Below are 274273 nucleotides of genomic sequence, written 5' to 3'. Positions count from 1 at the left end.
ACTTATGCCACGGAGTTCCCTGACCCCATGACCCAGCAAAGACTTTTCAAGTATAAAGGATCCGAGTACAAGAAGCGGGGAAAGGGGTTCTGGCCCCATGTCTACTCAGGGCAGCAAGATCCCTTGAAAGACAAGAGGAGCATCATTGAGCTGGGGGAGTGGTCCGAGCTGGAAGGCTTTCCAATGAGCATGGACTGCTGAAAGCTTTTGGGGGAGAGAAATCCTTTTGCTTGTAAGGGTACGTCAACGCTCCAAACTTAAGCGAACCTGTATTAGGTTGACTTATAACCACTCCAGTAATGACTGCGGTAGATGATGTCCACACTATCCTCCTTGGGTCGGTGGGGTGTGTCCTCACCAGGAGCACTTCCACCGACCTAGGAGGGGCACTGGGGGGAGCTGAGAGCCCGCTCTGCCAACTCCAGCAGCAGCTCTCTCCCAGGAACGGGGCTGCCCTACAAGCTCTGTGTGAATTGCTCCCCATCTAGGCCCCGTTCCCTGCTGGGCTGCCCCCTCCACTCCCTCTTCCCCATAAAGAGCGAGGGAGGCCACCTGGAGCTTCTCCTCCCCCGCCCCCCCCCCCGCACCATTCCTCTCCCAGTTTGACACCAGTCCATAAATAACTACTCTGAGAGCAGTCTTTAGTTGTGCACCCACTTTACAGTAATTTCATCTCCACCAATGAATTCTTCCCTGCTGGTCAGAACTGAGTCTAACCCACCTGCCCCCTGGTTCCTTCCTCCACCATCGGAAAGCAGAACTTGTCCCTGACACGTTCCCAGCACTTCTGGCACAGTGGGTGCTGTTAGGGTGGCCAGGTGCCCGGTTTTCAACCATGAAGTCCAGTGGAAAAGGGGACCTGACAGTGTCCGATCACATCTACTGACCGGACAGCCAAAGTCGAGTTACTGCGGGTGGGGAGGCACTGGGTCATCACTCCCATCAGAGCCGACTCAGCCGGGGCTGCCTCCTACCTGCACTGGGCAGCTGCAGCTCCCAGCCCCGTCTCCACAGACAAGCCCTTCCTGACCTAGGCAGGGAAGGGGGAAAGAGAAGTGGAGGGCGGGTAGACCCTTGGAGGAAGAGGTGGAGTCGGAGCAGGGCCTTGGAGGGAAGAGGTGGGGCAGGGATGGGACCTTGGGGGGAAGAGGCGGAGCAGGGGAGGTTGCAGCACTCCTACTTGAGTGTCCATTTTTAAAATATTACCAAATTGGCAACCCGAGTCGCTAGCTGAGAGGTTGAGAAAATTTTTAGCAAACATAGAAATACCCTTTTTCACAGCAGCGGATTTACTAACTGCCAATAAAGAAATTATGATTTTCATGTTTATAGGAGTAAGGGGATTGTTGGCCCCTTACTGAAACTTAATGGATTGGCCATTAGTTAGGCCATCTCCTAACGCCAAAAGAAAGGGGAAGGGCCAATGAGAAATGAAGACCCTGACACTGACAAGAGGGAGGAGTCAATTTTGAAGGTCAGCCTGATTGACAGGGCAGGCAGGCCAATGGGGGAGTCAGCATCCGGGGTCCTCTCCTTTGTGTCAGCTGGAGCTGGCTGGGCTAGAGCAGAGCAGGAGGGGCTAAGGAGAGAGGAGGGCTGGGCTGGGCTGGATGCAGAGGGAAACTGGAGCAGCCGGGAGCCGGGAGCAGTGAGCGGAGGGGACCCTGGGCAAAGGGCCCAGAGCAAGGAGAGGCCCTCAGCCAAGAGGCCTTGCAGGCCAGACTGGGTGGGGGATCATAACCCTGACTGGAAGCAGCTGACACTAGGAAGAAGGGTCCTACTACCTAGAGCCTGAGGCCAACACCAGAGTTAGCGTCCAACCCTGGGCATGCCTGCAGCACAGCCAGGGCCTGGCAGGAGGCCTGGGAGGTGGGAGGGACAGACTGTGAACTGCCCTGGCATTCCAGAGAGGGTTGTTTGGGGTTCCCCCCCACAGAGCGGGGTGACATGTTTTCCTTTCATCTTTCCCACTTTTCTCCTTATTATTGTATTACTTGCTGTTTAATAAATTGTATTTGTTCTTAACTCTGTGCAATGATCAAGGAGGCATCCAGAGTGGAGAGAACACCCCACAATGGGGACAGCTGTCCTGAGTGATCACAAGATTGGGGGTTGAGCGCCTCAGGAGCCCTGGGCCCAGCCTTGGCGTTACTGGTCCAGAGTGGAAGCTGGGGGGCAGGAGGGTGGGAGGGGTCCTCGAGGTCATGCAGGCCTCTGGGTAAAGGACTTAGATCCTTTTGCTCGCCAGTTCCTCTGGGTCTCGGTAGAAGTCAGAAAAGTTCCCCACACTAGGGGGAGTGTTCCCCCCTCTTAACTCTGTGCATATTGATTTGTTTCTAGTAAAGTTTAATTAGGATTATAGGGGAAAGTGTCAGAGCGGACACCAGCGAGAGTTGTTGGCCACACTCTGAGGCCACCAAATTTGATCGTGAAAACCCCTGGGCAAGATGCTCATGATGGTCCCTTGTGACCTTGGAGCCTGTGAGTGTAACAGGAGCCGGACACAGGGATGCTGATCCTTAGTTGAGTTGATCGCTAGGACCCAGGAGCGGCTGGGGGGCGGCTCTGGGGGGAGCGATCGCGGGGCTCAGGCCCGGCCCAGGAAGTGACTCGCAGCCGCTGCGGGGACTCTGGCTCCCAGGCTCCCGGCGAGATCCCCGAGCCCCGGCGGCTGGTGCTGGGAGCCCGGAGCCCGGGCTGCGGCCGGGAGAGGGGAACCTCCAGCCGGGCCCTGCCCGCTGCTCCCCGGGAGCCTCTCCCAGGGCAGAGCCCCCAGCCCGGCCAGGGCCCCTTCCCGGCCCGGCCCCTGCCCCAGGGGGGCCCCGCTCGGAGGGAAGGTAAGAGAGACCCTCCCATCCCCCCCTTGCAGCGGCCCCCCCCGTCACATCTGGGCTGCAGGGGGAGGAGGATAAAGAGGGGCCGGAGGCGGGTGCAGGGGATGCCGGGGGCAGGCTGGGATGGGGGCAGGGGTGCACTGGAGGGAAGATGGGGCAATGGAGGAGGATCGGGGGACTGTGGGGCTGAGGGACGCGAGGTCGGGAATGGGGGAAGATGTGAGTGGGGGGCACAGCGAGGGAAAGGGGGGATGTGGGGAGGTGGACGGGGGGCGATGCCAATGCAGGTTTTCCGCCCCATGGGAGACGAGGTGGGAGGGGCGGAGAGAAGCTCTTCTCAGCTTTGGGAGTGATCAGGGGACTAACCCCTCAGGGTGCAGAAGCTACAAGGAAAAAACCCAGCCCCCCAACACCCCCGCCCACCCCCACACCCACCCGGCTCTCAGTGTGTTATTGTCAGACACCCCTGTGGTGGTGGGGTCTGTGTGCCCTGAGTGTTGGAGGGTGCCCAGGGCCCTGGTCTGATTTCCCTGTAGGGTTCAGATCTCAGCCACACCAGAGTCAGACCAGAGTCACTGCTGGCCCAGGCAGGAGGGTGGGCAGATGGGCCAATGGGATCAGCCTCTCTCTGCCTGTCCCTGGGGGCTGCCGGCGGAGTCCAGGGCAGCTCAATCTTCAGGTGATGCCACCAGAGGGCTCCAGGTATTGTTAAGGGAGAGGGGTTTACACTGCAATGAGCGGAAATCTCCCAAAGTGGCCCTTTTGGTTCTTTCCTTTTTTTAGCATTTGGCTCAGAGATGCTGTTACTGGGAGGGTCTGAAGAGTCTGGGGGGAATCGGGGAGTGACTTGGACAGAAGCCCCTTCTGTAACCTCCCTCTCGCCCCGGCAGGCTGGGGAATCAGGTCCACGTTTCACTAAAGATCGGCCAGCCTTCCAGGGGACAGAGAAGGGAAATGGCTGTGTTGGAGCCAGCTCCGGTAGGGGATTTTCAGGGAGCTGCTGGGTGGGGGAGGGAGGAGTCAGGGTTTGATAAATCTACTGATTTACTAAGTAGGCCCATTGTGGCAGGGAAAGGGGGAGGGGACATTCCCCTATTTCTCAGGCAGGATATAACCACCTCGGCAGGGCTGGGGACATTTTCCAGGCTCCCAGTGCTGGAGCCTGACCCCACTTGCCCGGGGCTGCTGTGAAATACGAAGGGAAGCTGTCGGGATTCCTGTCCCTGTCCCCGGCTCAGAGCTCTGCTTCCTGTACCAGTCTGTGGCTGGCAGGCATGTGGGAAATGAGAAGATCCTGGCGTGCTCCGTGTGCTGGAGCGGAGAGGGAGCTCTCACCTTCTCCACCCCCTGAAGCCTCCTGGCTGCTCTGAGCAGGGTGGGGGTGGGATTCTGCTACTCTGGCCCTCCCACAGCTTCACGGTTTTTTTTTCCTTTCCCATGAGTAGTGGGATAGTGGCTGGGGCAGCAGGTGCTGAGTGGGGGACTCTTGGTGTTTCAGATGCCGGTGACCTTCGAGGAGGTGGCTATTTATTTCACCCAGGGGCAGGGGGCTCTGCTGGACCCCGCTCAGAGAGCCCTCTACAGGGACGTCATGCAGGAGAACTACGAGACGGTGACCTCGCTGGGTAAGGGATTCCCGTCCCCTCACTTATTAGAAGCTGTGGGGTCTACGTGTCTTAATGTGGTCAGGTTCTTCCCTGGTCAGTTCGAGCAGAGGCGAATGGGTTGCATAATGCACAGCTGCCGTGTGAGAAATACATGCATTTCGGTGCCCTCTCCACTGGGACATGGGAGTCAAAACCCAATCGACAAGCTAAACCATCCCCTCCCCTCCAGCTTTCAAAGGGGCATAAATCCGCATTGTCTCGTCTGTGTTGTTTCTTGGCTGCACATACAATCTCTGTTCATCTCCCTCCTTGGGAATAGCTCCAGCCATGGGGAGAGCTCTGGGCTCTGCAAGTTTAGAAAGAGGCAGGGTCTTAAGTGCAGGGTCTGTGTGTGAGTCACCAAGGCCCCCAGAGCGCACAGATCCTGGGAAGGCCTAGTGAGGGTGTAGTAATAATTCAACTCACCTCCCCAGACAATTTCCTCTGTGTAAGGGGGCTCAGTGACCCTGTTCCCATCCTCTTGGATTCCACGTTCCTCCAGCAGAGCACAGGGACAGGTTCCACTCACGAACGTCCTTTGTGACAGATCCTCCACCAATGCTCCATGCACCCTGATCCGGACTCATTTCACCTTCTGCACAGGATTTCCCGTTCCCAAACCTGAGCTTATCGCCCGGCTGGAACGAGGGGAAGAGCTGTGGGTGTCCGATCTCCAGGATTTCAAGGACAGAAGGCTTCGGAGATGCACCAGCACAGGTGAGGCCTGACAGAGAAACCATCTAGGGAATGAAGGAAAAAGTTGAGAATCCCAAAATATGATGTGAGTAACGCCCTCAGTTCTTCTTCATCTCACCGAGAGCAGGGCTATGGTCAGCAGATATTGCTCACGCCATTCCACCCTTCCCGTCTCTCCTTCCTTGTAAGTGTTAGGGTGGGATGTGGAGGCAGAATGCAATTGCTCAGTCTTTGTGTTGGCTTTTCCCTCAGTGCTATTCCTCTTTCTCCCCAGCACAATGACTCCTCTCTGGATTGTGTCTCTCCCAGCAGGTGCTGAGCGAGCGAGTGAGAACAAGGAAGGGAATCATCATGAGGCAGCTCCTGGGGAAGTGGAACCACAGGGGACCTTTTTGGGAAGAGCTGAAGGGAATTTTTCCCATTGCTGGAATCAGGGAGAATCCTGGGGAAATTGGCACAGGTCAGAGAGGCTTCTGATAAACCAACCCAGGAAGAAAGTGGATGAATCTATTAATGGTGGGGGAGGAGACGAGAATCCCAGAGAGCAGCAAACAAATCCCAAGGAAGAGACACCCTGGCACTGCCTTGAGTGTGGGAAAGGATTCATTGTGAGATCACAACTTGTTACACATCAGACAGTCCATACGGGAGAGATACCATTTCAATGCTTGGACAGTGGGGAAAGCTTCAATAAGCGCACAGATCTTAATGACCATGGGAGAAGCCACACTGTAGACAAGCCCATTCAATGCATTGAATGCGGGAAATGTTTCAGTTCAAAGTCAGCACTAAATTCACATGAGAAAAGGCACACAGGAGAGAGACCCCACAAGTGCTTGGACTGTGGGAAAAGTTTCACTTCGAGTTCAGGCCTTGGTTATCATCAGAAAAGCCACACAGGAGAGAGACCCCACAAGTGCTTGCACTGTGGAAAAAGTTTCAAGACGAAATCAGAACTTGTTCGTCATCAGGCAGTCCACACAGGAGAGAGACCCCACAAGTGCTTGGACTGTGGGAAAAGTTTCAAGCGGAAATTAGACCTTGTTCGTCATCAGGCAATCCACACAGGAAAGAGGCCCCATAAGTGCTTGGACTGTGGGAAAAGTTTCAAGCAGAAGTCACAGCTTGTTAATCATCAGGCAATCCACACACGAGAAAAACCCCATAAGTGCTTGGACTGTGGGAAAAGTTTCACTTCGAGTTCAGGCCTTGGTTATCATCAGAAAAGCCACACAGGAGAGAGACCGCACAAGTGCTTGGACTGTGGGAAAAGTTTCACTTCGAGTTCAGGCCTTGGTTATCATCAGAAAAGCCACACAGGAGAGAGACCCCACAAGTGCTTGGACTGTGGGAAAAGTTTCACTTCGAGTTCAGGCCTTGGTTATCATCGGAAAAGCCACACAGGAGAGAGACCCCACAAGTGCTTGGACTGTGGGAAAAGTTTCATACAGAGGTCACACCTTGTTCAACATCAGGCAATCCACACAGGAGAGAGACCCCACAAGTGCTTGGACTGTGGGAAAAGATTCACTTCGAGTTCAGGCCTTGGTTATCATCAGAAAAGCCACACAGGAGAGAGACCCCACAAGTGCTTGGACTGTGGGAAAAGTTTCACTTCGAGTTCAGGCCTTGGTTATCATCAGAAATGTCACACAGGAGAGAGACCCCACAAGTGCTTGGACTGTGGGAAAAGTTTCATACGGATGTCAGACCTCGTTAAACATGGAAGAATCCCCACAAGATGTAAATTTCTGTGACACATGGTAAGAAAGGGTTAAGCAACTTGTATGTAATTGACTCAGATTCAACTTTTAGAATGAGATTTTAAAAGTGTTTCCACCTTCATGAAGCTAGAGTTTGAAATGTAAACATGTTAAAGACTTGGAAGAGGGGTAACTGTCTTGGTCTATGTTTAGCTATATCTTTTTAGAGCTTAACAATTTATGCAAAGGGTTCCTGTATTCAGAGATTATACCCATCGCCCATGTCACCTGCCCAGTTCCAGCTCCCTCTCCTTGAAATCACTGGGGTTAGGGGCTGAAGGATGGAGGGAATGTTTATAGCTGAAATCACCGAAATGTGTTCTGCAAGGTTAATATCAGTGAGATCTGTTCCTCTCTCCTGCTCGGACATTTTCTCTGGGGATCCCGCAGACAGAAAGGAGCAGCTGTTACCATCTTGGGTTCCGATCGCAACGGTGACTGTCTACACTAGTAATTCTCAAACTGTGGGGCACGTCCTCCCAATGGAGGCACAGGAATATGTCAAGGGAGGCGTGACCTCTGTCTGGGACTCTTGAAGAAGGAACTGGCCTATCTGGGAGGTGGGGATAAATGCTCAGGCTCTCAAAACCCAGGTGGAGCAGCAGGGCAGAAGTCAGGGTGGCAATGGGGTGATAAGTCTGCTGTGAACAGTGATATTGAGGAATATCACTTTTCACTTGGTCACCCTTACTTCTGTGCTGCTACTGGAGGCCTTCAGAGCTGGGCGCATCGCCAGCAACGACTCTGCCTTTAGAGCTGGGTGGCCATATATGTGCTTGTGAGGGCGGGGGCGTAAATGACCACACACACAAAGGAGGGGGGGCCAATGAAACACTTTTAAGAACCACTGGTCTACACTCTTATGGTCACCACGTTTAGAGAAGGATAAATCTTCTCCAAAGTATGTCTTGTGAAGTATCCTAGGAAAAGTTATCATCTGCTGAATATTATTGTCCTGTTAAAATGTGTCTCTCAGCGCTGTCCATGGAGCTCTGAGAGTTTGCTGTATGTTTGTTACATGCTGGAAAGCTGGAAAACGCCCACAGACTAGCTCTTTAGAGACAGTGGTACCTGCAGACCAGCTAGGTGCTAAGTGGCCATTAATTGCTTAGCTGGCCATTCACCAGCTGTGGAGCTGTGAACAAGAGAGTTACAATTCACCAGAAGGACGGCTGGACGCTCACCTTGGCCACAGACTGATTGTTGCCTGCCCCCTGGCTGGAGCTTGAATCTCAAAGAAGAGAATGGTATCAAAGCAGAAGGGAGAATTGCCTCCATTTTCACCTCTCCTCTCCCATCTTTACAGAAGTCAAGGATATGCCTTGAAAGGCCACAGAGGCCTTGGACTGGGGAGGACGCACCAAGGCGGATACGAAGAACTGTGAACCGCTTGCAATAGCGGGCGGGGTGTGAAAACCTGCTTGCTTCGCATTTTCCTTAGATTGGTAAAATTTAGGATTTAAAATGCATGTTTTAATTGTATAGATTTAACTAGTTCTGACCTTTCACATCTTTCTCCCTTGTGATCCCTGAAAACCTCCTTGTTCCAGTTAATAAACTGATTTTAGTGTTTTGTCTGGAGCTGTGTGTTTTCCTTGAAGTGTTTGGGGGATTAGACTTGAGAGAACAAGGCTATGACCTAATCCGACCCCTTTGTGTGGGGGGATGACCCACTAATTATTGAGTTTGTCCAGCACAGTGAACAGACTGAGCAGTCCAAGATGCAGATTCCCGGGGTGCAAGGCTGGGAGTAGAAAAGTGGCTGATGTTGCTGAGTAACTTCATGAGTGTCTGGCTAGTCACACTCAGTACAGTGCAGCCAGGAGTGAGTTTGAATGCTAGTGGCTGTGTGTGAGCAGAGCGTGGAGGGGTTTGTTGTTCACACAGCGATGCAGCAGGGTGGATTTGATTTAAATCATGATTTAAATCACTCGTCTGGAAGACTCGATTTAATCATGGTATTCTACAGAAAAGCGCATTCTTGGTTTTTATAATCTTAATAGATCATAGAATCCTAGAATATGAGGGTTGGAAGGGACCTCAGGAGGTCATCTAGTCCAACCCCCTGCTCAAAGCAGGACCGATCCCTAATTCCATCATCCCAGCGAGGGCTTTGTCAAGCCTGACCTTACAAACTTCTAAGGAAGGAGATTCCACCACCTCCCTAGGTAACGCATTCCAGTGTTTCACCACCCTCCTAGTGAAAAAGTTTTTCCTAATATCCAACCTAAATCTCCCCCACTGCAACTTGAGACCATTACTCCTTGTCCTGTCATCCGCTACCACTGAGAATAGTCTAGATCCATCCTCTTTGGAACCACCTGTCAGGTAGTTGAAAGCAGCTATCAAATCTCCCCTCATTCTTCTCTTCTGTAGACTAAATAATCCCAGATCCCTCAGCCTCTCTTCGTAAGTCATGTGTTCCAGTCCCCTAATCATTTTTGTTGCCCTCCGCTGGACTCTCTGCAATATTTCCACATCCTTCTTGTAGTGTGGGGCCCAAAACTGGACACAGTACTCCAGATGAGGCCTCACCAATGTCGAATAGAGGGGAACGATCACGTCCCTCGATCTGCTGGCAGTGCCCCTACTTATACATCCCAAAATGCCATTGGCCTTCTTGGCTACAAGGGCACACTGTTGACTCATATCCAGCTTCTCGTCCACTGTAACCCCTAGGTCCTTTTCTGCAGAACTGCTGCCTAGCCATTCGGTCCCTAGTCTGTAGCGGTGCATTGCATTCTTCCGTCCTAAGTGCAGGACTCTGCACTTGTCCTTGTTGAACCTCATCAGATTTCTTTTGGCCCAATCCGCCAATTTGTCTAGGTCCCTCTGTATCCTATCACTACCCTCCAGCGTATCTACCACTCCCCCCGGTTTAGTGTCGTCTGCAAACTTGCTGAGGGTGCAGTCCACACCATCCTCCAGATCATTAATGAAGATATTGAACAAAACTGGCCCCAGGACCGACCCTTGGGGCACTCCACTTGAGACTGGCTGCCAACTAGACATGGAGCCATTGATCACTACCCGTCGAGCCCAACAATCTAGCCAATTTTCTACCCACGTTATAGTGCATTCATCCAGCCCATACTTCTTTAACTTGCTGACAAGAAGACTGTGGGAGACAGTGTCAAAAGCTTTGCTAAAGTCAAGGAACACCACGTCCACTGCTTTCCCTTCATCCACAGAACCAGTTATCTTGTCATAGGAAAGTTGTAGGAAAGTTGCCTGGCAGTCTCCTGTTCATAATTGTTAGGGGAAATTAACCTAGTTAGCATATGTGACTCCATTTTGGGTTTCCTGTCGGCCATTAACTAGAAGTGAGCACATCACGTACCAAGGAAGGAGGATCCTTCAGAGTGGACACCTGGACAGTTTCAAGATAAGGGAAACAAAGGAGACAGGAACTAGCGGACATGCCTGAAATAGCTGCTAATTCAGCGTTTTTGCAGCGGGAAGGTGGCTGCAGGGGATTGGTGATAGATAAGGAGAAGGCCTGTTTATTGGGTTAGGCCTCCCCCCCGGCCCCGAGGCACACAGGCAGGATGTTTTGCCAACAGTATATAATCTTTGTGTAACCTGTAATCGGGGTCCCGCTCTGCTTAAGAGAACGGTGCCACGCTCGAGCGTAATAAACCTACAAACGCTGAGACACTCTGCAGTCTGTCTTTATTTGGTTGCCTCAGCCTAGAAACGAATGTGCGTGTCCTAACTGGAATAATTCGTAACAGTTGCTGTGAAATATGAAGGGAAGCTGTTGGGATTCCTGTCCCCGTCCCCAGCTCGGAGCTCTGCTTCCCGACTCAGCCTGTGGCTGGCAGGCGTATGGGAAATGAGAAGACCCTCTCCTTCTCCGTGTGCTGGGGTGACAAGGAGCTCTCACCGTCTCCCAGCCCCTGGAGCCTCCTGGGTGCTCTGAGCAGGGTGCCTGTGGGATTCTGCTACTCTGGCCCTTCACTCTTTTCTTTCTTTGCCATGATTAGTGGGCTTGTGGCAGGGGCAGCAGGTGGTGAGCGGGGGACTCTTGTTGTTTCAGATGCCGGTGATCTTCGAGGAGGTGGCTGTGTATTTCACCCAGGGGCAGGGGGCTCTGCTGGACCCCGCTCAGCATCTGATGTGTTCTGACCAGTGTTCCCTCAGTTTTTACGTCCAAGTGCGGAATGAATTTGGTTCTACGCACCAGTATGTGACCCATCATCTCCATATTGGCGCACAGAACAAAATTCATGGGGTGGGGGTGGGGCCGAGGGATTCGGAGTGTGGGAACTGGCTCAGGACTGGGACAGGGATGAGGTGCGGGGGGTGAGGGCTCTGGATTCAGGTGCGGGCTCTGGGGTGGGGCTGGGGATGTGGAGGTTGACGTGTGAGAGGGGGTTCAGGGCTGGGACAGAGGGATGGGGTGCGGAGGGGTGAGTGCTCTGGCTAGGCATGTGGGGGTTGGGACTGGGGATGAGGGGTTTGGGGTTCAGACTGCAGTGGAGAGAGGACTCCCCCAGCACTCTCTCACCACAGGAGTTTGGGGCCAGGTCAGAAGCAGCTCTCCCCAGCCACGGCGGCTCCTGTGGTCCTGGGCCGGGCTGAGGGAGGGGTTCCTCTCCCCAGCAGCTCCAATGGACCTGGGCCAAGCCTGGGGAGGGGCTCCTCTCCCTGCCTGCCTCCACGGCCCTCCATAGCCTGCAGTGCAGCTGCGTAGCCTGCCGGGAACACAGTTTCTGACGCCCGACCTCCCGTTAGCAGAGTGATTGCTAGTCTCTGAGTTCCCCCTTCGGGGCCAGGTTCTCTCATTCCCAGATAGTCAAGCATTTACTGTTTGTACATTTTATCCCTTCTGGGCCAGAATTAACCAGATGCTAAAAAGGTGGGAGAAGGGACAGTAAAATGTGGAGTTTTCGCTTCTGTGCTATTTCAGGGCAACGGGGTGAGTGCGAGAGATTCCCTCCTTCCCCTCTCACTGTCACGCTCCTCTCTCCACACAGCAGCCTCTGTCCCAGCCATGGAAAGTTTAACCTGCCTCCGTTCTATCCCTCCATCTCCCGCGGTGTCACATACCACCCTGTCCCTGGCTCTCCATGCTTAGGAGTCACAGCTTTGATGTCTATGATCTTAGTCAAACTCCGGAGGGCTGGAGAAGGAAGTGTCACAGACACTTGGAGTTGGCAGGGAAATCTCAATGAACTTCAAAGCACAGTTGGACCTTCAGATCTTATAGCCCCGTTTCCATCTATTGGTAAAATTACTTCCCGGCTTTTTCTAGGTTTGGTCCAGATCATTTTTAGATGGGAAGGTTGTTTTCTCTTTCGTTCTCTTTCTTCTATGATGATGCTAAAACTTTTGTAACTAATACAGCTGAATAATGAGGCAAGAAGTGAAGCCGGTTTAGCCACTTGAGAAGAAAATGGGTAAATTTCTTCCCCTGATTTTGAGTCTTAAAGGATTCTCTGAGATTTCCACCAACAGGAAGAAAGGGGTAAACAAAGAAACTTACACTTCATCTGTAGCGCAGTGTGCAGCTCACTTATGCCACGGAGTTCCCTGACCCCATGACCCAGCAAAGACTTTTCAAGTATAAAGGATCCGAGTACAAGAAGCGGGGAAAGGGGTTCTGGCCCCATGTCTACTCAGGGCAGCAAGATCCCTTGAAAGACAAGAGGAGCATCATTGAGCTGGGGGAGTGGTCCGAGCTGGAAGGCTTTCCAATGAGCATGGACTGCTGAAAGCTTTTGGGGGAGAGAAATCCTTTTGCTTGTAAGGGTACGTCAACGCTCCAAACTTAAGCGAACCTGTATTAGGTTGACTTATAACCACTCCAGTAATGACTGCGGTAGATGATGTCCACACTATCCTCCTTGGGTCGGTGGGGTGTGTCCTCACCAGGAGCACTTCCACCGACCTAGGAGGGGCACTGGGGGGAGCTGAGAGCCCGCTCTGCCAACTCCAGCAGCAGCTCTCTCCCAGGAACGGGGCTGCCCTACAAGCTCTGTGTGAATTGCTCCCCATCTAGGCCCCGTTCCCTGCTGGGCTGCCCCCTCCACTCCCTCTTCCCCATAAAGAGCGAGGGAGGCCACCTGGAGCTTCTCCTCCCCCGCCCCCCCCCCCCGCACCATTCCTCTCCCAGTTTGACACCAGTCCATAAATAACTACTCTGAGAGCAGTCTTTAGTTGTGCACCCACTTTACAGTAATTTCATCTCCACCAATGAATTCTTCCCTGCTGGTCAGAACTGAGTCTAACCCACCTGCCCCCTGGTTCCTTCCTCCACCATCGGAAAGCAGAACTTGTCCCTGACACGTTCCCAGCACTTCTGGCACAGTGGGTGCTGTTAGGGTGGCCAGGTGCCCGGTTTTCAACCATGAAGTCCAGTGGAAAAGGGGACCTGACAGTGTCCGATCACATCTACTGACCGGACAGCCAAAGTCGAGTTACTGCGGGTGGGGAGGCACTGGGTCATCACTCCCATCAGAGCCGACTCAGCCGGGGCTGCCTCCTACCTGCACTGGGCAGCTGCAGCTCCCAGCCCCGTCTCCACAGACAAGCCCTTCCTGACCTAGGCAGGGAAGGGGGAAAGAGAAGTGGAGGGCGGGTAGACCCTTGGAGGAAGAGGTGGAGTCGGAGCAGGGCCTTGGAGGGAAGAGGTGGGGCAGGGATGGGACCTTGGGGGGAAGAGGCGGAGCAGGGGAGGTTGCAGCACTCCTACTTGAGTGTCCATTTTTAAAATATTACCAAATTGGCAACCCGAGTCGCTAGCTGAGAGGTTGAGAAAATTTTTAGCAAACATAGAAATACCCTTTTTCACAGCAGCGGATTTACTAACTGCCAATAAAGAAATTATGATTTTCATGTTTATAGGAGTAAGGGGATTGTTGGCCCCTTACTGAAACTTAATGGATTGGCCATTAGTTAGGCCATCTCCTAACGCCAAAAGAAAGGGGAAGGGCCAATGAGAAATGAAGACCCTGACACTGACAAGAGGGAGGAGTCAATTTTGAAGGTCAGCCTGATTGACAGGGCAGGCAGGCCAATGGGGGAGTCAGCATCCGGGGTCCTCTCCTTTGTGTCAGCTGGAGCTGGCTGGGCTAGAGCAGAGCAGGAGGGGCTAAGGAGAGAGGAGGGCTGGGCTGGGCTGGATGCAGAGGGAAACTGGAGCAGCCAGGAGCCGGGAGCAGTGAGCGGAGGGGACCCTGGGCAAAGGGCCCAGAGCAAGGAGAGGCCCTCAGCCAAGAGGCCTTGCAGGCCAGACTGGGTGGGGGATCATAACCCTGACTGGAAGCAGCTGACACTAGGAAGAAGGGTCCTACTACCTAGAGCCTGAGGCCAACACCAGAGTTAGCGTCCAACCCTGGGCATGCCTGCAGCACAGCCAGGGCCTGGCAGGAGGCCTGGGAGGTGGGAGGGACAGACTGTGAACTGCCCTGGCATTCCAGAGAGGGTTGTTTGGGGTTCCCCCCCACAGAGCGGGGTGACATGTTTTCCTTTCATCTTTCCCACTTTTCTCCTTATTATTGTATTACTTGCTGTTTAATAAATTGTATTTGTTCTTAACTCTGTGCAATGATCAAGGAGGCATCCAGAGTGGAGAGAACACCCCACAATGGGGACAGCTGTCCTGAGTGATCACAAGATTGGGGGTTGAGCGCCTCAGGAGCCCTGGGCCCAGCCTTGGCGTTACTGGTCCAGAGTGGAAGCTGGGGGGCAGGAGGGTGGGAGGGGTCCTCGAGGTCATGCAGGCCTCTGGGTAAAGGACTTAGATCCTTTTGCTCGCCAGTTCCTCTGGGTCTCGGTAGAAGTCAGAAAAGTTCCCCACACTAGGGGGAGTGTTCCCCCCTCTTAACTCTGTGCATATTGATTTGTTTCTAGTAAAGTTTAATTAGGATTATAGGGGAAAGTGTCAGAGCGGACACCAGCGAGAGTTGTTGGCCACACTCTGAGGCCACCAAATTTGATCGTGAAAACCCCTGGGCAAGATGCTCATGATGGTCCCTTGTGACCTTGGAGCCTGTGAGTGTAACAGGAGCCGGACACAGGGATGCTGATCCTTAGTTGAGTTGATCGCTAGGACCCAGGAGCGGCTGGGGGGCGGCTCTGGGGGGAGCGATCGCGGGGCTCAGGCCCGGCCCAGGAAGTGACTCGCAGCCGCTGCGGGGACTCTGGCTCCCAGGCTCCCGGCGAGATCCCCGAGCCCCGGCGGCTGGTGCTGGGAGCCCGGAGCCCGGGCTGCGGCCGGGAGAGGGGAACCTCCAGCCGGGCCCTTCCCGCTGCTCCCCGGGAGCCTCTCCCAGGGCAGAGCCCCCAGCCCGGCCAGGGCCCCTTCCCGGCCCGGCCCCTGCCCCAGGGGGGCCCCGCTCGGAGGGAAGGTAAGAGAGACCCTCCCATCCCCCCCTTGCAGCGGCCCCCCCCGTCACATCTGGGCTGCAGGGGGAGGAGGATAAAGAGGGGCCGGAGGCGGGTGCAGGGGATGCCGGGGGCAGGCTGGGATGGGGGCAGGGGTGCACTGGAGGGAAGATGGGGCAATGGAGGAGGATCGGGGGACTGTGGGGCTGAGGGACGCGAGGTCGGGAATGGGGGAAGATGTGAGTGGGGGGCACAGCGAGGGAAAGGGGGGATGTGGGGAGGTGGACGGGGGGCGATGCCAATGCAGGTTTTCCGCCCCATGGGAGACGAGGTGGGAGGGGCGGAGAGAAGCTCTTCTCAGCTTTGGGAGTGATCAGGGGACTAACCCCTCAGGGTGCAGAAGCTACAAGGAAAAAACCCAGCCCCCCAACACCCCCGCCCACCCCCACACCCACCCGGCTCTCAGTGTGTTATTGTCAGACACCCCTGTGGTGGTGGGGTCTGTGTGCCCTGAGTGTTGGAGGGTGCCCAGGGCCCTGGTCTGATTTCCCTGTAGGGTTCAGATCTCAGCCACACCAGAGTCAGACCAGAGTCACTGCTGGCCCAGGCAGGAGGGTGGGCAGATGGGCCAATGGGATCAGCCTCTCTCTGCCTGTCCCTGGGGGCTGCCGGCGGAGTCCAGGGCAGCTCAATCTTCAGGTGATGCCACCAGAGGGCTCCAGGTATTGTTAAGGGAGAGGGGTTTACACTGCAATGAGCGGAAATCTCCCAAAGTGGCCCTTTTGGTTCTTTCCTTTTTTTAGCATTTGGCTCAGAGATGCTGTTACTGGGAGGGTCTGAAGAGTCTGGGGGGAATCGGGGAGTGACTTGGACAGAAGCCCCTTCTGTAACCTCCCTCTCGCCCCGGCAGGCTGGGGAATCAGGTCCACGTTTCACTAAAGATCGGCCAGCCTTCCAGGGGACAGAGAAGGGAAATGGCTGTGTTGGAGCCAGCTCCGGTAGGGGATTTTCAGGGAGCTGCTGGGTGGGGGAGGGAGGAGTCAGGGTTTGATAAATCTACTGATTTACTAAGTCGGCCCATTGTGGCAGGGAAAGGGGGAGGGGACATTCCCCCATTTCTCAGGCAGGATATAACCACCTCGGCAGGGCTGGGAACATTTTCCAGGCTCCCAGTGCTGGAGCCTGACCCCACTTGCCCGGGGCTGCTGTGAAATACGAAGGGAAGCTGTCGGGATTCCTGTCCCTGTCCCCGGCTCAGAGCTCTGCTTCCTGTACCAGTCTGTGGCTGGCAGGCATGTGGGAAATGAGAAGATCCTGGCGTGCTCCGTGTGCTGGAGCGGAGAGGGAGCTCTCACCTTCTCCACCCCCTGAAGCCTCCTGGCTGCTCTGAGCAGGGTGGGGGTGGGATTCTGCTACTCTGGCCCTCCCACAGCTTCACGGTTTTTTTTTCCTTTCCCATGAGTAGTGGGATAGTGGCTGGGGCAGCAGGTGCTGAGTGGGGGACTCTTGGTGTTTCAGATGCCGGTGACCTTCGAGGAGGTGGCTATTTATTTCACCCAGGGGCAGGGGGCTCTGCTGGACCCCGCTCAGAGAGCCCTCTACAGGGACGTCATGCAGGAGAACTACGAGACGGTGACCTCGCTGGGTAAGGGATTCCCGTCCCCTCACTTATTAGAAGCTGTGGGGTCTACGTGTCTTAATGTGGTCAGGTTCTTCCCTGGTCAGTTCGAGCAGAGGCGAATGGGTTGCATAATGCACAGCTGCCGTGTGAGAAATACATGCATTTCGGTGCCCTCTCCACTGGGACATGGGAGTCAAAACCCAATGGACAAGCTAAACCATCCCCTCCCCTCCAGCTTTCAAAGGGGCATAAATCCGCATTGTCTCGTCTGTGTTGTTTCTTGGCTGCACATACAATCTCTGTTCATCTCCCTCCTTGGGAATAGCTCCAGGCATGGGGAGAGCTCTGGGCTCTGCAGGTTTAGAAAGAGGCAGGGTCTTAAGTGCAGGGTCTGTGTGTGAGTCAGCAAGGCCCCCAGAGCGCACAGATCCTGGGAAGGCCTAGTGAGGGTGTAGTAATAATTCAACTCACCTCCCCAGACAATTTCCTCTGTGTAAGGGGGCTCAGTGACCCTGTTCCCATCCTCTTGGATTCCACGTTCCTCCAGCAGAGCACAGGGACAGGTTCCACTCACGAACGTCCTTTGTGACAGATCCTCCACCAATGCTCCATGCACCCTGATCCGGACTCATTTCACCTTCTGCACAGGATTTCCCGTTCCCAAACCTGAGCTTATCGCCCGGCTGGAACGAGGGGAAGAGCTGTGGGTGTCCGATCTCCAGGATTTCAAGGACAGAAGGCTTCGGAGATGCACCAGCACAGGTGAGGCCTGACAGAGAAACCATCTAGGGAATGAAGGAAAAAGTTGAGAATCCCAAAATATGATGTGAGTAACGCCCTCAGTTCTTCTTCATCTCACCGAGAGCAGGGCTATGGTCAGCAGATATTGCTCACGCCATTCCACCCTTCCCGTCTCTCCTTCCTTGTAAGTGTTAGGGTGGGATGTGGAGGCAGAATGCAATTGCTCAGTCTTTGTGTTGGCTTTTCCCTCAGTGCTATTCCTCTTTCTCCCCAGCACAATGACTCCTCTCTGGATTGTGTCTCTCCCAGCAGGTGCTGAGCGAGCGAGTGAGAACAAGGAAGGGAATCATCATGAGGCAGCTCCTGGGGAAGTGGAACCACAGGGGACCTTTTTGGGAAGAGCTGAAGGGAATTTTTCCCATTGCTGGAATCAGGGAGAATCCTGGGGAAATTGGCACAGGTCAGAGAGGCTTCTGATAAACCAACCCAGGAAGAAAGTGGATGAATCTATTAATGGTGGGGGAGGAGACGAGAATCCCAGAGAGCAGCAAACAAATCCCAAGGAAGAGACACCCTGGCACTGCCTTGAGTGTGGGAAAGGATTCATTGTGAGATCACAACTTGTTACACATCAGACAGTCCATACGGGAGAGATACCATTTCAATGCTTGGACAGTGGGGAAAGCTTCAATAAGCGCACAGATCTTAATGACCATGGGAGAAGCCACACTGTAGACAAGCCCATTCAATGCATTGAATGCGGGAAATGTTTCAGTTCAAAGTCAGCACTAAATTCACATGAGAAAAGGCACACAGGAGAGAGACCCCACAAGTGCTTGGACTGTGGGAAAAGTTTCACTTCGAGTTCAGGCCTTGGTTATCATCAGAAAAGCCACACAGGAGAGAGACCCCACAAGTGCTTGCACTGTGGAAAAAGTTTCAAGACGAAATCAGAACTTGTTCGTCATCAGGCAGTCCACACAGGAGAGAGACCCCACAAGTGCTTGGACTGTGGGAAAAGTTTCAAGCGGAAATTAGACCTTGTTCGTCATCAGGCAATCCACACAGGAAAGAGGCCCCATAAGTGCTTGGACTGTGGGAAAAGTTTCAAGCAGAAGTCACAGCTTGTTAATCATCAGGCAATCCACACACGAGAAAAACCCCATAAGTGCTTGGACTGTGGGAAAAGTTTCACTTCGAGTTCAGGCCTTGGTTATCATCAGAAAAGCCACACAGGAGAGAGACCGCACAAGTGCTTGGACTGTGGGAAAAGTTTCACTTCGAGTTCAGGCCTTGGTTATCATCAGAAAAGCCACACAGGAGAGAGACCCCACAAGTGCTTGGACTGTGGGAAAAGTTTCACTTCGAGTTCAGGCCTTGGTTATCATCGGAAAAGCCACACAGGAGAGAGACCCCACAAGTGCTTGGACTGTGGGAAAAGTTTCATACAGAGGTCACACCTTGTTCAACATCAGGCAATCCACACAGGAGAGAGACCCCACAAGTGCTTGGACTGTGGGAAAAGATTCACTTCGAGTTCAGGCCTTGGTTATCATCAGAAAAGCCACACAGGAGAGAGACCCCACAAGTGCTTGGACTGTGGGAAAAGTTTCACTTCGAGTTCAGGCCTTGGTTATCATCAGAAATGTCACACAGGAGAGAGACCCCACAAGTGCTTGGACTGTGGGAAAAGTTTCATACGGATGTCAGACCTCGTTAAACATGGAAGAATCCCCACAAGATGTAAATTTCTGTGACACATGGTAAGAAAGGGTTAAGCAACTTGTATGTAATTGACTCAGATTCAACTTTTAGAATGAGATTTTAAAAGTGTTTCCACCTTCATGAAGCTAGAGTTTGAAATGTAAACATGTTAAAGACTTGGAAGAGGGGTAACTGTCTTGGTCTATGTTTAGCTATATCTTTTTAGAGCTTAACAATTTATGCAAAGGGTTCCTGTATTCAGAGATTATACCCATCGCCCATGTCACCTGCCCAGTTCCAGCTCCCTCTCCTTGAAATCACTGGGGTTAGGGGCTGAAGGATGGAGGGAATGTTTATAGCTGAAATCACCGAAATGTGTTCTGCAAGGTTAATATCAGTGAGATCTGTTCCTCTCTCCTGCTCGGACATTTTCTCTGGGGATCCCGCAGACAGAAAGGAGCAGCTGTTACCATCTTGGGTTCCGATCGCAACGGTGACTGTCTACACTAGTAATTCTCAAACTGTGGGGCACGTCCTCCCAATGGAGGCACAGGAATATGTCAAGGGAGGCGTGACCTCTGTCTGGGACTCTTGAAGAAGGAACTGGCCTATCTGGGAGGTGGGGATAAATGCTCAGGCTCTCAAAACCCAGGTGGAGCAGCAGGGCAGAAGTCAGGGTGGCAATGGGGTGATAAGTCTGCTGTGAACAGTGATATTGAGGAATATCACTTTTCACTTGGTCACCCTTACTTCTGTGCTGCTACTGGAGGCCTTCAGAGCTGGGCGCATCGCCAGCAACGACTCTGCCTTTAGAGCTGGGTGGCCATATATGTGCTTGTGAGGGCGGGGGCGTAAATGACCACACACACAAAGAAGGGGGGGCCAATGAAACACTTTTAAGAACCACTGGTCTACACTCTTATGGTCACCACGTTTAGAGAAGGATAAATCTTCTCCAAAGTATGTCTTGTGAAGTATCCTAGGAAAAGTTATCATCTGCTGAATATTATTGTCCTGTTAAAATGTGTCTCTCAGCGCTGTCCATGGAGCTCTGAGAGTTTGCTGTATGTTTGTTACATGCTGGAAAGCTGGAAAACGCCCACAGACTAGCTCTTTAGAGACAGTGGTACCTGCAGACCAGCTAGGTGCTAAGTGGCCATTAATTGCTTAGCTGGCCATTCACCAGCTGTGGAGCTGTGAACAAGAGAGTTACAATTCACCAGAAGGACGGCTGGACGCTCACCTTGGCCACAGACTGATTGTTGCCTGCCCCCTGGCTGGAGCTTGAATCTCAAAGAAGAGAATGGTATCAAAGCAGAAGGGAGAATTGCCTCCATTTTCACCTCTCCTCTCCCATCTTTACAGAAGTCAAGGATATGCCTTGAAAGGCCACAGAGGCCTTGGACTGGGGAGGACGCACCAAGGCAGATACGAAGAACTGTGAACCGCTTGCAATAGCGGGCGGGGTGTGAAAACCTGCTTGCTTCGCATTTTCCTTAGATTGGTAAAATTTAGGATTTAAAATGCATGTTTTAATTGTATAGATTTAACTAGTTCTGACCTTTCACATCTTTCTCCCTTGTGATCCCTGAAAACCTCCTTGTTCCAGTTAATAAACTGATTTTAGTGTTTTGTCTGGAGCTGTGTGTTTTCCTTGAAGTGTTTGGGGGATTAGACTTGAGAGAACAAGGCTATGACCTAATCCGACCCCTTTGTGTGGGGGGATGACCCACTAATTATTGAGTTTGTCCAGCACAGTGAACAGACTGAGCAGTCCAAGATGCAGATTCCCGGGGTGCAAGGCTGGGAGTAGAAAAGTGGCTGATGTTGCTGAGTAACTTCATGAGTGTCTGGCTAGTCACACTCAGTACAGTGCAGCCAGGAGTGAGTTTGAATGCTAGTGGCTGTGTGTGAGCAGAGCGTGGAGGGGTTTGTTGTTCACACAGCGATGCAGCAGGGTGGATTTGATTTAAATCATGATTTAAATCACTCGTCTGGAAGACTCGATTTAATCATGGTATTCTACAGAAAAGCGCATTCTTGGTTTTTATAATCTTAATAGATCATAGAATCCTAGAATATGAGGGTTGGAAGGGACCTCAGGAGGTCATCTAGTCCAACCCCCTGCTCAAAGCAGGACCGATCCCTAATTCCATCATCCCAGCGAGGGCTTTGTCAAGCCTGACCTTACAAACTTCTAAGGAAGGAGATTCCACCACCTCCCTAGGTAACGCATTCCAGTGTTTCACCACCCTCCTAGTGAAAAAGTTTTTCCTAATATCCAACCTAAATCTCCCCCACTGCAACTTGAGACCATTACTCTTTGTCCTGTCATCCGCTACCACTGAGAATAGTCTAGATCCATCCTCTTTGGAACCACCTGTCAGGTAGTTGAAAGCAGCTATCAAATCTCCCCTCATTCTTCTCTTCTGTAGACTAAATAATCCCAGATCCCTCAGCCTCTCTTCGTAAGTCATGTGTTCCAGTCCCCTAATCATTTTTGTTGCCCTCCGCTGGACTCTCTGCAATATTTCCACATCCTTCTTGTAGTGTGGGGCCCAAAACTGGACACAGTACTCCAGATGAGGCCTCACCAATGTCGAATAGAGGGGAACGATCACGTCCCTCGATCTGCTGGCAGTGCCCCTACTTATACATCCCAAAATGCCATTGGCCTTCTTGGCTACAAGGGCACACTGTTGACTCATATCCAGCTTCTCGTCCACTGTAACCCCTAGGTCCTTTTCTGCAGAACTGCTGCCTAGCCATTCGGACCCTAGTCTGTAGCGGTGCATTGCATTCTTCCGTCCTAAGTGCAGGACTCTGCACTTGTCCTTGTTGAATCTCATCAGATTTCTTTTGGCCCAATCCGCCAATTTGTCTAGGTCCCTCTGTATCCTATCACTACCCTCCAGCGTATCTACCACTCCCCCCGGTTTAGTGTCGTCTGCAAACTTGCTGAGGGTGCAGTCCACACCATCCTCCAGATCATTAATGAAGATATTGAACAAAACTGGCCCCAGGACCGACCCTTGGGGCACTCCGCTTGAGACTGGCTGCCAACTAGACATGGAGCCATTGATCACTACCCGTCGAGCCCAACAATCTAGCCAATTTTCTACCCACGTTATAGTGCATTCGTCCAGCCCATACTTCTTTAACTTGCTGACAAGAAGACTGTGGGAGACAGTGTCAAAAGCTTTGCTAAAGTCAAGGAACACCACGTCCACTGCTTTCCCTTCATCCACAGAACCAGTTATCTTGTCATAGGAAAGTTGTAGGAAAGTTGCCTGGCAGTCTCCTGTTCATAATTGTTAGGGGAAATTAACCTAGTTAGCATATGTGACTCCATTTTGGGTTTCCTGTCGGCCATTAACTAGAAGTGAGCACATCACGTACCAAGGAAGGAGGATCCTTCAGAGTGGACACCTGGACAGTTTCAAGATAAGGGAAACAAAGGAGACAGGAACCAGCCGACATGCCTGAAATAGCTGCTAATTCAGCGTTTTTGCAGCGGGAAGGTGGCTGCAGGGGATTGGTGATAGATAAGGAGAAGGCCTGTTTATTGGGTTAGGCCTCCCCCCCGGCCCCGAGGCACACAGGCAGGATGTTTTGCCAACAGTATATAATCTTTGTGTAACCTGTAATCGGGGTCCCGCTCTGCTTAAGAGAACGGTGCCACGCTCGAGCGTAATAAACCTACAAACGCTGAGACACTCTGCAGTCTGTCTTTATTTGGTTGCCTCAGCCTAGAAACGAATGTGCGTGTCCTAACTGGAATAATTCGTAACAGTTGCTGTGAAATATGAAGGGAAGCTGTTGGGATTCCTGTCCCCATCCCCAGCTCGGAGCTCTGCTTCCCGACTCAGCCTGTGGCTGGCAGGCGTATGGGAAATGAGAAGACCCTCCCCTTCTCCGTGTGCTGGGGTGACAAGGAGCTCTCACCGTCTCCCAGCCCCTGGAGCCTCCTGGGTGCTCTGAGCAGGGTGCCTGTGGGATTCTGCTACTCTGGCCCTTCACTCTTTTCTTTCTTTGCCATGATTAGTGGGCTTGTGGCAGGGGCAGCAGGTGGTGAGCGGGGGACTCTTGTTGTTTCAGATGCCGGTGACCTTCGAGGAGGTGGCTGTGTATTTCACCCAGGGGCAGGGGGCTCTGCTGGACCCCGCTCAGCATCTGATGTGTTCTGACCAGTGTTCCCTCAGTTTTTACGTCCAAGTGCGGAATGAATTTGGTTCTACGCACCAGTATGTGACCCATCATCTCCATATTGGCGCACAGAACAAAATTCATGGGGTGGGGGTGGGGCCGAGGGATTCGGAGTGTGGGAACTGGCTCAGGACTGGGACAGGGATGAGGTGCGGGGGGTGAGGGCTCTGGATTCAGGTGCGGGCTCTGGGGTGGGGCTGGGGATGTGGAGGTTGACGTGTGAGAGGGGGTTCAGGGCTGGGACAGAGGGATGGGGTGCAGAGGGGTGAGTGCTCTGGCTAGGCATGTGGGGGTTGGGACTGGGGATGAGGGGTTTGGGGTTCAGACTGCAGTGGAGAGAGGACTCCCCCAGCACTCTCTCACCACAGGAGTTTGGGGCCAGGTCAGAGGCAGCTCTCCCCAGCCACGGCGGCTCCTGTGGTCCTGGGCCGGGCTGAGGGAGGGGTTCCTCTCCCCAGCAGCTCCAATGGACCTGGGCCAAGCCTGGGGAGGGGCTCCTCTCCCTGCCTGCCTCCACGGCCCTCCATAGCCTGCAGTGCAGCTGCGTAGCCTGTCGGGAACACAGTTTCTGACGCCCGACCTCCCGTTAGCAGAGTGATTGCTAGTCCCTGAGTTCCCCCTTCGGGGCCAGGTTCTCTCATTCCCAGATAGTCAAGCATTTACCGTTTGTACATTTTATCCCTTCTGGGCCAGAATTAACCAGATGCTAAAAAGGTGGGAGAAGGAACAGTAAAATGTGGAGTTTTCGCTTCTGTGCTATTTCAGGGCAACGGGGTGAGTGCGAGAGATTCCCTCCTTCCCCTCTCACTGTCACGCTCCTCTCTCCACACAGCAGCCTCTGTCCCAGCCATGGAAAGTTTAACCTGCCTCCGTTCTATCCCTCCATCTCCCACGGTGTCACATACCACCCTGTCCCTGGCTCTCCATGCTTAGGACTCACAGCTTTGATGTCTATGATCTTAGTCAAACTCCGGAGGGCTGGAGAAGGAAGTGTCACAGACACTTGGAGTTGGCAGGGAAATCTCAATGAACTTCAAAGCACAGTTGGACCTTCAGATCTTATAGCCCCGTTTCCATCTATTGGTAAAATTACTTCCCAGCTTTTTCTAGGTTTGGTCCAGATCATTTTTAGATGGGAAGGTTGTTTTCTCTTTCGTTCTCTTTCTTCTATGATGATGCTAAAACTTTTGTAACTAATACAGCTGAATAATGAGGCAAGAAGTGAAGCCGGTTTAGCCACTTGGGAAGAAAATGGGTAAATTTCTTCCCCTGATTTTGAGTCTTAAAGGATTCTCTGAGATTTCCACCAACAGGAAGAAAGGGGTAAACAAAGAAACTTACACTTCATCTGTAGCGCAGTGTGCAGCTCACTTATGCCACGGAGTTCCCTGACCCCATGACCCAGCAAAGACTTTTCAAGTATAAAGGATCCGAGTACAAGAAGCGGGGAAAGGGGTTCTGGCCCCATCTCTACTCAGGGCAGCAAGATCCCTTGAAAGACAAGAGGAGCATCATTGAGCTGGGGGAGTGGTCCGAGCTGGAAGGCTTTCCAATGAGCATGGACTGCTGAAAGCTTTTGGGGGAGAGAAATCCTTTTGCTTGTAAGGGTACGTCAACGCTCCAAACTTAAGCGAACCTGTATTAGGTTGACTTATAACCACTCCAGTAATGACTGCGGTAGATGATGTCCACACTATCCTCCTTGGGTCGGTGGGGTGTGTCCTCACCAGGAGCACTTCCACCGACCTAGGAGGGGCACTGGGGGGAGCTGAGAGCCCGCTCTGCCAACTCCAGCAGCAGCTCTCTCCCAGGAACGGGGCTGCCCTACAAGCTCTGTGTGAATTGCTCCCCATCTAGGCCCCGTTCCCTGCTGGGCTGCCCCCTCCACTCCCTCTTCCCCATAAAGAGCGAGGGAGGCCACCTGGAGCTTCTCCTCCCCCGCCCCCCCCCCCCCCCCGCACCATTCCTCTCCCAGTTTGACACCAGTCCATAAATAACTACTCTGAGAGCAGTCTTTAGTTGTGCACCCACTTTACAGTAATTTCATCTCCACCAATGAATTCTTCCCTGCTGGTCAGAACTGAGTCTAACCCACCTGCCCCCTGGTTCCTTCCTCCACCATCGGAAAGCAGAACTTGTCCCTGACACGTTCCCAGCACCTCTGGCACAGTGGGTGCTGTTAGGGTGGCCAGGTGCCCGGTTTTCAACCATGAAGTCCAGTGGAAAAGGGGACCTGACAGTGTCCGATCACATCTACTGACCGGACAGCCAAAGTCGAGTTACTGCGGGTGGGGAGGCACTGGGTCATCACTCCCATCAGAGCCGACTCAGCCGGGGCTGCCTCCTACCTGCACTGGGCAGCTGCAGCTCCCAGCCCCGTCTCCACAGACAAGCCCTTCCTGACCTAGGCAGGGAAGGGGGAAAGAGAAGTGGAGGGCGGGTAGACCCTTGGAGGAAGAGGTGGAGTCGGAGCAGGGCCTTGGAGGGAAGAGGTGGGGCAGGGATGGGACCTTGGGGGGAAGAGGCGGAGCAGGGGAGGTTGCAGCACTCCTACTTGAGTGTCCATTTTTAAAATATTACCAAATTGGCAACCCGAGTCGCTAGCTGAGAGGTTGAGAAAATTTTTAGCAAACATAGAAATACCCTTTTTCACAGCAGCGGATTTACTAACTGCCAATAAAGAAATTATGATTTTCATGTTTATAGGAGTAAGGGGATTGTTGGCCCCTTACTGAAACTTAATGGATTGGCCATTAGTTAGGCCGTCTCCTAACGCCAAAAGAAAGGGGAAGGGCCAATGAGAAATGAAGACCCTGACACTGACAAGAGGGAGGAGTCAATTTTGAAGGTCAGCCTGATTGACAGGGCAGGCAGGCCAATGGGGGAGTCAGCATCCGGGGTCCTCTCCTTTGTGTCAGCTGGAGCTGGCTGGGCTAGAGCAGAGCAGGAGGGGCTAAGGAGAGAGGAGGGCTGGGCTGGGCTGGATGCAGAGGGAAACTGGAGCAGCCGGGAGCCGGGAGCAGTGAGCGGAGGGGACCCTGGGCAAAGGGCCCAGAGCAAGGAGAGGCCCTCAGCCAAGAGGCCTTGCAGGCCAGACTGGGTGGGGGATCATAACCCTGACAGGAAGCAGCTGACACTAGGAAGAAGGGTCCTACTACCTAGAGCCTGAGGCCAACACCAGAGTTAGCGTCCAACCCTGGGCATGCCTGCAGCACAGCCAGGGCCTGGCAGGAGGCCTGGGAGGTGGGAGGGACAGACTGTGAACTGCCCTGGCATTCCAGAGAGGGTTGTTTGGGGTTCCCCCCCACAGAGCGGAGTGACATGTTTTCCTTTCATCTTTCCCACTTTTCTCCTTATTATTGTATTACTTGCTGTTTAATAAATTGTATTTGTTCTTAACTCTGTGCAATGATCAAGGAGGCATCCAGAGTGGAGAGAACACCCCACAATGGGGACAGCTGTCCTGAGTGATCACAAGATTGGGGGTTGAGCGCCTCAGGAGCCCTGGGCCCAGCCTTGGGGTTACTGGTCCAGAGTGGAAGCTGGGGGGCAGGAGGGTGGGAGGGGTCCTCGAGGTCATGCAGGCCTCTGGGTAAAGGACTCAGATCCTTTTGCTAGCCAGTTCCTCTGGGTCTCGGTAGAAGTCAGAAAAGTTCCCCACACTAGGGGGAGTGTTCCCCCCTCTTAACTCTGTGCATATTGATTTGTTTCTAGTAAAGTTTAATTAGGATTATAGGGGAAAGTGTCAGAGCGGACACCAGCGAGAGTTGTTGGCCACACTCTGAGGCCACCAAATTTGATCGTGAAAACCCCTGGGCAAGATGCTCATGATGGTCCCTTGTGACCTTGGAGCCTGTGAGTGTAACAGGAGCCGGACACAGGGATGCTGATCCTTAGTTGAGTTGATCGCTAGGACCCAGGAGCGGCTGGGGGGCGGCTCTGGGGGGAGCGATCGCGGGGCTCAGGCCCGGCCCAGGAAGTGACTCGCAGCCGCTGCGGGGACTCTGGCTCCCAGGCTCCCGGCGAGATCCCCGAGCCCCGGCGGCTGGTGCTGGGAGCCCGGAGCCCGGGCTGCGGCCGGGAGAGGGGAACCTCCAGCCGGGCCCTGCCCGCTGCTCCCCGGGAGCCTCTCCCAGGGCAGAGCCCCCAGCCCGGCCAGGGCCCCTTCCCGGCCCGGCCCCTGCCCCAGGGGGGCCCCGCTCGGAGGGAAGGTAAGAGAGACCCTCCCATCCCCCCCTTGCAGCGGCCCCCCCCGTCACATCTGGGCTGCAGGGGGAGGAGGATAAAGAGGGGCCGGAGGCGGGTGCAGGGGATGCCGGGGGCAGGCTGGGATGGGGGCAGGGGTGCACTGGAGGGAAGATGGGGCAATGGAGGAGGATCGGGGGACTGTGGGGCTGAGGGACGCGAGGTCGGGAATGGGGGAAGATGTGAGTGGGGGGCACAGCGAGGGAAAGGGGGGATGTGGGGAGGTGGACGGGGGGCGATGCCAATGCAGGTTTTCCGCCCCATGGGAGACGAGGTGGGAGGGGCGGAGAGAAGCTCTTCTCAGCTTTGGGAGTGATCAGGGGACTAACCCCTCAGGGTGCAGAAGCTACAAGGAAAAAACCCAGCCCCCCAACACCCCCGCCCACCCCCACACCCACCCGGCTCTCAGTGTGTTATTGTCAGACACCCCTGTGGTGGTGGGGTCTGTGTGCCCTGAGTGTTGGAGGGTGCCCAGGGCCCTGGTCTGATTTCCCTGTAGGGTTCAGATCTCAGCCACACCAGAGTCAGACCAGAGTCACTGCTGGCCCAGGCAGGAGGGTGGGCAGATGGGCCAATGGGATCAGCCTCTCTCTGCCTGTCCCTGGGGGCTGCCGGCGGAGTCCAGGGCAGCTCAATCTTCAGGTGATGCCACCAGAGGGCTCCAGGTATTGTTAAGGGAGAGGGGTTTACACTGCAATGAGCGGAAATCTCCCAAAGTGGCCCTTTTGGTTCTTTCCTTTTTTTAGCATTTGGCTCAGAGATGCTGTTACTGGGAGGGTCTGAAGAGTCTGGGGGGAATCGGGGAGTGACTTGGACAGAAGCCCCTTCTGTAACCTCCCTCTCGCCCCGGCAGGCTGGGGAATCAGGTCCACGTTTCACTAAAGATCGGCCAGCCTTCCAGGGGACAGAGAAGGGAAATGGCTGTGTTGGAGCCAGCTCCGGTAGGGGATTTTCAGGGAGCTGCTGGGTGGGGGAGGGAGGAGTCAGGGTTTGATAAATCTACTGATTTACTAAGTCGGCCCATTGTGGCAGGGAAAGGGGGAGGGGACATTCCCCCATTTCTCAGGCAGGATATAACCACCTCGGCAGGGCTGGGAACATTTTCCAGGCTCCCAGTGCTGGAGCCTGACCCCACTTGCCCGGGGCTGCTGTGAAATACGAAGGGAAGCTGTCGGGATTCCTGTCCCTGTCCCCGGCTCAGAGCTCTGCTTCCTGTCCCAGTCTGTGGCTGGCAGGCATGTGGGAAATGAGAAGATCCTGGCGTGCTCCGTGTGCTGGAGCGGAGAGGGAGCTCTCACCTTCTCCACCCCCTGAAGCCTCCTGGCTGCTCTGAGCAGGGTGGGGGTGGGATTCTGCTACTCTGGCCCTCCCACAGCTTCACGGTTTTTTTTTCCTTTCCCATGAGTAGTGGGATAGTGGCTGGGGCAGCAGGTGCTGAGTGGGGGACTCTTGGTGTTTCAGATGCCGGTGACCTTCGAGGAGGTGGCTATTTATTTCACCCAGGGGCAGGGGGCTCTGCTGGACCCCGCTCAGAGAGCCCTCTACAGGGACGTCATGCAGGAGAACTACGAGACGGTGACCTCGCTGGGTAAGGGATTCCCGTCCCCTCACTTATTAGAAGCTGTGGGGTCTACGTGTCTTAATGTGGTCAGGTTCTTCCCTGGTCAGTTCAAGCAGAGGCGAATGGGTTGCATAATGCACAGCTGCCGTGTGAGAAATACATGCATTTCGGTGCCCTCTCCACTGGGACATGGGAGTCAAAACCCAATCGACAAGCTAAACCATCCCCTCCCCTCCAGCTTTCAAAGGGGCATAAATCCGCATTGTCTCGTCTGTGTTGTTTCTTGGCTGCACATACAATCTCTGTTCATCTCCCTCCTTGGGAATAGCTCCAGCCATGGGGAGGGCTCTGGGCTCTGCAAGTTTAGAAAGAGGCAGGGTCTTAAGTGCAGGGTCTGTGTGTGAGTCAGCAAGGCCCCCAGAGCGCACAGATCCTGGGAAGGCCTAGTGAGGGTGTAGTAATAATTCAACTCACCTCCCCAGACAATTTCCTCTGTGTAAGGGGGCTCAGTGACCCTGTTCCCATCCTCTTGGATTCCACGTTCCCCCAGCAGAGCACAGGGACAGGTTCCACTCACGAACGTCCTTTGTGACAGATCCTCCACCAATGCTCCATGCACCCTGATCCGGACTCATTTCACCTTCTGCACAGGATTTCCCATTCCCAAACCTGAGCTTATCGCCCGGCTGGAACGAGGGGAAGAGCTGTGGGTGTCCGATCTCCAGGATTTCAAGGACAGAAGGCTTCGGAGATGCACCAGCACAGGTGAGGCCTGACAGAGAAACCATCTAGGGAATGAAGGAAAAAGTTGAGAATCCCAAAATATGATGTGAGTAACGCCCTCAGTTCTTCTTCATCTCACCGAGAGCAGGGCTATGGTCAGCAGATATTGCTCACGCCATTCCACCCTTCCCGTCTCTCCTTCCTTGTAAGTGTTAGGGTGGGATTTGGAGGCAGAATGCAATTGCTCAGTCTTTGTGTTGGCTTTTCCCTCAGTGCTATTCCTCTTTCTCCCCAGCACAATGACTCCTCTCTGGATTGTGTCTCTCCCAGCAGGTGCTGAGCGAGCGAGTGAGAACAAGGAAGGGAATCATCATGAGGCAGCTCCTGGGGAAGTGGAACCACAGGGGACCTTTTTGGGAAGAGCTGAAGGGAATTTTTCCCATTGCTGGAATCAGGGAGAAGCCTGGGGAAATTGGCACAGGTCAGAGAGGCTTCTGATAAACCAACCCAGGAAGAAAGTGGATGAATCTATTAATGGTGGGGGAGGAGACGAGAATCCCAGAGAGCAGCAAACAAATCCCAAGGAAGAGACACCCTGGCACTGCCTTGAGTGTGGGAAAGGATTCATTGTGAGATCACAACTTGTTACACATCAGACAGTCCATATGGGAGAGAAACCATTTCAATGCTTGGACAGTGGGGAAAGCTTCAATAAGCGCACAGATCTTAATGACCATGGGAGAAGCCACACTGTAGACAAGCCCATTCAATGCGTTGAATGCGGGAAATGTTTCAGTTCAAAGTCAGCACTAAATTCACATGAGAAAAGGCACACAGGAGAGAGACCCCACAAGTGCTTGGACTGTGGGAAAAGTTTCACTTCGAGTTCAGGCCTTGGTTATCATCAGAAAAGCCACACAGGAGAGAGACCCCACAAGTGCTTGCACTGTGGAAAAAGTTTCAAGACGAAATCAGAACTTGTTCGTCATCAGGCAGTCCACACAGGAGAGAGACCCCACAAGTGCTTGCACTGTGGGAAAAGTTTCAAGCGGAAATTAGACCTTGTTCGTCATCAGGCAATCCACACAGGAAAGAGGCCCCATAAGTGCTTGGACTGTGGGAAAAGTTTCAAGCAGAAGTCACAGCTTGTTAATCATCAGGCAATCCACACACGAGAAAAACCCCATAAGTGCTTGGACTGTGGGAAAAGTTTCATTTCGAGTTCAGGCCTTGGTTATCATCAGAAAAGCCACACAGGAGAGAGACCCCACAAGTGCTTGCACTGTGGAAAAAGTTTCAAGACGAAATCAGAACTTGTTCGTCATCAGGCAGTCCACACAGGAGAGAGACCCCACAAGTGCTTGCACTGTGGGAAAAGTTTCAAGGCGAAATTAGACCTTGTTCGTCATCAGGCAATCCACACAGGAAAGAGGCCCCATAAGTGCTTGGACTGTGGGAAAAGTTTCAAGCAGAAGTCACACCTTGTTAATCATCAGGCAATCCACACACAAGAAAAACCCCATAAGTGCTTGGACTGTGGGAAAAGTTTCACTTCGAGTTCAGGCCTTGGTTATCATCAGAAAAGCCACACAGGAGAGAGACCCCACAAGTGCTTGCACTGTGGAAAAAGTTTCAAGGCGAAATCAGAACTTGTTCGTCATCAGGCAGTCCACACAGGAGAGAGACCCCACAAGTGCTTGGACTGTGGGAAAAGTTTCACTTTGAGTTCAGGCCTTGGTTATCATCAGAAAAGCCACACAGGAGAGAGACCCCACAAGTGCTTGGACTGTGGGAAAAGTTTCAATTCGAGTTCAGGCCTTGGTTATCATCAGAAAAGCCACACAGGAGAGAGACCCCACAAGTGCTTGGACTGTGGGAAAAGTTTCACTTCGAGTTCAGGCCTTGGTTATCATCAGAAAAGCCACACAGGAGAGAGACCCCACAAGTGCTTGGACTGTGGGAAAAGTTTCACTTCGAGTTCAGGCCTTGGTTATCATCAGAAAAGCCACACAGGAGAGAGACCCCACAAGTGCTTGGACTGTGGGAAAAGTTTCACTTCGAGTTCAGGCCTTGGTTATCATCAGAAAAGCCACACAGGAGAAAGACCCCACAAGTGCTTGGATTGTGGGAAAAGTTTCAAGGGGAAATCAGACCTTGTTCGTCATCAGGCAATCCACACAGGAGAGAGACCCCACAAGTGCTTGGACTGTGGGAAAAGTTTCACTTCGAGTTCAGGCCTTGGTTATCATCAGAAAAGCCACACAGGAGAGAGACCCCACAAGTGCTTGGACTGTGGGAAAAGTTTCACTTCGAGTTCAGGCCTTGGTTATCATCAGAAAAGCCACACAGGAGAGAGACCCCACAAGTGCTTGGACTGTGGGAAAAGTTTCATACAGAGGTCACGCCTTGTTCAACATCAGGCAATCCACACAGGAGAGAGACCCCACAAGTGCTTGGACTGTGGGAAAAGTTTCACTTCGAGTTCAGGCCTTGGTTATCATCAGAAAAGCCACACAGGAGAGAGACCCCACAAGTGCTTGGACTGTGGGAAAAGTTTCACTTCGAGTTCAGGCCTTGTTTATCATCAGAAAAGTCACACAGGAGAGAGACCCCACAAGTGCTTGGACTGTGGGAAAAGTTTCATACGGATGTCAGACCTCGTTAAACATGGAAGAATCCCCACAAGATGTAAATTTCTGTGACACATGGTAAGAAAGGGTTAAGCAACTTGTATGTAATTGACTCAGATTCAACTTTTAGAATGAGATTTTAAAAGTGTTTCCACCTTCATGAAGCTAGAGTTTGAAATGTAAACATGTTAAAGACTTGGAAGAGGGGTAAATGTCTTGGTCTATGTTTAGCTATATCTTTTTAGAGCTTAACAATTTATGCAAAGGGTTCCTGTATTCAGAGATTATACCCATCGCCCATGTCACCTGCCCAGTTCCAGCTCCCTCTCCTTGAAATCACTGGGGTTAGGGGCTGAAGGATGGAGGGAATGTTTATAGCTGAAATCACCGAAATGTGTTCTGCAAGGTTAATATCAGTGAGATCTGTTCCTCTCTCCTGCTCGGACATTTTCTCTGGGGATCCCGCAGACAGAAAGGAGCAGCTGTTACCATCTTGGGTTCCGATCGCAACGGTGACTGTCTACACTAGTAATTCTCAAACTGTGGGGCACGTCCTCCCAATGGAGGCACAGGAATATGTCAAGGGAGGCGTGACCTCTGTCTGGGACTCTTGAAGAAGGAACTGGCCTATCTGGGAGGTGGGGATAAATGCTTAGGCTCTCAAAACCCAGGTGGAGCAGCAGGGCAGAAGTCAGGGTGGCAATGGGGTGATAAGTCTGCTGTGAACAGTGATATTGAGGAATATCACTTTTCACTTGGTCACCCTTACTTCTGTGCTGCTACTGGAGGCCTTCAGAGCTGGGCGCATCGCCAGCAACGACTCTGCCTTTAGAGCTGGGTGGCCATATATGTGCTTGTGAGGGCGGGGGCGTAAATGACCACACACACAAAGAAGGGGGGGCCAATGAAACACTTTTAAGAACCACTGGTCTACACTCTTATGGTCACCACGTTTAGAGAAGGATAAATCTTCTCCAAAGTATGTCTTGTGAAGTATCCTAGGAAAAGTTATCATCTGCTGAATATTATTGTCCTGTTAAAATGTGTCTCTCAGCGCTGTCCATGGAGCTCTGAGAGTTTGCTGTATGTTTGTTACATGCTGGAAAGCTGGAAAACGCCCACAGACTAGCTCTTTAGAGACAGTGGTACCTGCAGACCAGCTAGGTGCTAAGTGGCCATTAATTGCTTAGCTGGCCATTCACCAGCTGTGGAGCTGTGAACAAGAGAGTTACAATTCACCAGAAGGACGGCTGGACGCTCACCTTGGCCACAGACTGATTGTTGCCTGCCCCCTGGCTGGAGCTTGAATCTCAAAGAAGAGAATGGTATCAAAGCAGAAGGGAGAATTGCCTCCATTTTCACCTCTCCTCTCCCATCTTTACAGAAGTCAAGGATATGCCTTGAAAGGCCACAGAGGCCTTGGACTAGGGAGGACGCACCAAGGCGGGTACGAAGAACTGTGAACCGCTTGCAATAGCGGGCGGGGTGCGAAAACCTGCTTGCTTCGCATTTTCCTTAGATTGGTAAAATTTAGGATTTAAAATGCATGTTTTAATTGTATAGATTTAACTAGTTCTGACCTTTCACATCTTTCTCCCTTGTGATCCCTGAAAACCTCCTTGTTCCAGTTAATAAACTGATTTTAGTGTTTTGTCTGGAGCTGTGTGTTTTCCTTGAAGTGTTTGGGGGATTAGACTTGAGAGAACAAGGCTATGACCTAATCCGACCCCTTTGTGTGGGGGGATGACCCACTAATTATTGAGTTTGTCCAGCACAGTGAACAGACTGAGCAGTCCAAGATGCAGATTCCCGGGGTGCAAGGCTGGGAGTAGAAAAGTGGCTGATGTTGCTGAGTAACTTCATGAGTGTCTGGCTAGTCACACTCAGTACAGTGCAGCCAGGAGTGAGTTTGAATGCTAGTGGCTGTGTGTGAGCAGAGCGTGGAGGGGTTTGTTGTTCACACAGCGATGCAGCAGGGTGGATTTGATTTAAATCATGATTTAAATCACTCGTCTGGAAGACTCGATTTAATCATGGTATTCTACAGAAAAGCGCATTCTTGGTTTTTATAATCTTAATAGATCATAGAATCCTAGAATATGAGGGTTGGAAGGGACCTCAGGAGATCATCTAGTCCAACCCCCTGCTCAAAGCAGGACCGATCCCTAATTACATCATCCCAGCCAGGGCTTTGTCAAGCCTGACCTTAAAAACTTTTAAGGAAGGAGATTCTACCACCTCCCTAGGTAACGCATTCCAGTGTTTCACCACCCTCCTAGTGAAAAAGTTTTTCCTAATATCCAACCTAAATCTCCCCCACTGCAACTTGAGACCATTACTCTTTGTCCTGTCATCCGCTACCACTGAGAATAGTCTAGATCCATCCTCTTTGGAACCACCTGTCAGGTAGTTGAAAGCAGCTATCAAATCTCCCCTCATTCTTCTCTTCTGTAGACTAAATAATCCCAGATCCCTCAGCCTCTCTTCGTAAGTCATGTGTTCCAGTCCCCTAATCATTTTTGTTGCCCTCCGCTGGACTCTCTGCAATATTTCCACATCCTTCTTGTAGTGTGGGGCCCAAAACTGGACACAGTACTCCAGATGAGGCCTCACCAATGTCGAATAGAGGGGAACGATCACGTCCCTCGATCTGCTGGCAGTGCCCCTACTTATACATCCCAAAATGCCATTGGCCTTCTTGGCTACAAGGGCACACTGTTGACTCATATCCAGCTTCTCGTCCACTGTAACCCCTAGGTCCTTTTCTGCAGAACTGCTGCCTAGCCATTCGGTCCCTAGTCTGTAGCGGTGCATTGCATTCTTCCGTCCTAAGTGCAGGACTCTGCACTTGTCCTTGTTGAACCTCATCAGATTTCTTTTGGCCCAATCCGCCAATTTGTCTAGGTCCCTCTGTATCCTATCACTACCCTCCAGCGTATCTACCACTCCCCCCGGTTTAGTGTCGTCTGCAAACTTGCTGAGGGTGCAGTCCACACCATCCTCCAGATCATTAATGAAGATATTGAACAAAACTGGCCCCAGGACCGACCCTTGGGGCACTCCGCTTGAGACTGGCTGCCAACTAGACATGGAGCCATTGATCACTACCCGTCGAGCCCAACAATCTAGCCAATTTTCTACCCACGTTATAGTGCATTCATCCAGCCCATACTTCTTTAACTTGCTGACAAGAAGACTGTGGGAGACAGTGTCAAAAGCTTTGCTAAAGTCAAGGAACACCACGTCCACTGCTTTTCCTTCTTCCACAGAAGCAGTTATATCGTCATAGAAGGCAATTAGATTAGTCAGGCATGACTTGCCCTTGGTGAATCCATGCTGACTGTTCCTGATCACTTTCCTCTCCTCTAAGTGCTTCAGAATTGATTCCTTGAGGACCTGCTCCATGATATTCTACACAACTCAGAGATAGATGTAGGTTTCATTTTTAGAAGGTGCACGCTATACATTTTAAAACAGTGATTTATTTTGAAAACTTTTCAGATTAGTTTGACAGCTATATCAGACAATGAATGATTGTTTGGTTATTTCATTTCATTTATTTGCATTTGGTTATTTCATTGTTTGGTTATTTCATTCATGCCACCCTGTGGAGGAGAACATCACCAGACAGACGTTTAAATTGTTTTATTTCACTAAAACAACTACGTTAAGTATTCTGGATTTTTTTCTTCAACAGCAAAGATATAATATTTTAACAGAAAAGCATATGTCCATCGTTACTCACATTTATCTCCAAACTTCTTCTCCTTGTCCAGATCTATTCCGCCTCCAACAGTCTTCTATTCATTCAACTTTTTGAAACTTTGCACTTTTGGAGAGAGGTAAGGGATTGACTCTGTGTACACAAATTTGCAGGGGGACAATAGAGGTGAGGTCTGTTATTTCTCACCTCTCTATATTAATTTATTTTAAAACATTTTGGCTCTTAACAAGCATGTTACCTCTGGAGACACAAAAGCCACAGTTTGAGAACTGGGAAACTAAGCACCTCTGATGGGATCTTCTAGACTGAGCACTGAGTCCCATGGGGTAGATGGAAAGATTAGCCTAAATAATCTATACAGAAGCCTGTGGAACCCCATAAAATTGGGTCCCTAATCCATCAACTATTGGAACTCATGTACAAAACTTTTCTTAAACATTCCATGAATATATTGTCTCATACTATAGAATTAGAATTTACAATCCCTATTCCATGATGAGATATCTTTGAGCTATAATGTATCTTAATTAAAAGGATCTTTAGATAAAATGCTTTTTGAGGAAAAAACTTATCAAAAAAACCTCCAATTTAAATAAAAACACTGATTTTTGTTTCAGAGTAAGAGCCGTGTTAGTGTGTATTCGCAAAAAGAAAAGGAGGACTTGTGGCACCTTAGAGACTAACCAATTTATTTGAGCATAAGCTTTCGTGAGCTACAGCTCACTTCATCGGTTGCATCCGATGAAGTGAGCTGTAGCTCACGAAAGCTTATGCTCAAATAAATTGGTTAGTCTCTAAGGTGCCACAAGTCCTCCTTTTCTTTTTACTGATTTTTGTTTAACTCATTGATTTTTATCCACCCTGGAAAGCAGTGTAAAACATGCCCTGGGATGGAGAATTAAGCAGTTCAACAGTCCAGATTGTACCCTGGGGTATGTCTCACACCCGCTGTCTCCTGGGCCGCAGCATGGCACTGTTGGGCTTTCATCATCCTGATCTTGAAAGACAAGCTAAGCAGGGCAAACCAGAGAAGGGGAGCCAGCTGACATCCTCAATTCCACTGACTTTGATTTTGGCTAAATCCTGAACTCCCCCTGGTATGTGAGCAGCTGCTGGGAGCTTCGGGCCCTTGAAATCAGGGCAGGAGCAGTAGCTGCAGCGGCAGCCGGGACCCCCGGGGCTCTCTCTCTCTCCTTTTGCCTTCCCTCTCTCCCCCCTGCAAATCTGGCCCAGTCAGCTCAAACAACCAGAGGTTTTGGCCAGTAGCCTGTGACCAGAGAGGCAGGTGAGAGCAAGGCCTCTGCCAGCCCGACATGGAGAGAAGTTTGCCGCAGACGGGCTGATCAGCCAGCGGCCCGTGCCCGGTTAGTCCTGCAGGGAGGCTGCAAGCGAGACTGGATGCTGACAGGAGAAGTTTCTAGGCGGGATGACCCCTTATTGCTGGGAGAAGCTCCCCGAGCCCAGGGGCGGTTGGGTCCCCAGGGGCAGCGGCTGGGCAGGGGGCTGGAGAGCGGTGGGTTGACCGCTAGGACCCAGGAGCGGCTCGGGGGCGGCTCTGGGGGGAGCGATCGCGGGGCTCAGGCCCGGCCCAGGAAGTGACTCGCAGCCGCTGCGGGGACTCTGGCTCCCAGGCTCCCGGCGAGATCCCCGAGCCCCGGCGGCTGGTGCTGGGAGCCCGGAGCCCGGGCTGCAGCCGAGAGAGGGGAACCTCCAGCCGGGCCCTTCCCGCTGCTCCCCGGGAGCCTCTCCCAGGGCAGAGCCCCCAGCCCGGCCAGGGCCCCTTCCCGGCCCGGCCCTGCCCCGGGGGGGCCCCGCTCGGAGGGAAGGTAAGAGAGACCCCTCCATCCCCCCCTTGCAGCGGCCTCCCCCCCGTCACATCTGGGCTGCAGGGGGAGGAGGATAAAGAGGGGCCGGAGGCGGGTGCAGGGGATGCCGGGGGCAGGCTGGGATGGGGGCAGGGGTGCACTGGAGGGAAGATGGGGCAATGGAGGAGGATCGGGGGACTGTGGGGCTGAGGGGAGCGAGGTGGGGAATGGGGGAAGACGTGAGTGGGGGGCACAGCGAGGGAAAGGGGGGATGTGGGGAGGCGGGCGGAGAGAAGCTCTTCTCAGGTTTCGGAGCGATCAGGGGACTAACCCCTCAGAGTGCAGAAGCTACAAGGAAAACACCCGCCCCCCCCCCCCACACACACACACCTGCCTCTGAGTGTGTTATTGTCAGACACCCCTGTGGTGGTGGGGTCTGTGTGCCCTGAGTGTTGGGGGGTGCCCAGGGCCGTGGTCTGATTTCCCTGTAGGGTTCAGATCTTAGCCACACCAGAGTCAGACCGGAGTCACTGCTGGCTCAGGGAGGGGGGTGCGTGGATGGGCCAATGGGATCAGCCTCTTCCTGCCTGTCCCTGGGGGCTGCCGGCGGAGTCCAGGGCAGCTCAATCTTCAGGTGATGCCACCAGAGGCCTCCAGCTATTGGTAAGGGAGAGGGGTTTACACTGCAATGGGGGGGAAATCTCCCAAAGTGGCCCTTTTGGTTCTTCCCTTTTTTTTGCATTTGGCTCAGAGATGCTGTTACTGGGAGGGTCTTGTTGCCGGCACCCAGTGCCAGAGGCGAGCAACAGCGGTAGGGGAGGGGTTTGCTACCCGGTGTGCTTCACCCAATAATCACAACGGGGTGGAGAAGCAGAAAAGTTTATTTGAAGCTTCAAAAAGGTACAGGGAGATTAGAATCTCAAATCCTGCACACAGAGCAGGAAGTTACACAGGCTTTTATATATCCTTTCTTCAGCATACTTATCCAATAGCAAGCTGCGCTAAGTATCCATATAGCCAGCCAATCCAGTTCCCAGCTCGTTTCCTTGTTTTTTGTATCATTTGTTAAACTATACATAAAGCTGCTTTATTCAGCATTGTTCATCCATATCTGCCCTGTTTGGCCTTGTTTAGTTTCAGGCAGTCTGACTCTGCAACATATTGTTGCAGATCCTCAGCATAACTGCTGCGAGTGCCTCCTGGCGGGGGGGTGCCAAGGACACTTGGGCCCTGACACATGATACTGCACAGCATAACACCGGTAATACAAGCAATACAGGAAAAAGAAGTTTCAATAAGAGGCTAAATAAACCACTGACCCAAAACGACAAACCCCAGCCTGAAAACAAGGTTTGCAACCAATCGCTCTCGGGGGCAGTATAGGCAACCTATGCTCCGGCTCGGGCGTGGGCCTCAGCCTGTACCACCTTTTCATAGATCTCATAACTGCTATCGTTTACATATACACACCATCGGGGCCCGACGAGGGCACAAACCCCTCCTTGGGATGCCGAGAGATAGTCCAAAGCCAGCCTGTTTTGGAGGGAAAACGTCCTGAGCTGCTGTACCTCTTTATTTAATGTTTTTACTGCTGACCCTAAATCGCTAACCGAGTCCTTTAACTCTAAGGCAACTTTCTCAAGTACCATCTGCAGCCTTACAGTATAGCGGCCTGTGCATGCCATGGCTGGCCCGGTAAACAGTGGCGCTATTTCCAGTACAGAGCACCCTACAAGCTTCTCGGTTGTGAGGGAATTTTTTTATGTTGCCCTCCAATGCCGTAGTCAGTCGCCGCAGGGTCTTTTCTCGTGACTTAACAGAGGTGTCTCAGGCATTTTTAATCTTTCCTTTGGGCAGTGTGGCAGTTATTGACAGATGAGGAACTCCACGAGCTATATAACAGCTACCTGTCCAGTTGGCTGGCAGCACCTTGTAAGCCTTTCGGCCACATACAAAATAGTGACCCTGTAGGGCCCAGTAAGGACTGTTTCTTAAGGGGGTTCCTGGGATATTTAAGGCTGCTTTGGCTGTTTTTCCAAACAGTTCATATGCCCCTAAGGGGGCATCCCATGCTCCTGATTGGGTACAAGTGGGGGCGTTTCTAATTGTGCCGTTCAAATGACACTCGCCATAGGGACCACTACAAACCCACCATTGGCTTGCTACCTTGGAGATATTACCGGGACGGCAAGTTATATTTTCAAACCCTTTTTTTGTGGTAAGATTATGTGTAAACGTTTCCCTAAAAGGGGAGGAACCGTTACACCCACACTGCTGGCCTCCCCTTTTGGTCTTTATCCAATACCCGTCAGCCCACTGTGTAATAACACAGGAGCTTTTTCCCACAGGACGCCCATAGCGATCAGATTGGTTTCGGGTAAAACATAACACTCCCTCAGTGAGTACTGCAACTGAATACTCCTGGTCCTGATAGGTGGCTTGCTGTAAAGAGGTCTTGTTCCAGAACGGCGAGTCCGTTCTTTCCTGCTCTTTGGTGGCGGCTAATTCTGCTAGGGTCAAGGGCAGCATGTCAAGGGGCATTCCCGTTTTGGGGGACAGTGGATTTGGAGCACATACCCAGCAATCAGTCTGGTTTGTTAAAGTAGCAACATGGTGCGCAAGCAAAACAAAGGAGTTATGCTCCCGATATGCACAGTCTGGAAATACCAATACAGAGAATAACAATGTTACCCAATTAATTATCACCAGAGTCTTTTCAACCCAGGGTCTTTAGTACCTGGGTGGGCCCTTTTTAGCGTTAAGGTGCCCGCTATTTGTGTCTTTTAAACAGTAGCTTTAGCCCAAGATTGTTACTAGATGAGGAGTCAGCAGGTTGGACGGTCCACTGTTCTGCTGACGAGGGGGCGGGTACTACCTTCAGACGAGAGTGATGGCTCCAGTTCTTGTGTCCCTCGATCTTTGCCGCTGTATGGGAGACCAGCAGGACGGTAGAGGGACCTTTCCACTTTTCCTGGAGAGGCTCGTCTTTCCAGGTACGAACAAGCACGGAGTCACCGGGCTGTAAGGAGTGGACGGGAGAGTCCAAGGGGAGAGGCTGGGAATCCTTGGTATACCTGTGAAGAGACAAGAGAACAGCAGACAGGGAACACATATACTGAGACAAAAAACCATTACCCAACTCCCATTCCCCTGACAGAACCGGGGTGCCATTCATAGGCCATGCCCTTCCAAACATAATTTCAAAGGGACTAAGCCCTAATCTACCCTTAGGGAGAACGTGGATATAGAGTAGGACGAGGGGCAAAGCATCAGGCCATCGCAGTGAGGCTTCTTGGCACACTTTTGAGAGATGCCGTTTAAGGGTCTGATTGGTACGCTCCACTACCCCACTGGCTTGCGGTCTCCAGGGCGTATGGAGTTTCCAGGGGATCTGTAAGGCATTTGAGATGCTTTGGATGATTTTTGACATGAAGTGTGTCCCGTTGTCAGATTCCATCCATGGGGAAGTCCAAAGCGAGGAATGATCTCCTTAACAAACTTGAGGGCCACTGTCCTGGCAGTGCAGTTACGGCATGGGAAGGCTTCTGGCCATCCGCTGAACCAATCGACTATGACAAGGAGATATTTGAACCCTTGGGTCCGGGGAAACTCAGTAAAGTCTATTTGCCACACTTGTCCAGGGCCCGGAGTGGGTTCTAGGGCAGCTGGTGGCACAGGATGTCCTAGTCGGGGGTTATTCTTTTGGCAGACTAAGCAGTCCGCTTGTACCTGGGCAGCCAGGGGTCGGAGTCCGGAAGTGATAAAGTATTTTCCCATTAGTTGGATAAGTGCTTCCCTGCCAGCATGAGTGGTTTGATGTAGTTTCTGCAGCACCGGCTGGATCAGGCCCTTTGGTAAGAGGACCTTCCCTTCTGGGGAATGGAGCCATCCCTCCTTTTCCCGGAGACCGAGTTTGTCAGTTAGCTGTCTCTCCTCCCCAGAGTACTGAGGGGTTGGAAGCTCCCCTACTGATGGGATAAGAGCATGCATATGGGCGTTCTCAGTCTGAGGGGATGGCAGGGTGGCAGCATGCTTAGCCTCTCTATCTGCCCGGGCGTTACCTCTGGCCACATCTTGATCCTCCCTTTGATGGGCTTTACAGTGTATCACCGCCACTTCCGAGGGAAGTTGTACGGCTTCTGGAGCCAGAGGATTTGGGGCCCGTACTTGACTGGGGAGCCTTGGGCTGTCAGCATTCCCCTTTGCTTCCATAGGCCAGCATGAGCATGCAGCACACCAAAAGCATACTTTGAATCAATAAAAATGTTGACCCGCTTTCCTTTTGACAGTTCAAGTGCACGGGTCAGGGCTATTAGTTCGGCAAGCTGGGCAGAGGTCCCAGCAGGCAAACCTTCCACTTCCACAGTGTCATGGAGGGTCACAACAGCATAACCCGCTCTCCTTTGCCCATCTATTACAGTACTGCTACCATCAGTGTACCACTCATCATCTGCATTTGGGAGGGGTACTTCCTTTAAATCCGGACGGCTGGAGTACTGGGCATCTATGATCTCTAAACAGTCATGTTTCTGTTCCTCTGTTTCTGGCAAGAGGGTGGCTGGGTTAAGGGAGGGGCAAGGCTGTAAGGTGACTTCAGAGTTTTCTAACAGCTTAGCCTGATACCGAGCAATCCGAGCCTGGGTGAGCCAAAGCCCTCCCTTTGCATCCAATACGGCTCGGACCATATGGGGAGTATAGATTTGCATAACCCCTCCCAATGTTAGCGTCTCAGCTTCCTCAAGCACTAGGGCAGTAGCTGCGACTGCCCGTAAACATGCCGGCTGGCCCTTTGCAACCTGATCCAGTTGCTTAGAAAAATAAGCCATGGGATGTCTCCGTGCTCCTAACAGCTGTGTGAGCACTTCTAGGGCCACCCCCTTTCGTTTATGTACATACAACTGAAACGGCTTAGAGAGATCCGGCAGGCCCAGAGCCGGGGCTTTTATTAACTTTTTTTTCAGGATTTTAAATGCCCTGTCAGCCTCTGAGGTCCATAGAAGGGGTCATGATCTGCTCCTTTTACACAATCGTACAGGGGTTTAGCCCATAGTCCAAACTCTGGGATCCATATCCTGCAAAAGCCTGCCATACCCAGAAATGCCCTGAGCCGTTTACGAGTGCTTGGGGTAGGGACTTGACAGATAGCTTCCTTTCTTTCGCTTGAAAGCTGACACTCCCCTTCCCTTAGCTGTAACCTGATCCCTCTCCACCTCAGACAACAGGGTTCTCAGGAGGATATTACAGTCGTCCCAATCCGGCTTGTGACTACTGAGGCACCCCTCAAAGACTGAAATAAACCGGCTTGGGTTCGTGGAGAATTCCCCAGCCCGTGTTTTAAAAACTGCTAGGTCTATTGGATTGAATGGCACATGGGTGTAAACTTGCATGGTGGTAGCCTGACGTCCGTCTGCCCCTGGGCAAGCCACAACAGTCTCGGTAAGCAAAGGATAGAGTCCCACCGAGGGGGCAATCTCTGTAACCCGAGGCATCCTAACCTTCTAAGGTGGGAGTGTGGGGGCCGAAGGGGACACCGGCTCTGCCATTACAGTGGGGGTGGGGGTCTGGGGACTAACATTAGCTACTAACGAACCAGTCGGAGTGAAATTAGAGTGCTGTAAAATATCTGGTCGAGTACATAAAGCCAGAAACAAATGCGCATACATATGTTCATTCCACTTTCTTGTTCTCTGGCAGAACAGGAGTAACTGGAGGATCGTGTTGTAATTAATTGACCCTCCTGGTGGCCACCACTCCTGGTCCTCTAGTTGATATTGAGGCCAGCCAACTGTACAGAATCGTTTTAATTGGCTCTTAGTCATCGGATCTGCACCAAATACCTTCCAGTTTGCTAGAATGCATTCTAGGGGCATACACCGTGCCCTAACCCCTGAGCTCTGTCCCTGTCCCATACCTACAAGGTAACTCTGGGCGTCCCCAGGTTCCAAAAGAGCATACAATGCGGATTTCCAAAGGTTCCTACCTTATCCAAGGGACCGGTTCCTCACTGTCGCCCACAGCTGCTTCTCCACTATATGAGTGTGTTGTGCCCTCCGCGGTCGATCAAATCGCGTCTCCTCCGAGGCCCCCGATGAACTCACCGGTGCGCGCTGGGCGTCGGTTCTCGCTGCAATCCTCGACCTCCAGGAGGGGTCCGGGCAAGGCTAAATAGCAGCCTCGTCGCCCACCCAGGGACGCCAAAAGCTGTTGCTAGCACCCAGTGCCAGAGGCGAGCAACAGCGGTGGGGAGGGGGTTCGCTACCCGGTGTGCTTCACCCAATAATCACAACGGGGTGGAGAAGCAGAAAAGTTTATTTGAAGCTTCAAAAAGGTACAGGGAGATTAGAATCTCAAATCCTGTACACAGAGCAGGAAGTTACACAGGCTTTTATACATCCTTTCTTCAGCATACTTATCCAATAGCAAGCTGCCCTAAGTATCCATATAGCCAGCCAATCCAGTACCCAGCTAGTTTCCTTGTTTTTTGTATCATTTGTTAAACTATACATAAAGCTGCTTTATTCAGCATTGTTCTTCCATATCTGCCCTGTTTGGCCTTGTTTAGTTTCAGGCAGTCTGACTCTGCAACATATTATTGCAGATCCTCAGCGTAACTGCTGCGAGTGCCTCCAGGCGGGGGGGGCCAAGGACACTTGGGCCTAGTGCGAGGGGCTTCATCGACACTCGTGGTCTTCCATCCCCTCGAGTTCCCTAGTGGCCATGCCCCAGTGTCCGCAACAGTCTGAAGAGTCTGGGGGGAATCGGGGTGTAACATGGACATGGACAGAAGCCCCTTCTGTAACCTCCCTCTCGCCCCGGCAGGCTGAGGAATCAGGTCCACGTTTCACCAAAGATCGGCCAGCCTTCCAGGGGACAGAGAAGGGAAATGGCTGTGTTGGAGCCAGCTCAGGTAGGGAATTTTCAGGGAGCTGCTGGGCGGGGAAGGGAGGAGACAGGGTTTGATAAACCTACTGATTTACTAAGTAGGCCCATTGTGGCAGGGAAAGGGGGAGGGGACATTCCCCCATTTCTCAGGCAGGATATAACCACCTCGGCAGGGCTGGGGACATTTTCCAGGCTCCCAGTGCTGGAGCCTGACCCCACTTGCCCGGGGCTGCTGTGAAATACGAAGGGAAGCTGTCGGGATTCCTGTCCCTGTCCCCGGCTCAGAGCTCTGCTTCCTGTACCAGTCTGTGGCTGGCAGGCGTGTGGGAAATAAGAAGATCCTGGCGTGCTCCTGGGGCGGACAGGGAGCTCTCACCTTCTCCGCCCCCTGAAGCCTCCTGGCTGCTCTGAACAGGGTGGGGGTGCGATTTTGCAACTCTGTCCCTCCCACAGCTTCACGTTTTTTTTTTCCTTTCCAATGAGTAGCGGGATTGTGGCTGGGGCAGCAGGTGCTGAGTGGGGGACTCTTGGTGTTTCAGATGCCGGTGACCTTCGAGGAGGTGGCTATTTATTTCACCCAGGGGCAGGGGGCTCTGCTGGACCCCGCTCAGAGAGCCCTCTACAGGGATGTCATGCAGGAGAACTACGAGACGGTGATCTCGCTGGGTAAGGGATTCCCGTCCCCTCACTTATTAGAAGCTGTGGGGTCTGCGTGTCTTAATGTGGTCAGGTTCTTCCCTGGTCAGTTCGAGCAGAGGTGAATGGGTTCCATAATGCACAGCTGCCATGTGAGAAATACATGCATATCGGTGCCCTCTCCACTGGGACATGGGAGTCAAAACCCAATGGACAAGCTAAACCATCCCCACCCCTCCAGCTTTCAAAGGGGCATAAATCCGCATTGTCTTGTCTGTGTTGTTTCTTGGCAACACATACAATCCCTGTTCATCTCCCTCCTTGGGATTAGCTCCAGGCATGGGGAGAGCTCTGGACTCTGCAGGTTTAGAAAGAGGCAGGGGCTTAAGTGGAGACCTGTGTGTGAGTCAGCAAGGCCCCCAGAGCACACAGATCCTGGGAACGCCTAGTGAGGGTGTAGTAATAATTCAACTCACCTCCCCAGACAATTTCCTCTGTGCAAGGGGGCTGAGTGACCCTGTTCCCGTCCCCTTGGATTCCACGTTCCTCCAGCAGAGCACAGGGACAGGTTCCACTCACGCAATGTCCTTTGTGACAAATCTTCCACCAATGCTCCATGCACCCTAATCTGGACTCATTTCACCTTCTGCACAGGATTTCCCATTCCCAAACCTGAGCTTATCGCCCGGCTGGAACGAGGGGAAGAGCTGTGGGTGTCCGATCTCCAGGATTTCAAGGACAGAAGGCTTCGGAGATGCACCAGCACAGGTGAGGCCTGACAGAGAAACCATCTAGGGAATGAAGTTGAGAATCCCAAAATATGATGTGAGTAACGCCCTCAGTTCTTCTTCATCTCACCGAGAGCAGGGCTATGGTCAGCAGATATTGCTCACGCCATTCCACCCTTCCCGTCTCTCCTTCCTTGTAAGTGTTAGGGTGCGATGTGGAGGCAGAATGCAATTGCTCAGTCTTTGTGTTGGCTTTTCCCTCAATGCTATTCCTCTTTCTCCCCAGCACAATGACTCCTCTCTGGATTGTGTCTTTCCCAGCAGGTGCTGAGCGAGGGAGTGAGAAGAAGGAGGGGAATCATCATGAGGTAGCTCCTGGGGAAGTGGAACCACAGGGAACCTTTTTGGGAAGAGCTGAAGGGAATTTTTCCCATTGCTGGAATCAGGGAGAAGCCTGGGGAAATTGGCACAGGTCAGAGAGGCTTCTGATAAACCAACCCAGGAAGAAAGTGGATGAATCTATTAATGGTGGGGGAGGAGAAGAGAATCCCAGAGAGCAGCAGACAAATCCCAAGGAAGAGACACCCTGGCACTGCCTTGAGTGTGGGAAAGGATTCATTATGAGATCACAACTTGTTACACATCAGACAGTCCATACGGGAGAGAAACCATTTCAATGCTTGGACAGTGGGGAAAACGTCAATAAGCGCACAGATCTTAATGACCATGGGAGAAGCCACACTGTAGACAAGCCCATTCAATGCGTTGAATGTGGGAAATGTTTCAGTTCAAAGTCAGCACTAAATTCACATGAGAAAAGCCACACAGGAGAGAGACCCCATAAATGTTTGGACTGTGGGAAAAGTTTCACATGGAGGTCGGCACTTGTTAATCATCAGGCAATCCACACAGGAGAGAGACCCCACAAGTGCTTGGACTGTGGGAATAGTTTCACTTCGAGTTCAGGCCTTGGTTATCATCAGGCAATCCACACAGGAGAGAGACCCCACAAGTGCTTAGACTGTGGGAAAAGTTTCATACAAAGTTCACGCCTTGTTCAGCATCAGGCAGTCCACACAGGAGAGAGACCCCACAAGTGCTTTGACTGTGGGAAAAGTTTCAAGCGGAAATCAGTCCTTGTTCGTCATCAGGCAATCCACACAGGAGAGAGACCCCATAAATGCTTGGATTGTGGGAAAAGTTTCACATGGAGATCAGCCCTTGGTTATCATCAGAGAATCCACACAGGAGAGAGACCCCACAACTGCTTGGACTGTGGGAAAAGTTTCATACGAAGGTCAACCCTTGTTCAACATCAGGCAGTCCACACAGGAAAGAGACCCCATAAGTGCTTGGAGTGTGGGAAAAGTTTCACATGGAGAGCACGCCTTTTTTATCATCAGAGAATCCACACAGGAGAGAGACCCCATAAGTGCTTGGACTGTGGGAAAAGTTTCATATGGAGGTCAGACCTTGTTATTCATGAGGCAATCCACACAGGAGAGAGAGCCCATAAATGCTTGGATTGTGGGAAAAGTTTCATACACAGGTCACACCTTGTTAAACATCAGGCAATCCACACTGGCGAGAGACCCCATAAATGCTTGGATTGTGGGAAAAGTTTCATACGCAGGTCAGACCTTGTTAGACATCAGGCAATCCACACAGGAGCAAGACCCCACAAGTGCTTTGATTGTGGGAAAAGTTTCAAGCGGAAATCAGGCCTTGTTAGTCATCAGGCAATCCACACAGGAGAGAGACCCCACAAGTGCTTGGACTGTGGGAAAAGTTTCATGCAGAGGTCATACCTTCTTAAACATAAAACAATTCACAAAGGAGAAAGATCCCATAAGTGCTTGGACTGTGGGAAAAGTTTCACAATGAGGTCAAACCTTGTTAATCATCAGCGAATCCACAGCGGAGAAAGACCCCACAAGTGCTTGGACTGTGGGAAAAGTTTCACTTCGAGATCAGCCCTTGGTTATCATCAGAAAAGCCACACAGGAGAGAGACCCCACAAGTGCTTGCACTGTGGGAAAAGTTTCACTTGGAGATCAGCCCTTGGTTATCATCAGAAAAGCCACACGGGAGAGAGACCCCACAAGTGCTTGGACTGTGGGAAAAGTTTCATATGCAAGTCAGATCTTGCTAATCATCAGGCAATCCACACAGGAGAGAGACCTCACAAGTGCTTGGACTGTGGGAAAAGATTCATACGAAGGTCACGCCTTATTCAACATCAGGCAGTCCACACAGGAAAGAGACCCCACAAGTGCTTGGACTGTGGGAAAAGTTACATTTGCAAGTCAGATCTTGCTGATCATCAGGTAATCCACACAGGAGAGAGACCCCACAAGTGCTTTGATTGTGGGAAAAGTTTCCAGCGGAAATCAGTCCTTGTTCGTCATCAGGCAATCCACACAGGAGAGAGACCCCACAAGTGCTTAGATTGTGGGAAAAGTTTCATAAGAAAGTCACAGCTTGTTCAACATCAGGCAGTCCACACAGAAGAGAGACCCCACAAGTGCTTTGACTCTGGGAAAAGTTTCATGCAGATATCACACCTTGTTAAACATCAGGCAATCCACAAAGGAGAGAGACCCCACAAGTGCTTTGACTGTGGGAAAAGTTTCATGCAGAGGTCACACCTTGTTCAACATCAGGCAATCCACAAAGGAGAGAGACCCCACAAGTGCTTTGACTGTGGGAAAAGTTTCATGCAGAGGTCACACCTTGTTCGTCATCAGGCAACCCACACAGGAGAGAGACCCCACAAGTGCTTGGATTGTGGGAAAAGTTTCATAAGAAAGTCACACCTTGTTCAACATCAGGCAATCCACACAGGAGAGAGACCCCACAAGTGCTTGGACTGTGGGAAAAGTTTCATAAGAAAGTCACACCTTGTTCAACATCAGGCAATCCACACAGGAGAGAGACCCCACAAGTGCTTGGACTGTGGGGAAAGTTTCATATGCAAGTCAGATCTTGCTGATCATCAGGCAATCCACACAGGAGAGAGACCCCACAAGTGCTTGGACTGTGGGGAAAGTTTCATACAGAGATCATCGCTGGTGAAACATCAGAGAATCCACACAGGAGTGAGACCCTATAAGTGCTTGGACTGTGGGAAAAGTTTCACATGGAGATCAGATCTCCTTCAACATGGAAGAATCTACACAAGAGAGAGACCCCCACAAGAGCTTAGACTGTGGGAAAAGTTTCAGACACAGATCATACCTCATTAAAAATGGGAGAATCCACACAGGATGGACGTGGTCCACTCCCAATGACTGATGAGGAGGGGTCAATACCAACAAAGGGAAAATTGCTTTTGTAGTGAGCCAGCCACTCCCAGTCCCTATTCAGGCCCAAATTGATGGTGTTAAGTTTGCAAATGAATTGTAGCTCTGGAGTTTCTCTCTGAAGTCTGTGTTTGAAGTTTTTTGGTTGAAGGATGGCTACTTTTACATCTGTTACTGAATGTCCAGGGAGAGTGAAATGTTCTGCTACTGGCTTTTGTATGTTACCATTCCTGATGTCATATTTGTTTCCATTTATTCTTTTACATAGAGACTGTCCAGTTTGGCCAATGTACGTGGCAGAGGGGCACTGCTGGCCCATGATGGCATACATCACATTGGTAGATGTGCACGTGAATGTGCCCCTGATGGCGTGGCTGATATGGTTAGGTCCTATGGTGGTGTCGCTAGAGTAGATATGGGGACAGATTTGGCAATGGGATTTGTTGCAGGGATTGGTTCCTGGGTTAGTGTTTCTGTGGTGTGGTGCTGGTGAGTATTTGCTTCAGATTGGGTGCTTTCTGTAAGCGAGGACTGTCCTGCCTCCCATGATCTGTGAGAACGAGGAATCGTTTTCCAGGATAGGTTGTAGATCGTTGATGATGTGCTGGAGAGGTTTTAGCTGGGGACTGTACATGATGGCCAGTGGTGTTCTGTTATTTCCCTTGTTGGGCCTGTACTGTAGAAGGTGACTTCTGGGTCTCCATCTTGCTTTGTCAGTCTGTTTCCTCACTTCCCCAGGTGAGTATTGTAGTTTTAAGAATGCTTGATAAAGATCTTGTAGATGTTTGTCTCTGCCTGAGGGATTGGAGCAAATGCGGTTGTATCTTGGGGCATGGCTGTAGACAATGGATCGTGTGATGTGTCCTGGATGGAAGCTGGAGCCACGTAGGTAAGTATAGAGGTCAGTACGTTTCCAGTATAGGGTGGTATTTATGTGACCATCACGAATTTGTACTATAGTGTCCAGGATCTCTTGTGTGGACTGGTCCAGGCTGAGGTCGATGCTGGGGTGGAAATTGTTGAAATCCAGGTGGAATTCTTCAAGGGCCTCCTTCCCATGGGTCCATATGATGAAGATGTCAAATAGCGCAAATAGAGGAGGGGGCGCTAGGGGACGAGAGCTGAGGAAGCGTTGTTCTAAGTCAGCCATAAAGATGTTGGCATGCTGTGGGGCCATGCGGGTACCCATAGCAGTCCCGCTGACTTGAAAGTATAAATTGTCCCCAATTCTGAAATGGTTGTGGGTGAGGACAAAGTCAGAAAGCTCAGCCACCAGGTGTGCCGTGGCCTCATCAGGGATAATGTTCCTGACAGCTTGTAGCCCATCCTCATGTGGAACATTGGTGTAAAGAGCTTCTACATCCATGGTGGCCAGGATGGTGTTTTCAGGAAAATCACCAATACGTTATAGTTTCCTCAGGAAGTCGGTGGTGTCTCGAAGATATCTGGGAGTGCTAGTAGCATAGGGTGTGAGGAGAGAGTCCACATCGCCAGATAATCCTGCTGTAAGAGTGCCAATGCCTAAGATGATGGGGCGTCCAGGATTTCCAGGTTTATGGATCTTGGGTAGCAGATAGAATACCCTGGTCGGGGCTCTAGGGGTGGGTCTGTGTAGATTTGTTCCCGTGCTGTATCAGGGAGTTTCCTCAGCAGTTGGTATAGTTTCTTTTGGTACTCCTCAGTGGGATCGGAGGACAGTGGCCTTTAGAATGTGGTAGAATCGTAGAATCCTAGAATATGAGGGTTGGAAGGGACCTCAGGAGGTCATCTAGTCCAACCCCCTGCTCAAAGCAGGACCGATCCCCAATTAAATCGTCCCAGCCAGGGCTTTGTCAAGCCTGACCTTAAAAACTTCTAAGGAAGGAGATTCCACCACCTCCCTAGGTAACGCATTCCAGTGTTTCACCACCCTCCGAGTGAAAAAGTTTTTCCTAATATCCAATCTAAACCTCCCCCACTGCAACTTGAGACCATTACTCCTTGTCCTGTCATCCGCTACCACTGAGAATAGTCTAGATCCATCCTCTTTGGAACCACCTTTCAGGTAGTTGAAAGCAGCTATCAAATCTCCCCTCATTCTTCTCTTCTGTAAACTAAATAATCCCAGATCCCTCAGCCTCTCCTCGTAAGTCATGTGTTCCAGTCCCCTAATCATTTTTGTTGCCCTCCGCTGGACTCTCTGCAATATTTCCACATCCTTCTTGTAGTGTGGGGCCTAAAACTGGACACAGTACTCCAGATGAGGCCTCACCAATGTCGAATAGAGGGGAACAATCACGTCCCTCAATCTGCTGGCAGTGCCCCTAGTTATACATCCCAAAATGCCATTGGCCTTCTTGGTAACAAGGGCACACTGCTGACTCATATCCAGCTTCTCGTCCACTGTAACCCCTAGGTCCTTTTCTGCAAAACTGCTGCCTAGCCATTCGGTCCCTAGTCTGTAGCAGTGCATTGCATTGTTCCGTCCTAAGTGCAGGACTCTGCACTTGTCCTTGTTGAACCTCATCAGATTTCTTTTGGCCCAATCCTCCAATTTGTCTAGGTCCCTCTGTATCCTTTCGTTACCCTCCAGCGTATCTACCAGTTTAGTGTCGTCTGCAAACTTGCTGAGGGTGCAATCCACACCATCCACCAGATCATTAATGAAGATATTGGAGAAAACCGGCCTGAGGACCGACTCTTGGGGCACTCCGCTTGATACTGTCTGCCAACTAGACATGGAGCCATTGATCACTACCCGTTGAGCCCGACAATCTAACCAGTTTTCTACCCACCTTATACTGCATTCGTCCAGCCCATACTTCTTTAGCTTGCTGACAAGAATACTGTGGGAGATAGTGTCAAAAGCTTTACTAAAGCCAAGGAACACCACGTCCACTGCTTTCCCTTCATCCACAGAACCAGTTATCTCGTCATAGGAAAGTTGTAGGAAAGGTGCCTGGCAGCCTCCTGTTCATAATTGTTAGGGGAAATTAACCTAGTTAGCATATGTGACTCCATTTTGGGTTTCCTCTCGGCCATTAACTAGAAGCGAGCACATCACGTACCAAGGAAGGAAGGAAAGATCCTTCAGGGTGGACAGCTGGACAGTTTCAAGAGAAGGGAAACAAAGGAGACAGGAACCAGCCGACATGCCTGAAATAGCTGCTAATTCAGCGTTTTTGAAGGGGGAAGGTGGCTCCAGGGGATTGGTGATAGATAAGGAGAAGGCCTGTTTATTGGCTTAGGCCCCCCGAGGCACACAGGGAGGATGTTTTGCCAACAGCATAGAATCTTTGTGTAACCTGTAATCGGGGTCCCGCTCTGCTTAACGGAGCGGTGCCACGCTCGAGCGTAATAAACCTGCAAACTTTAAGACACTCTGCAGTCTGTCTTTATTTGGTTGCCTCAGCCTAGAAACGAACTGTACATGTCCTAACTGGAATAATTCGTAACAGTTTGGGACTCTAGGCTCGCCCTCGTAAGCGAAGCCGCACTCCTTCCCTCGGATAACTCCAGCCGGCACCGGGTGAGTTCACCTTCGAGAACTCGGAGGAATGGGTTTATGGGCTGTCGTTTAGGCGATAGGCTGGCACCTTAGGCGTTCTTTTGGTAGCCCTAGAATGGGCTCTGGGCAGAGTGTGAGCAGGGGAACCCCTTTGGCTGAGATTCTCAGGAACTGGAAAAATATTTCTGGCACCCATGGGTTAGGTGAAAGGAGAGCTGTAATTTTGTGTAAAGTCGAGTGGCCAGCGCTGCCTATTTAGACGCCCTTTGGATGGCCACCCGACGGAACTTTTGCACAGGATGAATTAACCTGCCTTAGACAACAGCTGGAGGACAAGCATCCAGCTGAAATGGATTATTGCTATGTATGGGATAATTGGGCATACGCCCGAGATAAGGGCGCCCCTCGACTTTGGGCTCTGGTACCAGATCTAAGGTTTGCATGCCGCTTGCAGGTTCCGCTCCGCCCTATGCTGCTTTCCCTCCTCCGTCTCTTCCCGCTACTCCTCCTCCTGTTGCCCCTCTATACCCGTCTCTAACCCTACCCCCTGTTGCGCTTCAAGCGCCCGATACAACAACCCGTTGCGACGAGCAATGACCGTGTCACTGTGGTCACGGTCCACCGCCCTTTTGGGTCACCTGGCAGTCCCAGATGCCGAGGTTGCGCGACGATCCGGAAAGAGTCCTACAGACTATCCGTTCAGTCTTTACGGCGTTTAACCCTAACTGGGCAGACGTCCAGGCTATTTTGCAAACCCTATTTACCCCTGACGAGAAGTATTCTATTCTAGACGCCAATCGGCGTTGGGCGGGGGACGCTGAGAATCGCACCCCTTGGCCCGAAGCCGATCCGGGTTGGGATCCTAAGGACCTCAATGGCCGGGCCAGCCTCTCAGCTGCCCGGGAAGGGCTCCTGGAGAGCATCCGTAGGGCGGGTAGTAAGACGGCAAATTGGTCAAAAATTAGAGAGTGCCAGCAAGACCTAAACGAGCATCCGTCTGCATGTTTGGCCCGCTTGTTTAAGCAGGTTAGAATGTATGGGGGAGGGGTGGAGCCAGAAGCCGAGGTTAGCCGCATGATGATGGTCTCTTACTTTGTCGATCAAGCGGCGCCGGACATAAAGAAGTATTTAACTAAACATGTTCCCGATTGGCCAGGGAAAGCCCTAAGCGAAGTAGTTCGCCTGGCCACTTTTGTGTTTAATGGTAGGGACGAGGAGAAAGCTAAGGAAAAACGTAAGCAAAAGAAGGAGGAAGTAAGTATGTTGGCAGCCGCATTGCAGGTTCCCTTCGGAAATCAGCACTGGCAGGGACACGGGAATAGAAGGGGGAGGGGACGCGGACGTGGGACAGGACGGGGAGGAGGCTATGGTGGGACAAGGAGCGGGAACTGTAATTATTGTAAGCAACCGGAGCACTGGAAGAGGGAATACCCCCTGCTTCCACAAGGGGCTCCTTGGCAGGATCAGCCGGCGACCGGTTCCTCCTTTCCCCCAACGCTCCCCAGGACTTCACTAATCCCCAGTGACTAGAGGCAGAGATTTTGGGAGCCGTGGGAGAGTTGGAATGGAATCTTGGATTGCAGTCGCATATTTCCTTGTAAATTGGGGAACGGTTTGTACCCTTTTTGGTGGATACCGGAGCCACCCTTTCCACTTTAACTTTTGTTCCGGGCTCTCTTTCTAATACCGAGATCTGGGTGCAGGATATTGAGGGCGACCTGTGGCCGGCTCCCCTATCCTGCCCCGTCCCTGTGGAGCTGGGTTCTTTAAAGTTGTCACACAGATTTGTTGTTATGCCAGAAGGCCCCGCTAACCTTGGGTGGGACATGCTTAGCAAGCTGGGAGCCCACATATTTTGTGCCCCGAGGGGCTTCAGATGTCCATCCCAGACTCGGCGGTTGCTTCTCTTATGGCCTCGGTTACCCCGATTCCCGATCTCCCCACAGAATTGTCCAGCGTCCCACCCAATTTGTGGAGCGTGAGTTCCACCAACGTGGGCCTCCTTAAATCAGCCACTCCAGTCAGTCTACAGGTAAGGGATGGGCCGCCTCCCTCCGTAAAACAATATCCCTTGCCGAAGGAGGCGGAAGAAGGTATTTCCCTTCTTATCTCTAGCTACTTAACCCAGGAGGTCTTGGTTCCATGCAGTTCTCCTTGCCCTGGGCAACACAGCATGGGGAGGAGGTGACCAGCCCTCAGTGGAGAAAGAAGTGGTTAGGGACTATTTAGAAAAGCTGGACGTGCACAAGTCCATGGGGCCGGATGCATTGCATCCGAGAGTGCTAAAGGAGTTGGCGGCTGTGATTGCAGAGCCATTGGCCATTATCTTTGAAAACTTGTGGCGAACGGGGGAAGTCCCGGACGACTGGAAAAAGGCTAATGTAGTGCCAACCTTTAAAAAAGGGAAGAAGGAGGATCCTGGGAACTACAGGCCAGTCAGCCTCACCTCAGTCCCCGGAAAAATCATGGAGCAGGTCCTCAAGGAATCAATCCTGAAGCACTTAGACGAGAGGAAAGTGATCAGGAACAGTCAGCATGGATTCACCAAGGGAAGGTCATGCATGACTAATCTAATCGCCTTCTATGATGAGATTACTGGTTCTGTGGATGAAGGGAAATCAGTAGATATATTGTTTCTTGACTTTAGCAAAGCTTTTGACACGGTCTCCCACAGTATTCTTGTCAGCAAGTTAAAGAAGTATGGGCTGGATGAATGCACTATAAGGTGGGTAGAAAGTTGGCTAGATTGTAGGGCTCAACGGGTAGTGATCAATGGCTCCATGTCTAGTTGGCAGCCGGTATCAAGCGGAGTTCCCCAAAGGTCGGTCCTGGGGCCGGTTTTGTTCAATATCTTCATAAATGATCTGGAGGATGGTGTGGATTGCACCCTCAGCAAGTTTGCAGATGATACTAAACTAGGAGTGGTAGATACGGTGGGAGCTAGGAATAGGATACAGAGGGAACTAGACAAATTGGAGGATTGGGCCAAAAGAAAACTGATGTGGTTCAATAAGGATAAGTGCAGGGTCCTGCACTTAGGACGGAAGAATCCAATGCACCGCTACAGACTAGGGACCGAATGGCTAGGCAGCAGTTCTGCAGAAAAGGACCTAGGGGTGACAGTGGACGAGAAGCTGGATATGAGTCAACAGTGTGCCCTTGTTGCCAAGAAGGCCAATGGCATTTTGGGATGTATAAGTAGGGGCATAGCCAGCAGATCGAGGGACGTGATCGTTCCCCTCTATTCGACATTGGTGAGGCCTCATCTGGAGTACTGTGTCCAGTTTTGGGCCCCACACTACAAGAAGGAGAGGCTGAGGGAGAGGCTGAGGGAACTGGGATTTAGTCTGCAGAAGAGAAGAATGAGGGGAGATTTGATAGCTGCTTTCAACTACCTGAAAGGTGATTCCAAAGAGGATGGTTCTAGACTATTCTCAGTGGTAGAAGATGACAGGACAAAGAGTAATGGTCTCAAGTTGCAGTGGGGGAGGTTTAGGTTGGATATTAGGAAAAACTTTTTCACTAGGAGGGTGGTGAAACACTGGAATGTGTTACCTAGGGAGGTGGTAGAATCTCCTTCCTTAGAAGTTTTTAAGGTAAGGCTTGAGAAAGCCCTGGCTGGAATGATTTAATTGGGGATCAGTCCTGCTTTGAGCAGGGGGTTGGACTAGCTGACCTCCTGAGATCCCTTCCAACCCTGATATTCTATGATTCTATGATTCTAATGCTCCTATCCTTCCTGTGAAAAAGCCAAAACCGGGCCCAGATGGGCGCCCAGTTTATCGGTTCGTTCAAGATCTGCGTGCGATAAATAGTTATGTTATAACCCCCCACCAAGTGGTCCCTGATCCGAGTACTGTCCTGACACTGATTCCCCAGTCGGCCAGTGGTGTCCTATTGTAGTACCTAGCGGATCGCCCACGCCCCATCGCTTACTATTCCGTACAATTAGACCCGATCATTCGGGGGTTGGTCTCCTATGTGCGGTCCATTGCCGCTGCAGCCCTTATGGTGGAACGGTCACGCCCTAATGTTCTGGGGCACCCTTTGACTGTCTGGATCCCCCACGAAGTTGAGGTTCTCTTAAACCAGCATACAACGCAAGCGCTCTCTCCGCACTGGGCCCACAAATACGAGCGGATTCTGCTGGATTCAACTATTGGGGTCTCGAGACTCCATCAGGACTTCTTGTTTTCTTGTTACTTGGACTTATATTTGTTGTCCTGTTTTGTGCGTGGTACACGGGAGGATGCAAATACTGGTATGGGTGGCCTGTGGAATCCCCTCTCTATTCTCGAGTTCTGTACACGGATGGGAAGGCAACAGCTTCCTGGATTTAACCCATGCTATAGCACAGGGGGTTAACCGAACGTGGTGTTGGGTCTGTATTCATACCCCCACGTACATAGGTCAGGGAATCCCGTTGGTAAGGGAGCCTATCCCTCTCAACCGAACCCTCCTGGCCGGATTATGGACAGACACTCCATTTAACTGGAATGTTACAATCCAAACTTGGTCTGTTGATATGGTGGCCCAGGGTAGTTATCCTTTATGTGCGTCACAACGTAAGAATTTCGAAAATACAGTTTTTGTGGGTCGCTTTGTAGGGTCCAGTGATACCACCCGCATTAGCTCTGGTGCGGCAAGTCCCCCCAGGTATTCCAGGGCGCCGTGGCCGGTCCCTGAGGGATCAGGCTAGTTCTGGTTGTGCAAGCACACGGCTTATAAGGTCCTCCCGGCAGGTTGGTGTGGTCCATGCACCTTAGTACCCGCTGTTACAGTACACCAGACCCTGGCCCAGGGGGAAATTGGGAACCTGGTATGGAGGAACCGAGGAAATGTCCCATTAAATCCTCTCTCTGAACGGCCTACAGGCTTTCACTCCTTTGTTCGTTGGTTTTTGCCCTGGGTGGGGGTGAGTGAATTGGAAAAGGCTACAGTTAATATTTCTGCAGCCTTAGAATTAATGGCAAATGCCACTGCAGACGCCTTGTCTACCCTTCAAATGGAGGTGACTCAGTTATGTCAGACCACACTGCAGAACCCCTTAGCCTTAGACTATCTCCTTGCAAACCAGGGGGGGAGTTGTGCTCTTGTTAACTCAAGCTGTTGTGTCTTTGTGAATCAACACAGCAGGGTGGAAGCCGATATCCGCACCCTTATGCAGCAGGCCACCTCACTTCACCGTGTCACCCTTGACGACACCAGTACCGGATTCCATGAGGCCTGGAGCTGGCTCACCTCCTGGCTGCCAGACTTGGGGGCTTGGGGAAGGTGTATTTTGTACCTCATTCTTATGGCTGTTTCTCTTTTTGTATTACTTTTTGTATGCCTACAATGCGCTAGCATGTGCTGCCGGCAAATTTAATCTTGCATCGAGGTTATTCTACCCCGATATAGTTTACTGACGTACATAAGAAAAGGAAGGACTGTCAGGGGAAATCAACCTAGTTAGCATATGTGACTCCATTTTGGGTTTCCTGTCGGCCATTAACTAGAAGCGAGCACATGACGTACCAAGGGAGGAGGATCCTTCAGGGTGGACAGCTGGATAGTTTCAAGATAAGGGAAACAAAGGAGACAGGAACCAGCCGAAGTGCCTGAAATAGCTGCTAATTCAGCGTTTTTGCAGGGGGAAGGTGGCTGCAGGGGATTGGTGATAGATAAGGAGAAGGCCTGTTTATTGGGTTAGGCCCATCCCCTTCCCCCACCCCCACCCCCCCGCCGAGGCACAGAGACAGGATGTTTTGCCAACACTATATAATCTTTGTGTAACCTGTAATCGGGGTCCCGCTCTGCTTAAGAGAACGGTGCCACGCTCGAGCGTAATAAACCTACAAACGCTGAGACACTCTGCAGTCTGTCTTTATTTGGTTGCCTCAGCCTAGAAACGAGCTGTACGTGTCCTAACTGGAATAATTCGTAACAGTTGCTGTGAAATACGAAGGGAAGCTGTCGGGATTCCTGTCCCCGTCGCCAGCTCAGAGCTCTGCTTCCCGTCTCAGTCTGTGGCTGGCAGGCGTGTGGGAAATGAGAAGACCCTCCCCTTCTCCGTGTGCTGGGGGGACAAGGAGCTCTCACCGTCTCCCAGCCCCTGGAGCCTCCTGGCTGCTCTGAGCAGGGTGCCTGTGGGATTCTGCTACTCTGGCCCTTCACTCTTTTCTTTCTTTGCCATGATTAGTGGGATTGTGGCAGGGGCAGCAGGTGCTGAGTGGGGGACTCTTGTTTCAGATGCCGGTGACCTTCGAGGAGGTGGCTGTGTATTTCACCCAGGGGCAGGGGGCTCTGCTGGACCCCGCTCAGCATCTGAAGTGTTCTGACCAGTGTTCCCTCAGTTTTTACGTCCAAGTGCGGAATGAATTTGGTTCTACGCACCAGTATGTGACTCATCATCTCCATATTGGTGCACAGAACAAAATTCATGGGGTGGGGGTGGGGCCGAGGGATTTGGAGTGTGGGAACTGGCTCAGGACTGGGACAGGGATGAGGTGCGGGGGGTTAGGGCTCTGGATTCAGGTGCGGGCTCTGAGGTGGGGCTGGGGATGTGGAGGTTGACGTGTGAGAGGGGGTTCAGGGCTGGGACAGAGGGATGGGGTGCGGAGGGGTGAGTGCTCTGGCTAGGCATGTGGGGGTTGGGACTGGGAATGAGGGGTTTGGGGTTCAGACTGCAGTGGAGAGAGGACTCCCCCAGCCCTCTCTCACCAGAGCAGTTTGGGGCCAGGTTAGAGGCAGCTCTCCCCAGCCACGGCGGCTCCTGCAGTCCTGGGCCGGGCTGAGGGAGGGGTTCCTCTACCCAGCAGCTCCAGTGGACCTTGGCCAAGCCTGGGGAGGAGCTCCTCTCCCTGCCTGCCTTCACGGCCCTCCATAGCCTGCAGTGCAGCTGCGTAGCCTGCCGGGAACACAGTTTCTGACTCCCGACCTCCCGTTAGCAGAGTGATTGCTAGTCCCTGAGTTCCCCCTTTGGGGCCAGATTGTCTCATTCCCAGATAGTCTCGCATTGCTCCAGGCCGTGCTGAAAAGCATTTAGTGTTTGTACATTTTATCCCTTCTGGGCCAGAATTAACCAGATGCTAAAAAGGTCGGAAAAGGGACAGTAAGATGTGCTGTTGTCGCTTCTGTGCTATTTCAGGGCAACGGGGTGAGTGCGAGAGATTCCCTCCTTCCCCTCTCACTGTCACGCTCCTCTCTCCACACAGCAGCCTCTGTCCCAGCCATGGAAAGTTTAACCTGCCTCCGTTCTATCCCTCCATCTCCCGCGGTGTCACGTACCACCCTGTCCCTGGCTCTCCATGCTTAGGACTCACAGCTTTGATGTCTATGATCTTTGTCAGACTCCGGAGGACTGGAGAAGAAAGTGTCACAGACCTGGAGTTGGCAGGGAAATCTCAATGAACTTCAAAGCACAGTTGGACCTTCAGATCTTATAGTCCTGTTTCCATCTATTGGTAAAATTACTTCCCGGCTTTTTCTAGGTTTGGTCCAGATCATTTGTAGATGGGAAGGTTGTTTTCTCTTTCGTTCTCTTTCTTTTATGATCATGCTAAAACTTTTGTAACTAATACAGCTGAATAATGAGGCAAGAAGTGAAGCCGGTTTAGCCACTTGAGAAGAAAATGGGTAAATTTCTTCCCCTGATTTTGAGTCTTAAAGGATTCTCTGAGATTTCCACCAACAGGAAGAAAGGGGTAAACAAAGAAACTTACACTTCATCTGTAGCACAGTGTGCAGCTCACTTATGCCACGGAGTTCCCTGACCCCATGACCCAGCAAAGACTTTTCAAGTATAAAGGATCCGAGTACAAGAAGCGGGGAAAGGGGTTCTGGCCCCATGTCTACTCAGGGCAGCAAGATCCCTTGAAAGACAACAGGAGCATCATTGAGCTGGGGGAGTGGTCCGAGCTGGAAGGCTTTCCAATGAGCATGGACTGCTGAAAGCTTTTGGGGGAGAGAAATCCTTTTGCTTGTAAGGGTACGTCAACAGTCCAAACTTAAGTTGACCTGTATTAGGTTGACTTATAACCACTCCAGTAATGACTGCGGTAGATGATGTCCACACTATCCTCCTTGGGTCGGTGGGGTGCGTCCTCACCAGGAGCACTTCCACCGACCTAGGAGGGGCACTGGGGGGAGCTGAGAGCCCGCTCTGCCAACTCCAGCAGCAGCTCTCTCCCAGGAACGGGGCTGCCCTACAAGCTCTGTGTGAATTGCTCCCCATCTAGGCCCCGTTCCCTGCTGGGCTGCCCCCTCCACTCCCTCTTCCCCATAAAGAGCGAGGGAGGCCACCTGGAGCTTCTCCCGCCCCCGCCCCCCCCGCACCATTCCCCTCCCAGTTTGACACCAGACCATAAATAACTACTCTGAGTGCAGTCTTTAGTTGTGCACCCACTTTACAGTAATTTCATCTCGACCAATGAATTCTTCCCTGCTGGTCAGAACTGAATCTAACCCACCTGCCCCCTGGTTCCTTCCTCCACCATCGGAAAGCAGAACTTGTCCCTGACGCGTTCCCAGCACTTCTGGCACTGTGGGTGCTGTTAGGGTGGCCAGGTGCCCGGTTTTCAACCATGAAGTCCAGTGGAAAAGGGGACCTGACAGTGTCCGATCACATCTACTGACCGGACAGCCGAAGTCGAGTTACTGCGGGTGGGGAGGCACTGGGTCATCACTCCCATCAGAGCCGACTCAGCCGGGGCTGCCTCCTACCTGCACTGGGCAGCTGCAGCTCCCAGCCCCGTCTCCACAGACAAGCCCTTCCTGACCTAGGCAGGGAAGGGGGAAAGAGAAGTGGAGGGCTGGTAGACCCTTGGAGGAAGAAGTAGAGTCGGAGCAGGGCCTTGGAGGGAAGAGGTGGGGCAGGGATGGGACCTTGGGGGGAAGAGGCGGGGCAGAGGAGGTTGCAGCACTCCGACTTGAGTGTCCATTTTTAAAATATTACCAAATTGGCAACCCGAGTCGCTAGCTGAGAGGTTGAAAAAATTTTTAGCAAACATAGAAATACCCTTTTTCACAGCAGCGGATTTACTAACTACCAATAAAGAAACTATGATTTTCATGTTTATAGGAGTAAGGGGGTTGTTGGCCCCTTACTGAAACTTAATGGGTTGGCCATTCATTAGGCCTTCTCCGAACACCAAAAGAAAGGGGAAGGGCCAATGAGAAATGAAGACCCTGAGACTGACGGGGGCGGTGGCGGGGGGGGGGCAATGCTGTAGGTCAGCCTGATTGACAGGGCAGGCAGGCCAATGAGGGAGTCAGCAGCCGGGTCCTCTCCTTTGTGTCAGCTGGAGCTGACTGGGCTAGAGCAGAGCAGGAGGGGCTAAGGAGAGAGGAGGGCTGGGCTGGGCTGAAGGCAGAGGGAAACTGGAGCAGCCGGGAGCAGTGAGCGAAGGGGACCCTGGGCAAAGGGCCCAGGGCAAGGAGAGGCCCTCAGCCAAGAGGCCTTGCAGGCCAGACTGGGTGGGGGATCATAACCCTGACAGGAAGCAGCTGACGCTAGGAAGAAGAGTCCTACCACCTAGAGCCTGAGGCCAACACCAGAGTTAGTGTCCAACCCTGGGCATGCCTGCAGCACAGTCAGGGTCTGGGCAGGAGGCCTGGGACTTTGGAGGGACAGACTGTGAAGTGCCCTGACATTCCAGAGAGGGTTGTTTGGGGTTCCCCCCCACAGAGCGGGGTGTCATGTTTTCGTTTCATCTTTACCACTTTTCTCTTTATTTTTATATTACTTGCTGTTTAAGAAATTGCATTTGTTATTAACTCTGTGCAATGATGAAGGAAGCATCCAGAGTGGAGAGAACACCCCAGAATGGGGACAGCTGTCCTGAGTGATCACAAGATTGGGGGTCGAGCGCCTCAGGAGCCCTGGGCCCAGCCTCGGGGTTACGGGGGTCCAGAGTGGAAGCGGGCGGGGAGGGGTCCTCGAGGTCATGGAGGCCTCTGGGTAAAGGACTCAGATCCTTTTGCTTCCCAGTTCTTCTGGGGCTTGGTAGAAGCCAGAAAAGTTCCCCACGCTAGGAGGAGTGTTCCCCCGTCTTACCTCTGTGCATATTGATTGGTTTCTAGTAAAGTTAATTGGGATTATAGGGGCAAGTGTCAGAGCGGGCACCAGCGAGAGTTGCTGGCCACACTCTGAGGCCACCAAATCTGGTCGTGAGAACCCCTGGGCAAGATGCTCATGATGGTCCCTTGTGACCTTGGAGCCTGTGAGTGTAACAGGGGCCGGGCACAGGGATGCTGATCCATAGTTGAGTTGATCGCTAGGACCCAGGAGCGGCTGGGGGGCGGCTCTGGGGGGAGCGATCGCGGGGCTCAGGCCCGGCCCAGGAAGTGACTCGCAGCCGCTGCGGGGACTCTGGCTCCCAGGCTCCCGGCGAGATCCCCGAGCCCCGGCGGCTGGTGCTGGGAGCCCGGAGCCCGGGCTGCAGCCGGGAGAGGGGAACCTCCAGCCGGGCCCTGCCCGCTGCTCCCCGGGAGCCTCTCCCAGGGCAGAGCCCCCAGCCCGGCCAGCGCCCGTTCCCGGCCCGGCCCTGCCCCGGGGGGGCCCCGCTCGGAGGGAAGGTAAGAGAGACCCTCCCATCCCCCCCTGGCAGCGGGCCTCCCCCCGTCACATCTGGGCTGCAGGGGGAGGAGGATAAAGAGGGGCCGGAGGCGGGTGCAGGGGATGCCGGGGACAGGCTGGGATGGGGGCAGGGGTGCACTGGAGGGAAGATGGGGCAATGGAGGAGGATCGGGGGACTGTGGGGCTGAGGGGAGCGAGGTCGGGAATGGGGGTAGACGTGAGTGGGGGGCACAGCGAGGGAAAGGGGGGATGTGGGGATGCGGGCGGAGAGAAGCTCTTCTCAGCTTTGGGAGTGATCAGGGGACTAACCCCTCAGGGTGCAGAAGCTACACGGAAAAAAACCCAACACCCCCCCCGCCCCACGACACACACACCCGGCTCTGAGTGTGTTATTGTCAGACACCCCTGTGGTGGTGGGGTCTGTGTGCCCTGGGTGTTGGGGGCTGCCCAGGGCCCTGGTCTGATTTTCCTCCAGGGTTCAGATCTCAGCCACACCAGAATCAGACCGGAGTCACTGCTGGCTCGGCGGGGGGCCGGAGGGGGGGTGCGCGGATGGGCCAATGGGATCAGCCTCTTCCTGCCTGGCCCTGGGGGCTGCCGGGGGAGTCCGGGGCAGCTCAATCTTCAGGTGATGCCACCAGAGGGCTCCAGCTATTGCTAAGGGAGAGGGGTTTACACTGCAATGGGGGGAAATCTCCCAAAGTGGCCCTTTTGATTCTTCCCTTTTTTTAGCATTTGGCTCAGAGATGCTGTTACTGGGAGGGTCTGAAGAGTCTGGGGGGAATCGGGGTGTGACATGGACAGAAGCCCCTTCTGTAACCTCCCTCTCGCCCCGACAGGCTGAGGAATCAGATACACGTTTCACTAAAGATTGGCCAGTCTTCCAGGGAACAGAGAAGGGAAATGGCTGTGATGGAGCCAGCTCAGGTAGGGGAGCCTGACCCCACTTGTCCGGGGCTGCTGTGAAATACGAAGGGAAGCTGTCGGGATTCCTGTCCCTGTCCCCGGCTCAGAGGTCTGCTTCCTGTACCAGTCTGTGGCTGGCAGGCGTGTGGGAAATGAGAAGATCCTGGCGTGCTCCGTGTGCTGGGGCGGACAGGGAGCTCTCACCTTCTCTGCCCCCTGAAGCCTCCTGGCTGCTCTGAGCAGGGTGTGGGTGGGATTCTGCTACTCTTGCCCTCCCAGAGCTTCACGTTTTTTTTTCCTTTCCCATAAGTAGTGGGATTGTGGCTGGGGAAGCAGGTGCTGAGTGGGGGACTCTTGGTGTTTCAGATGCCGGTGACCTTCGAGGAGGTGGCTATTTATTTCACCCAGGGGCAGGGGGCTCTGCTGGACCCCGCTCAGAGAGCCCTCTACAGGGACGTCATGCAGGAGAACTACGAGACGGTGACCTCGCTGGGTAAGGGATTCCCGTCCCCTCACTTATTAGAAGCTGTGGGGTCTACGTGTCTTAATGTGGTCAGGTTTTTCCCTGGTCAGTTCGAGCAGAGGCGAATGGGTTCCATAATGCACAGCTGCCATGTGAGAAATACATGCATTTCGGTGCCCTCTCCGCTGGGACACAGGAGTCAAAACCCAGTGGACAAGCTAAACCATCCCCACCCCTCCAGCTTTCAAAGGGGCATAAATCCGCATTGTCTTGTCTGTGTTGTTTCTTGGCTGCACATACAATCTCTGTTCATCTCCCTCCTTGGGAATAGCTCCAGGCATGGGGAGAGCTCTGGGCTCTGCAGGTTAAGAAAGAGGCAGGGGCTTAAGTGCAGACCTGTGTGTGAGTCAGCAAGGCCCCCAGAGCGCACAGATCCTGGGAATGCCTAGTGAGGGTGTACTAATAATTCAACTCACCTCCCCAGACAATTTCCTCTGTGCAAGGGGGCTCAGTGACCCTGTTCCCATCCTCTTGGATTCCACGTTCCTCCAGCAGAGCACAGGGACAGGTTCCACTCACGGAACGTGCTTTGTGACAGATCCTCCACCAATGCTCCATGCACCCTGATCCGGACTCATTTCACCTTCTGCACAGGATTTCCTATTCCCAAACCTGAGCTTATCACCCGGCTGGAACGAGGGGAAGAGCTGTGGGTGTCCGATCTCCAGGATTTCAAGGACAGAAGGCTTGTGATATTTACCAGCACAGGTGAGGCCTGACAGAGAAACCATCTAGGGAATGAAGGAAAAAGTTGAGAATCCCAAAATATGATGTGAGTAACGCCCTCAGTTCTTCTTCATCTCACCGAGAGCAGGGCTATGGTCAGCAGATCTTGCTCACGCCATTCCACCCTTCCCGTCTCTCCTTCCTTGTAAATATTAGGGTGGGATGTGGAGGCAGAATCCAATTGCTCAGTCTTTGTGTTGGCTTTTCCCTCAGTGCTATTCCTCTTTCTCCCCAGCACAATGACTCTTCTCTGGATTGTGTCTCTCCCAGCAGGTGCTGAGCGAGGGAGTGAGAACAAGGAGGGGAATCATCATGAGGCAGTTCCTGGGGAAGTGGAACCACAGCGGACCTTTTTGGGAAGAGCTGAAGGGAATTTTTCCCATTGCTGGAATCAGGGAGAAGCCTGGGGAAATTGGCACAGGTCAGAGAGGCTTCTGATAAACCAACCCAGGAAGAAAGTGGATGATTCTCTTAACGGTGGGGGAGGAGACGAGAATCCCAGAGAGCAGCAGACAAATCCCAAGGAAGAGACACCCTGGCACTGCCTTGAGTGTGGGAAAGGATTCATTGTGAGATCACAACTTGTTACACATCAGACAGTTCATACGGGAGAGAAACCATTTCAATTCTTGGACAGTGGGGAAAACGTCAATAAGCGCACAGATCTTAATGACCATGGGAGAAGCCACACTGTAGACAAGCCCATTCAATGCGTTGAATGTGGGAAATGTTTCCATTCAAAGTCAGCACTAAATTCACATGAGAAAAGCCACAAGGGAGAGAGATCCCATAAATGTTTGGACTGTGGGAAAAGCTTCACATGGAGGTCGGCACTTGTTAATCATCAGGCAATCCACACAGGAGAGAGAACCCATAAGTGCTTGGACTGTGGGAAAAGTTTCATACAGCGGTCAACCCTTGTTAAACATCAGGTAATCCACACAGGAGAGAGACCCCACAAGTGCTTGGACTGTGGGAAAAGTTTCACTTGGAGATCAGCCCTTGGTTATCATCAGAAAATCCATAGAGGAGAGAGACCCCACAAGTGCTTGGACTGTGGGAAAAGTTTCATATGCAAGTCAGATCTTGCTGATCATCACGCAATCCACACAGGAGAGAGACCCCATAAGTGCTTGGACTGTGGGAAAAGTTTCATACGACGGTCACGCCTTGTTCAACATCAGGCAATCCACACAGGAGAGAGACCCCACAAGTGCTTGGACTGTGGGAAAAGTTTCATACAACGGTCACGCCTTGTTCAGCATCAGGCAGTCCACACAGGAGAGAGACCCCACAAGTGCTTGGACTGTGGGGAAAGTTTCATTTGCAAGGCAGATCTTGCTGATCATCAGGCAATCCACACAGGAGAGAGACCCCACAAGTGCTTTGACTGTGGGAAAAGTTTCAAGCGGAAATCAGTCCTTGTTCGTCATCAGGCAATCCACACAGGAGGGAGACCCCACAAGTGCTTTGACTGTGGGAAAAGTTTCAAGGAGAGGTCAGACCTTGTAAAACATTGGGCAGTCCACACAGAAGAGAGACCCCACAAGTGCTTGGACTGTGGGAAAAGTTTCATACGAAGGTCACGCCTTGTTCGTCATCAGGCAATCCACACAGGAGAGAGACCCCACAAGTGCTTGGATTGTGGGAAAAGTTTCATAAGAAAGTCACACCTTCTCCAACATCAGGCAGTCCACACAGAAGAGAGACCCCACAAGTGCTTGGACTGTGGGAAAAGTTTCAAGCAGAGGTCATACCTTGTAAAACATCGGGCAGTCCACACAGAAGAGAGACCCCACAAGTGCTTGGACTGTGGGAAAAGTTTCAAGCAGAGGTCATACCTTGTAAAACATCGGGCAGTCCACACAGAAGAGAGACCCCAGAAGTGCTTGGACTCTGGGAAAAGTTTCATGCAGAGGTCACACCTTGTTAAACATCAGGCAATCCACAAAGGAGAGAGACCACACAAGTGCTTTAACTGTGGGAAAAGTTTCATGCAGAGGTCACACCTTGTTCAACATCAGGCATTCCACACAGGAGAGAGACCCCACAAATGCTTGAATTGTGGGAAAAGTTTCATAAGAAAGTCACACCTTGTTCAACATCAGGTAATCCACACAGGAGAGAGACCCCACAAGTGCTTGGACTGTGGGAAAAGTTTCATACGAAGGTCAGAGCTTGTTTATCATCAGGCACTCCACACAGGAGAGAGACCGCACAAGTGCTTGGACTGTGGAAAAAGTTTCATACAGAGATCAGCGCTGGTTAAACATCAGAGAATCCACACAGGAGTGAGACCCTATAAGTGCTTGGCCTGTGGGAAAAGTTTCACATGGAGACCGGCACTGGTTAAACATCAGAGAATCCACACAGGAGAGTGACTCTATAAGTGCTTGGACTGTGGGGAAAGTTTCATTTGTAAGGCAGATCTTGCTGATCATCAGGCAATCCACACAGGAGAGAGACCCCACAAGTGCTTTGACTGTGGGAAAAGTTTCAAGCGGAAATCAGTCCTTGTTCGTCATCAGGCAATCCACACAGGAGAGAGACCCCACAAGTGCTTTGACTGTGGGAAAAGTTTCAGACACAGATCATACCCCATTAAAAATGGGAGAATCCACACAGGATGAACGTGGTCCACTCCCAATGACTGATGAGGAAGGGTCAATACCAAGAGAGGGAAAATGGCTTTTGTAGTGAGCCAGCCACTCCCAGTCCCTATTCAGGCCCAAATTGATGGTTTTAAGTTTGCAAATGAATTGTAGCTCTGGAGTTTCTCTCTGAAGTCTGTGTTTGAAGTTTTTTGGTTGAAGGATGGCTTCTTTTAAATCTGTTACTGAATGTCCAGGGAGAGTGAAATGTCCTGCTACTGGCTTTTGTATGTTACCATTCCTGATGTCATATTTGTGTCCATTTATTCTTTGACATAGAGACTGTCCGGTTTGGCCAATGTACGTGGCAGAGGGGCACTGCTGGCCCATGATGGCATACATCACATTGGTCGATGTGCACGTGAATGTGCCCCTGATGGCGTGGCTGATATGGTTAGGTCCTATGGTGGTGTCGCTAGAGTAGATATGGGGACAGATTTGGCAATGGGATTTGTTGCAGGGATTGGTTCCTGGGTTAGTGTTTCTGTGGTGTGGTGCTGGTGAGTATTTCCTTCAGATTGGGAGCTGTCTCTAAGCGAGGACTGGCCTGCCTCCCACGGTCTGTGAGAACGAGGAATCGTTTTCCAGGATAGGTTGTAGATCGTTGATGATGTGCTGGAGAGGTTTTAGCTGGGGACTGTACATGATGGCCAGTGGTGTTCTGTTATTTCCCTTGTTGGGCCTGTCCTGTAGAAGGTGACTTCTGGGTCTCCATCTTGCTTTGTCAGTCTGTTTCCTCACTTCCCCAGTTGAGTATTGTAGTTTTAAGAATGTTTGATAAAGATCTTATAGGTGTTTGTCTCTGCCTGAGGGATTGGAGCAAATGCGGTTATATCTTGGGGCATGGCTGTAGACAATGGATCGTGTGATGTGTCCTGGATGGAAGCTGGAGGCATGTAGGTAAGTATAGAGGTCAGTAGGTTTCCAGTATAGGGTGGTATTTATGTGACCATCCCTTATTTGCACTATAGTGTCCAGGATCTCTTGTGTGGACTGGTGCAGGCTGAGGTTGATGCTGGGGTGGAAATTGTTGAAATCCAGGTGGAATTCTTCAAGGGCCTCCTTCCCATGGGTCCATATGATGAAGATGTCATCAATGTAGCGCAAATAGAGGAGGGGGCGCTAGGGGACGAGAGCTGAGGAAGCGTTGTTCTAAGTCAGCCATAAAGATGTTGGCATGCTGTGGGGCCATGCGGGTACCCATAGCAGTCCCGCTGACTTGAAAGTATAAATTGTTCCCAGATCTGAAATGGTTGAGGGTGAGGACAAAGTCAGAAAGCTCAGCCACCAGGTGTGCCGTGGCCTCATCAGGGATAATGTTCCTGACAGCTTGTAGCCCATCCTCATGTGGAATATTGGTGTAAAGAGCTTCTACATCCATGGTGGCCAGGATGGTGTTTTCAGGAAGCTCACCAATACGTTGCAGTTTCCTCAGGAAGTCGGTGGTGTCTCGAAGATAGCTGGGAGTGCTGGTAACATAGGGTGTGAGGAGAGAGTCCACATCGCCAGATAATCCTGCTGTAAGAGTGCCGATGCCTGAGATGATGGGGCGTCCAGGATTTCCAGGTTTATGGATCTTGGGTAGCAGATAGAATACCCCTGGTCGGGGCTCTAGGGGTGGGTCTGTGTAGATTTGTTCCCGTGCTGTATCAGGGAGTTTCCTCAGCAGTTGGTATAGTTTCTTTTGGTACTCCTCAGTGGGATCGGAGGACAGAGGCCTTTAGAATGTGGTAGAATCGTAGAATCCTAGAATATGAGGGTTGGAAGGGACCTCAGGAGGTCATCTAGTCCAACCCCCTGCTCAAAGCAGGACCGATCCCCAATTAAATCGTCCCAGCCAGGGCTTTGTCAAGCCTGACCTTAAAAACTTCTAAGGAAGGAGATTCCACCACCTCCCTAGGTAACGCATTCCAGTGTTTCACCACCCTCCTAGTGAAAAAGTTTTTCCTAATATCCAATCTAAACCTTCCCCACTGCAACTTGAGACCATTACTCCTTGTCCTGTCATCCGCTACCACTGAGAATAGTCTAGATCCATCCTCTTTGGAACCACCTTTCAGGTAGTTGAAAGCAGCTATCAAATCTACCCCCATTCTTCTCTTCTGTAGACTAAATAATCCCACATCCCTCAGCTTTTCCTCGTAAGTCATGTGTTCCAGTCCCCTAATCATTTTTATTGCCCTCAGCTGGACTCTCTCCAATATTTCCACATCCTTCTTATAGTGTGGGGCCCAAAACTGGACACAGTACTTCAGAAGAGGCCTCACCAATGTCGAATACAGGGGAACGATCACGTCCCTCGATCTGCTGGCAATGCCCCTTCTTATACATCCCAAAATACCATTGGCCTTCTTGGCTACAAGGGCACACTGTTGACTCATATCCAGCTTCTCGTCCACTGTAACCCCTAGGTCCTTTTCTGCAGAACTGCTGCCTAGCCATTCGGTCCCTAGTCTGTAGCAGTGCATTGCATTCTTCCGTCCTAAGTGCAGGACTCTGCACTTGTCCTTGTTGAACCTCATGAGATTTCTTTTGGCCCAATCCTCCAATTTGTCTAGGTCCCTCTATATCCTATCGCTACCCTCCAGCGTATCTACCACTCCTCCCAGTTTAGTGTCATCTGCAAACTTGCTGAGGGTGCAATCCACACCATCCTCCAGATCATTAATGAAGATATTGAAGAAAAACGGCCCCAGGACCGACCCTTGGGTCACTCCGCTTGATACTGTCTGCCAACTAGACATGGAGCCATTGATCACTACCCGTTGAGCCCGACAGTCTAGCCAATTTTCTACCCACCTTATAGTGCATTCGTCCAGCCCATATTTCTTTAACTTCCTGACAAGAATACTGTGGGAGACCATGTCAAAAGCTTTGCTAAAGCCAAGGAACACCACATCCACTGCTTTCTCTTCATCCACAGAACCAGTTGTCTCATCATAGAAGACGATTAGATTAGTCAGGCATGACCTTCCCTTGGTGAATCCATGCTGACTGTTCCTGATCACTTTCCTCTCGTCTCAGTGCTTCAGGATTGATTCCTTGAGGACCTGCTCCATGATTTTTCTGGGGACTGAGGTGAGGCTGACTGGCAGCTATCAAATCCCAGACTACACTTCTACAGTCGGGGATTTGGTAGCTGCTTTCAACTACCTGAGAGGTGATTCCAAAGAGGATGGTTCTAGACTATTCTCAGTGGTAGAAGATGACAGGACAAGGAGTAATGGTCTCAAGTTGCAGTGGGGGAGGTTTAGGTTGGATATTAGGAAAAACTTTTTCACTAGGAGGGTGGTGAAACACTGGAATGCGTTACCTAGGGAGGTGGTAGAATCTCTTTCCTTAGAAGTTTTTAAGGTCAGGCTTGACAAAGCCCTGGCTGGGATGATTTGATTGGGGATTGGTCCTGCTTTGAGCAGGGGGTTGGACTAGATGACCTCCTGAGGTCCCTTCCAACCCTGATATTCTATGATTCTATGATTCTAATGCTCCTATCCTTCCTGTGAAAAAGCCAAAACCGGGCCCAGATGGGCACCCAGTTTATCGGTTCGTTCAAGATCTGCGTGCGATAAATAGTTATGTTATAACCCCCCACCAAGTGGTCCCTGATCCGAGTACTGTCCTGACACTGATTCCCCAGTCGGCCAGTCTTGTCCTACTGCAGTACCTAGGGGATCGCCCACGCCCCATCGCTTACTATTCCGTACACTTAGACCCGATCATTCGGGGATCGGTCTCCTGTGTGCGGTCCATTGCCGCTGCAGCCCTTATGGTGGAACGGTCACGCCCTATTGTTCTGGGGCACCCTTTGACTGTCTGGGTCCCCCACGAAGTTGAGGTTCTCTTAAACCAGCATACAACGCAAGCGCTCTCTCCTCACTGGGCCCACAAATACGAGCGGATTCTGCTGGATTCAACTATTGGGGTCTCAAGACTCCATCAGGACTTCTTGTTTTCTTGTTACTTGGACTTATATTTGTTGTCCTGTTTTGTGCGTGGTACACGGGAGGATGCAAATACTGGTATGGGTGGCCTGTGGAATCCCCTCTCTATTCTCGAGTTCTGTACACGGATGGGAAGGCAACAGCTTCCTGGATTTAACCCATGCTATAGCACAGGGGGTTAACCGAACGTGGTGTTGGGTCTGTATTCATACCCCCACGTACATAGGCCAGGGAATCCCGTTGGTAAGGGAGCCTATCCCTCTCAACCGAACCCTCCTGGCCGGATTATGGACAGACACTCCATTTAACTGGAGTGTTACAATCCAAACTTGGTCTATTGATATGGTGGCCCAGGGTAGTTATGCTTTATGTGTGTCATGACGTAAGAATTTTAAAAATACAGTTTTTGTGGGTAACTTTGTAGGGTCCAGTGATACCACCCGCATTAGCTCTGGTGCGGCAAGTCCCCCCAGGTATTCCAGGGCGCCGTGACTGGTCCCTGAGGGATCAGGCTGGTTCTGGTTGTGCAACCACACAGCTTATACGGTCCTCCCGGCAGGTTGGTGTGGTCCATGCACCTTAGTACCCGCTGTTACAGTACACCAGACCCTGGCCCAGGGGGAAATTGGGAACCTGGTATGGAGGAGCCGACGAAATGTCCCATTAAATCCTCTCTCTGAACGGCCTACAGGCTTTCACTCCTTTGTTCGTTGGTTTTTGCCCTGGGTGGGGCTGAGTGAATTGGAAAAGGCTACAGTTAATATTTCTGCAGCCTTAGAATTAATGGCAAATGCCACTGCAGACGCCTTGTCTACCCTTCAAATGGAGGTGACTCAGTTATGTCAGACCACACTGCAGAACCCCTTAGCCTTAGACTATCTCCTTGCAAACCAGGGGGGGGGTTGTGCTCTTGTTAACTCAAGCTGTTGTGTCTTTGTGAATCAACACCGCAGGGTGGAAGCCGATATCCGCACCCTTATGCAGCAGGCCACCTCACTTCACCGTGTCACCCTTGACGACACCAGTACCGGATTCCATGAGGCCTGGAGCTGGCTCACCTCCTGGCTGCCAGACTTGGGGGCTTGGGGAAGGCGTATTTTGTACCTCATTCTTATGGCTGTTTCTCTTTTTGTATTACTTTTTCTATGCCTACAATGCTATAGTATGTGCGGGCCGGCAAATTTTAATTTTGCATCGAGGTTATTCTGCCCCGATATAGTTTACTGACGTACATAACAAAAGAAAGGACTGTCAGGGGAAATCAACCTAGTTAGCATATGTGACTCCATTTTGGGTTTCCTGTCGGCCATTAACTAGAAGCAAGCACATGACGTACCAAGGGAGGAGGATCCTTCAGGGTGGACAGCTGGATAGTTTCAAGAGAAGGGAAACAAAGGAGACAGGAACCAGCCGAGGTGCCTGAAATAGCTGCTAATTCAGCGTTTTTGCAGGGGGAAGGTGGCTGCAGGGGATTGGTGATAGATAAGCAGAAGGCCTGTTTATTGGGTTAGGCCTCCCCCCGCCCCAGCCCCGAGGCACACAGGCAGGATGTTTTGCCAACAGTATATAATCTTTGTGTAACCTGTAATCGGGGTCCCGCTCTGCTTAAGAGAACGGTACCACGCTCGAGCGTAATAAACCTACAAACTCTGAGACACTCTGCAGTCTGTCTTTATTTGGTTGCCTCAGCCTAGAAACGAATGTGCGTGTCCTAACTGGAATAATTCGTAACAGTTGCTGTGAAATATGAAGGGAAGCTGTCGGGATTCCTGTCCCCGTCCCCGGCTCAGAGCTCTGCTTCCCGACTTAGCCTGTGGCTGGCAGGCGTGTGGGAAATGAGAAGACCCTCCCCTTCTCCGTGTGCTGGGGGGACAAAGAGCTCTCACCCTCTCCCAGCCCCTGGAGCCTCCTGGCTGCTCTGAGCAGGGTGCCTGTGGGATTCTGCTACTCTGGCCCTTCACTCTTTTCTTTCTTTGCCATGATTAGTGGGATTGTGGCAGGGGCAGCAGGTGCTGAGTGGGGGACTCTTGTTTCAGATGCCGGTGACCTTCGAGGAGGTGGCTGTGTATTTCACCCAGGGGCAGGGGGCTCTGCTGGACCCCGCTCAGCATCTGATGTGTTCTGACCAGTGTTCCCTCAGTTTTTACGTCCAAGTGCGGAATGAATTTGGTTCTACGCACCAGTATGTGACCCATCATCTCCATATTGGCGCACAGAACAAAATTCATGGGGTGGGGGTGGGGCCGAGGGATTCGGAGTGTGGGAACTGGCTCAGGACTGGGACAGGGATGAGATGCGGGGGTTGAGGGCTCTGGATTCAGGTGCGGGCTCTGGGGTGGGGCTGGGGATGTGGAGGTTGACGTGTGAGAGGGGGTTCAGGGCTGGGACAGAGGGATGGGGTGCGGAGGGGTGAGTGCTCTGGCTAGGCATGTGGGGGCTGGGACTGGGGATGAGGGGTTTGGGGTTCAGACTGCAGTGGAGAGAGGACTCCCCCAGCCCTCTCTCACCAGAGCAGTTTGGGGCCAGGTCAGAGGCAACTCTCCCCAGCCACGGCAGCTCCTGTGGTCCTGGGCCGGGCTGAGGGAGGGGTTCCTCTCCCCAGCAGCTCCAGTGGACCTGGGCCAAGCCTGGGGAGGGGCTCCTCTCCCTGCCTGCCTCCACGGCCCTGCATAGCCTGCAGTGCAGCTGCGTAGCCTACCGGGAACACAGTTTCTGACGCCCGACCTCCCGTTAGCAGAATGATTGCTAGTCCCTGAGTTCCCCCTTCGGGGCCAGGTTGTCTCATTCCCAGATAGTCTCGCATTGCTCCAGGCCGTGCTGAAAAGCATTTAGTGTTTGTACATTTTATCCCTTATGGGCCAGAATTAACTAGATGCTAAAAAGGTGGGAGAAGGGACAGTAAAATGTGGTGTTTTCGCTTCTGTGCTATTTCAGGGCAATGGGGCGAGTGCGAGAGATTCCCTCCTCCCCTCTCACTGTCACGCTCCTCTCTCCACACAGCAGCCTCTGTCCCAGCCATGTAAAGTTTAACCTGCCTCCGTTCTATACCTCCATCTGCCACGGTGTCACGTACCACCCTGTCCCTGGCTCTCCATGCTTAGGAGTCACAGCTTTGATGTCTATGATCTTAGTCAGACTTCGGAGGGCTGGAGAAGGAAGTGTCACAGACACTTGGAGTTGGCAGGGAAATCTCAATGAACTTCAAAGCACAGTTGGACCTTCAGATCTTATAGCCCCGTTTCCATCTATTGGTAAAATTACTTCCCGGCTTTTTCTAGGTTTGGTCCAGATCATTTTTAGATGGGAAGGTTGTTTTCTCTTTCGTTCTCTTTCTTCTATGATGATGCTAAAACTTTTGTAACTAATACAGCTGAATAATGAGGCAAGAAGTGAAGCCGGTTTAGCCACTTGAGAAGAAAATGGGTAAATTTCTTCCCCTGATTTTGAGTCTTAAAGGATTCTCTGAGATTTCCACCAACAGGAAGAAAGGGGTAAACAAAGAAACTTACACTTCATCTGTAGCGCAGTGTGCAGCTCACTTATGCCACGGAGTTCCCTGACCCCATGACCCAGCAAAGACTTTTCAAGTATAAAGGATCCGAGTACAAGAAGCGGGGAAAGGGGTTCTGGCCCCATCTCTACTCAGGGCAGCAAGATCCCTTGAAAGACAAGAGGAGCATCATTGAGCTGGGGGAGTGGTCCGAGCTGGAAGGCTTTCCAATGAGCATGGACTGCTGAAAGCTTTTGGGGGAGAGAAATCCTTTTGCTTGTAAGGGTACGTCAACAGTCCAAACTTAAGTTGACCTGTATTAGGTTGACCTATAACCACTCCAATAATGAGTGCAGTAGATGATGTCCACACTATCCTTCTTGGGTCGGTGGGGTGTGTCCTCACCAGGAGCACTTCCACCAACCTAGGAGGGGCAATGTGGGGAACTGAGAGCCCGCTCTGCCAACTCCAGCAGCAGCTCTCTCCCAGGAACGTGTCTGCCGTACAAGCTCTGTGTGAATTGCTCCCCATCTAGGCCCCGTTCCCTGCTGGGCTGCCCCCCTCCACTGCCTCTTCCCCATAAAGAGTGAGGGAGGCAACCTGGAGCTTCTCCCTCTCCCGCCCCTCCCCGCACCATTCCCCTCCCAGTTTGACACCAGACCATAAATAACTACTCTGAGTGCAGTCTTTAGTTGTGCACCCACTTTACAGTAATTTCATCTCAACCAATGAATTCTTCCCTGCTGGTCAGAACTGAGTCTAACCCACCTGCCCCCGGGTTCCTTCCTCCACCATCGGAAAGCAGAACTTGTCCCTGACGCATTCCCAGCACAGTGGGTTCTGTTAGGGTGGCCACGTGCCCGGTTTTCAACCATGAAGTCCAGTGGAAAAGGGGACCTGACAATGTCTGATCACATCTACTGACCGGACAGCCAAAGTCGAGTTCCTGCAGATGGGGAGGCACTGGGTCATCACTCGCACCAGACCCGACTCAGCCGGGGCTGCCTCCTACCTGCACTGGGCAGCTGCAGCTCCCAGCCCCGGCTCCACAGACAAGCCCTTCCTGACCTAGGCAGGGAAGGGGGAAAGAGAAGTGGAGGGCGGGTAGACCCTTGGAGGAAGAGGTGGAGTCGGAGCAGGGCCTTGGAGGGAAGAGGTGGGGCAAGGGAGGTTGCAGCACTCCTACTTGAGTGTCCATTTTTAAAATATTACCAAATTGGCAACCCGAGTCGCTAGCTGAGAGGTTGAGAAAATTTTTAGCAAACATAGAAATACCCTTTTTTACAGCAGCGGATTTACTAACTGCCAATAAAGAAACTATGATTTTCATGTTTATAGGAGTAAGGGGATTGTTGGCCCCTTACTGAAACTTAATGGGTTGGCCATTCATTAGGCCTTCTCCGAACACCAAAAGAAAGGGGAAGGGCCAATGAGAAATGAAGACCCTGAGACTGGCGGGGGCGGGGGGGGCAATGCTGTAGGTCAGCCTGATTGACAGGGCAGGCAGGCCAATGAGGGAGTCAGCAACTGGGGTCCTCTCCTTCCTGTCAGCTGGAGCTGGCTGGGCTAGAGCAGAGCAGGAGGGGCTAAGAAGAGAGGAGGGCTGGGCTGGGCTGGAGGCAGAGGGAAACTGGAGCAGCTGGGAGCCGGGAGCGAAGGGGACCCTGGGCAAAGGGCCCAGGGCAAGGAGAGGCCCTCAGCCAAGAGGCCTTGCAGGCCAGACTGGGTGGGGGATCATAACCCTGACAGGAAGCAGCTGACGCTAGGAAGAAGGGTCCTACTACCTAGAGCCTGAGGCCAACACCAGAGTTAGTGTCCAACCCTGGGCATGCCTGCAGCACAGGCCGGGCCTGGGCAGGAGGCCTGGGACGTGGGAGGGACAGACTGTGAAGTGCCCTGGCATTCCAGAGAGGGTTGGTTGGGGTTCCCCCGCACAGAGCGGGATGTCATGTTTTCCTTTCATCTTGCCCACTTTTCTCTTTATTTTTATATTACTTGCTGTTTAATAAATTGTATTTGTTCTTAACTCTGTGCAATGATGAAGGAAGCATCCAGAGTGGAGAGAACACCCCAGAATGGGGACAGCTGTCCTGAGTGATCACAAGATTGGGGGTCGAGCACCTCAGGAGCCCTGGGCCCAGCCTTGGGGTTACGGGTCCAGAGTGGAAGCGGGCAGGGGTCCTCGAGGTTATGCAGGCCTCTGGGTAAAGGACTCAGCTCCTTTTGCTAGCCAGTTCCTCTGGTGCTCCGTAGAAGCCAGAAAAGTTCCCCACGCTAGGAGGAGTGTTCCCCCGTCTTACCTCTGTGCATATTGATTGGTTTCTAGGAAAGTTAATTAGGATTATAGGGGCAAGTGTCAGAGCGGGCACCAGCGAGAGTTGCTGGCCACACTCTGAGGCCACCAAATTTGGTCGTGAGAACCCCTGGGCAAGATGCTCATGATGGTCCCTTGTGCCTTGGAGCCTGTGAGTGTAACAGGGGCCGGGCACAGGGATGCTGATACTGCGGTGGGTTGATCGCTAGGACCCAGGAGCGGCTGGGGGGCGGCTCTGGGGGGAGCGATCGCGGGGCTCAGGCCCGGCCGCAGGAAGTGACTCGCAGCCGCTGCGGGGACTCTGGCTCCCAGGCTCCCGGCGAGATCCCCGAGCCCCGGCGGCTGGTGCTGGGAGCCCGGAGCCCGGGCTGCAGCCGGGACGGGGGAACCTCCAGACGGGCCCTGCCCGCTGCTCCCCAGGAGCCTCTCCCAGGGCAGAGCCCCCAGCCCGGCCAGGGCCCCTTCCCGGCCCGGCCCCTGCCCCGGGGAGGCCCCGCTCGGAGGGAAGGTAAGAGAGACCCTCCCATCCCCCCCTTGCAGCGGGCCCCCCCCCCCCCCGTCACATCTGGGCTGCAGGGGGAGGAGGATAAAGAGGGGCCGGAGGCGTGTGCAGGGGATGCCGGGGACAGGCTGGGATGGGGGCAGGGGTGCACTGGAGGGAAGATGGGGCAATGGAGGGGGATCGCGGGACTGTGGGGCTGAGGGGAGCGAGGTCGGGAATGGGGGAAGACGTGAGTGGGGGGCACTGCGAGGGAAAGGGGGGATGTGGGGAAGCGGGCGGAGAGAAGCTCTTCTCAGCTTTGGGAGCGATCAGGGGACTAACCCCTCAGGGTGCAGAAGCTACACGGAAAAAAACCCAACCCCCCCCCCCCCACGACACACGCACCCGGCTCTGAGTGTGTTATTGTCAGACACCCCTGTGGTGGTGGGGTCTGTGTGCCCTGGGTGTTGGGGGCTGCCCAGGGCCCTGGTCTGATTTCCCTGTAGGGTTCAGATCTCAGCCACACCAGAGTCAGACCGGAGTCACTGCTGGCTCAGGGAGGGGGGTGCGCGGATGGGCCAATGGGATCAGCCTCTTCCTGCCTGTCCCTGGGGGCTGCCGGGGGAGTCCAGGGCAGCTCAATCTTCAGGTGATGCCACCAGAGGGCTCCAGGTATTGCTAAGGGAGAGGGGTTTACACTGCAATGGGTGGAAATCTCCCAAAGTGGCCCTTTTGATTCTTCCCTTCTTTTAGCATTTGGCTCAGAGATGCTGTTACTGGGAGGGTCTGAAGAGTCTGGGGGGAATCGGGGTGTGACAGGACAGAAGCCCCTTCTGTAACCTCCCTCTCGCCCCGACAGGCTGAGGAATCAGGTCCACGTTTCACTAAAGATCAGCCAGTCTTCCAGGGGACAGAGAAGGGAAATGGCTGTGTTGGAACCAGCTCAGGTAGGGGAGTCTCAGGGCGCTGCTGGGCGGGGGAGGGAGGAGTCAGGGTTTGATAAACCTACTGATTTACTAAGTAGGCCCATTGTATCAGGGAAAGGGGAAGGGGACATTCCCCCATTTCTCAGGCAGGATATAACCACCTCGGCAGGGCTGGGAACATTTTCCAGGTTCCCAGTGCTGGAGCCTGACCCCACTTGCCCGGGGCTGCTGTGAAATACGAAGGGAAGCTGTCGGGATTCCTGTCCCTGTCCCCGGCTCAGAGCTCTGCTTCCTGTCCCAGTCTGTGGCTGGCAGGTGTGGGAAATGAGAAGATCCTGGCTTGCTCTGTGTGCTGGGGCGGACAGGGAGCTCTCACATTCTCCGCCCCCTGAAGCCTCCTGGCTGCTCTGAGCAGGGTGTGGGTGGGATTCTGCTACTCTGGCCCTCCCACCGCTTCACGTTTTTTTTTCCTTTCCCATGAGTAGTGGGATTGTGGCTGGGGCAGCAGGTGCTGAGTGGGGGACTCTTGGTGTTTCAGATGCCGGTGACCTTCGAGGAGGTGGCTGTTTATTTCACCCAGGGGCAGGGGGCTCTGCTGGACCCCGCTCAGAGAGCCCTCTACAGGGATGTCATGCAGGAGAACTACGAGACGGTGACCTCGCTGGGTAAGGGATTCCCGTCCCCTCAGTTATTAGAATCTACAGGGTCTACGTGTCTTAATGTGGTCAGGTTTTTCCATGGTCAGTTAGAGCAGAGGCGAATGGGTTCCAGAGTGCAGAGCTGCCATGTGAGAAATACATGCATTTCGGTGCCCTCTCCACTGGGACACGGGAGTCAAAACCCAATGGACAAGCTAAACCATCCCCACCCCTCCAGCTTTCAAAGGGGCATAAATCCGCATTGTCTTGTCTGTGTTGTTTCTTGGCTGCACATACAATCTCTGTTCATCTCCCTCCTTGGGAATAGCTCCAGGCATGGGGAGGGCTCTGGGCTCTGCAGGTTGAGAAAGAGGCAGGGTCTTAAGTGCAGACCTGTGTGTGAGTCAGCAAGGCCACCAGAGCGCACAGATCCTGGGAAGGCCTAGTGAGGGTGTAGTAATAATTCAACTCACCTCCCCGGACAACGTCCTCTGCGCAAGGGGGCTCAGTGACCCTGTTCCCATCCTCTTGGATTCCCCGTTCCTCCAGCAGAGCACAGGGACAGGTTCCACTCACGGAATGTCCTTTGTGACAGATCCTCCACCAATGCTCCATGCACCCTGATCCGGACTCATTTCACCTTCTGCACAGGATTTCCCGTTCCCAAACCTGAGCTTATCGCCCGGCTGGAACGAGGGGAAGAGCTGTGGGTGTCCGATCTCCAGGATTTGAAGGACAGAAGGCTTCGGAGATGCACCAGCACAGGTGAGGACTGACAGAGAAACCATCTAGGGAATGAAGGAAAAAGTTGAGAATCCCAAAATATGATGTGAGTAACGCCCTCAGTTCTTCTTCATCTCACCGAGAGCAGGGCTATGGTCAGCAGATATTGCTCACGCCATTCCACCCTTCCCGTCTCTCCTTCCTTGTAAGTGTTAGGGTGGGATGTGGAGGCAGAATCCAATTGCTCAGTCTTTGTGTTGGCTTTTCCCTCAGTGCTATTCCTCTTTCTCCCCAGCACAATGACTCCTCTCTGGATTGTGTCTTTCCCAGCAGGTGCTGAGCGAGGGAGTGAGAACAAGGAGGGGAATCATCACGAGGCAGTTCCTGAGGAAGTGGAACCACAGGGGACCTTTTTGGGAAGAGCTGAAGGGAATTTTTCCCATTGCTGGAATCAGGGAGAAGCCTGGGGAAATTGGCACAGGTCAGAGAGGCTTCTGATAAACCAACCCAGGAAGAAAGTGGATGAATCTATTAATGGTGGGGGAGGAGACGAGAATCCCAGAGAGCAGCAGACAAATCCCAAGGAAGAGACACCCTGGCACTGCCTTGAGTGTGGGAAAGGATTCATTGTGAGATCACAACTTGTTACACATCAGACAGTTCATACGGAAGAGAAACCATTTCAGTGTTTGGACAGGGGGGAAAGCTTCAGTAAGCACACAGATCTTAATAACCATGGGAGAAGACACACTGTAGACAAGCCCATTCAATGCGTTGAATGCGGGAAATGTTTCAGTTCAAAGTCAGCACTAAATTCACATGAGAAAAGCCACACAGGAGAGAGACCCCACAAGTGCTTGGACTGTGGGAAAAGTTTCACATGGAGGTCGGTGCTTGTTAAACATCAGGTAATCCACACAGGAAAGAGACCCCACAAGTGCTTGGACTGTGGGAAAAGTTTCACATGGAGGTCGGCGCTTGTTAGACATCAGAAAATCCATACAGGAGAGAGACCCCACAAGTGCTTGGACTGTGGGAAAAGTTTCATATGCAAGGCAGATCTTGCTTATCATCAGGCAATCCACACAGGAGAGAGACCCCACAAGTGCTTGGACTGTGGGAAAAGATTCATACAAAGGTCACGCCTCGTTCTACATCAGGCAATCCACACAGGAGAGAGACCCCACAAGTGCTTTGACTGTGGGAAAAGTTTCAAACAGAGGTCATACCTTGTAAAACATCGGGTAGTCCACACAGAAGAGAGACCCCACAAGTGCTTTGACTGTGGGAAAAGTTTCATAAGAAAGTCACACCTTATTCAACATCAGGCAATCCACACAGGAGAGAGACCCCACAAGTGCTTTGACTGTGGGAAAAGTTTCATGCAGAGGTCACACCTTGTTCAACATCAGGCAATCCACAAAGGAGAGAGACCCCACAAGTGCTTGGACTGTGGGAAAAGTTTCATGCAGAGGTCATACCTTGTTAATCATCAGGCAATCCACAAAGGAGAGAGACCGCACAAGTGCTTGGACTGTGGGAAAAGTTTCATGCTGAGGTCACACCTTGTTCATCATCAGGCAATCCACAAAGGAGAGAGACCCCACAAGTGCTTGGATTGTGGGAAAAGTTTTATAAGAAAGTCACACCTTGTTCAACATCAGGCAGTCCACACAGGAGAGAGACCCCACAAGTGCTTGGACTGTGGGAAAGGTTTCAGCTGGAGACCGGCGCTGGTGAAGCATCAGAGAATCCACACAGGAGAGTGACTCTATAAGTGCTTGGACTGTGGGAAAAGTTTCACATGGAGATCAGATCTCGTTCAACATGGAAGAATCTACACAAGAGAGAGACCCCCACAAGAGCTTAGACTGTGGGATAAGTTTCAGACACAGATCATACCTCATTAAAAATGGGAGAATCCACACAGGATGGACGTGGTCCACTCCCAATGACTGATGAGGAGGGGTCAATACCAACAAAGGGAAAATTGCTTTTGTAGTGAGCCAGCCACTCCCAGTCCCTATTCAGGCCCAAATTGATGGTGTTAAGTGTGCAAATGAATTGTAGCTCTGGAGTTTCTCTCTGAAGTCAGTTTTTGAAGTTTTTTGGTTGAAGGATGGCTACCTTTAAATCTGTTATTGAATGTCCAAGGAGATTGAAATATTCTGCTACTGGCTTTTGTATGTTACCATTCCTGATGTCATATTTGTGTCCATTTATTCTTTGACATAGAGACTGTCCGGTTTGGCCAATGTACGTGGCAGAGGGGCATTGCTGGCCCATGATGGCATACATCAGATTGGTCGATGTGCACGTGAATGTGCCCCTGATGGCGTGGCTGATATGGTTAGGTCCTATGATGGTGTCGCTAGAGTAGATATGGGCACAGATTTGGCAATGGGATTTGTTGGAGGGATTGGTTCCTGGGTTAGTGTTTCTGTGGTGTGGTGCTGGTGAGTATTTGCTTCAGATTGGGAGCTGTCTCTAAGCGAGGACTGTCCTGCCTCCCATGGTCTGTGAGAACGAGGAATCGTTTTCCAGGATAGGTTGTAGATCGTTGATGATGTGCTGGAGAGGTTTTAGCTGGGGACTGTACATGATGGCCAGTGGTGTTCTGTTATTTCCCTTGTTGGGCCTGTCCTGTAGAAGGTGACTTCTGGGTCTCCATCTTGCTTTGTCAGTCTGTTTCCTCACTTCCCCAGGTGAGTATTGTAGTTTTAAGAATGCTTGATAAAGATCTTGTAGGTGTTTGTCTCTGCCTGAGGAATTGGAGCAAATGCGGCTGTATCTTGGGGCATGGCTGTAGACAATGAATCGTCTGATGTGTCCCGGATGGAAGCTGGAGGCATGTAGGTAAGTATAGAGGTCAGTAGGTTTCCAGTATAGGGTGGTATTTATGTGACCATCACGAATTTGTACTATAGTGTCCAGGATCTCTTGTGTGGACTGGTGCAGGCTGAGGTCGATGCTGGGGGGGAAATTGGATTGGTCCTGCTTTGAGCAGGGGGTTGGACTAGATGACCTCCTGAGGTCCCTTCCAACCCTGATATTCTATGATTCTATGATTCTAATGCTCCTATCCTTCCTGTGAAAAAGCCAAAACCGGGCCCAGATGGGCACCCAGTTTATCGGTTCGTTCAAGATCTGCGTGCGATAAATAGTTATGTTATAACCCCCCACCAAGTGGTCCCTGATCCGAGTACTGTCCTGACACTGATTCCCCAGTCGGCCAGTCTTGTCCTACTGCAGTACCTAGGGGATCGCCCACGCCCCATCGCTTACTATTCCGTACACTTAGACCCGATCATTCGGGGATCGGTCTCCTGTGTGCGGTCCATTGCCGCTGCAGCCCTTATGGTGGAACGGTCACGCCCTATTGTTCTGGGGCACCCTTTGACTGTCTGGGTCCCCCACGAAGTTGAGGTTCTCTTAAACCAGCATACAACGCAAGCGCTCTCTCCTCACTGGGCCCACAAATACGAGCGGATTCTGCTGGATTCAACTATTGGGGTCTCAAGACTCCATCAGGACTTCTTGTTTTCTTGTTACTTGGACTTATATTTGTTGTCCTGTTTTGTGCGTGGTACACGGGAGGATGCAAATACTGGTATGGGTGGCCTGTGGAATCCCCTCTCTATTCTCGAGTTCTGTACACGGATGGGAAGGCAACAGCTTCCTGGATTTAACCCATGCTATAGCACAGGGGGTTAACCGAACGTGGTGTTGGGTCTGTATTCATACCCCCACGTACATAGGCCAGGGAATCCCGTTGGTAAGGGAGCCTATCCCTCTCAACCGAACCCTCCTGGCCGGATTATGGACAGACACTCCATTTAACTGGAGTGTTACAATCCAAACTTGGTCTATTGATATGGTGGCCCAGGGTAGTTATGCTTTATGTGTGTCATGACGTAAGAATTTTAAAAATACAGTTTTTGTGGGTAACTTTGTAGGGTCCAGTGATACCACCCGCATTAGCTCTGGTGCGGCAAGTCCCCCCAGGTATTCCAGGGCGCCGTGACTGGTCCCTGAGGGATCAGGCTGGTTCTGGTTGTGCAACCACACAGCTTATACGGTCCTCCCGGCAGGTTGGTGTGGTCCATGCACCTTAGTACCCGCTGTTACAGTACACCAGACCCTGGCCCAGGGGGAAATTGGGAACCTGGTATGGAGGAGCCGACGAAATGTCCCATTAAATCCTCTCTCTGAACGGCCTACAGGCTTTCACTCCTTTGTTCGTTGGTTTTTGCCCTGGGTGGGGCTGAGTGAATTGGAAAAGGCTACAGTTAATATTTCTGCAGCCTTAGAATTAATGGCAAATGCCACTGCAGACGCCTTGTCTACCCTTCAAATGGAGGTGACTCAGTTATGTCAGACCACACTGCAGAACCCCTTAGCCTTAGACTATCTCCTTGCAAACCAGGGGGGGGGTTGTGCTCTTGTTAACTCAAGCTGTTGTGTCTTTGTGAATCAACACCGCAGGGTGGAAGCCGATATCCGCACCCTTATGCAGCAGGCCACCTCACTTCACCGTGTCACCCTTGACGACACCAGTACCGGATTCCATGAGGCCTGGAGCTGGCTCACCTCCTGGCTGCCAGACTTGGGGGCTTGGGGAAGGCGTATTTTGTACCTCATTCTTATGGCTGTTTCTCTTTTTGTATTACTTTTTCTATGCCTACAATGCTATAGTATGTGCGGGCCGGCAAATTTTAATTTTGCATCGAGGTTATTCTGCCCCGATATAGTTTACTGACGTACATAACAAAAGAAAGGACTGTCAGGGGAAATCAACCTAGTTAGCATATGTGACTCCATTTTGGGTTTCCTGTCGGCCATTAACTAGAAGCAAGCACATGACGTACCAAGGGAGGAGGATCCTTCAGGGTGGACAGCTGGATAGTTTCAAGAGAAGGGAAACAAAGGAGACAGGAACCAGCCGAGGTGCCTGAAATAGCTGCTAATTCAGCGTTTTTGCAGGGGGAAGGTGGCTGCAGGGGATTGGTGATAGATAAGCAGAAGGCCTGTTTATTGGGTTAGGCCTCCCCCCGCCCCAGCCCCGAGGCACACAGGCAGGATGTTTTGCCAACAGTATATAATCTTTGTGTAACCTGTAATCGGGGTCCCGCTCTGCTTAAGAGAACGGTACCACGCTCGAGCGTAATAAACCTACAAACTCTGAGACACTCTGCAGTCTGTCTTTATTTGGTTGCCTCAGCCTAGAAACGAATGTGCGTGTCCTAACTGGAATAATTCGTAACAGTTGCTGTGAAATATGAAGGGAAGCTGTCGGGATTCCTGTCCCCGTCCCCGGCTCAGAGCTCTGCTTCCCGACTTAGCCTGTGGCTGGCAGGCGTGTGGGAAATGAGAAGACCCTCCCCTTCTCCGTGTGCTGGGGGGACAAAGAGCTCTCACCCTCTCCCAGCCCCTGGAGCCTCCTGGCTGCTCTGAGCAGGGTGCCTGTGGGATTCTGCTACTCTGGCCCTTCACTCTTTTCTTTCTTTGCCATGATTAGTGGGATTGTGGCAGGGGCAGCAGGTGCTGAGTGGGGGACTCTTGTTTCAGATGCCGGTGACCTTCGAGGAGGTGGCTGTGTATTTCACCCAGGGGCAGGGGGCTCTGCTGGACCCCGCTCAGCATCTGATGTGTTCTGACCAGTGTTCCCTCAGTTTTTACGTCCAAGTGCGGAATGAATTTGGTTCTACGCACCAGTATGTGACCCATCATCTCCATATTGGCGCACAGAACAAAATTCATGGGGTGGGGGTGGGGCCGAGGGATTCGGAGTGTGGGAACTGGCTCAGGACTGGGACAGGGATGAGATGCGGGGGTTGAGGGCTCTGGATTCAGGTGCGGGCTCTGGGGTGGGGCTGGGGATGTGGAGGTTGACGTGTGAGAGGGGGTTCAGGGCTGGGACAGAGGGATGGGGTGCGGAGGGGTGAGTGCTCTGGCTAGGCATGTGGGGGCTGGGACTGGGGATGAGGGGTTTGGGGTTCAGACTGCAGTGGAGAGAGGACTCCCCCAGCCCTCTCTCACCAGAGCAGTTTGGGGCCAGGTCAGAGGCAACTCTCCCCAGCCACGGCAGCTCCTGTGGTCCTGGGCCGGGCTGAGGGAGGGGTTCCTCTCCCCAGCAGCTCCAGTGGACCTGGGCCAAGCCTGGGGAGGGGCTCCTCTCCCTGCCTGCCTCCACGGCCCTGCATAGCCTGCAGTGCAGCTGCGTAGCCTACCGGGAACACAGTTTCTGACGCCCGACCTCCCGTTAGCAGAATGATTGCTAGTCCCTGAGTTCCCCCTTCGGGGCCAGGTTGTCTCATTCCCAGATAGTCTCGCATTGCTCCAGGCCGTGCTGAAAAGCATTTAGTGTTTGTACATTTTATCCCTTATGGGCCAGAATTAACTAGATGCTAAAAAGGTGGGAGAAGGGACAGTAAAATGTGGTGTTTTCGCTTCTGTGCTATTTCAGGGCAATGGGGCGAGTGCGAGAGATTCCCTCCTCCCCTCTCACTGTCACGCTCCTCTCTCCACACAGCAGCCTCTGTCCCAGCCATGTAAAGTTTAACCTGCCTCCGTTCTATACCTCCATCTGCCACGGTGTCACGTACCACCCTGTCCCTGGCTCTCCATGCTTAGGAGTCACAGCTTTGATGTCTATGATCTTAGTCAGACTTCGGAGGGCTGGAGAAGGAAGTGTCACAGACACTTGGAGTTGGCAGGGAAATCTCAATGAACTTCAAAGCACAGTTGGACCTTCAGATCTTATAGCCCCGTTTCCATCTATTGGTAAAATTACTTCCCGGCTTTTTCTAGGTTTGGTCCAGATCATTTTTAGATGGGAAGGTTGTTTTCTCTTTCGTTCTCTTTCTTCTATGATGATGCTAAAACTTTTGTAACTAATACAGCTGAATAATGAGGCAAGAAGTGAAGCCGGTTTAGCCACTTGAGAAGAAAATGGGTAAATTTCTTCCCCTGATTTTGAGTCTTAAAGGATTCTCTGAGATTTCCACCAACAGGAAGAAAGGGGTAAACAAAGAAACTTACACTTCATCTGTAGCGCAGTGTGCAGCTCACTTATGCCACGGAGTTCCCTGACCCCATGACCCAGCAAAGACTTTTCAAGTATAAAGGATCCGAGTACAAGAAGCGGGGAAAGGGGTTCTGGCCCCATCTCTACTCAGGGCAGCAAGATCCCTTGAAAGACAAGAGGAGCATCATTGAGCTGGGGGAGTGGTCCGAGCTGGAAGGCTTTCCAATGAGCATGGACTGCTGAAAGCTTTTGGGGGAGAGAAATCCTTTTGCTTGTAAGGGTACGTCAACAGTCCAAACTTAAGTTGACCTGTATTAGGTTGACCTATAACCACTCCAATAATGAGTGCAGTAGATGATGTCCACACTATCCTTCTTGGGTCGGTGGGGTGTGTCCTCACCAGGAGCACTTCCACCAACCTAGGAGGGGCAATGTGGGGAACTGAGAGCCCGCTCTGCCAACTCCAGCAGCAGCTCTCTCCCAGGAACGTGTCTGCCGTACAAGCTCTGTGTGAATTGCTCCCCATCTAGGCCCCGTTCCCTGCTGGGCTGCCCCCCTCCACTGCCTCTTCCCCATAAAGAGTGAGGGAGGCAACCTGGAGCTTCTCCCTCTCCCGCCCCTCCCCGCACCATTCCCCTCCCAGTTTGACACCAGACCATAAATAACTACTCTGAGTGCAGTCTTTAGTTGTGCACCCACTTTACAGTAATTTCATCTCAACCAATGAATTCTTCCCTGCTGGTCAGAACTGAGTCTAACCCACCTGCCCCCGGGTTCCTTCCTCCACCATCGGAAAGCAGAACTTGTCCCTGACGCATTCCCAGCACAGTGGGTTCTGTTAGGGTGGCCACGTGCCCGGTTTTCAACCATGAAGTCCAGTGGAAAAGGGGACCTGACAATGTCTGATCACATCTACTGACCGGACAGCCAAAGTCGAGTTCCTGCAGATGGGGAGGCACTGGGTCATCACTCGCACCAGACCCGACTCAGCCGGGGCTGCCTCCTACCTGCACTGGGCAGCTGCAGCTCCCAGCCCCGGCTCCACAGACAAGCCCTTCCTGACCTAGGCAGGGAAGGGGGAAAGAGAAGTGGAGGGCGGGTAGACCCTTGGAGGAAGAGGTGGAGTCGGAGCAGGGCCTTGGAGGGAAGAGGTGGGGCAAGGGAGGTTGCAGCACTCCTACTTGAGTGTCCATTTTTAAAATATTACCAAATTGGCAACCCGAGTCGCTAGCTGAGAGGTTGAGAAAATTTTTAGCAAACATAGAAATACCCTTTTTTACAGCAGCGGATTTACTAACTGCCAATAAAGAAACTATGATTTTCATGTTTATAGGAGTAAGGGGATTGTTGGCCCCTTACTGAAACTTAATGGGTTGGCCATTCATTAGGCCTTCTCCGAACACCAAAAGAAAGGGGAAGGGCCAATGAGAAATGAAGACCCTGAGACTGGCGGGGGCGGGGGGGGCAATGCTGTAGGTCAGCCTGATTGACAGGGCAGGCAGGCCAATGAGGGAGTCAGCAACTGGGGTCCTCTCCTTCCTGTCAGCTGGAGCTGGCTGGGCTAGAGCAGAGCAGGAGGGGCTAAGAAGAGAGGAGGGCTGGGCTGGGCTGGAGGCAGAGGGAAACTGGAGCAGCTGGGAGCCGGGAGCGAAGGGGACCCTGGGCAAAGGGCCCAGGGCAAGGAGAGGCCCTCAGCCAAGAGGCCTTGCAGGCCAGACTGGGTGGGGGATCATAACCCTGACAGGAAGCAGCTGACGCTAGGAAGAAGGGTCCTACTACCTAGAGCCTGAGGCCAACACCAGAGTTAGTGTCCAACCCTGGGCATGCCTGCAGCACAGGCCGGGCCTGGGCAGGAGGCCTGGGACGTGGGAGGGACAGACTGTGAAGTGCCCTGGCATTCCAGAGAGGGTTGGTTGGGGTTCCCCCGCACAGAGCGGGATGTCATGTTTTCCTTTCATCTTGCCCACTTTTCTCTTTATTTTTATATTACTTGCTGTTTAATAAATTGTATTTGTTCTTAACTCTGTGCAATGATGAAGGAAGCATCCAGAGTGGAGAGAACACCCCAGAATGGGGACAGCTGTCCTGAGTGATCACAAGATTGGGGGTCGAGCACCTCAGGAGCCCTGGGCCCAGCCTTGGGGTTACGGGTCCAGAGTGGAAGCGGGCAGGGGTCCTCGAGGTTATGCAGGCCTCTGGGTAAAGGACTCAGCTCCTTTTGCTAGCCAGTTCCTCTGGTGCTCCGTAGAAGCCAGAAAAGTTCCCCACGCTAGGAGGAGTGTTCCCCCGTCTTACCTCTGTGCATATTGATTGGTTTCTAGGAAAGTTAATTAGGATTATAGGGGCAAGTGTCAGAGCGGGCACCAGCGAGAGTTGCTGGCCACACTCTGAGGCCACCAAATTTGGTCGTGAGAACCCCTGGGCAAGATGCTCATGATGGTCCCTTGTGCCTTGGAGCCTGTGAGTGTAACAGGGGCCGGGCACAGGGATGCTGATACTGCGGTGGGTTGATCGCTAGGACCCAGGAGCGGCTGGGGGGCGGCTCTGGGGGGAGCGATCGCGGGGCTCAGGCCCGGCCGCAGGAAGTGACTCGCAGCCGCTGCGGGGACTCTGGCTCCCAGGCTCCCGGCGAGATCCCCGAGCCCCGGCGGCTGGTGCTGGGAGCCCGGAGCCCGGGCTGCAGCCGGGACGGGGGAACCTCCAGACGGGCCCTGCCCGCTGCTCCCCAGGAGCCTCTCCCAGGGCAGAGCCCCCAGCCCGGCCAGGGCCCCTTCCCGGCCCGGCCCCTGCCCCGGGGAGGCCCCGCTCGGAGGGAAGGTAAGAGAGACCCTCCCATCCCCCCCTTGCAGCGGGCCCCCCCCCCCCCGTCACATCTGGGCTGCAGGGGGAGGAGGATAAAGAGGGGCCGGAGGCGTGTGCAGGGGATGCCGGGGACAGGCTGGGATGGGGGCAGGGGTGCACTGGAGGGAAGATGGGGCAATGGAGGGGGATCGCGGGACTGTGGGGCTGAGGGGAGCGAGGTCGGGAATGGGGGAAGACGTGAGTGGGGGGCACTGCGAGGGAAAGGGGGGATGTGGGGAAGCGGGCGGAGAGAAGCTCTTCTCAGCTTTGGGAGCGATCAGGGGACTAACCCCTCAGGGTGCAGAAGCTACACGGAAAAAAACCCAACCCCCCCCCCCCCCCACGACACACGCACCCGGCTCTGAGTGTGTTATTGTCAGACACCCCTGTGGTGGTGGGGTCTGTGTGCCCTGGGTGTTGGGAGCTGCCCAGGGCCCTGGTCTGATTTCCCTGTAGGGTTCAGATCTCAGCCACACCAGAGTCAGACCGGAGTCACTGCTGGCTCAGGGAGGGGGGTGCGCGGATGGGCCAATGGGATCAGCCTCTTCCTGCCTGTCCCTGGGGGCTGCCGGGGGAGTCCAGGGCAGCTCAATCTTCAGGTGATGCCACCAGAGGGCTCCAGGTATTGCTAAGGGAGAGGGGTTTACACTGCAATGGGTGGAAATCTCCCAAAGTGGCCCTTTTGATTCTTCCCTTCTTTTAGCATTTGGCTCAGAGATGCTGTTACTGGGAGGGTCTGAAGAGTCTGGGGGGAATCGGGGTGTGACAGGACAGAAGCCCCTTCTGTAACCTCCCTCTCGCCCCGACAGGCTGAGGAATCAGGTCCACGTTTCACTAAAGATCAGCCAGTCTTCCAGGGGACAGAGAAGGGAAATGGCTGTGTTGGAACCAGCTCAGGTAGGGGAGTCTCAGGGCGCTGCTGGGCGGGGGAGGGAGGAGTCAGGGTTTGATAAACCTACTGATTTACTAAGTAGGCCCATTGTATCAGGGAAAGGGGAAGGGGACATTCCCCCATTTCTCAGGCAGGATATAACCACCTCGGCAGGGCTGGGAACATTTTCCAGGTTCCCAGTGCTGGAGCCTGACCCCACTTGCCCGGGGCTGCTGTGAAATACGAAGGGAAGCTGTCGGGATTCCTGTCCCTGTCCCCGGCTCAGAGCTCTGCTTCCTGTCCCAGTCTGTGGCTGGCAGGTGTGGGAAATGAGAAGATCCTGGCTTGCTCTGTGTGCTGGGGCGGACAGGGAGCTCTCACATTCTCCGCCCCCTGAAGCCTCCTGGCTGCTCTGAGCAGGGTGTGGGTGGGATTCTGCTACTCTGGCCCTCCCACCGCTTCACGTTTTTTTTTCCTTTCCCATGAGTAGTGGGATTGTGGCTGGGGCAGCAGGTGCTGAGTGGGGGACTCTTGGTGTTTCAGATGCCGGTGACCTTCGAGGAGGTGGCTGTTTATTTCACCCAGGGGCAGGGGGCTCTGCTGGACCCCGCTCAGAGAGCCCTCTACAGGGATGTCATGCAGGAGAACTACGAGACGGTGACCTCGCTGGGTAAGGGATTCCCGTCCCCTCAGTTATTAGAATCTACAGGGTCTACGTGTCTTAATGTGGTCAGGTTTTTCCATGGTCAGTTAGAGCAGAGGCGAATGGGTTCCAGAATGCAGAGCTGCCATGTGAGAAATACATGCATTTCGGTGCCCTCTCCACTGGGACACGGGAGTCAAAACCCAATGGACAAGCTAAACCATCCCCACCCCTCCAGCTTTCAAAGGGGCATAAATCCGCATTGTCTTGTCTGTGTTGTTTCTTGGCTGCACATACAATCTCTGTTCATCTCCCTCCTTGGGAATAGCTCCAGGCATGGGGAGGGCTCTGGGCTCTGCAGGTTGAGAAAGAGGCAGGGTCTTAAGTGCAGACCTGTGTGTGAGTCAGCAAGGCCACCAGAGCGCACAGATCCTGGGAAGGCCTAGTGAGGGTGTAGTAATAATTCAACTCACCTCCCCGGACAACGTCCTCTGCGCAAGGGGGCTCAGTGACCCTGTTCCCATCCTCTTGGATTCCCCGTTCCTCCAGCAGAGCACAGGGACAGGTTCCACTCACGGAATGTCCTTTGTGACAGATCCTCCACCAATGCTCCATGCACCCTGATCCGGACTCATTTCACCTTCTGCACAGGATTTCCCGTTCCCAAACCTGAGCTTATCGCCCGGCTGGAACGAGGGGAAGAGCTGTGGGTGTCCGATCTCCAGGATTTGAAGGACAGAAGGCTTGTGAGATGCACCAGCACAGGTGAGGACTGACAGAGAAACCATCTAGGGAATGAAGGAAAAAGTTGAGAATCCCAAAATATGATGTGAGTAACGCCCTCAGTTCTTCTTCATCTCACCGAGAGCAGGGCTATGGTCAGCAGATATTGCTCACGCCATTCCACCCTTCCCGTCTCTCCTTCCTTGTAAGTGTTAGGGTGGGATGTGGAGGCAGAATCCAATTGCTCAGTCTTTGTGTTGGCTTTTCCCTCAGTGCTATTCCTCTTTCTCCCCAGCACAATGACTCCTCTCTGGATTGTGTCTTTCCCAGCAGGTGCTGAGCGAGGGAGTGAGAACAAGGAGGGGAATCATCACGAGGCAGTTCCTGAGGAAGTGGAACCACAGGGGACCTTTTTGGGAAGAGCTGAAGGGAATTTTTCCCATTGCTGGAATCAGGGAGAAGCCTGGGGAAATTGGCACAGGTCAGAGAGGCTTCTGATAAACCAACCCAGGAAGAAAGTGGATGAATCTATTAATGGTGGGGGAGGAGACGAGAATCCCAGAGAGCAGCAGACAAATCCCAAGGAAGAGACACCCTGGCACTGCCTTGAGTGTGGGAAAGGATTCATTGTGAGATCACAACTTGTTACACATCAGACAGTTCATACGGAAGAGAAACCATTTCAGTGTTTGGACAGGGGGGAAAGCTTCAGTAAGCACACAGATCTTAATAACCATGGGAGAAGACACACTGTAGACAAGCCCATTCAATGCGTTGAATGCGGGAAATGTTTCAGTTCAAAGTCAGCACTAAATTCACATGAGAAAAGCCACACAGGAGAGAGACCCCACAAGTGCTTGGACTGTGGGAAAAGTTTCACATGGAGGTCGGTGCTTGTTAAACATCAGGTAATCCACACAGGAAAGAGACCCCACAAGTGCTTGGACTGTGGGAAAAGTTTCACATGGAGGTCGGCGCTTGTTAGACATCAGAAAATCCATACAGGAGAGAGACCCCACAAGTGCTTGGACTGTGGGAAAAGTTTCATATGCAAGGCAGATCTTGCTTATCATCAGGCAATCCACACAGGAGAGAGACCCCACAAGTGCTTGGACTGTGGGAAAAGATTCATACAAAGGTCACGCCTCGTTCTACATCAGGCAATCCACACAGGAGAGAGACCCCACAAGTGCTTTGACTGTGGGAAAAGTTTCAAACAGAGGTCATACCTTGTAAAACATCGGGTAGTCCACACAGAAGAGAGACCCCACAAGTGCTTTGACTGTGGGAAAAGTTTCATAAGAAAGTCACACCTTATTCAACATCAGGCAATCCACACAGGAGAGAGACCCCACAAGTGCTTTGACTGTGGGAAAAGTTTCATGCAGAGGTCACACCTTGTTCAACATCAGGCAATCCACAAAGGAGAGAGACCCCACAAGTGCTTGGACTGTGGGAAAAGTTTCATGCAGAGGTCATACCTTGTTAATCATCAGGCAATCCACAAAGGAGAGAGACCGCACAAGTGCTTGGACTGTGGGAAAAGTTTCATGCTGAGGTCACACCTTGTTCATCATCAGGCAATCCACAAAGGAGAGAGACCCCACAAGTGCTTGGATTGTGGGAAAAGTTTTATAAGAAAGTCACACCTTGTTCAACATCAGGCAGTCCACACAGGAGAGAGACCCCACAAGTGCTTGGACTGTGGGAAAGGTTTCAGCTGGAGACCGGCGCTGGTGAAGCATCAGAGAATCCACACAGGAGAGTGACTCTATAAGTGCTTGGACTGTGGGAAAAGTTTCACATGGAGATCAGATCTCGTTCAACATGGAAGAATCTACACAAGAGAGAGACCCCCACAAGAGCTTAGACTGTGGGATAAGTTTCAGACACAGATCATACCTCATTAAAAATGGGAGAATCCACACAGGATGGACGTGGTCCACTCCCAATGACTGATGAGGAGGGGTCAATACCAACAAAGGGAAAATTGCTTTTGTAGTGAGCCAGCCACTCCCAGTCCCTATTCAGGCCCAAATTGATGGTGTTAAGTGTGCAAATGAATTGTAGCTCTGGAGTTTCTCTCTGAAGTCAGTTTTTGAAGTTTTTTGGTTGAAGGATGGCTACCTTTAAATCTGTTATTGAATGTCCAAGGAGATTGAAATATTCTGCTACTGGCTTTTGTATGTTACCATTCCTGATGTCATATTTGTGTCCATTTATTCTTTGACATAGAGACTGTCCGGTTTGGCCAATGTACGTGGCAGAGGGGCATTGCTGGCCCATGATGGCATACATCAGATTGGTCGATGTGCACGTGAATGTGCCCCTGATGGCGTGGCTGATATGGTTAGGTCCTATGATGGTGTCGCTAGAGTAGATATGGGCACAGATTTGGCAATGGGATTTGTTGGAGGGATTGGTTCCTGGGTTAGTGTTTCTGTGGTGTGGTGCTGGTGAGTATTTGCTTCAGATTGGGAGCTGTCTCTAAGCGAGGACTGTCCTGCCTCCCATGGTCTGTGAGAACGAGGAATCGTTTTCCAGGATAGGTTGTAGATCGTTGATGATGTGCTGGAGAGGTTTTAGCTGGGGACTGTACATGATGGCCAGTGGTGTTCTGTTATTTCCCTTGTTGGGCCTGTCCTGTAGAAGGTGACTTCTGGGTCTCCATCTTGCTTTGTCAGTCTGTTTCCTCACTTCCCCAGGTGAGTATTGTAGTTTTAAGAATGCTTGATAAAGATCTTGTAGGTGTTTGTCTCTGCCTGAGGAATTGGAGCAAATGCGGTTGTATCTTGGGGCATGGCTGTAGACAATGAATCGTCTGATGTGTCCCGGATGGAAGCTGGAGGCATGTAGGTAAGTATAGAGGTCAGTAGGTTTCCAGTATAGGGTGGTATTTATGTGACCATCACGAATTTGTACTATAGTGTCCAGGATCTCTTGTGTGGACTGGTGCAGGCTGAGGTCGATGCTGGGGGGGAAATTGGATTGGTCCTGCCTTGAGCAGGGGGTTGGACTAGATGACCTCCTGAGGTCCCTTCCAACCCTGATATTCTATGATTCTATGATTCTAATGCTCCTATCCTTCCTGTGAAAAAGCCAAAACCGGGCCCAGATGGGCACCCAGTTTATCGGTTCGTTCAAGATCTGCGTGCGATAAATAGTTATGTTATAACCCCCCACCAAGTGGTCCCTGATCCGAGTACTGTCCTGACACTGATTCCCCAGTCGGCCAGTCTTGTCCTACTGCAGTACCTAGGGGATCGCCCACGCCCCATCGCTTACTATTCCGTACACTTAGACCCGATCATTCGGGGATCGGTCTCCTGTGTGCGGTCCATTGCCGCTGCAGCCCTTATGGTGGAACGGTCACGCCCTATTGTTCTGGGGCACCCTTTGACTGTCTGGGTCCCCCACGAAGTTGAGGTTCTCTTAAACCAGCATACAACGCAAGCGCTCTCTCCTCACTGGGCCCACAAATACGAGCGGATTCTGCTGGATTCAACTATTGGGGTCTCAAGACTCCATCAGGACTTCTTGTTTTCTTGTTACTTGGACTTATATTTGTTGTCCTGTTTTGTGCGTGGTACACGGGAGGATGCAAATACTGGTATGGGTGGCCTGTGGAATCCCCTCTCTATTCTCGAGTTCTGTACACGGATGGGAAGGCAACAGCTTCCTGGATTTAACCCATGCTATAGCACAGGGGGTTAACCGAACGTGGTGTTGGGTCTGTATTCATACCCCCACGTACATAGGCCAGGGAATCCCGTTGGTAAGGGAGCCTATCCCTCTCAACCGAACCCTCCTGGCCGGATTATGGACAGACACTCCATTTAACTGGAGTGTTACAATCCAAACTTGGTCTATTGATATGGTGGCCCAGGGTAGTTATGCTTTATGTGTGTCATGACGTAAGAATTTTAAAAATACAGTTTTTGTGGGTAACTTTGTAGGGTCCAGTGATACCACCCGCATTAGCTCTGGTGCGGCAAGTCCCCCCAGGTATTCCAGGGCGCCGTGACTGGTCCCTGAGGGATCAGGCTGGTTCTGGTTGTGCAACCACACAGCTTATACGGTCCTCCCGGCAGGTTGGTGTGGTCCATGCACCTTAGTACCCGCTGTTACAGTACACCAGACCCTGGCCCAGGGGGAAATTGGGAACCTGGTATGGAGGAGCCGACGAAATGTCCCATTAAATCCTCTCTCTGAACGGCCTACAGGCTTTCACTCCTTTGTTCGTTGGTTTTTGCCCTGGGTGGGGCTGAGTGAATTGGAAAAGGCTACAGTTAATATTTCTGCAGCCTTAGAATTAATGGCAAATGCCACTGCAGACGCCTTGTCTACCCTTCAAATGGAGGTGACTCAGTTATGTCAGACCACACTGCAGAACCCCTTAGCCTTAGACTATCTCCTTGCAAACCAGGGGGGGGGTTGTGCTCTTGTTAACTCAAGCTGTTGTGTCTTTGTGAATCAACACCGCAGGGTGGAAGCCGATATCCGCACCCTTATGCAGCAGGCCACCTCACTTCACCGTGTCACCCTTGACGACACCAGTACCGGATTCCATGAGGCCTGGAGCTGGCTCACCTCCTGGCTGCCAGACTTGGGGGCTTGGGGAAGGCGTATTTTGTACCTCATTCTTATGGCTGTTTCTCTTTTTGTATTACTTTTTCTATGCCTACAATGCTATAGTATGTGCGGGCCGGCAAATTTTAATTTTGCATCGAGGTTATTCTGCCCCGATATAGTTTACTGACGTACATAACAAAAGAAAGGACTGTCAGGGGAAATCAACCTAGTTAGCATATGTGACTCCATTTTGGGTTTCCTGTCGGCCATTAACTAGAAGCAAGCACATGACGTACCAAGGGAGGAGGATCCTTCAGGGTGGACAGCTGGATAGTTTCAAGAGAAGGGAAACAAAGGAGACAGGAACCAGCCGAGGTGCCTGAAATAGCTGCTAATTCAGCGTTTTTGCAGGGGGAAGGTGGCTGCAGGGGATTGGTGATAGATAAGCAGAAGGCCTGTTTATTGGGTTAGGCCTCCCCCCGCCCCAGCCCCGAGGCACACAGGCAGGATGTTTTGCCAACAGTATATAATCTTTGTGTAACCTGTAATCGGGGTCCCGCTCTGCTTAAGAGAACGGTACCACGCTCGAGCGTAATAAACCTACAAACTCTGAGACACTCTGCAGTCTGTCTTTATTTGGTTGCCTCAGCCTAGAAACGAATGTGCGTGTCCTAACTGGAATAATTCGTAACAGTTGCTGTGAAATATGAAGGGAAGCTGTCGGGATTCCTGTCCCCGTCCCCGGCTCAGAGCTCTGCTTCCCGACTTAGCCTGTGGCTGGCAGGCGTGTGGGAAATGAGAAGACCCTCCCCTTCTCCGTGTGCTGGGGGGACAAAGAGCTCTCACCCTCTCCCAGCCCCTGGAGCCTCCTGGCTGCTCTGAGCAGGGTGCCTGTGGGATTCTGCTACTCTGGCCCTTCACTCTTTTCTTTCTTTGCCATGATTAGTGGGATTGTGGCAGGGGCAGCAGGTGCTGAGTGGGGGACTCTTGTTTCAGATGCCGGTGACCTTCGAGGAGGTGGCTGTGTATTTCACCCAGGGGCAGGGGGCTCTGCTGGACCCCGCTCAGCATCTGATGTGTTCTGACCAGTGTTCCCTCAGTTTTTACGTCCAAGTGCGGAATGAATTTGGTTCTACGCACCAGTATGTGACCCATCATCTCCATATTGGCGCACAGAACAAAATTCATGGGGTGGGGGTGGGGCCGAGGGATTCGGAGTGTGGGAACTGGCTCAGGACTGGGACAGGGATGAGATGCGGGGGTTGAGGGCTCTGGATTCAGGTGCGGGCTCTGGGGTGGGGCTGGGGATGTGGAGGTTGACGTGTGAGAGGGGGTTCAGGGCTGGGACAGAGGGATGGGGTGCGGAGGGGTGAGTGCTCTGGCTAGGCATGTGGGGGCTGGGACTGGGGATGAGGGGTTTGGGGTTCAGACTGCAGTGGAGAGAGGACTCCCCCAGCCCTCTCTCACCAGAGCAGTTTGGGGCCAGGTCAGAGGCAACTCTCCCCAGCCACGGCAGCTCCTGTGGTCCTGGGCCGGGCTGAGGGAGGGGTTCCTCTCCCCAGCAGCTCCAGTGGACCTGGGCCAAGCCTGGGGAGGGGCTCCTCTCCCTGCCTGCCTCCACGGCCCTGCATAGCCTGCAGTGCAGCTGCGTAGCCTACCGGGAACACAGTTTCTGACGCCCGACCTCCCGTTAGCAGAATGATTGCTAGTCCCTGAGTTCCCCCTTCGGGGCCAGGTTGTCTCATTCCCAGATAGTCTCGCATTGCTCCAGGCCGTGCTGAAAAGCATTTAGTGTTTGTACATTTTATCCCTTATGGGCCAGAATTAACTAGATGCTAAAAAGGTGGGAGAAGGGACAGTAAAATGTGGTGTTTTCGCTTCTGTGCTATTTCAGGGCAATGGGGCGAGTGCGAGAGATTCCCTCCTCCCCTCTCACTGTCACGCTCCTCTCTCCACACAGCAGCCTCTGTCCCAGCCATGTAAAGTTTAACCTGCCTCCGTTCTATACCTCCATCTGCCACGGTGTCACGTACCACCCTGTCCCTGGCTCTCCATGCTTAGGAGTCACAGCTTTGATGTCTATGATCTTAGTCAGACTTCGGAGGGCTGGAGAAGGAAGTGTCACAGACCTGGAGTGGGCAGGGAAATCTCAATGAACTTCAAAGCACAGTTGGACCTTCAGATCTTATAGTCCTGTTTCCATCTATTGGTAAAATTGCTTCCCGGCTTTTTCTAGGTTTGGTCCAGATCATTTGTAGATGGGAAGGTTGTTTTCTCTTTTGTTCTCTTTCTTTTATGATGATGCTAAAACTTTTGTAACTAATACAGCCGAATAATGAGGCGAGAAGTGAAGCCGGTTTAGCCACTGGAGAGGAAAATGGGTAAATTTCTTCCCCTGATTTTGAGTCTTAAAGGATTCTCTGAGATTTCCACCAACAGGAAGAAAGGGGTAAACAAAGAAACTTGCACTTCATCTGTAGCGCAGTGTGCAGCTCACTTATGCCACGGAGTTCCCTGACCCCATGACCCAGCAAAGACTTTTCAAGTATAAAGGATCCGAGTACAAGAAGCGGGGAAAGGGGTTCTGGCCCCATCTCTACTCAGGGCAGCAAGATCCCTTGAAAGACAAGAGGAGCATCATTGAGCTGGGGGAGTGGTCCGAGCTGGAAGGCTTTCCAATGAGCATGGACTGCTGAAAGCTTTTGGGGGAGAGAAATCCTTTTGCTTGTAAGGGTACGTCAACAGTCCAAACTTAAGTTGACCTGTATTAGGTTGACTTATAACCACTCCAATAATGAGTGCAGTAGATGATGTCCACACTATCCTTCTTGGGTCGGTGGGGTGTGTCCTCACCAGGAGCACTTCCACCAACCTAGGAGGGGCAATGTGGGGAACTGAGAGCCCGCTCTGCCAACTCCAGCAGCAGCTCTCTCCCAGGAACGTGTCTGCCGTACAAGCTCTGTGTGAATTGCTCCCCATCTAGGCCCCGTTCCCTGCTGGGCTGCCCCCCTCCACTGCCTCTTCCCCATAAAGAGTGAGGGAGGCAACCTGGAGCTTCTCCCTCTCCCGCCCCTCCCCGCACCATTCCCCTCCCAGTTTGACACCAGACCATAAATAACTACTCTGAGTGCAGTCTTTAGTTGTGCACCCACTTTACAGTAATTTCATCTCAACCAATGAATTCTTCCCTGCTGGTCAGAACTGAGTCTAACCCACCTGCCCCCGGGTTCCTTCCTCCACCATCGGAAAGCAGAACTTGTCCCTGACGCATTCCCAGCACAGTGGGTTCTGTTAGGGTGGCCACGTGCCCGGTTTTCAACCATGAAGTCCAGTGGAAAAGGGGACCTGACAATGTCTGATCACATCTACTGACCGGACAGCCAAAGTCGAGTTCCTGCAGATGGGGAGGCACTGGGTCATCACTCGCACCAGACCCGACTCAGCCGGGGCTGCCTCCTACCTGCACTGGGCAGCTGCAGCTCCCAGCCCCGGCTCCACAGACAAGCCCTTCCTGACCTAGGCAGGGAAGGGGGAAAGAGAAGTGGAGGGCGGGTAGACCCTTGGAGGAAGAGGTGGAGTCGGAGCAGGGCCTTGGAGGGAAGAGGTGGGGCAAGGGAGGTTGCAGCACTCCTACTTGAGTGTCCATTTTTAAAATATTACCAAATTGGCAACCCGAGTCGCTAGCTGAGAGGTTGAGAAAATTTTTAGCAAACATAGAAATACCCTTTTTTACAGCAGCGGATTTACTAACTGCCAATAAAGAAACTATGATTTTCATGTTTATAGGAGTAAGGGGATTGTTGGCCCCTTACTGAAACTTAATGGGTTGGCCATTCATTAGGCCTTCTCCGAACACCAAAAGAAAGGGGAAGGGCCAATGAGAAATGAAGACCCTGAGACTGGCGGGGGCGGGGGGGGCAATGCTGTAGGTCAGCCTGATTGACAGGGCAGGCAGGCCAATGAGGGAGTCAGCAACTGGGGTCCTCTCCTTCCTGTCAGCTGGAGCTGGCTGGGCTAGAGCAGAGCAGGAGGGGCTAAGAAGAGAGGAGGGCTGGGCTGGGCTGGAGGCAGAGGGAAACTGGAGCAGCTGGGAGCCGGGAGCGAAGGGGACCCTGGGCAAAGGGCCCAGGGCAAGGAGAGGCCCTCAGCCAAGAGGCCTTGCAGGCCAGACTGGGTGGGGGATCATAACCCTGACAGGAAGCAGCTGACGCTAGGAAGAAGGGTCCTACTACCTAGAGCCTGAGGCCAACACCAGAGTTAGTGTCCAACCCTGGGCATGCCTGCAGCACAGGCCGGGCCTGGGCAGGAGGCCTGGGACGTGGGAGGGACAGACTGTGAAGTGCCCTGGCATTCCAGAGAGGGTTGGTTGGGGTTCCCCCGCACAGAGCGGGATGTCATGTTTTCCTTTCATCTTGCCCACTTTTCTCTTTATTTTTATATTACTTGCTGTTTAATAAATTGTATTTGTTCTTAACTCTGTGCAATGATGAAGGAAGCATCCAGAGTGGAGAGAACACCCCAGAATGGGGACAGCTGTCCTGAGTGATCACAAGATTGGGGGTCGAGCACCTCAGGAGCCCTGGGCCCAGCCTTGGGGTTACGGGTCCAGAGTGGAAGCGGGCAGGGGTCCTCGAGGTTATGCAGGCCTCTGGGTAAAGGACTCAGCTCCTTTTGCTAGCCAGTTCCTCTGGTGCTCCGTAGAAGCCAGAAAAGTTCCCCACGCTAGGAGGAGTGTTCCCCCGTCTTACCTCTGTGCATATTGATTGGTTTCTAGGAAAGTTAATTAGGATTATAGGGGCAAGTGTCAGAGCGGGCACCAGCGAGAGTTGCTGGCCACACTCTGAGGCCACCAAATTTGGTCGTGAGAACCCCTGGGCAAGATGCTCATGATGGTCCCTTGTGCCTTGGAGCCTGTGAGTGTAACAGGGGCCGGGCACAGGGATGCTGATACTGCGGTGGGTTGATCGCTAGGACCCAGGAGCGGCTGGGGGGCGGCTCTGGGGGGAGCGATCGCGGGGCTCAGGCCCGGCCGCAGGAAGTGACTCGCAGCCGCTGCGGGGACTCTGGCTCCCAGGCTCCCGGCGAGATCCCCGAGCCCCGGCGGCTGGTGCTGGGAGCCCGGAGCCCGGGCTGCAGCCGGGACGGGGGAACCTCCAGACGGGCCCTGCCCGCTGCTCCCCAGGAGCCTCTCCCAGGGCAGAGCCCCCAGCCCGGCCAGGGCCCCTTCCCGGCCCGGCCCCTGCCCCGGGGAGGCCCCGCTCGGAGGGAAGGTAAGAGAGACCCTCCCATCCCCCCCTTGCAGCGGGCCCCCCCCCCCGTCACATCTGGGCTGCAGGGGGAGGAGGATAAAGAGGGGCCGGAGGCGGGTGCAGGGGATGCCGGGGACAGGCTGGGATGGGGGCAGGGGTGCACTGGAGGGAAGATGGGGCAATGGAGGGGGATCGCGGGACTGTGGGGCTGAGGGGAGCGAGGTCGGGAATGGGGGAAGACGTGAGTGGGGGGCACTGCGAGGGAAAGGGGGGATGTGGGGAAGCGGGCGGAGAGAAGCTCTTCTCAGCTTTGGGAGCGATCAGGGGACTAACCCCTCAGGGTGCAGAAGCTACACGGAAAAAAACCCAACCCCCCCCCCCCCACGACACACACACCCGGCTCTGAGTGTGTTATTGTCAGACACCCCTGTGGTGGTGGGGTCTGTGTGCCCTGGGTGTTGGGGGCTGCCCAGGGCCCTGGTCTGATTTCCCTGTAGGGTTCAGATCTCAGCCACACCAGAGTCAGACCGGAGTCACTGCTGGCTCAGGGAGGGGGGTGCGCGGATGGGCCAATGGGATCAGCCTCTTCCTGCCTGTCCCTGGGGGCTGCCGGGGGAGTCCAGGGCAGCTCAATCTTCAGGTGATGCCACCAGAGGGCTCCAGGTATTGCTAAGGGAGAGGGGTTTACACTGCAATGGGTGGAAATCTCCCAAAGTGGCCCTTTTGATTCTTCCCTTCTTTTAGCATTTGGCTCAGAGATGCTGTTACTGGGAGGGTCTGAAGAGTCTGGGGGGAATCGGGGTGTGACAGGACAGAAGCCCCTTCTGTAACCTCCCTCTCGCCCCGACAGGCTGAGGAATCAGGTCCACGTTTCACTAAAGATCAGCCAGTCTTCCAGGGGACAGAGAAGGGAAATGGCTGTGTTGGAACCAGCTCAGGTAGGGGAGTCTCAGGGCGCTGCTGGGCGGGGGAGGGAGGAGTCAGGGTTTGATAAACCTACTGATTTACTAAGTAGGCCCATTGTATCAGGGAAAGGGGAAGGGGACATTCCCCCATTTCTCAGGCAGGATATAACCACCTCGGCAGGGCTGGGAACATTTTCCAGGTTCCCAGTGCTGGAGCCTGACCCCACTTGCCCGGGGCTGCTGTGAAATACGAAGGGAAGCTGTCGGGATTCCTGTCCCTGTCCCCGGCTCAGAGCTCTGCTTCCTGTCCCAGTCTGTGGCTGGCAGGTGTGGGAAATGAGAAGATCCTGGCTTGCTCTGTGTGCTGGGGCGGACAGGGAGCTCTCACATTCTCCGCCCCCTGAAGCCTCCTGGCTGCTCTGAGCAGGGTGTGGGTGGGATTCTGCTACTCTGGCCCTCCCACCGCTTCACGTTTTTTTTTCCTTTCCCATGAGTAGTGGGATTGTGGCTGGGGCAGCAGGTGCTGAGTGGGGGACTCTTGGTGTTTCAGATGCCGGTGACCTTCGAGGAGGTGGCTGTTTATTTCACCCAGGGGCAGGGGGCTCTGCTGGACCCCGCTCAGAGAGCCCTCTACAGGGATGTCATGCAGGAGAACTACGAGACGGTGACCTCGCTGGGTAAGGGATTCCCGTCCCCTCAGTTATTAGAATCTACAGGGTCTACGTGTCTTAATGTGGTCAGGTTTTTCCATGGTCAGTTAGAGCAGAGGCGAATGGGTTCCAGAATGCAGAGCTGCCATGTGAGAAATACATGCATTTCGGTGCCCTCTCCACTGGGACACGGGAGTCAAAACCCAATGGACAAGCTAAACCATCCCCACCCCTCCAGCTTTCAAAGGGGCATAAATCCGCATTGTCTTGTCTGTGTTGTTTCTTGGCTGCACATACAATCTCTGTTCATCTCCCTCCTTGGGAATAGCTCCAGGCATGGGGAGGGCTCTGGGCTCTGCAGGTTGAGAAAGAGGCAGGGTCTTAAGTGCAGACCTGTGTGTGAGTCAGCAAGGCCACCAGAGCGCACAGATCCTGGGAAGGCCTAGTGAGGGTGTAGTAATAATTCAACTCACCTCCCCGGACAACGTCCTCTGCGCAAGGGGGCTCAGTGACCCTGTTCCCATCCTCTTGGATTCCCCGTTCCTCCAGCAGAGCACAGGGACAGGTTCCACTCACGGAATGTCCTTTGTGACAGATCCTCCACCAATGCTCCATGCACCCTGATCCGGACTCATTTCACCTTCTGCACAGGATTTCCCGTTCCCAAACCTGAGCTTATCGCCCGGCTGGAACGAGGGGAAGAGCTGTGGGTGTCCGATCTCCAGGATTTGAAGGACAGAAGGCTTGTGAGATGCACCAGCACAGGTGAGGACTGACAGAGAAACCATCTAGGGAATGAAGGAAAAAGTTGAGAATCCCAAAATATGATGTGAGTAACGCCCTCAGTTCTTCTTCATCTCACCGAGAGCAGGGCTATGGTCAGCAGATATTGCTCACGCCATTCCACCCTTCCCGTCTCTCCTTCCTTGTAAGTGTTAGGGTGGGATGTGGAGGCAGAATCCAATTGCTCAGTCTTTGTGTTGGCTTTTCCCTCAGTGCTATTCCTCTTTCTCCCCAGCACAATGACTCCTCTCTGGATTGTGTCTTTCCCAGCAGGTGCTGAGCGAGGGAGTGAGAACAAGGAGGGGAATCATCACGAGGCAGTTCCTGAGGAAGTGGAACCACAGGGGACCTTTTTGGGAAGAGCTGAAGGGAATTTTTCCCATTGCTGGAATCAGGGAGAAGCCTGGGGAAATTGGCACAGGTCAGAGAGGCTTCTGATAAACCAACCCAGGAAGAAAGTGGATGAATCTATTAATGGTGGGGGAGGAGACGAGAATCCCAGAGAGCAGCAGACAAATCCCAAGGAAGAGACACCCTGGCACTGCCTTGAGTGTGGGAAAGGATTCATTGTGAGATCACAACTTGTTACACATCAGACAGTTCATACGGAAGAGAAACCATTTCAGTGTTTGGACAGGGGGGAAAGCTTCAGTAAGCACACAGATCTTAATAACCATGGGAGAAGACACACTGTAGACAAGCCCATTCAATGCGTTGAATGCGGGAAATGTTTCAGTTCAAAGTCAGCACTAAATTCACATGAGAAAAGCCACACAGGAGAGAGACCCCACAAGTGCTTGGACTGTGGGAAAAGTTTCACATGGAGGTCGGTGCTTGTTAAACATCAGGTAATCCACACAGGAAAGAGACCCCACAAGTGCTTGGACTGTGGGAAAAGTTTCACATGGAGGTCGGCGCTTGTTAGACATCAGAAAATCCATACAGGAGAGAGACCCCACAAGTGCTTGGACTGTGGGAAAAGTTTCATATGCAAGGCAGATCTTGCTTATCATCAGGCAATCCACACAGGAGAGAGACCCCACAAGTGCTTGGACTGTGGGAAAAGATTCATACAAAGGTCACGCCTCGTTCTACATCAGGCAATCCACACAGGAGAGAGACCCCACAAGTGCTTTGACTGTGGGAAAAGTTTCAAACAGAGGTCATACCTTGTAAAACATCGGGTAGTCCACACAGAAGAGAGACCCCACAAGTGCTTTGACTGTGGGAAAAGTTTCATAAGAAAGTCACACCTTATTCAACATCAGGCAATCCACACAGGAGAGAGACCCCACAAGTGCTTTGACTGTGGGAAAAGTTTCATGCAGAGGTCACACCTTGTTCAACATCAGGCAATCCACAAAGGAGAGAGACCCCACAAGTGCTTGGACTGTGGGAAAAGTTTCATGCAGAGGTCATACCTTGTTAATCATCAGGCAATCCACAAAGGAGAGAGACCGCACAAGTGCTTGGACTGTGGGAAAAGTTTCATGCTGAGGTCACACCTTGTTCATCATCAGGCAATCCACAAAGGAGAGAGACCCCACAAGTGCTTGGATTGTGGGAAAAGTTTTATAAGAAAGTCACACCTTGTTCAACATCAGGCAGTCCACACAGGAGAGAGACCCCACAAGTGCTTGGACTGTGGGAAAGGTTTCAGCTGGAGACCGGCGCTGGTGAAGCATCAGAGAATCCACACAGGAGAGTGACTCTATAAGTGCTTGGACTGTGGGAAAAGTTTCACATGGAGATCAGATCTCGTTCAACATGGAAGAATCTACACAAGAGAGAGACCCCCACAAGAGCTTAGACTGTGGGATAAGTTTCAGACACAGATCATACCTCATTAAAAATGGGAGAATCCACACAGGATGGACGTGGTCCACTCCCAATGACTGATGAGGAGGGGTCAATACCAACAAAGGGAAAATTGCTTTTGTAGTGAGCCAGCCACTCCCAGTCCCTATTCAGGCCCAAATTGATGGTGTTAAGTGTGCAAATGAATTGTAGCTCTGGAGTTTCTCTCTGAAGTCAGTTTTTGAAGTTTTTTGGTTGAAGGATGGCTACCTTTAAATCTGTTATTGAATGTCCAAGGAGATTGAAATATTCTGCTACTGGCTTTTGTATGTTACCATTCCTGATGTCATATTTGTGTCCATTTATTCTTTGACATAGAGACTGTCCGGTTTGGCCAATGTACGTGGCAGAGGGGCATTGCTGGCCCATGATGGCATACATCAGATTGGTCGATGTGCACGTGAATGTGCCCCTGATGGCGTGGCTGATATGGTTAGGTCCTATGATGGTGTCGCTAGAGTAGATATGGGCACAGATTTGGCAATGGGATTTGTTGGAGGGATTGGTTCCTGGGTTAGTGTTTCTGTGGTGTGGTGCTGGTGAGTATTTGCTTCAGATTGGGAGCTGTCTCTAAGCGAGGACTGTCCTGCCTCCCATGGTCTGTGAGAACGAGGAATCGTTTTCCAGGATAGGTTGTAGATCGTTGATGATGTGCTGGAGAGGTTTTAGCTGGGGACTGTACATGATGGCCAGTGGTGTTCTGTTATTTCCCTTGTTGGGCCTGTCCTGTAGAAGGTGACTTCTGGGTCTCCATCTTGCTTTGTCAGTCTGTTTCCTCACTTCCCCAGGTGAGTATTGTAGTTTTAAGAATGCTTGATAAAGATCTTGTAGGTGTTTGTCTCTGCCTGAGGAATTGGAGCAAATGCGGTTGTATCTTGGGGCATGGCTGTAGACAATGAATCGTCTGATGTGTCCCGGATGGAAGCTGGAGGCATGTAGGTAAGTATAGAGGTCAGTAGGTTTCCAGTATAGGGTGGTATTTATGTGACCATCACGAATTTGTACTATAGTGTCCAGGATCTCTTGTGTGGACTGGTGCAGGCTGAGGTCGATGCTGGGGGGGAAATTGTTGAAATCCTGGCAGAATTCTTCAAGGGCCTCCTTCCCATGGGTCCATATGATGAAGATGTCATCAATGTAGCGCAAATAGAGGAGGGGGCGCTAGGGGACGAGAGCTGAGGAAGCGTTGTTCTAAGTCAGCCATAAAGATGTTGGCATGCTGTGGGGCCATGCGGGTACCCATAGCAGTCCTGCTGACTTGAAAGTATAAATTGTCCCCAGATCTGAAATGGTTGTGGGTGAGGACAAAGTCACAAAGCTCAGCCATCAGGAGTGCCGTGGCCTCATCAGGGATAATGTTCCTGACAGCTTTTAGCCCATCATTGTGTGGAATATTGGTGTAAGATCACCAATAGGTTGTTGTTGCCTCAGGAAGTCGGTGGTGTCTCGAAGATAGCTGGGAGTGCTGTTAGCATAGGGTCTGAGGAGAGAGTCCACATCGCCAGATAATCCTGCTCTAAGAATGCCAATGCCTGAGATGATGGGGCATCCAGGATTTCCAGGTTTATGGATCTTGGGTAGCAGATAGAATACCCCTGGTCGGGACTCTAGGGGCTTGTCTGTGTAGATTTGTTCCCGTGCTGTAGCAGGGAGTTTCTTGAGCAGCGTAGTTTCTTTTGGTACTCCTCAGTGGGATCGGAGGACAGTGGCCTGTAGAATGTGGTGTTGGAAGGTTTCCTGGCAGCCTCCTGTTCATAATCCAACCTGTTCATGATGACTACAGCACCTCCTTTGTCAGCCCCTTTGATTAGAATGTCAGGGGTGTTCCTGAGGCCGTGGATGGCGTTGTGTTCTGTATGGCTGAGGTTATGGGGTGTGCGGACAATTTCTCAGGCCTAAACTTGATCTATAGAGAGGAAAGTGTATTATATGGAAATGCTGTAACGCAAGAAACCTACAGGCCTGTGTCCTGTATGACTTAGGCCAGCATAGTAAAGTGCAGTAGGCCTGTGTCTGTTGACACAGATAATCAGTTAAGCCACTTTGGGTATGTGGGAAGGGGCTGGAAGGGGGGCTGAGGGGGACCAAGCAGTGTCCGAAAGATCCCCAACTGTATGTTATTGCACCAGCCAGCTCTGTAAAAACCCCCAGCTGCAATATTGTGCTTGGTAACTGCAGATTTCGTTCACGCTGATAAACAACTTTGCTGTACTAATATGGAGTTGTTTTCCTATATTCCTTATAAGGCATTGTTAATGAGGCTTGAGTGTTTTTGTTGTTTATTGATTTTATGTACAATATGGGGAGTGGGTTAATTTTTTATGTTTTTGTTTTTAAAGGCTGTTGGTGTGCAAATTGTAATACCAATTTTTTTAATTGAAGGATTTGGCCAATGAAATTCTTTTTTGTTTTACTTAAGCAAATATATTAGACTTTAGTATATTATATTTTTTTGATATTAAACACTTTGTACTTTAAGTTGAATAAAACAAACATTTGCCTTTTGATTTAACTTTTTTATTTGATTTTGAAGTAGACTGTTTTATGAAAATATTACACATAACAATTTTGGCCCAGCCAACGAGAGGAGGGCTTGCAGAGAGAGCCAATGGAAAGAAGACTTGATGGAGCAGCCAATAAGGGCCAGTGAGAGCCATATAAAAAGGACTGTTCAGGAGAGCAGGGAGCAGTCTCTTTCTCCAGCCTGAGGGAAAAGGACTAGCTGTCTATAAAGGGAAGTGTGAGGGGAAGAGCACTGCGGGGTGGGGTCAGGAGAGCAAGTGGAGCTCCAGCCTGACTGCCCGCCAGACTGAAGCCCCGATAGGGGGCAGGGAAGGTGCTGGGGCTATGGGGAAGTGGCCCAGGGATAAAGAGGTAAGCACCAGAACTTGGAGGAGAGGCAGTAAGTGCTGGTCCTAGAGGGTCCTGGGGGTGGAGCCCAGAAAAGCAAGTGGGTCTGTCCCACTTGCTGCAAAAGAGTGGCCCATCCAAGAACTGCAGTTTGCCCATGAGGGAAGGGCTAGACTAGGGGCTGCAGTCTGTCACCACAGCAAGAAGCTGGGAGCAAGGACAAAAGGCTGCTGTGTCCCCTGTATGACGTGATCTGATTAAAATATGAACATATAGATCATTTTTGCAACCACTGTTCTATGTTTGCAACAAACCTGTGCAAAAGTGGTCTCGTGAGGTGCCTAGGGAAACGATATCAATACCTGGGTATGATTATACTATTGGTATGCATGTGTTATTTTTGTATTTGAAATTATGAGTATTGGCTACATGTATTTCTATGAGTTTAATTCTGAATAGCACCAGTGAAGCAGTTGGCCAGCATATTGTGAAGGGACTATTCAAATTGAGTGGCCCATCAAGAAGTACATGGCTGACAATGGGCATTTGGAGACCCCAATCCACATCTGATGAGCCTTAGAATCATAGAATCCCAGGGTTGGAAGGGACCTCAGGAGGTCATCTAGTCCAACCCCCTGCTCAAAGTAGAACCAATCCACAATTTTTGCCCCAGATCCCAAATGGCCCCTCAAGGATTGAACTCACAACCCTGGGTTTAGCAGGCCAATGCACAAACCACTGAGCTGTCCCTTCCCAGCCTTCCTGGGAACATTTAAACTCGCCTGTGGGCAATGGCTTCTACCTGCAAAGAACTGAGTCATGCATGGATGGGTGATTTGCCCATGTGGTGGCTCATGTGACTGGACACCATCTTGTTACTGTTCTTTTCCACAGTAAGAACAATGGGATTCCCTCCACATGGCAAAAGAAGATACAAAAGGCCCTGGAAACATCTCCATCTTGCCTCTTTCCTCCTCCAGCTTCTCTGCTGCTCAAACCTCTGGACTATGCACTTATCCCAAGGGGAGTGTTCCAACCAGGGAACAGAGGTCCTTCTAATGATTTGGAAGTAACCAGAAACTTGACTTAAGCCAGCAGTTTATTCCATCACTGCTATAAGCCTGAATCAAGAGTTTTGTGATTATTGTATGTATTTGAGTCCTTGGACCAATTTTAACTCTTACCTTTCTTTTTATTAATAAACCTTTAAATTTTAGATACTAAAGGATTAGCGACCGCATGATTTCTGAGTAAGATCTGATTTGTCTATTGACCTGGGTGTGTAGCTGATCCTTTGGGATCAGGAGAACCTTTAATTGGGGACACTTGTTTTAATAACCACTCATCCCCCTGCCCCAGGAAGCAGTGTCCCCCCACACACACATGCACCTGGGCTGTAGGGGGAGGAGGATAAAGAGGTGCGGGGGGAGCGGAGTGGGGGCAGGAGGCGGGTGCTGGGGATGCAGGGGACAGGCTGGGATGGGGGCTGGGGTGCATTGAAGGGAAGATAGGGGCATCCAGGGGATTGTGAGGCTGAGGGGAGCGAGGCTGGAATGGGGGAAGATGTGAGTGGGTGGCACTGCGAGGGAAAGGGGGGATGTGGGGAGGCAGGAGAAGGGAGTTGCCAAGGCAGCTTCTCCACCCCATCGGACACAAGGCTGGGGAGGAACGGAGAGAAACTCTTTTCCTCCTGGAACTGGTCAAACCACGTTTGGGAGTGATCGGGGGACTAACCCTACAGGGTGCAGAGGCTAAGAGGCAAAAACCCAACCTATCCCCCCTCCCGCCCACACACACACACACACACACACACACACACACACACACACACGGCTCTCAGTGTGTTATTGTCAGACACACCCATGCTGGTGAGGTCTGTGTCTGATAAATTGTGGAGTCTGCCCACGGCCCTGGTCTGATTTCCCTGCAGGACTCGGATCTCAGCCACACCAGAGTCAGATCGGAGTCACTGCTGGCTCTGGCAGGGGGGAACACCGATGGGCCAATGGGATCAGCCTCTGCCTGCCTGTCCCTGGGGGATGCTGGGGGAGTCCAGGGCAGCTCATTCTCACGTGATGCCACCAGAGGGCTCCTGCTGCTGCTAAGGGAAAAGGGTTTACACTGCAGTGGGGGGCAATCCCCACAAATGGCCCCTTTGGTTCTTCTCTTTTTCTAGCATTTGGCTCTGAGTTCCTGTTACTGGGAGGGTCTAAAGAGCCTGGAGGGAATCTGGGGGTGACATGGACTGAAGCCCCTTCTGTAACCTCGCCCATCGCCCCTGTCGCCCCGACAGGCTGAGGAATCATGTCCATGTTTCGCTCCAGATCATCCTGCCTTCCAGGAGACAAGGAAGGGAAGTGGCTGTAATGGAGCCAGCTCAGGTAGGGGATTTTCAGGAAGCTGCTGGGCGGGGGGGAGGGAGAGGCAGGGAGGAGACAGGGTGTGAGAAACCTGCTGAGTTTCTGAGTAGGCCCATTGGTGGCAGGGGAGGGGAGAGAGGACATTCCCCCATTTCTCAAACAGGATATAACCCCCCCTCGGCAGGGCTGGGAACATTTTCCAGACTCCCAGTGCTGGAGCCTGACCTTACTGGCCAGAGGCTGCTGTGAAATACGAAGGGAAGCTGTCGGGATTCCTGTCCCCGGCTCAGAGCTCTTCTTCCTGTCCCAGTCTGTGGCTGGCAAGCGTGTGGGAAATGAGAAGACCCTGCTCTGCTCCGTGTGCTGGGGCAGACAGGGAGCTCTCACCTTCTCCACCCCCTGAAGCCTCCTGGCTGCTCTGAGCAGGGTGAGGGTGGGATTCTGCTACTCTGGCCCTCCCACAGCTTCACAGTTTGTTTCCTTTCCCATGAGTAGTGGGATTGTATCTGGGGCAGCAAGTGTTGAGTGAGGGACTCTTGGCGTTTCAGATGCCGGTGACCTTCGAGGAGGTGGCTATTTATTTCACCCAGGGGCAGGGGGCTCTGCTGGACCCCGCATAGAGAGCCCTTTACAGGAACGTCATGCAGGAGAACTACGAGACGGTGACCTCGCTGGGTAAGGGATTCCTGTCCCCTCAGTTATTAGAAGCCGTGGGACCTGCATATCTGAATGTGGTCAGGTTCTTTGCCGGTCAGTTAGATCAGAGCCAAATGGGTTCCATAATGCACAGCTGCCATGTGAGAAATACTTGCATCTCCTTGCCCTCTCCAGTGAGACAAGGGTGTCAAAACCCAATGGACAAGCTAAACCATCCCTACCCCTCCAGCTTTCAAGGGGCATAAATCCAGCATTGTCCTGTCTTGTTTCTTCGCTGCACATACAATCCCTGTTCACTTCCCTTCTTGAGAGTAGCTCCATGCATGGGGAGGGCTCTGGGCTCTGCAGGTTTAGAAAGAGGCAGGGACTTAAGTGCAGACCTGTGTGTGAGTCAGCAAGGCCCCCAGAGCGCACAGATCCTGGGAAGGCCTAGTGAGGGTGTAATAATAATTCAACTCACCTCCCCAGACAACTTCATCTGTGGAATGGGACTCAGTGATAATTTCCCAATCCTCTTGGATTCCCCGTTCCTACAGCAGAGCACAGGGGCAGGTTCCACTCACGGAATGTCCTTTGTGACAGATCCTCCACCAATGCTCCATGCACCCTGATCCGGACTCATTTCACCTTCTCCACAGGATTTCCCATTCCCAAACCTGAGCTGATCGCCCAGCTGGAATGAGGGGAAGAGCCGTTGGTGCCCGATCTCCAGGCCTGGAAGGAAGGAGGGCTTCTGAGATGCACCCACACAGGTGAGGACTGACACAGAAACCATGTGGAGAAATAAGAAAAAAGTTGAGAATCCCAAAATGAGGTGTGAGTAATGCCCCCAGTTCTTTCTCATCTCAGCCAGGACAGGGCTGTAGTCAGCAGTTATCGCTCAGGGCATTCCACCCAGCCTCTTAGCTGCAGGAGTTTGCTTCCCAGCTTTCCTTCCTTGTCAGTGTTTGGGTGGGATGTGGAAGCAGAATCCAATTGCTCAGTCTTTGTGTTAGGTTTTCCCTCGGTGCTATTCCTGTTTCTCCCCAGCACAATGACTCCTGTCTGAATTGTGTCTCTCCCAGCAGGTGCTGAGTGGGGAAGTGAGAACAAGGACGGGAATCATCATCAGTAAGTTCCTGGAGAAGTGCAACCACAGGGGACCTTTTTGGGAGGAGCTGAAGGGAATTTTTCCCATTCCTAGGAGCAGGGAGAAGCCTGGGGAAATTGGCACAGGTCAGAGAGGCTTCTGGGAAACCACCCCAGGAACAAAGTGGATGAATCTACTAATGGTGGGGGAGGAGCCAAAGATTCCCAGGGCGCAGCAGACAAATCCCAAGGAAGAGACACCCTGGCACTGTCTGCAGTGTGGGAAAGGATTCATTGTGAGATCACAGCTTGTGACACGTCAGACAATCCATACTGGAGAGAAACCCCTTCAATGCTTGGACCATGGCAAAAGCTTCAATAAGCTCTCAGATCTTAATAACCATGGGAGAAACCACTATGGAGAGAAACCCTCTCAATGCCTCAAATGCGGGAAATGTTTCATTTGGAAGTCACAACTAATTAGACATCAGTTAAGCCACAGAGGAGAAAGACCCCATAAGTCAGGGGTCTCAAACACGCGGGGTTATTTTCTATGGCCCGCCAGCTCCCCGTGAGCCTCCCCCCACCTATCTGCCCTGCCCCCACACCGTTCCAGGAAGTTGCCGGGACCTGCGGGAGGGAGAGCACAGGGGTCCAGTTACCTCCCCCGAAGCTCCCATTGGTCGCGGTTAGTGTTTTGTCTGGACCTGTGTGTTTTCATTGAAGTGTTTGGGGGATTTGAGTTGAGAGAACAAGACTGTGGCCTAATCCGACCCCTTTGCGGGGGGGATGACCCACTAATTATTGAGTTTGTCCAGCAAAGTGAACAGACTGAGCAGTCCAAGATGCAGATTCCCGGGGTGCAAGGCTGGGAGTAGAAAAGTGGCTGATGTTGCTGTGTCATTTAGTAACTTCATGAGTGTCTGGCTAGTCACACTCAGTACAGTGCAGCCAGGAGTGAGTTTGGATGCTAGTGGCTGTGTGTGAGCAGAGCGCTGAGGGGTTTGTTGTTCACACAGGGAAGCAGCAGGGTGGATTTGATTTCATCATGGTGTTCTACATAAAAGTGCATTCTTGTTGGTTGTAATAACCTTAATACATATTCTTCACAACTCAGAGATAAATGTAGGTTTCATTTTTAGAAGGTACACACGATACATTTTTAAACAGTGATTTATTTTGAAAACTTTTCAGATGAGTTTTACAGTTACATCAGACAATGAATGTTTGGTTATTTCATTTCATTTATTTTCATTTGGTTATATCATTGTTTGGTTATTTCATTCGTGTCATGCTGTATTAGGAGGAGAACATCACCAGACAGACATTTAAATTGTTTTATTTAAATAAATAAAAAAACAACGTTAAGTATTCTGGATTTTTTTCTTTAACAGCAAAGATATAATATTTTAACAGAAAAGCATATGTCCATCACATCTCACATTTATCTCCAGACATCTTCTCCTTGTCCAGATCTATTCCGCCTCCAACAGTCTTCTATTCATTCAACTTTTTGAAACTTTGCACTTTTGGAGAGAGGTAAGGGATTGACTCTGTGTACACAAATTTGCAGAGGGACAATAGAGGTGAGGTCTGTTATTTCTCACCTCTATATATTAATTTATTTTAAAACATTTTTACTGTTAACAAGCATGTTACCTCTGAAAACACAAAGCCACAGTCTGAAAACTGGAAAACTAAGCATCTCTGACGGGATCTTCGAGACTAAGCACTGGGTAGATGGATAGATTAGCCTAAATAATCTATACAGAAGCCTGTGGAACCCCATAAAATTGGGTCCCTAATCCATCAACTATTGGAACTCATGTACAAAACTTTTCTTAAACATTACATGAATATATTGTCTCATACTATAGAATTAGAATTTATAATCCCTATTCTCTGATGAAATACATTATAGCTCAAAGATATCTTAATTAAAACTATCTTTAGATAAGTGTTTTCCTTAAAAAGCATTTTATCAAAAAAAATCCAATTTAAATTAAAAAACTGATATATTTTTTTAAATAATTATTTTTATTCACCCTGGGAAGCAGTATGAAAGATGCCCTGGGATGGAGAATTAAGCAGTTCAACAATCCAGATTGTACCCTGGGGTATACCTCACACCCCCTGACTTCTGGGACACAGCATGGCACCATTGAGCTTTCATCACCCTGATCTTGAAAGACAAGCTAAGCAGGGCAAACCAGAGAAGGGGAGCCAGCCACATCCTCAACTCCACCGACTTTGATTTTGGCTAAATCCTGAACTTCCCCAGGCATGTGAAACATGAGGTTCTGCTACCAGCCTTCCCCACATGCGTCTGTTTCCTTCCCAATGGTCAGGGGTGAAAGTAACTTAAAGGACTTAGTGGTACGCCAGAGTCCTGAGCAGGGGGCGGGGCCTCAACCGGAATTGGTGGGGTCTTTCATAGAATCATAGAATATCAGGGTTGGAAGGGACCCCAGAAGGTCATCTAGTCCAACCCCCTGCTCGAAGCAGGACCAATTCCCAGTTAAATCATCCCAGCCAGGGCTTTGTCAAGCCTGACCTTAAAAACCTCTAAGGAAGGAGATTCTACCACCTCCCTAGGTAACGCATTCCAGTGTTTCACCACCCTCTTAGTGAAAAAGTTTTTCCTAATATCCAATCTAAACCTCCCCCATTGCAACTTGAGACCATTACTCCTCGTTCTGTCATCTGCTACCATTGAGAACAGTCTAGAGCCATCCTCTTTGGAACCCCCTTTCAGGTAGTTGAAAGCAGCTATCAAATCCCCCCTCATTCTTCTCTTCTGCAGACTAAACAATCCCAGCTCCCTCAGCCTCTCTTCATAAGTCATGTGCTCTAGACCCCGAATCATTTTTGTTGCCCTTCGCTGGACTCTCTCCAATTTATCCACATCCTTCTTGTAGTGGATAAATCCCTGGGCCCTTTAAATTGAGATTTAAAGGGCCCAGGACTCCGGCTGCTGCGGCAGCAGGGACTGGGAGCCCCAGGCTCTTTAAATCATGGCAGGAGCAGTAGCTGCAGCAGTGGCCTGGAGCCCTGGAGCTCCGGCATCGATGTAAAGGGCCCAGGGCTCCGCTGCAGTAGCGGTGGCCAGAGCCCCTGGCCCTTTAAATCAACGCCCGAGCCCCACTGCCAGAGCCCTGGATTTCGGGCAGTGATTTAAAGGGCCTAGAGCTCCAGCCACTGCCAGGAGCCTGAAGCCCTTTAAACCGCTGGCCCAGGGAAGCTGCCCCGTGCCGGTGCGGTCAGCGGTGTACCAGCTCTTGCCAGTATGTCAGACCAGCCCGGCTTATTTTCACCTCTGCCAGTGGGCTAAACTATTATGCCATCCCCAACTTCTGCTCTCTCTCCTTTTGCCTTCTCTCTCTCTCCCCTACAAATCTGGCCCAGTCAGCTGAGACACCCAGATGTTTTTCACCAGTGCCAGTAGCCTGTGACCAGAGGGGCAGGTTAGAGCAAGGCCTTAGCCAGCCCAGTGCAGAGGGAAGTTTGCCACAGACGGGCTGATCAGGTTTTATCCTACAGGGAGGCTGCAAGCAAGGCTGAACGCTGCCAGGAAAAGTTTCTACAGAGGACTGGGAGAAGCTGCAGGAGCCCGGGGAGGTGGGTCCCCAGGGGGCAGGGTCTGGGGCAGGGGCCTGCGGCGCGGTGGGTTGATCGCTAGGACCCAGGAGCGGCTGGGGGGCGGCTCTGGGGGGAGGATCGCGGGGCTCAGGCCCGGCCGCAGGAAGTGACTCGCAGCCGCTGCGGGGACTCTGGCTCCCGGCGAGATCCCCGAGCCCCGGCGGCTGGTGCTGGGAGCCTGGAGCCCGGGCTGCAGCCGGGAGAGGGGAACCTCCAGCCGGGCCCTGCCCGCTGCTCCCCGGGAGCCTCTCCCAGGGCAGAGCCCCCAGCCCGGCCAGGGCCCCTTCCCGGCCCGGCCCCTGCCCCAGGGGGGGCCCGCTCGGAGGGAAGGTAAGAGAGACCCGCCCCCCCCGTCACCCCCGGGCTGCAGGGGGCGGGTTTGGCCCCGGGCTGCTCCCCGCGGAGCTGGCTGCGATTCCCTGCCCCGGGCCCGGGAAAGCTGCCGCCAGCTCCCGGCGTGTGCGGGGCGGGGGGAGCCAGCCCGGCTCACGTTGGGGGTTGGGACAGCGACATCTAGGGGGGTTGAGGGGGAAGAACCGGGGCACAGGCCCCGCCAGGCAGGCTGGAGGGGGAAACCCAGGAATAGGGTGGGGCAGAGGGGATAAAAGTTCCCCCAGATGGGCTGAGCCAGCTGCAGTGGTTGCAAAAATGTGTGTATGGGGGGGGGCACTGGGGCTTTTCCTCCACCCTTTCCTAGGATTTTAGCACCCATTTCCCAGGGCCGTGTCCTTAAAGGCCTTGTACATCGTGGTGCCCGGACAGGGCCGCTCTCCCCCTGCATAAGATGTTACTGAGGTGCTAGAGGGGACTTGATCCAGTGAAATATTTACAGACACCCGCACACAGATCTCACTGTCACACCTGCTTTGAGTGTTTAAAAGAATCCCAGTCTCAGTTCCTGTGTCTGCGTAAAGCTGCCCAGCGCTTCATCCGTGTGTCCTAGCCCCTGTCCCAGTTCCCCTGAGTTTGACTCCTCTTGGAATCCAGTCTGGGCAGTTTCACTCCTTTACATTAGTTCCTTCTGAAAATATTCTTTTTATTACTCTGAGCTCTTCATCCTAAACTTCATTAGCATTGTGCGGAGGGACATCATTCTGCCATGGTATTCCTATTTTAATGGCATATAATCATGGGAAATATTAATAGTTATTCTCACATCTCACCGTGATACTGTAACAGTTCCTGTTTCTATTGCAATGTTCGCAAAAAGAAAAGGAGGACTTGTGGCACCTTAGAGACTAACAAATTTATTTGAGCATAAGCTTTCGCTGACTAATTTCATGGGCTGGTCTGAAAACTCTTTCACTTTCCTTTGCTTTAGCCAATTGTTACTTTTTCTCTCTATCCAGCACCCTAGTGCTTTATCCCATGTCCCATTTATGTACAGAATTTGGTTCCCAAATATTCACTAACGGCCAGAAGTTTCAAGGTTCAAGGCTCCTAGATACTTTGTAATATTCCACTAGTGGCCGAAATCCTTTCAAAAATCTGTCCCTAAGGGCCTTAGAGTGTCTCGTGTACAGGGCTTCTCAAAAGGAACTTTCTGTGTTTTTTTTTTTTTTTACTAAGCATAGATATGCAACCCCAAGAATTCAAACCCTGTGAGTTATGAACCCAACAGTCTAGAACTGAAAGAAAGAAAGAAAGAAAGAAAGAAAGAAAGAAAGAGGCTTTTCTTTTATTACCTTTCTGTGTTTGAGCCTTTGGGGTGTACTAGCTACATAGGTTTACTGCTTCCAAAGGGTCCATACATCTAGAACGGTTGTCCAACCCTGTAACATTCAGTGCCATTTTACACTTCTGGGAACATGTGGATTCCCCTCCCCCACTTGCAATTGAAAATTGATTTTAAAACCTTATTTCTGTAAGTAACCCTCCATCCTGCACACTCTGAAGTGCCCACTTTACTTTCCTGAGTTCATTTATTGCGTGCATTGATGTGGATTTTTCAACCATGTTATTTATACTTCTAATGGCCTACGTTTTACCATTTTTGTTATGATCCATTTCAGGGATGTTCTTCGTTTTGACATGTGTACTGATTTGTACGGCCAAAGTTGAAGAATTTTTAAAATGAATTATTCTATGTGTCCTTTGCATTGGTCAGGTCGGGGGACACAGTGTGCTGACCTGACCCTTTCCTTTATGTTTTCGCAGAGGGCTAGCTAATGCAGGGTAGGTACCCCATGTGAATAACACCCATTTTCTTCTAGACACAGACTATGCAGCTGACTCTGATGTTAAATGACCCATTATTGTTCATGGGCTGAAAACTCTGATGCTGATTGTGTGTCTCCTGCTCCTGTGCCAGCTGCTGCATCTGAATGTCTGCGTCCATTTGTGGGGGTGTCATGGAAAACAAATTAAATCTTTTAAAACTAAAAGAATTAGCAGAGTCTCCCCCAGCCCCTTTCACCAATTTCTCTTATTTCCTTCCCTTTACTTCTTCAGGGCTTGTCTGCATGGTCTGATATTAAAGGTGTGAAGTTAATGCATGTGAATCCCAGGACTTTAAACCCCTATGTGGACGCTCTCATTCAGAAGTCAGGTGGCCTTAATTTTGACTTTGGCAGTCAGGACAGCCACAGACCAGTGCAGGAGACCTTCCCTCCCAACACTATAAATGATGAGGTCTTTGATCACTTCTTGAACATTTTTTAAGTACTCTATAGTTCAGGTGTAACCCACATGCAATTTTGCAAGTCCAAAGAGAAGCAGTGGGGCGATCATCTCATCTTCCCTGAATGTTCCCTTGTGTAGAAACGCCATTAGGATATTTCCCAGGTATCAGCTTTGGTCTGACAGAATTTCAGTACATGGGTTGAGGTGGAAATGTAAGGTGATCTCGCTCCTCTTCTCTCTCCTGCAAAGGACAGGACACCCTTCATGAGCAGGAGGGCGAAGGCCGGATAGTGTCACGGTAGGTCCTGCTGTGCGCACAGAGGCTGTTGGCCTGGCTGCTCGGTGATCCCCTTTGTAAGGAACACAGACCAAATGGCGGCACTCTTGTCCCATGGGAGTGAACTATAAAGACTCCTTTGATCTCTTGCCCTGGTGAGAGTGTGCCCTGAGGGAGACATAGTGCACCAGAGTCCTGCCTGGCTTCATTCAGAGCCGTTATAGAGCATGGAGACTGTGACTGTCCTAAATACCTATCTCCCCTCCAAGCTCTGATTGCCTCAGCTCTCAGGTGAGTAAAGAGGGAGCGGCCGTGCCAGGTGTCATGTCCCCAATGAAAACATCCGATGGAGCTTTGGAAACAAATACAGAGCATGTCTGGTAACTGCCCCACCCTACTTCTGGATGCTTTGGAGCAAGATCAGCCCTACGCTCTGCACCTGTGCTGAGACAAGACATGACAATTTGTAAAGTGAGCTTACTATATTTTTGTTACACCTGCCAGACTGTGCCTCACACCTTTGTGAGCATCACACTCACAGACACAGATATGACCATCCTCACAGGGACGGCCCATCCATATAGGCAAAATAGGTGGTCGCCTAGGGTGCCAAGTTAAATGGGGCACCAAATTCGAGGAAAAAAATAAAATTAAAAAAACATATGAAACCCCCCCCAAAAAGATGGAAAAAAATACAAATAAAATAATGAAGATGTCATTAGTTCAATTCCCGTTCGTGTACGGAGGGAATATGAATTATAATTCATTTCTCTAAATTTTTGAGAATTTATTAATATGTCAAATATTTTATTTACTGCAAAAATAAAGAATATTTTAGTCAATTTTTTTTCCAATTTGCGATATAGGTTCAGGATGACCCACTCCGCAATTTTGATAAGCAATAACTCAGCCACAATGAAACACTTCCGCCAGCCGCAAGAGCTGCAATGTTAGTGACACCTAACTGGAATATACATCAAGGTCGCATAGCCGGAAATTCATGTAGAGCGGAGATATCGCGAGTTGCTACATGTCAAACGGTCATTTTAACACGTTGCAGGTAGATGGCTAAGAATTGAGCAAATACTGTGGAAAATTGTGTTTCTTGGTGCCAAAGAATAAAGAATAACGTCTTTCAGCATTATAAATCCAAAATGTGAGTATCTTTAATCGTTGTTAAACGTTAGCGTTATTCTTGGGCTATATAATTATGAACTTTTCTTTGTTATAACTGGTTCACATGTAATAAGGTCTACAAAAGAAAAGTAACAGCGGTAATGCTTAATAGACTACGAAAGTCTATTAAGACATCACCCTCCAGGCGGGTAACCGTGAGGAAGGGGGTTACTTTCCAAACAATCAGTGTCGGGTTATAACGTCGAAAAAGGTCATTTTGTTTCCATGTAAACGCTGTAACTAGCTGTTTTAATAGGTGAGTGAGTGTATGTTACTAATCATTGAACCTTTAAGCAGTGAAAAGACGCGTTGGGATGGCTGCAATGTGGTTTAAATCGCCAACCATGTGGTGGATGTGTCAGCCATCCTTAACGCTATCATGCTTGCAGTGGGGAGCACAGTACATAACAATATTCAAATGCCCCATGGCAGAAAGAGGAAAAAGAAAACCCTCAGGAGTTGAGTATTGGAAACGAAAGGCTGAGAAGGAAAAGGACCAAGCGAAATAGCAGGGATCCTTCCAGAAATATCTTCTCTTTAATCCAAATAAAGATGGAAGCAGTTTACAGCATCCAGCTGAAGGTCTTTTACTTGGAGAGGAGGTTAGTTCACATCCGCATGAAAGCAGTTTGGAACATCAAGATGAAGGTATATTACTTCGAGATGAGGGTAGCTCACAGCATCAGACTGATACAGAAGTGGAGAAAATTTATTCACCTTCAGAGAGACATGTAGAAATTGAAGTAAATGAAGTAGAAGAAAGAAAGGATGAAGAAGTTACAAACAAGTTACAATTTGGGGAGCCAGTTTCATTGCCCACATGTGATGACAGGGTGCGGCAAATTCTCGTGGAACATGGACCCGAACAAGTTCATGAATTTCCCTTCCCTAAGGATGGAAATAAAAAAAAATTCTCTGCTCAGCATTACAAAGGAAACTCATTCACGGGGAAGAAATTCATCGAAACTGGTTACAATATTTAGTGTCGAAGGACTCTGTGTTTTGCTGCAAGTTGTTTAGAAATCAAGCAATTGGTACACCACTTACTGAAAATGGTTCGAAGGACTGGGAAAACATATCTTCAATTCTCTCTTCACATGAAAGAAGTACAGAACATTTGGAATGTTTTCAAAATTGGAAAGAACTTGAATTACGACTGAAAAAAGGAAAAACTATCGATGAAGAAAATTTATGTGTGATCAAGGAAAAAGAAGAATATTGGCAACAAATATTAGAGCGTCTCATTGCTTTAGTGAGATTTCTCAGTGGGCAAAATTTAGCATTCTGCGGCCACGGTAGAAATGAAAAATTATAACTCCAGATAATGGAAACTTTTTAAAATGTGTTGAATACCTAGCTTTGTTTGATCCAGTCATGAAGGAGCATCTACGTAAAATAACTGATCATGAAACACAGGTTCATTACTTAGGAAAAAATATGCAGAATGAACTGATTCAAATCCTAGCAAATGCCATTAAAAAGAAAATTATAGAAGCTGCCCATTCTGCAAAATACTTTGCAATAATACTGGACTGTACACCCGATGTGAGTCATGTTGAACAAATGACGATAATCATTCGTTTTGTGGATACGGAAAAGTCTGCAGATGAAGATAATGTTGAAGTGCTCATAAAGGAACATTTTTGCGGTTTCGTACCACTGAAGGAGACGACTGGAGCATTTATGACTGAAACGATTCTTGAAACAATGTCATTATCTGTTGAAAACTTACGTGGCCAAGGCTATGGTAATGGGAGTAATGTGAAGGGTAAAGACAATGGTGTGCAAAGGAGAATGATGGAAATCAGTCCTAGGGCCTTTTTCATTCCTTGCAATGCGCATTCTCTGAATTTGGTTGTCAATGATGCTGCTAGATGCTATTTGGAGGCAAGGAGTTTCTTGGACCTGGTGCAACGTGTTTATGTGTTTTTTCTCAGGCTCAACATGCCGTTGGGAGATTCTGATTTGCCATGTGAATTCTCTAACTGTGAAACCACTTAGTCAGATCAGATGGGAGAGTTGCATTGATGCTTTGAAGACTCTTCGCTATGAACTTGGAAACATTTACAATGCCCTAATTGAAATTTCTGATGATATCTACCTTTACTGGATCATCTGTCAAACGTTCAGATGCAGAAGCTCTTGCAAATGGCCTTTCCAAGTTCAAATTTGTGACTTCACTTATTTTGTTGTATAATATCCTTTTCGAGATTAACCTCAGTAGTAAGCAGCTTCAGGAAAAGAACCTGAACATACACTCTGCTATCAAAAACTGCAGAAAACTAAAAATATTCTGGAGGAATTCAGAAGTGATGAAGGGTTCGAAAGAACACTGGTAGATTCTCTCGAGCTTGCTGAAGAAATAGACTTTCCGACAGAATTTGAGGCAGAGCCCGTTCGCATTCGGCAAAAGAAACAGCAGTTTTCGTATGAAGGACGAGACACACCCATTCAGAACCCAAAGCAAAGGTTCAAAGTGAATTTGTACTTTGCAGTCCTTGATACCGCTATTCACTTGGTTGACGAAAGATTTCAACAGATGCAGCAGCTAGAGTCAGTATTTGGCTTTCTGTATGATATCCACAGCTTGCAAAAGAAAACAGAAAAACAGATAAGAGAATTTTCCATAAAACTGGAGTTGGCATTGACTCATGAAAATTCAAAAGACATTGATGCTACAGATTTGTGTAGTCAGCTTCAGGCTTTTCAAGACAACTTAAGAAACATTACACTCCTTTAGAAGTACTGAACTTTGTTTGTGAAAATAAACTCTCAGGCAGTTTTCCAAACATTTTAATAGCTCTATGCATTATTTTAAGTTTGCCAGTTTCCATAGCTAGTGGGGAACCTAGCTTCTCAAAGTTAAAATTGATCAAAACATATCTGCTTTCAACAATGCAAGAGAGACTTGTTGGACTTTCAACAATGTCTACAGAGCGTGAAATAGCTAGAAAACTGGATCTAAGGGTATGTCTACACTACCCGCCAGATTGGCGGGTAGTGACCTATCTATCAGGGGTCGATTTATCACGTCTAGTCTTGATGCATAAATTGATCCCCGATCGCTCTTGGAAGTGGAGTCGACGGGGGAGCAGTGGCCGTCGACCCAACGCCATGAAGATGCCGTGGTAAGTCGATCGAGGTATTCACGTAGCTGAAGTTGCGTACCTTACATCGTCCCACCCCCCCAGTTTAGACCAAGGCTAAAAGAACTAGTGTCTGAATTTTCAAAACTTAAAAGCAAGAAAAGTCATGTTTTAAGAGCACAGAGTGTTTCTTATTCAGAGTGTTTTGTAACTACAGGTTAAAGTTCATTGAAGAGTTTTCTTACTTCTTTCTACATTGGATGTGGTGGTAATGGCAGTTAAAGCAGGATAGTGTAATGGATGATTTTGGATTTCTAATAATAAATAATTATAATTAACATTTTTAATACATTTTTATTTGAAATCAGACTGAAATATCATCTAGCTGTCATGTACAAATCTATTCTGAAAATGTTGAGTCTCTATTTTTATCTGATCTCAGAAACATTGGTTGGATAGAAGGACAGACGGACAAACCGAATAATTAAGCCTCTGTTTAAAAGAAAACGCTTAAAAAACGTTAAAAGGAAAAAAGGGGCAAAATGTTTCCCAGTTTACCAAAAACCTCAGCCTAGATCTGCCGTGGACGTTTGGGGGTGGGGGCGCTGACTGCATGGTTCGCCCAGGGCACCAGTTGCTGGCAGCTAGTCTAGGGCCGCCCCTACATCCTCACGTATGACAGGGGTAACAGACAATGCTGCCTGTCTAAGTTACATTTCCCTGGCAGAGCCTAGTTACAAGGGAAATATCCACAGGCAACCCCCTCCCTTCCCGCACACACACTGCTCCCAGCTTCTGTTGGATTTTTTTTAAAAAGGGACAAACTCATGATCTTTGGGGCTCTGATTCTTGAGTGTTCAGGGCTGCCCTAGGTCTTGGCCTGATTTCCAGGCAGGTTTTAGACCTCAGCCACACTAGAATCAGACCAGAGTCACTGCTGGCTCTGGCAGGGGGTGAGTGCGGATGGGCCAATGGGATCAGCCTCTGCCTGGTTGTCCCCAGGGGCTGCCGGGGGAGTCCAGGGCAGCTCATTCTTCAGGTGATGCCACCAGAGGGCTCTGGCTATTGCTAAGGGAGAGGGGTTTACACTGCAATGAGGGCCAATCCCTCAAAATGGCCCCTTTGATTCTGCTCTTTTTCTAGTATTTGGCTCAGAGATGCTGTTACTGGGAGGGTCTGAAGAGCCTGGGGGGAATCGGGGTGTGACACGGACTGAAGCCCCTTGTGTAACCTCCCCCATCGCCCTTCTTACCCCGACAGGCTTAGGAATCACATCCACATTTCGCTCCAGATCGTCCCGTCTTCCAGGGGACAGGGAAGGGAAATGGCTGTGATGGAGCCAGCTCAGGTAGGGGATTTTCAGGGAGCTGCTGGGCGGGGGAAGGGAGAGGCGGGGAGGAGACAGGGTGTGAGAAACCTGCTGATTTTCTGAGTAGGACCATTGTTGGTGGGGAGGGAGGGACCTTCGCCCATTTCAAAAACGGGACACAACCCCCCTGCACAGGGCTGGAGCCTGAACCCGCTAGCCAGAGGCTGCTGTAAAATACGAAGGGAAGTGCTTGGGATTCCTGTCCCCGGCTCAGAGCTCTGCTTCCCATATCAGACTGTGTCTGTCAGGGATGCCCTACTCCATGTGCTGTGGGGGACAGGGAGCTCTCACCTTCTCCCACCCCTGAAGCCTCCTTGCTGCTCTGAGCAGGGTGTGGGTGGGATTCTGCTACTCTGGCCCTCCCAGAGCTTCACTTTTTTTTTCTTCGTTTCCCATGACTAGCGGGATTGTGGCTGGGGCAGCAGGTGCTGAGTGGGGGACTCTTGTTGTTTCAGATGCTGGTGACCTTCGAGGAGGTGGCTGTGTATTTCACCCAGGGGCAGGGGGCTCTGCTGGACCCTGCTCAGAGAGCCCTCTACAGTAATGTCATGCAGGAGAACTATGAGATGGTGACCTCGCTGGGTAAGGGATTCCCATCCCCTTGGTTATTAGAAGCCATTGAGTTTGTATGTATGAATCTCGTCAGGTTCTTCCCTCATCAGTTAGATCAGAGGGGAATGTTTTGCATAATGAACAGTTGCCCTGTGCGAGAGACTTGCATCTCCTTGCCCTCTCCAGTGAGACGGGGTGTCAAAACTTAATGGACATGCTAGCTCATCCCCACCCCTCTAGCTTTCAAAGGGGCAGAAATCATTCGTTGTCCTTTCTGTATTGATCCCATTCACACACACAATCCTTGTTTAACTCCCTTCTTGGGAATAGCTCCAGCTGTTGGGAAGGCTTAGAAGTAGGCAGGGGTTTAACACCAGAGCTGTGTGTGTGTGTCAGCAAGACCCCTAGACTGCGCAGATCCTGGGAACACCTAGTGAGAGTGTAAAAATTCCCCTCACCTCCCCAGACATCTGCCTCTCCCAAGGGGGCTCAGCGACCATGTTCCCGTCCTCTTGGGTTCCATGTTCCCCAGCAGAGCACAGGGACAGGTTCCGCTCACAGAATGTCCTTCGTGACAGACGCGGTCTCAATCCTCCACGCACCCTGATCTGGTCTGATTTTCCTTCCTTCCTGCACAGGATTCTCCCTTCCCAAACCTGAGCTCATCTCCCGCCTGGAACGAGGGGAAGAGCCGTGGGTCCCGGATCTCCAGGCCTGCGAGGAAAGAGAGCGCCTGAGAGGAGCCCGCACAGGTGAGGACTGACACTGAAATCATCTGGGGAATGAAGAAAAAGTTGAGAATCCTAAAAATGTGGTGTGAGTAAGCACCCTCAGTTCTTCCTCATCTCGCCCAGGGCAGCGCTGTAGTCAGCAGATATTGCTCACGGCTTTCCACCTGTCCTGTTAGCTGCAGGAGTTTCCATTCTGTCTCTCCTTCTCTGTGAGTGTTTGTGTGGGATGTGGAGGCAAAATCCAATTGCTCAGTATTCGCAACTGTAGTGTGTCGCGTTTTCCCTCGGTGCTATTCTTCTTTCTCCCCAGCACAATGACTCCTGTCTGAATTGTCTCTCTTTCCTGGCAGGTGATGAGAGAGTGGGTGAAAACAAGGAGGAGAATGATCATGAGGAAGTTCCCGGGGAAGTGGAACCACAGGGGACCTCTGTGCGAAGAGCTGAAGGGAATTTTTCCCAGTGCTGGGAACAGGGAGAAGCCTGGGGAAATTGGCAGAGGTCAGAGATGCTTCAGGGAAACCACCCAAGGAAGAAAGTGGATGAATCTATTAAATGTGGGGAAGGAGACAATAATCCCACAACACAGCAGACAAATTCCAAGGCAGACAAACCCTATGAATGCCTCGGTTATGGGGAAGGATTCATTCTGAGATCACATCAGACAATCCATACTGGAGAGAAACCACTTCAATGCGTGGACTGTGGGGAAAGCTTCAATACTCGCTCAGCCCTGAATAACCATGGGAGAAGCCACAGAAGAGAGAAACCCTCTCAATGCCTCGAGTGCGGGAAATGTTTCATTTGGAAGTCAGAACTAATTAGACATCAGCTAAGCCACACAGGAGAGAGACCCCATAAGTGCTTGGACTGTGGGAAAAGTTTCAAACAGAGGTCAGACCTTTTTAATCATCAGGCAATCCACACAGGAGAGAGACCCCATAAGTGCTTCGACTGTGGGAAAAGTTTCAGTCGGAGGTCAGTCCTTGTTAATCATCAGAGAATCCACACAGGGGAGAGACCCCATAAGTGTGTGAACTGTGGGAAAAATTTCATACAGAGGTCAGACCTTATTCAACATCAGAGAATCCACACAGGAGAGAGACCTCACAAGTGCTTGGACTGTGGGAAAAGTTTCAGTCGGAGGTCAGCTCTTTTGAAACATCATGCATTCCACACAGGAGAGAGACCGCATAAGTGTTTAGTCTGTGGAAAAAGTTTCATATGGAGGTCAGACCTTGTTAAACATCAGGCATTCCACACAGGAGAGAGACGCCATAAATGTTTAGACTGTGGAAAAAAATTCATACGGAGGTCAGACCTTGTTAAACATCAGAGAATCCACACAGGAGAGAGACCCCATAAGTGCGAGGACTGTGGAAAATGTTTCATACAGAGGTCAGACCTTCTTAAACATCAGAGAATCCACACAGGAGAGAGACCCCACAAGTGTTTTGTCTGTGGGAAAGGTTTCATATGGAGGTCACACTTTGTTAAACATCAGAGAATCCACACAGGAGAGAGACCTCACAAGTGCTTAGACTGTGGGAAATGTTTCATACAGAGCTCAAACCTTGTTAGACATCAGGCAATCCACACTGGAGAGAGACCCCACAAGTGCTTGGACTGTGGGGAAATTTCACACATAGATCACACCTCATTAAACATGAGAGTATCCACACAGGATCTAAAGTTCTCTGACACAGGGACAGAAAGTGTTAAGGAAATTGCACGTCATTGACCTAGATTCAACCTTTAGAGACATATTAGAAAAGTGTGTCCTCGTTAGATAAACTAGAGCTTCGAAAGGTAAACGTGTATTGTTAAAGACATGGAAGAAGATGGTAACTGAAGGAGTCTTTGTTTAGCTATATCTTGTTAGAGGTTAACAATGGAAATAAACGGTTGCTGTCTAGGGCTGTATTAATTCAGAGATCAAAAGGAATTATAAACATTTAGTTGGTTGGTTGTAATAATGTCATTGTTTGTCTATGAACTGCTTTATGGAGCATCACCTTATGTTAAGCCATGTAATTAATTACCAGTGATGTTTAGGAAATAGAAGGTTACTTCAAAAGCCTCTTGTTCAGCCAAGGACTGTGTGCTGTCGAGACGCTGCAAAAATGATCCTTTCTTACCTGATCTGCCTAAGCTTTATTTGGGGGGGGAGTGTGAGTCGTAAGACTGAGATCTCCAGTCCCCTCTGGACTGCCCTGACATTGAAATTTGGACATTGGACTAGGACTGGATGAAATGATTCTGTAAAGGACTCTTTGCAATTCTAAAGCATCAGTTGTACAGTGAAACTGACCTAAGGACTCTATGCGTGTCTGTGGGTATGTCTACACTACGAAATTAGGTCGATTTTTATAGCAGTCGATTTTTAGAAACCGATTTTATACAGTCGATTTTGTATGTTCACACGAAGCGCATTAAGTCGGTGGAGTGTGTCCTCACTACCGTGGCTAGCATCGACTTACAGAGCGGTGCACTGTGGGTAGCTATCCCACAGTTCCCGCAGTCTCTGCTGCCCATTGGAATTCTGGGTTAAGCTCCCAGTGCCTGATGGGGCAAAAACATTGTCACGGGTTTTGGGTACATGTCGTCAGGCCCCCCTCCTTCCCTCAAAGCAACAGCAGAGAATCGTTTTGCGCCTTTTTTCCTGGGTTACCCGTGCAGACGCCATACCACAGCAAGCATGGAGCCCGCTCAGCTCACCGTATGTCGCCACACAGCAGCAGCTCCTTGCCTTCGCGGCAGATGGTGTAGTAGGACTGATAGCTGTCGTAGGTCTCCTGGGTGCTCCTGGCAGACCTCGGTGAGGTAGATCAGGGGCGCCTGGACAGACATGGTTATTCTCTTCTTAAAGCACCGAATGGGAGCCAGAGACTCCAGGTCATTCTCTTCTTTAAGTTTTGTCTCATGGAGATTCAGTCCTGCCTGGAATATCATGCGAGCTGGAGGCTTCTGCCTCAGGCTGCTCTCCCAGCCTGCAGCACTGTGCGGTCGCACCTACCCCTTACTCCCATGGCTCATGAAGCCTGGACAGTAGTAAGGAGCAGGCCAACTATAGGCTGAGCCAGCGGTGGAATGTGCCTTTGGACGTTTAAAAGCTCGCTGGTGCTCTTTGCTGAGTAGGTCAGACCTCAGCGCAACCAACAGTCCCATGGTTATTGCTGCTTGCTGTGTGCTCCATAATATCTGTGAGAGTAAGGAGGAGATGTTCATGGTGGGGTGGGAGGTTGAGGCAAATTGCCTGGCTTCTGATTTTGAGCAGCCAGACACCAGGGCGATTAGAAGAGCGCAGCAAGGCGCGCTGTGCATCAGAGAGGCTTTGAAAACCAGTTTCATGACTGGGCAGGCTATGATGTGACAGTTGTGTGTGGGTCTCCTTGATGCAAACCCGCCCACTTTGTTGATTTTAATTCACTGTAAGCCAACCACCCTCCCCCCTTTGAAATAAAGTAACTATTGTTTTGAAACCAGGCATTCTTTCTTTATTAATTAATAAAAAATGAGATAACGGACAAGGTAGCCCGGGTGGGGTTGGGGAGGAGGGAAGGCCACAGTGCTTACTGCAGCCACACTAAAAATCAAACTGTTTGAATGACAGCCTTCTGTTGCTTGGGCCATCCTCTGGAGGGGAGTGGCTGGGTGCCTGGAGCCTCCCCCACCGCGTTCTTGGGCGTCTGGGTGAGGATGCTATGGAACATGGGGAGGACGGTAGGCGATTATACAGTGGATGCAGCAGGGGTCTGTGCTCTTGTTGACTTTCCTGCAGCTCCAACAGACGCTTCACCATCTCCGTTTGCTCCCCCATTAGCCTCAGCATCGCGTCCTGCCTCCGCTCTTCACGCTCACTTAATTCTTTCCTGGCCTCTGCCGCTCAATGCCTCCATGCATTAAGCTGTGCCCTATCCGTGCGGAAGGACTGCATGAGCTCGGAAAACATGTAATCACGAGTGCGTTTTTTTCACCTTCTAATCTGCGATAACCCCAGGGACGGAGACGATAGGGGGAGCCGAGAAACATTCTACGCTTTACGATTCTGGGGGGACTGCATGGTCACCTGTGCTGCTGAGTTGGCCACGCTGACCAAACAGGACATGAAATTCCAAAGTTCCCGGGGCTTTTCCTGTGTACCTGGCTAGTGCATCGGAGTGCAAAGTGCTCTCCAGAGCAGTCACAATGCAGCACTCTGGGATAGCTCCCGGAGGCCAATACCATAGATTTGCATCCGCACTACCCCAAATTCGACCCAGCAAGGTCGATTTTAGTGCTACTCCCCTCGTCGGGGCAGAGTACATAAATTGACTTTAAGAGCCCTTTAGGTCCACGGAACGGGGTTGGCTGTGTGGATGCAGTCATTTTTAAATCAACCTAACGCAGCTAAATTTGACCTAACCCCATAGCGTAGACCAGGTTGATCTTTTAACCAACACGCTCTCTCTTTTCTTCTTTTAATAAATCTTAGTTGAGTTAATAAGAATTGGCTGTAAGCGTGTATTTGGATAAGAACTGAAGTATTTCTTAACTTGGTGGATAATGTATTGGATCCTTTGGGATTGGTGGAACTTTTTAATATTATTAATAAGATTTTCAGTAATCCACATCATATTTCACTGGGCTGTCTGGGAGGGAGCCTAAGGCGGGGTTGCTTCAAGGGACCTGTGCTTTGGCCTCTGTGTAGCCCAGTAAGGTTTTGTAGAAGCTGTTTTGTTGCTGGCTTGGGGAATCAAAGTATTGGAATAGCCACCAGTTTTGAGGATTGTCGGCCCCATTCTTTAGAGTTTGCCCTAATTGAGCAATCTTGTTCAATAAGTTCACACTTACTTCTTGTTCAGGCAATCACTTAGAGAAACAAGTTTGTTTAAATTTATGGAAGATAATGCTGCCCGCTTCTTATTTACAATGTCACATGAAAGTGAGAACAGATGTTTACAACATGGTGAGCTGCAGGAGATCCCCCACCTCCAGAGGACTGGGGAGCTCTGGGGGATTTCTTCCCCTAGGCTGGGGAGCTGTGGGGGTTACCCTGCTGCCTGCAAGGGCTAGGGAGCACCAGGGTCCCCCACATCCTGGGGGACTGGAGAGCTCTGGGGCTCCCCCAAACTGGCAGCGACTGGGGAGTTGTGGGGGATCCCCCATCTGCTGGGGCTGGGGATCTGTGGGAATTCCCCCCAGGCTGGGGAGCTGCTGGCATTACCCTGACACCTGTGGTGGCTAGCGAGCTCCGTGGGTCCCTCTCATCTATGGACCCTGGGGAGCTCTGGGAGATCCCATGAAGATGGGGGAGCTGCAGAATGCCCGTCTGCGACAGCTGGGGAGCCACAGGGCATTCCCCCATGCCCAGAGGTCCCCCACACTTACAGACACTGAGCAGCTGAGGGGATTCCCCCCCACAAGCTGGGAGCTGCAGGGGTTGCCCAGGTGCCTGCAGTGGCTCGGGAGCTCCCAGGGTCCCCCTGAATCAGGGGGACTGCAGAGCAGTGGGGTATCCCCCAAACTTGAGATGAATGGGGAGTGCAGAGCCACAGGGGGATCCCCAATGGCCATGGAGACTGGATTCCCCCACACAAGTGAGGAATAGGGAGCTTCAAAGGATTTCCTCCCTGCACCTTGCACTGGGGGCGGATTCCCAAGGGCAATTCCCAACTTCCCGGCCTCTGGGGAGGCTTAGGGGGTATTCACCCCCATTCACAGGGCCTGGGGAAGGGGAGCCATTTCCTCCCTGCCCCCGGGGAAATTCCCCAATGCCCCCAACCCCTGGGGAGCTACTCAGGATTCCTCCCACATCCGCGGGTCCTTGGGAACTCCAGAGGTCCCAGGCACACATGGCGACTGGGGAACTGAGGGGTATTCCACAATGCCCATGGGTTGTGGGGAACCGCAGGGCATTCCCCAGTGCCTGGGAAGAGTGGGAAGCCATTGGCCCACGAGGACTGGTGGTGGCTTGCAAGCTGCGGGGGTGTTTCCCCACCAGCTGAAGCGGTTGCGGAGCTGCAGGTGATTTTTCCCTCTGACACCATGGGCTGGAGAGCGCCGGGGCATGACCCCATGGAGGCTGGGGAAATGCAGGGCATTCCCCGCCGCCATCAGCAGTGGCTGGAGTCAGAGCAATGGGGGAATCCCCTCACCCCCGAGGACTGGGGAGCCCTGAGTCACTCTCTTCCCAGGCTGGGGTGCCGCTGCAGATTCCTGCCTCGCCCACACAGGCTGGGCAGCTGGGGATTATTCACCTGTGCCTGGGGCAACTGAGGGTCCCACAGGGGAGGGTAGCCACAGTGCATTCCCCCTGTCCACGGGGGCTAAGGAGCCACGATGGTTGAATGAAACTTTTCCCACAGGCAAGGCATTTCTGAAGTTGTGACCAGGGTCCCAGGGGGCCACAATGAGATTGCTCAATTAGGGCAAACTCTAAAGAATGGGGCCGACAATCCTCAAAACTGGTGGATATTCCAATACTTAGATTCACCAAGTCAGCAACAAAACAGCTTCTACAATACCTTATTGGCTGCACAGCTCCTTTAAAGCCTTGGGCTCCCTCCCAGACAGCTCACTTCAACATGATGGGGATTACTGAAAATCTTCTTCATCATATTAAAAAGTTTCACCAATCCCAAAGGATTCAATACATTATCCACCAAGTTAAGGAATACTTCACATCTCACCAAAATACATGCTTACAGCCAATTCTTATTAACTCAACTAAGATTTATTAAAAGAAGAAAAGAGAGAGTGTTGGTGAAAAGATCATTGTTCATACAGCCATGCATAGAGTCCTTAGATCAGTTTCACTGTAGGGATGATGCTTTAGAATTGCAAAGAGTCCTTTTCAGAATCATTTCATCAAGTTCTAGTCCAATATCCAAATTTCAATGTCAGGGGGGTCCAGATGGGACTGGAGATCTCCGTCTTCTGACTCACACTCCCCATTGAATAAAGCTTAGGCAGATCAGAGAAGAAAGGATCATTTTTGCAGCATCTTGACAGCACACAGTCCTTGGCTAAACAATAGGCTTTTGAAGTAACCTTCTATTTCCTAATCATCACTGGTAATTACATAGATTAACATCAGGTAATTCTCCATAAAGCAGTTCATAGACAGTTTATCACAAACTTTCAGAAGACAAACAATGACATTATTACAATCAAGTTTTATCTAAATGTTAATATTCCCTTTTGATCTTTGAATTAACAGAATACAGCCCTAGACAGGAACCGTTTATTACCATTGTTAACCTCTAATAAGATATAGCTAAACAACGATGACTACAGTTACCATCTTCTTCCATGTCTTTAACAATACACGTTTACCTTTCGAAGCTCTAGTTTATCTAACGAGGACACACTTTTCTAACATGTCTCTAAAGGTTGAATCTAGGTCAATGACGTGCAATTTCCTTAACACTTTCTGTCCCTGTGTCAGAGAACTTTAGATCCTGTGTGGATTCTCTCATGATTAATGAGGTGTGATCTCTGTGTGAAATTTCCACACAGTCCAAGCACTGGTGGGGGTCTTTCTCCTGTGTGGATTCTCTGATGTTTAACAAGGCGTGACCTCCATATGAAACCTTTTCCACAGACTAAACACTTGTGGGGTCTCTCTCCTGTGTGGATTATTTGATGTTTAAGAAGGTCTGACCTCTGTATGAAACTTTTTCCACAGTCCACACACTTATGGGGTCTCTCTCCTGTGTGGATGGCCTGATGTTTAACAAGGTCTGACCTCCGTATGAATCTTTTTCCACAGTCTAAACATTTATGGTGTCTCTCTCCTATGTGGAATACCTGATGTTTAACAAGGTCTGACCTCCATACAAAACTTTTTCCACAGACTAAACACTTATGGGATCCCTCTCCTGTGTGTAATGCCTGATGTTTAAAAAGAGCTGACCTCCGTCTGAAACTTTTCCCACAGTCCAGGCACTTGTGAGGTCTCTCTCCTGTGTGGATTCTCTGATGTTGAATAAGGTCTGACCTCCGTATAAAACTTTTCCCACAGTCCAAGCACTTGTGAGGTCTCTCTCCTGTGTGGATTCTCTGATGATGAGTAAGGTCTGACCTCCGTATGAAACTTTTCCCACAGTCCAAGCACTTATGGGGTCTCTCTCCTGTGTGGATTGCCTGATGATTAAAAAGGTCTGACCTCTGTATGAAACTTTTCCCACAGTCGAAGCACTTATGGGGTCTCTCTCCTGTATGGATTGCCTGATGTTTAAGGAGGTCTGACCTCTGTATGAAACTTTTCAGACAGTCAAAGCACTTATAGGGTCTCTCTCCTGTGTGACTTAACTGATGTCTAAGCAGTTCTGACTTCCAAATGAAACATTTTCCACACTTGAGGCATTGAGAGGCTCTCTCTACTGTGTGGCTTCTCCCATGGTTATTCAGGTCTGAGCGATTCTTGAAGCTTTCCCCACAGTCGAAGCATTGAAGGGGTTTCTCTCCATTATGGATTGTCTGATGTGTAAGAAGCTGTGATCTCGGAATGAATCCTTTCCCACACTGCAGGCAGTGACAAGATGTCTCTTCCTTGGGATTTGTCTGCTGGGTTGTGGGATCCTTGTCTCCTCCCCCACATTTACTAGATTCATCCAGTTTTTTCCTTGGGTGGTGTCCCTGAAGGTTCTCTGACCTGTGCCAATTTCCCCAGGCTTCTCCTTGTTCCCCGCACTGGGAAAAATTCCCTTCAGCTCTTCCCACAAAGGTCCCCTGTGGTTCCACTTCCCCAGGAACTGCCTCATGATGATTCCCCTCCTTGTTCTCACTCCCACGCTCAGCACCTGCTGGGAGAGATACAATCCAGAGAGGAGTCATTGTGCTGAGGAGAAAGAGGAATAGCACCGAGGGAAAACCCGAAACAAAGACTGAGCAATTGGATTCTGCCTCCACATCCCACCCAAACATTCACAGGGAAGGAGAGATGGGAAGGAAACTCCTGCAGATAACAGGACAGATGGAAAGCCGTTAGCAATTTCTGCTGACTACTGCGCTACCCTGGGTGAGATAAGGAAGAACTGAGGGCGTTACTCACACCATATATTCAACTTTTTCCTTCATTCCCCAGATGGTTTCTGTGTCAGTCCTCACCTGTGCAGGTGCCTCTCAGGCTCTCTCTTTCCTCGGAGACCTGGAGATCCGGGACCCACGGCTCTTCCCCTCGTTCCAGGTGGGAGATCAGTTCAGGTTTGGGAAAGGGGAATCCTGTGCAGGGGGTGGAAATCAGACCAGATCAGAGTGCATGGAGGATTGAGAGCGCGTCTGTCACAAAGGACATTATATCCCTGTGCTCTGCTGGGGAACATGGAACCCAAGAGGACGGGAACATGGTTGCTGAGCCCCCTTGGGAGAAGCAGACGTCTGGAGAGGTGAGGGGAATTTTTACACCCTCACTAGGAGTTTCCAGGATCTGTGCCGTCTAGGTGCCTTGCTAATGCACACAGCTCTGGCGTTAAACCCCTGCCTATTTCTAAGCCTTCTCAAGAGCTGGAGCTATTCCCAAGAAGGGAGGTAAATAAGGATTGTGTGTGTGAATGGGAATCAATACAGAAAGGACAGTGGATGACTTCTGCTCCTTTGAAAGCTGGAGGGATGGGGATGAGCTAACCTGTCCATTAAGTTTTGACACCATGTCTCACTGGAGAGGGCAAGGAGATGCAAGTCTCTCTCACACAGCAGCTGTGCATTATGCAAAACATTCCCCTCTGATCTAACTGACGAGGGAAGAACCTGACCAGAATACATACATACAGACTCCACGGCTTCTAATAACCAAGGGGACAGGAGTCACTTACCCAGCGAGGTCACCGTCTTGTAGTTCTCCTGCATGACGTCCCTGTAGAGGGCTCTCTGAGCGGGGTCCAGCAGAGCCCCCTGCCCCTGGGTGAAATACACAGCCACCTCCTCGAAGGTCACCGGCATCTGAAACAACAAGAGTCCCCCACTCAGCACCTGCTGCCTTAGCACAATCTCACTAGTCACAGGAAAGGGGGAAAAACTCGAAGCTCTGGGAGGCCAGAGTAGCAGAATCTGACCCCTATTGTTCAGAGCAGTCAGGAAGCTTCAGGGCTTGGGAAGAAAGTGAGAGCTCCTTGTCCCCCCAGCACACGGAGCAGGACAGGGTCTTCTCATTTCCCACACGCCTGCCAGCTACAGGCTGAGACGGGAAGCAGAGCTCTGAGCTGGGGACAGGGACAGGAATCCCGACAGCTTCCCTTTGTATTTCACAGCAGCCTCTGGCCAGTGGGTTCAGGCTCCAGGACTGTGCAGGGGGGTTGTGTCCTGTTTTCGATATGGGGGAATGTCTCTCTCCCCTTTGCTGCCAGGGGTCCTACTCAGAAAATCAGCAGGTAACTCACACCCTGTGTCCTCCCTGCCTCTCTCTCCCCCCATGCAGCAGCTCCCTGAAAATCCCCTACCTGAGCTGGCTCCATCACAGCCATTTCCCTTCCCTGTCTCCTGGAAGACAGGCCGATCTGGAGAGAAATCTGGACGTGATTCCTCAGCCTGTTGGGGTGAGAGGGGTGATGGGGGAGGTTACAGAAGGGGCTGGAGTCCATGTCGCACCCCGATTCCCCCCAGGCTCTTTAGACCCTCCCAGTAACAGTATCTCTGAGCCAAACGTTAAAAGAAGAGCAGAATCAAAGGGGCCACTCTTGGGGATTGCCCCCCATTGCAGTGTAAACCCCTCTCCCTTAGCAATAGCCGGAGCCCTCTGTTGACAACACCTGAAGAATGAGCTGCCCTGTTCTCCTCTGGCAGCCCCTGGGGACAACCAGGCACAGGCTGATCTCATTGGCCCATCCGTACTCACCCCCTGCCAGAGCCAGCGGTGACTCCGGTCTGATACCAGTGTGGCTGAGGTCTAAAACCTGCCTGGAAATCAGACCAAGATCTAGGGCAGCCCTGAACACTCAAGAATCAGAGCCCCAAAGTTCATGAGTTTGTCTCTTTTAAAAAAAATCCAATGTAAGCTGGGAGCAGTGTGTGTGCGGGAAGGGAGGGGGTTGCCTGCGGATATTTCCCTTGTAACTAGGCTCTGCCAGGGAAATGTAACTTGGACAGCCAGCATTGTCTGTTACCCCTGTCGTACATGGGGATGGTCATGTCGGTGTCTGTGAGTGTGATGCTCACAAAGGTGTGAGGCACAGTCTGGCAGGTGTGACAAAAATATACTAAGCTCACTTCACACATTGTCATGCTGTGTCTCAGCACAGGGCTGATCTTGCTCCACAGCATCCAGAAGTAGGGAGGGGCGGTTACCAGACATGCTCTGTATTTGTTTCCAAAGCTGCACCGGATGTTTTCACTGGGCACATGACACCTGGCCCGGCCGCTCCCGCTTTACTCACCTGAGAGCTGAGGCAATCAGAGCGTGGACAGGAGACAGGTGTTTAGGGCAGTCACCGTCTCCATGCTCTGGAACGGCTCTGAATGAAGCCAGGGAGGACTCTGGTGCAGTGTCTACCACTCAGGGCACACTCTCACCAGGGCAAGAGACCAAAGGAGTCTTTATAGTTCTCTCCCATGGGACAAGAGTGCCGCCATTTGGGCTATGTTCCTTACAAAAGGGATCACCGAGCAGCCAGGCCAACACTCTCCGTGCTCACAGCAGGATCTACCAGGACACTATCCGACCTTCACCCTCCTGCTCACGAAGCATGTCCTGTCCTTTGCAGGAGGCAGCAGAGGAGCGAGATCACCTTACATTTCCACCCCAACCCATCTACTGAAATTCTGTCAGGCCAAAGCTGTGAAATATCGTAATGGCGTTTCTACACAAGGCAACACTCAGAAGATGAGATGAGCGCCCCACTGTTTCGCTCCTTCTCTTTGGACTTGAAACATCGCATGTGCATTACACCTGGACTATACAAAACTTAAAAATGTTCAAGAAGTGATCAAAGACCTGATGATTTGTAGTGTTTGGGGGAAAGTCTCTGTCTGGCTGTCCTGACTGCCAATGTCAAAATTAAGGCCACCTTACTTCTGACTGAGGGCGTCCACACAGGGGTTTAAAGCTCTGAAATTCATGTGGATTAACTTCACACCTTTAACAGCAGACCACGCAGACAAGCCCTGAAGAAGTAAATGGAAGGAAATACGAGAAATTGGTGAGAGGGGCTGGAGGATATAGATATTCAGACCTGTCTGTAAAGGCCTATACTCTAAGAATTTAGGTGTATTCTTATCACTTGGCTAGTTATAGAGATATAAAAGAAAGAATCAAAATCACTGTCTGCCGGTGTAAGGGCCTTCTCTCACTGTGACAGTCTGAGGCCCTGTGCTTAGGCTAAGATCTTTGGCTAAGCAGCAAAGGCAGCCATAAGCTGGGACCCGAACGGTCACATCCTCACACTCCAGCCTAGTCACATTGAAATCAGGTGCTATTGGGCTGTTAGGAATACAATCCTGTCCTGATAATGGCCATCGCCTCCAGAGAAAGGGAAGTGCCTAGAAGATGTAAAAGGAAACTTAGTTTGATAGCATCCTGTCTGGCAAGAACTCCCTTATCAATAGCTGGGATGTGAAATCCTCATTTCTGTGTTTGTTCTATCACTGTAGTCCCCATTTCCCTATTGTTTGTCTGCATAATCTCTGTCTGGTTCTGTGATTGTTCCTGTCGGCTGTATAATTAATTTTGCTGGGTGTAAACTAATTAAGATGGTGGGATATAATTGGTTAAATAATCGTGTTACAATATGTTAGGATTGGTTCGTTAAATTTCAGGAAAATGATTGGTTAAGGTATAGCTAAGCAGAACTCAAGTTTTACTATATAGTCTGTAGTCAATCAGGAAGTGGGGGTGTGAGTGTGGGGGGAATGGAACAGGGAATGGGGGTGGGGAAATAGGAATCATGTTTTGCTAAGGGGGGGGGAAATGGGAACAGGGACACAGGTAAGGCTCTGTGGTGTCAGAGCTGGGAAGGGGGACACTAAGGAAGGAAACTGGAATCATGCTTGCTGGAAGTTCACCCCACTAAACATCGAATTGTGTGCACCTTTGGACTTTGGGTATTGTTGCTCTCTGTTCATGTGAGAAGAACCAGGGAAGTCGCAAAAACAGAGCAGAGGCAAAGTACCTTCCTTTCCCCAAAAGGTAAACAAGGTGAGGTCAGCACGGTGTCCCCTGACCTCACCAATGCAAAGGAGAAACAGAGCAATTTGTTTTAAAAATTCTTTGACTTTGGCTGTACAAATCAGTACACGTGTCACAACGAAGAACATCCCTGAAATGGATCACAACAAAAAATAGAAAACATAGGGAATGAGAAGCATAAACAATGTGGTAGAAAAATCCACATCAATTCATACAATCAGTGAAGTCATAGGAAAGTCAAGTGGGCACTTCAGAGTGTGCAGGATGGGGGGGTTACTTACAGAAACAAGGTTTCCAAATGAATTTTCAATTTTAAGTGGTGGTGGGGAATCACATGTTCCTGGAAGTGCAAAATGGCATCGAATGTTACAGGATTGTACAACCATTCTAGATATCCTTTGGAAGGGGTAGCAGTAAAACTAGGAAGCTCGTACACCCCAAAGGCTCAGACACAAAAAGGTAATAAAAGAAAAACAAAATGTATTTATTTCTTTATTTAAATTGTAGACTTTTGGGTGCATAACTCACGGGGTTTGAATTTTTGGGGTTGTCAGTCTATCTTGGGGATGTATATCTAACCTTGATAAAAAAAAACAAACAAAAAAACCCCACAGAAATTTATTTTTGAGAAGCATTTTATACGAGATGCTCTAAGGCCCTTAGGAAATGATTTTTAAAATGATTTAGGCCACTAGTCGCATATTTCAAAACATCTAGCTGCCTTCAACCTTGAAACTTTTGTCTGTTAGTGAACATTTGGGAACTAAGTTCTAGACACAAATGGGACATGAGAAAAAACACTAGGGTGCTGGATAGAGAGACAAAATAACAATTGGAGAAAGCAAAGGAAATTGAAGGAGTTTTCAGACCAGCCCATGGAATCAGTCAGCACTGAACTCAAATTACAACACTGCAATAGACCCTGAGATGTGACTGCTGAAGCTCCTCGCAACTATTAATATTTCCCATGATTATTTGCCATTAAAAATATGAATTCCATGGCACAAAGATGTCCACCCGCACAACGCTAATGAAGTGTAGGATGAAGAGCTCAGAATAATAAAAAGAATATTTTCAGAAGGACTTAATGTAAAGGAAGGAAGTACTTGTGGCACCTTAGAGACTAACCAATTTATTTGAGCATGAGCTTTCGTGAGCTACAGCTCACTTCATCGGATGCATACTGTGGAAACTGCAGAAGACATTATATACACAGAGACCATGAAACAATACCTCCTCCCACCCCAGTCCCCTGCTGGTAATAGCTTATCTAAAGTGATCATCAAGTTGGGCCATTTCCAGCACAAATCCAGGTTTTCTCACCCTCCGCCCCCGCCCCACACAAACTCACTCTCCTGCTGGTAATAGCCCCATCCAAAGTGACCACTGTCTTCACAATGTGTATGATAATCAAGGTGGGCCATTTCCTGCACAAATCCAGGTTCTCTCACCCCCTCACGCCCCTCCAAAAACCACACACACAAACTCACTCTCCTGCTGGTAATAGCCTATCCAAAGTGACCACTCTCCTTACAACGTGCATGAAAATCAAGGTGGGCCATTTCCAGCACAAATACAGGTTTTCTCACCCCCCCGCCCCTTTTTCCAAAAAAACACACACACACAAACTCAGGCTCCTGCTGGTAATAGCTTATCCAAAGTGACCACTCTCCCTACAATGTGCATGATAATCAAGGTGCGCCATTTCCAGCACAAATCCAGGTTTTCTCCCCCCCCCCCCCTCACTGTGAAACTGCCCAGACTGGATTCCAAGAGGAGTCAAACTCAGAGGGACAGGGGCTAGGACACATGGATGAAGCGCTGGGCGGCTTTACGCAAGACACAGGAACTGAGACCCAGATTCTTTTAAACAGTCGAAGCACAGATCTGGGGGGGGTCTGTAAATATTTCAATGGATCAAGTCTCCTTTAGCACCTCAGTAACATACAGGGGGGAGAGCGGCCCTGTCCAGGCTCTGCGAGGCACTGAGCGTTTAAGGACACGGCCCTGGGAGCGAAGATCCTTGGAAAGGGGGGAGAAAAAGCCCCCCCCCAGGGAGGAACATTTATCCCCTCTGTCCCCGATCCCTGTCCACCGCACGTGTCGCTGTCCCAGCCTCCTGCATGGCCCGGGCTGGCTCCCCCGCCCCTCTGCAGCTGGCTCAGCCCATCTGGGGGAATTTTTATCCCCCCGCCCCCCTCATGCCTGGGTTTCCCCCCGCCCCGCACACGCCGGGGGCTGGCGGCAGCTTTCCCGGGCCCGGGGCAGGGAATCGCAGCCAGCTCCGCGGGGAGCAGCCCGGGGCCAAACCCGCCCCCAGCAGCCCGGGGGTGACCGGGGGGGGTGTCGGATCTCTCTTACCTACCCTCCGAGCGGGGCCCCCCCGGGGCAGGGCCGGGCCGGGAAGGGGCCCTGGCCGGGCTGGGGGCTCTGCCCTGGGAGAGGCTCCCGGGGAGCAGCGGGAAGGTCCCGGCTGGAGGTTCCCTTCTCCCGCCTCCAGCCCGGGCTCCGGGCTCCCAGCACCAGCCGCCGGGGCTCGGGGATCTCGCCGGGAGCCTGGGAGCCAGAGTCCCCGCAGCGGCTGCGAGTCACTTCCTGGGCAGGGCCTGAGCCCGGCGATCGCTCCCCCCCAGAGCCGCCCCTCAGCCGCTCCTGGGTCCTACAGATCAACCTGCCTCCCTGCAGCATTTCTGTGTCCGGCTCCTGTTACATTCACAGGCTCCAAGGTCACAAGGGACCATCATGAGCATCTTGCCCAGGGGTTTTCACGACCAAATTTGGTGGCCTCAGAGTGTGGCCAGCAACTCTCGCTGGTGCCCGCTCTGACACTTGCCCCTATAATCCCAATTAACTTTACCAGAAACCAATAAATATGCACAGAGGTAAGAGGGGGGAACGCTCCCCCTAGTGTGGGGATCTTTTCTGGCTTCTACCGAGCCCCAGAGGAACTGGCAAACGAAAGGATCTGAGTCATTTACCCAGAGCCCTGCATGACCTCGAGGACCCCTCCCCGCCCGCTTCCACTCTGGACCCCCGTAACCCCAAGGCTGGGCCCAGGGCTCCTGAGGCGCTCGACGCCCAATCTTGTGATCACTCAGGACAGCTGTCCCCATTGTGGGGTGTTCTCTCCACTCTGGAGGCTTCCTTCATCATTGCACAGAGTTAAGAACAAATGCAATTTATTAAACAGCAAGTAATATAAAAATAAAGAGAAAAGTGGGAAAGATGAAAGGAAAACATGACACCCTGCTCTGTGCGAGGGAACCCCAAACAACCCTGTCTGGAATGCCAGGGCACTTCACAGTCTGTCCCTCCAATGTCCCAGGCCTCCTGCCCAGACCCTGGCTGTGCTGCAGGCATGCCCAGGGTTGGACACTAACTCTGGTGTTGGCCTCAGGCTCTAGGTAGTAGGACCCTTCTTCGTAGCGTCAGCTGCTTCCTGTCAGGGTTATGATCCCCCACCCAGTCTGGCCTGCAAGGCCTCTTGGCTGAGGGCCTCTCCTTGCCCTGGGCCCTTTGCCCAGGGTCCCCTTCGCTCACTGCTCCCGGCTCCCAGCTGCTCCAGTTTCCCTCTGCATCCAGCCCAGCCCAGCCCTCCTCTCTCCTTAGCCCCTCCTGTTCTGCTCTAGCCCAGCCAGCTCCAGCTGACACAAAGGAGAGGACCCCGGATGCTGACTCCCTCATTGGCCTGCCTGCCCTGTCAATCAGGCTGACCTACAGCATTGCCCCACACCCTTGTCAGTGTCAGGGTCTTCATTTCTCATTGGCCCTTCCCCTTTCTATTGGTGTTAGGAGACGGCCTAACTAATGGCCAACCCATTAAGTTTCAGTAAGGGGCCAACAATCCCCTTACTCCTATAAACATGAAAATCATAATTTCTTTATTGGCAGTTAGTAAATCTGCTGCTGTGAAAAAGGGTATTTCTATGTTTGCTAAAAATTTTCACAGCCTCTCAGCTAGCGACTCGGGTTGCCAATTTGATAAAATTTTAAAAATGGACACTCAAGTCGGAGTGCTGCAACCTCCCCTGCCCCGCCTCTGCCCCCCAAAGTCCCATCCCTGCCCCACCTCTTCCCTCCAAAGCCTGCTCCAACTCCAACTCTTCCTCCAAGGGTCTACCCGCCCTCCACTTCTCTTTCCCCCTTCCCTGCCTAGGTCAGGAAGGGCTTGTCTGTGGAGCCCGGGCTGGGAGCTGCAGCTGCTCAGTGCAGGTAGGAGGCAGCCCCGGCTGAGTCGGCTCTGATGGGAGTGATGACCCAGTGCCTCCCCACCCGCAGTAACTCGACTTTGGCTGTCCGGTCAGTAGATGTGATCGGACACTGTCAGGTCCCCTTTTCCACTGGACTTCATGGTTGAAAACCGGGCACCTGGCCACCCTAACAGCACCCACTGTGCCAGAAGGGACAAGTTCTGCTTTCCGATGGTGGAGGAAGGAACCAGGGGGCAGGTGGGTTAGACTCAGTTCTGACCAGCAGGGAAGAATTCACTGGTCAAGATGAAATTACTGTAAAGTGGGTGCACAACTAAAGACTGCACTCAGAGTAGTTATTTATGGTCTGGTGTCAAACTGGGAGGGGAATGGTGCGGGGGGGGGGGCAGAGGGGGAGGGAGCAGCTCCAGGTGGCCTCCCTCGCTCTTTATGGGGAAGAGGGAGTGGAGGGGGCAGCCCGGCAGGGAACGGGGCCTAGATGGGGAGCAATTCACACAGAGCTTGTAGGGCAGCCCCGTTCCTGGGAGAGAGCTGCTGCTGGAGTTGGCAGAGCGGGCTCTCAGCTCCCCCCAGTGCCCCTCCTAGGTCGGTGGAAGTGCTCCTGGTGAGGACGCGCCCCACCGACCCAAGGAGGATAGTGTGGACATCATCTACCGCAGTCATTACTGGAGTGGTTATAAGTCAACCTAATACAGGTTCGCTTAAGTTTGGAGCGTTGACGTACCCTTACAAGCAAAAGGATTTCTCTCCCCCAAAAGCTTTCAGCAGTCCATGCTCATTGGAAAGCCTTCCAGCTCGGACCACTCCCCCAGCTCAATGATGCTCCTATTATCTTTCAAGGGATCTTGCTGCCCTGAGTAGAGATGGGGCCAGAACCCCTTTCCCCGCTTCTTGTACTCGGATCCTTTATACTTGAAAAGTCTTTGCTGGGTCATGGGGTCAGGGAACTCCGTGGCATAAGTGAGCTGCACACTGCGCTACAGATGAAGTGTAAGTTTCTTTGTTTATCCCTTTCTTCCTGTTGGTGGAAATCTCAGAGAATCCTTTAAGACTCAAAATCAGGGGAAGAAATTTACCCATTTTCTTCACAAGTGGCTAAACCGCCTTCACTTCTCGCCTCATTATTCGGCTGTATTAGTTACAAAAGTTTTAGCATCATCATAAAAGAAAGAGAACGAAAGAGAAAATTACCTTCCCATCTACAAATGATCTGGACCAAACCTAGAAAAAGCCGGGAAGTAATTTTACCAATAGATGGAATTGGGGCTATAAGATCTGAAGGTCCAACTGTGCTTTGAAGTTCATTGAGATTTCCCTACCAACTCCAGGTCTGTGACACTTCCTTCTCCACCCTCCGGAGTCTGACTAAGATCATAGACATCAAAGCTGTGACTCCTAAGCATGGAGAGCCGGGGACAGGGTGGTATGTGACACCGTGGGAGATGGAGGGATAGAACGGAGGCAGGTTAAACTTTCCATGGCTGGGACAGAGGCTGCTGTGTGGAGAGAGGAGCATGACAGTGAGAGGGGAAGGAGGGAATCTCTCGCACTCACCCCCTTGCCCTGAAATAGCACAGAATGGAAAACACCACATTTTACTGTCCCTTCTCCCACCTTTTTAGCATCTAGTTAGTTCTGGCCCATAAGGGATAAAATGTACAAACACTAAATGCTTTTCAGCACGACCTGGAGCAATGCGAGACTATCTGGGAATGAGACAACCTGTCCCCAAAGGGGGAACTCAGGGACTAGCAATCACTCTGCTAACGGGAGGTCGGGGGTCAGAAACTGTGTTCCCGGCAGGCTACGCAGCTGCACTGCAGGCTATGGAGGGCCGTGGAGGCAGGCAGGGAGAGGAGCCCCTCCCCAGGCTTGGCCCAGGTCCACTGGAGCTGCTGGGGAGAGGAACCCCTCCCTCAGCCCGGCCCAGGACCACAGGAGCCGCCGTGGCTGGGGAGAGCTGCCTCTGACCTGGCCCCAAACTGCTGTGGTGAGAGAGGGCTGGGGGAGTCCTCTCTCCACTGCAGTCTGAACCCCAAACCCCTCATCCCCAGTCCCAGCCCCCACATGCCTAGCCAGAGCACTCACCCCTCCGCACCCCCTCCCTCTGTCCCAGCCCTGAACCCCCTCTCAGACGTCAACCTCCACATCCCCAGCCCTACCTCAGAGCCCGCACCTGAATCCAGAGCCCTCACCCCCTGCACCTCATCCCTGTCCCAGTCCTGAGCCAGTTCCCACACTCCGAATCCCTCGGCCGCACCCCCACCCCATGAATTTTGTTCTGTGCACCAATATGGAGATGATGAGTTACATAGTTGTGCGTACAACCAAATTCATTCCACACTTGGACGTAAAAACTGAGGGAACACTGGTCAGAACACATCAGATGCTGAGCGGGGTCCAGCAGAGCCCCCTGCCCCTGGGTGAAATACACAGCTACCTCCTCGAAGGTCACCGGCATCTGAAACAACAAGAGTCCCCCACTCAGCACCTGCTGCCCCTGCCACAATCCCACTAATCATGGCAAAGAAAGAAAAGAGTGAAGGGCCAGAGTAGCAGAATCCCACAGGCACCCTGCTCAGAGATTTCAGGAGGCTCCGGGGGCTGGGAGACGGTGAGAGCTCCTTGTCTCCCAAGCACACGGAGAAGGGGAGGGTCTTCTCATTTCCCACACACCTGCCAGCCACAGGCTGAGATGGAAAGCAGAGCTCTGAGCCGGGGACGGGGACAGGAATCCCGACAGCTTCTCTTCATATTTCACAGCAACTGTTACGAATTATTCCAGTTAGGACACGTACAGTTCGTTTCTAGGCTGAGGCAACCAAATAAAGACAGACTGCAGAGTGTCTCAGAGTTTGTAGGTTTATTACGTGAAGGATTCATGCAAAGTTCATGCACTTGGCAACATTCAGGGCACACCCTGAGTGTTGTGTAGGAGCAGTGCACACACAGCTCTTCTCAAGGGCATGAACCTTGGAAACTCGCCCAAAGGATGTGAACCGTGGGAAGCCTCCCAGGACTGGGCTCAAGGCCCAAGAGCAAGGAATGCGGTAGATAGAAATTGGTAAATAAGAATATTAAACAAAGCCAGTGTATTCCTTTTATCTGTTGGAGTATGTAATGCGCAGGAGGAGAGAGAGAGAATAAAAGAGAGAGAGGGTGAAAAGCTGACAGGAAAAGCAGCCCGTTGGCAGACCAGCCCGCTTGCTTGCTTAAAGCTTGTTCTGTCTTTCATTTGAACCACAACAACTGGCGCCCAAACGTGGGGCCTTCAGCGCTCACCTCGCCCGGCAAGGGTTTCAGACGTGTCACTCATCCGCTTCGCGGATCCCGGTGAGTATTTTTCGTCGTGGTAAGTATGGGAAGTTCCCTCTCTGCTTTGCAAGTGCAACACCGCAATGAGCTACAGTATTTGCTGCGTAAGGCTCAGCATGATTGCTCCACTCGAGATCTCACTCTCCTGCTGCAGGAGGTGAGTGCCCAATGCCCGTGGTACCCTGATGCTGGAATCCTTAAGCTAGCGGACTGGGAGCGGTTGGGCCAGACATTGCACAAAGAGCCTCGGGCGTTCGTGCAGGCTTTACATGCCTGGCACCTCTGCCGAGACGCGATACAGCGTGTTGCCTCGGAAAGGCCCTCCCTCGAGCCAATAGAGAGGCTGCTGATCTCGCCACTCCCGTCCGCTCCTGCAGCCATCCCCCCTCCTGGCAACGCGACACAGCGTGTCGCCTCGGAAAGGCCCTCTCCAGCGCCAATAGAGGGGCTGCCGGTCTTGCCACTCCCGTCCGCTCCTGCAGCCCTCCCTCCTCCTGCTTCGCCCCCAGTGCCTCAGTTACTGCCGCCTCCCTTGTCTTCCCCTCTGGAGCCGGTGTGTGATCACCGTCCCCCCATGGGGCCCCATGCTCCGGGGCCCCCCGGGGGGGGTCGTCCGCGTCTGCTCAGGGACTTTCGCTGGTGCAACAAATGGTTCACGCGGTGAAGACTCGCTCAGATCTTACAGCAGAGGAGTTGGCTGATCTGGTCTCAGTTTGTCCGGTGACCTGGCAGGATGATGGCCAGGGCAACCAACTTGCAAACTGGGTCAGTCTGCCTTACTCGGTGATCTGAGAGGTAAAGAAAGCGATTCGCGAGTTCGGCCTTACTAGCACGTATGTACGTGGTCTCCTTGAAGGGCTAGGTACTGGGTACACCCTGGTCCCTGAAGATTGGAAGGCGCTGTTGTGCATGATGCTGATGCCCAGTCAGTACGTTATTTGGCTTAGTGAGTATCGGCAGATGGCAGAACGCCAAGCCCAGGTATATAGAGAGCAAGGTGTCATCTATGAGCAATTAGCAGGGGAGGGCCAGTTTGCTACCGTTCAGATGCAGTCTCAATTCCCTCAGGCCGTCTTCCCCATTATTTCCGCCTGCCCCCAGCACGCCTTCCGGAAGGTCCCGGATTCAGGCAAGCCCACCAAAAGCTTTGCCAGTATCCGTCAGGGTGCATCAGAGTCCTTTATGGATTTTACCAACAGATTGCAGGAGGCTATCCTCCGACAGGTGGATAACCCTGGGGCAGCTCAGGAGATCCTGTTAAAAATGGCGGTTGAAAAAGCGAACGAGGATTGCCGCCGTGCTCTCCAGGCTGCACAAGCCTCTGGAATTCTAGAGCTGTCGGACATGCTGCGGGCGTGCCAAAACATTGGAACTCAAGCACATAAGGCTGGGGTTCTGGCCGCCGCCCTGCGGAAAAGCGGGAAGGAGGGGAAGCGTTGTTACAGCTGTGGTAAGGAGGGTCACTTTCAGCGGGAGTGCCACTCATTGACGGCGCCCGCCCGCCTCTCAAAAAAGTGCCCCAAGTGTTGGAAGGGCTATCACTGGGCTAATCAGTGTCATAGCGGGTCGGGAAACCGCACGACGGGTCCCCCCCGAACCCAGGACCAAACGGGGGTGTTCCCCACTCAGACAACTGTTCCTCTGCCTTAATATCCATAGACTCCATGAGGGTGGCGACTGCCGGAAGTGCAGGGCTTGATTTGATTATGCAGGAGGATGCTGATTTTCAGTTGCCCGGGAAGGTTTGTGCCATACCTACACAGGTGATGAGACCTCTCCCTGCCGGATTTGTGGGTCTGGTTCTCCCTCGCTCACACGCTGGGAAACAGGGTTTTTTTGTCATCCCAGGGGTTATTGACGCCGATTACACTGGCGTTATTAAGGTTCAAGTGTGGACCCATCTTCCGCAGTCGCTCCCGCGTGGACGGTCAATTGCACAATTGATTTTAGTCCCCTATCAGGTGCCAGCCGCAGAGGAACGGACCCAAGGCGGGAACGGCTTTGGATCGACGCTGTCTCAGTCGCCGCCTCACGACACGCCCTCTCCACTTGTTGCTCTAACAATGTCGATCCACCCCTCGAAACCACAGTTAACACTTCTTTTAAATAATTTTCCTTTTACAGGGCTGGTGGACACTGGAGCTGACGTTACGGTGATTTGTGATCAGGACTGGCCGGTCAGTTGGCCAACAGTTCCTTCTAAAGAGTTGTGGGGGATCGGGGGTAGTAAACCTGGGCGCCAAAGTTTGTCTTGGGTCACGGTCTCTAAACCAGGAGGCCGTGCCCTTGCTACAATCCGCCCTTTCATGCTCCCTGTCCACCTCAATATTTGGGGCCGTGACTTACTTGTAAAGCTGGACACCACCCTCGATATTAATATATGATGGCCCAAAACCCTCCCTCACCCACCTTGCCCTCCGCATTACCATTGGTATGGCAATCCTTAGAGCCCATATGGATTGACCAGTGGCCTCTCCCCCTAGAAAAATTGAAAGCGCTTCATTCCCTTGTGCAGCAACATTTGCATGCACAGCGCTTGGAGAGCTCCACTAGTCCTTGGAACACCCCGGTGTTCGTTATTAAGAAAAAATCTGGTGCATGGAGGCTGTTACATGACTTAAGGGAAATAAATAAACGCATCCAACCCATGGGCCCCTTGCAGTTTGGGTTACCAAACCCGAATTTAATTTCTCAAACCGATCAGCTCTGTGTGTTAGATTTGAAAGATTGTTTTTTCACAATCCCCCTTTGCCCACAAGATTGCGAAAAATTCGCATTTACGGTGCCAGAATATAATAATCAGAGACCCTCTCAAAGGTATCAGTGGAAGGTCTTGCCACAGGGGATGTAAAATAGTCCGACCTTGTGTCAACTTTTTGTGGATCGGGCCCTTGTCCCTTTTTGTGCCCAATACCCCACACTAAAGTCTACCTTTATATGGATGACATTTTGCTTAGCGGTCCCCAGGTCACTGCACAACAGCTTGAGTACCTGTCTCAGATTCTCGGCCAAAATGGCCTGTTAGTGGCGCCAGAAAAAATCCAACGCTCTTATCCCTACCAATAGCTCGACCTCTTGTTTCAGCTATCACCCTTTTTACTTATGGCTCTCCACACTGCGGTGTTGTCACCTATCAATTAGGTGACCCCCCTCGTTGGCATTCTCGTTTTACACTGCCCCAGCATTCCACGCACCGCTCAGAATTAGCTGCTGTTATTTTGGCCTTTCAACTTTTTGCTGATTGTCCCTTTAATCTGATTGTGGACACGCATTATGTTTATCAGGTAATGGATCATTTACCCCTTGCCCTCATTACCCCACAGATTGATGCGGACCTCCTCCGCCTGTTTTTGTCCTTACAGTATCTCCTCACCACTCGTAATTTCCCTTATTTTGTTGCTTATATCCGCAGTCATACCACTTTGCCTGGGCTACTCACCGAGGGCAATGCGCGCGCCGATCGTGCGTTACGTGGTCAGGTAAATTCCCTCTTTTCTGACCCTATTGAAAGCCATTCCTTTTTTCATCAGTCTGCCTCTGTTTTGGCCCGACAATTTCACATTCCTGCTGATCATGCACGTTCCATTGTTCGTTCCTGCCCCCACTGTGCCGCTGCTGCCCCCCCTACCTTTTCTTATGCCGTTAACCCCAGAGGTACCGCAGCGAATCAGCTGTGGCAAATGGATGTCACTCACGGGCCACAATTCCGCCCCTATTCGTTTTTACATGTCTCCATTGATACCTATTCTGGGTTTCTTTGGGCGACCCCACAGCGTGGGGAAGCCACTTCCAAAGTTATCCATCATTTGCTAGCCTGTTTTGCTGTTATGGGTCGCCCGAGCCAGATCAAAACGGATAATGCCCCAGCCTATTGCTCCACAGCCCTCTCCACCTTTTGTACCCAATGGGACGTCCGTCTCAAACACGGGATCCCTTATAATTCCACAGGCCAAGCTATTGTTGAACGTGCAAATCGTATGCTAAAAACCTTGCTTGACAAACAATTAAAACAAGGGGAGCTGCGTCTCCGAACCTTAGGAGACATTCAGCAACAACTGCATGTCCTTTTGTTTACTTTAAATAATTTAACACTGAATACAGATCAGCAGACCCCCGCAGATCGGCATTTTCACAAATCTGAGGTACTGGAAAGACCGCGTGTCTATCACCGTCAGCTGCCCGATCCGCAATGGTTGGGCCCAGTGCCTTTAATTACTTGGGGTCGGGGATATGCTGCTGTGTCTCTCCCTGCAGGACCGGTTGTGGGTTCCGGCCCGGTGTGTGCAACCGGCACTGAAACAGCATGGCGTGGCCCCAGGGGCTGTCGAACCCCATACCGGAGTTTCAGCTGACCCTGGAGGAGAACGCGGTGCCTCCCGGGTCGACAATGGCGGGACGGAGACGGAGGAGACGTAGCGTCCCAAGCCAGCCCATGACATGGGGAGCAGTGAAAGCATTGGTCGCCGCGGCTCAATGAAGACTGGCAGCAAACCAACAGCCAGAGACTCCTGAGACTCTGTTTGTGGCCATTTTCGCCCAAATCATTGCTAATTCTGTACTGATTGTGTGCCTTTTGTGCCTGCTATTTCCTGTAGGGGTTGACTCGGGAGCGCCTCCTCCATTACGGGCCCGAATGACATATAACCTATGGGAAAGATTGGCTTCAATAGCAAATGTTACCCATTTTTGTTTATCTGATTTTGTAGCAGCTGAAAAATAGTTAGGTACGTGCCTTATTCCAGTATGTCATCACCCTGAGGAAATAGGGAATGAGACGATGCTCGCTGCTTACGCGAACCTCTCTTCCCAGTACTCTAGCATGGCTAATTGGGGCCCGGCCAATTACACTTTACCTTCTTAAGCTTATTTTTTGCTGTTGCTGTGTGCAATGTATTTCCTTTTTGTTAAGGCTTTGTCGAGACCTGCCCTGGCAGGCTCCACGAGTTATGACCTTGTTTGTCCGGGAGTTAATTGGCTTGCAAAAGCAAATTGATGGCTACCATGAGATGGCCGAGCACAAATAAACAAAAAAGGAGGGGATGTAGCATTCATACAAGGTTCATGCGCTTGGCAACATTCAGGGCACACCCGGAGTGTTGTGTAGGAGCAGTGCACACACGGCTCCTCTCAAGGGCATGATCCTTGGAATCTCGCCCAGATGACATGAACCGTGGGAAGCCTCCCAGGACTGGGCTCAAGGCCCGAGAGCAAGGAATGCGGTAGATAGAAATTGGTAAATAAGAATGTTAAACAAAGCCAGTGTATTCCTTTTATCTGTTGGAGAATATAATGCGCGGGGGGAGAGAAAGAATAAAGGAGAGGGTGGAAAGCTGACAGGAGCAGCCCGTCGGCAGACCAGCCTGCGTGCTTGCTAAAAGCTTTGTGCTGTCTTGTATTTGAACCGCAACACCCTACATTTTCCAAAAACTTCCTGGATTGTCTGTGCACCGCTGTAGTGCTCTCCCAGAAGATATCAGGATGATTAGAGGCGCGCATGAGAACCAGGGCGTGCGATCTAGTAGCTTCTGCGAGTTGCTGGAAGAAAGCCTCATCCACCTCATCCCCCTGGTCCGGTGGTCTGTAGCAGACTCCCACCACTACATCACTCTTGTTGCTCACACTTCTAAACTTAATCCAGAGACACTCAGGTTTTTCTGCAGTTTCATACCGGAGCTCTGAGCTTTCATACTGCTCCCTTACATACAGTGCTACTCCCCAACCTTTTCTGCCCTGCCTGTCCTTCCTGAACAGTTTATAACCATCCATGACAGTACTCCAGTCATGTGAGTTATCTCACCAAGTCTCTGTTATTCCAATCACGTCATAATTCCTTGCCTTCACCAGGACCTCCAGTTCTCCCTGCTTGTTTCCAAGGCTTTGTGCATTTGTATATAGGCACTTGAGATAACCTGCTGATCGCCCCTCATTCTCAGTATGAGAAAGGAGCCCTCCCCTCACAGACGTTCCTGCCTGTGCTTCCTCCCGGTATCCCGCTTGCCCATTTACCTCAGGGCTTTGGTCTCCTTCCCCCGGTGAACCTAGTTTAAAGGGCATTAGGGGACTGGAACACATGAGTTATGAGGAGAGGCTGAGGGAACTGGGATTGTTTAATCTACAGAAGAGAAGAATGAGGGGAAATTTGATAGCTGCTTTCAACTACCTGAAAGGTGGTTCCAAAGAGGATGGATCTAGACGATTCTCAGTGGTAGCGGATGACAGGACAAGGAGTAATGGTCTCAAGTTGCAGTGGGGGAGGTTTAGGTTGGATATTAGGAAAAACATTTTCACTAGGAGGGTGGTGAAACACTGGAATGCGTTACCGAGGGAGGTGGTGGAATCTCCTTCCTTAGAAGTTTTTAAGGTCAGGCTTGACAAAGCCCTGGCTGTGATGATTTAATTGGGGATTGATCCTGCTTTGAGCAGGGGGTTGGACTAGATGACCTCCTGAGGTCCCTTCCAACCCTGATATTCTAGGATTCTATGATCTATTAAGATTATAAAAACCAAGAATGCACTTTTCTGTAGAATACCATGATAAAATCGAGTCTTCCAGACTAGTGATTTAAATCATGATTTAAATCAAATCCACCCTGCTGCATCGCTGTGTGAACAACAAACCCCTCCACGCTCTGCTCACACACAGCCACTAGCATTCAAACTCACTCCTGGCTGCACTGTACTGAGTGTGACTAGCCAGACACTCATGAAGTTACTAAATGACACAGCAACATCAGCCACTTTTCTACTCCCAGCCTTGCACCCCGGGAATCTGCATCTTGGACTGCTCAGTCTGTTCACTGTGCTGGACAAACTCAATAATTAGTGGGTCATACCCCTCCCCCCAAAGGGGTCGGATTAGGTCACAGCCTTGTTCTCTCAAGTCAAATCCCCCAAACACTTCAAGGAAAACACACAGCTCCAGACAAAACACTAAAATCAGTATATTAACTGGAACAAGGAGGTTTTCAAGGATCACAAGGGAGAAAGATGTGAAAGATCAGAACTAGTTAAATCTATACAGTTAAAACATGCATGTATGGATCATCTGATGATAACCAAGGGTTGATCTCCAAGTGAAACTTTTCCCACAAACCAAGCATTTATGGGGTTTCTCTTCTGTGTGGATTGCCTGATGAATAACAAGGTCTGACCTCCATGTGAACCTTTTCCCACAGTCCGAGCACTTGTGGGGTCTCTCTCCTGTGTGGATTGCCTGATGTTTAGCAAGGTTTGACCTCTCTGTGAAACTTTTCCCACAGTCAAAGCACTTCTGGGGTCTCTCTCCTGTGTGGACTGCCCGATGTTTTACAAGGTCTGATCTCTGCTTGAAACTTTTCCACAGTCCAAGCACTTATGGGATCTTTCTCCTTTGTGAATTGTTTTATGTTGAACAAGGTTTGACCTCTGTATGAAACTTTTCCCACAGTCCAAGCACTTCTGGGGTCTCTCTCCTGTGTGGATTATCTGATGATTAAAAAGGCCTGCTCTCCAGGTGAAACTTTTCCCACAGTCCAAGCACTGAGCATTTATCCCCACCTCCCAGATAGGCCAATTCCTTCTCCAAGAGTCCCAGCCACAGGTCACGCCTCCCTTGACATATTCCTGTGCCTCCATTGGGAGGACCTGCCACACGGTTTGAGAATTACTAGTGTAGACAGTCACCATTGGGATAGGTAACCAAGATGGTAACACCTGCTCCTTTCTGTCTGCGGGATCCCCAGAGAAAATGTCCGGGCAAGAGAGAGGAACAGATCTCACTGATATTAACCTTGCAAATCACATTTCGGTGATTTCAGCTATAAACATTCCCTCCATCCTTCCGCCCCTAACCCCAGTGATTTCAAGGAGAGGGAGCTGGAATTGGGCAGGTGACATGGGCGATGGGTATAATCTCTGAATTAACAGACTACAGGAACCCTTTGCATAAATTGTTAACCTCTAAAAAGATATAGCTAAACATAGACCACGACAGTTACCCCTCTTCCAAGTCTTTAACGTGTTTACATTTCAAACTCTAGCTTCATGAAGGTGGAAACACATTTAAAATCTCTCTCTAAAAATTGAATCCGAGTCAATTACATACAAGTTGCTTAACCCTTTCTTGCCATGCGTCACAGAAGTTTACATCTTGTGTGGATTCTTCCATGTTTAACGAGGTATGACCTCTCTATGAAACTTTTCCCACAGTCCAAGCACTTGTGGGGTCTCTCTCCTGTATGGATTTTCTGATGATAACCAAGAGCTGATTTCCAAGTGAAACTTTTCCCACAGTCCAAGCATTTGTGGGGTCTTTCTCCTGTGTGGATTGCCTGATGATTAACAAGGTCTGACCTCCATGTGAAACTTTTCCCACAGTCCAAGCACTTATGGGGTGTCTCTCCTGTGTGGATTTTCTGATGATAACCAAGGGATGATTTCCAAGTGAAACTTTTCCCACAGTCCAAGCACTTGTGGGGTCTTTCTCCTGTGTGGATTGCCTGATGTTTAACAAGGGTTGACCTCTCTGTGAAACTTTTCCCACAGTCCAAGCATTTATGCGGTCTCTCTCCTGTGTGGATAGCCTGATGACTAACAAGGCCTGATTTCCGCTTGAAACTTTTCCCACAGTGTAAGCACTTGTGGGGTCTTGCTCCTGTGTGGATTGCCTGATGAATAACAAGATCTGACCTCCATCTGAAACTTTTCCCACAGTCCAAGCACTTATGGGGTCTCTTTCCTGTGTGGATTCCCTGATGTTGAACAAGGGTTGACCTTCGTATGAAACTTTTCCCACAGTAAAAGCACTTGTGGGGTCTCTCTCCTGTGTGGATTGCCTGATGTTTAGCAAGGTTTGACCTTGCTGTGAAACTTTTCCCACAGTCCAAGCACTTATAGGGTCTTTCTCCTGTGTGGATTGCCTGATGTTTAGCAAGATTTGACCTCGCTGTGAAACTTTTCCCACAGTCCAAGCACTTGTGGGGTCTTTCTCCTGTGTGGATTGCCTGATGTTTAACAAGGGTTGACCTCTCTGTGAAACTTTTCCCACAGTCCAAGCATTTATGGGGTCTCTCTCCTGTGTGGATTGCCTGATGACTAACAAGGCCTGATTTCCGCTTGAAACTTTTCCCACAGTGCAAGCACTTGTGGGGTCTTGCTCCTGTGTGGATTGCCTGATGTCTAACAAGTTCTGACCTCCATCTGAAACTTTTCCCACAGTCCAAGCACTTATGGGGTCTCTCTCCTGTGTGGATTGCCTGATGATTAACAAGCACCGACCTCCATCTGAAACTTTTCCCACAGTCCAAACATTTATGGGGTCTCTCTCCTGTGTGGCTTTTCTCATGTGAATTTAGTGCTGACTTTGAACTGAAACATTTCCCGCATTTAACGCACTGAATGGGCTTCTCTACAGTGTGGCTTCTCCCATGGTTATTAAGATCTCTGCGCTTATTGAAGCTTTCCCCACTGTCCAAGCATTGAAATGGTATCTCTCCCGTATGGACTGTCTGATGTGTAACAAGTTGTGATCTCACAATGAATCCTTTCCCACACTCAAAGCAGTGCCAGGGTGTCTCTTCCTTGGGATTTGTCTGCTGTTCTCTGGGATTCTCGTCTCCTCCCCCACCATTAATAGATTCATCCACTTTCTTCCTGGGTTGGTTTATCAGAAGCCTCTCTGACCTGTGCCAATTTCCCCAGGCTTCTCCCTGATTCCAGCAATGGGAAAAATTCCCTTCAGCTCTTCCCAAAAAGGTCCCCTGTGGTTCCACTTCCTCAGGAACTTCCTCATGATGATTCCCGTCCTTGTTCTCACTCCCTCGCTCAGCACCTGCTGGGAAAGACACAATCCAGACAGGAGTCATTGTGCTGGGGAGAAAGAGGAATAGCACTGAGGGAAAAGCCAACACAAAGACTGAGCAATTGGATTCTGCCGCCACATCCCAACCTAACATTTACAAGGAAGGAGAGACGGGAAGGGTGGAATGACGTGAGCAATATCTGCTGACCATAGCCCTGCTCTCGGTGAGATGAGGAAGCACTGAGGGCGTTACTCACATCATATTTTGGGATTCTCAACTTTTTCCTTCATTCCCCAGATGGTTTCTCTGTCAGGCCTCACCTGTGCTGGTGTATCTCAGAAGCCTTCTGTCCTTGAAATCCTGGAGATCGGACACCCACAGCTCTTCCCCTCTTTCCAGCCGGGCGATAAGCTCAGGTTTGGGAATGGGAAATCCTGTGCAGAAGGTGAAATGAGTCCGGATCAGGGTGCATGGAGCATTGGTGGAGGATCTGTCACAAAGGACATTGCGTGAGTGGAACCTGTCCCTGTGCTCTGCTGGAGGAACGTAGAATCCAAGAGGATGGGAACAGGGTCACTGAGCCCCCTTGCGCAGAGGACATTGTCTGGGGAGGTGAGTTGAATTATTACTACACCCTCACTAGGCCTTCCCAGGATCTGTGCGCTCTGGGGGCCTTGCTGACTCACACACAGATCTGCACTTAAGCCCCTGCCTCTTTCTAAACCTGCAGAGCCCAGAGCCCTGCCCATGCCTGGAGCTATTCCCAAGGAGGGAGATGAACAGAGATTGTATCTGCAGCCAAGAAACAACACAGACAAGACAATGCGGATTTATGCCCCTTTGAAAGCTGGAGGGGTGAGGATGGTTTAGCTTGTCCATTGGGTTTTGACTCCTGTGTCCCAGTGGAGAGGGCACCGAAATGCATGTATTTCTCACATGGCAGCTGTGCATTATGCAACCCATTCGCCTCTGCTCGAACTGACCAGGGAAGAACCTGACCACATTAAGACACGTAGACCCCACAGCTTCTAATAAGTGAGGGGACGGGAATCCCTTACCCAGCGAGGTCACCGTCTCGTAGTTCTCCTGCATGACGTCCCTGTAGAGGGCTCTCTGAGCGGGGTCCAGCAGAGCCCCCTGACCCTGGGTGAAATAAATAGCCACCTCCTCGAAGGTCACCAGCATCTGAAACACCAAGAGTCCCCCACTCAGCACCTGCTGCCCCAGCCACAATCCCACTACTCATGGGAAAGGAAAAAAAAACGTGAAACTGTGGGAGGGCCAGAGTAGCAGAATCCCACCCACACCCTGCTCAGAGCAGCCAGGAGGCTTCAGGGGGTGGAGAAGGTGAGAGCTCCCTGTCCGCCCCAGCACACGGAGAACGCCAGGATCTTCTCATTTCCCACATGCCTGCCAGCCACAGACTGGTACGGGAAGCAGAGCTCTGAGCCGGGGACAGGGACAGGAATCCCGACAGCTTCCCTTCGTATTTCACAGCAGCCCCGGGCAAGTGGGTCAGGCTCCAGCCCTGGGAGCCTGGAAAATGTTCCCAGTCCTGCCGAGGTGGTTATATCCTGCCTGAGAAATGGGGGAATATCCCCTCCCCCTTTCCCTGCCACAATGGGCCTACTTAGTAAATCAGTAGGTTTATCAAACCCTGACTCCTCCCTCCCCAGCCCAGCAGCTCCCTGAAAATCCCCTACCTGAGCTGGCTCCAACACATCCATTTCCCTTCTCTGTCCCCTGGAAGACTGGCCAATCTTTGGTGAAACGTGGACCTGATTCCTCAGCCTGTCGGGGCGAGAGGGAGGTTACAGAAGGGGCTTCTGTCCAGGTCACACCCCGATTACCCCCAGACTCTTCAGACCCTCCCAGTAACAGCATCTCTGAGCCAAATGCTAAAAAAAGGGAAGAATCAAAAGGGCCACTTTGGGAGATTTCCCCCCAATTGCAGTGTAAACCCCTCTCCCTTACCAATAGCTGGAGGCCTCTGGTGGCATCACCTGAAGATTGAGCTGCCCTGGACTCCCCCGGCAGCCCCCAGGGACAGGCAGGAAGAGGCTGATCCCATTGGCCCATCCGCGCACCCCCCTCCCTGAGCCACCAGTGACTCCGGTCTGACTCTGGTGTGGCTGAGATCTGAACCCTACAGGGAAATCAGACCAGGGCCCTGGGCAGCCCCAAACACTCAGGGCACACAGACCCCACCACCACAGGGGTGGCTGACAATAACACACTCAGAGGAATGTGTGTGGGGGGGGCGGGTTTTTTCCTTGTAGCTTCTGCACCCTGAGGGGTTCGTCCCCTGATCACTCCCAAAGCTGAGAAGAGCTTCTCTCCGCCCCTCCCACCTCGTCTCCCATGGGGCGGAGAAGCTGCTTTGGCATCTCGCCCCGCCCGCCTCCCCACACCCCCCCTTTCCCTCGCAGTGCCCCCCACTCACGTCTTCCCCCATTCCCGACCTCGCTCCCCTCAGCCCCACAGCCCCCGATCCTCCTCCATTGCCCCATCTTCCCTTCAGTGCACCCCTGCCCCCATCCCAGCCTGCCCCCGGCATCCCCTGCACCCGCCTCCTGCCCCTCTTTATCCTCCTCCCCCTGCAGCACAGATGTGACTGGGGGGGGGCCGCTGCAAGGGGGGGATGGGGGGGTCTCTCTTACCTTCCCTCCGAGCGGGGCCCCCCGGGGCAGGGGCCGGGCCGGGCCGGGAAGGGGCCCTGGCCGGGCTGGGGGCTCTGCCCTGGGAGAGGCTCCCGGGGAGCAGCGGGAACGGCCCGGCTGGAGGTTCCCCTCTCCCGGCTGCAGCACGGGCTCCGGGCTCCCAGCACCAGCCGCCGGGGCTCGGGGATCTCGCCGGGAGCCTGGGAGCCAGAGTCCCCGCAGCGGCTGCGAGTCACTTCCTGGGCCGGGCCTGAGCCCCGCGACCGCTCCCCCCAGAGCCGCCCCCCAGCCGCTCCTGGGTCCTAGCGATCAACTCAACTAAGGATCAGCATCCCTGTGCCCGGCCCCTGTTATACTCACAGGCTCCAAGGCACAAGGGACCATCATGAGCATCTTGCCCAGGGGTTTTCACGACCAAATTTGGTGGCCTCAGAGTGTGGCCAGCAACTCTCGCTGGTGCCCGCTCTGACACTTGCCCCTATAATCCCAATTAACTTTACTAGAAACCAATAAATATGCACAGAGGTAAGAGGGGAAAAACTCCTCCTAGTGTGGGGAACTTTTCTGGCTTCGACGGAGCCCCAGAGGAACTGGCTAGCAAAAGGATCTGAGTCCTTTAACCGGAGGCCTGCATGACCTCGAGGACCCCTCCCCGCCCGCTTCCACTCTGGACCCCCGTAACCCCAAGGCTGGGCCCAGGGCTCCTGAGGCGCTCGACCCCCAATCTTGTGATCACTCAGGACAGCTGTCCCCATTGTGGGGTGTTCTCTCCACTCTGGATTCTTCCTTGATCATTGCACAGAGTTAAGAACAAATACAATGTATTAAACAGCAAGTAATATCTCTCTCCTTAGCCCCTCCTGCTCTGCTGTAGCCCAGCCAGCTCCAGCTGACACAAAGGAGAGGACGCTGGATGCTGACTCCCTCATTGGCCTGCCTGCCCTGTCAATCAGGCTGACCTACAGCATTGTCCCCCCCAACCCCCCATCAGTCTCAGGGTCTTCATTTCTCATTGGCCCTTCCCCTTTCTTTTGGTGTTAGGAGAAGGCCTAACTAATGGCCAACCCATTAAGTTTCAGTAAGGGGCCAACAATCCCCTTACTCCTATAAACATGAAAATCATAATTTCTTTATTGGCAGTTAGTAAATCCGCTGCTGTGAAAAAGGGTATTTCTATGTTTGCTAAAAATTTTCTCAACCTCTCAGCTAGCGACTCGGGTTGCCAATTTGGTAATATTTTAAAAATGGACACTCAAGTAGGAGTGCTGCAACCTCCCCTGCTCCGCCTCTTCCCCCCCAAGGTCCCATCCCTGCCCCACCTCTTCCCTCCAAGGCCCTGCTCCGACTCCACCTCTTCCTCCAAGGTCTACCCGCCCTCCACTTCTCTTTCCCCCTTCCCTGCCTAGGTCAGGAAGGGCTTGTCTGTGGAGCCGGGGCTGGGAGCTGCAGCTGCCCAGTGCAGGTAGGAGGCAGCCCCGGCTGAGTCGGCTCTGATGGGAGTGATGACCCAGTGGCTCCCCCCCCACAGTAACTCGACTTTGGCTGTCCGGTCAGTAGATGTGATCAGACACTGTCAGGTCCCCTTTTCCACTGGACTTCATGGTTGAAAACCGGGCACCTGGCCACCCTAACAGCACCCACTGTGCCAGAAGGGACAAGTTCTGCTTTCCGATGGTGGAGGAAGGAACCAGGGGGCAGGTGGGTTAGACTCAGTTCTGACCAGCAGGGAAGAATTCACTGGTCAAGATGAAATTACTGTAAAGTGGGTGCACAACTAAAGACTGCACTCAGAGTAGTTATTTATGGACTGGTGTCAAACTGGGAGGGGAATGGTGCAGGGGAGGGGCGGGGGAGGAGAAGCTCCAGGTGGCCTCCCTCGCTCTTTATGGGAAGAGGGAGTGGAGGGGGCAGCCCAGCAGGGAACGGGGCCTAGATGGGGAGCAATTCACACAGAGCTTGTAGGGCAGCCCCGTTCCTGGGAGAGAGCTGCTGCTGGAGTTGGCAGAGCGGGCTCTCAGCTCCCCCCAGTGCCCCTCCTAGGTCGGTGGAAGTGCTCCTGGTGAGGACACACCCCACCGACCCAAGAAGGATAGTGTGGACATCATCTACCGCAGTCATTACTGGAGTGGTTATAAGTCAACCTAATACAGGTTCGCTTAAGTTTGGAGCGTTGACGTACCCTTACAAGCAAAAGGATTTCTCTCCCCCAAAAGCTTTCAGCAGTCCATGCTCATTGGAAAGCCTTCCAGCTCGGACCACTCCCCCAGCTCAATGATGCTCCTCTTGTCTTTCAAGGGATCTTGCTGCCCTGAGTAGAGATGGGGCCAGAACCCCTTTCCCCGCTTCTTGTACTCGGATCCTTTATACTTGAAAAGTCTTTGCTGGGTCATGGGGTCAGGGAACTCCGTGGCATAAGTGAGCTGCACACTGCGCTACAGATGAAGTGTAAGTTTCTTTGTTTACCCCTTTCTTCCTGTTGGTGGAAATCTCAGAGAATCCTTTAAGACTCAAAATCAGGGGAAGAAATTTACCCATTTTCTTCTCAAGTGGCTAAACCGGCTTCACTTCTTGCCTCATTATTCAGCTGTATTAGTTACAAAAGTTTTAGCATCATCATAGAAGAAAGAGAACGAAAGAGAAAACAACCTTCCCATCTAAAAATGATCTGGACCAAACCTAGAAAAAGCCGGGAAGTAATTTTACCAATAGATGGAAACGGGGCTATAATATCTGAAGGTCCAACTGTGCTTTGAAGTTCATTGAGATTTCCCTGCCAACTCCAAGTGTCTGTGACACTTCTTTCTCCAGCCCTCCGGAGTTTGACTAAGATCATAGACATCAAAGCTGTGACTCCTAAGCATGGAGAGCCAGGGACAGGGTGGTATGTGACACCGCGGGAGATGGAGGGATAGAACGGAGGCAGGTTAAACTTTCCATGGCTGGGACAGAGGCTGCTGTGTGGAGAGAGGAGCGTGACAGTGAGAGGGGAAGGAGGGAATCTCTCGCACTCACCCCGTTGCCCTGAAATAGCACAGAAGCGAAAACTCCACATTTTACTGTCCCTTCTCCCACCTTTTTAGCATCTGGTTAATTCTGGCCCAGAAGGGATAAAATGTACAAACACTAAATGCTTTTCAGCACGGCCTGGAGCAATGCGAGGCTATCTGGGAATGAGACAACCTAGCCCCAAAGGGGGAACTCAGGGACTAGCAATCACTCTGCTAACGGGAGGTCGGGCGTCAGAAACTGTGTTCCCGGCAAGCTACGCAGCTGCACTGCAGGCTACGGAGGGCCGTGGAGGCAGGCAGGGAGAGGAGCCCCTCCTCATGCTTGGCCCAGGTCCACTCGAGCTGCTGGGGAGAGGAACCCCTCCCTCAGCCTGGCCCAGGACCACAGGAGCCGCCGTGGCTGGGGAGAGCTGCCTCTGACCTGGCCTCAAACTGCTGTGGTGAGAGAGGGCTGGGGGAGTCCTCCCTCCACTGCAGTCTGAACCCCAAACCCCTCATCCCCAGTCCCAACCCCCACATGCCTAGCCAGAGCACTCACCCCTCCGCACCCCATCCCTCTGTCCCAGCCCTGAACCCCCTCTCACACGTCAACCTCCACATGCCCAGCCCTACCTCAGAGCCCGCACCTGAATCCAGAGCCCTCACCCCCTGCACCTCATCCCTGTCCCAGTCCTGAGCCAGTTCCCACACTCCGAATCCCTTGGCCCCACCCCCACCCCATGAATTTTGTTCTGTGCACGAATATGGAGATGATGGGTCACATACTGGTGCGTAGAACCAAATTCATTCCGCACTTGGACGTAAAAACTGAGGGAACACTGGTCAGAACACATCAGATGCTGAGCGGGGTCCAGCTGAACCCCCTGCCCCTGGGTGAAATACACAGCCACCTCCTCGAAGGTCACCGGCATCTGAAACAACAAGAGTCCCCCATTCAGCACCTGCTGCCCCTGCCACAATCCCACTAATCATGGCAAAGAAAGAAAAGAGTGAAGGGCCAGAGTAGCAGAATCCCACAGGCACCCTGCTCAGAGCAGCCAGGAGGTTCCAGGGGCTGGGAGACGGTGAGAGCTCCTTGTCCCCCCAGCACACGGAGAAGGGGAGGGTCTTCTCATTTCCCACACGCCTGCCAGCCACAGGCTGAGACAGGAAGCAGAGCTCTGAGCCGGGGACGGGGACAGGAATCCCGACAGCTTCCCTTCATATTTCACAGCAACTGTTACGAATTATTCCAGTTAGGACACGCACATTCGTTTCTAGGCTGAGGCAACCAAATAAAGACAGACTGCAGAGTGTCTCAGAGTTTGTAGGTTCATTACGCTCGAGCGTGGTACCGTTCTCTTAAGCAGAGCGGGACCCCGATTACAGGTTACACAAAGATTATATACTGTTGGCAAAACATCCTGCCTGTGTGCCTCGGGGCTCGGGTTGGGGGCGGGGGGCCTAATCCAATAAACAGGCCTTCTCCTTATCTATCACCAATCCCCTGCAGCCACCTTCCCCCTGCAAAAACGCTGAATTAGCAGCTATTTCAGGCACCTCGGCTGGTTCCTGTCTCCTTTGTTTCCTTTATCTTGAAACTGTCCAGCTGTCCACCCTGAAGGATCCTCCTCCCTTGGTACGTGATGTGCTCGCTTCTAGTTAATGGCCGACAGGAAACCCAAAATGGAGTCACATATGCTAAGTAGGTTGATTTCCCCTGACAGTCCTTCCTTTTCTTATGTACGTCAGTAAACTATATCGGGGCAGAATAACCTCGATGCAAATTAAAATTTGCTGGCAGCACATACTACAGCATTGTAGGCATAGAAAAAGTTTGCAAGGAGATAGTCTAAGGCTAAGGGGTTCTGCAGTGTGGTCTGACATAACTGAGTCACCTCCATTTGAAGGGTAGACAAGGCATCTGCAGTGGCATTTGCCATTAATTCTAAGGCTGCAGAAATATTAACTGTAGCCTTTTCCAATTCACTGGTCTGGTGTACTGTAACAGCGGGTACTAAGGTGCATGTACCACACCAACCTGCCGGGAGGACCTTATAAGCCGTGTGGTTGCACAACCAGAACCAGCCTGATCCCTCAGGGACCGGCAACGGCGCCCTGGAATACTTGGGGGGACTTGCCGCACCAGAGCTAATGCGGGTGGTATCATTGGACCCTACAAAGTTACCCACAAAAACTGTTTTTTTGAAATTCTTACGTCGTGACACACATAAAGCATAACTACCCTGGGCCACCATATCAATAGACCAAGTTTGGATTGTAACGTTCCAGTTAAATGGAGTGTTTGTCCATAATCCGGCCAGGAGGGTTCGGTTGAGAGGGATAGGCTCACTTACCAACGGGATTCCCTGACCTATGTACGTGGGGGTATGAATACAGACCCAACACCGCGTTCGGTTAACCCCCTGTGCTATAGCATGGGTTAAATCCAGGAAGCTGTTGCCTTCCCATCTGTGTACCGAACTCGAGAATAGAGAGGGGATTCCACAGGGCACCCATACCAGTATTTGCATCCTCCAGTGTACCACGCACAAAACAGGACAACAAATATAAGTCCAAGTAACAAGAAAACAAGAAGTCCTGATGGAGTCTCGAGACCCCAATAGTTGAATCCAGCAGAATCCGCTCGAATTTGTGGGACCACTGCGGAGATAGCGCTTGCGTTGTATGCTGTTTTAAGAGAACCTCAACTTCGTGGGGGACCCAGACAGTCAAAGGGTGCCCCAGAACAATAGGGCGTGACCGTTCCACCATAAGGGCTGCAGCGGCAATGGACCGCACACAGGAGACCAATCCTGAATGACCGGGTCCTATTGTACGGAATAGTAAACTATGGGGCGTGGGCGATCCCATAGGTACTGCAATAGGACACCACTGGCCGACTGGGGAATCAGTGTCAGGATAGTACTCGGATCAGGGACCACTTGGTGGGGGGTTATAACATAACTATTTATCGCACGCAGATCTTGAACGAACCGATAAACTGGGCGCCCATCTGGGCCCGGTTTTGGCTTTTTCACAGGAAGGATAGGAGCATTAGAATCACAGAAGCATAGAATCATAGAATATCAGGGTTGGAAGGGACCTCAGGAGGTCATCTAGTCCAACCCCCTGCTCAAACAGGACCAATCCCCAATTAAATCATTCAAGCCAGGGCTTTGTCAAGCCTGACCTTAAAAACTTCTAAGGAAGGAGATTCTACCACCTCCCTAGGTAACGCATTCCAGTGTTTCACCATCCTCCTAGTGAAAAAGTTTTTCCTAATATCCAACCTAAACCTCCCCCACTGCAACTTGAGACCATTACTCCTTGTCCTGTCATCTACCACTGAGAATAGTCTAGAACCATCCTCTTTGGAACCATCTTTCAGGTAGTTGAAAGCAGCTATCAAATCTCCCCTCATTCTTCTCTTCTGCATACTAAATCCCAGTTCCCTCAGCTTCTCCCTCAGCCTCTCCTTCTTGTAGTGTGGGGCCCAAAACTGGACACAGTACTCCAGATGAGGCCTCACCAATGTTGAATAGAGGGGAAAGATCACGTCCCTCGATCTGCTGGCTATGCCCCTACTTATACATCCCAAAATGCCATTGGCCTTCTTGGCAACAAGGGCACACTGCTGACTCATATCCAGCTTCTCGTCCACTGTCACCCCTAGGTCCTTTTCTGCCTAGCCATTTGGTCCCTAGTCTGTAGCGGTGCATTGGATTCTTCCATCCTAAGTGCAGGACCCTGCACTTATCCTTGTTGAACCTCATCAGATTTCTTTTGGCCCAATCCTCCAATTTGTCTAGGTCCCTCTGTATCCTATCCCTACCTGCCACCATATCTACCACTCCTCCTAGTTTAGTATCATCCACAAATTTGCTGAGAGTGCAATCCACACCATCCTCCAGATCATTTATGAAAATATTGAACAAAACCGGCCCCAGGACCGACCCTTGGGGCACTTCACTTGATACCGGCTGCCATCCAGACATGGAGCCATTGATCACTACCCGTTGAGCCCGACAATCTAGCCAACTTTCTACCCACCTTATAGTGCATTCATCCAGCCCATACTTCTTTAACTTACTGACAAGAATACTGTGGGAGACCGTGTCAAAAGCTTTGCTAAAGTCAAGAAACAATACATCCACTGCTTTCCCTTCATCCACAGAACCAGTAATCTCATCATAGAAGGCGATTAGATTAGTCAGGCATGACCTTCCCTTGGTGAATCCATGCTGACTGTTCCTGATCACTTTCCTCTCGTCTAAGTGCTTCAGGATTGATTCCTTGAGGACCTGCTCCATGATTTTTCCGGGGACTGAGGTGAGGCTGACTGGCCTGTAGTTCCCAGGATCCTCCTTCTTCCCTTTTTTAAAGATTGGCACTACATTAGCCTTTTTCCAGTCATCTGGGACTTCCCCCGTTCGCCACGAGTTTTCAAAGATAATGGCCAATGGCTCTGCAATCACAGCCGCCAACTCCTTTAGCACTCTCGGATGCAACGCATCCGGCCCCATGGACTTGTGCACGTCCAGTTTTTCTAAATAGTCCCTAACCACTTCTTTCTCCGCTGAGGGCTGGTCACCTCCTCCCCATGCTGTGTTGCCCAGCGCAAGGAGAACTTCATGGAACCAAGACCTCCTGGGTTAAGTAGCTAGAGATAAGAAGGGAAATACCTTCCTCCGCCTCCTTCGGTTTTACGGAGGGAGGCGGCCCATCCCTTACCTGCAGACTGACTGGAGTGGCTGATTTAAGGAGGCCCACGTCGGTGGAACTCATGCTCCACAAATTGGGTGGGACGCTGGACAATTCTGTGGGGAGATCGGGAATCGGGGTAACCAAGGCCATAAGAGAAGCAACTGTCGAGTCCGGGACAGACATGTGAAGCCCCTCGTGGGCATAATATATGTGGGCTCCCAGCTTGCTAAGCATGTCCCACCCAAGGTTAGCGGGGCCTTCTGGCATAACAACAAATCTGTGTGACAACTTTAAAGAACCCAGCTCCACAGGGACGGGGCAGGATAGGGGAGACGGCCACGGGTCACCCTCAATATCCTGCACCCAGACCTTTGTATTAGAAAGAGAGCCCGGAACAAAAGTTAAAGTGGAAAGGGTGGCTCCTGTATCCACCAAAAAGGGTACAAACCGTTCCCCAATTTTCAAGTAAATTTGCGACTGCAATCCAAGATCCCATTCCAACTCTCCCACGGTTCCCAAAATCTCCGCTCTAGTCACTGGGGATTAGCGAAGTCCTGGGGAGCGTTAGGGGGAAAGGAGGAACCGGTCGCCGGCTGATCCTGTCAAGGAGCCCCTTGTGGAAGCAGGAGGTATTCCCTCTTCCAGTGCCCCGGTTGCTTACAATAATTACAGTTCCTGTTCCTTGTCCCACCACAGCCTCCTCCCCGTCCTGTCCCACGTCCGCGTCCCCTCCCCCTGTATTCCCGTGTCCCTGCCAGTGCTGATTCCCCAAGGGAACCTGCAATGCGGCTGCCAACATGCTTACTTCCTCCTTCTTTTGCTTACGTTTTTCCTTAGCTTTCTCCTCGTCCCTACCATTAAACACAAAAGTGGCCAGGCGAACTACTTCGCTTAGGGCTTTCCCTGGCCAATCGGGAACATGTTTAGTTAAATACTTCTTTATGTCCGGCGCCGCTTGATCGACAAAGTAAGAGACCATCATCATGCGGCTAACCTCGGCTTCTGGCTCCACCCCTCCCCCATACATTCTAACCTGCTTAAACAAGCGGGCCAAACATGCAGACGGATGCTCGTTTAGGTCTTGCTGGCACTCTCTAATTTTTGACCAATTTGCCGTCTTACTACCCGCCCTACGGATGCTCTTCAGGAGCCCTTCCCGGGCAGCTGAGAGGCTGGCCCGGCCATTGAGGTCGTTAGGATCCCAACCTGGATTGGCTTCGGGCCAAGGGGTGAGATTCTCAGCGTCCCCCGCCCAACGCCGATTGGCGTCTAGAATAGAATACTTCTCGTCAGGGGTAAATAGGGTTTGCAAAATAGCCTGGACGTCTGCCCAGTTAGGGTTAAACGCTGTAAAGACTGAACGGATAGTCTGTAGAACTCTTTCCGGATCGTTGCGCAACCTCGGCATCTGGGACTGCCAGGTGACCAGGCCCCCAGGCCCAAAAGGGCGGTGGACCGTGACCATAGTGACACGGTCATTGCTCGTCGCAACGGGTTGTTGTATCGGGCGCTTGAAGCGCAACAGGGGGTAGGGTTAGAGACGGGTATAGAGGGGCAACAGGAGGAGGAGTTGCGGGAAGAGACGGAGGAGGGAAAGCAGCATAGGGCGGAGCGGAACCTGCAAGCGGCATGCAAACCTTAGATCTGGTACCAGAGCCCAAAGTCGAGGGGCGCCCCTTATCTCGGCGTATGCCCAATTATCCCACACATACCAATAATCCATTTGAGCTGGATGCTTGTCCTCCAGCTGTTGTCTAAGGCAGGTTAATTCATCCTGTGCAAAAGTTCCATCGGGTGGCCATCCAAAGGGCGTCTGAATAGTCACCGCTGGCCACTCGACTTTACACAAAATTACAGCTCTCCTTTCACCTAACCCATGGGTGCCAGAAATATTTTTCCAATTCCCGAGAATCTCAGCCAAAGGGATTCCCCTGCTCACACTCTGCCCAGAGCCCATTCTAGGGCTACCAAAAGAACGCCTAAGGTGCCAGCCTATCACCTAAACGACGGCCCACACACCCGTTCCTCCGAGTTCTCGAAGGTGAACTCACCCGGTGCCGGCTGGAGTTATCCGAGAGAAGGAGTGCGGCTTCGCTTACGAAGGCGAGCCTAGAGTCCCAAACTGTTACTAATTATTCCAGTTAGGACATGTGCAGTTCGTTTCTAGGCTGAGGCAACCAAATAAAGACAGACTGCTGAGTGTCTTAAAGTTTGTAGGTTTATTACGCTCGAGCGTGGTACCGCTCCGTTAAGCAGAGCGGGACCCCGATTACAGGTTACACAAAGATTATATACTGTTGGCAAAACATCCTCCCTGTGTGCCTCGGGGGGCCTAACCCAATAAACAGGCCTTCTCCTTATCTATTGTGGAAGTATAACATTGTATAACGTTGTATAAGGGGACATGCTGGATACACTGTATATGACAGGGCATGCCAAAACATGTTACAAAGTATCTGAGGGAGCACACGAAGGGACAGTTAGCTTTTGAATGGAGAAGCAATTAAGATAGAGCCAGCACGTCTAAGAAGCAGGCATCAGAATGGAAGGTGTGAAGGGCAATTAGTTAACTAGAAGCTGTTAAAGGAGATTGTTAAGGGTGGCAGGTAATTGAAGATACGTGACTGGTCTCAGGGATCTCGAAGGGTGGTGACTAAAATCTTTTTCTTCTTTTGTCTGTAACTTCTCTGTAACTTGTTCTCCAAAAAACTGTATAAATTAAGAGACACAAGCCCCACTCGGGGGGCTCACTTCTAAATGTATTAGCAGAGCAGCTTTGCTAATAAAACAGAGTGGTCTGATAAATTGTGAGCCTGAGTCAAACTTTGACAATTTGGAGGTTCCACCGAGATGGCAAGCGGCTTCACTGAGGCTGTGTGATCCCTGACTGCCTTGCAGGACGATCGTGGCAGCCGGTGCCTGGACGCTTAGTCCAAGCGATCCTCCAGAAGACAGAAAGGTACACAGCAGCAGCGCAGTCTACGCCATTGAACTTGTTGGTTCCCACTCTGTTCGGGTAGGGGTCTTTGGATCCAGCTTCTGGAATCAGACGTCTCAGGTAATTATTATTTTTGTGCTTTAACCGATTTGAGGACTGTCTTGTCTTTGTGTCTATCCGTCTTCCCCGTGGTGTGTGTGTGAATCTGGGAGCCATCTCTGTCCGGAGACTGGCTGACCAAGGGGTCCCCGTCCCCACGGTCTGAATAAGTGGAATCTGCACAGCTGCAGCCGCACCACGCCTTGGGTATAACCCCTGGTGTGAAAGCAAGGGCAGTTGAGGCAGTAGCCTGTGGGCTCCTTTCTGTGTGTTGCACCGGGTACCGCTCTGCTGAGCCCGAATTTCCTTCTTGTGTGAGTGTGGTGTGAAGTCCTCCTGGGTGGGTAATCAGAAGTCTAAGGTAGAAAAGTTCCCTAAGGGAACTCCAGCTTATTTTATGTATTTTAGGAGGGGTCCGGACTCTTGTAGGTTTCTTGAAAAATGGTCCAAATTAGCTCTAGAGAACCCCAAATTACAGTGGCCACTGTTAGGTTCTTGGGACAAGGATCGAGTGGACGCTTTAAAAAGCAAACTCGTCCTCCCAAAAACCAAATTGGAGAGAGGAGAAGCAGACTGCTTCATGCAGTGGTGGGAAGAGGCAAATCGTAGATGGACTGAGTCAAAACTCACCTCTCTTAAAAATTCTATCAAAAAACTAACAGTTCAATTGGATGCAGTCTCTCCCACCACTAGTCCGAGCGCTCCCCTTTGCCCAGTCCTGTGCAATGATCCGGATCAAACCCAACCCCCATCATACTCCTGCGCAAATAAGAAATCAGAAAAGGAAAAATCTTCAGTGACTACAGATAATGAAAGTGAAGAAGATCCCTCATTGGCCTCGCAGCTCTGCAAAATATTATGAAGAAGAAATCCAAAGCAGACTGCAAAGATTCTCTTGACATCTCTTCTTGGAAAAGAGAACCTGATGGGAGGTTAATGAGAGACTCTGATCAAACTGTTGTGGCACCCTTACGAGTGCTTAAGATGGGAGAAAGTGAGTCCATATGGGATTATAAGCCCTGGACTCGTACGGAACTTTTATCTATAGTTAAAAGTTTTCCCAAACCACAGGAAAACTCTGTCAAATTTGCTGAGGAGTTTCTGTTAATCTGTGAAACCTATGAACCCTCTGAGACAGATCTCCTCCAACTGTGTAAATTGTTAGCTCCTGCCAGTTATTATGAAAAATGGTTGGCTGCCGCAGACTGGCCAGCTGAGGCACGCCACTCAACCATAAAAAGTACTAGCTCAGATTCGGCATACAGAGACCGGTGTATGGCTCTTTGGAAGTGCCTGCATCAAGCCATTCCCAAAGTGTGGTCTCCTAAAACAAACTGGACAGCAATACGTTGCTGTAAGCAAGGGCAAGGAGAAAGCCCAGGCGACTACAGGTCCCGGCTAACTGATATTTTCCTACAACATTCAGGAATACAAGAGCCCGATGTAAATGGGCAGGGGGCCTTGGTACATGCATTTGTTGATGGTCTTCTCCCTGCCACAGGCAGCATGTTACAACGAGTAAGTGTGGGATGGGAGACTGAAACCATGGACAAATTGCTGGCAGTAGCAGAGCATTGCCACCGCACTTTAAAAGGAAAGGAAGAACAGTCCTCCCGAAAGTTAATGGCTCTGCAGATACAGCATTATTCAGGACTAAGCAGACCACACCGGGGACAGGGACGGGGTTGCGGAAGGGGGCGGGGGGCTGGATTAACTGGGGTTTGTAACTACTGTAAACAGCCTGGACACTGGAAAAAAGAGTGTCCAAGACGACCTAATAATTGTATGGGAAATCAAGTGAACCCCCCTCTGGTTCCTCCAGCTGATCCCCAACCCTATTTTTCACCCCAACAATGACGGGATGCTGGGGAATCTCACAAAGTTTTAGCTCCCTTATTACCTCTGTCCCCTACTGGAGAATGTGTCTTGACTGTAAATGATCTCTCTCTCCCTTTCCTTCTTGATACTGGAGCTTCTCTTTCTACAGTCCGCACCACTGACTTGCCTGAGGTTCCGCGATCTGGAAAATCTGTGTCTGCTGTTGGCATTACAGGGATCCCTACCTCTTTTCCCCTCTCAAAACCTTTGTCTGTTCAGGTCGGTCCCCTCTCTGAGGAGCATGCATTCCTCCTCTCTGATTCCACCCCTGCAAACCCTCTGGGATGGGACTTGCTATGCAAACTTGGCTGTTCTATTTACTGCTCCCCAGATGGTGTCTATCTGCAAATCCCTCAGTCTTCCTTATTTGATTCTGTAGCTTCCCTGCTGTCTGAAACTTCCCTCTCCACTCCGGTCTTTGGGTTGCTCTTTGCATTCTGATTCCCTTTGGCGATCGCCCACCGGTACCTTTGTAGCCCCCCTCTCACTCTACCCGTCTCTAGCCGCCCTGCTACATGGTGTTTCACATGTCGGCAAGGAGGGGATGGTCTCTGCTATGAGTAAGGCGGGGTGGTGGGCTCCCCATTTCAGCTCCTTTGCAACCTGCCACTGTGCCGCTTGTGTTACTTGTCAAAGCCACAATGTAGGCAAATCTGTAAAAGTAACACAAGGGTTCCGGGGTTTGCCTCAAGCACCTTTCCTACACTGGCAACTTGATTTTGTACAAATGCCAAAGTGTCAGAAATATGAATTCATTTTAGTTATAATATGTCTGTTTTCGGGTTGGATTGAAGCCTTTCCGTGTCACAAAGCTGATTCATTGTCCGTTGCAAAATGTCTGTTAAACCACATTATCCCTACCAAGAGAATTCCTGCCACTTTGTCTAGTGACCGGGGAACACATTTTACTGGAAAAATTGTTCAACATCTAAACCAGGTATTACATGTCACCCACCTGTTGCACTGCCCTGACCATCCACAGAGTGCAGGGGCAGTTGGAAGGCGAAATGGTGTGCTTAAAAATAAGCTGGCAAAAATCTGCAGTTCCACAGGGTTAAACTGGCCAGCTGCTTTACCACTGGCCCTTATGGAAATTCGGTCATCCCCATCCCAGAGACACAAACTGAGTCCATTTGAAATCATCATGGGACGCCCTATGCGAACAATGGCTACTATTACCCCAGCCCCAGACCTAAACCCAACTCACAGCACACTCCTCCAGTACTGCAAAGGGTTAATGCAAGCTGTGAGCTCCTTCCATTCACAGGTGCGAGCAGCTTGGCCGACGGAACCCACCTCTGCTGCCTGTCACACTCTTGAGCCTGGTGATTGGGTCTACATGTGGCACCACCTTCGGAAGCACGCCTTGGAACCCCGGTGGAAGGGTCCATACCAGGTACTGCTCACCACCCAGACAGCAGTGAAATTATCCGGCATCGCTGCATGGATCCACGCCTCACAGTGTAAGCCAGCGCCACCTCAAGGGGACCAAGCACCTCTGCAAGACCACGCAGAACCAGCTTCCACCCCAGAAGACAAAGAGGAACAGCCTGCAATACCTTACAATCTGCGCTCTCGTAAGGGTTGCCAGAAGCAGAGGGTAAGCAGACAGCAGGACCCAACAAACAAGAAGCAGTAGTGAGCCTAGCGCCTGCTGCCTGGTGGATTTAAAACCGTGACTGCGGTTCCCTCGAAAGGGGTTGTCGGAACCAGAAAGGGTCCTGCTTCCAACATGTGTCCTTTGAGAAGCTTAATCCTCAGCTACTGTGTCCTGAGGGTCTGGGGAATCCAGAGTGACAGTGACAATTCTTTCACCCAACAACAGGTGCAGATAGCCCAGATCCTGAATATTTCTAATTGCTGGGTCTGCAGCCACATCCCAGCTCACTCACAAGCTAGTATTCCCACCATGGCAATCCCTTTGAATTCCTCAGAGCTTGCTGGAGAACCCTATCCACTTAAAAGGACATGGAAGGAAAATGACACTTGGGGGCTGGGAAAAACATATGTTCCTCAACTTATAAGTGTGGTGAAAGGAAAGGGCCACTGGTGCTGGGTGTGTAATGGGACAGGGCTGAATCTAGGGAGGAGCAGCTGTCTCCAATACATCGTGTCCCATGGTGTATGGGACTATTCAAACAAGGTTGGAGAATGGCGAACCGGGTATGGAAAGATAAACTTCCTCTCAACCTGGGATCAAACCAAAGATTCAATCTCTTGCTCCCCCTACAGCCTCCCTGAGAAAAACAGCACCATCTACAAATGTCATGTGAATGCTACCTCTTCTCCCAGTGAAAATCATCCTGTGCCCTTTGGGGGATACTATTCCTCCTTCGTAAATTCTTACATGTCAAAGGGTTGCAGTCAACCCTTCCCAGCTTTAATGGGACATCATTGGGTTTGTGGGGAAAATGCTTACACTGTGTTACCAGCAAATTGGTCAGGTATCTGTTATCCTGCTCAGCTTTTCCCACAATTCCGGGTGCTTCAATCCCTCCCACGAAATCGCCTCTGCAATTTCAGGCGAAAAAGGAGGGACTTGCCAGATGCTAAATCGTATGTGGATAACATAAGCCCCCTAATTTGGGAAGAAGCTATTGGCATTTCTTTAGTCCCAGTAGGGGGGGTAATCCACCACGCAAAAAGGCTTTTAAGGTTACAAGCGATGGTTGAGATTATGGCCAATGAAAGGAGAGAGCTTAAAAGCTGTAGCCAAAGAAGCAGGAGCGGTCCGACAAGCGGCCCTCCAAAACCGTCGGGCATTAGATATAATACTGGCAGCCAAAGGAGGGACCTGTGCTCTAATTGGAACAGAATGCTGTGTATACATACCTGATAATACTAATGAGGTAATAAATCGTGCTAGCCATCTGGAGCAAATTGCATACCTTCCCCACGAAGAACCAGGTTCCTTGTGGAAATGGATAAGTAACTTATTCAATTTCTCTAGTCTGGGAAACTGGTTGTTCCAAGGAATCCTGACTATCCTATTTGGAATTCTAATAATCTTTGTGTGTTTTCAATTGATTTCTTGTTGTATCCAAAACTGCACAAGACACACCATCCATCAGGTTACCCCTAACCAGAGTGCTAATCTAATGTTGTTAAATGTCACCAGTGAAAGTAATGAAAAAGAACGATTGATGTACGGAATCCAGTAAGTCATTGGTCATGGGTGTAGCCTTGACCAAAAGGGGGGATTTTGGAAGTATAAGTATAACGTTGTATACGGGGACATGCTGGATACATTGTATATGAGAGGTCATGCCAAAACATGTTACAAAGTATCTGAGGGAGCACACGAAGGGACAGTTAGCTTTTGAATGGAGAAGCAATTAAGATAGAGCCAGCACGTCTAAGAAGCAGGCATCAGAACGGAAAGTGTGAAGGGCAATTAGTTAAGTTAACTGGAAGCTGTTAAAGGAGACTGTTAAGGGTGGCAGGTAATTGAAGATACGTGACTGGTCTCAGGGATTTCGAAGGGGGGTGACTAAAAATCTTTTTCTTCTTTTGTCTGTAACTTCTCTGTAACTTGTTCTCCAAAAAACTGTATAAATTAAGAGACACAAGCCCCACTCGGGGGGCTCACTTCTAAATGTATTAGCAGAGCAGCTTTGCTAATAAAACAGAGTGGTCTGATAAATTGTGAGTCTGAGTCAAACTTTGACACTATCACCAATGCCCTGCAGCCACTTCCCCCTGCAAAAATGCTGAATTAGCAGCTATTTCAGGCATGTCGGCTGGTTCCTGTCTCCTTTGTTTCCCTTCTCTTGAAACTGTCCAGCTGTCCACTCTGAAGGATCCTTCCTTCCTTCCTTCCTTGGTACGTGGTGCGCTCGCTTCTAGTTAATGGCCGAGAAGAAACCCAAAATGGAGTCACATATGCTAACTAGGTTAATTTCCCCTAACAATTATGAACAGGAGGCTGCCAGGCACCTTTCCTACAACTTTCCTATGACGAGATAACTGGTTCTGTGGATGAAGGGAAAGCAGTGGACGTGGTGTTCCTTGGCTTTAGTAAAGCTTTTGACACTGTCTCCCACAGTATTCTTGTCAGCAAGTTAAAGAAGTATGGGCTGGACAAATGCACTATAAGGTGGGTAGAAAATTGGCTAGATTGTTGGGCTCAACGGGTAGTGATCAATGGCTCCATGTCTAGTTGGCAGACGGTATCAAGCGGAGTACCCCAAGAGTCGGTCCTCGGGCCGGTTTTGTTCAATATCTTCATTAATGATCTGGAGGCTGGTGTGGATTGCACCCTCAGCAAGTTTGCAGACGACACTAAACTGGGAGGAGTGGTAGATACGCTGGAGGGTAGCGATAGGATACAGAGGGACCTAGACAAATTGGAGGATTGGGCCAAAAGAAATTTGATGAGGTTCAACAAGGACAAGTGCAGAGTCCTGCACTTAGGACGGAAGAATGCAATGCACTGCTACAGACTAGGGACCGAATGGCTAGGCAGCAGTTCTGCAGAAAAGGACCTAGGGGTTACAGTGGATGAGAAGTTGGATATGAGTCAACAGTGTGCCCTTGTAGCCAAGATGGCCAATGGCATTTTGGGATGTATAAGTAGGGGCACTGCCAGCAGATCGAGGGACGTGATCGTTCCCCTCTATTCAACATTGGTGAGGCCTCATCTGGAGTACTGTGTCCAGTTTTGGGCCCCACACTACAAGAAGGATGTGGAAATATTGGAGAGTGTCCAGCGGAGGGCAACAAAAATGATTAGGGGACTGGAACACATGACTTACGAGGAGAGGCTGAGGGATCTGGGATTATTTAGTTTACAGAAGAGAAGAATGAGGGGAGATTTGATAGCTGCTTTCAACTACCTGAACGGTGGTTCCAAAGAGGATGGATCTAGACTATTCTCAGTGGTAGCAGATGACAGAACGAGGAGTAATGGTCTCAAGTTGCAGTGGGAGAGGTTTAGGTTGGATATTAGGAAAAAATTTTTCACTAGGAGGGTGGTGAAACACTGGAATGCGTTACCTAGGGAGGTGGTGGAATCTCCTTCCTTAGAAGTTTTTAAGGTCAGGCTTGACAAAACCCTGGCTGGGACGATTTAATTGGGGATTGGTCCTGCTTTGAGCAGGGGGTTGGACTAGATGACCTCCTGAGGTCCCTTCCAACCCTCATATTCTAGGATTCTAGGATTCTACCACATTCTAAAGGCCTCTGTCCTCCATCCCACTAAGGAGTACCAAAAGAAACTACACCAACTGCTCAAGAAACTCCCTGCTACAGCACGGGAACAAATCTACACAGACCCACCCCTAGAGCCCCGACCAGGGGTATTCTATCTGCTACCCAAGATCCATAAACCTGGAAATCCTGGACGCCCCATCATCTCAGGCATCGGCACTCTTACAGCAGGATTATCTGGCGATGTGGACTCTCTCCTCACACCCTATGCTACCAGCACTCCCAGCTATCTTCGAGACACCACCGACTTCCTGAGGAAACTACAACGTATTGGTGATCTTCCTGAAAACACCATCCTGGCCACCATGGATGTAGAAGCTCTTTACACCAATGTTCCACATGAGGATGGGCTACAAGCTGTCAGGAACATTATCCCTGATGAGGCCACGGCACACCTGGTGGCTGAGCTTTCTGACTTTGTCCTCACCCTCAACCATTTCAGATCTGGGGACAATTTATACTTTCAAGTCAGCGGGACTGCTATGGGTACCCGCATGGCCCCACAGCATGCCAACATCTTTATGGCTGACTTAGAACAACGCTTCCTCAGCTCTCGTCCCCTAGCACCCCCTCCTCTATTTGCGCTACATTGATGACATCTTCATCATATGGACCCATGGGAAGGAGGCCCTTGAAGAATTCCACCTGGATTTCAACAATTTCCACCCCAGCATCGACCTCAGCCTGGACCAGTCCACACAAGAGATCCTGGACACTATAGTGCAAATTCGTGATGGTCACATAAATACCACCCTATACTGGAAACCTACTGACCTCTATACTTACCTACATGCCTCCAGCTTCCATCCAGGACACATCACACGATCCATTGTCTACAGCCATGCCCCAAGATACAACCGCATTTGCTCCAATCCCTCAGGCAGAGACAAACATCTACAAGATCTTTATCAAGTATTCTTAAAACTACAATACTCACCTGGGGAAGTGAGGAAACAGACTGACAAAACAAGATGGAGACCCAGAAGTCACCTTCTACAGGACAGGCCCAACAAGGGAAATAACAGAACACCACTGGCCATCATGTACAGTCCCCAGCTAAAACCTCTCCAGCGCATCATTGACGATCTACAACCTATCCTGGAAAAGGATTCCTCGTTCTCACAGACCATGGGAGGCAGGCCAGTCCTCGCTTACAGACAGCTCCCAATCTGAAGCAAATACTCACCAGCACCACACCACAGAAACACTAACCCAGGAACCAATTCCTGCAACAAATCCCATTGCCAAATCTGTGCCCATATCTACTCTAGCGACACCATCATAGGACCCAACCATATCAGCCACGCCATCACGGGCACATTCACATGCACATCTACCAATGTGATGTATGCCATCATGTGCCAGCAATGCCCCTCTGCCACGTACATTGGCCAAACCAGACAGTCTCTATGTCAAAGAATAAATGGACACAAATATGACATCAGGAATGGTAACATACAAAAGCCAGTAGCAGAACATTTCAATCTCCTTGGACACTCAATAACAGATTTAAAAGTAGCCATCCTTCAACCAAAAAACTTCAAACACAGACTTCAGAGAGAAACTGCAGAGCTACAATCCATGTGCAAACTTAACACCATCAATTTGGGCCTGAATAGGGACTGAGAGTGGCTGGCTCACTACAAAAGCAATTTTCCCTTTGTTGGTATTGACCCCTCCTCATCAGTCATTGGGAGTGGACCACGTCCATCCTGTGTGGATTCTCCCATTTTTAATGAGGTATGATCTCTGTCTGAAACTTTTCCCACAGTCTAAGCTCTTGTGGGGGTCTCTCTCTTGTGTAGATTCTTCCATGTTGAACGAGATCTGATCTTCATGTGAAACTTTTCCCATAGTCCAAGCACTTATAGAGTCATTCTCCTGTGTGGATTCTCTGATGCTTCACCAGCGCCGGTCTCCATGTGAAACTTTTCCCACAGTCCAAGCACTTATAGGGTCTCATTCCTGTGTGGATTGCCTGATGATCAGCAAGATCTGACTTGCATATGAAACTTTCCCCACAGTCCAAGCACTTGTGGGGTCTCTCTCCTGTGTGGATTGCCTGATGTTGAACAAGGTGTGACTTTCTTATGAAACTTTTCCCACAGTCTAAGCACTTGTGGGGTCTCTCTCCTGTGTGGATTGCCTGATGTTGAACAAGGTGTGACTTTCTTATGAAACTTTTCCCACAATCCAAACACTTGTGGGGTCTCTCTCCTGTGTGGATTGCCTGATGACGAACAAGGTGTGACCTCTGCATGAAACTTTTCCCACAGTCAAAGCACTTGTGGGGTCTCTCTCCTTTGTGGATTGCCTGATGTTGAACAAGGTGTGACCTCTGCATGAAACTTTTCCCACAGTCAAAGCACTTGTGGGGTCTCTCTCCTTTGTGGATTGCCTGATGTTTAACAAGGTGTGAAATCTGCATGAAACTTTTCCCAGAGTCAAAGCACTTCTGGGGTCTCTCTTCTGTGTGGACTGCCTGATGTTTTACAAGGTATGACCTCTGCTTGAAACTTTTCCCACAGTCAAAGCACTTGTGGGGTCTCTCTTCTGTGTGGACTGCCTGATGTTGAACAAGCTGTGACTTTCTTATGAAACTTTTCCCACAATCTAAGCACTTGTGGGGTCTCTCTCCTGTGTGGATTGCCTGATGACGAACAAGGACTGATTTCCGCTTGAAACTTTTCCCACAATCAAAGCACTTGTGGGGTCTCTCTCCTGTGTGGATTACCTGATGACCAGCAAGATCTGACTTGCAAATGTAACTTTTCCCACAGTCCAAGCACTTGTGGGGTCTCTCTCCTGTGTGGATTGCCTGATGTTGAACAAGGCGTGACCTTCGTATGAATCTTTTCCCACAGTCCAAGCACTTGTGGGGTCTCTCTCCTGTGTGGATTGCCTGATGATTAGCAAGATCTGACTTGCATATGAAACTTTTCCCACAGTCCAAGCACTTGTGCGGTCTCTCTCCCGTGTGGCTTTTCTGATGATAACCAAGGGCTGATCTCCAAGTGAAACTTTTCCCACAGTCCAAGCACTTGTGGGGTCTCTCTCCTGTGTGGCTTTTCTGATGATAACCAAGGGCTGATCTCGAAGTGAAACTTTTCCCACAGTCCAAGCACTTGTGGGGTCTTTCTCCGCTGTGGATTCTCTGATGATTAACAAGGTTTGACCTCATTGTGAAACTTTTCCCACAGTCCAAGCACTTATGGGATCTTTCTCCTTTGTGAATTGTTTCATGTTTAAGAAGGTATGACCTCTGCATGAAACTTTTCCCACAGTCCAAGCACTTGTGGGGTCTCTCTCCTGTGTGGATTGCCTGATGACTAACAAGGCCTGATTTCCGCTTGAAACTTTTCCCACAATCAAAGCACTTGTGGGGTCTTGCTCCTGTGTGGATTGCCTGATGTCTACCAAGGTCTGACCTGCGTATGAAACTTTTCCCACAATCCAAGCATTTATGGGGTCTCTCGCCTGTGTGGATTGCCTGATGTTTAACAAGGTGTGACCTGTGTATGAAACTTTTCCCACAATCCAAGCATTTATGGGATCTCTTTCCTGTGTGGATTGCCTCATGAATAACAAGGTCTGACCTCCATATGAAACTTTTCCCACAGTCCAAGCACTTATGGGGTCTCTCTCCTGTGTGGATTCTCTGATGATAAAAAAGGCGTGCTCTCCATGTGAAACTTTTCCCACACTCCAAGCACTTATGGGGTCTCTTTCCTGTGTGGACTGCCTGATGTTGAACAAGGGTTGACCTTCGTATGAAACTTTTCCCACAGTCCAAGCACTTGTGGGGTCTCTCTCCTGTGTGGATTCTCTGATGATAACCAAGGGCTGATCTCCATGTGAAACTTTTCCCACAATCCAAGCACTTGTGGGGTCTCTCTCCTGTGTGGATTGCCTGATGACGAACAAGGACTGATTTCCGCTTGAAACTTTTCCCACAGTCAAAGCACTTGTGGGTTTTCTCTCCTGTGTGGATTGCCTGATGATTAACAAGTGCCGACCTCCATGTGAAACTTTTCCCACAGTCCAAACATTTATGGGGTCTCTCTGCTGTGTGGCTTTTCTCATGTGAATTTAGTGCTGACTTTGAACTGAAACATTTCCCACATTCAACGCATTGAATGGGCTTGTCTACAGTGTGGCTTCTCCCATGGTTATTAAGATCTGTGCGCTTACTGAAGCTTTCCCCACTGTCAAAGCATTGCAATGGTTTCTCTCCCGTATGGACTCTCTGATGTGTAACAAGTTGTGATCTCACAATGAATCCTTTCCCACACTCAAGGCAGTGCCAGGGTGTCTCTTCCTTGGGATTTGTCTGCTGCTCTCTGGGATTCTCGTCTCCTCCCCCACCATTAATAGATTCATCCACTTTCTTCCTGGGTTGGTTTATCAGAAGCTTCTCTGACCTGTGCCAATTTCCCCAGGCTTCTCCCTGATTCCAGCAATGGGAAAAATTCCCTTCAGCTCTTCCCAAAAAGGTTCCCTGTGGTTCCACTTCCCCAGGAACTGCCTCATGATGATTCCCCTCCTTCTTCTCACTCGCTCGCTCAGCACCTGATGGGAAAGACACAATCCAGAGAGGAGTCATTGTGCTGGGGAGAAAGAGGAATAGCATTGAGGGAAAAGCCAACACAAAGACTGAGCAATTGCATTCTGCCCCCACATCCCACCCTAACACTTACAAGGAAGGAGAGACGGGAAGGGTGGAATGGCGTGAGCAATATCTGCTGACCATAGCCCTGCTCTCCGTGAGATGAAGAAGAACTGAGGGCGTTACTCACATAATATTTTAGGATTCTCAACTTTTTCCTTCATTCCCTAGATGCCTGTCAGGCCTCACCTGTGTTGGTGCATCTCCGAAGCCTTCTGTCCTTGAAATCCTGGAGATCGGACACCCACAGCTCTTCCCCTCGTTCCAGCCGGGTGATAAGCTCAGGTTTGGGAATGGGAAATCCTGTGCAGAAGGTGAAATGAGTCCACATCAGGGTGCATGGAGCATTGGTGGAGGATTTGTCACAAAGGACATTGCGTGAGTGGAATCTGTCCCTGTGCTCTGCTGGAGGAACGTGGAATCCAAGAGGATGGGAACAGGGTCACTGAGCCCCCTTGCACAGAGGACATTTTCTGGGGAGGTGAGTTGAATTATTACTACACCCTCAGTAGGCGTTCCCAGGATCTGTGCGCTCTGGGAGCCTTGCTGACTCACACACAGGTCTGCACTTAAGCCCCTGCCTCTTTCTAAACCTGCAGAGTCCAGAGCTCTCCCCATGCCTGGAGCTATTCCCAAGGAGGGAGATGAACAGGGATTGTATGTGCAGCCAAGAAACAACACAGACAACACAATGCGGATTTATGACCCTTTGAAAGCTGGAGGGATGGGGATGGTTTAGCTTGTCCATTGGTTTTTGACTCCCACGTCCCAGTGGAGAGGGCACCGAAATGCATGTATTTCTCACATGGCAGCTGTGCATTATGGAACCCATTTGCCTCTGCTCGAACTGACCAGGGAAGAACCTGACCACATTAAGACACGCAGACCCCACAGCTTCTAATAACTGAGGGGACGGGAATCCCTTACCCAGCGAGGTCACCGTCTCATAGTTCTCCTGCATGACGTCCCTGTAGAGGGCTCTCTGAGCGGGGTCCAGCAGAGCCCCCTGACCCTGGGTGAAATAAATAGCCACCTCCTCGAAGGTCACCGGCATCTGAAACACCAAGAGTCCCCCACTCAGCACCTGCTGCCCCAGCCACAATCCCACTACTTATGGGAAAGGAAAAAAAAAAACGTGAAGCTGTGGGAGGGCCAGAGTAGCAAAATCCCACCCCCACCCTGTTCAGAGCAGCCAGGAGGCTTCTGGGGGTGGAGAAGGTGAGAGTTCCCTGTCCGCCCCAGCACACGGAGCACGCCAGGATCTTCTTATTTCCCACATGCCTGCCAGCCACAGACTGGTACAGGAAGCAGAGCTCTGAGCCGGGGACAGGGACAGGAATCCCGACAGCTTCCCTTCGTATTTCACAGTAGTGCCGGGCAAGTGGGGTCAGGCTCCAGCACTGGGAGCCTGGAATTTGTCCCCAGCCCTGCCAAGGTGGTTATATCCTGCCTGAGAACTGGGGGAATGTCCCCTCCCCCTTCCCCTGCCACAATGGGCTTACTTAGTAAATCAGTAGGTTTATTAAACCCTGTCTCCTCCCTCCCCCGCCCAGCAGCTCCCTGAAAATCCCCTACCTGAGCTGGCTCCAACACAGCCATTTCCCTTCTCTGTCCCCTGGAAGGCTGGCCGATCTTCGGTGAAACGTGGACCTGATTCCTCAGCCTGTCGGGGCGAGAGGGAGGTTACAGAAGGGGCTTCTGTCCATGTCCATGTCACACCCCGATTCCCCCCAGACTCTTCAGACTGTTGGGGACACTGGGGCATGGCCACTAGGGAAATCGAGGGGATGGAAGACCACGAGTGTCGATGAAGCCCCCTCGCACTAGGCCCAAGTGTCCTTGGCCCTCCCCCGCCTGGAGGCACTCGCAGCAGTTACGCTGAGGATCTGCAACAATATGTTGCAGAGTCAGACTGCCTGAAACTAAACAAGGCCAAACAGGGCAGATATGGAAGAACAATGCTGAATAAAGCAGCTTTATGTATAGTTTAACAAATGATACAAAAAACAAGGAAACTAGCTGGGAACTGGATTGGCTGGCTATATGGATACTTAGGGCAGTTTGCTATTGGATAAGTATGCTGAAGAAAGGATGTATAAAAGCCTGTGTAACTTCCTGCTCTGTGTACAGGATTTGAGATTCTAATCTCCCTGTACCTTTTTGAAGCTTCAAATAAAATTTTCTGCTTCTCCACCCCGTTGTGATTATTGAGTGAAGCACACCGGTTAGCGAACCCCCACCCCACCGGTGTTGCTCGCCTCTGGCACTGGGTGCCGGCAACAAGACCCTCCCAGTAACAGCATCTCTGAGCCAAATGCTAAAAAAAGGGAAGAACCAAAAGGGCCACTTGGGAGATTCCCCCCCATTGCAGTGTAAACCCCTCTCCCTTAGCAATAGCTGGAGGCCTCTGGTGGCATCACCTGAAGATTGAGCTGCCCTGGACTCCCCTGGCAGCCCCCAGGGACAGGCAGGAAGAGGCTGATCCCATTGGCCCATCCGCGCACCACCCTGCCTCAGCCAGCAGTGACTCCGGTCTGACTCTGGTGTGGCTGAGATCTGAACCCTACAGGGAAATCAGACCAGGGCCCTGGGCAGCCCCCAACACTCAGGGCACACACACCCCACCACCGCAGGGGTGTCTGACAATAACACACTCAGAGGCAGGTGTGTGTGTGTGGGGGGGGGGGGTGGCGCGGGTTTTTTCCTTGTAGTTTCTGCACCCTGAGGGGTTCGTCCCCTGATCACTCCCAAAGCTGAGAAGAGCTTCTCTCCGCCCCTCCCACCTCGTGTCCCATGGGGCGGAGAAGCTGCCTTGGCATCTCCCCCCGCCCGCCTCCCCACATCCCTCCTTTCCCATGCAGTGCCCCCCACTCACGTCTTCCCTCATTCCCGACCTTGCTCCCCTCAGCCCCACAGTCCCCCGATCCTCCTCCATTGCGCCATCTTCCCTCCAGTGCACCCCTGCCCCCATCCCAGCCTGCCCCCGGCATCCCCCGCACCCGCCTCCTGCCCCTCTTTATCCTCCTCCCCCTGCAGCACAGATGTGACGAGGGGGGGGGCCGCAGCAAGGGGGGGATGGGAGGGTCTCTCTTACCTTCCCTCCGATCGGGGCCCCCCGGGGCAGGGGCCGGGCCGGGAAGGGGCCCTGGCCGGGCTGGGGGCTCTGCCCTGGGAGAGGCTCCCGGGGAGCAGCGGGCAGGGCCCGGCTGGAGGTTCCCCTCTCCCGGCTGCAGCCCGGGCTCCGGGCTCCCAGCACCAGCCGCCGGGGCTCGGGGATCTCGCCGGGAGCCTGGGAGCCAGAGTCCCCGCAGCGGCTGCGAGTCACTTCCTGGGCCGGGCCTGAGCCCCGCGATCGCTCCCCCCAGAGCCGCCCCCCAGCCGCTCCTGGGTCCTAGCGATCAACCCACCGCGCTCCAGCCCCCTGCCCAGCCGCTGCCCCCTGGGGGCGCAACCGCCCCTGGGCTCGGGGAGCTTCTCCCAGCAATAAGGGGTCATCCCGCCTAGAAACTTCTCCTGTCAGCATCCAGTCTCGCTTGCAGCCTCCCTGCAGGACTAACCGGGCACGGGCCGCTGGCTGATCAGCCCGTCTGCGGCAAACTTCTCTCCATGTCGGGCTGGCAGAGGCCTTGCTCTCACCTGCCTCTCTGGTCACAGGCTACTGGCCCAAAACCTCTGATTGTTTGAGCTGACTGGGCCAGATTTGCAGGGGGGAGAGAGAAGGCAAAAGGAGAGAGAGCAGAAGTGGGGGGTGGCATAATTGTTTAGAGCACTGGCAGAGGTGAAAGTAAGCCGGTCTGATCCAGTCTGGCGTACCCGGCAAGAGCCGGGACACCGCTGACTGCACCGGCAGGGGACAGCTTCCCCAGGCTGGTGATGTGAAGGGCTCCGGCCACCGCTTCCGCAGCGGAGCCCTGGGCCCTTTAAATCGCCGCTGGAGCCCCGGGGGTCCCGGCTGCCGCTGCAGCTACTGCTCCTGCCCTGATTTCAAGGGCCCGAAGCTCCCAGCAGCTGCTCACATACCAGGGGGAGTTCAGGATTTAGCCAAAATCAAAGTCAGTGGAGTTGAGGATGTCAGCTGGCTCCCCTTCTCTGGTTTGACCTGCTTAGCGTCTCTTTCAAGATCAGGATGATGAAAGCCCAACAGTACCATGCTGGGGCCCAGGAGACAGCGGGTGTGAGAGATACCCCAGGGTACAATCTGGACTGTTGAACTGCTTAATTCTCCATCCCAGGGTATGTTTTACACTGGTTCCCAGGGTGGATAAAAATCAATTATTTAAACAAAAATCAGTGTTTTTATTTATATTGGATTTTTTTTTGATAAAATGCTTTTTTGAGGAAAAAACTTATCTAAAGATCCTTTTAATTAAGATACATTATAGCTCAAAGACATCTCATAATGGAATAGGGATTGTAAATTCTAATTCTATAGTATGAGACAATATATTCATGGAATGTTTAAGAAAAGTTTTCTACATGAGTTCCAATAGTTGATGGATTAGGGACCCAATTTTATGGGGTTCCACAGGCTTCTGTATAGATTATTTAGGCTAATCTTTCCATCTACCCCATGGGACTCAGTGCTCAGTCTAGAAGATCCCATCAGAGGTGCTTAGTTTCCCAGTTCTCAAACTGTGGCTTTGTGTCTCCAGAGGTAACATGCTTGTTAACAGCCAAAATGTTTTAAAATAAATTAATATAGAGAGTTGAGAAATAACAGACCTCACCTCTATTGTCCCTCTGCAAATTTGTGTACACAGAGTCAATCCCTTACCTCTTTCCAAAAGTGCAAAATTTCAAAAAGTTAAATGAATAGAAGACTGTTGGAGGTGGAATATATCTGGACAAGGAGAAGAAGTCTGGAGATAAATGTGAGAAACGATGGACATATGCTTTTCTGTTAAAATATTATATCTTTGCTGTTGAAGAAAAAAATCCAGAATACTTACTGTAGTTGTTTTAGTGAAATAAAACAATTTAAACGTCTGTCTGGTGATGTTCTCCTCCACAGGGTGGCATGAATGAAATAACCAAACAATGAAATAACCAAATGCAAATAAATGAAATGAAATAACCAAACAATCATTCATTGTCTGATATAGCTGTAAAACTCATCTGAAAAGTTTTCAAAATAAATCACTGTTTTAAAATGTATAGTGTGTATCTTCTAAAAATGCAACCTACATCTATCTCTGAGTTGTGTAGAATATCTATTAAGATTATAAAAACCAAGAATGCACTTTTCTGTAGAATACCATGATTAAATCGAGTCTTCCAGACGAGTGATTTAAATCATGATTTAAATCAAATCCACCCTGCTGCATCGCTGTGTGAACAACAAACCCCTCCACGCTCTGCTCACACACAGCCACTAGCATTCAAACTCACTCCTGGCTGCACTGTACTGAGTGTGACTAGCCAGACACTCATGAAGATACTAAATGACTCAGCAACATCAGCCAGTTTTCTACTCCCAGCCTTGCATCCCGGGAATCTGCATCTTGGACTGCTCAGTCTGTTCACGGTGCTGGACAAACTCAATAATTAGTGGGTCATCCCCCCCTCCACACACAAAGGGCTCCGATTAGGCCACAGCCTTGTTCTCTCAAGTCAAATCCCCCAAACACTTCAAGGAAAACACACAGCTCCAGACAAAACACTAACATCAGTTTATTAACTGGAACAAGGAGGTTTTCAGGGATCACAAGGGAGAAAGATGTGAAAGGTCGGAACTAGTTAGTTATTAGTACCCAGGATGGATTTCTTTCCCGCCTTGGTGCGTCCTCCCCAGTCCAAGGCCCCTGTGGCCTTTCAAGGCATAACCTTGACTTCTGTAAAGATGGGAGAGGAGAGGTGAAAATGGAGGCAATTCTCCCTTCTGCTTTTATAGCATTCTCTTCTTTGAGGTTCAAGCTCCAGCCAGGGGGCAGGCAACAATCAGTCTGTGGCCAAATTGAGCATCCAGCCGTCCTTCTGGTGAATTGTAACTCTCTTGTTCACAGCTCCACAGCTGGTGAATGGCCAGCTAAGCAATTAATGGCCACTTAGCACCTAGCTGGTCTGCAGGTACTACTGTCTCTAAAGAGCTAGTCTGTGGGCGTTTTCCAGCTTTCCAGCATGTAACAAACATACAGCAAACTCTCAGAGCTCCATGGACAGCGCTGAGAGACACATTTTAACAGGACAATAATATTCAGCAGGCGATGACTTTTCCTATGATACCTCACAAGACATACTTTGGAGAAGATTTATCCTTCTGTAATCGTGGTGACCATAAGAGTGTAGACCAGTGGTTCTCAAAAGTGTTTCATTGGTCCCTCCGTCTTTGTGTGTGTGGTCATTTACGTCCCCGCCCTCACAAGCACATATATGGCCACCCAGCTCTAAAGGCAGAGTCGTTGCTGGCGATGCGTCCAGCTCTGAAGGCCTCCAGCAGCAGCACAGAAGTAAGGGTGACCAAGTGAAAAGTGATATTCGTCAATATCGCTGTTCACAGCAGACTTATCACCCCATTGCAACCCTGACTTCTGCCCTGCTGCTCCACCTGGGTTTTGAGAGCCTGAGCATTTATCCCCACCTCCCAGATAGGCCAGTTCCTTCTTCAAAAGTCCGAGACAGAGGTCACGCCTCCCTTCACATATTCCTGTGCCTCCACTGGGAGGACATGACCCACAGTTTGAGAATTACTAGTGTAGACAGTCACCGTTGCGATCGGAACCCAAGATGGTAACAGCTGCTCCTTTCTGTCTGCGGGATCCCCAGAGAAAATGTCCGAGCATGAGAGAGGAACAGATCTCACTGATATTAACCTTGCAAAACACATTTCGGTGATTTCAGCTATAAACATTCCCTCCATCCTTCAGCCCCTAACCCCAGTGATTTCAAGGAGAGGGAGCTGGAATTGGGCAGGTGACATGGGAGATGGGTATAATCTCTGAATTAACAGAATACAGGAACCCTTTGCATAAATTGTTAAGCTCTAAAAAGATATAGCTAAACATAGACCATGACAGTTACCCCTCTTCCAAGTCTTTAACATGTTTACATTTCAAACTCTAGCTTCATGAAGGTGGAAACACTTTTAAAATCTCTCTCTAAAAGTTGAATCTGAGTCAATTACATACAAGTTGCTTAACCCTTTCTTGCCTTGTGTCAAAGAAGTTTACATCTTGTGTGGATTCTTCCATGTTTAACGAGGTCTGACATCCGTATGAAACTTTTCCCACAGTCCAAGCACTTGTGGGGTCTCTTTCCTGTGTATGTGGACTGCCTGATGTTGAACAAGGGTTGACCTCTGCTTGAAACTTTTCCCACAGTCCAAGCACTTGTGCGGTCTCTCTCATGTGTGGACTGCCTGATATTTTACAAGGTCTGACCTCTGCTTGAAACTTTTCCCACAGTCAAAGCACTTGTGGGGTCTATATCCTGTGTGGCTTTTCTGATAATAACCAAGGGCTGATCTGCAAGTGAAACTTTTCCCACAGTCCAAGCACTTGTGGGGTCCTTCTCATGTGTGGATTCTCTGATGATTAACAAGGTGTGACCTCCGTGTGAAACTTTTCCCACAGTCCAAGCATTTATGGGGTCTCTCTCCTGTGTGAATTGCCTGATGACTAACAAGGTCTGATTTCCGCTTGAAACTTTTCCCACAGTGCAAGCACTTGTAAGGTCTTGCTCCTGTGTGGATTGCCTGATGTTGAACAAGGTGTGACCTGTGTATGAAACTTTTGCCACAATCCAAGCATTTATGGGGACTCTCTCCTGTGTGCGTTGCCTGATGTTTAATAAGGTCTGACCTCCATGAGAAACTTTTCTCACACTCCAAGCACTTGTGGGGTCTTTCTCCGGTGTGAATTGCCTGATGAACAACAAGGTGTGACCGCCATGGGAAACTTTTCCCACAGTCCAAGCACTTATGGGGTCTTTCTCCTGTGTGGATTGCCTGATGATTAACAAGGTGTGACTTCCGCTTGAAATTTTTCCCACAGTCCAAGCACTTATGGGATCTTTCTCCTTTGTGAATTGTTTTATGTTGAACAAGGGTTGACCTGTGTATGAAACTTTTCCCACAATCCAAGCACTTGTGAGGTCTCTCTCCTGTGTGGATTGCCTGATGAATAACAAGGTCTGATTTCCGCTTGAAACTTTTCCCACAGTGCAAGCACTTGTGGGGTCTTCCTCCTGTGTGGATTGCCTGATGTCTAACAAGGTGTGACCTGTGTATGAAACTTTTCCCACAATCCAAGCATTTATGGGGTCTCTCTCCTGTGTGAATTGCCTGATGACTAACAAGGCCTGATTTCCGCTCGAAACTTTTCCCACACTCCAAGCACTTATGGGGTCTCTCTCCTCTGTGGATTCTCTGATGATTAAAAAGGCTTGCTCTCCATGTGAAACTTTTCCCACAGTCCAAGCACTTATGGGGTCTCTCTCCTCTGTGGATTCTCTGATGATTAAAAAGGCCTGCTCTCCATGTGAAACTTTTCCCACAATCCAAGCACTTATGGGGTCTCTCTCCTGTGTGGATTGCTTGATGTCGAACAAGGTTTGACCTCTGTATGAAACTTTTCCCACAGTCCAAGCACTTATGGGGTCTCTTTCCTGTGTGGATTGCATGATGATTAACAAGGTCTGATTTCCGCTTGAAACTTTTCCCACAGTCCAAGCACTTGTGGGGTCTCTCTCCTGTGTGGATTGCCTGATGACTAACAAGGACTGATTTCTGCTTGAAACTTTTCCCACAGTCAAAGCACTTGTGGGGTCTTGCTCCTGTGTGGATTGCCTGATGAATAACAAGGTCTGACCTCCATCTGAAACTTTTCCCACAGTCCAAACATTTATGGGGTCTCTCTCCTGTGTGCCTTTTCTCATGTGAATTTAGTGCTGACTTTGAACTGAAACATTTCCCGTATTCAACGCATTGAATGGGCTTGTCTACAGTGTGGCTTCTCCCACGGTTATTAAGATCTGTGCGCTTATTGAAGCTCTCCCCACTGTCCAAGCATTGAAATGGTTTCTCTCCCGTATGGACTGTCTGATGTGTAACAAGTTGTGATCTCACAATGAATCCTTTCCCACACTCAAGGCAGTGCCAGGGTGTCTCTTCCTTGGGATTTGTCTGCTGCTCTCTGGGATTCTCGTCTCCTTCCCCACCTTTAATAGATGCATCCGCTTTCTTCCTGGGTTGGTTTATCAGAAGCCTCTCTGACCTGTGCCAATTTCCCCAGGCTTCTCCCTGATTCCAGCAATGGGAAAAATTCCCTTCAGCTCTTCCCAAAAAGGTCCCCTGTGGTTCCACTTCCCCAGGAGCTGCCTCATGACGATTCCCCTCCTCGTTCTCACTCGCTCGCTCAGCACCTGCTGGGAGAGACACAATCCAGAGAGGAGTCATTGTGCTGGGGAGAAAGAGGAATAGCACTGAGGGAAAAGCCAACACAAAGACTGAGCAATTGGATTCCGCCTCCACATCCCACCCTAACATTTACAAGGAAGGAGAGACAGGAAGGGTGGAATGGCGTGAGCAATATCTGCTGACCATAGCCCTGCTCTCGGTGAGATGAAGAAGAACTGAGGGCGTTACTCACATCATATGTTGGGATTCTCAACTCTTTCCTTCATTCCCTAGATGGTTTCTCTGTCAGGCCTCACCTGTGCTGGTGCATCTCCGAAGCCTTCTGTCCTTGAAATCCTGGAGATCGAACACCCACAGCTCTTCCCCTCTTTCCAGCCGGGCGATAAGCTCAGGTTTGGGAATGGGAAATCCTGTGCAGAAGGGGAAATGAGTCCGGATCAGGGTGCATGGAGCATTGGTGGAGGATCTGTCACAAAGGACATTGCGTGAGTGGAACCTGTCCCTGTGCTCTGCTGGAGGAAGGTGGATTCCAAGAGGATGGGAACAGGGTCACTGAGCCCCCTTGCGCAGAGGACGTTGTCTGGGGAGGTGACTTGAATTATTACTACACCCTCATTAGGCGTTCCCAGGATCTGTGCGCTCTGGGGGCCTTGCTGACTCACACACAGGTCTGCACTTCAGCCTGCCCCTTTCTAAACCTGCAGAGCCCAGAGCCCTCCCCGTGCCTGGAGCTATTCCCAAGGAGGGAGATGAACAGGGATTGTATGTGCAGCCAAGAAACAACACAGACAAGACAATGTGGATTTATGCCCCTTTGAAAGCTGGAGGGGTGGGGATGGTTTAGCTTGTCCATTGGGTTTTGACTCCCGTGTCCCAGTGGAGAGGGCACCGAAATGCATGTATTTCTCACGAGGCAGCTGTGCATTATGGAACCCATTTGCCTCTGCTCTAACTGACCAGGGAAGAACCTGACCACATTAAGACACGTAGACCCCACAGCTTCTAATAACTGAGGGGACGGGAATCCCTTACCCAGCGAGATCACCGTCTCGTAGTTCTCCTGCATGACGTCCCTGTAGAGGGCTCTCTGAGCGGGGTCCAGCAGAGCCCCCTGCCCCTGGGTGAAATAAATAGCCACCTCCTCGAAGGTCACCGGCATCTGAAACACCAAGAGTCCCCCACTCAGCACCTGCTGCCCCAGCCACAATCCCACTACTCATGGGAAAGGAAAAAAAAACGTGAAGCTGTGGGAGGGCCAGAGTAGCAGAATCCCACCCACACCCTGCTCAGAGCAGCCAGGAGGCTTCAGGGGGCGGAGAAGGTGAGAGCTCCCTGTCCGCCCCAGCACACAGAGCAAGCCAGGATCTTCTCATTTCCCACACGCCTGCCAGCCACAGACTGGGACAGGAAGCAGAGCTCTGAGCCGGGGACAGGGACAGGAATCCCGACAGCTTCCCTTCGTATTTCACAGCAGCCCCAGGCAAGTGGGGTCAGGCTCCAGCACTGGGAGCCTGGAAAATGTTCCCAGCCCTGCCGAGGTGGTTATATCCTGCCTGAGAAATGGGGGAATGTCCCCTCCCCCTTTCCCTGCCACAATGGGCCTACTTAGTAAATCAGTAGATTTATCAACCCCTGACTCCTCCCTCCCCCGCCCAGCAGCTCCCTGAGACTCCCCTACCTGAGCTGGCTCCATCACAGCCATTTCCCTTCTCTGTTCCCTGGAAGACTGGCTGATCTTTAGTGAAACGTGGACCTGATTCCTCAGCCTGTCGGGGCGAGAGGGAGGTTACAGAAGGGGCTTCTGTCCATGTCACACCCCGATTCCCCCCAGACTCTTCAGACCCTCCCAGTAACAGCATCTCTGAGCCAAATGCTAAAAAAAGGGAAGAATCAAAAGGGCCACTTTGGGAGATTTCCACCCACTGCAGTGTAAACCCCTCTCCCTTAGCAATAGCTGGAGCCCTCTGGTGGCATCAGCTGAAGATTGAGCTGCCCTGGACTCCGCCGGCAGCCCCCAGGGACAGGCAGGAAGAGGCTGATCCCATTGGCCCATCCGCGCACCCCCCTCCCTGAGCCAGCAGTCTGACTCTGGTGTGGCTGAGATCTGAACCCTACAGGGAAATCAGACCAAGGCCCTGGGCAGCCCCCAACACTCAGGGCACACAGACCCCACCACCACAGGGGTGTCTGACAATAACACACTCACAGCCGGGTGTGTGTGTCGTGGGGGGGGGGTGAGGGGGGGTTGGTTTTTTTTCCGTGTAGCTTCTGCACCCTGAGGGGTTAGTCCCCTGATCACTCCCAAAGCTGAGAAGAGCTTCTCTCCGCCCGCCTCCCCACATCCCCCCTTTCCCTCGCTGTGCCCCCCACTCATGTCTTCCCCCATTCCCGACCTCGCTCCCCTCAGCCCCACAGTCCCCCGATCCTCCTCCATTGCCCCATCTTCCCTTCAGTGCACCCCTGCCCCCATCCCAGCCTGCCCCCAGCATCCCCTGCACCCGCCTCCGGCCCCTCTTTATCCTCCTCCCCCTGCAGCCCAGATGTGACGAGGTGGGGCCCGCTGCAAGGGGGGGATGGGAGGGTCTCTCTTACCTTCCCTCCGAGCGGGGCCCCCCCGGGGCAGGGGCCGGGCCGGGAAGGGGCCCTGGCCGGGCTGGGGGCTCTGCCCTGGGAGAGGCTCCCGGGGAGCAGCGGGCAGGGCCCGGCTGGAGGTTCCCCTCTCCCGGCCGCAGCCCGGGCTCCGGGCTCCCAGCACCAGCCGCCGGGGCTCGGGGATCTCGCCGGGAGCCTGGGAGCCAGAGTCCCCGCAGCGGCTGCGAGTCACTTTCTGCGGCCGGGCCTGAGCCCCGCGATCGCTCCCCCCAGAGCCGCCCCCCAGCCGCTCCTGGGTCCTAGCGATCAAGTCTTCAAAGGATCAGCATCCCTGTGCCCGGCCCCTGTTACACTCACAGGCTCCAAGGTCACAATAGACCATCATGAGCATCTTGCCCAGGGGTTCTCACGACCAGATTTGGTGGCCTCAGAGCGTGGCCAGCAACTCTCGCTGGTGCCCGCTCTGACACTTGCCCCTATAATCCCAATTAACTTTACTAGAAACCAATCAATATGCACAGAGGTAAGAGGGGGGAACACTACTCCTAGTGTGGGGAACTTTTCTGGCTTCTACCGAGCCCCAGAGGAACTGGCTAGCAAAAGGATCTGAGTCCTTTACCCAGAGGCCTGCATGACCTTGAGGACCCCTCCCCCTGGCCCGCTTCGACTCTGGACCAGTAACCCCAACGCTGGGCTCAGGGCTCCTGAGGCGCTTGACCCCCAGTCTTCCGATCACTCAGGACAAGTGTCCCCATTCTGGGGTGTTCTCTCCACTCTGGGTGCTTCCTTCATCAATGCACAGAGTTAAGAACAAATGCAATTTATTAAAAAGTAAGTAATACAAAAATAAGGAGAAAAATGGGAAAGATGAAAGGAAACATGTCAGCCCGCTCTGTAGGGTGGAACCCCAAACAACCGTCTCTGGAATGCCAGGGCACTTCACAGTCTGTCCCTCCCACGTCGCAGGCCTCCTGCCAGGCCCTGGCTGTGCTGCAGGCATGCCCAGGGTTGGACACTAACTCTGGTGTTGGCCTCAGGCTCTAGGTAGTAGGAGCCTTCTTCCTAGCATCAGCTGCTTCCTGTCAGGGTTATGATCCCCCACCCAGTCTGGCCTGCAAGACCTCTTGGCTGAGGGCCTCTCCTTGCCCTGGGCCCTTCGCCCAGGGTCCCCTTCGCTCACTGCTCCCGGCTTCCGCCTGCTCCAGTTTCCCGCAGTAACTCGACTTCAGCTGTCCGGTCAGTAGATGTGATCGGACACTGTCAGGTCCCCTTTTCCACTGGACTTCATGGTTGAAAACTGGGCACCTGGCCACCCTAACAGCACCCACTGTGCTAGAAGTGCTGGGAACGCGTCAGGGACAAGTTCTGCTTTCCGATGGTGGAGGAAGGAACCAGGGGGCAGGTGGGTTAGACTCAGTTCTGACCAGCAGGGAAGAATTCATTGGTCGAGATGAAATTACTGTAAATGGGTGCACAACTAAAGACTGCACTCAGAGTAGTTATCTATCGTCTGGTGTCAAACTGGGAGGGGAATGGTGCAGGGGAGGGGAGTGGGAGGGAGAAGCTCCAGGTGGCCTCCCTCGCTCTTTATGGGGAAGAGGGAGTGGAGGGGGCAGCCCAGCAGGGAACGGGGCCTAGATGGGGAGCAATTCACACAGAGCTTGTAGGGCAGCCCCGTTCCTGGGAGAGAGCTGCTGCTGGAGTTGGCAGAGCGGGCTCTCAGCTCCCCCCAGTGCCCCTCCTAGGTCGGTGGAAGTGCTCCTGGTGAGGACGCGCCCCACCGACCCAAGGAGGATAGTGTGGACATCATCTACTGCAGTCATTACTGGAGTGGTTATAAGTCAACCTAATACAGGTCAACTTAAGTTTGGACTGTTGACGTACCCTTACAAGCAAAAGGATTTCTCTCACCCAAAAGCTTTCAGCAGTCCATGCTCTTTGGAAAGCCTTCCAGCTCGGACCACTCCCCCAGCTCAATGATGCTCCTGTTGTCTTTCAAGGGATCTTGCTGCCCTGAGTAGACATGGGGCCAGAACCCCTCTCCCTGCTTCTTGTACTCGGATCCTTTATACTTGAAAAGTCTTTGCTGGGTCATGGGGTCAGGGAACTCCGTGGCATAAGTGAGCTCCACACTGCACTACAGATGAAGTGTAAGTTTCTTTGTTTACCCCTTTCTTCCTGTTGATGGAAATCTCAGAGAATCCTTTAAGACTCAAAATCAGGGGAAGAAATTTACCCATTTTCTTCTCAAGTGGCTAAACCGGCTTCGCTTCTTGCCTCATTATTCGGCTGTATTAGTTACAAAAGTTTTAGCATCCTCATAAAAGAAAGAGAATGAAAGAGAAAACAACCTTCCCATCTACAAATGATCTGGACCAAACCTAGAAAAAGCCGGGAAGTTATTTTACCAATAGATGGAAACGGGGCTATAAGATCTGAAGGTCCAACTGTGCTTTGAAGTTCATTGAGATTTCCCTGCCAACTCCAGGTCTGTGACACTTCCTTCTCCAGCCCTCCGGAGTCTGACTAAGATCACAGACATCAAAGCTGTGACTCCTAAGCATGGAGAGCCTGGGACAGGGTGGTACGTGACACCGTGGGAGATGGAGGGATAGAACGGAGGCAGGTTAAACTTTCCATGGCTGGGACAGAGGCTGCTGTGTGGATAGAGGAGCGTGACAGTGAGAGGGGAAGGAGGGAATCTCTCGCACTCACCCCCTTGCCCTGAAATAGCACAGAAGCGAAAACACCACATTTTACTGTTCCTTCTCCCACCTTTTTAGCATCTGGTTAATTCTGGCCCATAAGGGATAAAATGTAGAAACAGTAAATGCTTGACTATCTGGGAATGAGACAACCTGGCCCCAAAGGGGGAACTAATGGACTAGCAATCACTCTGCTAACGGGAAGTCGGGCGTCAGAAACTGTTACGCAGCTGCACTGCAGGCTATGGAGGGCCATGGAGGCAGGCAGGGAGAGGATCCCCTCCCCAGGCTTGGCCCAGGTCCACTCGAGCTGCTGGGGAGAGGAACCCCTCCCTCAGCCCGGCCCAGGACCACAGGAGCCGCCGTGGCTGGGGAGAGCTGTCTCTAACCTGGCCCCAAACTCCTGTGGTGAGAGAGGGCTGGGGGAGACCTCTCTCCACTGCAGTCTGAATCCCAAACCCCTCATCCCCAGTCCCAGCCCCCACATGCCTAGCCAGAGCACTCACCCCTCCGCACCCCATCCCTCTGTCCCAGCCCTGAACCCCCTCTCACACGTCAACCTCCACATCCCCAGCCCCACCCCAGAGCCTGCACCTGAATCCAGAGCCCTCACCCCCTGCACCTCATCCCTGTCCCAGTCCTGAGCCAGTTCCCACACTCCGAATCCCTCGGCCCCACCCCCACCCCATGAATTTTGTTCTGTGCACCAATATGGAGATGATGGGTCACATACTGGTGCGTAGAACCAAATTCATTCCGCACTTGGACGTAAAAACTGAGGGAACACTGGTCAGAACACATCAGATGCTGAGCGGGGTCCAGCAGAGCCCCCTGCCCCTGGGTGAAATACACAGCCACCTCCTCGAAGGTCACCGGCATCTGAAACAACAAGAGTCCCCCGCTCAGCACCTGCTGCCCCTGCCACAATCCCACTAATCATGGCAAAGAAAGAGAAGAGTGAAGGGCCAGAGTAGCAGAATCCCACAGGCACCCTGCTCAGAGCGGCCAGGAGGCTCCAGGGGCTGGGAGACGGTGAGAGCTCCTTGTCCCCCCAGCACACGGAGAAGGGGAGGGTCTTCTCATTTCCCACACGCCTGCCAGCCACAGACTGAGACGGGAAGCAGAGCTCTGAGCCGGGGACGGGGACAGGAATCCCGACAGCTTCCCTTCATATTTCACAGCAACTGTTACGAATTATTCCAGTTAGGACACGTACAGCTCGTTTCTAGGCTGAGGCAACCAAATAAAGACAGACTGCAGAGTGTCTCAGCGTTTGTAGGTTTATTACGCTCGAGCGTGGTACCGTTCTCTTAAGCAGAGCGGGACCCCGATTACAGGTTACACAAAGATTATATACTGTTGGCAAAACATCCTGCCTGTGTGCCTCGGGTGGGCGCCTAACTCAATGAACAGGCTGTCTCCTTATCTATCACCAATCCCCTGCAGCCACCTTCCCCCTGCAAAAACGCTGAATTAGCAGCTATTTCAGGCATGTCGGCTGGTTCCTGTCTCCTTTGTTTCCCTTCTCTTGAAACTGTCCAGCTGTCCACCCTGAAGGATCCTTCCTTCCTTGGTACGTGATGTCCTCACTTCTAGTTAATGGCCGACAGGAAACCCAAAATGGAGTCACATATGCTAACTAGGTTATTTTTCCCTAACAATTATGAACAGGAGGCTGCCAGGCAACTTTCCAACACCACATTCTAAAGGCCACTGTCCTCCGATCCCACTGAGGAGCACCAAAAGAAACTACATCAACTGCTCAAGAAACTCCCTGCAACAGCACGGGAACAAATCCCTGCAACAGCACGGGAACAAATCTACACAGACACACCCCTAGAGCCCCGACCAGGGGTATTCTATCTGCTACCCAAGATCCATAAACCTGGAAACCCTGGACGCCCCATCATCTCAGGCATCGGCACTCTTACAGCAGGATTATCTGGCGATGTGGACTCTCTCCTCACACCCTATGCTACCAGCACTCCCAGCTATCTTCGAGACACCACCGACTTCCTGAGGAAGTGAGGAGGGCTTTAAACTAGGTTCACCGGGAGAAGGAGACCAAAGCCCTGAGGTAAGTGGGCAGGCAGGATACCGGGAGGACGCACAGGCAGGAACGTCTGTGAGGGGAGTGCTCCTACCTCATACTGAGAATGAGGGGCGATCAGCAGGTTATCTCAAGTGCCTATATACAAACGCACAAAGCCTTGGAAACAAGCAGGGAGAACTGGAGGTCCTGGTGAAGGCAAGGAATTATGACGTGATTGGAACAACAGAGACTTGGTGGGATAACTCACATGACTGGAGTACTGTCATGGATGGTTATAAACTGTTCAGGAAGGACAGGCAGGGCAGAAAAGGTGGGGGAGTAGCATTGTATGTAAGGGAGCAGTATGACTGCTCAGAGCTCCGGTACGAAACTGCAGAAAAACCTGAGTGTCTCTGGATTAAGTTTAGAAGTGTGAGCAACAAGAGTGATGTAGTGGTGGGAGTCTGCTACAGACCACCGGACCAGGGGGATGAGGTGGATGAGGCTTTCTTCCGGCAACTCGCAGAAGCTACTAGATCGCATGCCCTGGTTCTCATGGGCGACTTTAATCATCCTGATATCTGCTGGGAGAGCACTACAGCGGTGCACAGACAATCCAGGAAGTTTTTGGAAAATGTAGGGGACAATTTCCTGGTGCAAGTGCTGGAGGAGCCAACTAGGGGGAGAGCTTTTCTTGACCTGCTGCTCACAATTCACCAGGAAGAATTAGTAGGGGAAGCAAAAGTGGATGGGAATCTGGGAGGCAGTGACCATGAGTTGGTCGAGTTCAGGATCCTGACACAGGGAAGAAAGGTAAGCAGCAGAATACGGACCCTGGACTTCGACTCCCTCAGGGAACTGATGGGTAGGATCCCCTGGGGGAATAACATGCGGAGGAAAGGAGTCCAGGAGAGCTGGCTGTATTTCAAAGAGTCCCTATTGAGGTTACAGGGACAAACCATCCTGATGTGTCGAAAGAATAGTAAATATGGCAGGCGACCAGCTTGGCTTAACGGTGAAATCCTTGCGGATCTTAAACATAAAAAAGAAACTTACAAGATGTGGAAGATTGGACAAATGACCACAGAAGAGTATAAAAATGTTGCTCGGGCATGAAATCAGGAGGGCCAAATTGCACCTGGAGCTGCAGCTAACAAGAGATGTTAAGGGTAACAAGAAGGGTTTCTTCAGGAATGTTGGCAACAAGAAGAAAGCCAAGGAAAGTGTGGGCCCCTTACTGAATGAGGGAGGCAACCTAGTGACAGAGGATGTGGAAAAAGCTAATGTACTCAATGCTTTTTTTGCTTCTGTCTTCACGAACAAGGTCAGCTCCCAGACTGCTGTGCTGGGCAACACAGCATGGGGAGTAGGTGGCCAGCCCTCTGTGGAGAAAGAAGTGGTTAGGGACTATTTAGAAAAGCTGGACGTGCACAAGTCCATGGGGCCGGACGCGTTGCATCCGAGAGGGCTAAAGGAGTTGGCGGCTGTGATTGCAGAGCCAGTGGCCATTATCTTTGAAAACTCATGGCGATCGGGGGAAGTCCCGGACCACTGGACAAAGGCTAATGTAGTGCCCATCTTTAAAAAAGGGAAGAAGGAGGATCCTGGGAACTACAGGCCAGTCAGCCTCACCTTAGTCCCCGGAAAAATCATGGAGCAGGTCCTCAAGGAATCAATCCTGAAGCACTTACACAAGAGGAAAGTGATCAGGAACAGTCAGCATGGATTCACCATGGGAAGGTCATGCCTGACTAATCTAATCGCCTTCTATGATGAGATTACTGGTTCTGTGGATGAAGGGAAAGCAGTGGATGTATTGTTTCTTGACTTTAGCAAAGCTTTTGACACGGTCTCCCACAGTATTCTTGTCAGCAAGTTAAAGACGTATGGGCTGGATGAATGCACGATAAGGTGGGTAGAAAGTTGGCTAGATTGTCGGGCTCAACAGGTAGTGATCAATGGCTCCATGTCTGGATGGCAGCCGGTATCAAGTGGAGTGCCCCAAGGGTCGGTCCTGGGGCCGGTTTTGTTCAATATTTTCATAAATGATCTGGAGGATGGTGTGGATTGCACTCTCAGCAAATTTGCGGATGATACTTAACTAGGAGGAGTGGTAGATACGGTGGCAGGTAGGGATAGGATACAGAGGGACCTAGACAAATTGGAGGATTGGGCCAAAAGAAATCTGATGAGGTTCAACAAGGACAAGTGAAGAGTCCTGCACTTAGGACGGAAGAATGCAATGCACCGCTGGCTAGGCAGCAGTTCTGCGGAAAAGGACCTAGGGGTGACAGTGGACGAGAAGCTGGATACGAGTCAACAGTGTGCCCTTGTAGCCAAGAAGGCCAATGGCATTTTGGGATGTATAAGTAGGGGCATAGCGAGCAGATCGACAGACGTGATTGTTCCCCTCTATTCGACATTGGTGAGGCCTCATCTGGAGTACTGTGTCCAGTTTTGGGCCCCACACTACAAGAAGGATGTGGAAAAATTGGAGAGAGTCCAGCGAAGGGCAACAAAAATTATTAGGGGTCTGGAACACATGACTTAGGAGGAGAGGCTGAGGGAACTGGGATTGTTTAGTCTGCAGAAGAGAAGAATGAGGGGGGATTTGATAGCTGGTTTCAACTACCTGAGAGGTGGTTCCAAAGAGGATGGTTCTAGACTATTCTCAGTGGTAGCGGATGACAGGACAAGGAGTAATGGTCTCAAGTTACTGTGGAGGAGGTTTAGGTTAGATATTAGGAAAACTTTTTCACTAGGAGGGTGGTGAAACACTGGAATGCGTTACTTAGGGAGGTGGTAAAATCTCCTTCCTTAGAAGTTTTTAAGGTCAGGCTTGACAAAGCCCTGGCTGGGATGATTTAATTGGGGATTGGTCCTGCTTTGAGCAGGGGGTTGGACTAGATGACCTCCTGAGGTCCCTTCCAACCCTGATATTCTATGATTCTATGATTCTATGAAACTACAACATATTGGTGATCTTCCTGAAAACACCATCCTGGCCACCATGGATGTAGAAGCTCTTTACACCAATATTCCACACAAGGATGGACTACAAGCTGTCAGGAACATTATCCCTGATGAGGCCACGGCACACCTGGTGGCTGAGCTTTGTGACTTTGTGCTCATCCACAACCATTTCAGATCTGGGGACAATTTATACCTTCAAGTCAGCAGCACTGCATGGCCCCACAGCATACCAACATCTTTATGGCTGACTTAGAACAACGCTTCCTCAGCTCTCGTCCCCTAGCGCCCCCTCCTCTATTTGCGCTACATTGATGACATCTTCATCATATGGACCCATGGGAAGGAGGCCCTTGAAGAATTCCACCTGGATTTCAACAATTTCCACCCCAACATCGACCTCAGCCTGGACCAGTCCACAGAAGAGATCCTGGACACTACAGTACAAATAAGTGATGGTCACATAAATACCACCCTATACTGGAAACCTACTGACCTCTATACTTACCTACATGCCCCCAGCTTCCATCCAGGACACATCACACGATCCATTGTCTACAGCCATGCCCCAAGATACAACCGCATTTGCTCCAATCCCTCAGGCAGAGACAAACATCTACAAGATCTTTATCAAGCATTCTTAAAACTACAGTACTCACCTGGGGAAGTGAGGAAACAGACCGACAAAGCAAGATGGATACCCAGAAGTCACCTACTACAGGACAGGCCCAACAAGGGAAATAACAGAACACCACTGGCCATCATGTACAGCCCCCAGCTAAAACCTCTCCAGCGCATCATCAACGATCTACAACCTATCCTGGAAAACGATTCCTCATTCTCACAGACCGTGGGAGGCAGGCCAGTCCTCGCTTACAGACAGCTCCCAATCTGAAGCAAATACTCACCAGCAACTACACACCATACCACAGAAACGCTAACCCAGGAACCAATCCCTGCAACAAATCCCATTGCCAAATCTGTCCCCATATCTACTCTAGCGACACCATCATAGGACCCAACCATAACAGCCACGCCATTGATAAAGAAAAGAACCAGAAAACAACCCTGTAATCATGTAAAGCTAGGCTTCTGTCTTTTTTCTATGCTTATCTGTCCTTTCCCTATGTTTATGGGTCGAAAGAATTTGAACTATGTGTAACCTGTACTCCCCGTTTGGGGAAGGAATTCCTTATACAGATGGGCCTCCATGTTCATACCTCAGGACCCAGACCAACAGGGGTTGACCGGTTGGAACTGGAAGAGATATCACAAAGTATGTTGAACCAAGCTATAAAAGCTCTACCTTGTTCTTTGTTCTGGGCTTCGCCATATTCCTCTGTGTAGGAATTGGTGAGCCCTTCAGCTGTTGTACTTGCTAGCATTAAAGTGCCTCATTTTATCTAAGAGTCCTGACTCTGTGTTTGTTTGGCTAATACAGAAGTCCAGGGAAGGCTACCCTCCCAACCCTAGATGGGAGGGAAACCCTTTTTCCCTAACAAAATTGGGGGCTCGTCCGGGATTGCTGCTTCTCCGGACCGGTGGACGGTTGGGACTCTGAATCCTTCTTGCCAGCACCTGGGTTGCTTTAACCCTGAAGGCTTCCCGTCTCGCTTCCACCCGCCGCTTCGGCTAAATAAGGCATCCCTAAAGGCACTAGGGTCCTAACCTATTGGTGAACACCGGCCGGTGGGAACTTGATGAGTTCTGAATTTTTCCTTTGTGATTGTCTAGACAAGTCAGGGGTTCTGTCTTTTGGAAAAGATGGGAGGGGGGTCCAGTAGAACTGTCGATCCTTCTACACCCCTCGGCTATATGTTAAAACATTATGATAGGGATATCAAGGCCTTACAATCGGATAGCAACAAAGCTGTGTATAAGTTTATATTTTTGTGTCAATTCCCTGGGTGGGAATGACGCAAGACGACCCGGAGCCAGGAAATCGCTGGCCGGGGGAAGGAACATTTGAGTTACATACTGTTGTTCAATTACGGAAAGCACTGTATGATTTGAAACCGCGGCAACTTAAGTATTCAGATGTATGGATAAGAGAGGCCGAACGGCGCAAAAGCACCAGTGTAACTACTAGTTTACGAATTGAGGAAGAAAAACTTAAAGCCATGCGGCCTCCACCCTATAATCCAGGATCCGGTGATGCTGACCGGAAGCCAAAAACGCCAAAGTCTATTTATCCCCAACTCCCATTGAAAGAAGCAGGGGATCCTATACCACTGGAAGAATGGACCTGGATATGGGGTGGGGTACCACCGCCCGGCCCCGACGCACCCACGTCCCCGGAGAGTGACCGGGCACGCTACAGGGAGAGGAGCGGCCCCGCTCTCCCGCTAGCTACTGATGCACCCACATCCGACACAGAGCAGGGGGATGCTCAGGAGGCTGGCACCTCTACAAGGGAGGTGGCACATCTTGATCCGCGACACCCCAGTGACGCGACGCCCGCTAAAACCCGCTCTCAAGAGACACCTCAGGCAAAAGTTATTGGTGCTGTGATGGCTAGTGCAGTCCAAATGCCTATGCGACAACTACCAAGTGGTGTGGGGGGAACGCAAATGGTGTACGTCCCTTTTACCAGCACGGATCTAATGAATTGGTCAGCTACTTTCCCCCCATTTCGAAAGTGTCCGGAAGAATTTATTAAAAAGTTGAAGGGCATTTTCACAGTGTATAATTGTAACTAGGATGATGTGGAGATGGTTTTGAATCAAGTACTAAGTGAGGGTGAGAAGGCAACGGTGTATAAAAAAGCCAGAGAGACGGTACAAGGCAAGGAGACATATCCGCAAGAGAAACCTGAAATGGATTGGGATGTTCCGGAAAACGTTTGTGTGTGGGATAATATGAGAAAGCGAATTTTAGAAGCATTAGAGGAGATGTCTAAGCCTGTTTATGATTGGGGAAAGGTGGATGCATGTGTTCAGAAGCACGATGAACACCCAGGGGAATTTTTCCACCGCCTGTGTAAGGTTTTAAAAAACCAAGGTGGTTTAGATCCAACCTCCCCTGTAGCAAAAACACAAGTGATCGGCCAGTATGTAAAAAACTTATTACCATTCGCTCAGAAGTATGTGTGTAGTCAACCAGCTTATGAAAACAAAACGCTGGAGGAGGTGGTGGGTTTAGCAGCCCATGCTTGGAGGAATAGAAAGGAATTGGACACTAGGAGGTCCGAAAAGCTTCTTAATCTGCAGTTGCAAGGGTTCCAAGACGGCTCTCGGGGATGAGAAGCCAGCCGTAGGAGGGGAGGCTTTCGAGGACGAGGCGGAAGGGGAGGCAGCTCCACCCAGGGATGGGAACCACAAGGTCAGAACTTCCAGCCACGGCCCTGGAGAACAGGGCCAGATGAGTGCCGGCGGTGCCGGCAAAAGGGACACTGGGCTGCCCAGTGTCCGAATTATCCCCCCCGCCCAGTCCGCTGACCCTCTTATGCAAGCCTACCAAAGGGTTCAGGAAAGGGGGCGAGAAGAAGGAGGTACTGATTGAAAGCTAGCTGCCCACAATGCCTCGCTCCCCCTGCCGGAAACCCCCTCCACTTCTTGGACAGTGCATCTGGATGCAAACCATCTGGAACTTCCCGTTGTGCTGGGAGGAAAAACTTATTCACTGTTAGTTGACACCGGAGCAGATAGAAGTACTCTACAGGACCCCAACCTTCCTACTACTTCTGCAACTGTAAAGGCTATGGGCATTGGTGGCTGAGAGGGAGAAATTGTTTTTTGCTCCGGGGGTCCATGCAGCTGCGAAGGCCGTCACTGCACAGTGTGGGTTGTGTCAACGATATAATCATCAGGGAGCAATCAAACCACAAGTTATGGGACATAGCAAACTACCTGAGTACCCATTTGCTGTGGTCCAGATGGACTTCATGGATTTACCACCAGTGACAGGACGAAAACACTTGCTTGTCCTGGTTGACCTTTTTTCAGGGTGGGTTGAGGCGTTCCCCCCTCGAAAAGCAGATGCAGTATCCGTAGCAAAGTGTCTCCTCAAGGATATTATTCCCCGCTTTGGAGTAATGACTGGTTTGGAAAGTGACCAAGGACCCCATTTCACTTCCCAAATTATTCAGCATATAGCGAAAGCCTTAGGCATAAAACAGGCCTTGCATACCCCCATCATCCACAAAGCTCAGGAAAAGTGGAAAGGGTGAATGGGCTGATCAAAACCCAATTAGCAAAGCTATGTGAGCAAACAGGATTACAGTGGCCTGAAGTGTTACCCATAGTGTTAACCAACCTGTGTAATACACCCCATAGGAAACACTGGTTGACACCGTTCGAAATTCTATTTGGCCGACCCTTGCCAATCCCCCTAACCAATACAAACGGATTTCTCCCAGCGAAAACGTCGTTAATGGCGGGACAAGATAAGCTGGCGGGTTACTGTCGCATGTTGCAAGATGCGTTAAGTGACGCGTGGGCCAAAGTAAAGGATGCCCAACCTTTACCACTTGATACTTGTGCACACTCTCTTTTTCCAGGTAACTTTGTCTGTGCTAGAATCCATCGAAGGAAGCATTGCCTGGAACCACGGTGGTCGGCCCCTGCTCAAGTCCTTCTGACTACTCCGACTGCGGTAAAGATCGAGGGCATTGATAGATGGGTGCGCTGCAGCCACTGTAAAAAGGTTCCTGCTCCAAGGTCTCCAAGGACTGCCATCACGACCGCCGCTCCTACACGAACTGTGTACCGGTCGGTCAGCGGGATCAGAAGCAGTTACAGAATTCTGGGACATTGGTTACACTGTTACAATTTGTACTGCCTTGTGTTTTGTTTGTAGTTGTTAGTGTTTACAATGTATGTACGGTTACGGGCATTAACCTGGAACCTTGCCCCAGGGGGTTGGGACAAAAACACATTTTACAATTAGCCCCAAATCTAACCAACTCCTGGAATGTTAGTGACTGTTGGGTGTGTTCCCACTTCTCCTCGCATTCATTTTGCCGGTTCCAGTACTCCTTGATTCTTGGCAAAATGGTTTGGCGTGGTACGGCCAAAAGGGAAAAAGGGGCAGGGGAACCATGCATTTTAGGAAGTGGATCCCAAACCATCGCCCAGACTTGCTTGTTAAGGCCCCCTTGTGCGTAGAGAAGAGGTCACTGCACTCACAAGGTAAAACCGCTCTGGGAAAATACCCAAAGGCCCCCACTCTGGGAAAATTCCTCTGTGTAGGAATTGGTGAGCCCTTCAGCTGTCATACTTGCCAGCATTAAAGTGCCTCATTTTATCTAAGAGTCCTGACTCTGTGTTTGTTTGGCTAATACAGAAGTCCAGGGAAGGCTCCCCCCCAACCCTGGACGGGAGGGAAACCCTTTTTCCCTAACACCATCAGGGGCACATTCACCTGCACATCGACCTATGTGATCTATGCCACCATGGGCCAGCAGTGCCCCTCTGCCACGTACATTGGCCAAACCGGACAGTCTCTATGTCAAAGAATAAATGGACACAAATATGACATCAGGAATGGTAACATACAAAAGCCAGTAGCAGGACATTTCACTCTCCCTGGACATTCAGTAACAGATGTAAAAGTAGCCATCCTTCAACCAAAAAACTTCAAACACAGACTTCAGAGAGAAACTCCAGAGCTACAATTCATTTGCAAACTTAACACCATCAATTTGGGCCTGAATAGGGACTGGGAGTGGCTGGCTCACTACAAAAGCCATTTTCCCTCTCTTGATATTGACTCCTCCTCCTCAGTCATTGGGAGTGGACCACGTCCATCCCGTGTGGATTCTCCCATTTTTAATGAGGTATGATCTCTATCTGAAACTTTTCCCACAGTCCAAGCACTTGTGGGGGTCTCTCTCTTGTGTAGATTCTTCCATGTTCAAGGAGGTCTGATCTCCATGTGAAACTTTTCCCACAATCCAAGCACTTATAAGGTCACTCTCCTGTGTGGATTCTCTGATGTTTAACCAGCGCTGATCTCCATGTGAAACTTTTCCCACAGTCCAAGCACTTATAGGGTCTCACTCCTGTGTGGATTCGCTGATGTAAAACAAGGTCTGATCTTCGTATGAAACTTTTTCCACAGTCCAAGCACTTGTGGGGTCTGTCTTCTGTGTGGACTGCCTGATGATATACAAGCTCTGACCTTCGTATGAAACTTTTCCCACAGTCCAAGCACTTGTGGGGTCTCTCTCTTGTGTGGATTGCCTGATGTTGAACAAGGTGTGACTTTCTTATGAAATTTTTCCCACAATCCAAGCACTTGTGGGGTCTCTCTCCTGTGTGGATTGTCTGATGATAAACAAGCTCTGAACTTCTTATGAAACTTTTCCCACAGTCCAAGCACTTGTGGGGTCTCTCTCCTCTGTGGAGTGCCTGATGTTCAACAAGGTTTGACCTTCTTATGAAAGTTTTCCCACAGTCCAAGCACTTATGGGGTCTCTCTCCTGTGTGGACTGCCTGATGTTTAGCAAGCTTTGACCTCGCTGTGAAACTTTTCCCACAGTCCAAGCACTTGTGGGGTCTTTCTCCTGTGTGGATTGCCTGATGTTTAGCAAGGTTTGACCTCTCTGTGAAACTTTTCCCACAGTTCAAGCACTTGTGGGGTCTTTCTCCTGTGTGGATTGCCTGATGTTTAACAAGGTGTGACCTCTGCATGAAACTTTTCCCACAGTCAGAGCACTTGTGGGGTCTCTCTCCTGTGTGGACTGCTCGATGTTTTACAAGGTCTGACCTCCGCTTGAAACTTTTCCCACAGTCCAAGCACTTGTGGGGTCTCTCTCCTGTGTGGACTGTCCGATGTTTTACAAGGTCTGACCTCTGCTTGAAACTTTTCCCACAGTCAAAGCACTTGTGGGGTCTCTCTCCTGTGTGGCTTTTCTTATGTGATGTTTGTGCTGACTTTGAACTGAAACGTTTCCCGCACTCGAGGCATTGAATGGGCTTCTCTCCAGTGTGGCTTCTCCCATGGTTATTAAGATCTGAGAGTTTATTGAAGTTTTTCCCACGGTCCAAGCATTGAAGGGGTTTCTCTCCAGTATGGATTGTATGATGTGTCACAAGCCGTGATCTCACAATGAATCCTTTCCTACACTCAAGGCAGTGCCAGGGTGTCTCTTCCTTGGGATTTGTCTGCTGCGCTCTGGGATCTTCATCTCGTCGCCCACCGTTAAGAGATTCATCCACTTTGTTCCTGGGGTGGTTTCCCAGAAGCCTCTCTGACCTGTGCCAATTTCCCCAGGCTTCTCCCTCTTCCGTGCAGTCGGAAAAATTCCCTTCAGCTCCTCCCACCCAGGGCCCCTGTGGTTGCACTTCTCCAGGGACATCCTGATGACGATTCCCCTCCTCATTCTCACTCCCTCGCTCAGCACCTGCTGGGAGAGACTCAACTGAGACAGGAGTCATTGTGCAAGGGAGACAGAGGAATAGCACCGAGGGAAACCCAACAGAAAGACTGAGCAATTGGATTCTGCCTCCACATCCCACCCAAACACTGACAAGGAAGAAAAGCTGGGAAACAAACTCCTGCAGCTAAGAGGCTGGGTGGAATGCCGTGAGCGATAACTGCTGACTACAGCCCTGTCCTGGCTGAGATGAGGAAGAACTGAGGGCGTTATTCACACCTTATTTTGGGATTCTCAAACTTTTCCTTCATTCCCCAGATGGTCTCTGTGTCAGTCCTCACCTGTGCGGGTGCATCTCAGAAGCCTTCCTTCCTCGCAGGCCTGGAGATCGGGCACCCACGGCTCATCCCCTTGCTCCAGCCGGGCGATCAGCTCAGGTTTGGAAATGGGAAATCCTGTGCAGAGGGTGGAATCAGACCAGATCAGGGTTCATGGAGGATCTGTCACAAAGGACATTCCGTGAGTGGAACCTGTCCCTGTGCTCTGCTGGAGGAACGAGAAATCCAAGAGGATGGGAACAGGATCACTGAGCCTCCTTGCACAGGGGGACTTTTCTGGGGAGGTGAGTTGAATTATTACTACACCCTTACTAGACGTTCCCGGGATCTGTGAACTCTGAGGGCTTTGCTGACTCACACAAAGCTCTGGACTTAAACCCCTGCCTCTTTATAAAGCTGCAGACCCCAGAGCCCTCTCCATAGCTGGAGCTATTCCCAGGGAGGGGGGTCCATTGGGTTTTGACTCCCATGCCCTGCTGGAGGGGGCACGGAGATGCAAGTGTCTCTCATGGCAGCTGTGCATTATGGAACCCATTCGCCTCTGCTCGAACTGACCAGGGAAAAACCTGACCAAATTCAGATACACAGGCCCCACGGCTTCCAATAACGGAGGGGACAAGAATCCCTTACCCAGCGAGGTCACCGTCTTGTAGTTCTCCTGCATGACGTCCCTATAGAGGGCTCTCTGAGCGGGGTCCAGCAGAGCCCCCTGCCCCTGGGTGAAATACACAGCCACCTCCTCAAAGGTCACCGGCATCTGAAACAACAAGAGTCCCCCACTCAGCACCTGCTGTCCGTGCCACAATCCCACTAATCATGGCAAAGAAAGAAAAACGTGAAGCTGTGGGTGGGCCAGAGTAGCAGAATCCCACAGGCACTCTGCTCAGAGCAGCCAGCGGGTTCCAGGGGCTGGGAGACGGTAAGAACTCCTTGTCTCCCCAGCACACGGAGAAGGGGAGGGTCTTCTCATTTCCCACACGCCTGCCAGCCACAGGCTGAGACGGGAAGCGGAGCTCTGAGCCGGGGACAGGGACAGGAATCCTGACAGCTTCCCTTCGTATTTCACAGCAGCCTCTGGCCAGTAAGGTGAGACTCCAGCACTGGGAGTTTGGACAATGTTCCCAGCCCTGTGTAAGGGGGTTATATCCTGTTTGAGAATTGGGGGAATGTCCCCTCCACCGCTCCCCTTCCAGCAATGGGCCTACTCAGAAAATCAGCAGGTTTCTCACACCCTGTTTCCTCCCTGCCTCTCCCTCCCCCGCCCAGCAGCTCCCTGAAAATCCCCTACCTGAGCTGGCTCCATCACAGCCATTTCCCTTCTCTGTCCCCTGGAAGACTGGCCGATCTTTAGTGAAACGTGGACCTGATTCCTCAGCCTGTCGGGGCGAGAGGGAGGTTACAGAAGGGGCTTCTGTCCATGTCACACCCCGATTCCCCCCAGACTCTTCAGAGCCTCCCAGTAACAGCATCTCTGAGCCAAATGCTAAAAAAAGGGAAGAACCCAAAGGGCCACTTTGGGGGATTGGCCCCCATTGCAGTGTAAACCCCTCTCCCTTACCAATAGCTGGAGCCCTCTGGTGGCAACACCTGAAGAATGAGTTGCCCTGGACTCCCCCGGCAGCCCCCAGGGACAGGCAGGCAGAGACTGATCCCATTGGCCCATCTGTGCTCCCGCCCCAGCCCGTGCCAGAGCCAGCAGTGACTGGTCTGACTCCGGTGTGGCTGAGATCTGAATCCTGCAGGGAAATTAGACCAGAACCTCGGGCAGACCCCTGCACTCAGGAGACACAGACCCCACCAGCACGGGGGTGTCTGACAACAACACACTCTGAGCAGGGTGTGTGTGTGGAGGGGGCGGGGGGGACTTGGTTTTTGCTTTGTAGCTTCTGCGCCCTGAGGGGTTAGTCCCCTGATCGCTGCCAAAGCTGGTTTGACCAGTTCCAGGAGAAGAGCTTCTCTCCGCCCCTCCCACCTCGTGTCCCGTGGGGCGGAGAAGCTGCCTTGGCATCTCCCCCCGCCCGCCTCCCCACATCCCCCCTTTCCCTCGCAGTGCCCCCCACTCACATCTTCCCCCATTCCAGCCTCGCTCCCCTCAGCCCCACAGTCTCCCCGATCCTCCTGCATCGCCCCATCTTCCCTTCAGTGCACCCCTGCCCCCATCCCAGCCTGCCCCCTGCACCCGCCTCCGGCCCCTCTTTATCCTCCTCCCCCTGCAGCCCGGTGTGACGGGGGGGCACCGCTCCGGGGGTGGGTCTCTCTTACCTTCCCTCCGAGCGAAGGGGCCCTGGCCGGGCTGGGGGCTCTGCCCTGGGAGAGGCTCCCGGGGAGCAGCGGGCAGGGCCCGGCTGGAGGTTCCCCTCTCCCGGCTGCAGCCCGGGCTCCGGGCTCCCAGCACCAGCCGCCGGGGCTCGGGGATCTCGCCGGGAGCCTGGGAGCCAGAGTCCCCGCAGCGGCTGCGAGTCACTTCCTGGGCCGGGCCTGAGCCCCGCGATCGCTCCCCACAGATGCTCCTTGGTCCTAGCAATAAACCCACCGCTCTCCAGCCCCCTGCCCAGCCGCTGCCCCTGGGGGCCCAACCGCCCCTGGGCTCGGGGAGCTTCTCCCAGCAATAAGGGGTCATCCCGCCTAGAAACTTCTCCTGTCAGCATCCAGTCTCGCTTGCAGCCTCCCTGCAGGACTAACCGGGCACGGGCCGCTGGCTGATCAGCCCGTCTGCGGCAAACTTCTCTCCATGTCGGGCTGGCAGAGGCCTTGCTCTCACCTGCCTCTCTGGTCACAGGCTACTGGCCAAAACCTCTGGTTGTTTGAGCTGACTGGGCCAGATTTGCAGGGGGGAGAGAGAAGGCAAAAGGAGAGAGAGCAGAAGTGGGGGGTGGCATAATTGTTTAGAGCACTGGCAGAGGTGAAAGTAAGCCGGTCTGATCCAGTCTGGCGTACCCGGCAAGAGCCGGGACACCGCTGACTGCACCAGCAGGGGGCAGCTTCCCCAGGCTGGTGATGTGAAGGGCTCCGGCCCCCGCTACCGCAGCGGAGCCCTAGGCCCTTTAAATCGCCCCTGGAGCCCCGGGGGTCCCGGCTGCCGCTGCAGCTACTGCTCCTGCCCTGATTTCAAGGGCCCGAAGCTCCCAGCAGCTGCTCACATACCAGGGGGAGTTCAGGATTTAGCCAAAATCAAAGTCAGTGGAGTTGAGGATGTCAGCTGGCTCCCCTTCTCTGGTTTGCCCTGCTTAGCTTGTCTTTCAAGATCAGGATGATGAAAGCCCAACAGTGCCATGCTGCGGCCCAGGAGACAGCGGGTGTGAGACATACCCCAGGGTACAATCTGGACTGTTGAACTGCTTAATTCTCCATCCCAGGGCATCCCAAGGCACTGCTTCCCAGGGTGGATAAAAATCAATGAGTTAAACAAAAATCAGTGTTTTATTTAAATTGGATTTTTTTTTTTTTGATAAAATACTGTTGGAGGCGGAATAGATCTGGACAAGGAGAAGAAGTCTGGAGATAAATGTGAGAAACGATGGACATATGCTTTTCTGTTAAAATATTATATCTTTGCTGTTGAAGAAAAAAATCCAGAATACTTACTGTAGTTGTTTTAGTGAAATAAAACAATTTAAACGTCTGTCTGGTGATGTTCTCCTCCACAGGGTGGCATGAATGAAATAACCAAACAATGAAATAACCAAATGCAAATAAATGAAATGAAATAACCAAACAATCATTCATTGTCTGATATAGCTGTAAAACTAACCTGAAAAGTTTTCAAAATAAATCACTGTTTTAAAATGTATAGTGTGTAACTTCTAAAAATGAAACCTACATCTATCTCTGAGTTGTGTAGAATATCATGGAGCAGGTCCTCAAGGAATCAATTCTGAAGCACTTAGAGGAGAGGAAAGTGATCAGGAACAGTCAGCATGGATTCACCAAGGGCAAGTCATGCCTGACTAATCTAATTGCCTTCTATGACGAGATAACTGGTTCTGTGGATGAAGGGAAAACAGTGGACGTGGTGTTCCTTGACTTTAGCAAAGCTTTTGACACTGTCTCCCACAGTATTCTTGTCAGCAAGTTAAAGAAGTATGGGCTGGACGAATGCACTGTACGGTGGGTAGAAAATTGGCTAGATTGTCGGGCTCAACGGGTAGTGATCAATGGCTCCATGTCTAGTTGGCAGACAGTATCAAGCGGAGTGCCCCAAGGGTCGGTCCTGGGGCTGGTTTTCTTCAGTATCTTCATTAATGATCTGGAGGATGGTGTGGATTGCACCCTCAGCAAGTTTGCAGACGACACTAAACCGGGGGGAGTGGTAGATACGCTGGAGGGTAGTGACAGGATACAGAGGGACCTAGACAAATTGGAGGATTGGGTCAAAAGAAATCTGATGAGGTTCAACAAGGACGAGTGAAGAGTCCTGCACTTAGGACAGAAGAATGCAATGCACCGCTACAGACTAGGGACCGAATGGCTAGGCAGCAGTTCTGCAGAAAAGGACCTAGGGGTTACAGTGGACGAGAAGCTGGATATGAGTCAACAGTGTGCCCTTGTAGCCAAGAAGGCCAATGGCATTTTGAGATGTATAAGTAGGGACATTGCCAGCAGATCGAGGGACGTGATCGTTCCCCTCTATTCGACATTGGTGAGGCCTCATCTTGAGGACTGTGTCCAGTTTTGGGCCCCACACTACAAGAAGGATGTGGAAATACTGGAGAGAGTCCAGCGGAGGACAACAAAAATGATTAGGGGTCCGGAACACATGAGTTATGAGGAGAGGCTGAGGGAACTGGGATTGTTTAATCTACAGAAGAGAAGAATGAGGGGAGATTTGACAGCTGCTTTCAACTACCTGACAGGTGGTTCCAGAGAAGATGGATCTAGACTATTCTCAGTGGTAGCGGATGACAGGACAAGGAGTAATGGTCTCAAGTTGCAGTGGGGGAGATTTAGGTTGGATATTAGGAAAAACTTTTTCACTAGGAGGGTGGTGAAACACTGGAATGCGTTACCTAGGGAGGTGGTGGAATCTCCTTCCTTAGAAGTTTTTAAGGTCAGGCTTGATAAAGCCCTGGCTGGGACGATTTAATTGGGGATCGGTCCTGCTTTGAGCAGGTGGTTGCACTAGATGACTCATGAGGTCCCTTCCAACCCTCATATTCTAGGATTCTATGATCTATTAAGATTATAAAAACCAAGAATGCGCTTTTCTGTAGAATACCATGATAAAATCGAGTCTTCCGGACGAGTGATTTAAATCATGATTTAAATCAAATCCACCCTGCTGCATCACTGTGTGAACAACAAACCCCTCCATGCTCTGCTCACACACAGCCACTAGCATTCAAACTCACTCCTGGCCGCACTGTACTGAGTGTGACTAGCCAGACACTCATGAAGTTACTAAATGACTCAGCAACATCAGCCACTTTTCTACTCCCAGCCTTGCACCCCGGGAATCTGCATCTTGGACTGCTCAGTCTGTTCACTGTGCTGGACAAACTCAATAATTAGTGGGTCATCCCCCCACACAAAGGGGTCGGATTAGGCCATAGCCTTGTTCTCTCAAGTCTAATCCACCAAACACTTCAAGGAAAACACACAGGTCCAGACAAAACACTAAAATCAGTTTATTAACTGGAACAAGGAGGTTTTCAGGGATCACAAGGGAGAAAGATGTGAAAGGTCGGAACTAGTTAAATCTATACAATTAAAACATGCATTTTAAATCCTAAATTTTACCAATCTAAGGAAAATGCGAAGCAAGCAGGTTTTCGCACCCCGCCCGCTATTGCAAGCGGTTCACAGTTCTTCATACCCAGGACCGATTTCCTTCCCGCCTTGGTGCGTCCTCCCCAGTCCAAGGCCTCTGTGGCCTTTCAAGGCATATCCTTGACTTCTGTAAAGATGGGAGAGGAGTGGTGAAAATGGAGGCAATTCTCCCTTCTGCTTTTATACCATTCTCCTCTTTGAGGTTCAAGCTCCAGCCAGGGGGCAGGCAACAATCAGTCTGTGGCCAAAGTGAGCGTCCAGCCCTCCTTCTGGTGAATTGTAACTCTCTTGTTCACAGCTCCACAGCTGGTGAATGGCCAGCTAAGCAATTAATGGCCACTTAGCACCTAGCTGGTCTGCAGGTACCATTGTCTCTAAAGAGCTAGTCTGTGGGCGTTTTCCAGCTTTCCAGCATGTAACAAACGTACAGCAAACTCTCAGAGCTCCATGGACAGCGCTGACAGACACATTTTAACAGGACAATAATATTCAGCAGATGATAACTTTTCCTAGGATACTTCACAAGACATACTTTGGAGAAGATTTATCCTTCTGAAAACGTGGTGACCATAAGAGTGTAGACCAGTGGTTCTCAAAAGTGTTTCATTGGCCCCCCCCTTCTTTGTGTGTATGGTCATTTACGCCCCCGCCCTCACAAGCACATATATGGCCACCCAGCTCTAAAGGCAGAGTCGTTGCTGGCGATGCGCCCAGCTCTGAAGGCCTCCAGCAGCAACACAGAAGTAAGGGTGACCAAGTGAAAAGTGATATTCGTCAATATCGCTGTTCACAGCAGACTTATCACCCCATTGCCACCCTGACTTCTGCCCTGCTGCTCCACCTGGGTTTTGAGAGCCTGAGCATTTATCCCCACCTCCCAGATAGGCCAGTTCCTTCTTCAAGAGTCCCAGACAGAGGTCACGCCTCCCTTGACATATTCCTGTGCCTCCATTGGGAGGACATACCCCACAGTTTGAGAATTACTAGTGTAGACAGTCACCATTGCGATCGGAACCCAAGATGGTAACAGCTGCTCCTTTCTGTCTGTGGGATCCCCAGAGAAAATGTCCGAGCACGAGAGAGGAACAGATCTCACTGATATTAACCTTGCAAATCACATTTCGGTGATTTCAGCTATAAACATTCCCTCCATCCTTCAGCCCCTAACCCCAGTGATTTCAAGGAGAGGGAGCTGGAATTGGGCAGGTGACATGGGCGATGGGTATAATCTCTGAATACAGGAACTCTTTGCATAAATTGTTAACCTCGAAAAAGATATAGCTAAACATAGACCATGACAGTTACCCCTCTTCCAAGTCTTTAACATGTTTACATTTCAAACTCTAGCTTCATGAAGGTGGAAACACTTTTAAAATCTCATTCTAAAAGTTGAATCTGAGTCAATTACATACAAGTTGCTTAACCCTTTCTTACCATGTGTCACAGAAATTTACATCTTGTGTGGATTCTTCCATGTTTAACGAGGTCTGACGTCCGTATGAAACTTTTCCCACAGTCCAAGCACTTGTGGGGTCTCTCTCCTGTGTGGCTTTTCTGATGATAACCAAGGCCTGAACTCGAAATGAAACTTTTCCCACAGTCCAAGCACTTGTGGGGTCTCTCTCCTGTGTGGCTTTTCTGATGATAACCAAGGCCTGAACTCGAAGTGAAACTTTTCCCACAGTCCAAGCACTTGTGGGGTCTCTCTCCTGTGTGGCGTTTCTGATGATAACCAAGACCTGATCTCGAAGTGAAACTTTTCCCACAGTCCAAGCACTTGTGGGGTCTTTCTCCACTGTGGATTCTCTGATGATTAACAAGGTTTGACCTCACTGTGAAACCTTTCCCACACTCCAAACACTTATGGGATCTTTCTCCTTTGTGAATTGTTTTATGTTTAAGAAGGTATGACTTCTGCATGAAAATTTTCCCACAGTCCAAGCACTTGTGGGGTCTCCCTGTATGGATTTTCTGATGATAACCAAGGGCTGATTTCCAAGTGAAACTTTTCCCACAGTCCAAGCACTTGTGGGGTCCTTCTCCTGTGTGGATTGCCTGATGATTAACAAGCTGTGACCGCCATGTGAAACTTTTCCCACAGTCCAAGCACTTATGGGGTCTTTCTCCTGTGTGGATTGCCTGATGATTAAGAAGCTGTGACTTCCGCTTGAAAATTTTCCCACAGTCCAAGCACTTATGGGATCTTTCTCCTGTGTGGATTGCCTGATGTTTAGCAAGGGTTGACCTCTCTGTGAAACTTTTCCCACAGTCCAAGCACTTGTGGGGTCTCTCTCCTGTGTGGCTTTTCTGATGATAACCAAGGCCTGAACTCGAAGTGAAACTTTTCCCACAGTCCAAGCACTTGTGGGGTCTCTCTCCTGTGTGGCTTTTCTGATGATAACCAAGGCCTGAACTCGAAGTGAAACTTTTCCCACAGTCAAAGCACTTGTGGGGTCTCTCTCCTGTGTGGCTTTTCTGATGATAACCAAGGCCTGAACTCGAAGTGAAACTTTTCCCACAGTCCAAGCACTTGTGGGGTCTCTCTCCTGTGTGGCTTTTCTGATGATAACCAAGGCCTGAACTCGAAGTGAAACTTTTCCCACAGTCCAAGCACTTGTGGGGTCTCTCTCCTGTGTGGCTTTTCTGATGATAATCAAGGCCTGAACTCGAAGTGAAACTTTTCCCACAGTCCAAGCACTTGTGGGGTCTCTCTCCTGTGTGGATTCTCTGATGATAACCAAGGGCTGATCTCCATGTGAAACCTTTCCCACACTCCAAACACTTATGGGATCTTTCTCTGTGAATTGTTTTATGTTTAAGAAGGTATGACTTCTGCATGAAACTTTTCCCACAGTCCAAGCACTTGTGGGGTCTCTCTTCTGTGTGGATTGCCTGATGACGACCAAGGTCTGATTTCCGCTTGTAACTTTTCCCACATTCAAAGCACTTGTGGGGTCTCTCTCCTGTGTGGACTGCCTGATGATCAGCAAGATCTGACTTGCATATGAAACTTTTCCTACAGTCCAAGCACTTGTGGGGTCTCTCTCCTGTGTGGCTTTTCTCATGTGAATTTAGTGCTGACTTTGAACTGAAATATTTCCCGCATTGAACGCATTGAATGGGCTTGTCTATAGTGTGGCTTCTCCCATGGTTATTAAGATCTGTGTGCTTATTGAAGCTTTCCCCACTGTCCAAGCATTGAAATGGTTTCTCTCCCGTATGGACTCTCTGATGTGTAACACGTTGTGATCTCACAATGAATCCTTTCCCACACTCAAGGCAGTGCCAGGGTGTCTCTTCCTTGGGATTTGTCTGCTGCTCTCTGGGATTCTCGTCTCCTCCCCCACCGTTAAGAGATTCATCCACTTTCTTCCTGGGTTGGTTTATCAGAAGCCTCTCTGACCTGTGCCAATTTCCCCAGGCTTCTCCCTGATTCCAGCAATGGGAAAAATTACATTCAGCTCTTCCCAGAAAGGTCCCCTGTGGTTCCACTTCCCCAGGAACTTCCTCATGACGATTCCCCTCCTTCTTCTCACTCGCTCGCTCAGCACCTGCTGGGAGAGACACAATCCAGAGAGGAGTTATTGTGCTGGGGAGAAAGAGGAATAGCACTGAGGGAAAAGCCAACACAAAGACTGAGCAATTGCATTCTGCCTCCACATCCCACCCTAACACTTACAAGGAAGGAGAGACGGGAAGGGTGGAATGGCGTGAGCAATATCTGCTGACCATAGCCCTGCTCTCCGTGAGATGAAGAAGAACTGAGGGCGTTACTCACATCATATGTTGGGATTCTCAACTTTTTCCTTCATTCCCTGGATGGTTTCTCTGTCAGGCCTCACCTGTGCTGGTGCATCTCCGAAGCCTTCTGTCCTTGAAATCCTGGAGATCGGACACCCACAGCTCTTCCCCTCGTTCCAGCCGGGCGATAAGCTCAGGTTTGGGAATGGGAAATCCTGTGCAGAAGGGGAAATGGGTCCGGATCAGGGTGCATGGAGCATTGGTGGAGGATCTCTCAAACAGGACATTCCGTGAGTGGAACCTGTCCCTGTGCTCTGCTGGGGGAACGTGGAATCCAAGAGGATGGGAACAGGGTCACTGAGCCCCCTTGCGCAGAGGACATTGTCTGGGGAGGTGAGTTCAATTATTACTACACCCTCACTAGGCATTCCCAGGATCCTTGCGCTCTGGGGGCCTTGCTGACTCACACACCCCTCTGGACTTAAACCCCTTCCTCTTTCTAAACCTGCAGAGCCCAGAGCCCTCCCCGTGTCTGGAGCTATTCCCAAGGAGGGAGATGAACAGGGATTGTATGTGCAGCCAAGAAACAACACAGACAAGACAATGCGGATTTATGCCCCTTTGAAAGCTGGAGGGGTGGGGATGGTTTAGCTTGTCCATTGGGTTTTGCTCTCCCATGTCCCAGCGGAGAGGGCACCGAAATGCATGTATTTCTCACACGGCAGCTGTGCATTATGGAACCCATTTGCCTCTGCTCGAACTGACCAGGGAAAAACCTGACCACATTAAGACACGTAGACCCCACAGCTTCTAATAACTGAGGGGACGGGAATCCCTTACCCAGCGAGGTCACCGTCTCGTAGTTCTCCTGCATGACGTCCCTGTAGAGGGCTCTCTGAGCGGGGTCCAGCAGAGCCCCCTCCCCCTGGGTGAAATAAATAGCCACCTCCTCGAAGGTCACCGGCATCTGAAACACCAAGAGTCCCCCACTCAGCACCTGCTGCCCCAGCCACAATCCCACTACTCATGGGAAAGGAAAAAAAAACGTGAAGCTGTGGGAGGGCCAGAGTAGCAAAATCCCACTCCACCCTGCTGAGAGCAGCCAGGAGGATTCACGGGTTGTAGAAGGTGAGAGCTCCCTGTCCGCCCCAGCACACGGAGCACGCCAGGATCTTCTCATTTCCCACACGCCTGCCAGCCACAGACTGATACAGCCCTGCCGAGGTGGTTATATCCTGCCTGAGAAATGGGGGAATGTCCCCTTCCCCTTTCCCTGCTACAGTGGGCCTACTTAGTAAATCAGTAGGTTTATCAAACCCTGTCTCCTCCCTCCCCGGCCCAGCAGCTCCCTGAAAATCCCCTACCTGAGCTGGCTCCATCACAGCCATTTCCCTTCTCTGTCCCCTGGAAGACTGGCCCATCTTTAGTGAACCGTGAACCTCATTCCTCAGACTGTCGTGGTGAGAGGGAGGTTACAGAAGGGGCTTCTGTCCATGTCACGCCCCGATTCCCCCCAGACTCTTCAGACCCTCCCAGTAACAGCATCTCTGAGCCAAATGCAAAAAAAAGGAAAGAACCAAAAGGGCCACTTTGGGAGATTTCCCCCCATTGCAGTGTAAACCCCTCTCCCTTAGCAATAGCTGGAGGCCTCTGGTGGCATCACCTGAGGATTGAGCTGCCCTGGACTGCCCCAGCAGCACCCAGGGACAGGCAGGAAGAGGCTGATCCCATTGGCCCATCCCCGCACCCCCCTGCCTCAGCCAGCAGTGACTCCGGTCTGACTCTGGTGTGGCTGAGATCTGAACCCTACAGGGAAATCAGACCAGGGCCCTGGGCAGCCCCAACACTCAGGGCACACAGACCCCACCACCACAGGGGTATCTGACAATAACTGAGAACCAGGTCTGCGAGTGTGTGTGGGGGGGTTGGGGCTGGGTTTTTTCCTTGTAGCTTCTGCACCCTGAGGGGTTAGTCCCCTGATCACTCCCAAAGCTGAGAAGAGCTTCTCTCCGCCCCTCCCACCTCGTGTCCCATGGGGCGGGAAGCTGCCTTGGCATCTCCCCCCGCCCGCCTCCCCACATCCCCCCTTTCCCTCGCTGTGCCCCCCACTCACGTCTACCCCCATTCCCGACCTCGCTCCCCTCAGCCCCACAGTCCCCCGATCCTCCTCCATCGCCCCATCTTCCCTCCAGTGCACCCCTGCCCCCATCCCAGCCTGCCCCCGGCATCCCCTACACCCGCCTCCTGCCCCTCTTTATCCTCCTCCCCCTGCAGTCCAGATGTGACTGGGGGGCCGCTGCAAGGGGGGGATGGGAGGGTCTCTCTTACCTTCCCTCCGATCGGGGCCCCCCGGGGGCAGAGGCCGGGCCGGGAAGGGGCCCTGGCCGGGCTGGGGGCTCTGCCCTGGGAGAGGCTCCCGGGGAGCAGCGGGCAGGGCCCGGCTGGAGGTTCCCAGCTCCGGGCTGCAGCCCGGGCTCCGGGCTCCGGGCTCCCAGCACCAGCCGCCGGGACTCGGGGATCTCACCGGGAGCCTGGGAGCCAGAGTCCCCGCAGCGGCTGCGACTCACTTCCTGCGGCCGGGCCTGAGCCCCGCGATCGCTCCCCCCAGAGCCGCTCCTGGGTCCTAGCGATCAACCCACCGCTCTGCAGCATCTCTGTGTCCGGCTCCTGTTACACTCACAGGCTCCAAGGTCACAAGGGACCATCATGAGCATCTTGCCCAGGGGTTCTCACGACCAGATTTGGTGGCCTCAGAGTGTGGCCAGCAACTCTCGCTGGTGCCCGCTCTGACACTTTCCCCTATAATCCTAAATAACTTTACTAGAAACCAATAACTATGCACAGAGGTAAAAGGGGGGACACTCCCTCTGGTGTGGGGAACTTTTCTGGCTTCTACCGAGACCCAGAGGAACTGGCGAGCAAAAGGATCTGAGTCCTTTACCCAGAGGCCTGCATGACCTCGAGGACCCCTCCCCCCCACCCGCTTCCACTCTGGACCCGTAACCCAAGGCTGGGCCCAGGGCTCCTGAGGCGCTCGACCCCCAATCTTGTGATCACTCAGGACAGCTGTCCCCATTCTGGGGTGTTCTCTCCACTCTGGAGGCTTCCTTCATCATTGCACAGAGTTAAGAACAAATACAATTTATTAAAGAGCAAGTAATACAAAAATAAGGAGAAAAGTGGGAAAGATGAAAGGAAAACATGACACCCCGCTCTGTGTGGGGGAACCCCAACCAACCCTCTCTGGAATGCCAGGGCACTTCACAGTCTGTCCCTCCCACCTCGCACCCAGGCCCTGGCTGTGCTGCAGGCATGCCCAGGGTTGGACACTAACTCTGGTGTTGGCCTCAGGCTCTAGGTAGTAGGACCCTTCTTCCTAGCGTCAGCTGCTTCCAGTCAGGGTTATGATCCCCCACCCAGTCTGGCCTGCAAGGCCTCTTGGCTGAGGGCCTCTCCTTGCCCTGGGCCCTTTGCCCAGGGTCCCCTTCGCTCACTGCTCCCGGCTCCCAGCTGCTCCAGTTTCCCTCTGCCTCCAGCCCAGCCCAGCCCTCCTCTCTCCTTAGCCCCTCCTGCTCTGCTCTGGCCCAGCCAGCTCCAGCTGACACAAAGGAGAGGACGCCGGATGCTGACTCCCTCATTGGCCTGCCTGCCCTGTCAATCAGGCTGACCTACAGCATTGCCCCCCCTACCCCCCCATCAGTCTCAGGGTCTTCATTTCTCATTGGCCCTTCCCCTTTCTATTGGTGTTAGGAGACGGCCTAACTAATGGCCAACCCATTAAGTTTCAGTAAGGGGCCAACAATCCCCTTACTCCTATAAACATGAAAACCATAATTTCTTTATTGGTAGTTAGTAAATCCGCTGCTGTGAAAAAGGGTATTTCTATGTTTGCTAAAAATTTTCACAACCTCTCAGCTAGCGACTCGGGTTGCCAATTTGGTAATATTTTAAAAATGGACACTCAAGTCGGAGTGCTGCAACCTCCCCTGCCCCGCCTCTGCCCCCCAAGGTCCCATCCCTGCCCCACCTCTTCCCTCCAAGGCCCTGCTCCGACTCCACCTCTTCCTCCAAGGGTCTACCCGCCCTCCACTTCTCTTTCCCCCTTCCCTGCCTAGGTCAGGAAGGGCTTGACTGTGGAGACGGGGCTGGGAGCTGCAGCTGCCCAGTGCAGGTAGGAGGCAGCCCCGGCTGAGTCGGCTCTGATGGGAGTGATGACCCAGTGCCTCCCCCCCCGCAGTAACTCGACTTTGGGTGTCCAGTCAGTAGATGTGATCGGACACTGTCAGGTCCCCTTTTCCACTGGACTTCATGGTTGAAAACCGGGCACCTGGCCACCCTAACAGCACCCACTGTGCCAGAAGTGCTGGGAACGCGTCAGGGACAAGTTCTGCTTTCCGATGGTGGAGGAAGGAACCAGGGGGCAGGTGGGTTAGACTCAGTTCTGACCAGCAGGGAAGAATTCACTGGTCGAGATGAAATTACTGTAAAGTGGGTGCACAACTAAAGACTGCACTCAGAGTAGTTATTTATGGTCTGGTGTCAAACTGGGAGGGGAATGGTGCGGGGGAGGAGCAGAGGAGGGAGAAGCTCCAGGTGGCCTCCCTCGCTCTTTATGGGGAAGAGGGAGTGGAGGGGGCAGCCCAGCAGGGAACGGGGCCTAGATGGGGAGCAATTCACACAGAGCTTGTAGGGCAGCCCCGTTCCTGGGAGAGAGCTGCTGCTGGAGTTGGCAGAGCGGGCTCTCAGCTCCCCCCAGTGCCCCTCCTAGGTCGGTGGAAGTGCTCCTGGTGAGGACGCGCCCCACCGACCCAAGGAGGATAGTGTGGACATCATCTACTGCAGTCATTACTGGAGTGGTTATAAGTCAACCTAATACAGGTCAGCTTAGGTTTGCAGTGTTGACGTACTCTTACAAGCAAAAGGATTTCTCTCCCCCAAAAGCTTTCAGCAGTCCATGCTCATTGGAAAGCCTTCCAGCTCGGACCACTCCCCCAGCTCAATGATGCTCCTGTTGTCTTTCAAGGGATCTTGCTGCCCTGAGTAGAGATGGGGCCAGAACCCCTTTCCCCGCTTCTTGTACTCGGATCCTTTATACTTGAAAAGTCTTTGCTGGGTCATGGGGTCAGGGAACTCCGTGGCATAAGTGAGCTGCACACTGCGCTACAGATGAAGTGTAAGTTTCTTTGTTTACCCCTTTCTTCCTGTTGGTGGAAATCTCAGAGAATCCTTTAAGACTCAAAATCAGGGGAAGAAATTTACCCATTTTCCTCTCCAGTGGCTATACCGGCTTCACTTCTCGCCTCATTATTCGGCTGTATTAGTTACAAAAGTTTTAGCATCGTCATAAAAGAAAGAGAACGAAAGAGAAAACAACCTTCCCATCTACAAATGATCTGGACCAAACCTAGAAAAAGCCGGGAAGCAATTTTACCAATAGATGGAAATGGGGCTATAAGATCTGAAAGTCCAACTGTGTTTTGAAGTTCATTGAGATTTCCCTGCCAACTCCAGGTCTGTGACACTTCCTTCTCCAGCCCTCCGGAGTCTGACTAAGATCATAGACATCAAAGCTGTGACTCCTAAGCATGGAGAGCCAGGGACAGGGTGGTACGTGACACCGTGGGAGATGGAGGGATAGAACGGAGGCAGGTTAAACTTTCCATGGCTGGGGCAGAGGCTCCTGTGTGGAGAGAGCAGCGTGACAGTAAGAGGGGAAGGAGGGAATCTCTCGCACTCACCCCATTGCCGAGAAATAGCACAGAAGCGAAAACACCACATTTTACTGTCCCTTCTCCCACCTTTTTAGCATCTGGTTAATTCTGGCCCAGAAGGGATAAAATGTACAAACACTAAATGCTTTTCAGCACGGCCTGGAGCAATGCGAGACTATCTGGGAATGAGACAACCTGGCCCCGAAGGGGGAACTCAGGGACTAGCAATCACTCTGCTAACGGGAGGTCGGGGGTCAGAAACTGTGTTCCCGGCAGGCTACGCAGCTGCACTGCAGGCTATGGAGGGCCGTGGAGGCAGGCAGGGAGAGGAACCCCTCCCCAGGCTTGGCCCAGGTCCACTGGAGCTGCTGGGAGAGGAACCCCTCCCTCAGCCCGGCCCAGGACCACAGGAGCCGCCGTGGCTGGGGAAAGCTGCCTCTGACCTGGCCCCAAACTGCTCTGGTGAGAGAGGGCTGGGGGAGTCCTCTCTCCACTGCAGTCTGAATCCCAAACCCCTCATCCCCACTCCCAACCCCCACATGCCTAGCCAGAGCACTCACCCCTCCGCACCCCATCCCTCTGTCCCAGCCCTGAACCCCCTCTCACACGTCAACCTCCACATCCCCAGCCCCACCCCAGAGCCTGCACCTGAATCCAGAGCCCTCACCCCCTGCACCTCATCCCTGTCCCAGTTCCCACACTCCGAATCCCTCGGCCCCACCCCCACCCCATGAATTTTGTTCTGTGCACCAATATGGAGATGATGTGTCACATACTGGTGCGTAGAACCAAATTCATTCCACCATATCAACAGACCAAGTTTGGATTGTAACATTCCAGTTAAATGGAGTGTTTGTCCATAATCCGGCCAGGAGGGTTCGGTTGAGAGGGATAGGCTCCCTTACCAACGGGATTCCCTGACCTATGTACGTGGGGGTATGAATACAGACCCAACACCGCGTTCGGTTAACCCCCTGTGCTATAGCATGGGTTAAATCCAGGAAGCTGTTGCCTTCCCATCCATGTAATGAACTCGAGAATAGAGAGGGGATTCCACAGGCCACCCATACCAGTATTTGCATCCTCCCGTGTACCACGCACAAAACAGGACAACAAATATAAGTCCAAGTAACAAGTAAACAAGCAGTCCTGATGGAGTCTCGAGATCCCAGTAGTTGGGGAGTTCAGCCCAGGGACTGCCAGTGGTGTTCATTCGCGGGGCGGCTCGTCAGAGAGCTCGTCGGGCCCAGGCGGGGGTCCCTGCGCCAACTTAGCGTAGCTGTGATGGATCCAGGAACTTCTACCTGCAACTGTTAAAGCAGAATAAGTACATAACAGAACCTGGTACGGCCCCTCCCAGCGGGGTTCCAAGGGGTCTGTACGGGGGAATTTTTTTACCACCACCCAATCCCCTGGTTTGAAGGGATGAACCTGTAACCCCAATGGCGCGGTTTGAAACAATTGAGCCACAGACTGGTTGTTATTGAGCTCTATTTGTAATCTGGCTACATACCTGGCCAAGGTCTCATCTCCATCCAAGAGGCTAGTGTGAGCGGGAACATAGGTTCCCGGAACCAAAGCCGGCCTCCCAAACAATACCTCGAACGGGGACAAGCCCAGGGGCATGCGTGGGGCCCGCCTTACGTGCCACAGGATTATGGGCAAAACCTCTGGCCACTTCAGTCCAGTCTCTTTGCAAAACTTTGCTACCATCGCCTTCAGGGTTCGATTCATGCGCTCCACCTGCCCTGCCGACTGGGGGTGGTAAGGGGTGTGGAGTTGTCGCGCAATCCCCAAGCACAGCTCCTCTAAAATCTTTGCAGTGAAGTGTGATCCTCGGTCTGAGTCGATGACTTCAGGGACTCCAAATCTGGGCACCATGTCTTCAAGTAGAAATTTTACCACAGATCTGGCATCTGCTTGGTGGCGAAACCCCGAGCTTTTAGGCATTTCTGCATAGTCCATCTGTAATCGCTGAAATGGGAAGTTAGCCCAAGGTCTCCCCCCCCCAGTGTAGGCATCGAGCCGAGACCGAGCAGAGAAGGCCAGGCAAGTAGAGCAGGAGCCAAGAACTCGCTTCACCGCCGGATAGACATGAGGCGCTGTCCAACATTTAAGAATAGCAGCTGCTGTGGCCTGAATGCTGGCATGTCCCAAAGAATGAAAATAGCGGGTGGCCGAGAGCAGATAGCGACGGGGAGAACAGGTTTGTTCCCGATTCGCCAAACCTTATTGATGCCTTCAGAGCCTTCCCAGCGTTTCCAGTCCTGGAGCTCGTCAGGCGGCACATCAGCATACAAGCGCATCCAGTCCGTCAGCGGGAAGGACGCCTCCAGAAGAAGAGTTGCTGACACCGGGAGGGGCTGAAGGGCAGCGGTCTTTGCGGCTGCATCAGCCAAGGCATTACCTTGAGAGACAGGATTCTCAGACTGCTGGTGAGCCTAACAGTGGACAACAGCCAGTTCAAGAGGACCTTGAATGGTGCCCCAAAGTGCAGAGAATAAAGGGCCGTTTGCAATCTTAGTGCCTGAGGATCTTAGAAAGCCTCGCTGTTTCCAGAGCTGGCCCGTAGCATGGCAAACCCCGAAGGCATATCTAGAGTCTGTATAAACGGTAACAGATTTCACAACAGACAACAAGCAAGCTCTAGTAAGAGCGTGCAATTCTGCGCCCTGAGCACTAAAGGAAGATGGAAGGAGGGCTGCTTCTACAACGCTTGTCTGAGTAGTGACGGAATCGCCGGACACCCGCTGGCCCTCCAAATAGAAGGAGGGGCCATCGGTAAAAAGAGACAGGTCCGGGTTTTTCAGAGGGAGGTCGTGTAAATCCGGGCGAGGCTTACTGCTCTCACCGCCGACGTCCACACATACATGGTGAGGCGTGCCATCCTCCGGAAGGGGTGTCAGCATCGCGGGGTTGAGGACGTTGCAGCGGCGAAGGGTGATGTCGTCAGTGGCCAGCAGAATCCGCTCGTATTTGTGGGCCCGCTGCGGAGACAGTGCTTGCGTTGTGTGCTGTTTTAAGAGAACCTCAACTTCGTGGGGGACCCAGACAGTCAAAGGGTGCCCCAGAACAATAGGGCGTGACCGTTCCACCATAAGGGCTGCAGAGGCAATGGACCGCACACAGGAGACCGATCCCCGAATGATCGGGTCTAAGTGTACAGAATAGTAAGCGATGGGGCGTGGGCAATCTCCTAGGTACTGCAATAGGATACCACTGGCCGACTGGGGAATCAGTGTCAGGATAGTACTCAGATCGGGGACCACTGCATGGGGGGGTTATAACATAACTATTTATCGCACGCAGATTTTGAACGAACCTATAAATTGGGCACCCATCCGGGCCCGGTTTTGGCTTTTTCACAGGAAGGATAGGAGCATTACAAGGAGAACTGCATGGAACCAAGACCTCCTGGGTTAAGTAGCTAGAGATAAGAAGGGAAATACCTTCCTCCGCCTCCTTCGGCAAGGGATATTCTTTTACGGAGGGAGGCGGCCCATCCCTCACCTGCAGACTGACTGGAGTGGCTGATTTAAGGAGGCCCACGTCGGTGGAACTCACGCTCCACAAATTGGGTGGGACGCTGGACAATTCTGTGGGGAGATCGGGAATCGGGGTAACCGAGGCCATAAAAGAAGCAACTGCCGAGTCCGGGATGGACATGTGAAGCCCCTCGGGGGCACAATATATGTGGGCTCCCAGCTTGCTAAGCATGTCCCACCCAAGGTTAGCGGGGTCTTCTGGCAGAACAACAAATCTGCGTGACAACTTTAAAGAACCCAGCTCCACAGGGACGGGGCAGGATAGGGGAGCCTGGCACGGGTTGCCCTCAATATCCTGCACCCAGACCTTGGTATTAGAAAGAGAGCCCGGAACAAAAGTTAAAGCGGAAAGGGTGGCTCCGGTATCCACCAAAAAGGGTACAAACCGTTCCCCAATTTTCAAGTAAATTTGCGACTGCAATCCAAGATCCCATTCCAACTCTCCCACGGCTCCCAAAATCTCTGCCTCTAGTCACTGGGGATTAGCGAAGTCCTGGGGAGCGTTAGGGGGAAAGGAGGAACCGGTCGCCGGCTGATCCTGCCAAGGAGCCCCTCGTGGAAGCAGGGGGTATTCCCTCTTCCAGTGCCCCGGTTGCTTACAATAATTACAGTTCCCGTTCCTTGTCCCACCACAGCCTCCTCCCCGTCCTGTCCCATGTCCGCGTCCCCTCCCCCTTGTATTCCCGTGTCCCTGCCAGTGCTGATTCCCCCAGGGAACCTGCAATGCGGCTGCCAACATACTTACTTCCTCCTTGTTTTGCTTACGTTTTTCCTTAGCTTTCTCCTCGTCCCTACCATTAAACACAAAAGTGGCCAGGCGAACTACTTCGCTTAGGGCTTTCCCTGGCCAATCGGGAACATGTTTAGTTAAATACTTCTTTATGTCTGGCGCCGCTTGATCGACAAAGTAAGAGACCATCATCATGCGGCTAACCTCGGCTTCTGGCTCCACCCCTCCCCCATACATTCTAACCTGCTTAAACAAGCGGGCCAAACATGCAGACGGATGCTCATTTAGGTCTTGCTGGCACTCTCTAATTTTTGACCAATTTGCCGTCTTACTACCCGCCCTACGGATGCTCTCCAGGAGCCCTTCCCGGGCAGCTGAGAGGCTGGCCCGGCCATTGAGGTCCTTAGGATCCCAACCTGGATTGGCTTCGGGCCAAGGGGTGCGATTCTCAGCGTCCCCCGCCCAACGCCGATTGGCGTCTAGAATAGAATACTTCTCGTCAGGGGTAAATAGGGTTTGCAAAATAGCCTGGACGTCTGCCCAGTTAGGGTTAAACGCCGTAAAGACTGAACAGATAGTCTGTAGGACTCTTTCCGGATCGTCGCGCAACCTCGGCATCTGGGACTGCCAGGTGACCCAAAAGGGCGGTGGACCGTGACCATAGTGACACGGTCATTGCTCGTCGCAACGGGCTGTTGTATCGGGTGCTTGAAGCGCAACAGGGGGTAGGGTTAGAGACGGGTATAGAGGGGCAACAGGAGGAGGAGTAGCGGGAAGAGATGGAGGAGGGAAAGCAGCATAGGGCGGAGCGGAACCTGCAAGCAGCATGCAAACCTTAGATCTGGTACCAGAGCACAAAGTCGAGGGGCGCCCTTATCTCAGGCGTATGCCCAATTATCCCATACATACCAATAATCCATTTGAGCTGGATGCTTGTCCTCCAGCTGTTGTCTAAGGCAGGTTAATTCATCCTGTGCAAAAGTTCCGTCGGGTGGCCATCCAAAGGGCGTCTAAATAGTCAGCGCTGGCCACTCGACTTTACACAAAATTACAGCTCTCCTTTCACCTAACCCATGGGTGCCAGAAATATTTTTCCAATTCCCGAGAATCTCAGCCAAAGGGGTTCCCCTGCTCACACTCTGCCCAGAGCCCATTCCAGGGCTACCAAAAGAACGCCTAAGATGCCAGCCTATCGCCTAAACGACAGCCCATAAACCCGTTCCTCCGAGTTCTGGAAGGTGAACTCACCCGGTGCTGGCTGGAGTTGTCCGAGGGAAGGAGTGCGGCTTCGCTTACGAGGGCGAGCCTAGAGTCCCAAACTGTTACGAATTATTCCAGTTAGGACATGTACAGTTCGTTTCTAGGCTGAGGCAACCAACTAAAGACAGACGGCTGAGTGTCTTAAAGTTTGTAGGTTTATTACGCTCGAGCGTGGCACCGCTCCGTTAAGCAGAGCGGGACCCCGATTACAGGTTACACAAAGATTCTATGCTGTTGGCAAAACATCCTCCCTGTGTGCCTGGGGGGGCCTAAACCAATAAACAGGCCTTCTCCTTATCTATCACCAATCCCCTGCAGCCACCTTCCCCCTGCAAAAACGCTGAATTAGCAGCTATTTCAGACATGTCGGCTGGTTCCTGTCTCCTTTGTTTCCCTTATCTTGAAACTGTCCAGCTGTCCACCCTGAAGGATCCTTCCTTCCTTCCTTGGTACGTGGTGTGCTCGCTTCTAGTTAATGGCCGAGAGGAAACCCAAAATGGAGTCACATATGCTAACTAGGTTAATTTCCCCTAACAATTATGAACAGGAGGCTGCCAGGCACCTTTCCTACAACTTTCCTATGACGAGATAACTGGTTCTGTGGATGAAGGGAACGCAGTGGACATGGTGTTCCTTGGCTTTAGTAAAGCTTTTGACACTGTCTCCCACAGTCTTCTTGTCAGCAAGTTAAAGAAGTATGGGCTGGACGAATGCACTATAAGGTGGGTAGAAAATTGGCTAGATTGTTGGGCTCAACGAGTAGTGATCAATGGCTCCATGTCTAGTTGGCAGCCAGTCTCAAGCGGAGTGCCCCAAGAGTCGGTCCTGGGGCCAGTTTTGTTCAATATCTTCATTAATGATCTGGAGGATGGTGTGGACTGCACCCTCAGCAAGTTTGCAGACGACACTAAACTGGGAGGAGTGGTAGATACGCTGGAGGGTAGCGATAGGATACAGAGGGACCTAAACAAATTGGAGGATTGGGCCAAAAGAAATCTCATGAGGTTCAGCAAGGACAAGTGCAGAGTCCTGCACTTAGGACGGAAGAATGCAATGCACCGCTACAGACTAGGGACCGAATGGCTAGGCAGCAGTTCTGCAGAAAAGGACCTAGGGGTTACAGTGGACGAGAAGCTGGATATGAGTCAACAGTGTGCCCTTGTAGCCAAGAAGGCCAATGGCATTTTGGGATGTATAAGTAGGGGCATTGCCAACAGATCGACGGACGTGATCGTTCCCCTCTATTTGACATTGGTGAGGCCTCATATGGAGTACTGTGTCCAGTTTTGGGCCCCACACTACAAGAAGGATGTGGAAATATTGGAGAGAGTTCAGCGGAGGGGAACAAAAATGATTAGGGGACTGGAACACATGACTTACGAGGAGAGGCTGAGGGATCTGGGATTATTTAGTCTACGGAAGAGAAGAATGAGGGGAGATTTGATAGCTGCTTTCAACTCCCTGAAAGGTGGTTCCAAAGAGGATGGATCTAGACTATTCTCAGTGGTAGCGGATGACAGGACAAGGAGTAATGGTCTCAAGTTGCAGTGGGGGAGGTTTAGGTTGGATATTAGGAAAAACTTTTTCACTAGGAGGGTGGTGAAACACTGGAATGCGTTACCTAGGGAGGTGGTGGAATCTCCTTCCTTAGAAGTTTTTAAGGTCAGGCTTGACAAAGCCCTGGCTGGGACGATTTAATTGGGGATCGGTTCTGCTTTGAGCAGGGGGTTGGACTAGATGACCTCATGAGGTCCCTTCCAACCCTGATATTCTAGGATTCTATGATCTATTAAGATTATAAAAACCAAGAATGCACTTTTCTGTAGAATACCATGATAAAATCGAGTCTTCCAGACTAGTGATTTAAATCATGATTTAAATCAAATCCACCCTGCTGCATCACTGTGTGAACAACAAACCCCTCCACGCTCTGCTCACACACAGCCACTAGCATTCAAACTCACTCCTGGCTGCACTGTACTGAGTGTGACTAGCCAGACACTCATGAATTTACTGAGCAACATCAGCCACTTTTCTACTCCCAGCCTTGCACCCCGGGAATCTGCATCTTGGACTGCTCAGTCTGTTCACTGTGCTGGACAAACTCAATAATTAGTGGGTCATCCCCCCCCCCCCCCCCGCCCCACAAAGGGGTCGGATTAGGCCACAGCCTTGTTCTCTCAAGTCAAATCCCCCAAACACTTCAAGGAAAACACACAGCTCCAGACAAAACACTAAAATCAGTTTATTAACTGAAACAAGGAGGTTTTCAGGGATCACAAGGGAGAAAGATGTGAAAGGTCAAAACTAGTTAGTTGTTAGTACCCAGGACAGATTTCCTTCCCACCTTGGTGCGTCCTCCCCAGTCCAAAGCCCCTGTGGCCTTTCAAGGCATATCCTTGACTTCTGTAAAGATGGGAGAGGAGAGGTGAAAATGGAGGCAATTCTCCCTTCTGCTTCGATACCATTCTCTTCTTTGAGGTTCAAGCTCCAGCCAGGGGGCAGGCAACAATCAGTCTGTGGCCAAAGTGAGCGTCCAGCCGTCCTTCTGGTGAATTGTAACTCTCCTGTTCACAGCTCCACAGCTGGTGAATGGCCAGCTAAGCAATTAAGGGCCACTTAGCACCTAGCTGGTCTGCAGGTACTATTGTCTCTGAAGAGCTAGTCCTTGGGTGTTTTCCAGCCTTCCAGCATGTAACAAACATACAGCAAACTCTCAGAGCTCCATGGAGAGCGCTGATAGACACATTTTAACAGGACAATAATATTCAGCACATGATAACTTTTCCTATGATACTTCACAAGACATACTTTGGAGAAGATTTATCCTTTTGAAGTCGTGGTGACCATAAGAGTGTAGACCAGTGGTTCTCAAATGTGTTTCATTGGCCCCACCTTCTTTGTGTGTGTGGTCATTTACACCCCGCCCTCACAAGCACATATATGGCCACCTTCCAAAACACATTTCGGTAATTTCAGCTATAAACATTCCCTCCATCCTTCAGCCCCTAACCCCAGTGATTTCAAGGAGAGGGAGCTGGAATTGGGCAGGTGACAGGGGCGATGGGTATAATCACTGAATTAGCAGAATACAGGAACCCTTTGCATAAATTATTAACCTCTAAAAAGATACAGCTAAACATAGACCACTACAGTTACGCCTCTTCCAAGTCTTTAAAATGTTTACATTTCAAACTCTAGCTTCATGAAGGTGGAAACACTTTTAAAATCTCTCTCTAAAAGTTGAATCTGAGTCAATCACATACAAGCTGCTTAACCCTTTCTTGCCATGTGTCACAGAAGTTTACATCTTGTGTGGATTCTTCCATGTTTAATGAGATCTGACGTCCGTATGAAACTTTTCCCACAGTCCAAGCACTTGTGGGGTCTCTCTCCTGTATGGATTTTCTGATGATAACCAAGGGCTGATTTCCAAGTGAAACTTTTCCCACAGTCCAAGCACTTGTGGGGTCTTTCTCCTGTGTGGATTGCCTGATGATTAACAAGGTGTGACCGCCATGTGAAACTTTTCCCACAGTCCAAGCACTTATGGGGTCTTCCTCTTGTGTGGATTGCCTGATGATTAACAAAGTATGACTTCCGCTTGAAACTTTTCCCACAGTCCAAGCACTTATGGGATCTTTCTCCTGTGTGGATTGCCTGATGTTTAACAAGGGTTGACCTCTCTGTGAAACTTTTCCCACACTCCAAGCATTTATGGGGTCTCTCTCCTGTATGGATTTTCTGATGATTACCAAGGGCTGATTTCCAAGTGAAACTTTTCCCACAGTCCAAGCACTTGTGGGGTCTTTCTCCTGTGTGGATTGCCCGATGTTTAACAAGGGTTGACCTCTCTGTGAAACTTTTCCCACAGTCCAAGCATTTATGGGGTCTCTCTCCTGTGTGGATTGCCTGATGACTAACAAGGCCTGATTTCCGCTTGAAACTTTTCCCACAGTGCAAGCACTTGTGGGGTCTTGCTCCTGTGTGGATTGCCTGATGAATAACAAGGTCTGACCTCCATCTGAAACTTTTCCCACAGTCCAAGCACTTGTGGGGTCTTTCTCCTGTGTGGATTGCCTGATGTTTAACAAGGTGTGACCTCTGCTTGAAACGTTTCCCACAATCAAAGCACTTGTGGGGTCTCTCTCCTGTGTGGACTGCCCGATGTTTTACAAGTACTGACCTCTGCTTGAAACTTTTCCCACAGTCCAAGCACTTGTGGGGTCTCTCTCCTGTGTGGATTGCCTGATGACTAACAAGGCCTGATTTCAGCTTGAAACTTTTCCCACAGTCAAAGCACTTGTGGGGTCTCTCTCCTGTGTGGCTTTTCTGATGATAAACAAGGGCCGATCTCGAAGTGAAACTTTTCACACAGTCCAAGCACTTATGGGATCTTTCTCCTTTGTGAATTGTTTTATGTTTAAGAAGGTTTGACCTCGCTGTGAAACTTTTCCCACAGTCCAAGCACTTGTGGGGTCTCTCTCCTGTGTGGATTGCCTGATGAGTTACAATGTCTGATTTCCGCCTGAAACTTTTCCCACAGTGCAAGCACTTGTGGGGTCTTGCTCCTGTGTGGACTGCCTGATGTCTAACAATGTCTGACCTGTGTATGAAACTTTTCCCACAATCCAAGCATTTATGGGGTCTCTCTCCTGTGTGGATTGCCTTATGTTTAGCAAGGTGTGACCTCTTTATGAAACTTTTCCCACAATCCAAGCATTTATGGGGTCTCTCTCCTGTGTGGATTGCCTCATGAATAACAAGGTCTGACCTCCATGTGAAACTTTTCCCACACTCCAAGCACTTATGGCGTCTCTTTCCTGTGTGGATTACCTGATGTTGAACAAGGGTTGACCTTCGTATGAAACTTTTCCCACAGTCCAAGCACTTGTGGGGTCTCTCTCCTGTGTGGATTGCCTGATGACTAACAAGGACTGATTTCTGCTTGAAACTTTTCCCACAGTCCAAGCACTTGTGGGGTCTCTCTCCTGTGTGGCTTTTCTCCTGTGAATTTAGTGCTGACTTTGAACTGAAACATTTCCCGCATTCAACGCATTGAATGGGCTTGTCTACAGAGTGGCTTCTCCCATGGTTATTAAGATCTGTGCGCTTATTGAAGCTTTCCCCACTGTCAAAGCATTGAAATGGTTTCTCTCCCGTATGGACTGACTGATGTGTAACAAGTTGTGATCTCACAATGAATCCTTTCCCACACGCAAGGCAATGCCAGGGTGTCTCTTCCTTGGGATTTGTCTGCTGCTCTCTGGGATTCTCGTCTCCTCCCCCACCATTAATAGATTCATCTACTTTCTTCCTGGGTTGGTTTATCAGAAGCCTCTCTGACCCGTGCCAATTTCCCCAGGCTTCTCCCTGATTCCAGCAATGAGAAAAATTCCCTTCAGCTCTTCCCAAAAAGGTCCCCTGTGGTTCCACTTCCCCAGGAGCTGCCTCATGATGATTCCCCTCCTTCTTCTCACTCCCTCGCTCAGCACCTGCTGGGAAAGACACAATCCAGAGAGGAGTCATTGTGCTGGGGAGAAAGAGGAATAGCACTGAGGGAAAAGCCAACACAAAGACTGAGCAATTGCATTCTGCCTGCACATCCCACCCTAACACTTACAAGGAAGGAGAGACGGGAAGTGTGGAATGGCATGAGCATATCTGCTGACCATAGCCCTGCTCTCGGTGAGATGAAGAAGAACTGAGGGCGTTACTCACATCATATTTTGGGATTCTCAACTTTTTCCTTCATTCCCCAGATGGTTTCTCTGTCAGGCCTCACCTGTGCTGGTGCATCTCCGAAGCCTTCTGTCCTTGAAATCCTGGAGATCGGACACCCACAGCTCTTCCCCTCGTTCCAGCCGGGCGATAAGCTCAGGTTTGGGAATGGGAAAACCTGTGCAGAAGGTGAAATGAGTCCGGATCAGGGTGCATGGAGCATTGATGGAGGATTTGTCACAAAGGACATTGCGTGAGTGGAACCTGTCCCTGTGCTCTGCTGGAGGAAGGTGGATTCCAAGAGGATGGGAACAGGGTCACTGAGCCCCCTTGCGCAGAGGACGTTGTCTGGGGAGGTGACTTGAATTATTACTACACCCTCACTAGGCCTTCCCAGGATCTGTGCGCTCTGGGGGCCTTGCTGACTCACACACAGGTCTCCACTTCAGCCTCTGCCTCTTTCTAAACCTGCAGAGTCCAGAGCCCTCCCCATGCCTGGAGCTATTCCCAAGGAGGGAGATGAACAGAGATTGTATGTGCAGCCAAGAAACAACACAGACAAAACAATGCGGATTTATGCCCCTTTGAAAGCTGGAGGGGTGGGGATGGCTTAGCTTGTCCATTGGGTTTTGACTCCCATGTCCCAGCGGAGAGGGCACCGAAATGCATGTATTTCTCACGAGGCAGCTGTACATTATGGAACCCATTCGCCTCTGCTCTAACTGACCAGGGAAGAACCTGACCACATTAAGTCGCGCAGACCCCACAGCTTCTAATAACTGAGGGGATGGGAATCCCTTACCCAGCGAGGTCACCGTCTCGTAGTTCTCCTGCATGACGTCCCTGTAGAGGGCTCTCTGAGCGGGGTCCAGCAGAGCCCCCTGCCTCTGGGTGAAATAAATAGCCACCTCCTCGAAGGTCACCGGCATCTGAAACACCAAGAGTCCCCCACTCAGCACCTGCTGCCCCAGCCACAATCCCACTACTCATGGGAAAGGAAAAAAAAACGTGAAACTGTGGGAGGGCCAGAGTAGCAGAATCCCACCCCCACCCTGCTCAGAGCAGCCAGGAGGCTTCAGGGGGTGGAGAAGGTGAGAGCTCCCTGTCCGCCCCAGCACACGGAGCACGCCAGGATCGTCTCATTTCCCACACGCCTGCCAGCCACAGACTGGGACAGGAAGCAGAGCTCTGAGCCGGGGACAGGGACAGGAATCCCGACAGCTTCCCTTCGTATTTCACAGCAGCCCCGGGCAAGTGGGGTCAGGCTCCAGCACTGGGAGCCTGGAAAATGTTCCCAGCCCTGCCGAGGTGGTTATATCCTGCCTGAGAAATGGGGGAATGTCCCCTCCCCCTTTCCCTGCCACAATGGGCCTACTTAGTAAATCAGTAGGTTTATCAAACCCTGTCTCCTACCTCCCCCACCCAGCGGCTCCCTGAAAATCCCCTACCTGAGCTGGCTCCAACACATCCATTTCCCTTCTCTGTCCCCTGGAAGACTGGCCGATCTTTGGTGAAACGTGAACCTGATTCCTCAGCCTGTTGGGGCGAGAGAGAGGTTACAAAAGGGCCTTCTGTCCTGTCACACCCCGATTCCCCCCAGACTCTTCAGACCCTCCCAGTAACAGCATCTCTGAGCCAAATGCTAAAAAAAGGAAAGAACCAAAAGGGCCACTTTGGGAGATTTCCCCCCAATGCAGTGTAAACCCCTCTGCCTTAACAATACCTGGAGCCCTCTGGTGGCATCACCTGAAGATTGAGCTGCCCTGGACTCCCCCGGCAGCCCCCAGGGATAGGCAGGAAGAGGCTGATCCCATTGGCCCATCCGCGCGCCCCGCTGCCTGAGCCAGCAGTGACTCCGGTCTGACTCTGGTGTGGCTGAGATCTAAACCCTACAGGGAAATCAGACCACAGCCCTGGGCAGCCCCCAACACTCAGGGCACACAGACCCCACCACCACAGGGGTATCTGACAATAACTGAGAACCAGGTCTGCGAGTGTGTGTGGGGGGGTTGGGGCTGGGTTTTTTCCTTGTAGCTTCTGCACCCTGAGGGCTTAGTCCCCTGATCACTCCCAAAGCTGAGATGAAAAGGAGGACTTGTGGCACCTTAGAGACTAACCAATTTATTTGACCATCAGCTTTACAGACTAACACGGCTGTTATTCTGAAAGCTGAGAAGAGCTTCTCTCCGCCCCTCCCACCTCGTCTCCCATGGGGCGGAGAAGCTGCCTTGGCATCTCGCCCCGCTCCCCACACCCCTCCTTTCCCTCGCAGTACCCCCCACTCACATCTTCCCCCATTCCTGACCTCGCTCCCCTCAGCCCCACAGTCCCCCGATCCTCCTCCATTGCCCCATCTTCCCTCCAGTGCACCCCTGTCCCCATCCCAGCCTGCCCCCGGCATCCCCCGCACCCGCCTCCTGCCCCTCTTTATCCTCCTCCCCCTGCAGCCCAGATGTGACCGGGGGGCCCGCAGCAAGGGGGGGGGCGGGTCTCTCTCACCTTCCCTCCGAGCGGGGCCCCCCTGGGGCAGGGGCCGGGCCGGGAAGGGGCCCTGGCCGGGCTGGGGGCTCTGCCCTGGGAGAGGATCCCGGGGAGCAGCGGGCAGGGCCCGGCTGGAGGTTCCCCTCTCCCGGCTGCAGCCCGGGCTCCGGGCTCCCAGCACCAGCCGCCGGGGCTCGGGGATCTCACCGGGAGCCTGGGAGCCAGAGTCCCCGCAGCGGCTGCGAGTCACTTCCTGGGCCGGGCCTGAGCCCCGCGATCGCTCCCCCCAGAGCCGCCCCCCAGCCGCTCCTGGGTCCTAGCGATCAACTCAACTAGGAACAGCATCCCTGTGTCCGGCTCCTGTTACACTCACAGGCTCCAAGGCACAAGGGACCATCATGAGCATCTTGCCCAGGGGTTTTCACGACCAAATTTGGTGGTCTCAGAGTGTGGCCAGCAACTCTCGCTGGTGCCCGCTCGACACTTTCCCCTATAATCCTAATCAACTTTTCTAGAAACCAATCAATATGCACAGAGGTAAGAGGGGGGACACTCCTCCTAGTGTGGGGAACTTTTCTGGCTCCTACCGAGCCCCAGAGGAACTGGCTAGCAAAAGGATCTGAGTCCTTTACCCAGAGGCGTGCATGACCTCGAGGACCCCTGCCCGCCCGCTTCCACTCTTGACCCCCGTAACCCCAAGGCTGGGCCCAGGGCTTCTGAGGTGCTCGACCCCCAGTCTTGTGATCACTCAGGACAGCTGTCCCCATTGTGGGGTGCTCTCTACACTCTGGATGCTTCCTTCATCATTGCATAGAGTTAAGAACAAATGTATTAAACAGCAAGTAATATCTCTCTCCTTAGCCCCTCCTGCTCTGCTGTAGCCCAGCCAGCTCCAGCTGACACAAAGGAGAGGACCCCGGATGCTGACTCCCTCATTGGCCTGCCTGCCCTGTCAATCAGGCTGACCTACAGCATTGCCCCCCCCCCGCCACCGCCCCCGTCAGTCTCAGGGTCTTCATTTCTCATTGGCCCTTCCCCTTTCTTTTGGTGTTCGGAGAAGGCCTAACGAATGGCCAACCCATTAATTTTCAGTAAGGGGCCAACAACCCCCTTACTCCTATAAACATGAAAATCATAGTTTATTTATTGGTAGTTAGTAAATCCGCTGCTGTGAAAAAGGGTATTTCTATGTTTGCTAAAAATTTTCTCAACCTCTCAGCTAGCGACTGGGGTTGCCAATTTGGTAATTTTTTAAAAATGGACACTCAAGTAGGAGTGCTGCAACCTCCCCTGCCCCGCATCTTCCCCCCAAGGTCCCATCCCTGCCCCACCTCTTCCCTCCAAGGCGCTGCTCTGACTCCACCTCTTCCTCTAAGGTCTACCCACCCTCCACTTCTCTTTCCCCCTTCCCTGCCTAAGTCAGGAAGGGCTTGTCTGTGGAGCTGGGGCTGGGAGCTGCAGCTGCCCAGCGCAGGTAGGAGGCAGCCCCGGCTGAGTCGGCTCTGATGGGAGTGATGACCCAGTGCCTCCCCACCCGCAGTAACTCGACTTTGGCTGTCCGGTCAGTAGATGTGATCGGACACTGTCAGGTCCCCTTTTCCACTGGACTTCATGGTTGAAAACCGGGTACGTGGCCACCGTAACAGCACCCACTGTGCCAGAAGTGCTGGGAACGCGTCAGGGACAAGTTCTGCTTTCCGATGGTGGAGGAAGGAACCAGGGGGCAGGTGGGTTAGACTCAGTTCTGACCAGCAGGGAAGAATTCACTGGTCGAGATGAAATTACTGTAAAGTGGGTGCACAACTAAAGACTGCTCTCAGAGTAGTTATTTATGGTCTGGTGTCAAACTGGGAGGGGAATGGTGCAGGGGAGGGAGCAGCTCCAGGTGGCCTCCCTCGCTCTTTATGGGAAAGAGGGAGTGGAGGGGGCAGCCCAGTGGGGAACGGGGCCTAGATGGGGAGCAATTCACACAGAGCTTGTAGGGCAGCCCCGTTCCTGGGAGAGAGCTGCTGCTGGAGTTGGCAGAGCGGGCTCTCAGCTCCCCCCAGTGCCCCTCCTAGGTCAGTGGAAGTGCTCCTGGTGAGGACACACCCCACCGACCCAAGGAGGATAGTGTGGACATCATCTACCGCAGTCATTACTGGAGTGGTTATAAGTCAACCTAATACAGGTCAACTTAAGTTTGCAGTGTTGACGTACCCTTACAAGCAAAAGGATTTCTCTCCCCCAAAAGCTTTCAGCAGTCCATGCTCATTGGAAAGCCTTCCAGCTCGGACCACTCCCCCAGCTCAATGATGCTCCTGTTGTCTTTCAAGGGATCTTGCTGCCCTGAGTAGACATGGGGCCAGAACCCCTTTCCCCGCTTCTTGTACTCGGATCCTTTATACTTGAAAAGTCTTTGCTGGGTCATGGGGTCAGGGAACTCCGTGGCATAAGTGAGCTACACACTGCGCTACAGATGAAGTGTAAGTTTCTTTGTTTACCCCTTTCTTCCTGTTGGTGGAAATCTCAGAGAATCCTTTAAGACTCAAAATCAGGGAAGAAATTTACCCATTTTATTCTCAAGTGGCTAAACCGGCTTCACTTCTCGCCTCATTATTCGGCTGTATTAGTTACAAAAGTTTTAGCATCATCATAAAAGAAAGAGAATGAAAGAGAAAACAACCTTCCCATCTACAAATGATCTGGACCAAATCTAGAAAAAGCCGGGAAGCAATTTTAACAATAGACGGAAACGGGGCTATAAGATCTGAAGCTCCAACTGTGCTTTGAAGTTCATTGAGATTTCCCTGCCAACTCCAGGTCTGTGACACTTCCTTCTCCAGCCCTCCGAAGTCTGACTAAGATCGTAGACATCAAAGCTGTGACTCCTAAGCATGGAGAGCCGGGGACAGGGTGGTATGTGACACCGTGGGAGATGGAGGGACAGAACGGAGGCAGGTTAAACTTTCCATGGCTGGGAAAGAGGCTGCTGTGTGGAGAGAGGAGCGTGACAGTGAGAGGGGAAGGAGGGAATCTCTCGCACTCACCCCGTTGCCCTGAAATAGCACAGAAGCGACAACACCACATCTTACTGTCCCTTCTCCCACCTTTTTAGCTTCTGGTTAATTCTGGCCCAGAAGGGATAAAATGTACAAACACTAAATGCTTTTCAGCACGGCCTGGAGCAATGCGAGACTATCTGGGAATGAGACAACCTGGCCCCGAAGGGGCAACTCAGGGACTAGCAATCACTCTGCTAACGGGAGGTCGGGCGTCAGCAACTGTGTTCCCTGCAGGCTACCCAGCTGCACTGCAGGCTATGGAGGGCCGTGGAGGCAGGCAGGGAGAGGAGCCCCTCCCCAGGCTTGGCCCAGGTCTACTGGAGCTGCTGGGGAGAGGAACCCCTCCCTCAGCCCGGCCCAGGACCACAGGAGCCGCCGTGGCTGGGGAGAGCTGCCTCTGACCTGGCCCCAAACTGCTCTGGTGAGAGAGGGCTGGGGGAGTCCTCTCTCCACTGCAGTCTGAACCCCAAACTCCTCATCCCCAGTCCCAACCCCCACATGCCTAGCCAGAGAACTCACCCCTCCGCACCCCATCCCTCTGTCCCAGCCCTGAACCCCCTCTCACACGTCAACCTGCACATCCCCAGCCCCACCCCAGAGCCCACACCTGAATCCAGAGCCCTCACCCCCCGCACCTCATCCCTGTCCCAGTCCTGAGCCAGTTCCCACACTCCGAATCCCTCGGCCCCACCCCCACCCCATGAATTTTGTTCTGTGCACCAATATGGAGATGATGAGTCACATAGTGGTGCATAGAACCAAATTCTTTCCGCACTTGGACGTAAAACCTGAGGGAACACTGGTCAGAACACATCAGATGCTGAGCGGGGTCCAGCAGAGCCCCCTGCCCCTGGGTGAAATACACAGCCACCTCCTCGAAGGTCACCGGCATCTGAAACAAGAGTCTCCCACTCAGCACCTGCTGCCCCTGCCACAATCCCACTAATCATGGCAAAGAAAGAAAAAAGTGAAGGGCCAGAGTAGCAGAATCCCACAGGCACCCTGCTCAGAGCAGCCAGGAGGCTCCAGGGGCTGGGAGAGGGTGAGAGCTCTTTGTCCCCCCAGCACACGGAGAAGGGGAGGGTCTTCTCATTTCCCACACGCCTGCCAGCCACAGGCTGAGTCGGGAAGCAGAGCTCTGAGCTGGCGACGGGGACAGGAATCCCGACAGCTTCCCTTCGTATTTCACAGCAACTGTTAAGAATTATTCCAGTTAGGACACGTACAGCTCGTTTCTAGGCTGAGGCAACCAAATAAAGACAGACTGCAGAGTGTCTCAGAGTTTGTAGGTTTATTACGCTCGAGCGTGGTACCGTTCTCTTAAGCAGAGCGGGACCCCGATTACAGGTTACACAAAGATTATATACTGTTGGCAAAACATCCTGCCTGTGTGCCTCGGGGCTGGGGCGGGGGGAGGCCTAACCCAATAAACAGGCCTTCTCCCTATCTATCACCAATCCCCTGCAGCCACCTTCCCCCTGCAAAAACGCTGAATTAGCAGCTATTTCAGGCACCTCGGCTGGTTTCTGTCTCCTTTGTTTCCCTTCTCTTGAAACTGTCCAGCTGTCCACCCTGAAGGATCCTCCTCCCTTGGTACGTCATGTGCTCCCTTCTAGTTAATGGCCGACAGGAAACCCAAAATGGAGTCACATATGCTAACTAGGTTGATTTCCCCTGACAGTCCTTCCTTTTGTTATGTACGTCAGTAAACTATATCGGGGCAGAATAACCTCGATGCAAAATTAAAATTTGCCGGCCCGCACATACTACAGCATTGTAGGCATAAAAAAGTAATACAAAAAGAGAAACAGCCATAAGAATGAGGTACAAAATACGCCTTCCCCAAGCCCCCAAGTCTGGCAGCCAGGAGGTGAGCCAGCTCCAGGCCTCATGGAATCCGGTACTGGTGTCGTCAAGGGTGACACGGTGAAGTGAGGTGGCCTGCTGCATAAGGGTGCGGATATCGGCTTCCACCCTGCGGTGTTGAGTCACAAAGACACAACAGCTTGAGTTAACAAGAGCACAACCCCCCCCCTGGTTTGCAAGGAGATAGTCTAAGGCTAAGGGGTTCTGCAGTGTGGTCTGACATAACTGAGTCACCTCCATTTGAAGGGTAGACAAGGCGTCTGCAGTGGCATTTGCCATTAATTCTAAGGCTGCAGAAATATTAGCTGTAGCCTTTTCCAATTCACTCACCCCCACCCAGGGCAAAAACCAACGAACAAAGGAGTGAAAGCCTGTAGGCCGTTCAGAGAGAGGATTTGATGGGACATTTCCTCGGTTCCTCCATACCAGGTTCCCAATTTCCCCCTGGCCCAGGGTCTGGTGTACTGTAACAGCGGGTACTAAGGTGCATGGACCACACCAACCTGCCGGGAGGACCGTATAAGCCGTGTGCTTGCACAACCAGAACCAGCCTGATCCCTCAGGGACCGGCCACGGCGCCCTGGAATACCTGGGGGGACTTGCCGCACCAGAGCTAATGCGGGTGGTATCACTGGACCCTACAAAGTTACCCACAAAAACTGTATTTTTAAAATTCTTACGTCATGACACACATAAAGCATAACTACCCTGGGCCACCATATCAATAGACCAAGTTTGGATTTTAACACTCCAGTTAAATGGAGTGTCTGTCCATAATCCGGCCAGGAGGGTTCGGTTGAGAGGGATAGGCTCCCTTACCAACGGGATTCCCTGACCTATGTACGTGGGGGTATGAATACAGACCCAACACCACGTTCGGTTAACCCCCTGTGCTATAGCATGGGTTAAATCCAGGAAGCTGTTGCCTTCCCATCCATGTACAGAACTCGAAAATAGAGAGGGGATTCCACAGGCCACCCATACCAGTATTTGCATCCTCCCGTGTACCACGCACAAAACAGGACAACAAATATAAGTCCAAGTAACAAGAAAACTAGAAGTCCTGATGGAGTCTTGAGACCCCAATAGTTGAATCCAGCAGAATCCGCTCGTATTTGTGGGCCCACTGTGGAGAGAGCGCTTGCGTTGTATGCTGGTTTAAGAGAACCTCAACTTCGTGGGGGACCCAGACAGTCAAAGGGTGCCCCAGAACAATAGGGCGTGACCGTTCCACCATAAGGGCTGCAGCGGCAATGGACCGCACACAGGAGACCGATCCCCGAATGATCGGGTCTAAGTGTACGGAATAGTAAGCGATGGGGCGTGGGCGATCCGCTAGGTACTGCAGTAGGACACCACTGGCCGACTGGGGAATCAGTGTCAGGACAGTACTCGGATCAGGGACCACTTGGTGGGGGGTTATAACATAACTATTTATCGCACGCAGATCTTGAACGAACCGATAAACTGGGCGCCCATCTGGGCCCGGTTTTGGCTTTTTCACAGGAAGGATAGGAGCATTAGAATCATAGAATATCAGGGTTGGAAGGGACCTCAGGAGGTCATCTAGTCCAACCCCCTGCTCAAAGCAGGACCAATCCCCAATCAAATCATCCCAGCCAGGGCTTTGTCAAGCCTGACCTTAAAAACTTCTAAGGAAGGAGATTCTACCACCTCCCTAGGTAATGCATTCCAGTGTTTCACCACCCTCCTAGTGAAAAAGTTTTTCCTATTACCCAACCTAAACTTCCCCCACTGCAACTTGAGACCATTACTCCTTGTCCTGTCATCTTCTACCACTGAGAATAGTCTAGAACCATCCTCTTTGGAATCACCTCTCAGGTAGTTGAAAGCAGCTACCAAATCCCCGACTGTAGAAGTGTAGTCTGGGATTTGATAGCTGCCAGTCAGCCTCACCTCAGTCCCCAGAAAAATCATGGAGCAGGTCCTCAAGGAATCAATCCTGAAGCACTGAGACGAGAGGAAAGTGATCAGGAACAGTCAGCATGGATTCACCAAGGGAAGGTCATGCCTGACTAATCTAATCGTCTTCTATGATGAGACAACTGGTTCTGTGGATGAAGAGAAAGCAGTGGACGTGGTGTTCCTTGGCTTTAGCAAAGCTTTTGACATGGTCTCCCACAGTATTCTTGTCAGGAAGTTAAAGAAATATGGGCTGGACGAATGCACTATAAGGTGGGTAGAAAATTGGCTAGACTGTCGGGCTCAATGGGTAGTGATCAATGGCTCCATGTCTAGTTGGCAGACAGTATCAAGCGGAGTGCCCCAAGGGTCGGTCCTGGGGCCGTTTTTCTTCAATATCTTCATTAAAGATCTGGAGGATGGTGTGGATTGCACCCTCAGCAAGTTTGCAGACGACACTAAACTGGGAGGAGTGGTAGATACGCTGGAGGGTAGCGATAGGATACAGAGGGACCGAGACAAATTGGAGGATTGGGCCAAAAGAAATCTCATGAGGTTCAGCAAGGACAAGTGCAGAGTCCTGCACTTAGGACGGAAGAATGCAATGCACTGCTACAGACTAGGGACCGAATGGCTAGGCAGCAGTTCTGCAGAAAAGGACCTAGGGGTTACAGTGGACGAGATGCTGGATATGAGTCAACAGTGTGCCCTTGTAGCCAAGAAGGCCAATGGTATTTTGGGATGTATAAGTAGGGGCATTGCCAGCAGATCGAGGGACGTGATCGTTCCCCTGTATTCGACATTGGTGAGGCCTCTTCTGAAGTACTGTGTCCAGTTTTGGGCCCCACACTACAAGAAGGACGTGGAAATATTGGAGAGAGTCCAGCTGAGGGCAATAAAAATGATTAGGGGACTGGAACACATGACTTACGAGGAAAAGCTGAGGGATCTGGGATTATTTAGTCTACAGAAGAGAAGAATGGGGGGAGATTTGATAGCTGCTTTCAACTACCTGAAAGGTGGTTCCAAAGAGGATGGATCTAGACTATTCTGAGTGGTAGCAGATGACAGGACAAGGAGTAATGGTCTCTAGTTGCAGTGGGGAAGGTTTAGTTGGATATTAGGAAAAACTTTTTCACTAGGAGGGTGGTGAAACACTGGAATGCGTTACCTAGGGAGGTGGTAGAATCTCCTTCCTTAGAAGTTTTTAAGGTCAGGCTTGACAAAGCCCTGGCTGGGATGATTTAATTGGGGATTGGTCCTGCTTTGAGCAGGGGGTTGGACTAGATGACCTCCTGAGGTCCCTTCCAACCCTCATATTCTAGGATTCTACGATTCTACCACATTCTAAAGGCCTCTGTCCTCTGATCCCACTGAGGAGTACCAAAAGAAACTATACCAACTGCTGAGGAAACTCCCTGATACAGCACGGGAACAAATCTACACAGACACATCCCTAGAGCCCCGACCAGGGGTATTCTATCTGCTACCCAAGATCCATAAACCTGGAAACCCTGGACGCCCCATCATCTCAGGCATCGGCACTCTTACAGCAGGATTATCTGGCAATGTGGACTCTCTCCTCACACCCTATGCTACCAGCACTCCCAGCTATCTTCAAGACACCACCGACTTCCTGAGGAAACTGCAATGTATTGGTGAGCTTCCTGAAAACACCATCCTGGCCACCATGGATGTAGAAGCTCTTTACACCAATATTCCACATGAGGATGGGCTATAAGCTGTCAGGAACATTATCCCTGATGAGGCCACGGCACACCTGGTGGCTGAGCTTTGTGACTTTGTCCTCACCCTCAACCATTTCAGATCTGGGGACAATTTATACTTTCAAGTCAGCGGGACTGCTATGGGTACCTGCATGGCCCCACAGCATGCCAACATCTTTATGGCTGACTTAGAACAACGCTTCCTCAGCTCTCGTCCCCTAGCGCCTCCTCCTCTATTTGCGCTACATTGATGACATCTTCATCATATGGACCCATGGGAAGGAGGCCCTTGAAGAATTCCACCTGGATTTCAACAATTTGCACCCCAGCATCAACCTCAGCCTGGACCAGTCCACACAAGAGATCCTGGACACTATAGTGCAAATAAGTGATGGTCACATAAATACCACCCTATACTGGAAACCTACTGACCTCTATACTTACCTACATGCCTCCAGCTTCCATCCAGGACACATCACACGATCCATTGTCTACAGCCATGCCCCAAGATATAACCGCATTTGCTCCAATCCCTCAGGCAGGGACAAACACCTACAAGATCTTTATCAAGCATTCTTAAAACTACAATACTCACCTGGGGAAGTGAGGAAACAGACTGACAAAGCAAGATGGATACCCAGAAGTCACCTACTACAGGACAGGCCCAACAAGGGAAATAACAGAACACCACTGGCCATCATGTACAGCCCCCAGCTAAAACCTCTCCAGCGCATCATCAACGATCTACAACCTATCCTGGAAAACGATTCCTCATTCTCACAGACCGTGGGAGGCAGGCCAGTCCTCGCTTACAGACAGCTCCCAATCTGAAGCAAATACTCACCAGCACCACACCACAGAAACACTAACCCAGGAACCAATCCCTGCAACAAATCCCATTGCCAAATCTGTCCCCATATCTACTGTAGCGACACCATCATAGGACTCAACCATATCAGCCACGCCATCAGGGGCACATTCACATGCACATCGACCAATGTGATGTATGCCATCATGGGCCAGCAGTGCCCCTCTGCAACGTACATTGGCCAAACCGGACAGTCTCTATGTCAAAGAATAAATGGACACAAATATGACATCAGGAATGGTAACATACAAAAGCCAGTAGCAGGACATTTCACTCTCCCTGGACATTCAGTAACAGATGTAAAAGTAGCCATCCTTCAACCAAAAAACTTCAAACACAGACTTCAGAGAGAAACTCCAGAGCTACAATTCATTTGCAAACTTAAACCCAACAATTTGGGCCTGAATAGGGACTGGGAGTGGCTGGCTCACTACAAAAGCAATTTTCCCTCTCTTGGTATTGACCCTTCCTCTTCAGTCATTGGGAGTGCACCACGTTCATCCTGTGTGGATTCTCCCATTTTTAATGGGGTATGATCTCTGTCTGAAACTTTTCCCACAGTCCAAGCACTTATAGAGTCACTCTCCTGTGTGGATTCTCTGATGTTTAACCAGCGCCGGTCTCCATGTGAAACTTTTCCCACAGGCCAAGCACTTATAGGGTCTCACTCCTGTGTGGATTCTCTGATGATTAACCAGCACCGGTCTCCATCTGAAACTTTTCCCACAGTCCAAGCACTTATAGGGTCTCACTCCTGTGTGGATTCTCTGATGATTAACCAGCACCGGTCTCCATCTGAAACTTTTCCCACAGTCCAAGCACTTATAGGGTCTCACTCCTGTGTGGATTCTCTGATGATAAACAAGCTCTGACCTTAGTATGAAACTTTTCCCACAGTCCAAGCACTTGTGGGGTCTCTCTCCTGTGTGGATTGCCTGATGACGAAAAAGGTGTGACTTTGTTATGAAACTTTTCCCACAATCCAAGCATTTGTGGGGTCTCTCTCCTCTGTGGTATGCCTGATGTTGAACAAGGTGTGTCCTCCGCATGAAACTTTTCCCACAGTCAAAGCACTTGTGGGGTCTCTCTCCTTTGTGGATTGCCTGATGTTTAACAAGGTGTGACCTCTGCATGAAACTTTTCCCAGAGTCAAAGCACTTGTGGGGTCTCTCTTCTGTGTGGACTGCCCGATGTTTTACAAGGTATGACCTCTCCTTGAAACTTTTCCCACAGTCAAAGCACTTGTGGGGTCTCTCTTCTGTGTGGACTGCCCGATGTTTTACAAGGTATGACCTCTGCTTGAAACTTTTCCCACAGTCCAAGCACTTGTGGGGTCTCTCTTCTGTGTGGACTGCCTGATGTTGAACAAGGTGTGACTTTCTTATGAAACTTTTCCCACAATCCAAGCACTTGTGGGGTCTGTCTCCTGTGTGGCTTTTCTGATGACGAACAAGGTGTGACCTTCGTATGAAACTTTTCCCACAATCCAAGCAGTTGTGGGGTCTCTCTCCTGTGTGGATTGCCTGATGATGAGCAAGATCTGACTTGCAAATGAAACTTTCCCCACAGTCCAAGCACTTGTGGGGTCTCTCTCCTGTGTGGACTGCCTGATGCTGAACAAGGCGTGACCTTTGTATAAAACTTTTCCCACAGTCCAAGCACTTGTGGGGTCTCTCTCCTGTGTGGATTGCCTGATGTTGAACAAGGGCTGAACTTCGTATGAAACTTTTCCCACAGTGCAAGCATTTGTGGGGTCTCTCTCCTGTGTGGATTGCCTGATGACGAACAAGGTCTGATTTCTGCTTGAAACTTTTCCCACAGTCCAAGCACTTGTGGAGTCTCTCTCCTGTGTGCCTTTTCTCATGTGAATTTAGTGCTGACTTTGAACTGAAACATTTCCCGCATTCAACGCATTGAATGGGCTTCTCTCCAGTGTGGCTTCTCCCATGGTCATTAAGATCTGTGCGCTTATTGAAGCTTTCCCCACTGTCCAAGCATTGAAATGGTTTCTCTCCCGTATGGACTGTCTGATGTGTAACAAGTTGTGATCTCACAATGAATCCTTTCCCACACTCAAGGCAGTACCAGGGTGTCTCTTCCTTGGGATTTGTCTGCTGCTCTCTGGGATTCTCGTCTCCTCCCCCACCGTTAAGAGATTCATCCACTTTCTTCCTGGGTTGGTTTATCAGAAGCCTCTCTGACCTGTGCCAATTTCCCCAGGCTTCTCCCTGATTCCAGCAATGGGAAAAATTCCCTTCAGCTCTTCCCAAAAAGGTCCCCTGTGGTTCCACTTCCCCAGGAACTGCCTCATGATGATTCCCCTCCTTCTTCTCACTCGCTCGCTCAGCACCTGCTGGGAGAGACACAATCCAGAGAGGAGTCATTGTGCTGGGGAGAAAGAGGAATAGCACTGAGGGAAAAGCCAACACAAAGACTGAGCAATTGGATTCCGCCTCCACATCCCACCCTAACATTTACAAGGAAGGAGAGACAGGAAGGGTGGAATGGCGTGAGCAATATCTGCTGACCATAGCCCTGCTCTCCGTGAGATGAAGAAGAACTGAGGGCGTTACTCACATCATATGTTGGGATTCTCAACTCTTTCCTTCATTCCCTAGATAGTTTCTCTGTCAGGCCTCACCTGTGCTGGTGCATCTCCGAAGCCTTCTGTCCTTGAAATCCTGGAGATCGAACACCCACAGCTCTTCCCCTCTTTCCAGCCGGGCGATAAGCTCAGGTTTGGGAATGGGAAATCCTGTGCAGAAGGGGAAATGAGTCCGGATCAGGGTGCATGGAGCATTGGTGGAGGATCTGTCACAAAGGACATTGCGTGAGTGGAACCTGTCCCTGTGCTCTGCTGGAGGAAGGTGGATTCCAAGAGGATGGGAACAGGGTCACTGAGCCCCCTTGCGCAGAGGACGTTGTCTGGGGAGGTGACTTGAATTATTACTACACCCTCATTAGGCGTTCCCAGGATCTGTATGCTCTGGGGGCCTTGCTGACTCACACACAGGTCTGCACTTCAGCCTGCCCCTTTCTAAACCTGCAGAGCCCAGAGCCCTCCCCGTGCCTGGAGCTATTCCCAAGGAGGGAGATGAACAGGGATTGTATGTGCAGCCAAGAAACAACACAGACAAGACAATGTGGATTTATGCCCCTTTGAAAGCTGGAGGGGTGGGGATGGTTTAGCTTGTCCATTGGGTTTTGACTCCCGTGTCCCAGTGGAGAGGGCACCGAAATGCATGTATTTCTCACAAGGCAGCTGTGCATTATGGAACCCATTTGCCTCTGCTCTAACTGACCAGGGAAGAACCTGACCACATTAAGACACGTAGACCCCACAGCTTCTAATAACTGAAGGGACGGGAATCCCTTACCCAGCGAGATCACCGTCTCGTAGTTCTCCTGCATGACGTCCCTGTAGAGGGCTCTCTGAGCGGGGTCCAGCAGAGCCCCCTGCCCCTGGGTGAAATAAATAGCCACCTCCTCGAAGGTCACCGGCATCTGAAACACCAAGAGTCCCCCACTCAGCACCTGCTGCCCCAGCCACAATCCCACTACTCATGGGAAAGGAAAAAAAAACGTGAAGCTGTGGGAGGGCCAGAGTAGCAGAATCCCACCCACACCCTGCTCAGAGCAGCCAGGAGGCTTCAGGGGGCGGAGAAGGTGAGAGCTCCCTGTCCGCCCCAGCACACGGAGCACGCCAGGATCTTCTCATTTCCCACACGCCTGCCAGCCACAGACTGGTACAGGAAGCAGAGCTCTGAGCCGGGGACAGGGACAGGAATCCCGACAGCTTCCCTTCGTATTTCACAGCAGCCCCGGGCAAGTGGGGTCAGGCTCCAGCACTGGGAGCCTGGAAAATGTTCCCAGCCCTGCCGAGGTGGTTATATCCTGCCTGAGAAATGGGGGAATGTGCCCTCCCCCTTTCCCTGCCACAATGGGCCTACTTAGTAAATCAGTAGATTTATCAACCCCTGACTCCTCCCTCCCCCGCCCAGCAGCTCCCTGAGACTCCCCTACCTGAGCTGGCTCCATCACAGCCATTTCCCTTCTCTGTTCCCTGGAAGACTGGCTGATCTTTAGTGAAACGTGGACCTGATTCCTCAGCCTGTCGGGGCGAGAGGGAGGTTACAGAAGGGGCTTCTGTCCATGTCACACCCCGATTCGCCTCAGACTCTTCAGACCCTCCCAGTAACAGCATCTCTGAGCCAAATGCTAAAAAAAGGGAAGAATCAAAAGGGCCACTTTGGGAGATTTCCACCCACTGCAGTGTAAACCCCTCTCCCTTAGCAATAGCTGGAGCCCTCTGGTGGCATCAGCTGAAGATTGAGCTGCCCTGGACTCCCCCGGCAGCCCCCAGGGACAGGCAGGAAGAGGCTGATCCCATTGGCCCATCCGCGCACCCCCCTCCCTGAGCCAGCAGTGACTCCGGTCTGACTCTGGTGTGGCTGAGATCTGAACCCTACAGGGAAATCAGACCAAGGCCCTGGGCAGCCCCCAACACTCAGGGCACACAGACCCCACCACCACAGGGGTGTCTGACAATAACACACTCACAGCCGGGTGTGTGTGTCGTGGGGGGGGGTGAGGGGGGGTTGGGTTTTTTTCCGTGTAGCTTCTGCACCCTGAGGGGTTAGTCCCCTGATCACTCCCAAAGCTGAGAAGAGCTTCTCTCCGCCCGCCTCCCCACATCCCCCCTTTCCCTCGCTGTGCCGCCCACTCACGTCTTCCCCCATTCCCGACCTCGCTCCCCTCAGCCCCACAGTCCCCCGATCCTCCTCCATTGCCCCATCTTCCCTTCAGTGCACCCCTGCCCCCATCCCAGCCTGCCCCCAGCATCCCCTGCACCCGCCTCCGGCCCCTCTTTATCCTCCTCCCCCTGCAGCTCAGATGTGACGAGGTGGGGCCCGCTGCAAGGGGGGGATGGGAGGGTCTCTCTTACCTTCCCTCCGAGCGGGGCCTCCCCGGGGCAGGGGCCGGGCCGGGAAGGGGCCCTGGCCGGGCTGGGGGCTCTGCCCTGGGAGAGGCTCCCGGGGAGCAGCGGGAAGGGCCCGGCTGGAGGTTCCCCTCTCCCGGCCGCAGCCCGGGCTCCGGGCTCCCAGCACCAGCCGCCGGGGCTCGGGGATCTCGCCGGGAGCCTGGGAGCCAGAGTCCCCGCAGCGGCTGCGAGTCACTTTCTGCGGCCGGGCCTGAGCCCCGCGATCGCTCCCCCCAGAGCCGCCCCCCAGCCGCTCCTGGGTTCTAGCGATCAAGTCTTCAAAGGATCAGCATCCCTGTGCCCGGCCCCTGTTACACTCACAGGCTCCAAGGTCACAATAGACCATCATGAGCATCTTGCCCAGGGGTTCTCACGACCAGATTTGGTGGCCTCAGAGCGTGGCCAGCAACTCTCGCTGGTGCCCGCTCTGACACTTGCCCCTATAATCCCAATTAACTTTACTAGAAACCAATCAATATGCACAGAGGTAAGAGGGGGGAACACTACTCCCAGTGTGGGGAACTTTTCTGGCTTCTACCGAGCCCCAGAGGAACTGGCTAGCAAAAGGATCTGAGTCCTTTACCCAGAGGCCTGCATGACCTTGAGGACCCCTCCCCCTGGCCCGCTTTGACTCTGGACCAGTAACCCCAACGCTGGGCTCAGGGCTCCTGAGGCGCTTGACCCCCAGTCTTCCGATCACTCAGGACAAGTGTCCCCATTCTGGGGTGTTCTCTCCACTCTGGGTGCTTCCTTCATCAATGCACAGAGTTAAGAACAAATGCAATTTATTAAAAAGTAAGTAATACAAAAATAAGGAGAAAAATGGGAAAGATGAAAGGAAACATGTCAGCCCGCTCTGTAGGGTGGAACCCCAAACAACCGTCTCTGGAATGCCAGGGCACTTCACAGTCTGTCCCTCCCACGTCGCAGGCCTCCTGCCAGGCCCTGGCTGTGCTGCAGGCATGCCCAGGGTTGGACACTAACTCTGGTGTTGGCCTCAGGCTCTAGGTAGTAGGAGCCTTCTTCCTAGCATCAGCTGCTTCCTGTCAGGGTTATGATCCCCCACCCAGTCTGGCCTGCAAGACCTCTTGGCTGAGGGCCTCTCCTTGCCCTGGGCCCTTCGCCCAGGGTCCCCTTCGCTCACTGCTCCCGGCTTCCGCCTGCTCCAGTTTCCCGCAGTAACTCGACTTCAGCTGTCCGGTCAGTAGATGTGATCGGACACTGTCAGGTCCCCTTTTCCACTGGACTTCATGGTTGAAAACTGGGCACCTGGCCACCCTAACAGCACCCACTGTGCCAGAAGTGCTGGGAACGCGTCAGGGACAAGTTCTGCTTTCCGATGGTGGAGGAAGGAACCAGGGGGCAGGTGGGTTAGACTCAGTTCTGACCAGCAGGGAAGAATTCATTGGTCGAGATGAAATTACTGTAAATGGGTGCACAACTAAAGACTGCACTCAGAGTAGTTATCTATCGTCTGGTGTCAAACTGGGAGGGGAATGGTGCAGGGGAGGGGAGTGGGAGGGAGAAGCTCCAGGTGGCCTCCCTCGCTCTTTATGGGGAAGAGGGAGTGGAGGGGGCAGCCCAGCGGGGAACGGGGCCTAGATGGGGAGCAATTCACACAGAGCTTGTAGGGCAGCCCCGTTCCTGGGAGAGAGCTGCTGCTGGAGTTGGCAGAGCGGGCTCTCAGCTCCCCCCAGTGCCCCTCCTAGGTCGGTGGAAGTGCTCCTGGTGAGGACGCACCCCACCGACCCAAGGAGGATAGTGTGGACATCATCTACCGCAGTCATTACTGGAGTGGTTATAAGTCAACCTAATACAGGTCAACTTAAGTTTGGACTGTTGACGTACCCTTACAAGCAAAAGGATTTCTCTCCCCCAAAAGCTTTCAGCAGTCCATGCTCTTTGGAAAGCCTTCCAGCTCGGACCACTCCCCCAGCTCAATGATGCTCCTCTTGTCTTTCAAGGGATCTTGCTGCCCTGAGTAGACATGGGGCCAGAACCCCTTTCCCCGCTTCTTGTACTCGGATCCTTTATACTTGAAAAGTCTTTGCTGGGTCATGGGGTCAGGGAACTCCGTGGCATAAGTGAGCTGCACACTGCGCTACAGATGAAGTGTAAGTTTCTTTGTTTACCCCTTTCTTCCTGTTGATGGAAATCTCAGAGAATCCTTTAAGACTCAAAATCAGGGGAAGAAATTTACCCATTTTCTTCTCAAGTGGCTAAACCGGCTTCACTTCTCGCCTCATTATTCGGCTGTATTAGTTACAAAAGTTTTAGCATCCTCATAAAAGAAAGAGAATGAAAGAGAAAACAACCTTCCCATCTACAAATGATCTGGACCAAACCTAGAAAAAGCCGGGAAGTTATTTTACCAATAGATGGAAACGGGGCTATAAGATCTGAAGGTCCAACTGTGCTTTGAAGTTCATTGAGATTTCCCTGCCAACTCCAGGTCTGTGACACTTCCTTCTCCAGCCCTCCGGAGTCTGACTAAGATCACAGACATCAAAGCTGTGACTCCTAAGCATGGAGAGCCTGGGACAGGGTGGTACGTGACACCGTGGGAGATGGAGGGATAGAACGGAGGCAGGTTAAACTTTCCATGGCTGGGACAGAGGCTGCTGTGTGGATAGAGGAGCGTGACAGTGAGAGGGGAAGGAGGGAATCTCTCGCACTCACCCCCTTGCCCTGAAATAGCACAGAAGCGAAAACACCACATTTTACTGTTCCTTCTCCCACCTTTTTAGCATCTGGTTAATTCTGGCCCATAAGGGATAAAATGTAGAAACAGTAAATGCTTGACTATCTGGGAATGAGACAACCTGGCCCCAAAGGGGGAACTAATGGACTAGCAATCACTCTGCTAACGGGAAGTCGGGCGTCAGAAACTGTTACGCAGCTGCACTGCAGGCTATGGAGGGCCATGGAGGCAGGCAGGGAGAGGATCCCCTCCCCAGGCTTGGCCCAGGTCCACTGGAGCTGCTGGGGAGAGGAACCCCTCCCTCAGCCCGGCCCAGGACCACAGGAGCCGCCGTGGCTGGGGAGAGCTGTCTCTAACCTGGCCCCAAACTCCTGTGGTGAGAGAGGGCTGGGGGAGTCCTCTCTCCACTGCAGTCTGAATCCCAAACCCCTCATCCCCAGTCCCAGCCCCCACATGCCTAGCCAGAGCACTCACCCCTCCGCACCCCATCCCTCTGTCCCAGCCCTGAACCCCCTCTCACACGTCAACCTCCACATCCCCAGCCCCACCCCAGAGCCTGCACCTGAATCCAGAGCCCTCACCCCCTGCACCTCATCCCTGTCCCAGTCCTGAGCCAGTTCCCACACTCCGAATCCCTCGGCCCCACCCCCACCCCATGAATTTTGTTCTGTGCGCCAATATGGAGATGATGGGTCACATACTGGTGCGTAGAACCAAATTCATTCCGCACTTGGACGTAAAAACTGAGGGAACACTGGTCAGAACACATCAGATGCTGAGCGGGGTCCAGCAGAGCCCCCTGCCCCTGGGTGAAATACACAGCCACCTCCTCGAAGGTCACCGGCATCTGAAACAACAAGAGTCCCCCGCTCAGCACCTGCTGCCCCTGCCACAATCCCACTAATCATGGCAAAGAAAGAGAAGAGTGAAGGGCCAGAGTAGCAGAATCCCACAGGCACCCTGCTCAGAGCGGCCAGGAGGCTCCAGGGGCTGGGAGACGGTGAGAGCTCCTTGTCCCCCCAGCACACGGAGAAGGGGAGGGTCTTCTCATTTCCCACACGCCTGCCAGCCACAGACTGAGACGGGAAGCAGAGCTCTGAGCCGGGGACGGGGACAGGAATCCCGACAGCTTCCCTTCATATTTCACAGCAACTGTTAAGAATTATTCCAGTTAGGACACGTACAGCTCGTTTCTAGGCTGAGGCAACCAAATAAAGACAGACTGCAGAGTGTCTCAGCGTTTGTAGGTTTATTACGCTCGAGCGTGGTACCGTTCTCTTAAGCAGAGCGGGACCCCGATTACAGGTTACACAAAGATTATATACTGTTGGCAAAACATCCTGCCTGTGTGCCTCGGGTGGGCGCCTAACTCAATAAACAGGCCGTCTCCTTATCTATCACCAATCCCCTGCAGCCACCTTCCCCCTGCAAAAACGCTGAATTAGCAGCTATTTCAGGCATGTCGGCTGGTTCCTGTCTCCTTTGTTTCCCTTCTCTTGAAACTGTCCAGCTGTCCACCCTGAAGGATCCTTCCTTCCTTGGTACGTGATGTCCTCACTTCTAGTTAATGGCCGACAGGAAACCCAAAATGGAGTCACATATGCTAACTAGGTTATTTTTCCCTAACAATTATGAACAGGAGGCTGCCAGGCAACTTTCCAACACCACATTCTAAAGGCCACTGTCCTCCGATCCCACTGAGGAGCACCAAAAGAAACTACATCAACTGCTCAAGAAACTCCCTGCAACAGCACGGGAACAAATCCCTGCAACAGCACGGGAACAAATCTACACAGACACACCCCTAGAGCCCCGACCAGGGGTATTCTATCTGCTACCCAAGATCCATAAACCTGGAAACCCTGGACGCCCCATCATCTCAGGCATCGGCACTCTTACAGCAGGATTATCTGGCGATGTGGACTCTCTCCTCACACCCTATGCTACCAGCTCTCCCAGCTATCTTCTAGACACCACCGACTTCCTGAGGAAGTGAGGAGGGCTTTAAACTAGGTTCACCGGGAGAAGGAGACCAAAGCCCTGAGGTAAGTGGGCAGGCAGGATACCGGGAGGACGCACAGGCAGGAACGTCTGTGAGGGGAGTGCTCCTACCTCATACTGAGAATGAGGGGCGATCAGCAGGTTATCTCAAGTGCCTATATACAAATGCACAAAGCCTTGGAAACAAGCAGGGAGAACTGGAGGTCCTGGTGAAGGCAAGGAATTATGACGTGATTGGAACAACAGAGACTTGGTGGGATAACTCACATGACTGGAGTACTGTCATGGATGGTTATAAACTGTTCAGGAAGGACAGGCAGGGCAGAAAAGGTGGGGGAGTAGCATTGTATGTAAGGGAGCAGTATGACTGCTCAGAGCTCCGGTACGAAACTGCAGAAAAACCTGAGTGTCTCTGGATTAAGTTTAGAAGTGTGAGCAACAAGAGTGATGTAGTGGTGGGAGTCTGCTACAGACCACCGGACCAGGGGGATGAGGTGGATGAGGCTTTCTTCCGGCAACTCGCAGAAGCTACTAGATCGCATGCCCTGGTTCTCATGGGCGACTTTAATCATCCTGATATCTGCTGGGAGAGCACTACAGCGGTGCACAGACAATCCAGGAAGTTTTTGGAAAATGTAGGGGACAATTTCCTGGTGCAAGTGCTGGAGGAGCCAACTAGGGGGAGAGCTTTTCTTGACCTGCTGCTCACAATTCACCAGGAAGAATTAGTAGGGGAAGCAAAAGTGGATGGGAATCTGGGAGGCAGTGACCATGAGTTGGTCGAGTTCAGGATCCTGACACAGGGAAGAAAGGTAAGCAGCAGAATACGGACCCTGGACTTCGACTCCCTCAGGGAACTGATGGGTAGGATCCCCTGGGGGAATAACATGCGGAGGAAAGGAGTCCAGGAGAGCTGGCTGTATTTCAAAGAGTCCCTATTGAGGTTACAGGGACAAACCATCCTGATGTGTCGAAAGAATAGTAAATATGGCAGGCGACCAGCTTGGCTTAACGGTGAAATCCTTGCGGATCTTAAACATAAAAAAGAAACTTACAAGATGTGGAAGATTGGACAAATGACCACAGAAGAGTATAAAAATGTTGCTCGGGCATGAAATCAGGAGGGCCAAATTGCACCTGGAGCTGCAGCTAACAAGAGATGTTAAGGGTAACAAGAAGGGTTTCTTCAGGAATGTTGGCAACAAGAAGAAAGCCAAGGAAAGTGTGGGCCCCTTACTGAATGAGGGAGGCAACCTAGTGACAGAGGATGTGGAAAAAGCTAATGTACTCAATGCTTTTTTTGCTTCTGTCTTCACGAACAAGGTCAGCTCCCAGACTGCTGTGCTGGGCAACACAGCATGGGGAGTAGGTGGCCAGCCCTCTGTGGAGAAAGAAGTGGTTAGGGACTATTTAGAAAAGCTGGACGTGCACAAGTCCATGGGGCCGGATGCGTTGCATCCGAGAGGGCTAAAGGAGTTGGCGGCTGTGATTGCAGAGCCAGTGGCCATTATCTTTGAAAACTCATGGCGATCGGGGGAAGTCCCGGACCACTGGACAAAGGCTAATGTAGTGCCCATCTTTAAAAAAGGGAAGAAGGAGGATCCTGGGAACTACAGGCCAGTCAGCCTCACCTTAGTCCCCGGAAAAATCATGGAGCAGGTCCTCAAGGAATCAATCCTGAAGCACTTACACAAGAGGAAAGTGATCAGGAACAGTCAGCATGGATTCACCAAGGGAAGGTCATGCCTGACTAATCTAATCGCCTTCTATGATGAGATTACTGATTCTGTGGATGAAGGGAAAGCAGTGGATGTATTGTTTCTTGACTTTAGCAAAGCTTTTGACACGGTCTCCCACAGTATTCTTGTCAGCAAGTTAAAGACGTATGGGCTGGATGAATGCACGATAAGGTGGGTAGAAAGTTGGCTAGATTGTCGGGCTCAACAGGTAGTGATCAATGGCTCCATGTCTGGATGGCAGCCGGTATGAAGTGGAGTGCCCCAAGGGTCGGTCCTGGGGCCGGTTTTGTTCAATATTTTCATAAATGATCTGGAGGATGGTGTGGATTGCACTCTCAGCAAATTTGCGGATGATACTTAACTAGGAGGAGTGGTAGATACGGTGGCAGGTAGGGATAGGATACAGAGGGACCTAGACAAATTGGAGGATTGGGCCAAAAGAAATCTGATGAGGTTCAACAAGGACAAGTGAAGAGTCCTGCACTTAGGACGGAAGAATGCAATGCACCGCTGGCTAGGCAGCAGTTCTGCGGAAAAGGACCTAGGGGTGACAGTGGATGAGAAGCTGGATATGAGTCAACAGTGTGCCCTTGTTGCCAAGAAGGCCAATGGCATTTTGGGATGTATAAGTAGGGGCATAGCGAGCAGATCGACAGACGTGATTGTTCCCCTCTATTCGACATTGGTGAGGCCTCATCTGGAGTACTGTGTCCAGTTTTGGGCCCCACACTACAAGAAGGATGTGGAAAAATTGGAGAGAGTCCAGCGAAGGGCAACAAAAATGATTAGGGGTCTGGAACACATGACTTAGGAGGAGAGGCTGAGGGAACTGGGATTGTTTAGTCTGCAGAAGAGAAGAATGAGGGGGGATTTGATAGCTGGTTTCAACTACCTGAGAGGTGGTTCCAAAGAGGATGGTTCTAGACTATTCTCAGTGGTAGCGGATGACAGGACAAGGAGTAATGGTCTCAAGTTACTGTGGAGGAGGTTTAGGTTAGATATTAGGAAAACTTTTTCACTAGGAGGGTGGTGAAACACTGGAATGCGTTACTTAGGGAGGTGGTAAAATCTCCTTCCTTAGAAGTTTTTAAGGTCAGGCTTGACAAAGCCCTGGCTGGGATGATTTAATTGGGGATTGGTCCTGCTTTGAGCAGGGGGTTGGACTAGATGACCTCCTGAGGTCCCTTCCAACCCTGATATTCTATGATTCTATGATTCTATGAAACTACAACATATTGGTGATCTTCCTGAAAACACCATCCTGGCCACCATGGATGTAGAAGCTCTTTACACCAATATTCCACACAAGGATGGACTACAAGCTGTCAGGAACATTATCCCTGATGAGGCCACGGCACACCTGGTGGCTGAGCTTTGTGACTTTGTGCTCATCCACAACCATTTCAGATCTGGGGACAATTTATACCTTCAAGTCAGCAGCACTGCATGGCCCCACAGCATACCAACATCTTTATGGCTGACTTAGAACAACGCTTCCTCAGCTCTCGTCCCCTAGCGCCCCCTCCTCTATTTGCGCTACATTGATGACATCTTCATCATATGGACCCATGGGAAGGAGGCCCTTGAAGAATTCCACCTGGATTTCAACAATTTCCACCCCAACATCGACCTCAGCCTGGACCAGTCCACAGAAGAGATCCTGGACACTACAGTACAAATAAGTGATGGTCACATAAATACCACCCTATACTGGAAACCTACTGACCTCTATACTTACCTACATGCCCCCAGCTTCCATCCAGGACACATCACACGATCCATTGTCTACAGCCATGCCCCAAGATACAACCGCATTTGCTCCAATCCCTCAGGCAGAGACAAACATCTACAAGATCTTTATCAAGCATTCTTAAAACTACAGTACTCACCTGGGGAAGTGAGGAAACAGACCGACAAAGCAAGATGGATACCCAGAAGTCACCTACTACAGGACAGGCCCAACAAGGGAAATAACAGAACACCACTGGCCATCATGTACAGCCCCCAGCTAAAACCTCTCCAGCGCATCATCAACGATCTACAACCTATCCTGGAAAACGATTCCTCATTCTCACAGACCGTGGGAGGCAGGCCAGTCCTCGCTTACAGACAGCTCCCAATCTGAAGCAAATACTCACCAGCAACTACACACCATACCACAGAAACGCTAACCCAGGAATCAATCCCTGCAACAAATCCCATTGCCAAATCTGTCCCCATATCTACTCTAGCGACACCATCATAGGACCCAACCATAACAGCCACGCCATTGATAAAGAAAAGAACCAGAAAACAACCCTGTAATCATGTAAAGCTAGGCTTCTGTCTTTTTTCTATGCTTATCTGTCCTTTCCCTATGTTTATGGGTCGAAAGAATTTGAACTATGTGTAACCTGTACTCCCCGTTTGGGGAAGGAATTCCTTATACAGATGGGCCTCCATGTTCATACCTCAGGACCCAGACCAACAGGGGTTGACCGGTTGGAACTGGAAGAGATATCACAAAGTATGTTGAACCAAGCTATAAAAGCTCTACCTTGTTCTTTGTTCTGGGCTTCGCCATATTCCTCTGTGTAGGAATTGGTGAGCCCTTCAGCTGTTGTACTTGCTAGCATTAAAGTGCCTCATTTTATCTAAGAGTCCTGACTCTGTGTTTGTTTGGCTAATACAGAAGTCCAGGGAAGGCTACCCTCCCAACCCTAGATGGGAGGGAAACCCTTTTTCCCTAACAAAATTGGGGGCTCGTCCGGGATTGCTGCTTCTCCGGACCGGTGGACGGTTGGGACTCTGAATCCTTCTTGCCAGCACCTGGGTTGCTTTAACCCTGAAGGCTTCCCGTCTCGCTTCCACCCGCCGCTTCGGCTAAATAAGGCATCCCTAAAGGCACTAGGGTCCTAACCTATTGGTGAACACCGGCCGGTGGGAACTTGATGAGTTCTGAATTTTTCCTTTGTGATTGTCTAGACAAGTCAGGGGTTCTGTCTTTTGGAAAAGATGGGAGGGGGGTCCAGTAGAACTGTCGATCCTTCTACACCCCTCGGCTATATGTTAAAACATTATGATAGGGATATCAAGGCCTTACAATCGGATAGCAACAAAGCTGTGTATAAGTTTATATTTTTGTGTCAATTCCCTGGGTGGGAATGACGCAAGACGACCCGGAGCCAGGAAATCGCTGGCCGGGGGAAGGAACATTTGAGTTACATACTGTTGTTCAATTACGGAAAGCACTGTATGATTTGAAACCGCGGCAACTTAAGTATTCAGATGTATGGATAAGAGAGGCCGAACGGCGCAAAAGCACCAGTGTAACTACTAGTTTACGAATTGAGGAAGAAAAACTTAAAGCCATGCGGCCTCCACCCTATAATCCAGGATCCGGTGATGCTGACCGGAAGCCAAAAACGCCAAAGTCTATTTATCCCCAACTCCCATTGAAAGAAGCAGGGGATCCTATACCACTGGAAGAATGGACCTGGATATGGGGTGGGGTACCACCGTCCGGCCCCGACGCACCCACGTCCCCGGAGAGTGACCGGGCACGCTACAGGGAGAGGAGCGGCCCCGCTCTCCCGCTAGCTACTGATGCACCCACATCCGACACAGAGCAGGGGGATGCTCAGGAGGCTGGCACCTCTACAAGGGAGGTGGCACATCTTGATCCGCGACACCCCAGTGACGCGACGCCCTCTAAAACCCGCTCTCAAGAGACACCTCAGGCAAAAGTTATTGGTGCTGTGATGGCTAGTGCAGTCCAAATGCCTATGTGACAACTACCAAGTGGTGTGGGGGGAACGCAAATGGTGTACGTCCCTTTTACCAGCACGGATCTAATGAATTGGTCAGCTACTTTCCCCCCATTTCGAAAGTGTCCGGAAGAATTTATTAAAAAGTTGAAGGGCATTTTCACAGTGTATAATTGTAACTAGGATGATGTGGAGATGGTTTTGAATCAAGTACTAAGTGAGGGTGAGAAGGCAACGGTGTATAAGAAAGCCAGAGAGACGGTACAAGGCAAGGAGACATATCCGCAAGAGAAACCTGAAATGGATTGGGATGTTCCGGAAAACGTTTGTGTGTGGGATAATATGAGAAAGCGAATTTTAGAAGCATTAGAGGAGATGTCTAAGCCTGTTTATGATTGGGGAAAGGTGGATGCATGTGTTCAGAAGCACGATGAACACCCAGGGGAATTTTTCCACCGCCTGTGTAAGGTTTTAAAAAACCAAGGTGGTTTAGATCCAACCTCCCCTGTAGCAAAAACACAAGTGATCGGCCAGTATGTAAAAAACTTATTACCATTCGCTCAGAAGTATGTGTGTAGTCAACCAGCTTATGAAAACAAAACGCTGGAGGAGGTGGTGGGTTTAGCAGCCCATGCTTGGAGGAATAGAAAGGAATTGGACACTAGGAGGTCCGAAAAGCTTCTTAATCTGCAGTTGCAAGGGTTCCAAGACGGCTCTCGGGGATGAGAAGCCAGCCGTAGGAGGGGAGGCTTTCGAGGACGAGGCGGAAGGGGAGGCAGCTCCACCCAGGGATGGGAACCACAAGGTCAGAACTTCCAGCCACGGCCCTGGAGAACAGGGCCAGATGAGTGCCGGCAAAAGGGACACTGGGCTGCCCAGTGTCCGAATTATCCCCCCCGCCCAGTCCGCTGACCCTCTTATGCAAGCCTACCAAAGGGTTCAGGAAAGGGGGCGAGAAGAAGGAGGTACTGATTGAAAGCTAGCTGCCCACAATGCCTCGCTCCCCCTGCCGGAAACCCCCTCCACTTCTTGGACAGTGCATCTGGATGCAAACCATCTGGAACTTCCCGTTGTGGTGGGAGGAAAAACTTATTCACTGTTAGTTGACACCGGAGCAGATAGAAGTACTCTACAGGACCCCAACCTTCCTACTACTTCTGCAACTGTAAAGGCTATGGGCATTGGTGGCTGAGAGGGAGAAATTGTTTTTTGCTCCGGGGGTCCATGCAGCTGCGAAGGCCGTCACTGCACAGTGTGGGTTGTGTCAACGATATAATCATCAGGGAGCAATCAAACCACAAGTTATGGGACATAGCAAACTACCTGAGTACCCATTTGCTGTGGTCCAGATGGACTTCATGGATTTACCACCAGTGACAGGACGAAAACACTTGCTTGTCCTGGTTGACCTTTTTTCAGGGTGGGTTGAGGCGTTCCCCCCTCGAAAAGCAGATGCAGTATCCGTAGCAAAGTGTCTCCTCAAGGATATTATTCCCCGCTTTGGAGTAATGACTGGTTTGGAAAGTGACCAAGGACCCCATTTCACTTCCCAAATTATTCAGCATATAGCGAAAGCCTTAGGCATAAAACAGGCCTTGCATACCCCCATCATCCACAAAGCTCAGGAAAAGTGGAAAGGGTGAATGGGCTGATCAAAACCCAATTAGCAAAGCTATGTGAGCAAACAGGATTACAGTGGCCTGAAGTGTTACCCATAGTGTTAACCAACCTGTGTAATACACCCCATAGGAAACACTGGTTGACACCGTTCGAAATTCTATTTGGCCGACCCTTGCCAATCCCCCTAACCAATACAAACGGATTTCTCCCAGCGAAAACGTCGTTAATGGCGGGACAAGATAAGCTGGCGGGTTACTGTCGCATGTTGCAAGATGCGTTAAGTGACGCGTGGGCCAAAGTAAAGGATGCCCAACCTTTACCACTTGATACTTGTGCACACTCTCTTTTTCCAGGTAACTTTGTCTGTGCTAGAATCCATCGAAGGAAGCATTGCCTGGAACCACGGTGGTCGGCCCCTGCTCAAGTCCTTCTGACTACTCCGACTGCGGTAAAGATCGAGGGCATTGATAGATGGGTGCGCTGCAGCCACTGTAAAAAGGTTCCTGCTCCAAGGTCTCCAAGGACTGCCATCACGACCGCCGCTCCTACACGAACTGTGTACCGGTCGGTCAGCGGGATCAGAAGCAGTTACAGAATTCTGGGACATTGGTTACACTGTTACAATTTGTACTGCCTTGTGTTTTGTTTGTAGTTGTTAGTGTTTACAATGTATGTACGGTTACGGGCATTAACCTGGAACCTTGCCCCAGGGGGTTGGGACAAAAACACATTTTACAATTAGCCCCAAATCTAACCAACTCCTGGAATGTTAGTGACTGTTGGGTGTGTTCCCACTTCTCCTCGCATTCATTTTGCCGGTTCCAGTACTCCTTGATTCTTGGCAAAATGGTTTGGCGTGGTACGGCCAAAAGGGAAAAAGGGGCAGGGGAACCATGCATTTTAGGAAGTGGATCCCAAACCATCGCCCAGACTTGCTTGTTAAGGCCCCCTTGTGCGTAGAGAAGAGGTCACTGCACTCACAAGGTAAAACCGCTCTGGGAAAATACCCAAAGGCCCCCACTCTGGGAAAATTCCTCTGTGTAGGAATTGGTGAGCCCTTCAGCTGTCATACTTGCCAGCATTAAAGTGCCTCATTTTATCTAAGAGTCCTGACTCTGTGTTTGTTTGGCTAATACAGAAGTCCAGGGAAGGCTCCCCCCCAACCCTGGACGGGAGGGAAACCCTTTTTCCCTAACACCATCAGGGGCACATTCACCTGCACATCGACCTATGTGATCTATGCCACCATGGGCCAGCAGTGCCCCTCTGCCACGTACATTGGCCAAACCGGACAGTCTCTATGTCAAAGAATAAATGGACACAAATATGACATCAGGAATGGTAACATACAAAAGCCAGTAGCAGGACATTTCACTCTCCCTGGACATTCAGTAACAGATGTAAAAGTAGCCATCCTTCAACCAAAAAACTTCAAACACAGACTTCAGAGAGAAACTCCAGAGCTACAATTCATTTGCAAACTTAACACCATCAATTTGGGCCTGAATAGGGACTGGGAGTGGCTGGCTCACTACAAAAGCCATTTTCCCTCTCTTGATATTGACTCCTCCTCCTCAGTCATTGGGAGTGGACCACGTCCATCCTGTGTGGATTCTCCCATTTTTAATGAGGTATGATCTCTATCTGAAACTTTTCCCACAGTCCAAGCACTTGTGGGGGTCTCTCTCTTGTGTAGATTCTTCCATGTTCAAGGAGGTCTGATCTCCATGTGAAACTTTTCCCACAATCCAAGCACTTATAAGGTCACTCTCCTGTGTGGATTCTCTGATGTTTAACCAGCGCTGATCTCCGTGTGAAACTTTTCCCACAGTCCAAGCACTTATAGGGTCTCACTCCTGTGTGGATTCACTGATGTAAAACAAGGTCTGATCTTCGTATGAAATTTTTCCCACAATCCAAGCACTTGTGGGGTCTCTCTCCTGTGTGGATTGTCTGATGATAAACAAGCTCTGAACTTCTTATGAAACTTTTCCCACAGTCCAAGCACTTGTGGGGTCTCTCTCCTCTGTGGAGTGCCTGATGTTCAACAAGGTTTGACCTTCTTATGAAAGTTTTCCCACAGTCCAAGCACTTATGGGGTCTCTCTCCTGTGTGGACTGCCTGATGTTTAGCAAGCTTTGACCTCGCTGTGAAACTTTTCCCACAGTCCAAGCACTTGTGGGGTCTTTCTCCTGTGTGGATTGCCTGATGTTTAACAAGGTGTGACCTCTGCATGAAACTTTTCCCACAGTCAGAGCACTTGTGGGGTCTCTCTCCTGTGTGGACTGCTCGATGTTTTACAAGGTCTGACCTCCGCTTGAAACTTTTCCCACAGTCCAAGCACTTGTGGGGTCTCTCTCCTGTGTGGACTGTCCGATGTTTTACAAGGTCTGACCTCTGCTTGAAACTTTTCCCACAGTCAAAGCACTTGTGGGGTCTCTCTCCTGTGTGGCTTTTCTTATGTGATGTTTGTGCTGACTTTGAACTGAAACGTTTCCCGCACTCGAGGCATTGAATGGGCTTCTCTCCAGTGTGGCTTCTCCCATGGTTATTAAGATCTGAGAGTTTATTGAAGTTTTTCCCACGGTCCAAGCATTGAAGGGGTTTCTCTCTAGTATGGATTGTCTGATGTGTCACAAGCCGTGATCTCACAATGAATCCTTTCCTACACTCAAGGCAGTGCCAGGGTGTCTCTTCCTTGGGATTTGTCTGCTGCGCTCTGGGATCTTCATCTCGTCGCCCACCGTTAAGAGATTCATCCACTTTGTTCCTGGGGTGGTTTCCCAGAAGCCTCTCTGACCTGTGCCAATTTCCCCAGGCTTCTCCCTCTTCCGTGCAGTCGGAAAAATTCCCTTCAGCTCCTCCCACCCAGGGCCCCTGTGGTTGCACTTCTCCAGGGACATCCTGATGACGATTCCCCTCCTCATTCTCACTCCCTCGCTCAGCACCTGCTGGGAGAGACTCAACTGAGACAGGAGTCACTGTGCAAGGGAGACAGAGGAATAGCACCGAGGGAAACCCAACAGAAAGGCTGAGCAATTGGATTCTGCCTCCACATCCCACCCAAACACTGACAAGGAAGGAAAGCTGGGAAACAAACTCCTGCAGCTAAGAGGCTGGGTGGAATGCCGTGAGAGATAACTGCTGACTACAGCCCTGTCCTGGCTGAGATGAGGAAGAACTGAGGGCGTTATTCACACCTTATTTTGGGATTCTCAAACTTTTCCTTCATTCCCCAGATGGTCTCTGTGTCAGTCCTCACCTGTGCGGGTGCATCTCAGAAGCCTTCCTTCCTCGCAGGCCTGGAGATCGGGCACCCACGGCTCATCCCCTTGCTCCAGCCGGGCGATCAGCTCAGGTTTGGAAATGGGAAATCCTGTGCAGAGGGTGGAATCAGACCAGATCAGGGTTCATGGAGGATCTGTCACAAAGGACATTCCGTGAGTGGAACCTGTCCCTGTGCTCTGCTGGAGGAACGAGAAATCCAAGAGGATGGGAACAGGATCACTGAGCCTCCTTGCGCAGGGGGACTTTTCTGGGGAGGTGAGTTGAATTATTACTACACCCTTACTAGACGTTCCCGGGATCTGTGAACTCTGAGGGCTTTGCTGACTCACAAAGCTCTGGACTTAAACCCCTGCCTCTTTATAAACCTGCAGACCCCAGAGCCCTCTCCATAGCTGGAGCTATTCCCAGGGAGGGGGGTCCATTGGGTTTTGACTCCCATGCCCTGCTGGAGGGGGCACGGAGATGCAAGTGTCTCTCATGGCAGCTGTGCATTATGGAACCCATTCGCCTCTGATCTAACTGACCAGGGAAGAAACTGACCAAATTCAGATACACAGGCCCCACGGCTTCCAATAACGGAGGGGACAAGAATCCCTTACCCAGCGAGGTCACCGTCTTGTAGTTCTCCTGCATGACGTCCCTATAGAGGGCTCTCTGAGCGGGGTCCAGCAGAGCCCCCTGCCCCTGGGTGAAATACACAGCCACCTCCTCAAAGGTCACCGGCATCTGAAACAACAAGAGTCCCCCACTCAGCACCTGCTGCCCCTGCCACAATCCCACTAATCATGGCAAAGAAAGAAAAACGTGAAGCTGTGGGTGGGCCAGAGTAGCAGAATCCCACAGGCACTCTGCTCAGAGCAGCCAGCAGGTTCCAGGGGCTGGGAAACGGTGAGAACTCCTTGTCCCCCCAGCACACGGAGAAGGGGAGGGTCTTCTCATTTCCCACACGCCTGCCAGCCACAGGCTGAGACGGGAAGCGGAGCTCTGAGCCGGGGACAGGGACAGGAATCCTGACAGCTTCCCTTCGTATTTCACAGCAGCCTCTGGCCAGTAAGGTGAGACTCCAGCACTGGGAGTTTGGACAATGTTCCCAGCCCTGTGTAAGGGGGTTATATCCTGTTTGAGAATTGGGGGAATGTCCCCTCCACCGCTCCCCTTCCAGCAATGGGCCTACTCAGAAAATCAGCAGGTTTCTCACACCCTGTTTCCTCCCTGCCTCTCCCTCCCCCGCCCAGCAGCTCCCTGAAAATCCCCTACCTGAGCTGGCTCCATCACAGCCATTTCCCTTCTCTGTCCCCTGGAAGACTGGCCGATCTTTAGTGAAACGTGGACCTGATTCCTCAGCCTGTCGGGGCGAGAGGGAGGTTACAGAAGGGGCTTCTGTCCATGTCACACCCCGATTCCCCCCAGACTCTTCAGAGCCTCCCAGTAACAGCATCTCTGAGCCAAATGCTAAAAAAAGGGAAGAACCCAAAGGGCCACTTTGGGGGATTGGCCCCCATTGCAGTGTAAACCCCTCTCCCTTAGCAATACCTGGAGCCCTCTGGTGGCAACACCTGAAGAATGAGTTGCCCTGGACTCCCCCGGCAGCCCCCAGGGACAGGCAGGCAGAGACTGATCCCATTGGCCCATCTGTGCTCCCGCCCCAGCCCGTGCCAGAGCCAGCAGTGACTGGTCTGACTCCGGTGTGGCTGAGATCTGAATCCTGCAGGGAAATTAGACCAGAACCTCGGGCAGACCCCTGCACTCAGGAGACACAGACCCCACCAGCACGGGGGTGTCTGACAATAACACACTCTGAGAAGGCGGTGTGTGTGTGGAGGGGGCGGGGGGGACTTGGTTTTTGCTTTGTAGCATCTGCGCCCTGAGGGGTTAGTCCCCTGATCGCTGCCAAAGCTGGTTTGACCAGTTCCAGGAGAAGAGCTTCTCTCCGCCCCTCCCACCTCGTGTCCCGTGGGGCGGAGAAGCTGCCTTGGCATCTCTCCCCGCCCGCCTCCCCACATCCCCCCTTTCCCTCGCTGTGCCCCCCACTCACATCTTCCCCCATTCCAGCCTCGCTCCCCTCAGCCCCACAGTCTCCCCGATCCTCCTGCATCGCCCCAACTTCTCTTCAGTGCACCCCTGCCCCCATCCCAGCCTGCCCCCTGCACCCGCCTCCGGCCCCTCTTTATCCTCCTCCCCCTGCAGCCCGGTGTGACGGGGGGGCACCGCTCCGGGGGTGGGTCTCTCTTACCTTCCCTCCGAGCGAAGGGGCCCTGGCCGGGCTGGGGGCTCTGCCCTGGGAGAGGCTCCCGGGGAGTAGCTGGAAGGGCCTGGCTGGAGGTTCCCCTCTCCCGGCTGCAGCCCGGGCTCCGGGCTCCCAGCACCAGCCGCCGGGGCTCGGGGATCTCGCCGGGAGCCTGGGAGCCAGAGTCCCCGCAGCGGCTGCGAGTCACTTCCTGGGCCGGGCCTGAGCCCCGCGATCCTCCCCCAGAGCCGCCCCCGAGCCGCTCCTGGGTCCTAGCGGTCAACCCACCGCGCTCCAGCCCCCTGCCCAGCCTCTGCCCCTGGGGGCCCAACCGCCCCTGGGCTCGGGGAGCTTCTCCCAGCAATAAGGGGTCATCCCGCCTAGAAACTTCTCCTGTCAGCATCCAGTCTCGCTTGCAGCCTCCCTGCAGGACTAACCGGGTACGGGCCGCTGGCTGATCAGCCCGTCTGCGGCAAACTTCTCTCCATGTCGGGCTGGCAGAGGCCTTGCTCTCACTGCCTCTCTGGTCACAGGCTACTGGCCAAAACCTCTGGTTGTTTGAGCTGACTGGGCCAGATTTGTAGGGGGGAGAGAGAAGGCAAAAGGAGAGAGAGCAGAAGTGGGGGGTGGCATAATTGTTTAGACCACTGGCAGAGGTGAAAGTAAGCCAGTCTGATCCAGTCTGGCGTACCCCGCAAGAGCCGGGACACCGCTGACTGCACCAGCAGGGGGCAGCTTCCCCAGGCTGGTGATGTGAAGGGCTCCGGCCACCGCTTCCGCAGCGGAGCCCTGGGCCCTTTAAATCGCCCCTGAAGCCCGGGGGGTCCCGGCTGCCACTGCAGCTACTGCTCCTGCCCTGATTTCAAGGGCCCGAAGCTCCCAGCAGCTGGTCACATACCAGGGGGAGTTCAGGATTTAGCCAAAATCAAAGTCAGTGGAGTTGAGGATGTCAGCTGGCTCCCCTTCTCTGGTTTGCCCTGCTTAGCTTGTCTTTCAAGATCAGGATGATGAAAGCCCAACAGTGCCATGCTGCGGCCCAGGAGACAGCGGGTGTGAGACATACCCCAGGGTACAATCTGGACTGTTGAACTGCTTAATTCTCCATCCCAGGGCATGTTTTACACTGCTTCCCAGGGTGGATAAAAATCAATGAGTTAAACAAAAATCAGTGTTTTTATTTAAATTGGAGGGTTTTTTTTGATAAAATGCTTTTTGAGGAAAAAACTTATCTAAAGATACTTTTAATTAAGATACATTATAGCTCAAAGATATCTCATCATGGAATAGGGATTGTAAATTCTAATTCTATAGTATGAGACAATATATTCATGGAATGTTTAAGAAAAGTTTTGTACATGAGTTCCAATAGTTGATGGATTAGGGACCCAATTTTATGGGGTTCCACAGGCTTCTGTATAGATTATTTAGGCTAATCTTTCCATCTACCCCATGGGACTCAGTGCTCAGTCTAGAAGATCCCATCAGAGATGCTTAGTTTCCCAGTTCTCAAACTGTGGCTTTGTGTCTCCAGAGGTAACATGCTTGTTAAGAGCCAAAATGTTTTAAAATAAATTAATATAGAGAGGTGAGAAATAACAGACCTCACCTCTATTGTCCCCCTGCAAATTTGTGTACACAGAGTCAATCCCTTACCTCTCTCCAAAAGTGCAAAGTTTCAAAAAGTTGAATGAATAGAAAACTGTTGGAGGCGGAATAGATCTGGACAAGGAGAAGAAGTCTGGAGATAAATGTGAGAAACGATGGACATATGCTTTTCTGTTAAAATATTATATCTTTGCTGTTGAAGAAAAAAATCCAGAATACTTACCGTAGTTGTTTTAGTGAAATAAAACAATTTAAACGTCTGTCTGGTGATGTTCTCCTCCACAGGGTGGCATGAATGAAATAACCAAACAATGAAATAACCAAATGCAAATAAATGAAATGAAATAACCAAACAATCATTCATTGTCTGATATAGCTGTAAAACTAACCTGAAAAGTTTTCAAAATAAATCACTGTTTTAAAATGTATAGTGTGTAACTTCTAAAAATGAAACCTACATCTATCTCTGAGTTGTGTGGAATATCATGGAGCAGGTCCTCAAGGAATCAATTCTGAAGCACTTAGAGGAGAGTAAAGTGATCAGGAACAGTCAGCATGGATTCACCAAGGGCAAGTCATGCCTGACTAATCTAATTGCCTTCTATGACGAGATAACTGGTTCTGTGGATGAAGGGAAAACAGTGGACGTGGTGTTCCTTGACTTTAGCAAAGCTTTTGACACTGTCTCCCAGAGTATTCTTGTCAGCAAGTTAAAGAAGTATGGGCTGGACGAATGCACTGTAAGGTGGGTAGAAAATTGGCTAGATTGTCGGGCTCAACGGGTAGTGATCAATGGCTCCATGTCTAGTTGGCAGACAGTATCAAGCGGAGTGCCCCAAGGGTCGGTCCTGGGGCCGGTTTTGTTCAATATCTTCATTAATGATCTGGAGGATGGTGTGGATTGCACCCTCAGCAAGTTTGCAGACAACATTAAACCTGGGGGAGCGGTAGATACGCTGGAGGGTAGTGATAGGATACAGAGGGACCTAGACAAATTGGAGGATTGGGTCAAAAGAAATCTCATGAGGTTCAACAAGGACGAGTGAAGAGTCCTGCACTTAGGACGGAAGAATGCAATGCAAAAACCGCTACAGACTAGGGACCGAATGGCTAGGCAGCAGTTCTGCAGAAAAGGACCTAGGGGTTACAGTGGACGAGAAGCTGGATATGAGTCAACAGTGTGCACTTGTAGCCAAGAAGGCCAATGGCATTTTGAGATGTATAAGTAGGGACATTGCCAGCAGATCGAGGGACGTGATCGTTCCCCTCTATTTGACATTGGTGAGGCCTCATCTGGAGGACTGTGTCCAGTTTTGGGCCCCACACTACAAGAAGGATGTGGAAATATTGGCGAGAGTCCAGCGGAGGGCAACAAAAATGATTAGGGGTCTGGAACACATGAGTTATGAGGAGAGGCTGAGGGAACTGGGATTGTTTAATCTACAGAAGAGAAGAATGAGGGGAGATTTGACAGCTGC

The 274273-nt window shown here is 51.5% G+C and overlaps 8 protein-coding genes, 2 long non-coding RNA genes and 2 pseudogenes across 10 annotated transcripts; 7 read left to right on the top strand and 5 right to left on the bottom strand.

Moving 5' to 3' along the window:
• Positions 1–2821: 2821 nt before the first annotated feature.
• Positions 2822–34798, top strand: LOC141998049 (uncharacterized). The gene is given in 14 exon segments (XM_074970687.1): positions 2822–2837; positions 3725–3812; positions 4333–4459; positions 5084–5197; positions 5486–6931; positions 14980–15051; positions 15054–15094; positions 15096–15272; positions 15274–15293; positions 16181–16268; positions 16789–16915; positions 17540–17653; positions 17942–19375; positions 30660–34798. Coding segments are annotated over 13 exon segments (5898 nt in total). The 5' UTR covers positions 2822–2837; positions 3725–3788; the 3' UTR covers positions 32774–34798.
• A 10045-nt stretch (positions 34799–44843) lies between these two features.
• Positions 44844–70393, top strand: LOC141998576 (uncharacterized). The gene is given in 6 exon segments (XM_074971447.1): positions 44844–45034; positions 45037–45137; positions 45652–45778; positions 46403–46516; positions 46798–49668; positions 66516–70393. Coding segments are annotated over 6 exon segments (5340 nt in total). The 5' UTR covers positions 44844–45000; the 3' UTR covers positions 68609–70393.
• LOC141998569 (zinc finger protein 547-like) lies at positions 63703–65831 on the top strand. Its single transcript, XM_074971440.1, has 4 exons — positions 63703–63822; positions 64663–64750; positions 65096–65222; positions 65677–65831. The coding sequence occupies exons 2-4, from the start codon at positions 64727–64729 to the stop codon at positions 65817–65819; spliced, it is 294 nt and encodes a 97-aa protein (XP_074827541.1). The 5' UTR covers positions 63703–63822; positions 64663–64726; the 3' UTR covers positions 65820–65831.
• Positions 70394–78864: 8471 nt separating the features above from the next.
• Positions 78865–109294, top strand: LOC141998048 (uncharacterized; annotated as a pseudogene).
• Positions 109295–112353: 3059 nt separating this feature from the next.
• Positions 112354–114794, top strand: LOC141998509 (zinc finger protein 620-like; annotated as a pseudogene).
• Positions 114795–121920: 7126 nt separating this feature from the next.
• Positions 121921–131173, top strand: LOC141998438 (uncharacterized). The gene is given in 6 exon segments (XM_074971269.1): positions 121921–125040; positions 126259–126346; positions 126823–126949; positions 127558–127671; positions 128001–129281; positions 129284–131173. Coding segments are annotated over 6 exon segments (1908 nt in total). The 5' UTR covers positions 121921–124807; the 3' UTR covers positions 129349–131173.
• Positions 131174–134392: 3219 nt separating this feature from the next.
• Positions 134393–139184, bottom strand: LOC141998443 (uncharacterized). Its single transcript, XM_074971274.1, has 4 exons — positions 138069–139184; positions 137445–137571; positions 136741–136854; positions 134393–136436 (listed from the first exon to the last, which is right to left on the bottom strand). Exons 1-4 carry the CDS (start codon positions 138207–138209, stop codon positions 135073–135075), a joined length of 1746 nt encoding a protein of 581 aa, XP_074827375.1. The 5' UTR covers positions 138210–139184; the 3' UTR covers positions 134393–135072.
• An 8642-nt stretch (positions 139185–147826) lies between these two features.
• Positions 147827–153597, top strand: LOC141998595 (uncharacterized). The gene is made up of 4 exons (XR_012641848.1): positions 147827–148293; positions 150400–150452; positions 151688–151754; positions 152530–153597. It is a non-coding gene; the product is annotated as an uncharacterized LOC141998595 (long non-coding RNA).
• Positions 153598–155020: 1423 nt separating this feature from the next.
• LOC141998047 (uncharacterized) lies at positions 155021–186310 on the bottom strand. Its single transcript, XM_074970686.1, is given in 16 exon segments — positions 155021–155607; positions 155610–156043; positions 156391–158086; positions 158375–158488; positions 159113–159239; positions 159758–159845; positions 160715–160958; positions 160961–161192; positions 169214–169441; positions 170460–170517; positions 180237–180319; positions 180321–183100; positions 183387–183500; positions 184125–184251; positions 184773–184860; positions 186292–186310. Coding segments are annotated over 15 exon segments (6660 nt in total). The 5' UTR covers positions 184797–184860; positions 186292–186310; the 3' UTR covers positions 155021–155296.
• Positions 186311–188968: 2658 nt separating this feature from the next.
• LOC141998574 (uncharacterized) lies at positions 188969–221476 on the bottom strand. The gene is given in 7 exon segments (XM_074971446.1): positions 188969–190457; positions 190459–192266; positions 208730–209875; positions 217746–219824; positions 220113–220226; positions 220852–220978; positions 221376–221476. Coding segments are annotated over 7 exon segments (5439 nt in total). The 5' UTR covers positions 221433–221476; the 3' UTR covers positions 188969–190349.
• LOC141998600 (uncharacterized) lies at positions 210056–211160 on the bottom strand. The gene is made up of 3 exons (XR_012641854.1): positions 211135–211160; positions 210508–210666; positions 210056–210193 (listed from the first exon to the last, which is right to left on the bottom strand). It is a non-coding gene; the product is annotated as an uncharacterized LOC141998600 (long non-coding RNA).
• Positions 221477–233490: 12014 nt separating the features above from the next.
• Positions 233491–270326, bottom strand: LOC141998572 (uncharacterized). The gene is given in 8 exon segments (XM_074971444.1): positions 233491–236499; positions 249389–250980; positions 263223–263235; positions 267272–267354; positions 267356–268626; positions 268938–269051; positions 269563–269689; positions 270221–270326. Coding segments are annotated over 8 exon segments (5172 nt in total). The 5' UTR covers positions 270245–270326; the 3' UTR covers positions 233491–234551.
• Between the last annotated feature and the right edge of the window lie 3947 nt (positions 270327–274273).

This window comes from Natator depressus, chromosome 14, assembly GCF_965152275.1.
Source record: "Natator depressus isolate rNatDep1 chromosome 14, rNatDep2.hap1, whole genome shotgun sequence".
Classification (NCBI taxonomy): Eukaryota; Metazoa; Chordata; order Testudines; family Cheloniidae; genus Natator; species Natator depressus.
The sequence above is the reverse complement of the archived record's forward strand: the minus strand, read 5'-3'. Positions and strand labels throughout refer to the sequence as shown.

Excerpts from the sequence above, each read along its gene's own strand:
- LOC141998569 (XM_074971440.1), top strand. The coding sequence starts at position 64,727 with ATGGCTGTGATGGAGCCAGCTCAG. Across the intron at positions 64,751-65,095 it reads CTGTGATGGAGCCAGCTCAG|ATGCCGGTGACCTTCGAGGA; the intron begins GTAGGGGAGCCT and ends TTGGTGTTTCAG. Across the intron at positions 65,223-65,676 it reads CGAGACGGTGACCTCGCTGG|ACAATTTCCTCTGTGCAAGG; the intron begins GTAAGGGATTCC and ends TCACCTCCCCAG.
- LOC141998443 (XM_074971274.1), bottom strand. The coding sequence starts at position 138,209 with ATGGACTCCAGCCCCTTCTGTAACCTCCCCCATCACCCCTCTCACCCC. Across the intron at positions 136,855-137,444 it reads CAAGACGGTGACCTCGCTGG|GATTCCCCTTTCCCAAACCT; the intron begins GTAAGTGACTCC and ends CCCCCTGCACAG. Across the intron at positions 136,437-136,740 it reads CCTGAGAGGCACCTGCACAG|CAGGTGCTGAGCGTGGGAGT; the intron begins GTGAGGACTGAC and ends TATCTCTCCCAG.